This window comes from Hippocampus guttulatus, chromosome 5 (assembly GCF_054856545.1).
Source record: "Hippocampus guttulatus isolate MCC_2025c chromosome 5, RoL_Hgut_1.0, whole genome shotgun sequence".
NCBI classification, from domain to species: domain Eukaryota; kingdom Metazoa; phylum Chordata; class Actinopteri; order Syngnathiformes; family Syngnathidae; genus Hippocampus; species Hippocampus guttulatus.
This window is the reverse complement of record NC_141265.1, coordinates 24,710,782-24,999,139: the sequence shown is the minus strand read 5'-3', so window position 1 is coordinate 24,999,139 and position 288,358 is coordinate 24,710,782.

Sequence of the window (288,358 nt, the reverse complement as noted above, 5' to 3'; positions counted from 1 at the left end):
CCTAAACCAAAGGACCTATTTACACACTTTAACATGTATTTTGTTCAGGATGACCTCCTGAAGCCTATATGAGCATTAATTTGACCACACAACTCATTCCTATGAAGATACATTCAAACTCACAAAACGTGCTCAGCTTGGGCTGAAAATGCATTTAAAGCGATAAAAACTCAAATTGAGTGTCACGCCTAAACCAAAGGACTTATGCTTACACTTCAACATGTATTTAGTTCAGGATGTCCCCCTGAAGCCTAAATGAGCAGTAATTTGACTACACAACTCATTCCTATAAAGATACATTCAAACTCAAAAAACGTGCTCAGCTCGGCAAAAAATGCATTTAAAGCAATAAAAACTCAAATTGAGTGTCACGCCTAAACCAAAGGACTGATGCACACACTTCAACATATATTTTGTTCAGGATGGCCTCCTGAAGCCTATATGAGCATTAATTTGACCACACAACTCATTCCTATGGAGATACATTCAAACTCACAAAACGTGCTCAGCTCGGGCTGAAAATGCATTTAAAGCAATTAAAACTCAAATTGAGTGTCACGCCTAAACCAAAGGACTTATGCACACACTTCAACATGTATTTTGTTCAGGATGGCCTCCTGAAGCCTAAATGAGCATTAATTTGACTACAAAACTCATTCCTATGAAGATACATTCAAAGTCAGAAAGCGCGCTCAGGTCGGGCTGAAAATGCATTTAAAGCAATAAAAACTCAAATTGAGTGTCACATCTAAACCAAAGGACTTATGCACACACTTCAACATGTATTTTGTTCAGGATGACCTCCTGAAGCCTAAATGAGCAATAATTTGACCACACAACTCATTCCTATGAAGATACATTTAAACTCACAAAACGTGCTCTGCTCGGGCTGAAAATGCATTTAAAGCAATAAAAACTCAAATTGAGTGTCACGCCTAAACCAAAGGACTTATGCACCACTTCAACATGTATTTTGTTCAGGATGGCCTCCTGAAGCCTAAATGAGCATTAATTTGACTACACAACTCATTCCTATGAAGATACATTCAAAGTCAGAAAGCGCACTCAGCTCGGGCTGAAAATGCATTTAAAGCAATAAAAACTCGAATTGTGTGTCACACCTAAACCAAAGGACTTATGCACACACTTCAACATGTATTTTGTTCAGGATGACCTCCTGAAGCCTAAATGAGCAATAATTTGACCACACAACTCATTCCTATGAAGATACATTTAAACTCACAAAACGTGCTCTGCTCGGGCTGAAAATGCATTTAAAGCAATAAAAACTCAAATTGAGTGTCACGCCTAAACCAAAGGACTTATGCACCACTTCAACATGTATTTTGTTCAGGATGGCCTCCTGAAGCCTAAATGAGCATTAATTTGACTACACAACTCATTCCTATGAAGATACATTCAAAGTCAGAAAGCGCACTCAGCTCGGGCTGAAAATGCATTTAAAGCAATAAAAACTCGAATTGTGTGTCACGCCTATATGCACACACTTCAACATGTATTTTGTTCAAGATGACCTCCTGAAGCCTATATGAGCATTAATTTGACCACACAACTCATTCCTATAAAGATACATTCAAACTCAAAACGTGCTCAGCTCGGGCTGAAAATGCATTTAAAGCAATAAAAACTCAAATTGAGTGTCACGTCTAAACCAAAGGACTTATGCCCACACTTCAACATGTATTTAGTTCAGGATGTCCTCCTGAAGCCTAAATGAGCAGTAATTTGACCACACAACTCATTCCTATGAAGATACATTCAAACTCACAAAACGTGCTCAGCTCGGCCTGAAAATGCATTTAAAGCAATAAAAACTCAAATTGAGTGTCACGCCCAAACCAAAGGACTTATGCACACACTTCAACATGTATTTTGTTTAGGATGACCTCCTGAAGCCTAAATGAGCATTGTTTTGATCACACAACTCATTCCTATGAAGATACATTCAAACTCACAAAACGTGCTCAGCTCGGCCTGAAAATGCATTTAAAGCAATTAAAACTCAAATTGAGTGTCACGCCCAAACCAAGGGACTTATGCACACACTTCAACATGTACTTAGTTCAGGATGTCCTCCTGAAGCCTAAATGAGCATTAATTTGATCACACAACTCATTCCTATGAAGATACATTCAAACTCAAAAAACGTGCTCAGCTTGGCAAAAAACGCATTTAAAGCAATAAAAACTCAAATTGAGTGTCACGCCTAAACCAAAGGACTGATGCACACACTTCAACATGTGTTTTGTTCAGGATGGCCTCCTGAAGCCTAAATGATCATTAATTTGACTACACAACTCATTCCTATGAAGATACATTCAAAGTCAGAAAGCGCGCTCAGCTCGGGCTGAAAATGCATTTAAAGCAATAAAAACTCATATTGAGTGTCACGCCTAAACCAAAGGACTTATGCACACACTTCAACATGTATTTAGTTCAGGATGTCCTCCTGAAGCCTAAATGAGCAGTAATTTGACCACACAACTCATTCCTATGAAGATACATTTAAACTCACAAAACGTGCTCAGCTCGGGCTGAAAATGCATTTAAAGCAATAAAAACTCAAATTGAGTGTCACACCTAAACCAAAGGACCTATGCACACACTTTAACATGTATTTTGTTCAGGATGACCTCCTGAAGCCTATATGAGCATTAATTTGACCACACAACTCATTCCTATGAAGATACATTCAAACTCACAAAACGTGCTCAGCTCGGGCTGAAAATGCATTTAAAGCGATAAAAACTCAAATTGAGTGTCATGCCTAAACCAAAGGACTTATGCACACACTTCAACATGTATTTTGTTCAGGATGACCTCCTGAAGCCTATATGAGCATTAATTTGACCACACAACTCATATCTATGAAGATACATTCAAACTCACAAAACGTGCTCAGCTCGTGCTGAAAATGCATTTAAAGCAATTAAACTCAAATTGAGTGTCACTCCTAAACCAAAGGACTTATACACACACTTCCACATGTCTTTTGTTCAGGATGGCCTCCTGAAGCATAAATGAGCATTAATTTGACTACACAACTCATTCCAATGAAGATACATTCAAAGTCACAAAACGTGCTCAGCTCGGCCTGAAAATGCATTTAAAGCAATAAAAACTCAAATTGAATGTCACGCCCAAACCAAAGGACTTATGCACACACTTCAACATGTATTTTGTTCAGGATGACATCCTGAAGCCTAAATGAGCATTAATTTGACCACACAACTCATTCCTATGAAGATACATTCAAACTCACAAAACGTGCTCAGCTCGGCCTGAAAATGCATTTAAAGCAATAAAAACTCAAATTGAATGTCACGCCCAAACCAAGGGACTTATGCACACACTTCAACATGTACTTAGTTCAGGATGTCCTCCTGAAGCCTAAATGAGCATTAATTTGATCACACAACTCATTCCTATGAAGATACATTCAAACTCACAAAACTTGCTCAGCTCGGGCTGAAAATGCATTTAAAGCAATAAATACTCAAATTGAGTGTCACGCCTAAACTAAAGGACTTATGCACACACTTCAACATGTATTTAGTTCAGGATGTCCTCCTGAAGCCTAAATGAGCAGTAATTTGACCACACAACTCATTCCTATGAAGATACATTCAAACTCTAAAAACGTGCTCAGCTCGGGCAGAAAATGCAATTAAAGCAAAAAAAAAAACTCAAATTGAGTGTCACGCCTAAACCAAAGGACTTATGCTACACTTGAACATGTATTTAGTTCAGGATGTCCTCCTGAAGCCTAAATGAGCATTATTTTGACCATACAACTCATTCCTATGAAGATACATTCAAACTCAGAAAACGTGCTCAGCTCGGGCTGAAAATGCATTTAAAGCAATAAAAACTCAAATTGAGTGTCACACCTAAACCAAAGGACTTATGCACACACTTCAACATGTATTTTGTTCAGGACGGCCTCCTGAAGCCTAAATGAGCATTAGTTTGACTACACAACTCATTCCTATGAAGATACATTCAAAGTCAGAAAGCGCGCTCAGCTCGGGCTGAAAAAGCATTTAAAGCAATAAAAACTCAAATTGAGTGTCACGCCTAAACCAAAGGACTTATGCACACACTTCAACATGTATTTTGTTCAGGATGACCACCTGAAGCCTAAATGAGCAATAATTTGACCACACAACTCATTCCTATGAAGATACATTCAAAACTCACAAAGCGCGCTCAGCTCGGGCTGAAAATGCATTTAAAGCAATAAAAACTCAAATTGAGTGTCACGCCTAAACCAAAGGACTTATGCACACACTTCAACATGTATTTTGTTCAGGATGACCTCCTGAAGCCTAAATGGGCATTCATTTGACCACACAACTCATTCCTATGAAGATACATTCAAACTCAAAAAAGGTGCTCGGCTCGGTCTAAAAATGCATTTAAAGCAATAAAAACTCAAATTGAGTGTCACGCCTGAAGCAAAGGACTTATGCACACACTTCACATGTACTTAGTTCAGGATGTCCTCCTGAAGCCTAAATGAGCATTGTTTTGACCACACAACTCATTCCTATGAAGATACATTCAAACTCACAAAACGTGCTCAGCTCGGGCTGAAAATGCATTTAAAGCAATAAAAACTCAAATTGAGTGTCACGCCTAAACCAAAGGACTTATGCACACACTTCAACATGTATTTTGTTGAGGATGACCTCCTTGAAGCCTAAATGAGCGATAATTTGACCACACATTTCATTCCTATGAAGATACATTCAAAGTCAGAAAGTGCGCTCAGCTCGGGCTGAAAATGCATTTAAAGCAATGAAAACTCAAATTGAGTGTCACACCTAAACCAAAGGACTTATGCACACACTTCAACATGTATTTTGTTCAGGATGACCAACTGAAGCCTAAATGAGCATTAATTTGACCACACACCTCATTCCTATGAAGATACATTCAAACTCACAAAACATGCTCAGCTCGGGCTGAAAATGCATTTAAAGCAATAAAAACTCAAATTGAGTGTCACACCTAAACCAAAGGATTATGCACACACTTCAACATGTATTTTGTTCAGGATGACCTCCTGAAGCCTATATGAGCATTAATTTGACCACACAACTCATTCCTATGAAGATACATTCAAAGTCAGAAAGCGCGCTCAGCTCGGGCTGAAAATGCATTTAAAGCAATAAAAACTCAAAATGAGTGTCACGCCTAAACCAAAGGACTTATGCACACACTTCAACATGTATTTTGTTCAGGTTGACCTCCTGAAGCCTAAATGAGCAATAATTTGACCACACAACTCATTCCTATGAAGATACATTCAAAGTCAGAAAGCGCGCTCAGCTCGGGCTGAAAATGCATTTAAAGCAATGAAAACTCAAATTGAGTGTCACACCTAAACCAAAGGACTTATGCACACACTTCAACATGTATTTTGTTCAGGATGACCTCCTTGAAGCCTAAATGAGCGATAATTTGACCACACATTTCATTCCTATGAAGATACATTCAAAGTCAGAAAGCGCGCTCAGCTCGGGCTGAAAATGCATTTAAAGCAATGAAAACTCAAATTGAGTGTCACACCTAAACCAAAGGATTTATGCACACACTTCAACATGTATTTTGTTCAGGATGACCACCTGAAGCCTAAATGAGCATTAATTTGACCACACACCTCATTCCTATGAAGATACATTCAAACTCACAAAACATGCTCAGCTCGGGCTGAAAATGCATTTAAAGCAATAAAAACTCAAATTGAGTGTCACACCTAAACCAAAGGATTATGCACACACTTCAACATGTATTTTGTTCAGGATGACCTCCTGAAGCCTATATGAGCATTAATTTGACCACACAACTCATTCCTATGAAGATACATTCAAAGTCAGAAAGCGCGCTCAGCTCGGGCTGAAAATGCATTTAAAGCAATAAAAACTCAAATTGAGTGTCACGCCTAAACCAAAGGACTTATGCACACACTTCAACATGTATTTAGTTCAGGATAACCACCTGAAGCCTAAATGAGCATTAATTTGACCACACAACTCATTCCTATGAAGATACATTCAAACTCACAAAACGTGCTCAGCTCGGGCTGAAAATGTATTTAAAGCAATAAAAACTCAAAATGAGTGTCACGCCTAAACCAAACGACTTATGCACACACTTCAACATGTATTTTGTTCAGGATGACCTCCTGAAGCCTAAATGAGCAATAATTTGACCACACAACTCATTCCTATGAAGATACATTCAAAGTCAGAAAGCGCGCTCAGCTCGGGCTGAAAATGCATTTAATGCAATAAAAACTCAAATTGAGTGTCACGCCTAAACCAAAGGACTAATGCACACACTTCAACATGTATTTAGTTCAGGATGACCACCTGAAGCCTAAATGAGCATTAATTTGACCACACAACTCATTCCTATAAAGATACATTCAAACTCACAAAACGTGCTCAGCTCGGGCTGGAAATGCATTTAAAGCAATAAAAACTCAAATTGAGTGTCACGCCTAAACCAAAGGACTTATGCACACACTTCAACATGTATTTTGTTCAGGATGACCACCTGAAGCCTAAATGAGCATTAATTTGACCACACAACTCATTCCTATGAAGATACATTCAAACTCACAAAATGTGCTCAGCTTGGGCTCAAAATGCATTTAAAGCAATAAAAACTCAAATTGCTTGTCACGCCTAAACCAAAGGACTTATGCACATACTTCAACATGTATTTATTTCAGGATGTCCTCCTGAAGCCTAAATGAGCAATAATTTGACTACACAACGCATTCCTATGAAGATACATTCAAAGTCAGAAAGCGCGCTCAGCTCGGGCTGAAAATGCATTTAAAGCAATGAAAACTCAAATTGAGTGTCACGCCTAAACCAAAGGACTTATGCACACACTTCAACATGTATTTAGTTCAGGATGACCACCTGAAGCCTAAATGAGCATTAATTTGACCACACAACTCATTCCTATGAAGATACATTCAAACTCACAAAACGTGCTCAGCTCGGGCTGAAAATGCATTTAAAGCAATAAAAACTCAAATTGAGTGTCACGCCTAAACCAAAGGACTTATGCACACACTTCAACATGTATTTTGTTCAGGATGACCTCCTGAAGCCCATATGAGCATTAATTTGACTACACAACTCATTCCTATGAAGATACATTCAAACTCACAAAACGTGCTCAGCTCGGGCTGAAAATGCATTTAAAGCAATAAAAACTCAAATTGAGTGTCACGCCTAAACCAAAGGACTTATGCACACACTTCAACGTGTGTTTTGTTCAGGATGACCACCTGAAGCCTAAATGAGCATTACTTTGACCACACAACTCATTCCTATGAAGATACATTCAAAGTCAGAAAGCGCGCTCAGCTCGGGCTGAAAATGCATTTAAAGCAATAAAAACTCAAATTGAGTGTCACGCCTAAACCAAAGGACTTATGCACACACTTCAACATGTATTTTGTTCAGGATGACCACCTGAAGCCTAAATGAGCATTAATTTGACCACACAACTCATTCCTATGAAGATACATTCAAACTCACAAAATGTGCTCAGCTTGGGCTCAAAATGCATTTAAAGCAATAAAAACTCAAATTGAGTGTCACGCCTAAACCAAAGGACTTATGCACATACTTCAACATGTATTTATTCCAGGATGTCCTCCTGAAGCCTAAATGAGCAATAATTTGACTACACAACGCATTCCTATGAAGATACATTCAAAGTCAGAAAACGCGCTCAGCTCGGGCTGAAAATGCATTTAAAGCAATAAAAACTCAAATTGAGTGTCACGCCTAAACCAAAGGACTTATGCACACACTTCAACATGTATTTTGTTCAGGATGACCACCTGAAGCCTAAATGACCATTAATTTGACCACACAACTCATTCCTATGAAGATACATTCAAAGTCAGAAAGCGCGCTCAGCTCGGGCTGAAAATGCATTTAAAGCAATGAAAACTCAAATTGAGTGTCACGCCTAAACCAAAGGACTTATGCACACACTTCAACATGTATTTAGTTCAGGATGACCACCTGAAGCCTAAATGAGCATTAACTTGACCACACAACTCATTCCTATGAAGATACATTCAAACTCACAAAACGTGCTCAGCTCGGGCTGAAAATGCATTTAAAGCAATAAAAACTCAAATTGAGTGTCACGCCTAAACCAAAGGACTTATGCACACACTTCAACATGTATTTTGTTCAGGATGACCTCCTGAAGCCCATATGAGCATTAATTTGACTACACAACTCATTCCTATGAAGATACATTCAAACTCACAAAACGTGCTCAGCTCGGGCTGAAAATGCATTTAAAGCAATAAAAACTCAAATTGAGTGTCACACCTAAACCAAAGGACTTATGCACACACTTCAACATGTATTTTGTTCAGGATGACCTCCTTGAAGCCTAAATGAGCGATAATTTGACCACACAACTCATTCCTATGAAGATACATTCAAAGTCAGAAAGCGCGCTCAGCTCGGGCTGAAAATGCATTTAAAGCAACAAAAACTCAAATTGAGTGTCACACCTAAACCAAAGGACTTATGCACACACTTCAACATGTATTTTGTTCAGGATGACCACCTGAAGCCTAAATGACCATTAATTTGACCACACAACTCATTCCTATGAAGATACATTCAAAGTCAGAAAGCGCGCTCAGCTCGGGCTGAAAATGCATTTAAAGCAATGAAAACTCAAATTGAGTGTCACGCCTAAACCAAAGGACTTATGCACACACTTCAACATGTATTTAGTTCAGGATGACCACCTGAAGCCTAAATGAGCATTAACTTGACCACACAACTCATTCTATGAAGATACATTCAAACTCACAAAACGTGCTCAGCTCGGGCTGAAAATGCATTTAAAGCAATAAAAACTCAAATTGAGTGTCACGCCTAAACCAAAGGACTTATGCACACACTTCAACATGTATTTTGTTCAGGATGACCTCCTGTAGCCTAAATGAGCAATAATTTGACCACACAACTCATTCCTATGAAGATACATTCAAACTCAAAAAACGTGCTCAGCTCGGGCTGAAAATGCATTTAAAGCAATAAAAACTCAAATTGAGTGTCACACCTAAACCAAAGGACTTATGCACACACTTCAACATGTATTTTGTTCAGGATGACCTCCTGAAGCCCATATGAGCATTAATTTGACCACACAACTCATTCCTATGAAGATACATTCAAACTCACAAAACGTGCTCAGCTCGGGCTGAAAATGCATTTAAAGCAATAAAAACTCAAATTGAGTGTCACGCCTAAACCAAAGGACTTATGCACACACTTCAACATGTATTTTGTTCAGGATGGCCTCCTGAAGCCTATATGAGCATTAATTTGACCACACAACTCATTCCTATGAAGATACATTCAAACTCACAAAACGTGCTCAACTCGGGCTGAAAATGCATTTAAAGCAATAAAAGCTCAAATTGAGTGTCACGCCTAAACCAAAGGACTTATGCACACACTTCAACATGTATTTTGTTCAGGATGACCTCCTGAAGCCCATATGAGCATTAATTTGACCACACAACTCATTCCTATGAAGATACATTCAAACTCACAAAACGTGCTCATCTCGGGCTGAAAATGCATTTAAAGCAATAAAAACTCAAATTGAGTGTCACGCCTAAACCAAAGGACTTATGCACACACTTCAACATGTATTTTGTTCAGGATGACCTCCTGAAGCCCATATGAGCATTAATTTGACCACACAACTCATTCCTATGAAGATACATTAAAACTCACAAAACGTGCTCAGCTCGGGCTGAAAATGCATTTAAAGCAATAAAAACTCAAATTGAGTGTCACACCTAAACCAAAGGATTATGCACACACTTCAACATGTATTTTGTTCAGGATGACCACCTGAAGCCTAAATGAGCATTAATTTGACCACACAACTCATTCCTATGAAGATACATTTAAACTCACAAAACGTGCTCAGCTCGGGCTGAAAATGCATTTAAAGCAATAAAAACTCAAATTGAGTGTCACGCCTAAACCAAAGGACTTATGCACACACTTCAACATGTATTTTGTTCAGGATGACCTCCTGTAGCCTAAATGAGCAATAATTTGACCACACAACTCATTCCTATGAAGATACATTCAAACTCAAAAAACGTGCTCAGCTCGGGCTGAAAATGCATTTAAAGCAATAAAAACTCAAATTGAGTGTCACACCTAAACCAAAGGACTTATGCACACACTTCAACATGTATTTTGTTCAGGATGACCTCCTGAAGCCCATATGAGCATTAATTTGACCACACAACTCATTCCTATGAAGATACATTCAAACTCACAAAACGTGCTCAGCTCGGGCTGAAAATGCATTTAAAGCAATAAAAACTCAAATTGAGTGTCACGCCTAAACCAAAGGACTTATGCACACACTTCAACATGTATTTTGTTCAGGATGGCCTCCTGAAGCCTATATGAGCATTAATTTGACCACACAACTCATTCCTATGAAGATACATTCAAACTCACAAAACGTGCTCAACTCGGGCTGAAAATGCATTTAAAGCAATAAAAGCTCAAATTGAGTGTCACGCCTAAACCAAAGGACTTATGCACACACTTCAACATGTATTTTGTTCAGGATGACCTCCTGAAGCCCATATGAGCATTAATTTGACCACACAACTCATTCCTATGAAGATACATTCAAACTCACAAAACGTGCTCATCTCGGGCTGAAAATGCATTTAAAGCAATAAAAACTCAAATTGAGTGTCACGCCTAAACCAAAGGACTTATGCACACACTTCAACATGTATTTTGTTCAGGATGACCTCCTGAAGCCTATATGAGCATTAATTTGACCACACAACTCATTCCTATGAAGATACATTCAAGTTCACAAAACGTGCTCAGCTCGGGCTGAAAATGCATTTAAAGCAATAAAAACTCAAATTGAGTGTCACGCCTAAACCAACGGACTTATGCACACACTTCAACATGTATTTAGTTCAGGATGACCACCTGAAGCCTAAATGAGCATTAATTTGACCACACAACTCATTCCTATGAAGATACATTTAAACTCACAAAACGTGCTCAGCTCGGGCTGAAAATGCATTTAAAGCAATAAAAACTCAAATTGAGTGTCACGCCTAAACCAAAGGACTTATGCACACACTTCAACATGTATTTAGTTCAGGATGACCACCTGAAGCCTAAATGAGCATTAATTTGACCACACAACTCATTCCTATGAAGATACATTCAAACTCACAAAACGTGCTCAGCTCGGGCTGAAAATGCATATAAAGCAATAAAAACTCAAATTGAGTGTCACACCTAAACCAAAGGATTATGCACACACTTCAACATGTATTTTGTTCAGGATGACCTCCTGAAGCCTATATGAGCATTAATTTGACCACACAACTCATTCCTATGAAGATACATTCAAAGTCAGAAAGCGCGCTCAGCTTGGGCTGAAAATGCATTTAAAGCAATAAAAACTCAAATTGAGTGTCACGCCTAAACCAAAGGACTTATGCACACACTTCAACATGTATTTAGTTCAGGATGTCCTCCTGAAGCCTAAATGAGCAATAATTTGACTACACAACGCATTCCTATGAAGATACATTCAAAGTCAGAAAACGCGCTCAGCTCGGGCTGAAAATGCATTTAAAGCAATAAAAACTCAAATTGAGTGTCACGCCTAAACCAAAGGACTTATGCACACACTTCAACATGTATTTTGTTCAGGATGACCACCTGAAGCCTAAATGACCATTAATTTGACCACACAACTCATTCCTATGAAGATACATTCAAACTCACAAAACGTGCTCAGCTCGGGCTGAAAATGCATTTAAAGCAATAAAAACTCAAATTGAGTGTCACGCCTAAACCAAAGGACTTATGCACACACTTCAACATGTATTTTGTTCAGGATGACCTCCTGTAGCCTAAATGAGCAATAATTTGACCACACAACTCATTCCTATGAAGATACATTCAAACTCAAAAAACGTGCTCAGCTCGGGCTGAAAATGCATTTAAAGCAATAAAAACTCAAATTGAGTGTCACACCTAAACCAAAGGACTTATGCACACACTTCAACATGTATTTTGTTCAGGATGACCTCCTGAAGCCCATATGAGCATTAATTTGACCACACAACTCATTCCTATGAAGATACATTCAAACTCACAAAACGTGCTCAGCTCGGGCTGAAAATGCATTTAAAGCAATAAAAACTCAAATTGAGTGTCACGCCTAAACCAAAGGACTTATGCACACACTTCAACATGTATTTTGTTCAGGATGGCCTCCTGAAGCCTATATGAGCATTAATTTGACCACACAACTCATTCCTATGAAGATACATTCAAACTCACAAAACGTGCTCAACTCGGGCTGAAAATGCATTTAAAGCAATAAAAGCTCAAATTGAGTGTCACGCCTAAACCAAAGGACTTATGCACACACTTCAACATGTATTTTGTTCAGGATGACCTCCTGAAGCCCATATGAGCATTAATTTGACCACACAACTCATTCCTATGAAGATACATTCAAACTCACAAAACGTGCTCATCTCGGGCTGAAAATGCATTTAAAGCAATAAAAACTCAAATTGAGTGTCACGCCTAAACCAAAGGACTTATGCACACACTTCAACATGTATTTTGTTCAGGATGACCTCCTGAAGCCCATATGAGCATTAATTTGACCACACAACTCATTCCTATGAAGATACATTAAAACTCACAAAACGTGCTCAGCTCGGGCTGAAAATGCATTTAAAGCAATAAAAACTCAAATTGAGTGTCACACCTAAACCAAAGGATTATGCACACACTTCAACATGTATTTTGTTCAGGATGACCTCCTGAAGCCTATATGAGCATTAATTTGACCACACAACTCATTCCTATGAAGATACATTCAAGTTCACAAAACGTGCTCAGCTCGGGCTGAAAATGCATTTAAAGCAATAAAAACTCAAATTGAGTGTCACGCCTAAACCAACGGACTTAGGCACACACTTCAACATGTATTTAGTTCAGGATGACCACCTGAAGCCTAAATGAGCATTAATTTGACCACACAACTCATTCCTATGAAGATACATTTAAACTCACAAAAGGTGCTCAGCTCGGGCTGAAAATGCATTTAAAGCAATAAAAACTCAAATTGAGTGTCACGCCTAAACCAAAGGACTTATGCACACACTTCAACATGTATTTAGTTCAGGATGACCACCTGAAGCCTAAATGAGCATTAATTTGACCACACAACTCATTCCTATGAAGATACATTCAAACTCACAAAACGTGCTCAGCTCGGGCTGAAAATGCATTTAAAGCAATAAAAACTCAAATTGAGTGTCACACCTAAACCAAAGGATTATGCACACACTTCAACATGTATTTTGTTCAGGATGACCTCCTGAAGCCTATATGAGCATTAATTTGACCACACAACTCATTCCTATGAAGATACATTCAAAGTCAGAAAGCGCGCTCAGCTTGGGCTGAAAATGCATTTAAAGCAATAAAAACTCAAATTGAGTGTCACGCCTAAACCAAAGGACTTATGCACACACTTCAACATGTATTTAGTTCAGGATGTCCTCCTGAAGCCTAAATGAGCAATAATTTGACTACACAACGCATTCCTATGAAGATACATTCAAAGTCAGAAAACGCGCTCAGCTCGGGCTGAAAATGCATTTAAAGCAATAAAAACTCAAATTGAGTGTCACGCCTAAACCAAAGGACTTATGCACACACTTCAACATGTATTTTGTTCAGGATGACCACCTGAAGCCTAAATGAGCATTAATTTGACCACACAACTCATTCCTATGAAGATACATTCAAACTCACAAAACGTGCTCAGCTCGGGCTGAAAATGCATTTAAAGCAATAAAAACTCAAATTGAGTGTCACGCCTAAACCAAAGGACTTATGCACACACTTCAACGTGTGTTTTGTTCAGGATGACCACCTGAAGCCTAAATGAGCATTACTTTGACCACACAACTCATTCCTATGAAGATACATTCAAAGTCAGAAAGCGCGCTCAGCTCGGGCTGAAAATGCATTTAAAGCAATAAAAACTCAAATTGAGTGTCACGCCTAAACCAAAGGACTTATGCACACACTTCAACATGTATTTTGTTCAGGATGACCACCTGAAGCCTAAATGAGCATTAATTTGACCACACAACTCATTCCTATGAAGATACATTCAAACTCACAAAATGTGCTCAGCTTGGGCTCAAAATGCATTTAAAGCAATAAAAACTCAAATTGAGTGTCACGCCTAAACCAAAGGACTTATGCACATACTTCAACATGTATTTATTCCAGGATGTCCTCCTGAAGCCTAAATGAGCAATAATTTGACTACACAACGCATTCCTATGAAGATACATTCAAAGTCAGAAAACGCGCTCAGCTCGGGCTGAAAATGCATTTAAAGCAATAAAAACTCAAATTGAGTGTCACGCCTAAACCAAAGGACTTATGCACACACTTCAACATGTATTTTGTTCAGGATGACCACCTGAAGCCTAAATGACCATTAATTTGACCACACAACTCATTCCTATGAAGATACATTCAAAGTCAGAAAGCGCGCTCAGCTCGGGCTGAAAATGCATTTAAAGCAATGAAAACTCAAATTGAGTGTCACGCCTAAACCAAAGGACTTATGCACACACTTCAACATGTATTTAGTTCAGGATGACCACCTGAAGCCTAAATGAGCATTAACTTGACCACACAACTCATTCCTATGAAGATACATTCAAACTCACAAAACGTGCTCAGCTCGGGCTGAAAATGCATTTAAAGCAATAAAAACTCAAATTGAGTGTCACGCCTAAACCAAAGGACTTATGCACACACTTCAACATGTATTTTGTTCAGGATGACCTCCTGAAGCCCATATGAGCATTAATTTGACTACACAACTCATTCCTATGAAGATACATTCAAACTCACAAAACGTGCTCAGCTCGGGCTGAAAATGCATTTAAAGCAATAAAAACTCAAATTGAGTGTCACACCTAAACCAAAGGACTTATGCACACACTTCAACATGTATTTTGTTCAGGATGACCTCCTTGAAGCCTAAATGAGCGATAATTTGACCACACAACTCATTCCTATGAAGATACATTCAAAGTCAGAAAGCGCGCTCAGCTCGGGCTGAAAATGCATTTAAAGCAACAAAAACTCAAATTGAGTGTCACACCTAAACCAAAGGACTTATGCACACACTTCAACATGTATTTTGTTCAGGATGACCACCTGAAGCCTAAATGACCATTAATTTGACCACACAACTCATTCCTATGAAGATACATTCAAAGTCAGAAAGCGCGCTCAGCTCGGGCTGAAAATGCATTTAAAGCAATGAAAACTCAAATTGAGTGTCACGCCTAAACCAAAGGACTTATGCACACACTTCAACATGTATTTAGTTCAGGATGACCACCTGAAGCCTAAATGAGCATTAACTTGACCACACAACTCATTCTATGAAGATACATTCAAACTCACAAAACGTGCTCAGCTCGGGCTGAAAATGCATTTAAAGCAATAAAAACTCAAATTGAGTGTCACGCCTAAACCAAAGGACTTATGCACACACTTCAACATGTATTTTGTTCAGGATGACCTCCTGTAGCCTAAATGAGCAATAATTTGACCACACAACTCATTCCTATGAAGATACATTCAAACTCAAAAAACGTGCTCAGCTCGGGCTGAAAATGCATTTAAAGCAATAAAAACTCAAATTGAGTGTCACACCTAAACCAAAGGACTTATGCACACACTTCAACATGTATTTTGTTCAGGATGACCTCCTGAAGCCCATATGAGCATTAATTTGACCACACAACTCATTCCTATGAAGATACATTCAAACTCACAAAACGTGCTCAGCTCGGGCTGAAAATGCATTTAAAGCAATAAAAACTCAAATTGAGTGTCACGCCTAAACCAAAGGACTTATGCACACACTTCAACATGTATTTTGTTCAGGATGGCCTCCTGAAGCCTATATGAGCATTAATTTGACCACACAACTCATTCCTATGAAGATACATTCAAACTCACAAAACGTGCTCAACTCGGGCTGAAAATGCATTTAAAGCAATAAAAGCTCAAATTGAGTGTCACGCCTAAACCAAAGGACTTATGCACACACTTCAACATGTATTTTGTTCAGGATGACCTCCTGAAGCCCATATGAGCATTAATTTGACCACACAACTCATTCCTATGAAGATACATTCAAACTCACAAAACGTGCTCATCTCGGGCTGAAAATGCATTTAAAGCAATAAAAACTCAAATTGAGTGTCACGCCTAAACCAAAGGACTTATGCACACACTTCAACATGTATTTTGTTCAGGATGACCTCCTGAAGCCCATATGAGCATTAATTTGACCACACAACTCATTCCTATGAAGATACATTAAAACTCACAAAACGTGCTCAGCTCGGGCTGAAAATGCATTTAAAGCAATAAAAACTCAAATTGAGTGTCACACCTAAACCAAAGGATTATGCACACACTTCAACATGTATTTTGTTCAGGATGACCACCTGAAGCCTAAATGAGCATTAATTTGACCACACAACTCATTCCTATGAAGATACATTTAAACTCACAAAACGTGCTCAGCTCGGGCTGAAAATGCATTTAAAGCAATAAAAACTCAAATTGAGTGTCACGCCTAAACCAAAGGACTTATGCACACACTTCAACATGTATTTTGTTCAGGATGACCTCCTGTAGCCTAAATGAGCAATAATTTGACCACACAACTCATTCCTATGAAGATACATTCAAACTCAAAAAACGTGCTCAGCTCGGGCTGAAAATGCATTTAAAGCAATAAAAACTCAAATTGAGTGTCACACCTAAACCAAAGGACTTATGCACACACTTCAACATGTATTTTGTTCAGGATGACCTCCTGAAGCCCATATGAGCATTAATTTGACCACACAACTCATTCCTATGAAGATACATTCAAACTCACAAAACGTGCTCAGCTCGGGCTGAAAATGCATTTAAAGCAATAAAAACTCAAATTGAGTGTCACGCCTAAACCAAAGGACTTATGCACACACTTCAACATGTATTTTGTTCAGGATGGCCTCCTGAAGCCTATATGAGCATTAATTTGACCACACAACTCATTCCTATGAAGATACATTCAAACTCACAAAACGTGCTCAACTCGGGCTGAAAATGCATTTAAAGCAATAAAAGCTCAAATTGAGTGTCACGCCTAAACCAAAGGACTTATGCACACACTTCAACATGTATTTTGTTCAGGATGACCTCCTGAAGCCCATATGAGCATTAATTTGACCACACAACTCATTCCTATGAAGATACATTCAAACTCACAAAACGTGCTCATCTCGGGCTGAAAATGCATTTAAAGCAATAAAAACTCAAATTGAGTGTCACGCCTAAACCAAAGGACTTATGCACACACTTCAACATGTATTTTGTTCAGGATGACCTCCTGAAGCCTATATGAGCATTAATTTGACCACACAACTCATTCCTATGAAGATACATTCAAGTTCACAAAACGTGCTCAGCTCGGGCTGAAAATGCATTTAAAGCAATAAAAACTCAAATTGAGTGTCACGCCTAAACCAACGGACTTATGCACACACTTCAACATGTATTTAGTTCAGGATGACCACCTGAAGCCTAAATGAGCATTAATTTGACCACACAACTCATTCCTATGAAGATACATTTAAACTCACAAAACGTGCTCAGCTCGGGCTGAAAATGCATTTAAAGCAATAAAAACTCAAATTGAGTGTCACGCCTAAACCAAAGGACTTATGCACACACTTCAACATGTATTTAGTTCAGGATGACCACCTGAAGCCTAAATGAGCATTAATTTGACCACACAACTCATTCCTATGAAGATACATTCAAACTCACAAAACGTGCTCAGCTCGGGCTGAAAATGCATATAAAGCAATAAAAACTCAAATTGAGTGTCACACCTAAACCAAAGGATTATGCACACACTTCAACATGTATTTTGTTCAGGATGACCTCCTGAAGCCTATATGAGCATTAATTTGACCACACAACTCATTCCTATGAAGATACATTCAAAGTCAGAAAGCGCGCTCAGCTTGGGCTGAAAATGCATTTAAAGCAATAAAAACTCAAATTGAGTGTCACGCCTAAACCAAAGGACTTATGCACACACTTCAACATGTATTTAGTTCAGGATGTCCTCCTGAAGCCTAAATGAGCAATAATTTGACTACACAACGCATTCCTATGAAGATACATTCAAAGTCAGAAAACGCGCTCAGCTCGGGCTGAAAATGCATTTAAAGCAATAAAAACTCAAATTGAGTGTCACGCCTAAACCAAAGGACTTATGCACACACTTCAACATGTATTTTGTTCAGGATGACCACCTGAAGCCTAAATGACCATTAATTTGACCACACAACTCATTCCTATGAAGATACATTCAAACTCACAAAACGTGCTCAGCTCGGGCTGAAAATGCATTTAAAGCAATAAAAACTCAAATTGAGTGTCACGCCTAAACCAAAGGACTTATGCACACACTTCAACATGTATTTTGTTCAGGATGACCTCCTGTAGCCTAAATGAGCAATAATTTGACCACACAACTCATTCCTATGAAGATACATTCAAACTCAAAAAACGTGCTCAGCTCGGGCTGAAAATGCATTTAAAGCAATAAAAACTCAAATTGAGTGTCACACCTAAACCAAAGGACTTATGCACACACTTCAACATGTATTTTGTTCAGGATGACCTCCTGAAGCCCATATGAGCATTAATTTGACCACACAACTCATTCCTATGAAGATACATTCAAACTCACAAAACGTGCTCAGCTCGGGCTGAAAATGCATTTAAAGCAATAAAAACTCAAATTGAGTGTCACGCCTAAACCAAAGGACTTATGCACACACTTCAACATGTATTTTGTTCAGGATGGCCTCCTGAAGCCTATATGAGCATTAATTTGACCACACAACTCATTCCTATGAAGATACATTCAAACTCACAAAACGTGCTCAACTCGGGCTGAAAATGCATTTAAAGCAATAAAAGCTCAAATTGAGTGTCACGCCTAAACCAAAGGACTTATGCACACACTTCAACATGTATTTTGTTCAGGATGACCTCCTGAAGCCCATATGAGCATTAATTTGACCACACAACTCATTCCTATGAAGATACATTCAAACTCACAAAACGTGCTCATCTCGGGCTGAAAATGCATTTAAAGCAATAAAAACTCAAATTGAGTGTCACGCCTAAACCAAAGGACTTATGCACACACTTCAACATGTATTTTGTTCAGGATGACCTCCTGAAGCCCATATGAGCATTAATTTGACCACACAACTCATTCCTATGAAGATACATTAAAACTCACAAAACGTGCTCAGCTCGGGCTGAAAATGCATTTAAAGCAATAAAAACTCAAATTGAGTGTCACACCTAAACCAAAGGATTATGCACACACTTCAACATGTATTTTGTTCAGGATGACCTCCTGAAGCCTATATGAGCATTAATTTGACCACACAACTCATTCCTATGAAGATACATTCAAGTTCACAAAACGTGCTCAGCTCGGGCTGAAAATGCATTTAAAGCAATAAAAACTCAAATTGAGTGTCACGCCTAAACCAACGGACTTAGGCACACACTTCAACATGTATTTAGTTCAGGATGACCACCTGAAGCCTAAATGAGCATTAATTTGACCACACAACTCATTCCTATGAAGATACATTTAAACTCACAAAAGGTGCTCAGCTCGGGCTGAAAATGCATTTAAAGCAATAAAAACTCAAATTGAGTGTCACGCCTAAACCAAAGGACTTATGCACACACTTCAACATGTATTTAGTTCAGGATGACCACCTGAAGCCTAAATGAGCATTAATTTGACCACACAACTCATTCCTATGAAGATACATTCAAACTCACAAAACGTGCTCAGCTCGGGCTGAAAATGCATTTAAAGCAATAAAAACTCAAATTGAGTGTCACACCTAAACCAAAGGATTATGCACACACTTCAACATGTATTTTGTTCAGGATGACCTCCTGAAGCCTATATGAGCATTAATTTGACCACACAACTCATTCCTATGAAGATACATTCAAAGTCAGAAAGCGCGCTCAGCTTGGGCTGAAAATGCATTTAAAGCAATAAAAACTCAAATTGAGTGTCACGCCTAAACCAAAGGACTTATGCACACACTTCAACATGTATTTAGTTCAGGATGTCCTCCTGAAGCCTAAATGAGCAATAATTTGACTACACAACGCATTCCTATGAAGATACATTCAAAGTCAGAAAACGCGCTCAGCTCGGGCTGAAAATGCATTTAAAGCAATAAAAACTCAAATTGAGTGTCACGCCTAAACCAAAGGACTTATGCACACACTTCAACATGTATTTTGTTCAGGATGACCACCTGAAGCCTAAATGACCATTAATTTGACCACACAACTCATTCCTATGAAGATACATTCAAAGTCAGAAAGCGCGCTCAGCTCGGGCTGAAAATGCATTTAAAGCAATGAAAACTCAAATTGAATGTCACGCCTAAACCAAAGGACTTATGCACACACTTCAACATGTATTTAGTTCAGGATGACCACCTGAAGCCTAAATGAGCATTAACTTGACCACACAACTCATTCCTATGAAGATACATTCAAACTCACAAAACGTGCTCAGCTCGGGCTGAAAATGCATTTAAAGCAATAAAAACTCAAATTGAGTGTCACGCCTAAACCAAAGGACTTATGCACACACTTCAACATGTATTTTGTTCAGGATGACCTCCTGAAGCCCATAAGAGCATTAATTTGACTACACAACTCATTCCTATGAAGATACATTCAAACTCACAAAACGTGCTCAGCTCGGGCTGAAAATGCATTTAAAGCAATAAAAACTCAAATTGAGTGTCATGCCTAAACCAAAGGACTTTTGCACACACTTCAACGTGTGTTTTGTTCAGGATGACCACCTGAAGCCTAAATGAGCATTACTTTGACCACACAACTCATTCCTATGAAGATACATTCAAACTCACAAAATGTGCTCAGCTCGGGCTGAAAATGCATTTAAAGCAATAAAAACTCAAATTGAGTGTCACGCCTAAACCAAAGGACTTATGCACACACTTCAACATGTATTTTGTTCAGGATGACCTCCTTGAAGCCTAAATGAGCGATAATTTGACCACACAACTCATTCCTATGAAGATACATTCAAAGTCAGAAAGCGCGCTCAGCTCGGGCTGAAAATGCATTTAAAGCAACAAAAACTCAAATTGAGTGTCACACCTAAACCAAAGGACTTATGCACACACTTCAACATGTATTTTGTTCAGGATGACCTCCTGAAGCCTATATGAGCATTCATTTGACCACACAACTCATTCCTATGAAGATACATTAAAACTCACAAAACGTGCTCAGCTCGGGTTGAAAATGCATTTAAAGCAATAAAAACTCAAATTGAGTGTCACACCTAAACCAAAGGATTATGCACACACTTCAACATGTATTTTGTTCAGGATGACCTCCTGAAGCCTATATGAGCATTAATTTGACCACACAACTCATTCCTATGAAGATACATTCAAGTTCACAAAACGTGCTCAGCTCGGGCTGAAAATGCATTTAAAGCAATAAAAACTCAAATTGAGTGTCACGCCTAAACCAAAGGACTTATGCACACACTTCAACATGTATTTAGTTCAGGATGACCACCTGAAGCCTAAAGAGCATTAATTTGACCACACAACTCATTCCTATGAAGATACATTCAAACTCACAAAACGTGCTCAGCTCGGGCTGAAAATGCATTTAAAGCAATAAAAACTCAAAATGAGTGTCACGCCTAAACCAAAGGACTTATGCACACACTTCAACATGAATTTTGTTCAGGATGACCACCTGAAGCCTAAATGAGCATTAATTTGACCACACAACTCATTCCTATGAAGATACATTCAAAGTCAGAAAGCGCGCTCAGCTCGGGATGAAAATGCATTTAAAGCAATAAAAACTCAAATTGAGTGTCACACCTAAACCAAAGGACTTATGCACACACTTCAACATTTATTTTGTTCAGGATGACCACCTGAAGCCTAAAGAGCATTAATTTGACCACACAACTCATTCCTATGAAGATACATTCAAACTCACAAAACGTGCTCAGCTCGGGCTGAAAATGCATTTAAAGCAATAAAAACTCAAAATGAGTGTCACGCCTAAACCAAAGGACTTATGCACACACTTCAACATGAATTTTGTTCAGGATGACCACCTGAAGCCTAAATGAGCATTAATTTGACCACACAACTCATTCCTATGAAGATACATTCAAAGTCAGAAAGCGCGCTCAGCTCGGGATGAAAATGCATTTAAAGCAATAAAAACTCAAATTGAGTGTCACACCTAAACCAAAGGACTTATGCACACACTTCAACATTTATTTTGTTCAGGATGACCTCCTGAAGACCATATGAGCATTAATTTGACCACACAACTCATTCCTATGAAGATACATTCAAACTCACAAAACGTGCTCAGCTCGGGCTGAAAATGCATTTAAAGCAATAAAAACTCAAATTGAGTGTCACGCCTAAACCAAAGAACTTATGCACACACTTCAACATGTATTTTGTTCAGGATGACCTCCTGAAGCCTAAATAAGCATTAATTTGACCACATAACTCATTCCTAAGAAGATACATTCAAACTCACAAAACGTGCTCAGCTCGGCCTGAAAATGCATTTAAAGCAATAAAAACTCAAATTGAGTGTCACGCCTAAACCAAAGGACTTATGCACACACTTCAACATGTATTTTGTTCAGGATGACCTCCTGAAGCCTAAATAAGCATTAATTTGACCACACAACTCATTCCTATGAAGATACATTCAAACTCACAAAACGTGCTCAGCTCGGCCTGAAAATGCATTTAAAGCAATAAAAACTCAAATTGAGTGTCACGCCCAAGCCAAAGGACTTATGCACACACTTCAACGTGTGTTTTGTTCAGGATGACCACCTGAAGCCTAAATGAGCATTACTTTGACCACACAACTCATTCCTATGAAGATACATTCAAACTCACAAAACGTGCTCAGCTTGGGCTGAAAATGCATTTAAAGCAATAAAAACTCAAATTGAGTGTCACGCCTAAACCAAAGGACTTATGCACACACTTCAACATGTATTTTGTTCAGGATGACCTCCTTGAAGCCTAAATGAGCGATAATTTGACCACACAACTCATTCCTATGAAGATACATTCAAAGTCAGAAAGCGCGCTCAGCTCGGGCTGAAAATGCATTTAAAGCAACAAAAACTCAAATTGAGTGTCACACCTAAACCAAAGGACTTATGCACACACTTCAACATGTATTTTGTTCAGGATGACCTCCTGAAGCCTAAATGAGCATTAATTTGACCACACAACTCATTCTATGAAGATACATTCAAACTCACAAAACGTGCTCAGCTCGGGCTGAAAATGCATTTAAAGCAATAAAAACTCAAATTGAGTGTCACGCCTAAACCAAAGGACTTATGCACACACTTCAACATGTATTTTGTTCAGGATGACCTCCTGTAGCCTAAATGAGCAATAATTTGACCACACAACTCATTCCTATGAAGATACATTCAAACTCAAAAAACGTGCTCAGCTCAGGCTGAAAATGCATTTAAAGCAATAAAAACTCAAATTGAGTGTCACACCTAAACCAAAGGACTTATGCACACACTTCAACATGTATTTTGTTCAGGATGACCTCCTGAAGCCCATATGAGCATTAATTTGACCACACAACTCATTCCTATGAAGATACATTCAAACTCACAAAACGTGCTCAGCTCGGGCTGAAAATGCATTTAAAGCAATAAAAACTCAAATTGAGTGTCACGCCTAAACCAAAGGACTTATGCACACACTTCAACATGTATTTTGTTCAGGATGGCCTCCTGAAGCCTATATGAGCATTAATTTGACCACACAACTCATTCCTATGAAGATACATTCAAACTCACAAAATGTGCTCAACTCGGGCTGAAAATGCATTTAAAGCAATAAAAGCTCAAATTGAGTGTCACGCCTAAACCATAGGACTTATGCACACACTTCAACATGTATTTTGTTCAGGATGACCTCCTGAAGCCCATATGAGCATTAATTTGACCACACAACTCATTCCTATGAAGATACATTCAAACTCACAAAACGTCCTCATCTCGGGCTGAAAATGCATTTAAAGCAATAAAAACTCAAATTGAGTGTCACGCCTAAACCAAAGGACTTATGCACACACTTCAACATGTATTTTGTTCAGGATGACCTCCTGAAGCCCATATGAGCATTAATTTGACCACACAACTCATTCCTATGAAGATACATTAAAACTCACAAAACGTGCTCAGCTCGGGCTGAAAATGCATTTAAAGCAATAAAAACTCAAATTGAGTGTCACACCTAAACCAAAGGATTATGCACACACTTCAACATGTATTTTGTTCAGGATGACCTCCTGAAGCCTATATGAAAATTAATTTGACCACACAACTCATTCCTATGAAGATACATTCAAGTTCACAAAACGTGCTCAGCTCGGGCTGAAAATGCATTTAAAGCAATAAAAACTCAAATTGAGTGTCACGCCTAAACCAACGGACTTATGCACACACTTCAACATGTATTTAGTTCAGGATGACCACCTGAAGCCTAAATGAGCATTAATTTGACCACACAACTGATTCCTATGAAGATACATTCAAACTCACAAAACTTCTCAGCTCGGGCTGAAAATGCATTTAAAGCAATAAAAACTCAAATTGAGTGTCACGCCTAAACCAAAGGACTTATGCACACACTTCAACATGTATTTAGTTCAGGATGACCACCTGAAGTCTAAATGAGCATTAATTTGTCCACACAACTCATTCCTATGAAGATACATTCAAACTCACAAAACGTGCTCAGCTCGGGCTGAAAATGCATTTAAAGCAATAAAAACTCAAATTGAGTGTCACACCTAAACCAAAGGATTATGCACACACTTCAACATGTATTTTGTTCAGGATGACCTCCTGAAGCCTATATGAGCATTAATTTGACCACACAACTCATTCCTATGAAGATACATTCAAAGTCAGAAAGCGCGCTCAGCTTGGGCTGAAAATGCATTTAAAGCAATAAAAACTCAAATTGAGTGTCACGCCTAAACCAAAGGACTTATGCACACACTTCAACATGTATTTAGTTCAGGATAACCACCTGAAGCCTAAATGAGCATTAATTTGACCACACAACTCATTCCTATGAAGATACATTCAAAGTCAGAAAGCGCGCTCAGCTCGGGCTGAAAATGCATTTAAAGCAATAAAAACTCAAATTGAGTGTCACGCCTAAACCAAAGGACTTATGCACACACTTCAACATGTATTTTGTTCAGGATGACCTCCTGAAGCCTAAATAAGCATTAATTTGACCACACAACTCATTCCTATGAAGATACATTCAAACTCACAAAACGTGCTCAGCTCGGCCTGAAAATGCATTTAAAGCAATAAAAACTCAAATTGAGTGTCACGCCCAAGCCAAAGGACTTATGCACACACTTCAACGTGTGTTTTGTTCAGGATGACCACCTGAAGCCTAAATGAGCATTACTTTGACCACACAACTCATTCCTATGAAGATACATTCAAACTCACAAAACGTGCTCAGCTTGGGCTGAAAATGCATTTAAAGCAATAAAAACTCAAATTGAGTGTCACGCCTAAACCAAAGGACTTATGCACACACTTCAACATGTATTTTGTTCAGGATGACCTCCTGAAGCCCATATGAGCATTAATTTGACCACACAACTCATTCCTATGAAGATACATTCAAACTCACAAAACGTGCTCAGCTCGGGCTGAAAATGCATTTAAAGCAATAAAAACTCAAATTGAGTGTCACGCCTAAACCAAAGGACTTATGCACACACTTCAACATGTATTTTGTTCAGGATGGCCTCCTGAAGCCTATATGAGCATTAATTTGACCACACAACTCATTCCTATGAAGATACATTCAAACTCACAAAACGTGCTCAACTCGGGCTGAAAATGCATTTAAAGCAATAAAAGCTCAAATTGAGTGTCACGCCTAAACCAAAGGACTTATGCACACACTTCAACATGTATTTTGTTCAGGATGACCTCCTGAAGCCCATATGAGCATTAATTTGACCACACAACTCATTCCTATGAAGATACATTCAAACTCACAAAACGTGCTCATCTCGGGCTGAAAATGCATTTAAAGCAATAAAAACTCAAATTGAGTGTCACGCCTAAACCAAAGGACTTATGCACACACTTCAACATGTATTTTGTTCAGGATGACCTCCTGAAGCCCATATGAGCATTAATTTGACCACACAACTCATTCCTATGAAGATACATTAAAACTCACAAAACGTGCTCAGCTCGGGCTGAAAATGCATTTAAAGCAATAAAAACTCAAATTGAGTGTCACACCTAAACCAAAGTATTATGCACACACTTCAACATGTATTTTGTTCAGGATGACCTCCTGAAGCCTATATGAGCATTAATTTGACCACACAACTCATTCCTATGAAGATACATTCAAGTTCACAAAACGTGCTCAGCTTGGGCTGAAAATGCATTTAAAGCAATAAAAACTCAAATTGAGTGTCACGCCTAAACCAACGGACTTATGCACACACTTCAACATGTATTTAGTTCAGGATGACCACCTGAAGCCTAAATGAGCATTAATTTGACCACACAACTCATTCCTATGAAGATACATTCAAACTCACAAAACGTGCTCAGCTCGGGCTGAAAATGCATTTAAAGCAATAAAAACTCAAATTGAGTGTCACGCCTAAACCAAAGGACTTATGCACACACTTCAACATGTATTTTGTTCAGGATGACCACCTGAAGCCTAAATGAGCATTAATTTGACCACACAACTCATTCCTATGAAGATACATTCAAACTCACAAAACGTGCTCAGCTCGGGCTGAAAATGCATTTAAAGCAATAAAAACTCAAATTGAGTGTCACACCTAAACCAAAGGATTATGCACACACTTCAACATGTATTTTGTTCAGGATGACCTCCTGAAGCCTATATGAGCATTAATTTGACCACACAACTCATTTCTATGAAGATACATTCAAAGTCAGAAAGCGCGCTCAGCTTGGGCTGAAAATGCATTTAAAGCAATAAAAACTCAAATTGAGTGTCACGCCTAAACCAAAGGACTTATGCACACACTTCAACATGTATTTAGTTCAGGATAACCACCTGAAGCCTAAATGAGCATTAATTTGACCACACAACTCATTCCTATGAAGATACATTCAAAGTCAGAAAGCGCGCTCAGCTTGGGCTCAAAATGCATTTAAAGCAATAAAAACTCAAATTGAGTGTCACGCCTAAACCAAAGGACTTATGCACACACTTCAACATGTATTTTGTTCAGGATGACCTCCTTGAAGCCTAAATGAGCGATAATTTGACCACACAACTCATTCCTATGAAGATACATTCAAAGTCAGAAAGCGCGCTCAGCTCGGGCTGAAAATGCATTTAAAGCAATAAAAACTCAAATTGAGTGTCACGCCTAAACCAAAGGACTTATGCACACACTTCAACATGTATTTTGTTCAGGATGACCACCTGAAGCCTAAATGAGCATTAATTTGACCACACAACTCATTCCTATGAAGATACATTCAAACTCACAAAATGTGCTCAGCTTGGGCTCAAAATGCATTTAAAGCAATAAAAACTCAAATTGAGTGTCACGCCTAAACCAAAGGACTTATGCACATACTTCAACATGTATTTATTTCAGGATGTCCTCCTGAAGCCTAAATGAGCAATAATTTGACTACACAACGCATTCCTATGAAGATACATTCAAAGTCAGAAAACGCGCTCAGCTCGGGCTGAAAATGCATTTAAAGCAATAAAAACTCAAATTGAGTGTCACGCCTAAACCAAAGGACTTATGCACACACTTCAACATGTATTTTGTTCAGGATGACCACCTGAAGCCTAAATGACCATTAATTTGACCACACAACTCATTCCTATGAAGATACATTCAAAGTAAGAAAGCGCGCTCAGCTCGGGCTGAAAATGCATTTAAAGCAATGAAAACTCAAATTGAATGTCACGCCTAAACCAAAGGACTTATGCACACACTTCAACATGTATTTAGTTCAGGATGACCACCTGAAGCCTAAATGAGCATTAACTTGACCACACAACTCATTCCTATGAAGATACATTCAAACTCACAAAACGTGCTCAGCTCGGGCTGAAAATGCATTTAAAGCAATAAAAACTCAAATTGAGTGACACGCCTAAACCAAAGGACTTATGCACACACTTCAACATGTATTTTGTTCAGGATGACCTCCTGAAGCCCATAAGAGCATTAATTTGACTACACAACTCATTCCTATGAAGATACATTCAAACTCACAAAACGTGCTCAGCTCGGGCTGAAAATGCATTTAAAGCAATAAAAACTCAAATTGAGTGTCATGCCTAAACCAAAGGACTTATGCACACACTTCAACGTGTGTTTTGTTCAGGATGACCACCTGAAGCCTAAATGAGCATTACTTTGACCACACAACTCATTCCTATGAAGATACATTCAAACTCACAAAACGTGCTCAGCTCGGGCTGAAAATGCATTTAAAGCAATAAAAACTCAAATTGAGTGTCACGCCTAAACCAAAGGACTTATGCACACACTTCAACATGTATTTTGTTCAGGATGACCTCCTTGAAGCCTAAATGAGCGATAATTTGACCACACAACTCATTCCTATGAAGATACATTCAAAGTCAGAAAGCGCGCTCAGCTCGGGCTGAAAATGCATTTAAAGCAACAAAAACTCAAATTGAGTGTCACACCTAAACCAAAGGACTTATGCACACACTTCAACATGTATTTTGTTCAGGATGACCTCCTGAAGCCTATATGAGCATTCATTTGACCACACAACTCATTCCTATGAAGATACATTAAAACTCACAAAACGTGCTCAGCTCGGGTTGAAAATGCATTTAAAGCAATAAAAACTCAAATTGAGTGTCACACCTAAACCAAAGGATTATGCACACACTTCAACATGTATTTTGTTCAGGATGACCTCCTGAAGCCTATATGAGCATTAATTTGACCACACAACTCATTCCTATGAAGATACATTCAAGTTCACAAAACGTGCTCAGCTCGGGCTGAAAATGCATTTAAAGCAATAAAAACTCAAATTGAGTGTCACGCCTAAACCAACGGACTTATGCACACACTTCAACATGTATTTAGTTCAGGATGACCACCTGAAGCCTAAATGAGCATTAATTTGACCACACAACTCATTCCTATGAAGATACATTCAAACTCACAAAACGTGCTCAGCTCGGGCTGAAAATGCATTTAAAGCAATAAAAACTCAAATTGAGTGTCACGCCTAAACCAAAGGACTTATGCACACACTTCAACATGTATTTAGTTCAGGATGACCACCTGAAGCCTAAATGAGCATTAATTTGACCACACAACTCATTCCTATGAAGATACATTCAAACTCACAAAACGTGCTCAGCTCGGGCTGAAAATGCATTTAAAGCAATAAAAACTCAAATTGAGTGTCACACCTAAACCAAAGGATTATGCACACACTTCAACATGTATTTTGTTCAGGATGACCTCCTGAAGCCTATATGAGCATTAATTTGACCACACAACTCATTCCTATGAAGATACATTCAAAGTCAGAAAGCGCGCTCAGCTTGGGCTGAAAATGCATTTAAAGCAATAAAAACTCAAATTGAGTGTCACGCCTAAACCAAAGGACTTATGCACACACTTCAACATGTATTTAGTTCAGGATAACCACCTGAAGCCTAAATGAGCATTAATTTGACCACACAACTCATTCCTATGAAGATACATTCAAACTCACAAAACGTGCTCAGCTCGGGCTGAAAATGCATTTAAAGCAATAAAAACTCAAAATGAGTGTCACGCCTAAACCAAAGGACTTATGCACACACTTCAACATGTATTTTGTTCAGGATGACCTCCTGAAGCCTAAATGAGCAATAATTTGACCACACAACTCATTCCTATGAAGATACATTCAAAGTCAGAAAGCGCGCTCAGCTCGGGCTGAAAATGCATTTAAAGCAATAAAAACTCAAATTGAGTGTCACGCCTAAACCAAAGGACTTATGCACACACTTCAACATGTATTTAGTTCAGGATGACCACCTGAAGCCTAAAGAGCATTAATTTGACCACACAACTCATTCCTATGAAGATACATTCAAACTCACAAAACGTGCTCAGCTCGGGCTGAAAATGCATTTAAAGCAATAAAAACTCAAAATGAGGGTCACGCCTAAACCAAAGGACTTATGCACACACTTCAACATGAATTTTGTTCAGGATGACCACCTGAAGCCTAAATGAGCATTAATTTGACCACACAACTCATTCCTATGAAGATACATTCAAAGTCAGAAAGCGCGCTCAGCTCGGGATGAAAATGCATTTAAAGCAATAAAAACTCAAATTGAGTGTCACACCTAAACCAAAGGACTTATGCACACACTTCAACATGTACTTAATTCAGGATGTCCTCCTGAAGGCTAAATGAGCATTATTTTGATCACACAACTCATTCCTATGAAGATATATTCAAACTCACAAAACTTGCTCAGCTCGGGCTGAAAATGCATTTAAAGCAATAAAAACTCAAATTGAGTGTCACTCCTAAACCAAAGGACTTATGCGCACACTTCAACATGTATTTAGTTCAGTATGTCCTCCTGAAGCCTAAATGACAATTAATTTGACTACACAACTCATTCCTATGAAGATACATTCAAAGTCAGAAAGCGCGCTCAGCTCGGTCTGAAAATGCATTTATAGCAATAAAAACTCAAATTGAGTGTCACGCCTAAACCAAAGGACTTATGCACACACTTCAACATGTATTTTGTTCAGGATGACCTCCTGTAGCCTAAATAAGCATTAATTTGACCACACAACTCATTCCTATGAAGATACATTCAAACTCACAAAACGTGCTCAGCTCGGCCTGAAAATGCATTTAAAGCAATAAAAACTCAAATTGAGTGTCACGCCCAAGCCAAAGGACTTATGCACACACTTCAACATGTACTTAATTCAGGATGTCCTCCTGAAGGCTAAATGAGCATTATTTTGATCACACAACTCATTCCTATGAAGATATATTCAAACTCACAAAACTTGCTCAGCTCGGGCTGAAAATGCATTTAAAGCAATAAAAACTCAAATTGAGTGTCACTCCTAAACCAAAGGACTTATGCACACACTTCAACATGTATTTAGTTCAGTATGTCCTCCTGAAGCCTAAATGACAATTAATTTGACTACACAACTCATTCCTATGAAGATACATTCAAAGTCAGAAAGCGCGCTCAGCTCGGTCTGAAAATGCATTTATAGCAATAAAAACTCATATTGAGTGTCACGCCTAAACCAAAGGACTTATGCACACACTGCAACATGTATTTTGTTCAGGATGACCTCCTGAAGCCTAAATGAGCAGTAATTTGACCACACAACTCATTCCTATGAAGATACATTCAAAGTCAGAAAGCGCGCTCAGCTCAGGCTGAAAATGCATTTTAAGCAATAAAAACTCAAGTTGAGTGTCACGCCTAAACCAAAGGACTGATGCACACACTTCAACATGTATTTTGTTCAGGATGGCCTCCTGAAGCCTAAATGAGCATTAATTTGACTACACAACTCATTCCTATGAAGATACATTCAAAGCCAGAAAGCGCGCTCAGCTCGGGCTGAAAATGCATTTAAAGCAATAAAAACTCAAATTGAGTGTCACACCTAAACCAAAGGACTTATGCACACACTTCAACATTTATTTTGTTCAGGATGACCTCCTGAAGCCTATATTCCTATGAAGATACATTCAAACTCACAAAACTTGCTCAGCTCGGGCTGAAAATGCATTTAAAGCAATAAAAACTCAAATTGAGTGTCACGCCTAAACAAAAGGACTTATGCACACACTTCAACATGTATTTTGTTCAGGATGACATCCTGAAGCCTAAATGAGCATTAATTTGACCACAACCCTCATTCCTATGAAGATACATTCAAACTCAGAAAACGTGCTCAGCTCGGCCTGAAAATGCATTTCGCAATAAAAACTCAAATTGAGTGTCACGCCTAAACCAAAGGACTTATGCACGCACTTGAACATGTGTTGAGGAGAGTCAGCTTTTCGTTTGCTTCTTGCTCTCCTTGGACACAAGTCCTTTTATACCTCTGTAAGGTGGAATAAAGACCAAACACCACGTCGTACTTTTTCAGTTTATCACAGCACAGCACAAATCGATTTGGGCTCCGAGAGTTTCAGATTTCTTTCGGAAGCCCCAAAGAAACACATACATGAGATTATATAGGGACAATATGATAATGAGAGGCGGGGAGGTACGCCTCTCATGCAAATCCCTGAGACAAAGAAAGTAACATGTCATCCAACCCGGCGTGGCTGGAAGAAGTTGGGAGCGGTGGGGTTCGAGGGCACTAAAGGTGATTGTAAACACAGCGAACAGAAAATACCTTAAACAGCATTCCATAACCATTAAACCTACCTAAGCAAAAACTAGAGACAAAGAAGGTCAAGCAAAGTTCGACCTTGAAATGATGAAGTATAGACCACTGCTGTTGGTCACAGATCTTGAGATTAGGTTTCCTCTTTGAGGGCACTTGACAGCCTTCAGGGATTTATACGAGGTGGTGGAGGCAGGAAAACCCTCGGGGGCTGTTAATTACCCAAGTGAAAATAGGACCTAAACTTCACACTACATTCTTTGTTTTAAGTACTTCAGCAGATGTTCAGGGCAGAGACTAGTGTCAATAGTTCTCATAGCAAGCTGAAATTCCTCAACAATGTTCTACTACTATTTCTAGCGGAATATTTCCTTAACAACATGTATTATGTTCAGGATGACCGCCTGAAGCCTATATGAGCATTAATTTGACCACACAACTCATTACTATGAAGATACATTCAAACTCACAAAACGCGCTCAGCTCGGGCTGAAAATGCATTTAAAGCAATAAAAACTCAAATTGAGTGCCACGCCTAAACCATAGGACTTATGCACGCACTTCAACATGTACTGAGTTCAGATGTCCTCCTGAAGCCTAAATGAGCATTGTTTTGATCACACAACTCATTCCTATGAAGATACATTCAAACTCACAAAACGTGCTCAGCTCGGGCTGAAAATGCATTTAAAGCAATAAAAACTCAAATTGAGTGTCACGCCTAAACCATAGGACTTATGCACGCACTTCAACATGTACTGAGTTCAGATGTCCTCCTGAAGCCTAAATGAGCATTGTTTTGATCACACAACTCATTCCTATGAAGATACATTCAAACTCACAAAACGTGCTCAGCTCGGGCTGAAAATGCATTTAAAGCAATAAAAACTCAAATTGAGTGTCACGCCTAAACCAAAGGACTTATGCACACACTTCAACATGTATTTAGTTCAGGATGTCCTCCTGAAGCCTAAATGAGCAGTAATTTGACCACACAACTCATTCCTATGAAGATACATTCAAACTCACAAAACGTGCTCAGCTCGGGCTGAAAATGCATTTAAAGCAATACAAACTCAAATTGAGTGTCACACCTAAACCAAAGGACTTATGCACACACTTCAACGTGTATTTTGTTCAGGATGTCCTCCTGAAGCCTAAATGAGCAGTAATTTGACCACACAACTCATTCCTATGAAGATACATTTAACTCAAAAAACGTGCTCAGCTTGGGCAGAAAATGCATTTAAAGCAAAAAAAAACTCAAATTGAGTGTCACACCTAAACCAAAGGACTTATGCACACACTTGAACATGTATTTAGTTTAGGATGTCCTCCTGAAGCCTAAATAAGCATTAATTTGACCACACAACTCATTCCTATGAAGATACATTCAAACTCAGAAAACGTGCTCAGCTCGTGTTGAAAATGCATTTAAAGCATTAAAAACTCAAATTGAGTGTCACACCTAAACCAAAGGACCTATGCACACACTTTAACATGTATTTTGTTCAGGATGACCTCCTGAAGCCTATATGAGCATTAATTTGACCACAAAACTCATTCCTATGAAGATACATTCAAACTCACAAAACGTGCTCAGCTCGGGCTGAAAATGCATTTAAAGCGATAAAAACTCAAATTGAGTGTCACGCCTAAACCAAAGGACTTATGCACACACTTGAACATGTATTTAGTTCAGGATGTCCTCCTGAAGCCTAAATAAGCATTAATTTGACCACACAACTCATTCCTATGAAGATACATTCAAACTCAAAAAACGTGCTCAGCTCGGGCTGAAAATGCATTTAAAGCAATAAAAACTCAAATTGAGTGTCACGCCTAAACCAAAGGACTTATGCACACACTTCAACATGTATTTTGTTCAGGATGACCTCCTGAAGCCTAAATGAGCATTAATTTGACCACACAACTCATTCCTATGAAGATACATTCCAACTCACAAAACGTGCTCAGCTCGGCCTGAAAATGCATTTAAAGCAATAAAAACTCAAATTGAGTGTCACGCCCAAACCAAGGGACTTATGCACACACTTCAACATGTACTTAGTTCAGGATGTCCTCCTGAAGCCTAAATGAGCATTAATTTGATCACACAACTCATTCCTATGAAGATACATTCAAACTCAAAAAACGTGCTCAGCTTGGCAAAAAACGCATTTAAAGCAATAAAAACTCAAATTGAGTGTCACGCCTAAACCAAAGGACTGATGCACACACTTCAACATGTGTTTTGTTCAGGATGGAATCCTGAAGCCTAAATGAGCATTAATTTGACTACACAACTCATTCCTATGAAGATACATTCAAAGTCAGAAAGCGCGCTCAGCTCGGGCTGAAAATGCATTTAAAGCAATAAAAACTCATATTGAGTGTCACGCCTAAACCAAAGGACTGATGCACACACTTCAACATGTCTTTTGTTCAGAATGGCCTCCTGAAGCATAAATGAGCATTAATTTGACTACACAACTCATTCCAATGAAGATACATTCAAAGTCACAAAACGTGCTCAGCTCGGCCTGAAAATGCATTTAAAGCAATAAAAACTCAAATTGAGTGTCGCGCCCAAACCAAAGGACTTATGCACACACTTCAACATGTACTGAGTTCAGGATGTCCTCCTGAAGCCTAAATGAGCATATTTTTGATCACACAACTCATTCCAATGAAGATACATTCAAAGTCACAAAACGTGCTCAGCTCGGGCTGAAAATGCATTTAAAGCAATAAAAACTCAAATTGAGTGTCACGCCTAAACCAAAGGACTTATGCCCACACTTCAACATGTATTTAGTTCAGGATGTCCTCCTGAAGCCTAAATGAGCAGTAATTTGACCACACAACTCATTCCTATGAAGATACATTCAAACTCAAAAAACGTGCTCAGCTCGGGCTGAAAATGCATTTAAAGCAATAAAAACTCAAATTGAGTGTCACGCCTAAACCAAAGGACTTGTGCCCACACTTCCACATGTATTTAGTTCAGGATGTCCTCCTGAAGCCTAAATGAGCAGTAATTTGACCACACAACTCATTCCTATGAAGATACATTTAAACTCACAAAACGTGCTCAGCTTGGCCTGAAAATGCATTTAAAGCAATAAAAACTCAAATTGAGTGTCACACCCAAAACAAAGGACTTTTGCACACACTTCAACATGTATTTAGTTCAGGATGTCCTCCTGAAGCCTAAATGAGCATTCATTTGACTACACAACTCATTCCTACAAAGATACATTCAAACTCAAAAAACGTGCTCAGCTCGGCAAAAAATGCATTTAAAGCAATAAAAACTCAAATTGAGTGTCACGCCTAAACCAAAGGACTGATGCACACACTTCAACATGTATTTTGTTCAGGATGGCCTCCTGAAGCCTAAATGAGCATTAATTTGACTACACAACTCATTCCTATGAAGATACATTCAAAGTCAGAAAGCGCGCTCAGGTCGGGCTGAAAATGCATTCAAAGCAATAAAAACTCAAATTTAGTGTCACACCTAAACCAAAGGACTTCTGCACACACTTCAACATGTATTTTGTTCAGGATGACCTCCTGAAGCCTAAATGAGCAGTAATTTGACCACACAACTCATTCCTATGAAGATACATTCAAACTCACAAAACGTGCTCAGCTCGGGCTGAAAATGCATTTAAAGCAATAAAAACTCAAATTGAGTGTCACGCCTAAACAAAAGGACTTATGCACATACTTCAACATGTATTTTGTTCAGGATGACCTCCTGAAGCCCATATGAGCATTAATTTGACTACACAACTCATTCCTATGAAGATACATTCAAACTCACAAAACGTGCTCGGCTCGGGCTGAAAATGCATTTAAAACAATAAAAACTCAAATTGAGTGTCACGCCTAAACCAAAGGACTTATGCACACACTTCAACATGTATTTTGTTCAGGATGACCTCCTGAAGCCTAAATGAGCAATAATTTGACCACACAACTCATTCCTATGAAGATACATTCAAACTCACAAAACGTGCTCGGCTCGGGCTGAAAATGCATTTAAAACAATAAAAACTCAAATTGAGTGTCACGCCTAAACCAAAGGACTTATGCACACACTTCAACATGTATTTTGTTCAGGATGACCTCCTGAAGCCTAAATGAGCAATAATTTGACCACACAACTCATTCCTATGAAGATACATTCAAAGTCAGAAAGCGCGCTCAGCTCGGGCTGAAAATGCATTTAAAGCAATAAAAATTCAAATTGAGTGTCACACCTAAACCAAAGGACTTATGAACACACTTCAACATGTATTTTGTTCAGGATGACCACCTGAAGCCTAAATGAGCTTTAATTTGACAACCCAACTCATTCCTATGAAGATACATTCAAACTCACAAAACGTGCTCAGCTCGGGCTGAAAATGCATTTAAAGCAATAAAAACTCAAATTGAGTGTCACGCCTAAACAAAAGGACTTATGCACACACTTCAACATGTATTTTGTTCAGGATGACCACCTGAGGCCTAAATGAGCATTAATTTGACCACACAACTCATTCCTATGAAGATACATTCAAACTCACAAAACGTGCTCAGCTCGGGCTGAAAATGCATTTAAAGCAATAAAAAATCAAATTGAGTGTCACGCCTAAACCAAAGGACTTATGCACACACTTCAACATGTATTTAGTTCAGGATGACCTCCTGAAGCCCATATGAGCATTAATTTGACCTTACAACTCATTCTTATGAAGATACATTCAAACTCTCAAAACGTGCTCAGCTCGGGCTGAAAATGCATTTAAAGCAATAAAAACTCAAATTGAGTGTCACACCTAAACCAAAGGACTTATGCACACACTTCCACATGTATTTTGTTCAGGATGACCTCCTGAAGCCCATATGAGCATTAATTTGACCACACAACTCATTCCTATGAAGATACATTCAAACTCTCAAAACGTGCTCAGCTTGGGCTGAAAATGCATTTAAAGCAATAAAAACTCAAATTGAGTGTCACGCCTAAACCAAAGAACTTATGCACACACTTCAACATGTATTTTGTTCAGGATGACCACCTGAAGCCTAAATGAGCATTAATTTGACCACACAACTCATTCCTATGAAGATACATTCAAACTCAGAAAGCACGCTCAGCTCGGGCTGAAAATGCATTTAAAGCAATAAAAACTAAAAATGAGTGTCACGCCTAAACCCAAGGACTTATGCACACACTTCAACATGTATTTAGTTCAGGATGACCACCTGAAGCCTAAATGAGCATTAATTTGACCACACAACTCATTCCTATGAAGATACATTCAAACTCACAAAACGTGCTCAGCTCGGGCTGAAAATGCATTTAAAGCAATAAAAACTCAAATTGAGTGTCACGCCTAAACCAAAGGACTTATGCACACACTTCAACATGTATTTAGTTCAGGATGACCACCTGAAGCCTAATGAGCATTAATTTGACCACACAACTCATTCCTATGAAGATACATTCAAACTCACAAAACGTGCTCAGCTCGGGCTGAAAATGCATTTAAAGCAATAAAAACTCAAATTGAGTGTCACGCCTAAACAAAAGGACTTATGCACATACTTCAACATGTATTTTGTTCAGGATGACCTCCTGAAGCCCATATGAGCATTAATTTGACTACACAACTCATTCCTATGAAGATACATTCAAACTCACAAAACGTGCTCGGCTCGGGCTGAAAATGCATTTAAAACAATAAAAACTCAAATTGAGTGTCACGCCTAAACCAAAGGACTTATGCACACACTTCAACATGTATTTTGTTCAGGATGACCTCCTGAAGCCTAAATGAGCAATAATTTGACCACACAACTCATTCCTATGAAGATACATTCAAAGTCAGAAAGCGCGCTCAGCTCGGGCTGAAAATGCATTTAAAGCAATAAAAATTCAAATTGAGTGTCACACCTAAACCAAAGGACTTATGAACACACTTCAACATGTATTTTGTTCAGGATGACCACCTGAAGCCTAAATGAGCTTTAATTTGACAACCCAACTCATTCCTATGAAGATACATTCAAACTCACAAAACGTGCTCAGCTCGGGCTGAAAATGCATTTAAAGCAATAAAAACTCAAATTGAGTGTCACGCCTAAACAAAAGGACTTATGCACACACTTCAACATGTATTTTGTTCAGGATGACCACCTGAGGCCTAAATGAGCATTAATTTGACCACACAACTCATTCCTATGAAGATACATTCAAACTCACAAAACGTGCTCAGCTCGGGCTGAAAATGCATTTAAAGCAATAAAAAATCAAATTGAGTGTCACGCCTAAACCAAAGGACTTATGCACACACTTCAACATGTATTTAGTTCAGGATGACCTCCTGAAGCCCATATGAGCATTAATTTGACCTTACAACTCATTCTTATGAAGATACATTCAAACTCTCAAAACGTGCTCAGCTCGGGCTGAAAATGCATTTAAAGCAATAAAAACTCAAATTGAGTGTCACACCTAAACCAAAGGACTTATGCACACACTTCCACATGTATTTTGTTCAGGATGACCTCCTGAAGCCCATATGAGCATTAATTTGACCACACAACTCATTCCTATGAAGATACATTCAAACTCTCAAAACGTGCTCAGCTTGGGCTGAAAATGCATTTAAAGCAATAAAAACTCAAATTGAGTGTCACGCCTAAACCAAAGAACTTATGCACACACTTCAACATGTATTTTGTTCAGGATGACCACCTGAAGCCTAAATGAGCATTAATTTGACCACACAACTCATTCCTATGAAGATACATTCAAACTCAGAAAGCACGCTCAGCTCGGGCTGAAAATGCATTTAAAGCAATAAAAACTAAAAATGAGTGTCACGCCTAAACCCAAGGACTTATGCACACACTTCAACATGTATTTAGTTCAGGATGACCACCTGAAGCCTAAATGAGCATTAATTTGACCACACAACTCATTCCTATGAAGATACATTCAAACTCACAAAACGTGCTCAGCTCGGGCTGAAAATGCATTTAAAGCAATAAAAACTCAAATTGAGTGTCACGCCTAAACCAAAGGACTTATGCACACACTTCAACATGTATTTTGTTCAGGATGACGTCCTGAAGCCTAAATAAGCATTAATTTGACCACACAATTTATTCCTATGAAGATACATTCAAACTCACAAAACGTGCTCAGCTCGGGCTGAAAATGCATTTAAAGCAATAAAAACTCAAATTGAGTGTCACACCTAAACCAAAGGACTTATGCACACACTTCAACATGTATTTTGTTCAGGATGACCTCCTGAAGCCCATATGAGCATTAATTTGACTACACAACTCATTCCTATGAAGATACATTCAAACTCACAAAACGTGCTCAGCTCGGGCTCAAAATGCATTTAAAGCAATAAAAACTCAAATTGAGTGTCACGCCTAAACAAAAGGACTTATGCACACACTTCAACATGTATTTTGTTCAGGATGCCCTCCTGAAGCCTAAATAAGCATTAATTTGACTACACAACTCATTCCTATTAAGATACATTCAAAGTCAGAAAGCGCGCTCAGCTCGGGGTGAATATGCATTTAAAGCAATAAAAACTCAAATTGAGTGTCACGCCTAAACCAAAGGACTTATGCACACACTTCAACATGTATTTAGTTCAGGATGACCACCTGAAGCCTAAATGAGCATTAATTTGACCACACAACTCATTCCTATGAAGATACATTCAAACTCACAAAACGTGCTCAGCTCGGGCTGAAAATGCATTTAAAGCAATAAAAACTCAAATTGAGTGTCACGCCTAAACCAAAGGACTTATGCACACACTTCAACATGTATTTTGTTCAGGATGACGTCCTGAAGCCTAAATAAGCATTAATTTGACCACACAATTTATTCCTATGAAGATACATTCAAACTCACAAAACGTGCTCAGCTCGGGCTGAAAATGCATTTAAAGCAATAAAAACTCAAATTGAGTGTCACACCTAAACCAAAGGACTTATGCACACACTTCAACATGTATTTTGTTCAGGATGACCTCCTGAAGCCCATATGAGCATTAATTTGACTACACAACTCATTCCTATGAAGATACATTCAAACTCACAAAACGTGCTCAGCTCGGGCTCAAAATGCATTTAAAGCAATAAAAACTCAAATTGAGTGTCACGCCTAAACAAAAGGACTTATGCACACACTTCAACATGTATTTTGTTCAGGATGCCCTCCTGAAGCCTAAATAAGCATTAATTTGACTACACAACTCATTCCTATTAAGATACATTCAAAGTCAGAAAGCGCGCTCAGCTCGGGGTGAATATGCATTTAAAGCAATAAAAACTCAAATTGAGTGTCACGCCTAAACCAAAGGACTTATGCACACACTTCAACATGTATTTAGTTCAGGATGACCTCCTGAAGCCCATATGAGCATTAATTTGACCACACAACTCATTCCTATGAAGATACATTCAAACTCACAAAACGTGCTCAGCTCGGGGTGAATATGCATTTAAAGCAATAAAAACTCAAATTGAGTGTCACGCCTAAACCAAAGGACTTATGCACACACTTCAACATGTATTTTGTTCATGATGACCTCCTGAAGCCCATATGAGCATTAATTTGAATACACAACTCATTCCTATGAAGATACATTCAAACTCACAAAACGTGCTCAGCTCGGGCTGAAAATGCATTTAAAGCAATAAAAACTCAAATTGAGTGTCACGCCTAAACCAAAGGACTTATGCACACACTTCAACATGTATTTTGTTCAGGATGACCTCCTGAAGCCTAAATCAGCAATATTTTGACCACACAACTCATTCCTATGAAGATACATTCAAAGTCAGAAAGCGCGCTCAGCTCGGGCTGAAAATGCATTTAAAGCAATAAAAACTCAAATTGAGTGTCACGCCTAAACCAAAGGACCTATGCACACACTTCAACATGTATTTTGTTCAGGATGACCTCCTGAAGCCTAAATGAGCAATAATTTGACCACACAACTCATTCCTATGAAGATACATTCAAAGTCAGAAAGCGCGCTCTGCTCGGGCTGAAAATGCATTTAAAGCAATAAAAACTCAAATTGAGTGTCACGCCTAAACCAAAGTATTTATGCAAACACTTCTACATGTATTTAGTTCCGGATGACCACCTGAAGCCTAAATGAGCATTAATTTGACCACACAACTCATTCCTATGAAGATACATTCAAAGTCAGAAAGCGCGCTCTGCTCGGGCTGAAAATGCATTTAAAGCAATAAAAACTCAAATTGAGTGTCACGCCTAAAACCAAAGGACTTATGCACACACTTCAACATGTATTTTGTTCAGGATGACCACCTGAAGCCTAAATGAGCATTAATTTGACCACACAACTCATTCCTATGAGGATACATTCAAACTCACAAAACGTGCTCAGCTCGGGCTGAAAATGCATTTAAAGCAATAAAAACTCAAATTGAGTGTCACGCCTAAACCAAAGGACCTATGCACACACTTCAACATGTATTTTGTTCAGGATGACCTCCTGAAGCCTAAATGAGCAATAATTTGACCACACAACTCATTCCTATGAAGATACATTCAAAGTCAGAAAGCGCGCTCTGCTCGGGCTGAAAATGCATTTAAAGCAATAAAAACTCAAATTGAGTGTCACGCCTCAAACCAAAGGACTTATGCACACACTTCAACATGTATTTAGTTCAGGATGACCACCTGAAGCCTAAATGAGCATTAATTTGACCACACAACTCATTTCTATGAAGATACATTCAAACTCACAAAACGTGCTCAGCTCGGGCTGAAAATGCATTTCAAGCAATCAAAACTCAAATTGAGTGTCACGCCTAAACCAAAGGACTTATGCACACACTTCAACATGTATTTTGTTCAGGATGACCACCTGACGCCTAAATGAGCATTAATTTGACCACACAACTCATTCCTATGAAGATACATTCAAACTCACAAAACGTGATCAGCTCGGGCTGAAAATGCATTTAAAGCAATAAAAACTCAAATTGAGTGTCACGCCTAAACCAAAGGACTTATGCACACACTTCAACATGTATTTTGTTCAGGATGACCTCCTGAAGTCTAAATGAGCAATAATTTGACCACACAACTCATTCCTATGAAGATACATTCAAAGTCAGAAAGCGCGCTCAGCTCGGGCTGATAATGCATTTAAAGCAATAAAAACTCAAATTGAGTGTCACGCCTAAACCAAAGGACTTATGCACACACTTCAACATGTATTTTGTTCAGGATGACCTCCTGAAGCCCATATGAGCATTAATTTGACCACACAACTCATTCCTATGAAGATACATTCAAACTCACAAAACGTGCTCAGCTCGGGCTGAAAATGCATTTAAAGCAATAAAAACTCAAATTGAGTGTCACGCCTAAACCAAAGGACTTATGCACACACTTCAACATGTATTTAGTTCAGGATGACCACCTGAAGCCTAAATGAGCATTAATTTGACCACACAACTCATTCCTATGAAGATACATTCAAACTCACAAAACGTGCTCAGCTCGGGCTGAAAATGCATTTAAAACAATCAAAACTCAAATTGAGTGTCACGCCTACACCAAAGGACTTATGCACACACTTCAACATGTATTTTGTTCAGGATGACCACCTGACGCCTAAATGAGCATTAATTTGACCACACAACTCATTCCTATGAAGATACATTCAAACTCACAAAACGTGCTCAGCTCGGGCTGAAAATGCATTTAAAGCAATAAAAACTCAAATTGAGTGTCATGCCTAAACCAAAGGACTTATGCACACACTTCAACATGTATTTTGTTCAGGATGACCTCCTGAAGCCTAAATGAGCAATAATTTGACCACACAACTCATTCCTATGAAGATACATTCAAAGTCAGAAAGCGCGCTCAGCTCGGGCTGATAATGCATTTAAAGCAATAAAAACTCAAATTGAGTGTCACGCCTAAACCAAAGGACTTATGCACACACTTCAACATGTATTTAGTTCAGGATGACCACCTGAAGCCTAAATGAGCATTAATTTGACTACACAACTTATTCCTATGAAGATACATTCAAATTCACAAAACGTGCTCAGCTCGGGCTGAAAATGCATTTAAAGCAATAAAAACTCAAATTGAGTGTCACGCCTAAACCAAAGGACTTATGCACACACTTCAACATGTATTTTGTTCAGGATGACCTCCTGAAGCCCATATGAGCATTAATTTGACCACACAACTCATTCCTATGAAGATACATTCAAACACACAAAACGTGCTCAGCTCGGGCTGAAAATGCATTTAAAGCAATAAAAACTCAAATTGAGTGTCACGCCTAAACCAAAGGACTTATGCACACACTTCAACATGTATTTTGTTCAGGATGACCTCCTGAAGCCTAAATGAGCAATAATTTGACCACACAACTCATTCCTATGAAGATAAGTTCAAAGTCAGAAAGCGCGCTCAGCTCGGGCTGAAAATGCATTTAAAGCAATAAAAACTCAAATTGAGTGTCACGCCTAAACCAAAGGACTTATGCACACACTTCAACATGTATTTTGTTCAGGATGACCACCTGAAGCCTAAATGAGCATTAATTTGACCACACAACTCATTCTATGAAGATACATTCAAACTCACAAAACGTGCTCAGCTCGGGCTGAAAATGCATTTAAAGCAATAAAAACTCAAAATGAGTGTCACGCCTAAACCAAAGGACTTATGCACACACTTCAACATGTATTTTGTTCAGGATGACCTCCTCAAGCCTAAATGAGCAATAATTTGACCACACACCTCATTCCTATGAAGATACATTCAAACTCAAAAAACGTGCTCAGCTCTGGCTGAAAATGCATTTAAAGCAATAAAAACTCAAATTGAGTGTCACGCCTAAAACAAAGGACTTATGCACACACTGCAACATGTATTTTGTTCAGGATGACCTCCTGAAGCCTAAATGAGCAGTAATTTGACTACACAACTCATTCCTATGAAGATACATTCAAAGTCAGAAAGCGTGCTCAGCTCGGGCTGAAAATGCATTTTAAGCAATAAAAACTCAAGTTGAGTGTCACGCCTAAACCAAAGGACTCATGCACACACTTCAACATGTATTTTGTTCAGGATGACCTCCTGAAGCCTATATTCCTATGAAGATACATTCAAACTCACAAAACGTGCTCAGCTCGGGCTGAAAATGCATTTAAAGCAATAAAAACTCAAATCGAGTGTCACGCCTAAACCAAAGGACTTAGGCACACACTTCAACATGTATTTTGTTCAGGATGACATCCTGAAGCCTAAATGAGCATTAATTTGACCACACAACTCATTCCTATGAAGATACAGTCAAACTCACAAAACGTGCTCAGCTCGGGCTGAAAATGCATTTAAAGCAATAAAAACTCAAATTGAGTGTCACGCCCAAACCAAGGGACTTATGCACACACTTCAACATGTACTTAGTTCAGGATTTCCTCCTGAAGCCTAAATGAGCATTTATTTGATCACACAACTCATTCCTATGAAGATACATTCAAACTCACAAAACGTGCTCAGCTCGGGCTGAAAATGCATTTAAAGCAATAAAAACTCAAATTGAGTGTGACGCCTAAACCAAAGGACTTATAAACACACTTCAACATGTATTTAGTTCAGGATGTCCTCCTGAAGCCTAAATGAGCAGTGATTTAACTACACAACTAATTCCTATGAAGATACATTCAAACTCAAAAAATGAGTTTAGCTCGGCAAAAAATGCATTTAAAGCAATAAAAACTCAAAACGAGTGTCACGCCTAAACCAAAGGACTGATGCACACCCTTCAACATGTATTTTGTTCAGGATTACCTCCTGAAGCCTATATGAGCATTAATTTGACCACACAACTCATTCCTATGAAGATACATTCAAACTCACAAAACGTGCTCAGCTCGGGCTGAAAATGCATTTAAAGCAATAAAAACTCAAATTGAGTGTCACGCCTAAACCAAAGGACTTATAAACACACTTCAACATGTATTTAGTTCAGGATGTCCTCCTGAAGCCTAAATGAGCAGTGATTTAACTACACAACTAATTCCTATGAAGATACATTCAAACTCAAAAAATGAGTTTAGCTCGGCAAAAAATGCATTTAAAGCAATAAAAACTCAAATTGAGTGTCACGCCTAAACCAAAGGACTGATGCACACCCTTCAACATGTATTTTGTTCAGGATTACCTCCTGAAGCCTATATGAGCATTAATTTGACCACACAACTCATTCCTATGAAGATACATTCAAACTCACAAAACGTGCTCAGCTCGGCCTGAAAATGCATTTAAAGCAATAAAAACTCAAATTGACTGTCACACCCAAACCAAAGGACTTATGCACACACTTCAACATGTACTGAGTTCAGGATGTCCTCCTGAAGCCTAAATGAGCATTGTTTTGATCACACAACTCATTCCTATGAAGATACATTCAAACTCACAAAATGTGCTCAGCTCGGGCTGAAAATGCATTTAAAGCAATAAAAACTCAAATTGAGTGTCACGCCTAAACCAAAGGACTTATGCACACACTTCAACATGTATTTTGTTCAGGATGACCACCTGAAGCCTAAATGAGCATTCATTTGACCACACAACTCATTCTATGAAGATACATTCAAACTCACAAAACGTGCTCAGCTCGGGCTGAAAATGCATTTAAAGCAATAAAAACTCAAAATGAGTGTCACGCCTAAACCAAAGGACTTATGCACACACTTCAACATGTATTTTGTTCAGGATGACCTCCTCAAGCCTAAATGAGCAATAATTTGAACACACACCTCATTCCTATGAAGATACATTCAAACTCAAAAAACGTGCTCAGCTCGGGCTGAAAATGCATTTAAAGCAATAAAAACTCAAATTGAGTGTCACGCCTAAAACAAAGGACTTATGCACACACTGCAACATGTATTTTGTTCAGGATGACCTCCTGAAGCCTAAATGAGCAGTAATTTGACTACACAACTCATTCCTATGAAGATACATTCAAAGTCAGAAAGCGCGCTCAGCTCGGGCTGAAAATTCATTTAAAGCAATAAAAACTCAAGTTGAGTGTCACGCCTAAACCAAAGGACTGATGCACACACTTCAACATGTATTTTGTTCAGGATGGCCTCCTGAAGCCTAAATGAGCATTAATTTGACTACACAACTCATTCCTATGAAGATACATTCAAAGCCAGAAAGCGCGCTCAGCTCGGGCTGAAAATGCATTTAAAGCAATAAAAACTCAAGTTGAGTGTCACGCCTAAACCAAAGGACTCATGCACACACTTCAACATGTATTTTGTTCAGGATGACCTCCTGAAGCCTATATTCCTATGAAGATACATTCAAACTCACAAAACGTGCTCAGCTCGGGCTGAAAATGCATTTAAAGCAATAAAAACTCAAATTGAGTGTCACGCCTAAACCAAAGGACTTATGCACACACTTCAACATGTATTTTGTTCAGGATGACCACCTGAAGCCTAAATGAGCATTCATTTGACCACACAACTCATTCTATGAAGATACATTCAAACTCACAAAACGTGCTCAGCTCGGGCTGAAAATGCATTTAAAGCAATAAAAACTCAAAATGAGTGTCACGCCTAAACCAAAGGACTTATGCACACACTTCAACATGTATTTTGTTCAGGATGACCTCCTCAAGCCTAAATGAGCAATAATTTGAACACACACCTCATTCCTATGAAGATACATTCAAACTCAAAAAACGTGCTCAGCTCGGGCTGAAAATGCATTTAAAGCAATAAAAACTCAAATTGAGTGTCACGCCTAAAACAAAGGACTTATGCACACACTGCAACATGTATTTTGTTCAGGATGACCTCCTGAAGCCTAAATGAGCAGTAATTTGACTACACAACTCATTCCTATGAAGATACATTCAAAGTCAGAAAGCGCGCTCAGCTCGGGCTGAAAATTCATTTAAAGCAATAAAAACTCAAGTTGAGTGTCACGCCTAAACCAAAGGACTGATGCACACACTTCAACATGTATTTTGTTCAGGATGGCCTCCTGAAGCCTAAATGAGCATTAATTTGACTACACAACTCATTCCTATGAAGATACATTCAAAGCCAGAAAGCGCGCTCAGCTCGGGCTGAAAATGCATTTAAAGCAATAAAAACTCAAGTTGAGTGTCACGCCTAAACCAAAGGACTCATGCACACACTTCAACATGTATTTTGTTCAGGATGACCTCCTGAAGCCTATATTCCTATGAAGATACATTCAAACTCACAAAACGTGCTCAGCTCGGGCTGAAAATGCATTTAAAGCAATAAAAACTCAAATTGAGTGTCACGCCTAAACCAAAGGACTTATGCACTTACTTCAACATGTATTTTGTTCAGGATGACATCCTGAAGCCTAAATGAGCATTAATTTGACCACACAACTCATTCCTATGAAGATACAGTCAAACTCACAAAACGTGCTCAGCTCGGCCCGAAAATGCATTTAAAGCAATAAAAACTCAAATTGAGTGTCACGCCCAAACCAAGGGACTTATGCACACACTTCAACATGTACTTAGTTCAGGATTTCCTCCTGAAGCCTAAATGAGCATTTATTTGATCACACAACTCATTCCTATGAAGATACATTCAAACTCACAAAACGTGCTCAGCTCGGGCTGAAAATGCATTTAAAGCAATAAAAACTCAAATTGAGTGTCACGCCTAAACCAAAGGACTTATAAACACACTTCAACATGTATTTAGTTCAGGATGTCCTCCTGAAGCCTAAATGAGCAGTGATTTAACTACACAACTAATTCCTATGAAGATACATTCAAACTCAAAAAAATGAGTTTAGCTCGGCAAAAAATGCATTTAAAGCAATAAAAACTCAAATTGAGTGTCACGCCTAAACCAAAGGACTGATGCACACCCTTCAACATGTATTTTGTTCAGGATTACCTCCTGAAGCCTATATGAGCATTAATTTGACCACACAACTCATTCCTATGAAGATACATTCAAACTCACAAAACGTGCTCAGCTCGGCCTGAAAATGCATTTAAAGCAATAAAAACTCAAATTGACTGTCACGCCCAAACCAAAGGACTTATGCACACACTTCAACATGTACTGAGTTCAGGATGTCCTCCTGAAGCCTAAATGAGCATTGTTTTGATCACACAACTCATTCCTATGAAGATACATTCAAACTCACAAAATGTGCTCAGCTCGGGCTGAAAATGCATTTAAAGCAATAAAAACTCAAATTGAGTGTCACGCCTAAACCAAAGGACTTATGCACACACTTCAACATGTATTTTGTTCAGGATGACCTCCTGAAGCCCATATGAGCATTAATTTGACCACACAACTCATTCCTATGAAGATACATTCAAACTCACAAAACGTGCTCAGCTCGGGCTGAAAATGCATTTAAAGCAATAAAAAGTCAAATTGAGTGTCACGCCTAAACCAAAGGACTTATGCACACACTTCAACATGTATTTTGTTCAGGATGACCACCTGAAGCCTAAATGAGCATTAATTTGACCACACAACTCATTCCTATGAAGATACATTCAAACTCACAAAACGTGCTCAACTCGGGCTGAAAATGCATTTAAAGCAATAAAAACTCAAATTGAGTGTCACGCCTAAACCAAAGGACTTATGCACACACTTCAACATGTATTTTGTTCAGGATGACCTCCTGAAGCCCATATGAGCATTAATTTGACCACACAACTCATTCCTATGAAGATACATTCAAACTCACAAAACGTGCTCAGCTCGGGCTGAAAATGCATTTAAAGCAATAAAAGCTCAAATTGAGTGTCACGCCTAAACCAAAGGACTTATGCACACACTTCAACATGTATTTTGTTCAGGATGACCACCTGAAGCCTAAATGAGCATTAATTTGACCACACAACTCATTCCTATGAAGATACATTCAAACTCACAAAATGTGCTCAACTCGGGCTGAAAATGCATTTAAAGCAATAAAAACTCAAATTGAGTGTCACGCCTAAACCAAAGGACTTATGCACACACTTCAACATGTATTTTGTTCAGGATGACCTCCTGAAGCCCATATGAGCATTAGTTTGACCACACAACTCATTCCTATGAAGATACATTCAAACACACAAAACGTGCTCAGCTCGGGCTGAAAATGCATTTAAAGCAATAAAAACTCAAATTGAGTGTCACGCCTAAACCAAAGGACTTATGCACACACTTCAACATGTATTTTGTTCAGGATGACCACCTGACGCCTAAATGAGCATTAATTTGACCACACAACTCATTCCTATGAATATACATTCAAACTCACAAAACGTGCTCAGCTCGGGCTGAAAATGCATTCAAAGCAATAAAAACTCAAATTGAGTGTCACGCCTAAACCAAAGGAATTATGCACACACTTCAACATGTATTTTGTTCAGGATGACCTCCTGAAGCCTAAATGAGCAATAATTTGACCACACAACTCATTCCTATGAAGATACATTCAAAGTCAGAAAGCGCGCTCAGCTCGGGCTGAAAATGCATTTAAAGCAATAAAAACTCAAATTGACTGTCACGCCCAAACCAAAGGACTTATGCACACACTTCAACATGTACTGAGTTCAGGATGTCCTCCTGAAGCCTAAATGAGCATTGTTTTGATCACACAACTCATTCCTATGAAGATACATTCAAACTCACAAAATGTGCTCAGCTCGGGCTGAAAATGCATTTAAAGCAATAAAAACTCAAATTGAGTGTCACGCCTAAACCAAAGGACTTATGCACACACTTCAACATGTATTTTGTTCAGGATGACCTCCTGAAGCCCATATGAGCATTAATTTGACCACACAACTCATTCCTATGAAGATACATTCAAACTCACAAAACGTGCTCAGCTCGGGCTGAAAATGCATTTAAAGCAATAAAAAGTCAAATTGAGTGTCACGCCTAAACCAAAGGACTTATGCACACACTTCAACATGTATTTTGTTCAGGATGACCACCTGAAGCCTAAATGAGCATTAATTTGACCACACAACTCATTCCTATGAAGATACATTCAAACTCACAAAACGTGCTCAACTCGGGCTGAAAATGCATTTAAAGCAATAAAAACTCAAATTGAGTGTCACGCCTAAACCAAAGGACTTATGCACACACTTCAACATGTATTTTGTTCAGGATGACCTCCTGAAGCCCATATGAGCATTAATTTGACCACACAACTCATTCCTATGAAGATACATTCAAACTCACAAAACGTGCTCAGCTCGGGCTGAAAATGCATTTAAAGCAATAAAAGCTCAAATTGAGTGTCACGCCTAAACCAAAGGACTTATGCACACACTTCAACATGTATTTTGTTCAGGATGACCACCTGAAGCCTAAATGAGCATTAATTTGACCACACAACTCATTCCTATGAAGATACATTCAAACTCACAAAACGTGCTCAGCTCGGGCTGAAAAAGCATTTAAAGCAATAAAAACTCAAATTGAGTGTCACGCCTAAACCAAAGGACTTATGCACACACTTCAACATGTATTTTGTTCAGGATGACCACCTGACGCCTAAATGAGCATTAATTTGACCACACAACTCATTCCTATGAAGATACATTCAAACTCACAAAACGTGCTCAACTCGGGCTGAAAATGCATTTAAAGCAATAAAAACTCAAATTGAGTGTCACGCCTAAACCAAAGGACTTATGCACACACTTCAACATGTATTTTGTTCAGGATGACCTCCTGAAGCCCATATGAGCATTAATTTGACCACACAACTCATTCCTATGAAGATACATTCAAAGTCAGAAAGCGCGCTCAGCTCGGTCTGAAAATGCATTTAAAGCAATAAAAACTCAAATTGAGTGTCACGCCTAAACCAAAGGACTTATGCACACACTTCAACATGTATTTAGTTCAGGATGACCACCTGAAGCCTAAATGAGCATTAATTTGACCACACAACTCATTCCTATGAAGATACATTCAAAGTCACAAAAAGTGCTCAGCTCGGGCTGAAAATGCATTCAAAGCAATAAAAACTCAAATTGAGTGTCACGCCTAAACCAAAGGAATTATGCACACACTTCAACATGTATTTTGTTCAGGATGACCTCCTGAAGCCTAAATGAGCAATAATTTGACCACACAACTCATTCCTATGAAGATACATTCAAAGTCAGAAAGCGCGCTCAGCTCGGGCTGAAAATGCATTTAAAGCAATAAAAACTCAAATTGAGTGTCACGCCTAAACCAAAGGACTTATGCACACACTTCAACATGTATTTAGTTCAGGATGACCACCTGAAGCCTAAATGAGCATTAATTTGACCACACAACTCATTCCTATGAAGATATATTCAAACTCACAAAACGTGCTCAACTCGGGCTAAAAATGCATTTAAAGCAATAAAAACTCAAATTGAGTGTCACGCCTAAACCAAAGGACTTATGCACACACTTCAACATGTATTTTGTTCAGGATGACCTCCTGAAGCCCATATGAGCATTAATTTGACCACACAACTCATTCCTATGAAGATACATTCAAACACACAAAACGTGCTCAGCTCGGGCTGAAAATGCATTTAAAGCAATAAAAACTCAAATTGAGTGTCACGCCTAAACCAAAGGACTTATGCACACACTTCAACATGTATTTTGTTCAGGATGACCTCCTGAAGCCCATATGAGCATTAATTTGACCACACAACTCATTCCTATGAAGATACATTCAAACACACAAAACGTGCTCAGCTCGGGCTGAAAATGCATTTAAAGCAATAAAAACTCAAATTGAGTGTCACGCCTAAACCAAAGGACTTATGCACACACTTCAACATGTATTTAGTTCAGGATGACCACCTGAAGCGTAAATGAGCATTAATTTGACCACACAACTCATTCCTATGAAGATACATTCAAACTCACAAAACGTGCTCAGCTCGGGCTGAAAATGCATTTAAAGCAATAAAAACTCAAAACGAGTGTCACGCCTAAACCAAAGGACTTATGCACACACTTCAACATGTATTTTGTTCAGGATGACCTCCTCAAGCCTAAATGAGCAATAATTTGACCACACAACTCATTCCTATGAAGATACATTCAAACTCAAAAAACGTGCTCAGCTCGGGCTGAAAATGCATTTAAAGCAATAAAAACTCAAATTGAGTGTCACACCTAAACCAAAGGACTTATGCACACACTTCAACATGTATTTTGTTCAGGATGACCTCCTGAAGCCCATATGAGCATTAATTTGACCACACAACTCATTCCTATGAAGATACATTCAAACTCACAAAACGTGCTCAGCTCGGGCTGAAAATGCATTTAAAGCAATAAAAAGTCAAATTGAGTGTCACGCCTAAACCAAAGGACTTATGCACACACTTCAACATGTATTTTGTTCAGGATGACCACCTGAAGCCTAAATGAGCATTAATTTGACCACACAACTCATTCCTATGAAGATAAATTCAAACTCACAAAACGTGCTCAACTCGGGCTGAAAATGCATTTAAAGCAATAAAAACTCAAATTGAGTGTCACGCCTAAACCAAAGGACTTATGCACACACTTCAACATGTATTTTGTTCAGGATGACCTCCTGAAGCCCATATGAGCATTAATTTGACCACACAACTCATTCCTATGAAGATACATTCAAACTCACAAAACGTGCTCAGCTCGGGCTGAAAATGCATTTAAAGCAATAAAAACTCAAATTGAGTGTCACGCCTAAACCAAAGGACTTATGCACACACTTCAACATGTATTTTGTTAAGGATGACCACCTGACGCCTAAATGAACATTAATTTGACCACACAACTCATTCCTATGAAGATACATTCAAACTCACAAAACGTGCTCAGCTCGGGCTGAAAATGCATTTAAAGCAATAAAAACTCAAATTGAGTGTCACGCCTAAACCAAAGGACTTATGCACACACTTCAACATGTATTTTGTTCAGGATGACCACCTGACGCCTAAATGAGCATTAATTTGACCACACAACTCATTCCTATGATGATACATTCAAACTCACAAAACGTGCTCAGCTCGGGCTGAAAATGCATTTAAAGCAATAAAAACTCAAATTGAGTGTCACGCCTAAACCAAAGGACTTATACACACACTTCAACATGTATTTTGTTCAGGATGACCTCCTGAAGCCTAAATGAGCAATACTTTGACCACACAACTCATTCCTATGAAGATACATTCAAAGTCAGAAAGCGCGCTCAGCTCGGTCTGAAAATGCATTTAAAGCAATAAAAACTCAAATTGAGTGTCACGCCTAAACCAAAGGACTTATGCACACACTTCAACATGTATTTAGTTCAGGATGACCACCTGAAGCCTAAATGAGCATTAATTTGACCACACAACTCATTCCTATGAAGATACATTCAAAGTCACAAAAAGTGCTCAGCTCGGGCTGAAAATGCATTCAAAGCAATAAAAACTCAAATTGAGTGTCACGCCTAAACCAAAGGAATTATGCACACACTTCAACATGTATTTTGTTCAGGATGACCTCCTGAAGCCTAAATGAGCAATAATTTGACCACACAACTCATTCCTATGAAGATACATTCAAAGTCAGAAAGCGCGCTCAGCTCGGGCTGAAAATGCATTTAAAGCAATAAAAACTCAAATTGAGTGTCACGCCTAAACCAAAGGACTTATACACACACTTCAACATGTATTTTGTTCAGGATGACCTCCTGAAGCCTAAATGAGCAATAATTTGACCACACAACTCATTCCTATGAAGATACATTCAAAGTCAGAAAGCGCGCTCAGCTCGGTCTGAAAATGCATTTAAAGCAATAAAAACTCAAATTGAGTGTCACGCCTAAACCAAAGGACTTATGCACACACTTCAACATGTATTTAGTTCAGGATGACCACCTGAAGCCTAAATGAGCATTATTTTGACCACACAACTCATTCCTATGAAGATACATTCAAAGTCACAAAAAGTGCTCAGCTCGGGCTGAAAATGCATTCAAAGCAATAAAAACTCAAATTGAGTGTCACGCCTAAACCAAAGGAATTATGCACACACTTCAACATGTATTTTGTTCAGGATGACCTCCTGAAGCCTAAATGAGCAATAATTTGACCACACAACTCATTCCTATGAAGATACATTCAAAGTCAGAAAGCGCGCTCAGCTCGGGCTGAAAATGCATTTAAAGCAATAAAAACTCAAATTGAGTGTCACGCCTAAACCAAAGGACTTATGCACACACTTCAACATGTATTTAGTTCAGGATGACCACCTGAAGCCTAAATGAGCATTAATTTGACCACACAACTCATTCCTATGAAGATATATTCAAACTCACAAAACGTGCTCAACTCGGGCTAAAAATGCATTTAAAGCAATAAAAACTCAAATTGAGTGTCACGCCTAAACCAAAGGACTTATGCACACACTTCAACATGTATTTTGTTCAGGATGACCTCCTGAAGCCCATATGAGCATTAATTTGACCACACAACTCATTCCTATGAAGATACATTCAAACACACAAAACGTGCTCAGCTCGGGCTGAAAATGCATTTAAAGCAATAAAAACTCAAATTGAGTGTCACGCCTAAACCAAAGGACTTATGCACACACTTCAACATGTATTTTGTTCAGGATGACCTCCTGAAGCCCATATGAGCATTAATTTGACCACACAACTCATTCCTATGAAGATACATTCAAACACACAAAACGTGCTCAGCTCGGGCTGAAAATGCATTTAAAGCAATAAAAACTCAAATTGAGTGTCACGCCTAAACCAAAGGACTTATGCACACACTTCAACATGTATTTAGTTCAGGATGACCACCTGAAGCGTAAATGAGCATTAATTTGACCACACAACTCATTCCTATGAAGATACATTCAAACTCACAAAACGTGCTCAGCTCGGGCTGAAAATGCATTTAAAGCAATAAAAACTCAAAACGAGTGTCACGCCTAAACCAAAGGACTTATGCACACACTTCAACATGTATTTTGTTCAGGATGACCTCCTCAAGCCTAAATGAGCAATAATTTGACCACACAACTCATTCCTATGAAGATACATTCAAACTCAAAAAACGTGCTCAGCTCGGGCTGAAAATGCATTTAAAGCAATAAAAACTCAAATTGAGTGTCACACCTAAACCAAAGGACTTATGCACACACTTCAACATGTATTTTGTTCAGGATGACCTCCTGAAGCCCATATGAGCATTAATTTGACCACACAACTCATTCCTATGAAGATACATTCAAACTCACAAAACGTGCTCAGCTCGGGCTGAAAATGCATTTAAAGCAATAAAAAGTCAAATTGAGTGTCACGCCTAAACCAAAGGACTTATGCACACACTTCAACATGTATTTTGTTCAGGATGACCACCTGAAACCTAAATGAGCATTAATTTGACCACACAACTCATTCCTATGAAGATAAATTCAAACTCACAAAACGTGCTCAACTCGGGCTGAAAATGCATTTAAAGCAATAAAAACTCAAATTGAGTGTCACGCCTAAACCAAAGGACTTATGCACACACTTCAACATGTATTTTGTTCAGGATGACCTCCTGAAGCCCATATGAGCATTAATTTGACCACACAACTCATTCCTATGAAGATACATTCAAACTCACAAAACGTGCTCAGCTCGGGCTGAAAATGCATTTAAAGCAATAAAAACTCAAATTGAGTGTTACACCTAAACCAAAGGACTTATGAACACACTTCAACATGTATTTTGTTCAGGATGACCACCTGACGCCTAAATGAGCATTAATTTGACCACACAACTCATTCCTATGAAGATACATTCAAACTCACAAAATGTGCTCAACTCGGGCTGAAAATGCATTTAAAGCAATAAAAACTCAAATTGAGTGTCACGCCTAAACCAAAGGACTTATGCACACACTTCAACATGTATTTTGTTCAGGATGACCTCCTGAAGCCTAAATGAGCAATAATTTGACCACATAACTCATTCCTATGAAGATACATTCAAAGTCAGAAAGCGCGCTCAGCTCGGGCTGATAATGCATTTAAAGCAATAAAAACTCAAATTGAGTGTCACGCCTAAACCAAAGGACTTATGCACACACTTCAACATGTATTTAGTTCAGGATGACCACCTGAAGCCTAAATGAGCATTAATTTGACTACACAACTCATTCCTATGAAGATACATTCAAACTCACAAAACGTGCTCAGCTCGGGCTGAAAAAGCATTTAAAGCAATAAAAACTCAAATTGAGTGTCACGCCTAAACCAAAGGACTTATGCACACACTTCAACATGTATTTTGTTCAGGATGACCACCTGACGCCTAAATGAGCATTAATTTGACCACACAACTCATTCCTATGAAGATACATTCAAACTCACAAAACGTGCTCAACTCGGGCTGAAAATGCATTTAAAGCAATAAAAACTCAAATTGAGTGTCACGCCTAAACCAAAGGACTTATGCACACACTTCAACATGTATTTTGTTCAGGATGACCTCCTGAAGCCCATATGAGCATTAATTTGACCACGCAACTCATTCCTATGAAGATACATTCAAACACACAAAACGTGCTCAGCTCGGGCTGAAAATGCATTTAAAGCAATAAAAACTCAAATTGAGTGTCACGCCTAAACCAAAGGACTTATGCACACACTTCAACATGTATTTTGTTCAGGATGACCACCTGACGCCTAAATGAGCATTAATTTGACCACACAACTCATTCCTATGAAGATACATTCAAACTCACAAAACGTGCTCAGCTCGGGCTGAAAATGCATTTAAAGCAATAAAAACTCAAATTGAGTGTCACACCTAAACCAAAGGACTTATGCACACACTTCAACATGTATTTTGTTCAGGATGACCTCCTGAAGCCCATATGAGCATTAATTTGACCACACAACTCATTCCTATGAAGATACATTCAAACTCACAAAACGTGCTCAGCTCGGGCTGAAAATGCATTTAAAGCAATAAAAACTCAAATTGAGTGTCACGCCTAAACCAAAGGACTTATGCACACACTTCAACATGTATTTTGTTCAGGATGACCACCTGAAGCCTAAATGAGCATTAATTTGACCACACAACTCATTCCTATGAAGATACATTCAAACACACAAAACGTGCTCAGCTCGGGCTGAAAATGCATTTAAAGCAATAAAAACTCAAATTGAGTGTCACGCCTAAACCAAAGGACTTATGCACACACTTCAACATGTATTTTGTTCAGGATGACCTCCTGAAGCCCATATGAGCATTAATTTGACCACACAACTCATTCCTATGAAGATACATTCAAACTCACAAAACGTGCTCAACTCGGGCTGAAAATGCATTTAAAGCAATAAAAACTCAAATTGAGTGTCACGCCTAAACCAAAGGACTTATACACACTTCAACATGTATTTTGTTCAGGATGACCTCCTGAAGCCCATATGAGCATTAATTTGACCACACAACTCATTCCTATGAAGATACATTCAAACACACAAAACGTGCTCAGCTCGGGCTGAAAATGCATTTAAAGCAATAAAAACTCAAATTGAGTGTCACGCCTAAACCAAAGGACTTATGCACACACTTCAACATGTATTTTGTTCAGGATGACCACCTGACGCCTAAATGAGCATTAATTTGACCACAAAACTCATTCCTATGAAGATACATTCAAACTCACAAAACGTGCTCAGCTCGGGCTGAAAATGCATTTAAAGCAATAAAAACTCAAATTGAGTGTCACACCTAAACCAAAGGACTTATGCACACACTTCAACATGTATTTTGTTCAGGATGACCTCCTGAAGCCCATATGAGCATTAATTTGACCACACAACTCATTCCTATGAAGATACATTCAAACTCACAAAACGTGCTCAGCTCGGGCTGAAAATGCATTTAAAGCAATAAAAACTCAAATTGAGTGTCACGCCTAAACCAAAGGATTTATGCACACACTTCAACATGTATTTTGTTCAGGATGACCTCCTGAAGCCCATATGAGCATTAATTTGACCACACAACTCATTCCTATGAAGATACATTCAAACACACAAAACGTGCTCAGCTCGGGCTGAAAATGCATTTAAAGCAATAAAAACTCAAATTGAGTGTCACGCCTAAACCAAAGGACTTATGCACACACTTCAACATGTATTTTGTTCAGGGTGACCACCTGACGCCCATATGAGCATTAATTTGACCACACAACTCATTCCTATGAAGATACATTCAAACTCACAAAACGTGCTCAACTCGGGCTGAAAATGCATTTAAAGCAATAAAAACTCAAATTGAGTGTCACACCTAAACCAAAGGACTTATGCACACACTTCAACATGTATTTTGTTCAGGATGACCTCCTGAAGCCCATATGAGCATTAATTTGACCACACAACTCATTCCTATGAAGATACATTCAAACTCACAAAACGTGCTCAGCTCGGGCTGAAAATGCATTTAAAGCAATAAAAACTCAAATTGAGTGTCACGCCTAAACCAAAGGACTTATGCACACACTTCAACCTGTATTTTGTTCAGGATGACCACCTGAAGCCCAAATGAGCATTAATTTGACGACACAACTCATTCCTATGAAGATACATTCAAACTCACAAAATGTGCTCAACTCGGGCTGAAAATGCATTTAAAGCAATAAAAACTCAAATTGAGTGTCACGCCTAAACCAAAGGACTTATGCACACACTTCAACATGTATTTTGTTCAGGATGACCACCTGACGCCTAAATGAGCATTAATTTGACCACACAACTCATTCCTATGAAGATACATTCAAACTCACAAAACGTGCTCAGCTCGGGCTGAAAATGCATTCAAAGCAATAAAAACTCAAATTGAGTGTCACGCCTAAACCAAAGGACTTATGCACACACTTCAACATGTATTTTGTTCAGGATGACCTCCTGAAGACTAAATGAGCAATAATTTGACCACACAACTCATTCCTATGAAGATACATTCAAAGTCAGAAAGCGCGCTCAGCTCGGGCTGATAATGCATTTAAAGCAATAAAAACTCAAATTGAGTGTCACGCCTAAACCAAAGGACTTATCCACACACTTCAACATGTATTTAGTTCAGGATGACCACCTGAAGCCTAAATGAGCATTAATTTGACTACACAACTCATTCCTATGAAGATACATTCAAACTCACAAAACGTGCTCAGCTCGGGCTGAAAATGCATTTAAAGCAATAAAAACTCAAATTGAGAGTCACGCCTAAACCAAAGGACTTATGCACACACTTCAACATGTATTTTGTTCAGGATGACCACCTGACGCCTAAATGAGCATTAATTTGACCACACAACTCATTCCTATGAAGATACATTCAAACTCACAAAACGTGCTCAGCTCGGGCTGAAAATGCATTTAAAGCAATAAAAACTCAAATGGAGTGTAACGCCTAAACCAAAGGACTTATACACACACTTCAACATGTATTTTGTTCAGGATGACCTCCTGAAGCCTAAATGAGCAATAATTTGACCACACAACTCATTCCTATGAAGATACATTCAAAGTCAGAAAGCGCGCTCAGCTCGGGCTGAAAAAGCATTTAAAGCAATAAAAACTCAAATTGAGTGTCACGCCTAAACCAAAGGACTTATGCACACACTTCAACATGTATTTTGTTCAGGATGACCTCCTGAAGCCCATATGAGCAATAATTTGACCACACAACTCATTCCTATGAAGATACATTCAAACTCACAAAACGTGCTCAGCTCGGGCTGAAAATGCATTTAAAGCAATAAAAACTCAAATTGAGTCTCACGCCTAAACCAAAGGACTTATGCACACACTTCAACATGTATTTTGTTCAGGATTGCCACCTGAAGCCTAAATGAGCATTAATTTGACGACACAACTCATTCCTATGAAGATACATTCAAACTCACAAAACGTGCTCAGCTCGGGCTGAAAATGCATTTAAAGCAATAAAAACTCAAAACGAGTGTCACGCCTAAACCAAAGTACTTATGCACACACTTCAACATGTATTTTGTTCAGGATGACCTCCTCAAGCCTAAATGAGCATTAATTTGACCACACAACTCATTCCTATGAAGATACATTCAAACTCACAAAACGTGCTCAGCTCGGGCTGAAAATGCATTTAAAGCAATAAAAACTCAAATTGAGTGTCACGCCTAAACCAAAGGACTTATGCACACACTTCAACATGTATTTTGTTCAGGATGACCACCTGAAGCCCAAATGAGCATTAATTTGACCACACAACCCATTCCTATGAAGATACATTCAAACTCACAAAACGTGCTCAACTCGGGCTTAAAATGCATTTAAAGCAATAAAAACTCAAATTGAGTGTCACGCCTAAACCAAAGGACTTATGCACACACTTCAACATGTATTTTGTTCAGGATGACCTCCTGAAGCCCATATGAGCATTAATTTGACCACACAACTCATTCCTATGAAGATACATTCAAACACACAAAACGTGCTCAGCTCGGGCTGAAAATGCATTTAAAGCAATAAAAACTCAAATTGAGTGTCACACCTAAACCAAAGGACTTATGCACACACTTCAACATGTATTTTGTTCAGGATGACCACCTGAAGCCCAAATGAGCATTAATTTGACCACACAACCCATTGCTATGAAGATACATTCAAACTCACAAAACGTGCTCAACTCGGGCTGAAAATGCATTTAAAGCAATAAAAACTCAAATTGAGTGTCACGCCTAAACCAAAGGACTTATGCACACACTTCAACATGTATTTTGTTCAGGATGACCACCTGACGCCTAAATGAGCATTAATTTGACCACACAACTCATTCCTATGAAGATACATTCAAACTCACAAAACGTGCTCAGCTCGGGCTGAAAATGCATTCAAAGCAATAAAAACTCAAATTGAGTGTCACGCCTAAACCAAAGGACTTATGCACACACTTCAACATGTATTTTGTTCAGGATGACCTCCTGAAGCCTAAATGAGCAATAATTTGACCACACAACTCATTCCTATGAAGATACATTCAAAGTCAGAAAGCGCGCTCAGCTCGGGCTGATAATGCATTTAAAGCAATAAAAACTCAAATTGAGTGTCACGCCTAAACCGAAGGACTTATGCACACACTTCAACATGTATTTTGTTCAGGATGACCTCCTGAAGCCCATATTAGCATTAATTTGACTACACAACTCATTCCTATGAAGATACATTCAAACTCACAAAACGTGCTCAGCTCGGGCTGAAAATGCATTTAAAGCAATAAAAACTCAAATTGAGTGTCACGCCTAAACCAAAGGACCTATGCACACACTTCAACATGTATTTTGTTCAGGATGACCTCCTGAAGCCTAAATGAGCAATAATTTGACCACACAACTCATTCCTATGAAGATACATTCAAAGTCAGAAAGCGCGCTCAGCTCGGGCTGAAAAAGCATTTAAAGCAATAAAAACTCAAATTGAGTGTCACGCCTAAACCAAAGGACTTATGCACACACTTCAACATGTATTTAGTTCAGGATGACCTCCTGAAGCCCATATGAGCATTAATTTGACTACTCAACTCATTCCTATGAAGATACATTCAAACTCACAAAACGTGCTCAGCTCGGGCTGAAAATGCATTTAAAGCAATAAAAACTCAAATTGAGTCTCACGCCTAAACCAAAGGACTTATGCACACACTTCAACATGTATTTTGTTCAGGATGGCCACCTGAAGCCTAAATGAGCATTATTTGACCACACAACTCATTCCTATGAAGATACATTCAAACTCACAAAACGTGCTCAGCTCGGGCTGAAAATGCATTTAAAGCAATAAAAACTCAAATTGAGTGTCACGCCTAAACCAAAGGACTTATACACACACTTCAACATGTATTTTGTTCAGGATGACCTCCTGAAGCCTAAATGAGCAATAATTTGACCACACAACTCATTCCTATGAAGATACATTCAAAGTCAGAAAGTGCGCTCAGCTCGGGCTGAAACTGCATTTAAAGCAAAAACTCAAATTGAGTGTCACGCCTAAACCAAAGGACTTATGCACACACTTCAACATGTATTTTGTTCAGGATGACCTCCTGAAGCCCATATGAGCATTAATTTGACTACACAACTCATTCCTATAAAGATACATTCAAACTCACAAAACGTGCTCAGCTCGGGCTGAAAATGCATTTAAAGCAATAAAAACTCAAATTGAGTGTCACGCCCAAACCAAAGGACTTATGCACACACTTCAACATGTATTTTGTTCAAGATGTCCTCCTGAAGCCTAAATGAGCATTAATATGATCACACATCTCATTCCTATGAAGATACATTCAAACTCAGAACACGTGCTCAGCTCGGCCCGAAACTGCACTTAAAGCAATAAAAACTGAAATTGAGTATAGTCATGGTACCTGCGTTGAGTTATAATTAGTTCAAGAACAAAGAGAAATTGAATAATTGGCTCAAGAGTACAGTTATACAGTCATATTAATGTAAAATGGTTTCAGGCCTCGGAGACAATAACGGACTTTGGTCAGTAGAGGGCAACATAGACCATAACATGATTCAAGACACATTTTGAAAACTTGTTCCACTCGGCCTGAAAATGCATTTAAAGCAATAATAACTCAAATTGAGTGTCACTCCCAAACCAAAGGACTTTTGCACACACTTCAATGTATTTAGTTCAGGATGTCCTCCTGAAGCCTAAATGAGCAGTAATTTGACTACACAACTCATTCCTATGAAGATACATTCAAAGTCAGAAAGCGCGCTCAGCTCGGGCTGAAACTGCATTTAAAGCAATAAACACTCTAATTGAGTGTCACGCCTAAACCAAAGGACTTATGCACACACTTCAACATGTATTTTGTTCAGGATGACCTCCTGAAGCCCATATGAGCATTAATTTGACTACACAACTCATTCCTATAAAGATACATTCAAACTCACAAAACGTGCTCAGCTCGGGCTGAAAATGCATTTAAAGCAATAAAAACTCAAATTGAGTGTCACGCCCAAACCAAAGGACTTATGCACACACTTCAACATGTATTTTGTTCAAGATGTCCTCCTGAAGCCTAAATGAGCATTAATATGATCACACATCTCATTCCTATGAAGATACATTCAAACTCACAAAACGTGCTCAGCTCGGGCTGAAAATGCATTTAAAGCAATAAAAACTCAAATTGAGTGTCACGCCTAAACCAAAGGACTTATGCACACACTTCAACATGTATTTTGTTCAGGATGACCTCCTGAAGCCTAAATGAGCAATAATTTGACCACACAACTCATTCCTATGAAGATACACTCAAACACACAAAACGTGCTCAGCTCGGGCTGAAAATGCATTTAAAGCAATAAAAACTCAAATTGAGTGTCACGCCTAAACCAAAGGACTTATGCACACACTTCAACATGTATTTTGTTCAGGATGACCACCTGACGCCTAAATGACCATTAATTTGACCACACAACTCATTCCTATGAAGATACATTCAAACTCACAAAGCGCGCTCAGCTCGGGCTGATAATGCATTTAAAGCAATAAAAACTCAAATTGAGTGTCACGCCTAAACCAAAGGACTTATGCACACACTTCAACATGTATTTTGTTCAGGATGACCTCCTGAAGCCCATATGAGCATTAATTTGACTACACAACTCATTTCTATGAAGATACATTCAAACTCACAAAACGTGCTCAGCTCGGGCTGAAAATGCATTTAAAGCAATAAAAACTCAAATTGAGTCTCACGCCTAAACCAAAGGACTTATGCACACACTTCAACATGTATTTAGTTCAGGATGACCACCTGAAGCCTAAATGAGCAATATCTTGACCACACAACTTATTCCTATGAAGATACATTCAAAGTCAGAAAGCGCGCTCAGCTCTGGCTGATAATGCATTTAAAGCAATAAAAACTCAAATTGAGTGTCACGCCTAAACCAAAGGACTTATGCACACACTTCAACATGTATTTAGTTCAGGATGACCACCTGAAGCCTAAATGAGCATTAATTTGACCACACAACTCATTCCTATGAAGATACATTCAAACTCACAAAACGTGCTCAGCTCGGGCTGAAAATGCATTTAAAGCAATAAAAACTCAAATTGAGTGTCACGCCTAAACCGAAGGACTTATACACACACTTCAACATGTATTTTGTTCAGGATGACCTCCTGAAGCCTAAATGAGCAATAATTTGACCACACAACTCATTCCTATGAAGATACATTCAAAGTCAGAAAGCGCGCTCAGTTCGGGCTGAAAAAGCATTTAAAGCAATAAAAACTCAAATTGAGTGTCACGCCTAAACCAAAGGACTTATGCACACACTTCAACATGTATTTTGTTCAGGATGACCTCCTGAAGCCCATATGAGCATTAATTTGACTACACAACTCATTCCTATGAAGATACATTCAAACTCACAAAACGTGCTCAGCTCGGGCTGAAAATGCATTTAAAGCAATAAAAACTCAAATTGAGTCTCACGCCTAAACCAAAGGACTCATGCACACACTTCAACATGTATTTTGTTCAGGATGGCCACCTGAAGCCTAAATGAGCATTATTTGACCACACAACTCATTCCTATGAAGATACATTCAAACTCACAAAACGTGCTCAGCTCGGGCTGAAAATGCATTTAAAGCAATAAAAACTCAAATTGAGTGTCACGCCTAAACCAAAGGACTTATACACACACTTCAACATGTATTTTGTTCAGGATGACCTCCTGAAGCCTAAATGAGCAATAATTTGACCACACAACTCATTCCTATGAAGATACATTCAAAGTCAGAAAGTGCGCTCAGCTCGGGCTGAAAAAGCATTTAAAGCAATAAAAACTCAAATTGAGTGTCACGCCTAAACCAAAGGACTTATGCACACACTTCAACATGTATTTTGTTCAGGATGACCTCCTGAAGCCTAAATGAGCAATAATTTGACCACACAACTCATTCCTATGAAGATACATTCAAAGTCAGAAAGCGCGCTCAGCTCGGGCTGAAACTGCATTTAAAGCAATAAACACTCTAATTGAGTGTCACGCCTAAACCAAAGGACTTATGCACACACTTCAACATGTATTTTGTTCAAGATGTCCTCCTGAAGCCTAAATGAGCATTAATATGATCACACATCTCATTCCTATGAAGATACATTCAAACTCAGAACACGTGCTCAGCTCGGCCCGAAACTGCACTTAAAGCAATAAAAACTGAAATTGAGTATAGTCATGGTACCTGCGTTGAGTTATAATTAGTTCAAGAACAAAGAGAAATTGAATAATTGGCTCAAGAGTACAGTTATACAGTCATATAAATGTAAAATGGTTTCAGGCCTCGGAGACAATAACGGACTTTGGTCAGTAGAGGGCAACATAGACCATAACATGATTCAAGACACATTTTGAAAACTTGTTCCACTCGGCCTGAAAATGCATTTAAAGCAATAATAACTCAAATTGAGTGTCACTCCCAAACCAAAGGACTTTTGCACACACTTCAATGTATTTAGTTCAGGATGTCATCCTGAAGCCTAAATGAGCATTAATTTGACCACACAACTCATTCCTATGAAGATACATTCAAACTCAAAAAATGAGTTTAGCTCGGCAAAAAATGCATTTAAAGCAATAAAAACTCAAATTGAGTGTCACGCCTAAACCAAAGGACTGATGCACACCCTTCAACATGTATTTTGTTCAGGATGACCTCCTGAAGCCTAAATGGGCAATAATTTGACCACACAACTCATTCCTATGAAGATACATTCAAAGTCAGAAAGCGCGCTCAGCTCGGGCTGAAACTGCATTTAAAGCAATAAAAACTCAAATTGAGTGTCACGCCTAAACCAAAGGATTTATGCACACACTTCAACATGTATTTTGTTCAGGATGACCTCCTGAAGCCCATATGAGCATTAATTTGACTACACAACTCATTCCTATAAAGATACATTCAAACTCACAAAACGTGCTCAGCTCGGGCTGAAAATGCATTTAAAGCAATAAAAACTCAAATTGAGTGTCACGCCCAAACCAAAGGACTTATGCACACACTTCAACATGTATTTTGTTCAAGATGTCCTCCTGAAGCCTAAATGAGCATTAATATGATCACACATCTCATTCCTATGAAGATACATTCAAACTCAGAACACGTGCTCAGCTCGGGCCGAAACTGCACTTAAAGCAATAAAAACTGAAATTGAGTATAGTCATGGTACCTGCGTTGAGTTATAATTAGTTCAAGAACAAAGAGAAATTGAATAATTGGCTCAAGAGTACAGTTATACAGTCATATAAATGTAAAATGGTTTCAGGCCTCGGAGACAATAACGGCCTTTGGTCAGTAGAGGGCAACATAGACCATAACATGATTCAAGACACATTTTGAAAACTTGTTCCACTCGGCCTGAAAATGCATTTAAAGCAATAATAACTCAAATTGAGTGTCACTCCCAAACCAAAGGACTTTTGCACACACTTCAATGTATTTAGTTCAGGATGTCCTCCTGAAGCCTAAATGAGCAGTAATTTGACTACACAACTCATTCCTATGAAGATACATTCAAAGTCAGAAAGCGCGCTCAGCTCGGGCTGAAAATGCATTTAAAGCAATAAAAACTCAAATTGAGTGCCACGCCTAAACCAAAGGACTTATGCACACACTTCAACATGTATTTAGTTCAGGATGACCACCTGAAGCCTAAATGAGCATTAATTTGACCACACAACTCATTCCTATGAAGATACATTCAAAGTCAGAAAGCGCGCTCAGCTCGGGCTGAAAATGCATTAAAAGCAATAAAAACTCAAATTGAGTGTCACGCCTAAACCAAAGGGCTTATGCACACACTTCATCATGTATTTAGTTCAGGATGTCCTCCTGAAGCCTAAATGAGCATTAATTTGACTACACAACTCATTCCTATGAAGATACATTCAAACTCACAAAACGTGCTCAGCTCGGGCTGAAAATGCATTTAAAGCAATAAAAACTCAAATTGAGTGTCACGCCTAAACCAAAGGACTTATACACACACTTCAACATGTATTTTGTTCAGGATGACCTCCTGAAGCCTAAATGAGCAATAATTTGACCACACAACTCATTCCTATGAAGATACATTCAAAGTCAGAAAGTGTGCTCAGCTCGGGCTGAAAAAGCATTTAAAGCAATAAAAACTCAAATTGAGTGTCACGCCTAAACCAAAGGACTGATGCACACCCTTCAACATGTATTTTGTTCAGGATGACCTCCTGAAGCCTAAATGGGCAATAATTTGACCACACAACTCATTCCTATGAAGATACATTCAAAGTCAGAAAGCGCGCTCAGCTCGGGCTGAAACTGCATTTAAAGCAATAAAAACTCAAATTGAGTGTCACGCCTAAACCAAAGGACTTATGCACACACTTCAACATGTATTTTGTTCAGGATGACCTCCTGAAGCCCATATGAGCATTAATTTGACTACACAAGTCATTCCTATAAAGATACATTCAAACTCACAAAACGTGCTCAGCTCGGGCTGAAAATGCATTTAAAGCAATAAAAACTCAAATTGAGTGTCACGCCCAAACCAAAGGACTTATGCACACACTTCAACATGTATTTTGTTCAAGATGTCCTCTTGAAGCCTAAATGAGCATTAATATGATCACACATCTCATTCCTATGAAGATACATTCAAACTCAGAACACGTGCTCAGCTCGGCCCGAAACTGCACTTAAAGCAATAAAAACTGAAATTGAGTATAGTCATGGTACCTGCGTTGAGTTATAATTAGTTCAAGAACAAAGAGAAATTGAATAATTGGCTCAAGAGTACAGTTATACAGTCATATAAATGTAAAATGGTTTCAGGCCTCGGAGACAGTAACGGACTTTGGTCAGTAGAGGGCAACATAGACCATAACATGATTCAAGACACATTTTGAAAACTTGTTCCACTCGGCCTGAAAATGCATTTAAAGGAATAATAACTCAAATTGAGTGTCACTCCCAAACCAAAGGACTTTTGCACACACTTCAATGTATTTAGTTCAGGATGTCCTCCTGAAGCCTAAATGAGCAGTAATTTGACTACACAACTCATTCCTATGAAGATACATTCAAAGTCAGAAAGCGCGCTCAGCTCGGGCTGAAAATGCATTAAAAGCAATAAAAACTCAAATTGAGTGCCACGCCTAAACCAAAGGACTTATGCACACACTTCAACATGTATTTAGTTCAGGATGACCACCTGAAGCCTAAATGAGCATTAATTTGACCACACAACTCATTCCTATGAAGATACATTCAAAGTCAGAAAGCGCGCTGAGCTCGGGCTGAAAATGCATTAAAAGCAATAAAAACTCAAATTGAGTATCACGCCTAAACCAAAGGGCTTATGCACACACTTCATCATGTATTTAGTTCAGGATGTCCTCCTGAAGCCTAAATGAGCATTAATTTGACTACACAACTCATTCCTATGAAGATACATTCAAACTCACAAAACGTGCTCAGCTCGGGCTGAAAATGCATTTAAAGCAATAAAAACTCAAATTGAGTGTCACGCCTAAACCAAAGGACTTATACACACACTTCAACATGTATTTTGTTCAGGATGACCTCCTGAAGCCTAAATGAGCAATAATTTGACCACACAACTCATTGCTATGAAGATACATTCAAACACACAAAACGTGCTCAGCTCGGGCTGAAAATGCATTTAAAGCAATAAAAACTCAAATTGAGTGTCACGCCTAAACCAAAGGACTTATGCACACACTTCAACATGTATTTTGTTCAGGATGACCACCTGAAGCCCAAATGAGCATTAATTTGACCACACAACCCATTGCTATGAAGATACATTCAAACTCACAAAACGTGCTCAACTCGGGCTGAAAATGCATTTAAAGCAATAAAAACTCAAATTGAGTGTCACGCCTAAACCAAAGGACTTATGCACACACTTCAACATGTATTTTGTTCAGGATGACCACCTGACGCCTAAATGAGCATTAATTTGACCACACAACTCATTCCTATGAAGATACATTCAAACTCACAAAACGTGCTCAGCTCGGGCTGAAAATGCATTCAAAGCAATAAAAACTCAAATTGAGTGTCACGCCTAAACCAAAGGACTTATGCACACACTTCAACATGTATTTTGTTCAGGATGACCTCCTGAAGCCTAAATGAGCAATAATTTGACCACACAACTCATTCCTATGAAGATACATTCAAAGTCAGAAAGCGCGCTCAGCTCGGGCTGATAATGCATTTAAAGCAATAAAAACTCAAATTGAGTGTCACGCCTAAACCAAAGGACTTATGCACACACTTCAACATGTATTTAGTTCAGGATGACCACCTGAAGCCTAAATGAGCATTAATTTGACTACACAACTCATTCCTATGAAGATACATTCAAAGTCAGAAAGCGCGCTCAGCTCGGGCTGAAAATGCATTTAAAGCAATAAAAACTCAAATTGAGTGTCACGCCTAAACCGAAGGACTTATGCACACACTTCAACATGTATTTTGTTCAGGATGACCTCCTGAAGCCCATATTAGCATTAATTTGACTACACAACTCATTCCTATGAAGATACATTCAAACTCACAAAACGTGCTCAGCTCGGGCTGAAAATGCATTTAAAGCAATAAAAACTCAAATTGAGTGTCACGCCTAAACCAAAGGACCTATGCACACACTTCAACATGTATTTTGTTCAGGATGACCTCCTGAAGCCTAAATGAGCAATAATTTGACCACACAACTCATTCCTATGAAGATACATTCAAAGTCAGAAAGCGCGCTCAGCTCGGGCTGAAAAAGCATTTAAAGCAATAAAAACTCAAATTGAGTGTCACGCCTAAACCAAAGGACTTATGCACACACTTCAACATGTATTTTGTTCAGGATGACCTCCTGAAGCCCATATGAGCATTAATTTGACTACACAACTCATTCCTATGAAGATACATTCAAACTCACAAAACGTGCTCAGCTCGGGCTGAAAATGCATTTAAAGCAATAAAAACTCAAATTGAGTCTCACGCCTAAACCAAAGGACTTATGCACACACTTCAACATGTATTTTGTTCAGGATGGCCACCTGAAGCCTAAATGAGCATTATTTGACCACACAACTCATTCCTATGAAGATACATTCAAACTCACAAAACGTGCTCAGCTCGGGCTGAAAATGCATTTAAAGCAATAAAAACTCAAATTGAGTGTCACGCCTAAACCAAAGGACTTATACACACACTTCAACATGTATTTTGTTCAGGATGACCTCCTGAAGCCTAAATGAGCAATAATTTGACCACACAACTCATTCCTATGAAGATACATTCAAAGTCAGAAAGTGCGCTCAGCTCGGGCTGAAACTGCATTTAAAGCAAAAACTCAAATTGAGTGTCACGCCCAAACCAAAGGACTTATGCACACACTTCAACATGTATTTTGTTCAGGATGACCTCCTGAAGCCTAAATGAGCATTAATATGATCACACATCTCATTCCTATGAAGATACATTCAAACTCAGAACACGTGCTCAGCTCGGCCCGAAACTGCACTTAAAGCAATAAAAACTGAAATTGAGTATAGTCATGGTACCTGCGTTGAGTTATAATTAGTTCAAGAACAAAGAGAAATTGAATAATTGGCTCAAGAGTACAGTTATACAGTCATATTAATGTAAAATGGTTTCAGGCCTCGGAGACAATAACGGACTTTGGTCAGTAGAGGGCAACATAGACCATAACATGATTCAAGACACATTTTGAAAACTTGTTCCACTCGGCCTGAAAATGCATTTAAAGCAATAATAACTCAAATTGAGTGTCACTCCCAAACCAAAGGACTTTTGCACACACTTCAATGTATTTAGTTCAGGATGTCCTCCTGAAGCCTAAATGAGCAGTAATTTGACTACACAACTCATTCCTATGAAGATACATTCAAAGTCAGAAAGCGCGCTCAGCTCGGGCTGAAACTGCATTTAAAGCAATAAACACTCTAATTGAGTGTCACGCCTAAACCAAAGGACTTATGCACACACTTCAACATGTATTTTGTTCAGGATGACCTCCTGAAGCCCATATGAGCATTAATTTGACTACACAACTCATTCCTATAAAGATACATTCAAACTCACAAAACGTGCTCAGCTCGGGCTGAAAATGCATTTAAAGCAATAAAAACTCAAATTGAGTGTCACGCCCAAACCAAAGGACTTATGCACACACTTCAACATGTATTTTGTTCAAGATGTCCTCCTGAAGCCTAAATGAGCATTAATATGATCACACATCTCATTCCTATGAAGATACATTCAAACTCACAAAACGTGCTCAGCTCGGGCTGAAAATGCATTTAAAGCAATAAAAACTCAAATTGAGTGTCACGCCTAAACCAAAGGACTTATGCACACACTTCAACATGTATTTTGTTCAGGATGACCTCCTGAAGCCTAAATGAGCAATAATTTGACCACACAACTCATTCCTATGAAGATACACTCAAACACACAAAACGTGCTCAGCTCGGGCTGAAAATGCATTTAAAGCAATAAAAACTCAAATTGAGTGTCACGCCTAAACCAAAGGACTTATGCACACACTTCAACATGTATTTTGTTCAGGATGACCACCTGACGCCTAAATGACCATTAATTTGACCACACAACTCATTCCTATGAAGATACATTCAAACTCACAAAGCGCGCTCAGCTCGGGCTGATAATGCATTTAAAGCAATAAAAACTCAAATTGAGTGTCACGCCTAAACCAAAGGACTTATGCACACACTTCAACATGTATTTTGTTCAGGATGACCTCCTGAAGCCCATATGAGCATTAATTTGACTACACAACTCATTTCTATGAAGATACATTCAAACTCACAAAACGTGCTCAGCTCGGGCTGAAAATGCATTTAAAGCAATAAAAACTCAAATTGAGTCTCACGCCTAAACCAAAGGACTTATGCACACACTTCAACATGTATTTAGTTCAGGATGACCACCTGAAGCCTAAATGAGCAATATCTTGACCACACAACTTATTCCTATGAAGATACATTCAAAGTCAGAAAGCGCGCTCAGCTCTGGCTGATAATGCATTTAAAGCAATAAAAACTCAAATTGAGTGTCACGCCTAAACCAAAGGACTTATGCACACACTTCAACATGTATTTAGTTCAGGATGACCACCTGAAGCCTAAATGAGCATTAATTTGACCACACAACTCATTCCTATGAAGATACATTCAAACTCACAAAACGTGCTCAGCTCGGGCTGAAAATGCATTTAAAGCAATAAAAACTCAAATTGAGTGTCACGCCTAAACCGAAGGACTTATACACACACTTCAACATGTATTTTGTTCAGGATGACCTCCTGAAGCCTAAATGAGCAATAATTTGACCACACAACTCATTCCTATGAAGATACATTCAAAGTCAGAAAGCGCGCTCAGTTCGGGCTGAAAAAGCATTTAAAGCAATAAAAACTCAAATTGAGTGTCACGCCTAAACCAAAGGACTTATGCACACACTTCAACATGTATTTTGTTCAGGATGACCTCCTGAAGCCCATATGAGCATTAATTTGACTACACAACTCATTCCTATGAAGATACATTCAAACTCACAAAACGTGCTCAGCTCGGGCTGAAAATGCATTTAAAGCAATAAAAACTCAAATTGAGTCTCACGCCTAAACCAAAGGACTCATGCACACACTTCAACATGTATTTTGTTCAGGATGGCCACCTGAAGCCTAAATGAGCATTATTTGACCACACAACTCATTCCTATGAAGATACATTCAAACTCACAAAACGTGCTCAGCTCGGGCTGAAAATGCATTTAAAGCAATAAAAACTCAAATTGAGTGTCACGCCTAAACCAAAGGACTTATACACACACTTCAACATGTATTTTGTTCAGGATGACCTCCTGAAGCCTAAATGAGCAATAATTTGACCACACAACTCATTCCTATGAAGATACATTCAAAGTCAGAAAGTGCGCTCAGCTCGGGCTGAAAAAGCATTTAAAGCAATAAAAACTCAAATTGAGTGTCACGCCTAAACCAAAGGACTTATGCACACACTTCAACATGTATTTTGTTCAGGATGACCTCCTGAAGCCTAAATGAGCAATAATTTGACCACACAACTCATTCCTATGAAGATACATTCAAAGTCAGAAAGCGCGCTCAGCTCGGGCTGAAACTGCATTTAAAGCAATAAACACTCTAATTGAGTGTCACGCCTAAACCAAAGGACTTATGCACACACTTCAACATGTATTTTGTTCAAGATGTCCTCCTGAAGCCTAAATGAGCATTAATATGATCACACATCTCATTCCTATGAAGATACATTCAAACTCAGAACACGTGCTCAGCTCGGCCCGAAACTGCACTTAAAGCAATAAAAACTGAAATTGAGTATAGTCATGGTACCTGCGTTGAGTTATAATTAGTTCAAGAACAAAGAGAAATTGAATAATTGGCTCAAGAGTACAGTTATACAGTCATATAAATGTAAAATGGTTTCAGGCCTCGGAGACAATAACGGACTTTGGTCAGTAGAGGGCAACATAGACCATAACATGATTCAAGACACATTTTGAAAACTTGTTCCACTCGGCCTGAAAATGCATTTAAAGCAATAATAACTCAAATTGAGTGTCACTCCCAAACCAAAGGACTTTTGCACACACTTCAATGTATTTAGTTCAGGATGTCATCCTGAAGCCTAAATGAGCATTAATTTGACCACACAACTCATTCCTATGAAGATACATTCAAACTCAAAAAATGAGTTTAGCTCGGCAAAAAATGCATTTAAAGCAATAAAAACTCAAATTGAGTGTCACGCCTAAACCAAAGGACTGATGCACACCCTTCAACATGTATTTTGTTCAGGATGACCTCCTGAAGCCTAAATGGGCAATAATTTGACCACACAACTCATTCCTATGAAGATACATTCAAAGTCAGAAAGCGCGCTCAGCTCGGGCTGAAACTGCATTTAAAGCAATAAAAACTCAAATTGAGTGTCACGCCTAAACCAAAGGATTTATGCACACACTTCAACATGTATTTTGTTCAGGATGACCTCCTGAAGCCCATATGAGCATTAATTTGACTACACAACTCATTCCTATAAAGATACATTCAAACTCACAAAACGTGCTCAGCTCGGGCTGAAAATGCATTTAAAGCAATAAAAACTCAAATTGAGTGTCACGCCCAAACCAAAGGACTTATGCACACACTTCAACATGTATTTTGTTCAAGATGTCCTCCTGAAGCCTAAATGAGCATTAATATGATCACACATCTCATTCCTATGAAGATACATTCAAACTCAGAACACGTGCTCAGCTCGGGCCGAAACTGCACTTAAAGCAATAAAAACTGAAATTGAGTATAGTCATGGTACCTGCGTTGAGTTATAATTAGTTCAAGAACAAAGAGAAATTGAATAATTGGCTCAAGAGTACAGTTATACAGTCATATAAATGTAAAATGGTTTCAGGCCTCGGAGACAATAACGGCCTTTGGTCAGTAGAGGGCAACATAGACCATAACATGATTCAAGACACATTTTGAAAACTTGTTCCACTCGGCCTGAAAATGCATTTAAAGCAATAATAACTCAAATTGAGTGTCACTCCCAAACCAAAGGACTTTTGCACACACTTCAATGTATTTAGTTCAGGATGTCCTCCTGAAGCCTAAATGAGCAGTAATTTGACTACACAACTCATTCCTATGAAGATACATTCAAAGTCAGAAAGCGCGCTCAGCTCGGGCTGAAAATGCATTTAAAGCAATAAAAACTCAAATTGAGTGCCACGCCTAAACCAAAGGACTTATGCACACACTTCAACATGTATTTAGTTCAGGATGACCACCTGAAGCCTAAATGAGCATTAATTTGACCACACAACTCATTCCTATGAAGATACATTCAAAGTCAGAAAGCGCGCTCAGCTCGGGCTGAAAATGCATTAAAAGCAATAAAAACTCAAATTGAGTGTCACGCCTAAACCAAAGGGCTTATGCACACACTTCATCATGTATTTAGTTCAGGATGTCCTCCTGAAGCCTAAATGAGCATTAATTTGACTACACAACTCATTCCTATGAAGATACATTCAAACTCACAAAACGTGCTCAGCTCGGGCTGAAAATGCATTTAAAGCAATAAAAACTCAAATTGAGTGTCACGCCTAAACCAAAGGACTTATACACACACTTCAACATGTATTTTGTTCAGGATGACCTCCTGAAGCCTAAATGAGCAATAATTTGACCACACAACTCATTCCTATGAAGATACATTCAAAGTCAGAAAGTGTGCTCAGCTCGGGCTGAAAAAGCATTTAAAGCAATAAAAACTCAAATTGAGTGTCACGCCTAAACCAAAGGACTGATGCACACCCTTCAACATGTATTTTGTTCAGGATGACCTCCTGAAGCCTAAATGGGCAATAATTTGACCACACAACTCATTCCTATGAAGATACATTCAAAGTCAGAAAGCGCGCTCAGCTCGGGCTGAAACTGCATTTAAAGCAATAAAAACTCAAATTGAGTGTCACGCCTAAACCAAAGGACTTATGCACACACTTCAACATGTATTTTGTTCAGGATGACCTCCTGAAGCCCATATGAGCATTAATTTGACTACACAAGTCATTCCTATAAAGATACATTCAAACTCACAAAACGTGCTCAGCTCGGGCTGAAAATGCATTTAAAGCAATAAAAACTCAAATTGAGTGTCACGCCCAAACCAAAGGACTTATGCACACACTTCAACATGTATTTTGTTCAAGATGTCCTCTTGAAGCCTAAATGAGCATTAATATGATCACACATCTCATTCCTATGAAGATACATTCAAACTCAGAACACGTGCTCAGCTCGGCCCGAAACTGCACTTAAAGCAATAAAAACTGAAATTGAGTATAGTCATGGTACCTGCGTTGAGTTATAATTAGTTCAAGAACAAAGAGAAATTGAATAATTGGCTCAAGAGTACAGTTATACAGTCATATAAATGTAAAATGGTTTCAGGCCTCGGAGACAGTAACGGACTTTGGTCAGTAGAGGGCAACATAGACCATAACATGATTCAAGACACATTTTGAAAACTTGTTCCACTCGGCCTGAAAATGCATTTAAAGGAATAATAACTCAAATTGAGTGTCACTCCCAAACCAAAGGACTTTTGCACACACTTCAATGTATTTAGTTCAGGATGTCCTCCTGAAGCCTAAATGAGCAGTAATTTGACTACACAACTCATTCCTATGAAGATACATTCAAAGTCAGAAAGCGCGCTCAGCTCGGGCTGAAAATGCATTAAAAGCAATAAAAACTCAAATTGAGTGCCACGCCTAAACCAAAGGACTTATGCACACACTTCAACATGTATTTAGTTCAGGATGACCACCTGAAGCCTAAATGAGCATTAATTTGACCACACAACTCATTCCTATGAAGATACATTCAAAGTCAGAAAGCGCGCTGAGCTCGGGCTGAAAATGCATTAAAAGCAATAAAAACTCAAATTGAGTATCACGCCTAAACCAAAGGGCTTATGCACACACTTCATCATGTATTTAGTTCAGGATGTCCTCCTGAAGCCTAAATGAGCATTAATTTGACTACACAACTCATTCCTATGAAGATACATTCAAACTCACAAAACGTGCTCAGCTCGGGCTGAAAATGCATTTAAAGCAATAAAAACTCAAATTGAGTGTCACGCCTAAACCAAAGGACTTATACACACACTTCAACATGTATTTTGTTCAGGATGACCTCCTGAAGCCTAAATGAGCAATAATTTGACCACACAACTCATTGCTATGAAGATACATTCAAACACACAAAACGTGCTCAGCTCGGGCTGAAAATGCATTTAAAGCAATAAAAACTCAAATTGAGTGTCACGCCTAAACCAAAGGACTTATGCACACACTTCAACATGTATTTTGTTCAGGATGACCACCTGAAGCCCAAATGAGCATTAATTTGACCACACAACCCATTGCTATGAAGATACATTCAAACTCACAAAACGTGCTCAACTCGGGCTGAAAATGCATTTAAAGCAATAAAAACTCAAATTGAGTGTCACGCCTAAACCAAAGGACTTATGCACACACTTCAACATGTATTTTGTTCAGGATGACCACCTGACGCCTAAATGAGCATTAATTTGACCACACAACTCATTCCTATGAAGATACATTCAAACTCACAAAACGTGCTCAGCTCGGGCTGAAAATGCATTCAAAGCAATAAAAACTCAAATTGAGTGTCACGCCTAAACCAAAGGACTTATGCACACACTTCAACATGTATTTTGTTCAGGATGACCTCCTGAAGCCTAAATGAGCAATAATTTGACCACACAACTCATTCCTATGAAGATACATTCAAAGTCAGAAAGCGCGCTCAGCTCGGGCTGATAATGCATTTAAAGCAATAAAAACTCAAATTGAGTGTCACGCCTAAACCAAAGGACTTATGCACACACTTCAACATGTATTTAGTTCAGGATGACCACCTGAAGCCTAAATGAGCATTAATTTGACTACACAACTCATTCCTATGAAGATACATTCAAAGTCAGAAAGCGCGCTCAGCTCGGGCTGAAAATGCATTTAAAGCAATAAAAACTCAAATTGAGTGTCACGCCTAAACCGAAGGACTTATGCACACACTTCAACATGTATTTTGTTCAGGATGACCTCCTGAAGCCCATATTAGCATTAATTTGACTACACAACTCATTCCTATGAAGATACATTCAAACTCACAAAACGTGCTCAGCTCGGGCTGAAAATGCATTTAAAGCAATAAAAACTCAAATTGAGTGTCACGCCTAAACCAAAGGACCTATGCACACACTTCAACATGTATTTTGTTCAGGATGACCTCCTGAAGCCTAAATGAGCAATAATTTGACCACACAACTCATTCCTATGAAGATACATTCAAAGTCAGAAAGCGCGCTCAGCTCGGGCTGAAAAAGCATTTAAAGCAATAAAAACTCAAATTGAGTGTCACGCCTAAACCAAAGGACTTATGCACACACTTCAACATGTATTTTGTTCAGGATGACCTCCTGAAGCCCATATGAGCATTAATTTGACTACACAACTCATTCCTATGAAGATACATTCAAACTCACAAAACGTGCTCAGCTCGGGCTGAAAATGCATTTAAAGCAATAAAAACTCAAATTGAGTCTCACGCCTAAACCAAAGGACTTATGCACACACTTCAACATGTATTTTGTTCAGGATGGCCACCTGAAGCCTAAATGAGCATTATTTGACCACACAACTCATTCCTATGAAGATACATTCAAACTCACAAAACGTGCTCAGCTCGGGCTGAAAATGCATTTAAAGCAATAAAAACTCAAATTGAGTGTCACGCCTAAACCAAAGGACTTATACACACACTTCAACATGTATTTTGTTCAGGATGACCTCCTGAAGCCTAAATGAGCAATAATTTGACCACACAACTCATTCCTATGAAGATACATTCAAAGTCAGAAAGTGCGCTCAGCTCGGGCTGAAACTGCATTTAAAGCAAAAACTCAAATTGAGTGTCACGCCTAAACCAAAGGACTTATGCACACACTTCAACATGTATTTTGTTCAGGATGACCTCCTGAAGCCTAAATGAGCATTAATATGATCACACATCTCATTCCTATGAAGATACATTCAAACTCAGAACACGTGCTCAGCTCGGCCCGAAACTGCACTTAAAGCAATAAAAACTGAAATTGAGTATAGTCATGGTACCTGCGTTGAGTTATAATTAGTTCAAGAACAAAGAGAAATTGAATAATTGGCTCAAGAGTACAGTTATACAGTCATATTAATGTAAAATGGTTTCAGGCCTCGGAGACAATAACGGACTTTGGTCAGTAGAGGGCAACATAGACCATAACATGATTCAAGACACATTTTGAAAACTTGTTCCACTCGGCCTGAAAATGCATTTAAAGCAATAATAACTCAAATTGAGTGTCACTCCCAAACCAAAGGACTTTTGCACACACTTCAATGTATTTAGTTCAGGATGTCCTCCTGAAGCCTAAATGAGCAGTAATTTGACTACACAACTCATTCCTATGAAGATACATTCAAAGTCAGAAAGCGCGCTCAGCTCGGGCTGAAACTGCATTTAAAGCAATAAACACTCTAATTGAGTGTCACGCCTAAACCAAAGGACTTATGCACACACTTCAACATGTATTTTGTTCAGGATGACCTCCTGAAGCCCATATGAGCATTAATTTGACTACACAACTCATTCCTATAAAGATACATTCAAACTCACAAAACGTGCTCAGCTCGGGCTGAAAATGCATTTAAAGCAATAAAAACTCAAATTGAGTGTCACGCCCAAACCAAAGGACTTATGCACACACTTCAACATGTATTTTGTTCAAGATGTCCTCCTGAAGCCTAAATGAGCATTAATATGATCACACATCTCATTCCTATGAAGATACATTCAAACTCACAAAACGTGCTCAGCTCGGGCTGAAAATGCATTTAAAGCAATAAAAACTCAAATTGAGTGTCACGCCTAAACCAAAGGACTTATGCACACACTTCAACATGTATTTTGTTCAGGATGACCTCCTGAAGCCTAAATGAGCAATAATTTGACCACACAACTCATTCCTATGAAGATACACTCAAACACACAAAACGTGCTCAGCTCGGGCTGAAAATGCATTTAAAGCAATAAAAACTCAAATTGAGTGTCACGCCTAAACCAAAGGACTTATGCACACACTTCAACATGTATTTTGTTCAGGATGACCACCTGACGCCTAAATGACCATTAATTTGACCACACAACTCATTCCTATGAAGATATATTCAAACTCACAAAGCGCGCTCAGCTCGGGCTGATAATGCATTTAAAGCAATAAAAACTCAAATTGAGTGTCACGCCTAAACCAAAGGACTTATGCACACACTTCAACATGTATTTTGTTCAGGATGACCTCCTGAAGCCCATATGAGCATTAATTTGACTACACAACTCATTTCTATGAAGATACATTCAAACTCACAAAACGTGCTCAGCTCGGGCTGAAAATGCATTTAAAGCAATAAAAACTCAAATTGAGTCTCACGCCTAAACCAAAGGACTTATGCACACACTTCAACATGTATTTAGTTCAGGATGACCACCTGAAGCCTAAATGAGCAATATCTTGACCACACAACTTATTCCTATGAAGATACATTCAAAGTCAGAAAGCGCGCTCAGCTCTGGCTGATAATGCATTTAAAGCAATAAAAACTCAAATTGAGTGTCACGCCTAAACCAAAGGACTTATGCACACACTTCAACATGTATTTAGTTCAGGATGACCACCTGAAGCCTAAATGAGCATTAATTTGACCACACAACTCATTCCTATGAAGATACATTCAAACTCACAAAACGTGCTCAGCTCGGGCTGAAAATGCATTTAAAGCAATAAAAACTCAAATTGAGTGTCACGCCTAAACCGAAGGACTTATACACACACTTCAACATGTATTTTGTTCAGGATGACCTCCTGAAGCCTAAATGAGCAATAATTTGACCACACAACTCATTCCTATGAAGATACATTCAAAGTCAGAAAGCGCGCTCAGTTCGGGCTGAAAAAGCATTTAAAGCAATAAAAACTCAAATTGAGTGTCACGCCTAAACCAAAGGACTTATGCACACACTTCAACATGTATTTTGTTCAGGATGACCTCCTGAAGCCCATATGAGCATTAATTTGACTACACAACTCATTCCTATGAAGATACATTCAAACTCACAAAACGTGCTCAGCTCGGGCTGAAAATGCATTTAAAGCAATAAAAACTCAAATTGAGTCTCACGCCTAAACCAAAGGACTCATGCACACACTTCAACATGTATTTTGTTCAGGATGGCCACCTGAAGCCTAAATGAGCATTATTTGACCACACAACTCATTCCTATGAAGATACATTCAAACTCACAAAACGTGCTCAGCTCGGGCTGAAAATGCATTTAAAGCAATAAAAACTCAAATTGAGTGTCACGCCTAAACCAAAGGACTTATACACACACTTCAACATGTATTTTGTTCAGGATGACCTCCTGAAGCCTAAATGAGCAATAATTTGACCACACAACTCATTCCTATGAAGATACATTCAAAGTCAGAAAGTGCGCTCAGCTCGGGCTGAAAAAGCATTTAAAGCAATAAAAACTCAAATTGAGTGTCACGCCTAAACCAAAGGACTTATGCACACACTTCAACATGTATTTTGTTCAGGATGACCTCCTGAAGCCTAAATGAGCAATAATTTGACCACACAACTCATTCCTATGAAGATACATTCAAAGTCAGAAAGCGCGCTCAGCTCGGGCTGAAACTGCATTTAAAGCAATAAACACTCAAATTGAGTGTCACGCCTAAACCAAAGGACTTATGCACACACTTCAACATGTATTTTGTTCAAGATGTCCTCCTGAAGCCTAAATGAGCATTAATATGATCACACATCTCATTCCTATGAAGATACATTCAAACTCAGAACACGTGCTCAGCTCGGCCCGAAACTGCACTTAAAGCAATAAAAACTGAAATTGAGTATAGTCATGGTACCTGCGTTGAGTTATAATTAGTTCAAGAACAAAGAGAAATTGAATAATTGGCTCAAGAGTACAGTTATACAGTCATATAAATGTAAAATGGTTTCAGGCCTCGGAGACAATAACGGACTTTGGTCAGTAGAGGGCAACATAGACCATAACATGATTCAAGACACATTTTGAAAACTTGTTCCACTCGGCCTGAAAATGCATTTAAAGCAATAATAACTCAAATTGAGTGTCACTCCCAAACCAAAAGACTTTTGCACACACTTCAATGTATTTAGTTCAGGATGTCATCCTGAAGCCTAAATGAGCATTAATTTGACCACACAACTCATTCCTATGAAGATACATTCAAACTCAAAAAATGAGTTTAGCTCGGCAAAAAATGCATTTAAAGCAATAAAAACTCAAATTGAGTGTCACGCCTAAACCAAAGGACTGATGCACACCCTTCAACATGTATTTTGTTCAGGATGACCTCCTGAAGCCTAAATGGGCAATAATTTGACCACACAACTCATTCCTATGAAGATACATTCAAAGTCAGAAAGCGCGCTCAGCTCGGGCTGAAACTGCATTTAAAGCAATAAAAACTCAAATTGAGTGTCACGCCTAAACCAAAGGATTTATGCACACACTTCAACATGTATTTTGTTCAGGATGACCTCCTGAAGCCCATATGAGCATTAATTTGACTACACAACTCATTCCTATAAAGATACATTCAAACTCACAAAACGTGCTCAGCTCGGGCTGAAAATGCATTTAAAGCAATAAAAACTCAAATTGAGTGTCACGCCCAAACCAAAGGACTTATGCACACACTTCAACATGTATTTTGTTCAAGATGTCCTCCTGAAGCCTAAATGAGCATTAATATGATCACACATCTCATTCCTATGAAGATACATTCAAACTCAGAACACGTGCTCAGCTCGGCCCGAAACTGCACTTAAAGCAATAAAAACTGAAATTGAGTATAGTCATGGTACCTGCGTTGAGTTATAATTAGTTCAAGAACAAAGAGAAATTGAATAATTGGCTCAAGAGTACAGTTATACAGTCATATAAATGTAAAATGGTTTCAGGCCTCGGAGACAATAACGGCCTTTGGTCAGTAGAGGGCAACATAGACCATAACATGATTCAAGACACATTTTGAAAACTTGTTCCACTCGGCCTGAAAATGCATTTAAAGCAATAATAACTCAAATTGAGTGTCACTCCCAAACCAAAGGACTTTTGCACACACTTCAATGTATTTAGTTCAGGATGTCCTCCTGAAGCCTAAATGAGCAGTAATTTGACTACACAACTCATTCCTATGAAGATACATTCAAAGTCAGAAAGCGCGCTCAGCTCGGGCTGAAAATGCATTTAAAGCAATAAAAACTCAAATTGAGTGCCACGCCTAAACCAAAGGACTTATGCACACACTTCAACATGTATTTAGTTCAGGATGACCACCTGAAGCCTAAATGAGCATTAATTTGACCACACAACTCATTCCTATGAAGATACATTCAAAGTCAGAAAGCGCGCTCAGCTCGGGCTGAAAATGCATTAAAAGCAATAAAAACTCAAATTGAGTGTCACGCCTAAACCAAAGGGCTTATGCACACACTTCATCATGTATTTAGTTCAGGATGTCCTCCTGAAGCCTAAATGAGCATTAATTTGACTACACAACTCATTCCTATGAAGATACATTCAAACTCACAAAACGTGCTCAGCTCGGGCTGAAAATGATTTTAAAGCAATAAAAACTCAAATTGAGTGTCACGCCTAAACCAAAGGACTTATACACACACTTCAACATGTATTTTGTTCAGGATGACCTCCTGAAGCCTAAATGAGCAATAATTTGACCACACAACTCATTCCTATGAAGATACATTCAAAGTCAGAAAGTGTGCTCAGCTCGGGCTGAAAAAGCATTTAAAGCAATAAAAACTCAAATTGAGTGTCACGCCTAAACCAAAGGACTGATGCACACCCTTCAACATGTATTTTGTTCAGGATGACCTCCTGAAGCCTAAATGGGCAATAATTTGACCACACAACTCATTCCTATGAAGATACATTCAAAGTCAGAAAGCGCGCTCAGCTCGGGCTGAAACTGCATTTAAAGCAATAAAAACTCAAATTGAGTGTCACGCCTAAACCAAAGGACTTATGCACACACTTCAACATGTATTTTGTTCAGGATGACCTCCTGAAGCCCATATGAGCATTAATTTGACTACACAACTCATTCCTATAAAGATACATTCAAACTCACAAAACGTGCTCAGCTCGGGCTGAAAATGCATTTAAAGCAATAAAAACTCAAATTGAGTGTCACGCCCAAACCAAAGGACTTATGCACACACTTCAACATGTATTTTGTTCAAGATGTCCTCCTGAAGCCTAAATGAGCATTAATATGATCACACATCTCATTCCTATGAAGATACATTCAAACTCAGAACACGTGCTCAGCTCGGCCCGAAACTGCACTTAAAGCAATAAAAACTGAAATTGAGTATAGTCATGGTACCTGCGTTGAGTTATAATTAGTTCAAGAACAAAGAGAAATTGAATAATTGGCTCAAGAGTACAGTTATACAGTCATATAAATGTAAAATGGTTTCAGGCCTCGGAGACAATAACGGACTTTGGTCAGTAGAGGGCAACATAGACCATAACATGATTCAAGACACATTTTGAAAACTTGTTCCACTCGGCCTGAAAATGCATTTAAAGCAATAATAACTCAAATTGAGTGTCACTCCCAAACCAAAGGACTTTTGCACACACTTCAATGTATTTAGTTCAGGATGTCATCCTGAAGCCTAAATGAGCATTAATTTGACCACACAACTCATTCCTATGAAGATACATTCAAAGTCAGAAAGCGCGCTCAGCTCGGGCTGAAACTGCATTTAAAGCAATAAACACTCAAATTGAGTGTCACGCCTAAACCAAAGGACTTATGCACACACTTCAACATGTATTTTGTTCAAGATGTCCTCTTGAAGCCTAAATGAGCATTAATATGATCACACATCTCATTCCTATGAAGATACATTCAAACTCAGAACACGTGCTCAGCTCGGCCCGAAACTGCACTTAAAGCAATAAAAACTGAAATTGAGTATAGTCATGGTACCTGCGTTGAGTTATAATTAGTTCAAGAACAAAGAAAAATTGAATAATTGGCTCAAGAGTACAGTTATACAGTCATATAAATGTAAAATGGTTTCAGGCCTCGGAGACAATAACGGACTTTGGTCAGTAGAGGGCAACATAGACCATAACATGATTCAAGACACATTTTGAAAACTTGTTCCACTCGGCCTGAAAATGCATTTAAAGGAATAATAACTCAAATTGAGTGTCACTCCCAAACCAAAGGACTTTTGCACACACTTCAATGTATTTAGTTCAGGATGACCTCCTGAAGCCTAAATGAGCAGTAATTTGACTACACAACTCATTCCTATGAAGATACATTCAAAGTCAGAAAGCGCGCTCAGCTCGGGCTGAAAATGCATTAAAAGCAATAAAAACTCAAATTGAGTGCCACGCCTAAACCAAAGGACTTATGCACACACTTCAACATGTATTTAGTTCAGGATGACCACCTGAAGCCTAAATGAGCATTAATTTGACCACACAACTCATTCCTATGAAGATACATTCAAAGTCAGAAAGCGCGCTCAGCTCGGGCTGAAAATGCATTAAAAGCAATAAAAACTCAAATTGAGTGTCACGCCTAAACCAAAGGGCTTATGCACACACTTCATCATGTATTTAGTTCAGGATGTCCTCCTGAAGCCTAAATGAGCATTAATTTGACTACACAACTCATTCCTATGAAGATACATTCAAACTCACAAAACGTGCTCAGCTCGGGCTGAAAATGCATTTAAAGCAATAAAAACTCAAATTGAGTGTCACGCCTAAACCAAAGGACTTATACACACACTTCAACATGTATTTTGTTCAGGATGACCTCCTGAAGCCTAAATGAGCAATAATTTGACCACACAACTCATTCCTATGAAGATACATTCAAAGTCAGAAAGCGCGCTCAGCTCGGGCTGAAACTGCATTTAAAGCAATAAACACTCAAATTGAGTGTCACGCCTAAACCAAAGGACTTATGCAAACACTTCAACATGTATTTTGTTCAGGATGACCTCCTGAAGCCCATATGAGCATTAATTTGACTACACAACTCATTCCTATAAAGATACATTCAAACTCACAAAACGTGCTCAGCTCGGGCTGAAAATGCATTTAAAGCAATAAAAACTCAAATTGAGTGTCACGCCCAAACCAAAGGACTTATGCACACACTTCAACATGTATTTTGTTCAAGATGTCCTCCTGAAGCCTAAATGAGCATTAATATGATCACACATCTCATTCCTATGAAGATACATTCAAACTCACAAAACGTGCTCAGCTCGGGCTGAAAATGCATTTAAAGCAATAAAAACTCAAATTGAGTGTCACGCCTAAACCAAAGGACTTATGCACACACTTCAACATGTATTTTGTTCAGGATGACCTCCTGAAGCCTAAATGAGCAATAATTTGACCACACAACTCATTCCTATGAAGATACATTCAAAGTCAGAAAGCGCGCTCAGCTCGGGCTGAAAAAGCATTTAAAGCAATAAAAACTCAAATTGAGTGTCACGCCTAAACCAAAGGACTTATGCACACACTTCAACATGTATTTTGTTCAGGATGACCTCCTGAAGCCCATATGAGCATTAATTTGACTACACAACTCATTCCTATGAAGATACATTCAAACTCACAAAACGTGCTCAGCTCGGGCTGAAAATGCATTTAAAGCAAAAAAAACTCAAATTGAGTCTCACGCCTAAACCAAAGGACTTATGCACACACTTCAACATGTATTTTGTTCAGGATGGCCACCTGACGCCTAAATGAGCATTAATTTGACCACACAACTCATTCCTATGAAGATACATTCAAACTCACAAAACGTGCTCAGCTCGGGCTGAAAATGCATTTAAAGCAATAAAAACTCAAATTGAGTGTCACACCTAAACCGAAGGACTTATACACACACTTCAACATGTATTTTGTTCAGGATGACCTCCTGAAGCCTAAATGAGCAATAATTTGACCACACAACTCATTCCTATGAAGATACATTCAAAGTCAGAAAGCGCGCTCAGTTCGGGCTGAAAAAGCATTTAAAGCAATAAAAACTCAAATTGAGTGTCACGCCTAAACCAAAGGACTTATGCACACACTTCAACATGTATTTTGTTCAGGATGACCTCCTGAAGCCCATATGAGCATTAATTTGACTACACAACTCATTCCTATGAAGATACATTCAAACTCACAAAACGTGCTCAGCTCGGGCTGAAAATGCATTTAAAGCAATAAAAACTCAAATTGAGTCTCACGCCTAAACCAAAGGACTCATGCACACACTTCAACATGTATTTTGTTCAGGATGGCCACCTGAAGCCTAAATGAGCATTATTTGACCACACAACTCATTCCTATGAAGATACATTCAAACTCACAAAACGTGCTCAGCTCGGGCTGAAAATGCATTTAAAGCAATAAAAACTCAAATTGAGTGTCACGCCTAAACCAAAGGACTTATACACACACTTCAACATGTATTTTGTTCAGGATGACCTCCTGAAGCCTAAATGAGCAATAATTTGACCACACAACTCATTCCTATGAAGATACATTCAAAGTCAGAAAGTGCGCTCAGCTCGGGCTGAAAAAGCATTTAAAGCAATAAAAACTCAAATTGAGTGTCACGCCTAAACCAAAGGACTTATGCACACACTTCAACATGTATTTTGTTCAGGATGACCTCCTGAAGCCTAAATGAGCAATAATTTGACCACACAACTCATTCCTATGAAGATACATTCAAAGTCAGAAAGCGCGCTCAGCTCGGGCTGAAACTAATTTAAAGCAATAAACACTCAAATTGAGTGTCACGCCTAAACCAAAGGACTTATGCACACACTTCAACATGTATTTTGTTCAAGATGTCCTCCTGAAGCCTAAATGAGCATTAATATGATCACACATCTCATTCCTATGAAGATACATTCAAACTCAGAACACGTGCTCAGCTCGGCCCGAAACTGCACTTAAAGCAATAAAAACTGAAATTGAGTATAGTCATGGTACCTGCGTTGAGTTATAATTAGTTCAAGAACAAAGAGAAATTGAATAATTGGCTCAAGAGTACAGTTATACAGTCATATAAATGTAAAATGGTTTCAGGCCTCGGAGACAATAACGGACTTTGGTCAGTAGAGGGCAACATAGACCATAACATGATTCAAGACACATTTTGAAAACTTGTTCCACTCGGCCTGAAAATGCATTTAAAGCAATAATAACTCAAATTGAGTGTCACTCCCAAACCAAAGGACTTTTGCACACACTTCAATGTATTTAGTTCAGGATGTCATCCTGAAGCCTAAATGAGCAGTAATTTGACTACACAACTCATTCCTATGAAGATACATTCAAAGTCAGAAAGCGCGCTCAGCTCGGGCTGAAAATGCATTTAAAGCAATAAAAACTCAAATTGAGTGTCACGCCTAAACCAAAGGACTTATGCACACACTTCAACGTGTATTTAGTTCAGGATGACCACCTGAAGCCTAAATGAGCATTAATTTGACCACACAACTCATTCCTATGAAGATACATTCAAAGTCAGAAAGCGCGCTCAGCTCGGGCTGAAAATGCATTAAAAGCAATAAAAACTCAAATTGAGTGTCACGCCTAAACCAAAGGGCTTATGCACACACTTCATCATGCATTTAGTTCAGGATGTCCTCCTGAAGCCTAAATGAGCATTAATTTGACTACACAACTCATTCCTATGAAGATACATTCAAACTCACAAAACGTGCTCATCTCGGGCTGAAATGTATTTAAAGCAATAAAAACTCAAAACGAGTGTCACGCCTAAACCAAAGGACTTATGCACACACTTCAACATGTATTTTGTTCAGGATGACCTCCTCAAGCCTAAATGAGCAATAATTTGACCACACAACTCATTCCTATGAAGATACATTCAAACTCACAAAACGTGCTCAGCTCGGGCTGAAAATGCATTTAAAGCAATAAAAACTCAAATTGAGTGTCACGCCTAAACCAAAGGACTTATACACACACTTCAACATGTATTTTGTTCAGGATGACCTCCTGAAGCCTAAATGAGCAATAATTTGACCACACAACTCATTCCTATGAAGATACATTCAAACTCAAAAAATGAGTTTAGCTCGGCAAAAAATGCATTTAAAGCAATAAAAACTCAAATTGAGTGTCACGCCTAAACCAAAGGACTTATGCACACACTTCAACATGTATTTTGTTCAGGATGACCTCCTCAAGCCTAAATGAGCAATAATTTGACCACACAACTCATTCCTATGAAGATACATTCAAACTCACAAAACGTGCTCAGCTCGGGCTGAAAATGCATTTAAAGCAATAAAAACTCAAATTGAGTGTCACGCCTAAACCAAAGGACTTATACACACACTTCAACATGTATTTTGTTCAGGATGACCTCCTGAAGCCTAAATGGGCAATAATTTGACCACACAACTCATTCCTATGAAGATACATTCAAAGTCAGAAAGCGCGCTCAGCTCGGGCTGAAACTGCATTTAAAGCAATAAAAACTCAAATTGAGTGTCACGCCTAAACCAAAGGATTTATGCACACACTTCAACATGTATTTTGTTCAGGATGACCTCCTGAAGCCCATATGAGCATTAATTAGACTACACAACTCATTCCTATAAAGATACATTCAAACTCACAAAACGTGCTCAGCTCGGGCTGAAAATGCATTTAAAGCAATAAAAACTCAAATTGAGTGTCACGCCCAAACCAAAGGACTTATGCACACACTTCAACATGTATTTTGTTCAAGATGTCCTCCTGAAGCCTAAATGAGCATTAATATGATCACACATCTCATTCCTATGAAGATACATTCAAACTCAGAACACGTGCTCAGCTCGGCCCGAAACTGCACTTAAAGCAATAAAAACTGAAATTGAGTATAGTCATGGTACCTGCGTTGAGTTATAATTAGTTCAAGAACAAAGAGAAATTGAATAATTGGCTCAAGAGTACAGTTATACAGTCATATAAATGTAAAATGGTTTCAGGCCTCGGAGACAATAACGGACTTTGGTCAGTAGAGGGCAACATAGACCATAACATGATTCAAGACACATTTTGAAAACTTGTTCCACTCGGCCTGAAAATGCATTTAAAGCAATAATAACTCAAATTGAGTGTCACTCCCAAACCAAAGGACTTTTGCACACACTTCAATGTATTTAGTTCAGGATGTCCTCCTGAAGCCTAAATGAGCAGTAATTTGACTACACAACTCATTCCTATGAAGATACATTCAAAGTCAGAAAGCGTGCTCAGCTCGGGCTGAAAATGCATTTAAAGCAATAAAAACTCAAATTGAGTGCCACGCCTAAACCAAAGGACTTATGCACACACTTCAACATGTATTTAGTTCAGGATGACCACCTGAAGCCTAAATGAGCATTAATTTGACCACACAACTCATTCCTATGAAGATACATTCAAAGTCAGAAAGCGCGCTCAGCTCGGGCTGAAAATGCATTAAAAGCAATAAAAACTCAAATTGAGTGTCACGCCTAAACCAAAGGGCTTATGCACACACTTCATCATGTATTTAGTTCAGGATGTCCTCCTGAAGCCTAAATGAGCATTAATTTGACTACACAACTCATTCCTATGAAGATACATTCAAACTCACAAAACGTGCTCAGCTCGGGCTGAAAATGCATTTAAAGCAATAAAAACTCAAATTGAGTGTCACGCCTAAACCAAAGGACTTATACACACACTTCAACATGTATTTTGTTCAGGATGACCTCCTGAAGCCTAAATGAGCAATAATTTGACCACACAACTCATTCCTATGAAGATACATTCAAAGTCAGAAAGTGTGCTCAGCTCGGGCTGAAAAAGCATTTAAAGCAATAAAAACTCAAATTGAGTGTCACGCCTAAACCAAAGGACTGATGCACACCCTTCAACATGTATTTTGTTCAGGATGACCTCCTGAAGCCTAAATGGGCAATAATTTGACCACACAACTCATTCCTATGAAGATACATTCAAAGTCAGAAAGCGCGCTCAGCTCGGGCTGAAACTGCATTTAAAGCAATAAAAACTCAAATTGAGTGTCACGCCTAAACCAAAGGACTTATGCACACACTTCAACATGTATTTTGTTCAGGATGACCTCCTGAAGCCCATATGAGCATTAATTTGACTACACAAGTCATTCCTATAAAGATACATTCAAACTCACAAAACGTGCTCAGCTCGGGCTGAAAATGCATTTAAAGCAATAAAAACTCAAATTGAGTGTCACGCCCAAACCAAAGGACTTATGCACACACTTCAACATGTATTTTGTTCAAGATGTCCTCTTGAAGCCTAAATGAGCATTAATATGATCACATATCTCATTCCTATGAAGATACATTCAAACTCAGAACACGTGCTCAGCTCGGCCCGAAACTGCACTTAAAGCAATAAAAATTGAAATTGAGTATAGTCATGGTACCTGCGTTGAGTTATAATTAGTTCAAGAACAAAGAGAAATTGAATAATTGGCTCAAGAGTACAGTTATACAGTCATATAAATGTAAAATGGTTTCAGGCCTCGGAGACAATAACGGACTTTGGTCAGTAGAGGGCAACATAGACCATAACATGATTCAAGACACATTTTGAAAACTTGTTCCACTCGGCCTGAAAATGCATTTAAAGGAATAATAACTCAAATTGAGTGTCACTCCCAAACCAAAGGACTTTTGCACACACTTCAATGTATTTAGTTCAGGATGTCCTCCTGAAGCCTAAATGAGCAGTAATTTGACTACACAACTCATTCCTATGAAGATACATTCAAAGTCAGAAAGCGCGCTCAGCTCGGGCTGAAAATGCATTAAAAGCAATAAAAACTCAAATTGAGTGCCACGCCTAAACCAAAGCACTTATGCACACACTTCAACATGTATTTAGTTCAGGATGACCACCTGAAGCCTAAATGAGCATTAATTTGACCACACAACTCATTCCTATGAAGATACATTCAAAGTCAGAAAGCGCGCTCAGCTCGGGCTGAAAATGCATTAAAAGCAATAAAAACTCAAATTGAGTGTCACGCCTAAACCAAAGGGCTTATGCACACACTTCATCATGTATTTAGTTCAGGATGTCCTCCTGAAGCCTAAATGAGCATTAATTTGACTACACAACTCATTCCTATGAAGATACATTCAAACTCACAAAACGTGCTCAGCTCGGGCTGAAAATGCATTTAAAGCAATAAAAACTCAAATTGAGTGTCACGCCTAAACCAAAGGACTTATACACACACTTCAACATGTATTTTGTTCAGGATGACCTCCTGAAGCCTAAATGAGCAATAATTTGACCACACAACTCATTCCTATGAAGATACATTCAAAGTCAGAAAGTGTGCTCAGCTCGGGCTGAAAAAGCATTTAAAGCAATAAAAACTCAAATTGAGTGTCACGCCTAAACCAAAGGACTGATGCACACCCTTCAACATGTATTTTGTTCAGGATGACCTCCTGAAGCCTAAATGGGCAATAATTTGACCACACAACTCATTCCTATGAAGATACATTCAAAGTCAGAAAGCGCGCTCAGCTCGGGCTGAAACTGCATTTAAAGCAATAAAAACTCAAATTGAGTGTCACGCCTAAACCAAAGGACTTATGCACACACTTCAACATGTATTTTGTTCAGGATGACCTCCTGAAGCCCATATGAGCATTAATTTGACTACACAACTCATTCCTATAAAGATACATTCAAACTCACAAAACGTGATCAGCTCGGGCTGAAAATGCATTTAAAGCAATAAAAACTCAAATTGAGTGTCACGCCCAAACCAAAGGACTTATGCACACACTTCAACATGTATTTTGTTCAAGATGTCCTCCTGAAGCCTAAATGAGCATTAATATGATCACACATCTCATTCCTATGAAGATACATTCAAACTCAGAACACGTGCTCAGCTCGGCCCGAAACTGCACTTAAAGCAATAAAAACTGAAATTGAGTATAGTCATGGTACCTGCGTTGAGTTATAATTAGTTCAAGAACAAAGAGAAATTGAATAATTGGCTCAAGAGTACAGTTATACAGTCATATAAATGTAAAATGGTTTCAGGCCTCGGAGACAATAACGGACTTTGGTCAGTAGAGGGCAACATAGACCATAACATGATTCAAGACACATTTTGAAAACTTGTTCCACTCGGCCTGAAAATGCATTTAAAGGAATAATAACTCAAATTGAGTGTCACTCCCAAACCAAAGGACTTTTGCACACACTTCAATGTATTTAGTTCAGGATGTCCTCCTGAAGCCTAAATGAGCAGTAATTTGACTACACAACTCATTCCTATGAAGATACATTCAAAGTCAGAAAGCGCGCTCAGCTCGGGCTGAAAATGCATTAAAAGCAATAAAAACTCAAATTGAGTGCCACGCCTAAACCAAAGGACTTATGCACACACTTCAACATGTATTTAGTTCAGGATGACCACCTGAAGCCTAAATGAGCATTAATTTGACCACACAACTCATTCCTATGAAGATACATTCAAAGTCAGAAAGCGCGCTCAGCTCGGGCTGAAAATGCATTAAAAGCAATAAAAACTCAAATTGAGTGTCACGCCTAAACCAAAGGGCTTATGCACACACTTCATCATGTATTTAGTTCAGGATGTCCTCCTGAAGCCTAAATGAGCATTAATTTGACTACACAACTCATTCCTATGAAGATACATTCAAACTCACAAAACGTGCTCAGCTCGGGCTGAAAATGCATTTAAAGCAATAAAAACTCAAATTGAGTGTCACGCCTAAACCAAAGGACTTATACACACACTTCAACATGTATTTTGTTCAGGATGACCTCCTGAAGCCTAAATGAGCAATAATTTGACCACACAACTCATTCCTATGAAGATACATTCAAAGTCAGAAAGTGCGCTCAGCTCGGGCTGAAAAAGCATTTAAAGCAATAAAAACTCAAATTGAGTGTCACGCCTAAACCGAAGGACTTATGCACACACTTCAACATGTATTTTGTTAAGGATGACCTCCTGAAGCCTAAATGAGCAATAATTTGACCACACAACTCATTCCTATGAAGATACATTCAAAGTCAGAAAGCGCGCTCAGCTCGGGCTGAAACTGCATTTAAAGCAATAAACACTCAAATTGAGTGTCACGCCTAAACCAAAGGACTTATGCAAACACTTCAACATGTATTTTGTTCAGGATGACCTCCTGAAGCCCATATGAGCATTAATTTGACTACACAACTCATTCCTATAAAGATACATTCAAACTCACAAAACGTAATCAGCTCGGGCTGAAAATGCATTTAAAGCAATAAAAACTCAAATTGAGTGTCACGCCCAAACCAAAGGACTTATGCACACACTTCAACATGTATTTTGTTCAAGATGTCCTCCTGAAGCCTAAATGAGCATTAATATGATCACACATCTCATTCCTATGAAGATACATTCAAACTCACAAAACGTGCTCAGCTCGGGCTGAAAATGCATTTAAAGCAATAAAAACTCAAATTGAGTGTCACGCCTAAACCAAAGGACTTATGCACACACTTCAACATGTATTTTGTTCAGGATGACCTCCTGAAGCCTAAATGAGCAATAATTTGACCACACAACTCATTCCTATGAAGATACATTCAAAGTCAGAAAGCGCGCTCAGCTCGGGCTGAAAAAGCATTTAAAGCAATAAAAACTCAAATTGAGTGTCACGCCTAAACCAAAGGACTTATGCACACACTTCAACATGTATTTTGTTCAGGATGACCTCCTGAAGCCCATATGAGCATTAATTTGACTACACAACTCATTCCTATGAAGATACATTCAAACTCACAAAACGTGCTCAGCTCGGGCTGAAAATGCATTTAAAGCAATAAAAACTCTAATTGAGTCTCACGCCTAAACCAAAGGACTTATGCACACACTTCAACATGTATTTTGTTCAGGATGGCCACCTGACGCCTAAATGAGCATTAATTTGACCACACAACTCATTCCTATGAAGATACATTCAAACTCACAAAACGTGCTCAGCTCGGGCTGAAAATGCATTTAAAGCAATAAAAACTCAAATTGAGTGTCATGCCTAAACCAAAGGACTTATACACACAATTCAACATGTATTTTGTTCAGGATGACCTCCTGAAGCCTAAATGAGCAATAATTTGACCACACAACTCATTCCTATGAAGATACATTCAAAGTCAGAAAGTGCGCTCAGCTCGGGCTGAAAAAGCATTTAAAGCAATAAAAACTCAAATTGAGTGTCACGCCTAAACCAAAGGACTTATGCACACACTTAAACATGTATTTTGTTCAGGATGACCTCCTGAAGCCTAAATGAGCAATAATTTGACCACACAACTCATTCCTATGAAGATACATTCAAAGTCAGAAAGCGCGCTCAGCTCGGGCTGAAACTGCATTTAAAGCAATAAACACTCAAATTGAGTGTCACGCCTAAACCAAAGGACTTATGCACACACTTCAACATGTATTTTGTTCAGGATGACCTCCTGAAGCCCATATGAGCATTAATTTGACTACACAACTCATTCCTATAAAGATACATTCAAACTCACAAAACGTGCTCAGCTCGGGCTGAAAATGCATTTAAAGCAATAAAAACTCAAATTGAGTGTCACGCCCAAACCAATGGACTTATGCACACACTTCAACATGTATTTTGTTCAAGATGTCCTCCTGAAGCCTAAATGAGCATTAATATGATCACACATCTCATTCCTATGAAGATACATTCAAACTCACAAAACGTGCTCAGCTCGGGCTGAAAATGCATTTAAAGCAATAAAAACTCAAATTGAGTGTCACGCCTAAACCAAAGGACTTATGCACACACTTCAACATGTATTTTGTTCAGGATGACCACCTGAAGCCTAAATGAGCATTAATTTGACCACACAACTCATTCCTATGAAGATACATTGAAACTCACAAAACGTGCTCAACTCGGGCTGAAAATGCATTTAAAGCAATAAAAACTCAAATTGAGTGTCACGCCTCAACCAAAGGACTTATGCACACACTTCAACATGTATTTTGTTCAAGATGTCCTCCTGAAGCCTAAATGAGCATTAATATGATCACACATCTCATTCCTATGAAGATACATTCAAACTCAGAACAAGTGCTCAGCTCGGCCCGAAACTGCACTTAAAGCAATAAAAACTGAAATTGAGTATAGTCATGGTACCTGCGTTGAGTTATAATTAGTTCAAGAACAAAGAGAAATTGAATAATTGGCTCAAGAGTACAGTTATACAGTCATATAAATGTAAAATGGTTTCAGGCCTCGGAGACAATAACGGACTTTGGTCAGTAGAGGGCAACATAGACCATAACATGATTCAAGACACATTTTGAAAACTTGTTCCACTCGGCCTGAAAATGCATTTAAAGCAATAATAACTCGAATTGAGTGTCACTCCCAAACCAAAGGACTTTTGCACACACTTCAATGTATTTAGTTCAGGATGTCCTCCTGAAGCCTAAATGAGCAGTAATTTGACTACACAACTCATTCCTATGAAGATACATTCAAAGTCAGAAAGCGCGCTCAGCTCGGGCTGAAAATGCATTTAAAGCAATAAAAACTCAAATTGAGTGTCACGCCTAAACCAAAGGACTTATGCACACACTTTAACATGTATTTAGTTCAGGATGACCACCTGAAGCCTAAATGAGCATTAATTTGACCACACAACTCATTCCTATGAAGATACATTCAAAGCCAGAAAGCGCGCTCAGCTCGGGCTGAAAATGCATTAAAAGCAATAAAACCTCAAATTGAGTGTCACGCCTAAACCAAAGGGCTTATGCACACACTTCATCATGTATTTAGTTCAGGATGTCCTCCTGAAGCCTAAATGAGCATTAATTTGACTACACATCTCAGTCCTATGAAGATACATTCAAACTCACAAAACGTGCTCAGCTCGGGCTGAAAATGCATTTAAAGCAATAAAAACTCAAATTGAGTGTCACGCCCAAACCAAAGGACTTATGCACACACTTCAACATGTACTTAGTTCAGATGTCCTCCTGAAGCCTTAATGAGCATTAATTTGACCACACAACTCATTCCTATGAAGATACATTCAAACTCACAAAACGTGCTCAGCTCGGGCTGAAAATGCATTTAAAGCAATAAAAACTCAAATTGAGTGTCACGCCTAAACCAAAGGACTTATACACACACTTCAACATGTATTTTGTTCAGGATGACCTCCTGAAGCCTAAATGAGCAATAATTTGACCACACAACTCATTCCTATGAAGATACATTCAAAGTCAGAAAGTGCGCTCAGCTCGGGCTGAAAAAGCATTTAAAGCAATAAAAACTCAAATTGAGTGTCACGCCTAAACCAAAGGACTTATGCACACACTTCAACATGTATTTTGTTCAGGATGACCTCCTGAAGCCTAAATGAGCAATAATTTGACCAAACAACTCATTCCTATGAAGATACATTCAAAGTCAGAAAGCGCGCTCAGCTCGGGCTGAAACTGCATTTAAAGCAATAAAAACTCAAATTGAGTGTCACGCCTAAACCAAAGGACTTATGCACACACTTCAACATGTATTTTGTTCAGGATGACCTCCTGAAGCCCATATGAGCATTAATTTGACTACACAACTCATTCCTATAAAGATACATTCAAACTCACAAAACGTGCTCAGCTCGGGCTGAAAATGCATTTAAAGCAATAAAAACTCAAATTGAGTGTCACGCCCAAACCAATGGACTTATGCACACACTTCAACATGTATTTTGTTCAAGATGTCCTCCTGAAGCCTAAATGAGCATTAATATGATCACACATCTCATTCCTATGAAGATACATTCAAACTCAGAACACGTGCTCAGCTCGGCCCGAAACTGCACTTAAAGCAATAAAAACTGAAATTGAGTATAGTCATGGTACCTGCGTTGAGTTATAATTAGTTCAAGAACAAAGAGAAATTGAATAATTGGCTCAAGAGTACAGTTATACAGTCATATAAATGTAAAATGGTTTCAGGCCTCGGAGACAATAACGGACTTTGGTCAGTAGAGGGCAACATAGACCATAACATGATTCAAGACACATTTTGAAAACTTGTTCCACTCGGCCTGAAAATGCATTTAAAGCAATAATAACTCAAATTGAGTGTCACTCCCAAACCAAAGGACTTTTGCACACACTTCAATGTATTTAGTTCAGGATGTCCTCCTGAAGCCTAAATGAGCAGTAATTTGACTACACAACTCATTCCTATGAAGATACATTCAAAGTCAGAAAGCGCGCTCAGCTCGGGCTGAAAATGCATTTAAAGCAATAAAAACTCAAATTGAGTGTCACGCCTAAACCAAAGGACTTATGCACACACTTCAACATGTATTTAGTTCAGGATGACCACCTGAAGCCTAAAGGAGCATTAATTTGACCACACAACTCATTCCTATGAAGATACATTCAAAGTCAGAAAGCGCGCTCAGCTCGGGCTGAAAATGCATTAAAAGCAATAAAAACTCAAATTGAGTGTCACGCCTAAACCAAAGGGCTTATGCACACACTTCATCATGTATTTAGTTCAGGATGTCCTCCTGAAGCCTAAATGAGCATTAATTTGACTACACAACTCATTCCTATGAAGATACATTCAAACTCACAAAACGTGCTCAGCTCGGGCTGAAAATGCATTTAAAGCAATAAAAACTCAAATTGAGTGTCACGCCCAAACCAAAGGACTTATGCACACACTTCAACATGTACTTAGTTCAGATGTCCTCCTGAAGCCTAAATGAGCATTAATTTGACCACACAACTCATTCCTATGAAGATACATTCAAACTCACAAAACGTGCTCAGCTCGGGCTGAAAATGCATTTAAAGCAATAAAAACTCAAATTGAGTGTCACGCCTAAACCAAAGGACTTATGCACACACTTCAACATGTATTTTGTTCAGGATGTCCTCCTGAAGCCTAAATGAGCATTAATTTGACCACACAACTCATTCCTATGAAGATACATTCAAACTCACAAAACGTGCTCAGCTCGGGCTGAAAATGCATTTAAAGCAATAAAAACTCAAATTGAGTGTCACGCCTAAACCAAAGGACTTATGCACACACTTCAACATGTATTTTGTTCAGGATGACCTCCTGAAGCCCATATGAGCATTAATTTGACTACACAACTCATTCCTATAAAGATACATTCAAACTCACAAAACGTGCTCAGCTCGGGCTGAAAATGCATTTAAAGCAATAAAAACTCAAATTGAGTGTCACGCCCAAACCAATGGACTTATGCACACACTTCAACATGTATTTTGTTCAAGATGTCCTCCTGAAGCCTAAATGAGCATTAATATGATCACACATCTCATTCCTATGAAGATACATTCAAACTCACAAAACGTGCTCAGCTCGGGCTGAAAATGCATTTAAAGCAATAAAAACTCAAATTGAGTGTCACGCCTAAACCAAAGGACTTATGCACACACTTCAACATGTATTTTGTTCAGGATGACCACCTGAAGCCTAAATGAGCATTAATTTGACCACACAACTCATTCCTATGAAGATACATTGAAACTCACAAAACGTGCTCAACTCGGGCTGAAAATGCATTTAAAGCAATAAAAACTCAAATTGAGTGTCACGCCTCAACCAAAGGACTTATGCACACACTTCAACATGTATTTTGTTCAAGATGTCCTCCTGAAGCCTAAATGAGCATTAATATGATCACACATCTCATTCCTATGAAGATACATTCAAACTCAGAACAAGTGCTCAGCTCGGCCCGAAACTGCACTTAAAGCAATAAAAACTGAAATTGAGTATAGTCATGGTACCTGCGTTGAGTTATAATTAGTTCAAGAACAAAGAGAAATTGAATAATTGGCTCAAGAGTACAGTTATACAGTCATATAAATGTAAAATGGTTTCAGGCCTCGGAGACAATAACGGACTTTGGTCAGTAGAGGGCAACATAGACCATAACATGATTCAAGACACATTTTGAAAACTTGTTCCACTCGGCCTGAAAATGCATTTAAAGCAATAATAACTCGAATTGAGTGTCACTCCCAAACCAAAGGACTTTTGCACACACTTCAATGTATTTAGTTCAGGATGTCCTCCTGAAGCCTAAATGAGCAGTAATTTGACTACACAACTCATTCCTATGAAGATACATTCAAAGTCAGAAAGCGCGCTCAGCTCGGGCTGAAAATGCATTTAAAGCAATAAAAACTCAAATTGAGTGTCACGCCTAAACCAAAGGACTTATGCACACACTTTAACATGTATTTAGTTCAGGATGACCACCTGAAGCCTAAATGAGCATTAATTTGACCACACAACTCATTCCTATGAAGATACATTCAAAGCCAGAAAGCGCGCTCAGCTCGGGCTGAAAATGCATTAAAAGCAATAAAACCTCAAATTGAGTGTCACGCCTAAACCAAAGGGCTTATGCACACACTTCATCATGTATTTAGTTCAGGATGTCCTCCTGAAGCCTAAATGAGCATTAATTTGACTACACATCTCAGTCCTATGAAGATACATTCAAACTCACAAAACGTGCTCAGCTCGGGCTGAAAATGCATTTAAAGCAATAAAAACTCAAATTGAGTGTCACGCCCAAACCAAAGGACTTATGCACACACTTCAACATGTACTTAGTTCAGATGTCCTCCTGAAGCCTTAATGAGCATTAATTTGACCACACAACTCATTCCTATGAAGATACATTCAAACTCACAAAACGTGCTCAGCTCGGGCTGAAAATGCATTTAAAGCAATAAAAACTCAAATTGAGTGTCACGCCTAAACCAAAGGACTTATACACACACTTCAACATGTATTTTGTTCAGGATGACCTCCTGAAGCCTAAATGAGCAATAATTTGACCACACAACTCATTCCTATGAAGATACATTCAAAGTCAGAAAGTGCGCTCAGCTCGGGCTGAAAAAGCATTTAAAGCAATAAAAACTCAAATTGAGTGTCACGCCTAAACCAAAGGACTTATGCACACACTTCAACATGTATTTTGTTCAGGATGACCTCCTGAAGCCTAAATGAGCAATAATTTGACCAAACAACTCATTCCTATGAAGATACATTCAAAGTCAGAAAGCGCGCTCAGCTCGGGCTGAAACTGCATTTAAAGCAATAAAAACTCAAATTGAGTGTCACGCCTAAACCAAAGGACTTATGCACACACTTCAACATGTATTTTGTTCAGGATGACCTCCTGAAGCCCATATGAGCATTAATTTGACTACACAACTCATTCCTATAAAGATACATTCAAACTCACAAAACGTGCTCAGCTCGGGCTGAAAATGCATTTAAAGCAATAAAAACTCAAATTGAGTGTCACGCCCAAACCAATGGACTTATGCACACACTTCAACATGTATTTTGTTCAAGATGTCCTCCTGAAGCCTAAATGAGCATTAATATGATCACACATCTCATTCCTATGAAGATACATTCAAACTCAGAACACGTGCTCAGCTCGGCCCGAAACTGCACTTAAAGCAATAAAAACTGAAATTGAGTATAGTCATGGTACCTGCGTTGAGTTATAATTAGTTCAAGAACAAAGAGAAATTGAATAATTGGCTCAAGAGTACAGTTATACAGTCATATAAATGTAAAATGGTTTCAGGCCTCGGAGACAATAACGGACTTTGGTCAGTAGAGGGCAACATAGACCATAACATGATTCAAGACACATTTTGAAAACTTGTTCCACTCGGCCTGAAAATGCATTTAAAGCAATAATAACTCAAATTGAGTGTCACTCCCAAACCAAAGGACTTTTGCACACACTTCAATGTATTTAGTTCAGGATGTCCTCCTGAAGCCTAAATGAGCAGTAATTTGACTACACAACTCATTCCTATGAAGATACATTCAAAGTCAGAAAGCGCGCTCAGCTCGGGCTGAAAATGCATTTAAAGCAATAAAAACTCAAATTGAGTGTCACGCCTAAACCAAAGGACTTATGCACACACTTCAACATGTATTTAGTTCAGGATGACCACCTGAAGCCTAAAGGAGCATTAATTTGACCACACAACTCATTCCTATGAAGATACATTCAAAGTCAGAAAGCGCGCTCAGCTCGGGCTGAAAATGCATTAAAAGCAATAAAAACTCAAATTGAGTGTCACGCCTAAACCAAAGGGCTTATGCACACACTTCATCATGTATTTAGTTCAGGATGTCCTCCTGAAGCCTAAATGAGCATTAATTTGACTACACAACTCATTCCTATGAAGATACATTCAAACTCACAAAACGTGCTCAGCTCGGGCTGAAAATGCATTTAAAGCAATAAAAACTCAAATTGAGTGTCACGCCCAAACCAAAGGACTTATGCACACACTTCAACATGTACTTAGTTCAGATGTCCTCCTGAAGCCTAAATGAGCATTAATTTGACCACACAACTCATTCCTATGAAGATACATTCAAACTCACAAAACGTGCTCAGCTCGGGCTGAAAATGCATTTAAAGCAATAAAAACTCAAATTGAGTGTCACGCCTAAACCAAAGGACTTATGCACACACTTCAACATGTATTTTGTTCAGGATGTCCTCCTGAAGCCTAAATGAGCATTAATTTGACCACACAACTCATTCCTATGAAGATACATTCAAACTCACAAAACGTGCTCAGCTCGGGCTGAAAATGCATTTAAAGCAATAAAAACTCAAATTGAGTGTCACGCCTAAACCAAAGGACTTATGCACACACTTCAACATGTATTTTGTTCAGGATGACCTCCTGAAGCCCATATGAGCATTAATTTGACTACTCAACTCATTCCTATGAAGATACATTCAAACTCACAAAACGTGCTCAGCTCGGGCTGAAAATGCATTTAAAGCAATAAAAACTCAAATTGAGTGTCACGCCTAAACCAAAGGACTTATGCACACACTTCAACATGTATTTAGTTCAGGATGACCACCTGAAGCCTAAATGAGCATTAATTTGACCACACAACTCATTCCTATGAAGATACATTCAACGTCAGAAAGCGCGCTCAGCTCGGGCTGAAAATGCATTAAAAGCAATAAAAACTCAAATTGAGTGTCAACGCCTAAACCAAAGGGCTTATGCACACACTTCATCATGTATTTAGTTCAGGATGTCCTCCTGAAGCCTAAATGAGCATTAATTTGACCACACAACTCATTCCTATGAAGATACATTCAAACTCACAAAACGTGCTCAGCTCGGGCTGAAAATGCATTTAAAGCAATAAAAACTCAAATTGAGTGTCACGCCCAAACCAAAGGACTTATGCACACACTTCAACATGTACTTAGTTCAGATGTCCTCCTGAAGCCTTAATGAGCATTAATTTGACCACACAACTCATTCCTATGAAGATACATTCAAACTCACAAAACGTGCTCAGCTCGGGCTGAAAATGCATTTAAAGCAATAAAAACTCAAATTGAGTGTCACGCCTAAACCAAAGGACTTATACACACACTTCAACATGTATTTTGTTCAGGATGACCTCCTGAAGCCTAAATGAGCAATAATTTGACCACACAACTCATTCCTATGAAGATACATTCAAAGTCAGAAAGTGCGCTCAGCTCGGGCTGAAAAAGCATTTAAAGCAATAAAAACTCAAATTGAGTGTCACGCCTAAACCAAAGGACTTATGCACACACTTCAACATGTATTTTGTTCAGGATGACCTCCTGAAGCCTAAATGAGCAATAATTTGACCAAACAACTCATTCCTATGAAGATACATTCAAAGTCAGAAAGCGCGCTCAGCTCGGGCTGAAACTGCATTTAAAGCAATAAAAACTCAAATTGAGTGTCACGCCTAAACCAAAGGACTTATGCACACACTTCAACATGTATTTTGTTCAGGATGACCTCCTGAAGCCCATATGAGCATTAATTTGACTACACAACTCATTCCTATAAAGATACATTCAAACTCACAAAACGTGCTCAGCTCGGGCTGAAAATGCATTTAAAGCAATAAAAACTCAAATTGAGTGTCACGCCCAAACCAATGGACTTATGCACACACTTCAACATGTATTTTGTTCAAGATGTCCTCCTGAAGCCTAAATGAGCATTAATATGATCACACATCTCATTCCTATGAAGATACATTCAAACTCAGAACACGTGCTCAGCTCGGCCCGAAACTGCACTTAAAGCAATAAAAACTGAAATTGAGTATAGTCATGGTACCTGCGTTGAGTTATAATTAGTTCAAGAACAAAGAGAAATTGAATAATTGGCTCAAGAGTACAGTTATACAGTCATATAAATGTAAAATGGTTTCAGGCCTCGGAGACAATAACGGACTTTGGTCAGTAGAGGGCAACATAGACCATAACATGATTCAAGACACATTTTGAAAACTTGTTCCACTCGGCCTGAAAATGCATTTAAAGCAATAATAACTCAAATTGAGTGTCACTCCCAAACCAAAGGACTTTTGCACACACTTCAATGTATTTAGTTCAGGATGTCCTCCTGAAGCCTAAATGAGCAGTAATTTGACTACACAACTCATTCCTATGAAGATACATTCAAAGTCAGAAAGCGCGCTCAGCTCGGGCTGAAAATGCATTTAAAGCAATAAAAACTCAAATTGAGTGTCACGCCTAAACCAAAGGACTTATGCACACACTTCAACATGTATTTAGTTCAGGATGACCACCTGAAGCCTAAAGGAGCATTAATTTGACCACACAACTCATTCCTATGAAGATACATTCAAAGTCAGAAAGCGCGCTCAGCTCGGGCTGAAAATGCATTAAAAGCAATAAAAACTCAAATTGAGTGTCACGCCTAAACCAAAGGGCTTATGCACACACTTCATCATGTATTTAGTTCAGGATGTCCTCCTGAAGCCTAAATGAGCATTAATTTGACTACACAACTCATTCCTATGAAGATACATTCAAACTCACAAAACGTGCTCAGCTCGGGCTGAAAATGCATTTAAAGCAATAAAAACTCAAATTGAGTGTCACGCCCAAACCAAAGGACTTATGCACACACTTCAACATGTACTTAGTTCAGATGTCCTCCTGAAGCCTAAATGAGCATTAATTTGACCACACAACTCATTCCTATGAAGATACATTCAAACTCACAAAACGTGCTCAGCTCGGGCTGAAAATGCATTTAAAGCAATAAAAACTCAAATTGAGTGTCACGCCTAAACCAAAGGACTTATGCACACACTTCAACATGTATTTTGTTCAGGATGTCCTCCTGAAGCCTAAATGAGCATTAATTTGACCACACAACTCATTCCTATGAAGATACATTCAAACTCACAAAACGTGCTCAGCTCGGGCTGAAAATGCATTTAAAGCAATAAAAACTCAAATTGAGTGTCACGCCTAAACCAAAGGACTTATGCACACACTTCAACATGTATTTTGTTCAGGATGACCTCCTGAAGCCCATATGAGCATTAATTTGACTACTCAACTCATTCCTATGAAGATACATTCAAACTCACAAAACGTGCTCAGCTCGGGCTGAAAATGCATTTAAAGCAATAAAAACTCAAATTGAGTGTCACGCCTAAACCAAAGGACTTATGCACACACTTCAACATGTATTTAGTTCAGGATGACCACCTGAAGCCTAAATGAGCATTAATTTGACCACACAACTCATTCCTATGAAGATACATTCAACGTCAGAAAGCGCGCTCAGCTCGGGCTGAAAATGCATTAAAAGCAATAAAAACTCAAATTGAGTGTCAACGCCTAAACCAAAGGGCTTATGCACACACTTCATCATGTATTTAGTTCAGGATGTCCTCCTGAAGCCTAAATGAGCATTAATTTGACCACACAACTCATTCCTATGAAGATACATTCAAACTCACAAAACGTGCTCAGCTCGGGCTGAAAATGCATTTAAAGCAATAAAAACTCAAATTGAGTGTCACGCCTAAACCAAAGGACGTATACACACACTTCAACATGTATTTTGTTCAGGATGACCTCCTGAAGCCTAAATGAGCAATAATTTGACCACACAACTCATTCCTATGAAGATACATTCAAAGTCAGAAAGTGCGCTCAGCTCGGGCTGAAAAAGCATTTAAAGCAATAAAAACTCAAATTGAGTGTCACGCCTAAACCAAAGGACTTATGCACACACTTCAACATGTATTTTGTTCAGGATGACCTCCTGAAGCCTAAATGAGCAATAATTTGACCACACAACTCATTCCTATGAAGATACATTCAAAGTCAGAAAGCGCGCTCAGCTCGGGCTGAAACTGCATTTAAAGCAATAAAAACTCAAATTGAGTGTCACGCCTAAACCAAAGGACTTATGCATACACTTCAACATGTATTTTGTTCGGGATGACCTCCTGAAGCCCATATGAGCATTAATTTGACTACACAACTCATTCCTATAAAGATACATTCAAACTCACAAAACGTGCTCAGCTCGGGCTGAAAATGCATTTAAAGCAATAAAAACTCAAATTGAGTGTCACGCCCAAACCAAAGGACTTATGCACACACTTCAACATGTATTTTGTTCAAGATGTCCTCCTGAAGCCTAAATGAGCATTAATATGATCACACATCTCATTCCTATGAAGATACATTCAAACTCAGAACACGTGCTCAACTCGGCCCGAAACTGCACTTAAAGCAATAAAAACTGAAATTGAGTATAGTCATGGTACCTGCGTTGAGTTATAATTAATTCAAGAACAAAGAGAAATTGAATAATTGGCTCAAGAGTACAGTTATACAGTCATATAAATGTAAAATGGTTTCAGGCCTCGGAGACAATAACGGACTTTGGTCAGTAGAGGGCAACATAGACCATAACATGATTCAAGACACATTTTGAAAACTTGTTCCACTCGGCCTGAAAATGCATTTAAAGCAATAATAACTCAAATTGAGTGTCACTCCCAAACCAAAGGACTTTTGCACACACTTCAATGTATTTAGTTCAGGATGTCCTCCTGAAGCCTAAATGAGCAGTAATTTGACTACACAACTCATTCCTATGAAGATACATTCAAAGTCAGAAAGCGCGCTCAGCTCGGGCTGAAACTGCATTTAAAGCAATAAACACTCTAATTGAGTGTCACGCCTAAACCAAAGGACTTATGCACACACTTCAACATGTATTTTGTTCAGGATGACCTCCTGAAGCCCATATGAGCATTAATTTGACTACACAACTCATTCCTATAAAGATACATTCAAACTCACAAAACCTGCTCAGCTCGGGCTGAAAATGCATTTAAAGCAATAAAAACTCAAATTGAGTGTCACGCCCAAACCAAAGGACTTATGCACACACTTCAACATGTATTTTGTTCAAGATGTCCTCCTGAAGCCTAAATGAGCATTAATATGATCACACATCTCATTCCTATGAAGATACATTCAAACTCACAAAACGTGCTCAGCTCGGGCTGAAAATGCATTTAAAGCAATAAAAACTCAAATTGAGTGTCACGCCTAAACCAAAGGACTTATGCACACACTTCAACATGTATTTTGTTCAGGATGACCTCCTGAAGCCTAAATGAGCAATAATTTGACCACACAACTCATTCCTATGAAGATACACTCAAACACACAAAACGTGCTCAGCTCGGGCTGAAAATGCATTTAAAGCAATAAAAACTCAAATTGAGTGTCACGCCTAAACCAAAGGACTTATGCACACACTTCAACATGTATTTTGTTCAGGATGACCACCTGACGCCTAAATGACCATTAATTTGACCACACAACTCATTCCTATGAAGATACATTCAAACTCACAAAGCGCGCTCAGCTCGGGCTGATAATGCATTTAAAGCAATAAAAACTCAAATTGAGTGTCACGCCTAAACCAAAGGACTTATGCACACACTTCAACATGTATTTTGTTCAGGATGACCTCCTGAAGCCCATATGAGCATTAATTTGACTACACAACTCATTTCTATGAAGATACATTCAAACTCACAAAACGTGCTCAGCTCGGGCTGAAAATGCATTTAAAGCAATAAAAACTCAAATTGAGTCTCACGCCTAAACCAAAGGACTTATGCACACACTTCAACATGTATTTAGTTCAGGATGACCACCTGAAGCCTAAATGAGCAATATCTTGACCACACAACTTATTCCTATGAAGATACATTCAAAGTCAGAAAGCGCGCTCAGCTCTGGCTGATAATGCATTTAAAGCAATAAAAACTCAAATTGAGTGTCACGCCTAAACCAAAGGACTTATGCACACACTTCAACATGTATTTAGTTCAGGATGACCACCTGAAGCCTAAATGAGCATTAATTTGACCACACAACTCATTCCTATGAAGATACATTCAAACTCACAAAACGTGCTCAGCTCGGGCTGAAAATGCATTTAAAGCAATAAAAACTCAAATTGAGTGTCACGCCTAAACCGAAGGACTTATACACACACTTCAACATGTATTTTGTTCAGGATGACCTCCTGAAGCCTAAATGAGCAATAATTTGACCACACAACTCATTCCTATGAAGATACATTCAAAGTCAGAAAGCGCGCTCAGCTCGGGCTGAAAATGCATTTAAAGCAATAAAAACTCAAATTGAGTGTCACGCCTAAACCAAAGGACTTATGCACACACTTCAACATGTATTTAGTTCAGGATGACCTCCCGAAGCCTATATGAGCATTAATTTGACCACACAACTCATTCCTATGAAGATACATTCAAAGTCAGAAAGCGCGCTCAGCTCGGGCTGAAAATGCATTAAAGGCAATAAAAACTCAAATTGAGTGTCACGCCTAAACCAAAGGACTTATGCACACACTTCAACATGTATTTTGTTCAGGATGACCTCCTGAAGCCTAAATGAGCAATAATTTGACCACACAACTCATTCCTATGAAGATACATTCAAAGTCAGAAAGCGCGCTCAGCTCGTGCTGAAAATGCATTTAAAGCAATAAAAACTCAAATTGAGTGTCACGCCTAAACCAAAGGACTTATGCACACACTTCAACATGTATTTAGTTCAGGATGACCACCTGAAGCCTAAATGAGCATTAATTTGACCACACAACTCATTCCTATGAAGATACATTCAAAGTCAGAAAGCACGCTCAGCTCCGGCTGAAAATGCATTTAAAGCAATAAAAACTCAAGTTGAGTGTCACGCCTCAACCAAAGGACTTATGCACACACTTCAACATGTATTTTGTTCAGGATGTCCTCCTGAAGCCTAAATGAGCATTAATTTGACCACACAACTCATTCCTATGAAGATACATTCAAACTCACAAAACGTGCTCAGCTCGGGCTGAAAATGCATTTAAAGCAATAAAAACTCAAATTGAGTATAGTCATGGTACCCGCGTTGAGTTATAATTAGTTCAAGAACAAAGAGAAATTGAATAATTGGCTCAAGAGTACAGTTACACAGTAATATAAATGTAAAATGGTTTCAGGCCTCGGAGACAATAACGGACTTTGGTCAGTAGAGGGCAACATAGACCATAACATGATTCAAGACACATTTTGAAAACTTGTTCCACTCGGCCTGAAAATGCATTTAAAGCAATAATATTTACTCAAATTGAGTGTCACTCCCAAACCAAAGGACTTATGCACACACTTCAATATGTATTTTGTTCAGGATGACCTCCTGAAGCCCATATGAGCATTAATTTGACCACACAACTCATTCCTATGAAGATACATTCAAAAACACAAAACGTGCTCAGCTCGGGCTGAAAATATTTTAAAGCAATAAAAACTCAAATTGAGTGTCACGCCTAAACCAAAGGACTTATGCACACACTTCAACATGTATTTTGTTCAGGATGACCTCCTGAAGCCTAAATGAGCAATAATTTGACCACACAACTCTTTCCTATGAAGATACATTCAAAGTCAGAAAGCGCGCTCAGCTCGGGCTGAAAATGCATTTAAAGCAATAAAAACTCAAATTGAGTGTCACGCCTAAACCAAAGGACTTATGCACACACTTCAACATGTATTTTGTTCAGGATGACCACCTGAAGCCTAAATGAGCATTAATTTGACCACACAACTCATTCTATGAAGATACATTCAAACTCACAAAACGTGCTCAGCTCGGGCTGAAAATGCATTTAAAGCAATAAAAACTCAAAATGAGTGTCACGCCTAAACCAAAGGACTTATGCACACACTTCAACATGTATTTTGTTCAGGATGACCTCCTGAAGCCTAAATGAGCAATAATTTGACCACACAACTCATTCCTATGAAGATACATTCAAACTCACAAAACGTGCTCAGCTCGGGCTGAAAATGCATTAAAAGCAATAAAAACTCAAATTGAGTGTCACGCCTAAACCAAAGGACTTATGCACACACTTCAACATGTATTTTGTTCAGGATGACCACCTGACGCCTAAATGAGCATTAATTTGACCACACAACTCATTCCTATGAAGATACATTCAAACTCACAAAACGTGCTCAGCTCGGGCTGAAAATGCATTTAAAGCAATAAAAACTCAAATTGAGTGTCACGCCTAAACCAAAGGACTTATGCACACACTTCAACATGTATTTTGTTCAGGATGACCTCCTGAAGCCTAAAGGAGCAATAATTTGACCACACAACTCATTCCTATGAAGATAAGTTCAAAGTCAGAAAGCGCGCTCAGCTCGGGCTGAAAATGCATTTAAAGCAATAAAAAATTAATTGAGTGTCACGCCCAAACCAAAGGACTTATGCACACACTTCAACATGTATTTTGTTCAGGATGACCACCTGACGCCTAAATGAGCATTAATTTGACCACAGAACTCATTCCTATGAAGATACATTCAAACTCACAAAATGTGCTCAGCTCGGGCTGAAAATGCATTTAAAGCAGTAAAAACTCAAAACGAGTGTCACGCCTAAACCAAAGGACTTATGCACACACTTCAACATGTATTTTGCTCAGGATGACCTCCTCAAGCCTAAATGAGCAATCATTTGACCACACAACTCATTCCTATGAAGATACATTCAAACTCAAAAAACGTGCTTAGCTCGGGCTGAAAATGCATTTAAAGCAATAAAAACTCAAATTGAGTGTCACACCTAAACCAAAGGACTTATGCACACACTTCAACATGTATTTTGTTCAGGATGACCTCCTGAAGCCCATATGAGCATGAATTTGACCACACAACTCATTCCTATGAAGATACATTCAAACTCACAAAACGTGCTCAGCTCGGGCTGAAAATGCATTTAAAGCAATAAAAACTCAAATTGAGTGTCACGCCTAAACCAAAGGACTTATGCACACACTTCAACATGTATTTTGTTCAGGATGACCACCTGAAGCCTAAATGAGCATTAATTTGACCACACAACTCATTCCTATGAAGATACATTCAAACTCACAAAACGTGCTCAACTCGGGCTGAAAATGCATTTAAAGCAATAGAAACTCAAATTGAGTGTCACGCCTAAACCAAAGGACTTATGCACACACTTCAACATGTATTTTGTTCAGGATGACCTCCTGAAGCCCATATGAGCATTAATTTGACCACACAACTCATTCCTATGAAGATACATTCAAACACACAAAACGTGCTCAGCTCGGGCTGAAAATGCATTTAAAGCAATAAAAACTCAAATTGAGTGTCACGCCCAAACCAAAGGACTTATGCACACACTTCAACATGTATTTTGTTCAGGATGACCACCTGACGCCTAAATGAGCATTAATTTGACCACACAACTCATTCCTATGAAGATACATTCAAACTCACAAAACGTGCTCAGCTCGGGCTGAAAATGCATTTAAAGCAATAAAAACTCAAGTTGAGTGTCACGCCTAAACCAAAGGACTTATGCACACACTTCAACATGTATTTTGTTCAGGATGTCCTCCTGAAGCCTAAATGAGCATTAATTTGACCACACAACTCATTCCTATGAAGATACATTCAAACTCACAAAACGTGCTCAGCTCGGGCTGAAAATGCATTTAAAGCAATAAAAACTCAAATTGAGTGTCACGCCTAAACCAAAGGACTTATGCACACACTTCAACATGTATTTTGTTCAGGATGACCTGAAGAAGCCTAAATGAGCAATAATTTGACCACACAACTCATTCCTATGAAGATACATTCAAACTCACAAAACGTGCTCAGCTCGGGCTGAAAATGCATTTAAAGCAATAAAAACTCAAATTGAGTGTCACGCCTAAACCAAAGGACTTATGCACACACTTCAACATGTATTTTGTTCAAGGTGACCTCCTGAAGCCTAAATGAGCATTCATTTGACGACACAACTCATTCCTATGAAGATACATTTTAACTCACAAAACGTGCTCAGCTCGGCCTGAAAATGCATTTAAAGCAATAAAAACTCAAATTGAGTGTCACGCCCAAACCAAAGGACTTATGCACACACTTCAACATGTATTTTGTTCAAGATGTCCTCCTGAAGCCTAAATGAGCATTAATATGATCACACATCTCATTCCTATGAAGATACATTCAAACTCAGAACAAGTGCTCAGATCGGCCCGAAACTGCACTTAAAGCAATAAAAACTGAAATTGAGTATAGTCATGGTACCCGCGTTGAGTTATAATTAGTTCAAGAACAAAGAGAAATTGAATAATTGGCTCAAGAGTACAGTTATACAGTCATATAAATGTAAGATGGTTTCAGGCCTCGGAGACAATAACGGACTTTGGTCAGTAGAGGGCAACATAGACCATAACATGATTCAAGACACATTTTGAAAACTTGTTCCACTCGGCCTGAAAATGCAATTAAAGCAATAATAACTCAAATTGAGTGTCACGCCTAAACCAAAGGACTTATGCACACACTTCAACATGTATTTTGTTCAGGATGACCTCCTGAAGCCCATATGAGCATTAATTTGACCACACAACTCATTCCTATGAAGATACATTCAAACTCAAAAAACGTCCTCAGCTCGGCCTGAAAATGCATTTAAAGCAATAATAACTCAAATTGAGTGTCACGCCTAAACCAAAGGACTTATGCACACACTTCAACATGTATTTTGTTCAGGATGACCTCCTGAAGCCCATATGAGCATTAATTTGACCACACAACTCATTCCTATGAAGATACATTCAAAAACACAAAACGTGCTCAGCTCGGGCTGAAAATGCATTTAAAGCAATAAAAATTCAAATTGAGTGTCACGCCTAAACCAAAGGACTTATGCACACACTTCAACATGTATTTTGTTCAGGATGACCTCCTGAAGCCTAAATGAGCAATAATTTGACCACACAACTCTTTCCTATGAAGATACATTCAAAGTCAGAAAGCGCGCTCAGCTCAGGGTGAAAATGCATTTAAGCAATAAAAACTCAAATTGAGTGTCACGTCCAAACCAAAGGACTTATGCACACACTTCAACATGTACTTAGTTCAGGATGTCCTCCTGAAGCCTAAATGAGCATTAATTTGACCACACAACTCATTCCTATGAAGATACATTCAAACTCACAAAACGTGCTCAGCTCGGGCTGAAAATGCATTTTAAGCAATAAAAACTCAAATTGAGTCTCCCGCCTAAACCAAAGGACTTATGCACACACTTCAACATGTATTTTGTTCAGGATGACCTCCTGAAGCCCATATGAGCATTAATTTGACTACACAACTCATTCCTATGAAGATAAATTCAAACTCACAAAACGTGCTCAGCTCGGGCTGAAAATGCATTTAAAGCAATAAAAACTCAAATTGAGTGTCACGCCTAAACCAAAGGATTTATGCACACACTTCAACATGTATTTAGTTCAGGATGACCACCTGAAGCCTAAATGAGCATTAATTTGACCACACAACTCATTCCTATGAAGATACATTCAAACTCACAAAACGTGCTCAGCTCGGTCTGAAAATGCATTTAAAGCAATAAAAACTCAAATTGAGTGTCACGCCTAAACCAAATGACTTATGCACACACTTCAACATGTATTTTGTTCAGGATGACCACCTGAAGCCTAAATGAGCATTAATTTGACCACACAACTCATTCTATGAAGATACATTCAAATTCACAAAACGTGCTCAGCTCGGGCTGAAAATGCTTTTAAGGCAATAAAAACTCAAATTGAGTGTCACGCCTAAACCAAAGGACTTATGCACACACTTTGACATGTATTTTGTTCAGGATGACCTCCTAAAGCCTAAATGAGCAATAATTTGACCACACAACTCATTCCTATGAAGATACATTCAAACTCACAAAACGTTCTCAGCTCGGGCTGAAAATGCATTTAAAGCAATAAAAACTCAAATTGAGTGTCACGCCTAAACCAAAGGACTTATGCACACACTTCAACATGTATTTAGTTCAGGATGACCTCCTGAAGCCCATATGAGCATTAATTTGACTACACAACTCATTCTATGAAGATACATTCAAATTCACAAAACGTGCTCAGCTCGGGCTGAAAATGCTTTTAAGGCAATAAAAACTCAAATTGAGTGTCACGCCTAAACCAAAGGACTTATGCACACACTTTGACATGTATTTTGTTCAGGATGACCTCCTAAAGCCTAAATGAGCAATAATTTGACCACACAACTCATTCCTATGAAGATACATTCAAACTCACAAAACGTTCTCAGCTCGGGCTGAAAATGCATTTAAAGCAATAAAAACTCAAATTGAGTGTCACGCCTAAACCAAAGGACTTATGCACACACTTCAACATGTACTGTTCAGGATGACCTCCTGAAGCCTAAATGAGCATTAATTTGACTACACAACTCATTCCTATGAAGATACATTCAAACTCACAAAACGTTCTCAGCTCGGGCTGAAAATGCATTTAAAGCAATAAAAACTCAAATTGAGTGTCACGCCTAAACCAAAGGACTTATGCACACACTTCAACATGTATTTAGTTCAGGATGACCTCCTGAAGCCCATATGAGCATTAATTTGACCACACAACTCATTCCTATGAAGATACATTCTAACTCACAAAACGTGCTCAGCTCGGCCTGAAAATGCATTTAAAGCAATAAAAACTCAAATTGAGTATAGTCATGGTACCCGCGTTGAGTTATAATTAGTTCAAGAACAAAGAGAAATTGAATAATTGGCTCAAGAGTACAGTTACACAGTAATATAAAGGACTGCACGACTGTCCGTGTTTTATGTTATGTGTTGTGTTTATTATTTTACTTTATGTTAACTGTTTTGTGAAGCGCTTTGTTACAGCTGTCGCTGTTGTGAAAGCGCTATATAAATCTGCATGTATTGTATTGTATTGTAAAATGGTTTCAGGCCTCGGAGACAATAACGGACTTTGGTCAGTAGAGGGCAACATAGACCATAACATGATTCAAGACACATTTTGAAAACTTGTTCCACTCGGCCTGAAAATGCATTTAAAGCAATAATAACTCAAATTGAGTGTCACTCCCAAACCAAAGGACTTTTGCACACACTTCAATGTATTTAGTTCAGGATGTCCTCCTGACGCCTAAATGAGCAATAATTTGACTACACAACTCATTCCTATGAAGATACATTCAAACTCACAAAACGTGCTCAGCTCGGGCTGAAAATGCATTTAAAGCAATAAAAACTCAAATTGAGTGTCACGCCTGAACCAAAGGACTTATGCACACACTTCAACATGTATTTTGTTCAGGATGACCTGAAGAAGCCTAAATGAGCAATAATTTGACCACACAACTCATTCCTATGAAGATACATTCAAACTCACAAAACGTGCTCAGCTCGGGCTGAAAATGCATTTAAAGCAATAAAAACTCAAATTGAGTGTCACGCCTAAACCAAAGGACTTATGCACACACTGCAACATGTATTTTGTTCAAGGTGACCTCCTGAAGCCTAAATGAGCATTCATTTGACGACACAACTCATTCCTATGAAGATACATTTTAACTCACAAAACGTGCTCAGCTCGGCCTGAAAATGCATTTAAAGCAATAAAAACTCAAATTGAGTGTCACGCCCAAACCAAAGGACTTATGCACACACTTCAACATGTATTTTGTTCAAGATGTCCTCCTGAAGCCTAAATGAGCATTAATATGATCACACATCTCATTCCTATGAAGATACATTCAAACTCAGAACAAGTGCTCAGCTCGGCCCGAAACTGCACTTAAAGCAATAAAAACTGAAATTGAGTATAGTCATGGTACCCGCGTTGAGTTATAATTAGTTCAAGAACAAAGAGAAATTGAATAATTGGCTCAAGAGTACAGTTATACAGTCATATAAATGTAAGATGGTTTCAGGCCTCGAGACAATAACGGACTTTGGTCAGTAGAGAGCAACATAGACCATAACATGATTCAGGACACATTTTGAAAACTTGTTCCACTCGGCCTGAAAATGCATTTAAAGCAATAATATTTACTCAAATTGAGTGTCACGCCTAAACCAAAGGACTTATGCACACACTTCAATATGTATTTTGTTCAGGATGACCTCCTGAAGCCCATATGAGCATTAATTTGACCACACAACTCATTCCTATGAAGATACATTCAAAAACACAAAACGTGCTCAGCTCGGGCTGAAAATGCATTTAAAGCAATAAAAACTCAAATTGAGTGTCACGCCTAAACCAAAGGACTTATGCACACACTTCAACATGTATTTTGTTCAGGATGACCTCCTGAAGCCTAAATGAGCAATAATTTGACCACACAACTCTTTCCTATGAAGATACATTCAAAGTCAGAAAGCGCGCTCAGCTCGGGCTGAAAATGCATTTAAAGCAATAAAAACTCAAATTGAGTGTCACGCCTAAACCAAAGGACTTATGCACACACTTCAACATGTATTTTGTTCAGGATGACCACCTGAAGCCTAAATGAGCATTAATTTGACTACACAACTCATTCCTATGAAGATACATTCAAACTCACAAAACGTGCTCAGCTCGGGCTGAAAATGCATTTAAAGCAATAAAAACTCAAATTGAGTGTCACGCCTAAACCAAAGGACTTATGCACACACTTCAACATGTATTTTGTTCAGGATGACCACCTGACGCCTAAATGAGCATTAATTTGACCACACAACTCATTCCTATGAAGATACATTCAAACTCACAAAACGTGCTCAGCTCGGGCTGAAAATGCATTTAAAGCAATAAAAACTCAAATTGAGTGTCACGCCTAAACCAAAGGACTTATAGCCACACTTCAACATGTATTTTGTTCAGGATGACCTCCTGAAGCCTAAATGAGCAATAATTTGACCACACAACTCATTCCTATGAAGATACATTCAAAGTCAGAAAGCGCGCTCAGCTTGGGCTGAAAAAGCATTTAAAGCAATAAAAACTCAAATTGAGTGTCACGCCTAAACCAAAGGACTTATGCACACATTCAACATGTATTTAGTTCAGGATGACCACCTGAAGCCTAAATGAGCATTAATTTGACCACACAACTCATTCCTATGAATATACATTCAAACTCACAAAACGTGCTCAGCTCGGGCTGAAAATGCATTTAAAGCAATAAAAACTCAAATTGAGTGTCACACCTAAACCAAAGGACTTATGCACACACTTCAACATGTATTTTGTTCAGGATGACCTCCTGAAGCACATATGAGCATTAATTTGACCACACAACTCATTCCTATGAAGATACATTCAAACTCACAAAACGTGCTCAGCTCGGGCTGAAAATGCATTTAAAGCAATAAAAACTCAAATTGAGTGTCACGCCTAAACCAAAGGACTTATGCACACACTTCAACATGTATTTTGTTCAGGATGACCACCTGAAGCCTAAATGAGCATTAATTTGACCACACAACTCATTCCTATGAAGATACATTCAAAGTCAGAAAGCGCGCTCAGCTCGGGCTGAAAATGCATTAAAAGCAATAAAAACTCAAATTGAGTGTCACGCCCAAAACCAAAGGACTTATGCACACACTTCAACATGTATTTTGTTCAGGATGACCTCCTGAAGCCCGTATGAGCATTAATTTGACCACACAACTCATTCCTATGAAGATACATTCAAACACACAAAACGTGCTCAGCTCGGGCTGAAAATGCATTTAAAGCAATAAAAACTCAAATTGAGTGTCACGCCTAAACCAAAGGACTTATGCACACACTTCAACATGTATTTTGTTCAGGATGACCTCCTGAAGCCTAAATGAGCAATAATTTGACCACACAACTCATTCCTATGAAGATAAGTTCAAAGTCAGAAAGCGCGCTCAGCTCGGGCTGAAAATGCATTTAAAGCAATAAAAAATTAATTGAGTGTCACGCCCAAACCAAAGGACTTATGCACACACTTCAACATGTATTTTGTTCAGGATGACCACCTGACGCCTAAATGAGCATTAATTTGACCACAGAACTCATTCCTATGAAGATACATTCAAACTCACAAAATGTGCTCAGCTCGGGCTGAAAATGCATTTAAAGCAGTAAAAACTCAAAACGAGTGTCACGCCTAAACCAAAGGACTTATGCACACACTTCAACATGTATTTTGCTCAGGATGACCTCCTCAAGCCTAAATGAGCAATCATTTGACCACACAACTCATTCCTATGAAGATACATTCAAACTCAAAAAACGTGCTTAGCTCGGGCTGAAAATGCATTTAAAGCAATAAAAACTCAAATTGAGTGTCACACCTAAACCAAAGGACTTATGCACACACTTCAACATGTATTTTGTTCAGGATGACCTCCTGAAGCCCATATGAGCATGAATTTGACCACACAACTCATTCCTATGAAGATACATTCAAACTCACAAAACGTGCTCAGCTCGGGCTGAAAATGCATTTAAAGCAATAAAAACTCAAATTGAGTGTCACGCCCAAACCAAAGGACTTATGCACACACTTCAACATGTATTTTGTTCAGGATGACCACCTGACGCCTAAATGAGCATTAATTTGACCACACAACTCATTCCTATGAAGATACATTCAAACTCACAAAACGTGCTCAGCTCGGGCTGAAAATGCATTTAAAGCAATAAAAACTCAAATTGAGTGTCACGCCTAAACCAAAGGACTTATGCACACACTTCAACATGTATTTTGTTCAGGATGTCCTCCTGAAGCCTAAATGAGCATTAATTTGACCACACAACTCATTCCTATGAAGATACATTCAAACTCACAAAACGTGCTCAGCTCGGGCTGAAAATGCATTTAAAGCAATAAAAACTCAAATTGAGTGTCACGCCTAAACCAAAGGACTTATGCACACACTTCAACATGTATTTTGTTCAGGATGACCTGAAGAAGCCTAAATGAGCAATAATTTGACCACACAACTCATTCCTATGAAGATACATTCAAACTCACAAAACGTGCTCAGCTCGGGCTGAAAATGCATTTAAAGCAATAAAAACTCAAATTGAGTGTCACGCCTAAACCAAAGGATTTATGCACACACTGCAACATGTATTTTGTTCAAGGTGACCTCCTGAAGCCTAAATGAGCATTCATTTGACGACACAACTCATTCCTATGAAGATACATTTTAACTCACAAAACGTGCTCAGCTCGGCCTGAAAATGCATTTAAAGCAATAAAAACTCAAATTGAGTGTCACGCCCAAACCAAAGGACTTATGCACACACTTCAACATGTATTTTGTTCAAGATGTCCTCCTGAAGCCTAAATGAGCATTAATATGATCACACATCTCATTCCTATGAAGATACATTCAAACTCAGAACAAGTGCTCAGCTCGGTCCGAAACTGCACTTAAAGCAATAAAAACTGAAATTGAGTATAGTCATGGTACCCGCGTTGAGTTATAATTAGTTCAAGAACAAAGAGAAATTGAATAATTGGCTCAAGAGTACAGTTATACAGTCATATAAATGTAAGATGGTTTCAGGCCTCGAGACAATAACGGACTTTGGTCAGTAGAGAGCAACATAGACCATAACATGATTCAGGACACATTTTGAAAACTTGTTCCACTCGGCCTGAAAATGCATTTAAAGCAATAATATTTACTCAAATTGAGTGTCACGCCTAAACCAAAGGACTTATGCACACACTTCAATATGTATTTTGTTCAGGATGACCTCCTGAAGCCCATATGAGCATTAATTTGACCACACAACTCATTCCTATGAAGATACATTCAAAAACACAAAACGTGCTCAGCTCGGGCTGAAAATGCATTTAAAGCAATAAAAACTCAAATTGAGTGTCACGCCTAAACCAAAGGACTTATGCACACACTTCAACATGTATTTTGTTCAGGATGACCTCCTGAAGCCTAAATGAGCAATAATTTGACCACACAACTCTTTCCTATGAAGATACATTCAAAGTCAGAAAGCGCGCTCAGCTCGGGCTGAAAATGCATTTAAAGCAATAAAAACTCAAATTGAGTGTCACGCCTAAACCAAAGGACTTATGCACACACTTCAACATGTATTTTGTTCAGGATGACCACCTGAAGCCTAAATGAGCATTAATTTGACTACACAACTCATTCCTATGAAGATACATTCAAACTCACAAAACGTGCTCAGCTCGGGCTGAAAATGCATTTAAAGCAATAAAAACTCAAATTGAGTGTCACGCCTAAACCAAAGGACTTATGCACACACTTCAACATGTATTTTGTTCAGGATGACCACCTGACGCCTAAATGAGCATTAATTTGACCACACAACTCATTCCTATGAAGATACATTCAAACTCACAAAACGTGCTCAGCTCGGGCTGAAAATGCATTTAAAGCAATAAAAACTCAAATTGAGTGTCACGCCTAAACCAAAGGACTTATAGCCACACTTCAACATGTATTTTGTTCAGGATGACCTCCTGAAGCCTAAATGAGCAATAATTTGACCACACAACTCATTCCTATGAAGATACATTCAAACTCACAAAATGTGCTCAGCTCGGGCTGAAAATGCATTTAAAGCAATAAAAACTCAAATTGAGTGTCACGCCTACACCAAAGGACTTATGCACACACTCCAACATGTATTTAGTTCAGGATGACCTCCTGAAGCCCATATGAGCATTAATTTGACCACACAACTCATTCCTATGAAGATACATTCAAACTCTCAAAACATGCTCAGCTCGGGCTGAAAATGCATTTAAAGCAATAAAAACTCAAATTGAGTGTCACGCCTAAACCAAAGGACTTATGCACACACTTCAACATGTATTTTGTTCAGGATGACCTCCTGAAGCCTAAATGAGCAATAATTTGACCACACAACTCATTCCTATGAAGATAAGTTCAAAGTCAGAAAGCGCGCTCAGCTCGGGCTGAAAATGCATTTAAAGCAATAAAAAATTAATTGAGTGTCACGCCCAAACCAAAGGACTTATGCACACACTTCAACATGTATTTTGTTCAGGATGACCACCTGACGCCTAAATGAGCATTAATTTGACCACAGAACTCATTCCTATGAAGATACATTCAAACTCACAAAATGTGCTCAGCTCGGGCTGAAAATGCATTTAAAGCAGTAAAAACTCAAAACGAGTGTCACGCCTAAACCAAAGGACTTATGCACACACTTCAACATGTATTTTGCTCAGGATGACCTCCTCAAGCCTAAATGAGCAATCATTTGACCACACAACTCATTCCTATGAAGATACATTCAAACTCAAAAAACGTGCTTAGCTCGGGCTGAAAATGCATTTAAAGCAATAAAAACTCAAATTGAGTGTCACACCTAAACCAAAGGACTTATGCACACACTTCAACATGTATTTTGTTCAGGATGACCTCCTGAAGCCCATATGAGCATGAATTTGACCACACAACTCATTCCTATGAAGATACATTCAAACTCACAAAACGTGCTCAGCTCGGGCTGAAAATGCATTTAAAGCAATAAAAACTCAAATTGAGTGTCACGCCCAAACCAAAGGACTTATGCACACACTTCAACATGTATTTTGTTCAGGATGACCACCTGACGCCTAAATGAGCATTAATTTGACCACACAACTCATTCCTATGAAGATACATTCAAACTCACAAAACGTGCTCAGCTCGGGCTGAAAATGCATTTAAAGCAATAAAAACTCAAATTGAGTGTCACGCCTAAACCAAAGGACTTATGCACACACTTCAACATGTATTTTGTTCAGGATGTCCTCCTGAAGCCTAAATGAGCATTAATTTGACCACACAACTCATTCCTATGAAGATACATTCAAACTCACAAAACGTGCTCAGCTCGGGCTGAAAATGCATTTAAAGCAATAAAAACTCAAATTGAGTGTCACGCCTAAACCAAAGGACTTATGCACACACTTCAACATGTATTTTGTTCAGGATGACCTGAAGAAGCCTAAATGAGCAATAATTTGACCACACAACTCATTCCTATGAAGATACATTCAAACTCACAAAACGTGCTCAGCTCGGGCTGAAAATGCATTTAAAGCAATAAAAACTCAAATTGAGTGTCACGCCTAAACCAAAGGACTTATGCACACACTGCAACATGTATTTTGTTCAAGGTGACCTCCTGAAGCCTAAATGAGCATTCATTTGACGACACAACTCATTCCTATGAAGATACATTTTAACTCACAAAACGTGCTCAGCTCGGCCTGAAAATGCATTTAAAGCAATAAAAACTCAAATTGAGTGTCACGCCCAAACCAAAGGACTTATGCACACACTTCAACATGTATTTTGTTCAAGATGTCCTCCTGAAGCCTAAATGAGCATTAATATGATCACACATCTCATTCCTATGAAGATACATTCAAACTCAGAACAAGTGCTCAGCTCGGTCCGAAACTGCACTTAAAGCAATAAAAACTGAAATTGAGTATAGTCATGGTACCCGCGTTGAGTTATAATTAGTTCAAGAACAAAGAGAAATTGAATAATTGGCTCAAGAGTACAGTTATACAGTCATATAAATGTAAGATGGTTTCAGGCCTCGAGACAATAACGGACTTTGGTCAGTAGAGAGCAACATAGACCATAACATGATTCAGGACACATTTTGAAAACTTGTTCCACTCGGCCTGAAAATGCATTTAAAGCAATAATATTTACTCAAATTGAGTGTCACGCCTAAACCAAAGGACTTATGCACACACTTCAATATGTATTTTGTTCAGGATGACCTCCTGAAGCCCATATGAGCATTAATTTGACCACACAACTCATTCCTATGAAGATACATTCAAAAACACAAAACGTGCTCAGCTCGGGCTGAAAATGCATTTAAAGCAATAAAAACTCAAATTGAGTGTCACGCCTAAACCAAAGGACTTATGCACACACTTCAACATGTATTTTGTTCAGGATGACCTCCTGAAGCCTAAATGAGCAATAATTTGACCACACAACTCTTTCCTATGAAGATACATTCAAAGTCAGAAAGCGCGCTCAGCTCGGGCTGAAAATGCATTTAAAGCAATAAAAACTCAAATTGAGTGTCACGCCTAAACCAAAGGACTTATGCACACACTTCAACATGTATTTTGTTCAGGATGACCACCTGAAGCCTAAATGAGCATTAATTTGACTACACAACTCATTCCTATGAAGATACATTCAAACTCACAAAACGTGCTCAGCTCGGGCTGAAAATGCATTTAAAGCAATAAAAACTCAAATTGAGTGTCACGCCTAAACCAAAGGACTTATGCACACACTTCAACATGTATTTTGTTCAGGATGACCACCTGACGCCTAAATGAGCATTAATTTGACCACACAACTCATTCCTATGAAGATACATTCAAACTCACAAAACGTGCTCAGCTCGGGCTGAAAATGCATTTAAAGCAATAAAAACTCAAATTGAGTGTCACACCTAAACCAAAGGACATATGCACACACTTCAACATGTATTTTGTTCAGGATGACCTCCTGAAGCCCATATGAGCATTAGTTTGACTACACAACTCATTCCTATGAAGATACATTCAAAGTCAGAAAGCGCGCTCAGCTCGGGCTGAAAATGCATTTAAAGCAATAAAAACTCAAATTGAGTGTCACGCCTAAACCAAAGGACTTATGCACACACTTCAACGTGTATTTAGTTCAGGATGACCACCTGAAGCCAAAATGAGCATTCATTTGACCACACAACTCATTCCTATGAAGATACATTCAAACTCACAAAACGTGCTCAGCTCGGGCTGAAAATGCATTTAAAGCAATAAAACTCAAATTGAGTGTCACACCTAAACCAAAGGACTTATTCACACACTTCAACATGTATTTTGTTCAGGATGACCTCCTGACGAGCATATAAGCATTAATTTGACCACACAACTCATTCCTATGAAGATACATTCAAAGTCAGAAAGCGCGCTCAGCTCGGATTGATAATGCATTTAAAGCAATAAAAACTCAAATTGAGTGTCACGCCTAAACCAAAGGACTTATGCACACACTTCAACATGTATTTAGTTCAGGATGACCACCTGAAGCCTAAATGAGCATTAATTTGACTACACAACTCATTCCTATGAAGATACATTCAAACTCACAAAACGTGCTCAGCTCGGGCTGAAAATGCATTTAAAGCAATAAAAACTCAAATTGAGTGTCACGCCTAAACCAAAGGACTTATGCACACACTTCAACATGTATTTTGTTCAGGATGACCACCTGAAGCCTAAATGAGCATTAATTTGACCACACAACTCATTCCTATGAAGATACATTCAAACTCACAAAACGTGCTCAGCTCGGGCTGAAAATGCATTTAAAGCAATAAAAACTCAAATTGAGTGTCACACCTAAACCAAAGGACATATGCACACACTTCAACATGTATTTTGTTCAGGATGACCTCCTGAAGCCCATATGAGCATTAGTTTGACTACACAACTCATTCCTATGAAGATACATTCAAAGTCAGAAAGCGCGCTCAGCTCGGGCTGAAAATGCATTTAAAGCAATAAAAACTCAAATTGAGTGTCACGCCTAAACCAAAGGACTTATGCACACACTTCAACGTGTATTTAGTTCAGGATGACCACCTGAAGCCAAAATGAGCATTCATTTGACCACACAACTCATTCCTATGAAGATACATTCAAACTCACAAAACGTGCTCAGCTCGGGCTGAAAATGCATTTAAAGCAATAAAACTCAAATTGAGTGTCACACCTAAACCAAAGGACTTATTCACACACTTCAACATGTATTTTGTTCAGGATGACCTCCTGACGAGCATATAAGCATTAATTTGACCACACAACTCATTCCTATGAAGATACATTCAAAGTCAGAAAGCGCGCTCAGCTCGGGCTGAAAATGCATTTAAAGCAATAAAAAATTAATTGAGTGTCACGCCCAAACCAAAGGACTTATGCACACACTTCAACATGTATTTTGTTCAGGATGACCACCTGACGCCTAAATGAGCATTAATTTGACCACAGAACTCATTCCTATGAAGATACATTCAAACTCACAAAATGTGCTCAGCTCGGGCTGAAAATGCATTTTAAAAACTCAAATTGAGTGTCACGCCTAAACCAAAGGACTTATGCACACACTTCAACATGTATTTTGTTCAGGATGACCACCTGAAGCCTAAATGAGCATTAATTTGACCACACAACTCATTCCTATGAAGATACATTCAAACTCACAAAACGTGCTCAGCTCGGGCTGAAAATGCATTTAAAGCAATAAAAACTCAAATTGAGTGTCACGCCTAAACCAAAGGACTTATGCACACACTTCAACATGTATTTTGTTCAGGATGACCTCCTGAAGCCCATATGAGCATTAATTTGACTACACAACTCATTCCTATGAAGATACATTCAAACTCACAAAACGTGCTCAGCTCGGGCTGAAAATGCATTTAAAGCAATAAAAACTCAAATTGAGTGTCACGCCTAAACCAAAGGACTTATGCACACACTTCAACATGTATTTTGTTCAGGATGACCACCTGACGCCTAAATGAGCATTAATTTGACCACACAACTCATTCCTATGAAGATACATTCAAACTCACAAAACGTGCTCAGCTCGGGCTGAAAATGCATTTAAAGCAATAAAAACTCAAATTGAGTGTCACACCTAAACCAAAGGACATATGCACACACTTCAACATGTATTTTGTTCAGGATGACCTCCTGAAGCCCATATGAGCATTAGTTTGACTACACAACTCATTCCTATGAAGATACATTCAAAGTCAGAAAGCGCGCTCAGCTCGGGCTGAAAATGCATTTAAAGCAATAAAAACTCAAATTGAGTGTCACGCCTAAACCAAAGGACTTATGCACACACTTCAACGTGTATTTAGTTCAGGATGACCACCTGAAGCCAAAATGAGCATTCATTTGACCACACAACTCATTCCTATGAAGATACATTCAAACTCACAAAACGTGCTCAGCTCGGGCTGAAAATGCATTTAAAGCAATAAAACTCAAATTGAGTGTCACACCTAAACCAAAGGACTTATTCACACACTTCAACATGTATTTTGTTCAGGATGACCTCCTGACGAGCATATAAGCATTAATTTGACCACACAACTCATTCCTATGAAGATACATTCAAAGTCAGAAAGCGCGCTCAGCTCGGGCTGAAAATGCATTTAAAGCAATAAAAAATTAATTGAGTGTCACGCCCAAACCAAAGGACTTATGCACACACTTCAACATGTATTTTGTTCAGGATGACCACCTGACGCCTAAATGAGCATTAATTTGACCACAGAACTCATTCCTATGAAGATACATTCAAACTCACAAAATGTGCTCAGCTCGGGCTGAAAATGCATTTTAAAAACTCAAATTGAGTGTCACGCCTAAACCAAAGGACTTATGCACACACTTCAACATGTATTTTGTTCAGGATGACCACCTGAAGCCTAAATGAGCATTAATTTGACCACACAACTCATTCCTATGAAGATACATTCAAACTCACAAAACGTGCTCAGCTCGGGCTGAAAATGCATTTAAAGCAATAAAAACTCAAATTGAGTGTCACGCCTAAACCAAAGGACTTATGCACACACTTCAACATGTATTTTGTTCAGGATGACCTCCTGAAGCCCATATGAGCATTAATTTGACTACACAACTCATTCCTATGAAGATACATTCAAACTCACAAAACGTGCTCAGCTCGGGCTGAAAATGCATTTAAAGCAATAAAAACTCAAATTGAGTGTCACGCCTAAACCAAAGGACTTATGCACACACTTCAACATGTATTTTGTTCAGGATGACCACCTGACGCCTAAATGAGCATTAATTTGACCACACAACTCATTCCTATGAAGATACATTCAAACTCACAAAACGTGCTCAGCTCGGGCTGAAAATGCATTTAAAGCAATAAAAACTCAAATTGAGTGTCACACCTAAACCAAAGGACATATGCACACACTTCAACATGTATTTTGTTCAGGATGACCTCCTGAAGCCCATATGAGCATTAGTTTGACTACACAACTCATTCCTATGAAGATACATTCAAAGTCAGAAAGCGCGCTCAGCTCGGGCTGAAAATGCATTTAAAGCAATAAAAACTCAAATTGAGTGTCACGCCTAAACCAAAGGACTTATGCACACACTTCAACGTGTATTTAGTTCAGGATGACCACCTGAAGCCAAAATGAGCATTCATTTGACCACACAACTCATTCCTATGAAGATACATTCAAACTCACAAAACGTGCTCAGCTCGGGCTGAAAATGCATTTAAAGCAATAAAACTCAAATTGAATGTCACACCTAAACCAAAGGACTTATTCACACACTTCAACATGTATTTTGTTCAGGATGACCTCCTGACGAGCATATAAGCATTAATTTGACCACACAACTCATTCCTATGAAGATACATTCAAAGTCAGAAAGCGCGCTCAGCTCGGGCTGAAAATGCATTTAAAGCAATAAAAAATTAATTGAGTGTCACGCCCAAACCAAAGGACTTATGCACACACTTCAACATGTATTTTGTTCAGGATGACCACCTGACGCCTAAATGAGCATTAATTTGACCACAGAACTCATTCCTATGAAGATACATTCAAACTCACAAAATGTGCTCAGCTCGGGCTGAAAATGCATTTTAAAAACTCAAATTGAGTGTCACGCCTAAACCAAAGGACTTATGCACACACTTCAAGATGTATTTTGTTCAGGATGACCACCTGAAGCCTAAATGAGCATTAATTTGACCACACAACTCATTCCTATGAAGATACATTCAAACTCACAAAACGTGCTCAGCTTGGGCTGAAAATGCATTTAAAGCAATAAAAACTCAAATTGAGTGTCACACCTAAACCAAAGGACATATGCACACACTTCAACATGTATTTTGTTCAGGATGACCTCCTGAAGCCCATATGAGCATTAGTTTGACTACACAACTCATTCCTATGAAGATACATTCAAAGTCAGAAAGCGCGCTCAGCTCGGGCTGAAAATGCATTTAAAGCAATAAAAACTCAAATTGAGTGTCACGCCTAAACCAAAGGACTTATGCACACACTTCGTGTATTTAGTTCAGGATGACCACCTGAAGCCAAAATGAGCATTAATTTGACCACACAACTCATTCCTATGAAGATACATTCAAGCTCACAAAACGAGCTCAGCTCGGGCTGAAAATGCATTTAAAGCAATAAAACTCAAATTGAGTGTCACACCTAAACCAAAGGACTTATTCACACACTTCAACATGTATTTTGTTCAGGATGACCTCCTGAAGAGCATATAAGCATTAATTTGACCACACAACTCATTCCTATGAAGATACATTCAAAGTCAGAAAGCGCGCTCAGCTCGGGCTGAAAATGCATTTAAAGCAATAAAAAATTAATTGAGTGTCACGCCCAAACCAAAGGACTTATGCACACACTTCAACATGTATTTTGTTCAGGATGACCACCTGACGCCTAAATGAGCATTAATTTGACCACAGAACTTATTCCTATGAAGATACATTCAAACTCACAAAATGTGCTCAGCTCGGGCTGAAAATGCATTTAAAGCAATAAAAACTCAAATTGAGTGTCACGCCTAAACCAAAGGACTTATGCACACACTTCAACATGTATTTTGTTCAGGATGACCTCCTGAAGCCCATATGAGCATTAATTTGACTACACAACTCATTCCTATGAAGATACATTCAAACTCACAAAACGTGCTCAGCTCGGGCTGAAAATGCATTTAAAGCAATAAAACTCAAATTGAGTGTCACACCTAAACCAAAGGACTTATTCACACACTTCAACATGTATTTTGTTCAGGATGACCTCCTGACGAGCATATAAGCATTAATTTGACCACACAACTCATTCCTATGAAGATACATTCAAAGTCAGAAAGCGCGCTCAGCTCGGGCTGAAAATGCATTTAAAGCAATAAAAAATTAATTGAGTGTCACGCCCAAACCAAAGGACTTATGCACACACTTCAACATGTATTTTGTTCAGGATGACCACCTGACGCCTAAATGAGCATTAATTTGACCACAGAACTCATTCCTATGAAGATACATTCAAACTCACAAAATGTGCTCAGCTCGGGCTGAAAATGCATTTTAAAAACTCAAATTGAGTGTCACGCCTAAACCAAAGGACTTATGCACACACTTCAACATGTATTTTGTTCAGGATGACCACCTGAAGCCTAAATGAGCATTAATTTGACCACACAACTCATTCCTATGAAGATACATTCAAACTCACAAAACGTGCTCAGCTCGGGCTGAAAATGCATTTAAAGCAATAAAAACTCAAATTGAGTGTCACGCCTAAACCAAAGGACTTATGCACACACTTCAACATGTATTTTGTTCAGGATGACCTCCTGAAGCCCATATGAGCATTAATTTGACTACACAACTCATTCCTATGAAGATACATTCAAACTCACAAAACGTGCTCAGCTCGGGCTGAAAATGCATTTAAAGCAATAAAAACTCAAATTGAGTGTCACGCCTAAACCAAAGGACTTATGCACACACTTCAACATGTATTTTGTTCAGGATGACCACCTGACGCCTAAATGAGCATTAATTTGACCACACAACTCATTCCTATGAAGATACATTCAAACTCACAAAACGTGCTCAGCTCGGGCTGAAAATGCATTTAAAGCAATAAAAACTCAAATTGAGTGTCACACCTAAACCAAAGGACATATGCACACACTTCAACATGTATTTTGTTCAGGATGACCTCCTGAAGCCCATATGAGCATTAGTTTGACTACACAACTCATTCCTATGAAGATACATTCAAAGTCAGAAAGCGCGCTCAGCTCGGGCTGAAAATGCATTTAAAGCAATAAAAACTCAAATTGAGTGTCACGCCTAAACCAAAGGACTTATGCACACACTTCAACGTGTATTTAGTTCAGGATGACCACCTGAAGCCAAAATGAGCATTCATTTGACCACACAACTCATTCCTATGAAGATACATTCAAACTCACAAAACGTGCTCAGCTCGGGCTGAAAATGCATTTAAAGCAATAAAAACTCAAATTGAGTGTCACACCTAAACCAAAGGACATATGCACACACTTCAACATGTATTTTGTTCAGGATGACCTCCTGAAGCCCATATGAGCATTAGTTTGACTACACAACTCATTCCTATGAAGATACATTCAAAGTCAGAAAGCGCGCTCAGCTCGGGCTGAAAATGCATTTAAAGCAATAAAACTCAAATTGAGTGTCACACCTAAACCAAAGGACTTATTCACACACTTCAACATGTATTTTGTTCAGGATGACCTCCTGACGAGCATATAAGCATTAATTTGACCACACAACTCATTCCTATGAAGATACATTCAAAGTCAGAAAGCGCGCTCAGCTCGGGCTGAAAATGCATTTAAAGCAATAAAAAATTTATTGAGTGTCACGCCCAAACCAAAGGACTTATGCACACACTTCAACATGTATTTTGTTCAGGATGACCACCTGACGCCTAAATGAGCATTAATTTGACCACAGAACTCATTCCTATGAAGATACATTCAAACTCACAAAATGTGCTCAGCTCGGGCTGAAAATGCATTTTAAAAACTCAAATTGAGTGTCACGCCTAAACCAAAGGACTTATGCACACACTTCAACATGTATTTTGTTCAGGATGACCACCTGAAGCCTAAATGAGCATTAATTTGACCACACAACTCATTCCTATGAAGATACATTCAAACTCACAAAACGTGCTCAGCTTGGGCTGAAAATGCATTTAAAGCAATAAAAACTCAAATTGAGTGTCACACCTAAACCAAAGGACATATGCACACACTTCAACATGTATTTTGTTCAGGATGACCTCCTGAAGCCCATATGAGCATTAGTTTGACTACACAACTCATTCCTATGAAGATACATTCAAAGTCAGAAAGCGCGCTGAGCTCGGGCTGAAAATGCATTTAAAGGAATAAAAACTCAAATTGAGTGTCACACCTAAACCAAAGGACATATGCACACACTTCAACATGTATTTTGTTCAGGATGACCTCCTGAAGCCCATATGAGCATTAGTTTGACTACACAACTCATTCCTATGAAGATACATTCAAAGTCAGAAAGCGCGCTCAGCTCGGGCTGAAAATGCATTTAAAGCAATAAAAACTCAAATTGAGTGTCACGCCTAAACCAAAGGACTTATGCACACACTTCGTGTATTTAGTTCAGGATGACCACCTGAAGCCAAAATGAGCATTAATTTGACCACACAACTCATTCCTATGAAGATACATTCAAGCTCACAAAACGAGCTCAGCTCGGGCTGAAAATGCATTTAAAGCAATAAAACTCAAATTGAGTGTCACACCTAAACCAAAGGACTTATTCACACACTTCAACATGTATTTTGTTCAGGATGACCTCCTGAAGAGCATATAAGCATTAATTTGACCACACAACTCATTCCTATGAAGATACATTCAAAGTCAGAAAGCGCGCTCAGCTCGGGCTGAAAATGCATTTAAAGCAATAAAAAATTAATTGAGTGTCACGCCCAAACCAAAGGACTTATGCACACACTTCAACATGTATTTTGTTCAGGATGACCACCTGACGCCTAAATGAGCATTAATTTGACCACAGAACTTATTCCTATGAAGATACATTCAAACTCACAAAATGTGCTCAGCTCGGGCTGAAAATGCATTTAAAGCAATAAAAACTCAAATTGAGTGTCACGCCTAAACCAAAGGACTTATGCACACACTTCAACATGTATTTTGTTCAGGATGACCTCCTGAAGCCCATATGAGCATTAATTTGACTACACAACTCATTCCTATGAAGATACATTCAAACTCACAAAACGTGCTCAGCTCGGGCTGAAAATGCATTTAAAGCAATAAAAACTCAAATTGAGTGTCACGCCTAAACCAAAGGACTTATGCACACACTTCAACATGTATTTTGTTCAGGATGACCACCTGACGCCTAAATGAGCATTAATTTGACCACACAACTCATTCCTATGAAGATACATTCAAACTCACAAAACGTGCTCAGCTTGGGCTGAAAATGCATTTAAAGCAATAAAAACTCAAATTGAGTGTCACGCCTAAACCAAAGGACTTATGCACACACTTCAACATGTATTTTGTTCAGGATGACCACCTGAAGCCTAAATGAGCATTAATTTGACCACACAACTCATTCCTATGAAGATACATTCAAACTCACAAAACGTGCTCAGCTCGGGCTGAAAATGCATTTAAAGCAATAAAAACTCAAATTGAGTGTCACGCCTAAACCAAAGGACTTATGCACACACTTCAACATGTATTTTGTTCAGGATGCCCTCCTGAAGCCCATATGAGCATTAATTTGACTACACAACTCATTCCTATGAAGATACATTCAAACTCACAAAACGTGCTCAGCTCGGGCTGAAAATGCATTTAAAGCAATAAAAACTCAAATTGAGTGTCACGCCTAAACCAAAGGACTTATGCACACACTTCAACATGTATTTTGTTCAAGATGTCCTCCTGAAGCCTAAATGAGCATTAATATGATCACACATCTCATTCCTATGAAGATACATTCAAACTCAGAACAAGTGCTCAGCTCGGCCCGAAACTGCACTTAAAGCAATAAAAACTGAAATTGAGTATAGTCATGGTACCCGCGTTGAGTTATAATTAGTTCAAGAACAAAGAGAAATTGAATAATTGGCTCAAGAGTACAGTTATACAGTCATATAAATGTAAGATGGTTTCAGGCCTCGGAGACAATAACGGACTTTGGTCAGTAGAGGGCAACATAGACCATAACATGATTCAAGACACATTTTGAAAACTTGTTCCACTCGGCCTGAAAATGCATTTAAAGCAATAATAACTCAAATTGAGTGTCACGCCTAAACCAAAGGACTTATGCACACACTTCAACATGTATTTTGTTCAGGATGACCACCTGACGCCTAAATGAGCATTAATTTGACCACAGAACTCATTCCTATGAAGATACATTCAAACTCACAAAATGTGCTCAGCTCGGGCTGAAAATGCATTTTAAAAACTCAAATTGAGTGTCACGCCTAAACCAAAGGACTTATGCACACACTTCAACATGTATTTTGTTCAGGATGACCTCCTGAAGCCTAAATGAGCAATAATTTGACCACACAACTCTTTCCTATGAAGATACATTCAAAGTCAGAAAGCGCGCTCAGCTCGGGCTGAAAATGCATTTAAAGCAATAAAAACTCAAATTGAGTGTCACGCCTAAACCAAAGGACTTATGCACACACTTCAACATGTATTTTGTTCAGGATGACCACCTGAAGCCTAAATGAGCATTAATTTGACCACACAACTCATTCTATGAAGATACATTCAAACTCACAAAACGTGCTCAGCTCGGGCTGAAAATGCATTTAAAGCAATAAAAACTCAAAATGAGTGTCACGCCTAAACCAAAGGACTTATGCACACACTTCAACATGTATTTTGTTCAGGATGACCTCCTGAAGCCTAAATGAGCAATAATTTGACCACACAACTCATTCCTATGAAGATACATTCAAAGTCAGAAAGCGCGCTCAGCTCGGATTGATAATGCATTTAAAGCAATAAAAACTCAAATTGAGTGTCACGCCTAAACCAAAGGACTTATGCACACACTTCAACATGTATTTAGTTCAGGATGACCACCTGAAGCCTAAATGAGCATTAATTTGACTACACAACTCATTCCTATGAAGATACATTCAAACTCACAAAACGTGCTCAGCTCGGGCTGAAAATGCATTTAAAGCAATAAAAACTCAAATTGAGTGTCACGCCTAAACCAAAGGACTTATGCACACACTTCAACATGTATTTTGTTCAGGATGACCACCTGAAGCCTAAATGAGCATTAATTTGACCACACAACTCATTCCTATGAAGATACATTCAAACTCACAAAACGTGCTCAGCTCGGGCTGAAAATGCATTTAAAGCAATAAAAACTCAAATTGAGTGTCACGCCTAAACCAAAGGACTTATGCACACACTTCAACATGTATTTTGTTCAGGATGACCTCCTGAAGCCCATATGAGCATTAATTTGACTACACAACTCATTCCTATGAAGATACATTCAAACTCACAAAACGTGCTCAGCTTGGGCTGAAAATGCATTTAAAGCAATAAAAACTCAAATTGAGTGTCACGCCTAAACCAAAGGACTTATGCACACACTTCAACATGTATTTTGTTCAGGATGACCACCTGAAGCCTAAATGAGCATTAATTTGACCACACAACTCATTCCTATGAAGATACATTCAAACTCACAAAACGTGCTCAGCTCGGGCTGAAAATGCATTTAAAGCAATAAAAACTCAAATTGAGTGTCACGCCTAAACTAAAGGACTTATGCACACACTTCAACATGTATTTTGTTCAGGATGACCTCCTGAAGCCCATATGAGCATTAATTTGACTACACAACTCATTCCTATGAAGATACATTCAAACTCACAAAACGTGCTCAGCTCGGGCTGAAAATGCATTTAAAGCAATAAAAACTCAAATTGAGTGTCACGCCTAAACCAAAGGACTTATGCACACACTTCAACATGTATTTTGTTCAGGATGACCACCTGACGCCTAAATGAGCATTAATTTGACCACACAACTCATTCCTATGAAGATACATTCAAACTCACAAAACGTGCTCAGCTCGGGCTGAAAATGCATTTAAAGCAATAAAAACTCAAATTGAGTGTCACACCTAAACCAAAGGACATATGCACACACTTCAACATGTATTTTGTTCAGGATGACCTCCTGAAGCCTATATGAGCATTAGTTTGACTACACAACTCATTCCTATGAAGATACATTCAAAGTCAGAAAGCGCGCTCAGCTCGGGCTGAAAATGCATTTAAAGCAATAAAAACTCAAATTGAGTGTCACACCTAAACCAAAGGACATATGCACACACTTCAACATGTATTTTGTTCAGGATGACCTCCTGAAGCCCATATGAGCATTAGTTTGACTACACAACTCATTCCTATGAAGATACATTCAAAGTCAGAAAGCGCGCTCAGCTCGGGCTGAAAATGCATTTAAAGCAATAAAAACTCAAATTGAGTGTCACGCCTAAACCAAAGGACTTATGCACACACTTCAACGTGTATTTAGTTCAGGATGACCACCTGAAGCCAAAATGAGCATTAATTTGACCACACAACTCATTCCTATGAAGATACATTCAAACTCACAAAACGTGCTCAGCTCGGGCTGAAAATGCATTTAAAGCAATAAAACTCAAATTGAGTGTCACACCTAAACCAAAGGACTTATTCACACACTTCAACATGTATTTTGTTCAGGATGACCTCCTGAAGAGCATATAAGCATTAATTTGACCACACAACTCATTCCTATGAAGATACATTCAAAGTCAGAAAGCGCGCTCAGCTCGGGCTGAAAATGCATTTAAAGCAATAAAAAATTAATTGAGTGTCACGCCCAAACCAAAGGACTTAGGCACACACTTCAACATGTATTTTGTTCAGGATGACCACCTGACGCCTAAATGAGCATTAATTTGACCACAGAACTTATTCCTATGAAGATACATTCAAACTCACAAAATGTGCTCAGCTCGGGCTGAAAATGCATTTAAAGCAATAAAAACTCAAATTGAGTGTCACGCCTAAACCAAAGGACTTATGCACACACTTCAACATGTATTTTGTTCAGGATGACCACCTGAAGCCTAAATGAGCATTAATTTGACCACACAACTCATTCCTATGAAGATACATTCAAACTCACAAAACGTGCTCAGCTCGGGCTGAAAATGCATTTAAAGCAATAAAAACTCAAATTGAGTGTCACGCCTAAACCAAAGGACTTATGCACACACTTCAACATGTATTTTGTTCAGGATGACCTCCTGAAGAGCATATAAGCATTAATTTGACCACACAACTCATTCCTATGAAGATACATTCAAAGTCAGAAAGCGGCTCAGCTCGGGCTGAAAATGCATTTAAAGCAATAAAAAATTAATTGAGTGTCACGCCCAAACCAAAGGACTTATGCACACACTTCAGCATGTATTTTGTTCAGGATGACCACCTGACGCCTAAATGAGCATTAATTTGACCACAGAACTTATTCCTATGAAGATACATTCAAACTCACAAAATGTGCTCAGCTCGGGCTGAAAATGCATTTAAAGCAATAAAAACTCAAATTGAGTGTCACGCCTAAACCAAAGGACTTATGCACACACTTCAACATGTATTTTGTTCAGGATGACCACCTGAAGCCTAAATGAGCATTAATTTGACCACACAACTCATTCCTATGAAGATACATTCAAACTCACAAAACGTGCTCAGCTCGGGCTGAAAATGCATTTAAAGCAATAAAAACTCAAATTGAGTGTCACGCCTAAACCAAAGGACTTATGCACACACTTCAACATGTATTTTGTTCAGGATGACCTCCTGAAGCCCATATGAGCATTAATTTGACTACACAACTCATTCCTATGAAGATACATTCAAACTCACAAAACGTGCTCAGCTCGGGCTGAAAATGCATTTAAAGCAATAAAAACTCAAATTGAGTGTCACGCCTAAACCAAAGGACTTATGCACACACTTCAACATGTATTTTGTTCAGGATGACCACCTGACGCCTAAATGAGCATTAATTTGACCACACAACTCATTCCTATGAAGATACATTCAAACTCACAAAACGTGCTCAGCTTGGGCTGAAAATGCATTTAAAGCAATAAAAACTCAAATTGAGTGTCACGCCTAAACCAAAGGACTTATGCACACACTTCAACATGTATTTTGTTCAGGATGACCACCTGACGCCTAAATGAGCATTAATTTGACCACACAACTCATTCCTATAAAGATACATTCAAACTCACAAAACGTGCTCAGCTCGGGCTGAAAATGCATTTAAAGCAATAAAAACTCAAATTGAGTGTCACGCCTAAACCAAAGGACTTATGCACACACTTCAACGTGTATTTAGTTCAGGATGACCACCTGAAGCCAAAATGAGCATTAATTTGACCACACAACTCATTCCTATGAAGATACATTCAAACTCACAAAACGTGCTCAGCTCGGGCTGAAAATGCATTTAAAGCAATAAAACTCAAATTGAGTGTCACACCTAAACCAAAGGACTTATTCACACACTTCAACATGTATTTTGTTCAGGATGACCTCCTGAAGAGCATATAAGCATTAATTTGACCACACAACTCATTCCTATGAAGATACATTCAAAGTCAGAAAGCGCGCTCAACTCGGGCTGAAAATGCATTTAAAGCAATAAAAAATTAATTGAGTGTCACGCCCAAACCAAAGGACTTATGCACACACTTCAACATGTATTTTGTTCAGGATGACCACCTGACGCCTAAATGAGCATTAATTTGACCACAGAACTCATTCCTATGAAGATACATTCAAACTCACAAAATGTGCTCAGCTCGGGCTGAAAATGCATTTAAAGCAATAAAAACTCAAATTGAGTGTCACGCCTAAACCAAAGGACTTATGCACACACTTCAACATGTATTTTGTTCAGGATGACCACCTGAAGCCTAAATGAGCATTAATTTGACCACACAACTCATTCCTATGAAGATACATTCAAACTCACAAAACGTGCTCAGCTCGGGCTGAAAATGCATTTAAAGCAATAAAAACTCAAATTGAGTGTCACGCCTAAACCAAAGGACTTATGCACACACTTCAACATGTATTTTGTTCAGGATGACCTCCTGAAGCCCATATGAGCATTAATTTGACTACACAACTCATTCCTATGAAGATACATTCAAACTCACAAAACGTGCTCAGCTCGGGCTGAAAATGCATTTAAAGCAATAAAAACTCAAATTGAGTGTCACGCCTAAACCAAAGGACTTATGCACACACTTCAACATGTATTTTGTTCAGGATGACCACCTGACGCCTAAATGAGCATTAATTTGACCACACAACTCATTCCTATGAAGATACATTCAAACTCACAAAACGTGCTCAGCTCGGGCTGAAAATGCATTTAAAGCAATAAAAACTCAAATTGAGTGTCACACCTAAACCAAAGGACATATGCACACACTTCAACATGTATTTTGTTCAGGATGACCTCCTGAAGCCCATATGAGCATTAGTTTGACTACACAACTCATTCCTATGAAGATACATTCAAAGTCAGAAAGCGCGCTCAGCTCGGGCTGAAAATGCATTTAAAGCAATAAAAACTCAAATTGAGTGTCACACCTAAACCAAAGGACATATGCACACACTTCAACATGTATTTTGTTCAGGATGACCTCCTGAAGCCTAAATGAGCAATAATTTGACCACACAACTCTTTCCTATGAAGATACACTCAAAGTCAGAAAGCGCGCTCAGCTCGGGCTGAAAATGCATTTAAAGCAATAAAAACTCAAATTGAGTGTCACGCCTAAACCAAAGGACTTATGCACACACTTCATGTATTTTGTTCAGGATGACCACCTGAAGCCTAAATGAGCATTAATTTGACCACACAACTCATTCTATGAAGATACATTCAAACTCACAAAACGTGCTCAGCTCGGGCTGAAAATGCATTTAAAGCAATAAAAACTCAAAATGAGTGTCACGCCTAAACCAAAGGACTTATGCACACACTTCAACATGTATTTTGTTCAGGATGACCTCCTGAAGCCTAAATGAGCAATAATTTGACCACACAACTCATTCCTATGAAGATACATTCAAAGTCAGAAAGCGCGCTCAGCTCGGATTGATAATGCATTTAAAGCAATAAAAACTCGAATTGAGTGTCACGCCTAAACCAAAGGACTTATGCACACACTTCAACATGTATTTAGTTCAGGATGACCACCTGAAGCCTAAATGAGCATTAATTTGACTACACAACTCATTCCTATGAAGATACATTCAAACTCACAAAACGTGCTCAGCTCGGGCTGAAAATGCATTTAAAGCAATAAAAACTCAAATTGAGTGTCACGCCTAAACCAAAGGACTTATGCACACACTTCAACATGTATTTTGTTCAGGATGACCACCTGACGCCTAAATGAACATTAATTTGACCACACAACTCATTCCTATGAAGATACATTCAAACTCACAAAACGTGCTCAGCTCGGGCTGAAAATGCATTTAAAGCAATAAAAACTCAAATTGAGTGTCACGCCTAAACCAAAGGACTTATGCACACACTTCAACATGTATTTTGTTCAGGATGACCACCTGACGCCTAAATGAGCATTAATTTGACCACACAACTCATTCCTATGAAGATACATTCAAACTCACAAAACGTGCTCAGCTCGGGCTGAAAATGCATTTAAAGCAATAAAAACTCAAATTGAGTGTCACACCTAAACCAAAGGACATATGCACACACTTCAACATGTATTTTGTTCAGGATGACCTCCTGAAGCCCATATGAGCATTAGTTTGACTACACAACTCATTCCTATGAAGATACATTCAAAGTCAGAAAGCGCGCTCAGCTCGGGCTGAAAATGCATTTAAAGCAATAAAAACTCAAATTGAGTGTCACGCCTAAACCAAAGGACTTATGCACACACTTCAACGTGTATTTAGTTCAGGATGACCACCTGAAGCCAAAATGAGCATTAATTTGACCACACAACTCATTCCTATGAAGATACATTCAAACTCACAAAACGTGCTCAGCTCGGGCTGAAAATGCATTTAAAGCAATAAAACTCAAATTGAGTGTCACACCTAAACCAAAGGACTTATTCACACACTTCAACATGTATTTTGTTCAGGATGACCTCCTGAAGAGCATATAAGCATTAATTTGACCACACAACTCATTCCTATGAAGATACATTCAAAGTCAGAAAGCGCGCTCAACTCGGGCTGAAAATGCATTTAAAGCAATAAAAAATTAATTGAGTGTCACGCCCAAACCAAAGGACTTATGCACACACTTCAACATGTATTTTGTTCAGGATGACCACCTGACGCCTAAATGAGCATTAATTTGACCACACAACTCATTCCTATGAAGATACATTCAAACTCACAAAACGTGCTCAGCTCGGGCTGAAAATGCATTTAAAGCAATAAAAACTCAAATTGAGTGTCACGCCTAAACCAAAGGACTTATGCACACACTTCAACATGTATTTTGTTCAGGATGACCACCTGAAGCCTAAATGAGCATTAATTTGACCACACAACTCATTCCTATGAAGATACATTCAAACTCACAAAACGTGCTCAGCTCGGGCTGAAAATGCATTTAAAGCAATAAAAACTCAAATTGAGTGTCACGCCTAAACCAAAGGACTTATGCACACACTTCAACATGTATTTTGTTCAGGATGACCTCCTGAAGCCCATATGAGCATTAATTTGACTACACAACTCATTCCTATGAAGATACATTCAAACTCACAAAACGTGCTCAGCTCGGGCTGAAAATGCATTTAAAGCAATAAAAACTCAAATTGAGTGTCACGCCTAAACCAAAGGACTTATGCACACACTTCAACATGTATTTTGTTCAGGATGACCACCTGACGCCTAAATGAGCATTAATTTGACCACACAACTCATTCCTATGAAGATACATTCAAACTCACAAAACGTGCTCAGCTCGGGCTGAAAATGCATTTAAAGCAATAAAAACTCAAATTGAGTGTCACACCTAAACCAAAGGACATATGCACACACTTCAACATGTATTTTGTTCAGGATGACCTCCTGAAGCCCATATGAGCATTAGTTTGACTACACAACTCATTCCTATGAAGATACATTCAAAGTCAGAAAGCGCGCTCAGCTCGGGCTGAAAATGCATTTAAAGCAATAAAAACTCAAATTGAGTGTCACACCTAAACCAAAGGACATATGCACACACTTCAACATGTATTTTGTTCAGGATGACCTCCTGAAGCCCATATGAGCATTAGTTTGACTACACAACTCATTCCTATGAAGATACATTCAAAGTCAGAAAGCGCGCTCAGCTCGGGCTGAAAATGCATTTAAAGCAATAAAAACTCAAATTGAGTGTCACGCCTAAACCAAAGGACTTATGCACACACTTCAACGTGTATTTAGTTCAGGATGACCACCTGAAGCCAAAATGAGGATTAATTTGACCACACAACTCATTCCTATGAAGATACATTCAAACTCACAAAACGTGCTCAGCTCGGGCTGAAAATGCATTTAAAGCAATAAAAACTCAAATTGAGTGTCACGCCTAAACCAAAGGACTTATGCACACACTTCAACATGTATTTTGTTCAGGATGACCTCCTGAAGCCCATATGAGCATTAATTTGACTACACAACTCATTCCTATGAAGATACATTCAAATTCACAAAACGTGCTCAGCTCGGGCTGAAAATGCATTTAAAGCAATAAAAACTCAAATTGAGTGTCACGCCTAAACCAAAGGACTTATGCACACACTTCAACATGTATTTTGTTCAGGATGACCACCTGACGCCTAAATGAGCATTAATTTGACCACACAACTCATTCCTATGAAGATACATTCAAACTCACAAAACGTGCTCAGCTTGGGCTGAAAATGCATTTAAAGCAATAAAAACTCAAATTGAGTGTCACGCCTAAACCAAAGGACTTATGCACACACTTCAACATGTATTTTGTTCAGGATGACCACCTGACGCCTAAATGAGCATTAATTTGACCACACAACTCATTCCTATGAAGATACATTCAAACTCACAAAACGTGCTCAGCTTGGGCTGAAAATGCATTTAAAGCAATAAAAACTCAAATTGAGTGTCACGCCTAAACCAAAGGACTTATGCACACACTTCAACATGTATTTTGTTCAGGATGACCACCTGACGCCTAAATGAGCATTAATTTGACCACACAACTCATTCCTATGAAGATACATTCAAACTCACAAAACGTGCTCAGCTCGGGCTGAAAATGCATTTAAAGCAATAAAAACTCAAATTGAGTGTCACGCCTAAACCAAAGGACTTATGCACACACTTCAACATGTATTTTGTTCAGGATGACCTCCTGAAGCCCATATGAGCATTAATTTGACTACACAACTCATTCCTATGAAGATACATTCAAACTCACAAAACGTGCTCAGCTCGGGCTGAAAATGCATTTAAAGCAATAAAAACTCAAATTGAGTGTCACGCCTAAACCAAAGGACTTATGCACACACTTCAACATGTATTTTGTTCAGGATGACCACCTGACGCCTAAATGAGCATTAATTTGACCACACAACTCATTCCTATGAAGATACATTCAAACTCACAAAACGTGCTCAGCTCGGGCTGAAAATGCATTTAAAGCAATAAAAACTCAAATTGAGTGTCACACCTAAACCAAAGGACATATGCACACACTTCAACATGTATTTTGTTCAGGATGACCTCCTGAAGCCCATATGAGCATTAGTTTGACTACACAACTCATTCCTATGAAGATACATTCAAAGTCAGAAAGCGCGCTCAGCTCGGGCTGAAAATGCATTTAAAGCAATAAAAACTCAAATTGAGTGTCACACCTAAACCAAAGGACATATGCACACACTTCAACATGTATTTTGTTCAGGATGACCTCCTGAAGCCCATATGAGCATTAGTTTGACTACACAACTCATTCCTATGAAGATACATTCAAAGTCAGAAAGCGCGCTCAGCTCGGGCTGAAAATGCATTTAAAGCAATAAAAACTCAAATTGAGTGTCACGCCTAAACCAAAGGACTTATGCACACACTTCAACGTGTATTTAGTTCAGGATGACCACCTGAAGCCAAAATGAGGATTAATTTGACCACACAACTCATTCCTATGAAGATACATTCAAACTCACAAAACGTGCTCAGCTCGGGCTGAAAATGCATTTAAAGCAATAAAAACTCAAATTGAGTGTCACGCCTAAACCAAAGGACTTATGCACACACTTCAACATGTATTTTGTTCAGGATGACCTCCTGAAGCCCATATGAGCATTAATTTGACTACACAACTCATTCCTATGAAGATACATTCAAATTCACAAAACGTGCTCAGCTCGGGCTGAAAATGCATTTAAAGCAATAAAAACTCAAATTGAGTGTCACGCCTAAACCAAAGGACTTATGCACACACTTCAACATGTATTTTGTTCAGGATGACCACCTGACGCCTAAATGAGCATTAATTTGACCACACAACTCATTCCTATGAAGATACATTCAAACTCACAAAACGTGCTCAGCTTGGGCTGAAAATGCATTTAAAGCAATAAAAACTCAAATTGAGTGTCACGCCTAAACCAAAGGACTTATGCACACACTTCAACATGTATTTTGTTCAGGATGACCACCTGACGCCTAAATGAGCATTAATTTGACCACACAACTCATTCCTATGAAGATACATTCAAACTCACAAAACGTGCTCAGCTCGGGCTGAAAATGCATTTAAAGCAATAAAAACTCAAATTGAGTGTCACACCTAAACCAAAGGACATATGCACACACTTCAACATGTATTTTGTTCAGGATGACCTCCTGAAGCCCATATGAGCATTAGTTTGACTACACAACTCATTCCTATGAAGATACATTCAAAGTCAGAAAGCGCGCTCAGCTCGGGCTGAAAATGCATTTAAAGCAATAAAAACTCAAATTGAGTGTCACGCCTAAACCAAAGGACTTATGCACACACTTCAATGTGTATTTAGTTCAGGATGACCACCTGAAGCCAAAATGAGCATTAATTTGACCACACAACTCATTCCTATGAAGATACATTCAAACTCACAAAACGTGCTCAGCTCGGGCTGAAAATGCATTTAAAGCAATAAAACTCAAATTGAGTGTCACACCTAAACCAAAGGACTTATTCACACACTTCAACATGTATTTTGTTCAGGATGACCTCCTGAAGAGCATATAAGCATTAATTTGACCACACAACTCATTCCTATGAAGATACATTCAAAGTCAGAAAGCGCGCTCAGCTCGGGCTGAAAATGCATTTAAAGCAATAAAAAATTAATTGAGTGTCACGCCCAAACCAAAGGACTTATGCACACACTTCAACATGTATTTTGTTCAGGATGACCACCTGACGCCTAAATGAGCATTAATTTGACCACAGAACTTATTCCTATGAAGATACATTCAAACTCACAAAATGTGCTCAGCTCGGGCTGAAAATGCATTTAAAGCAATAAAAACTCAAATTGAGTGTCACGCCTAAACCAAAGGACTTATGCACACACTTCAACATGTATTTTGTTCAGGATGACCACCTGAAGCCTAAATGAGCATTAATTTGACCACACAACTCATTCCTATGAAGATACATTCAAACTCACAAAACGTGCTCAGCTCGGGCTGAAAATGCATTTAAAGCAATAAAAACTCAAATTGAGTGTCACGCCTAAACCAAAGGACTTATGCACACACTTCAACATGTATTTTGTTCAGGATGACCTCCTGAAGCCCATATGAGCATTAATTTGACTACACAACTCATTCCTATGAAGATACATTCAAATTCACAAAACGTGCTCAGCTCGGGCTGAAAATGCATTTAAAGCAATAAAAACTCAAATTGAGTGTCACGCCTAAACCAAAGGACTTATGCACACACTTCAACATGTATTTTGTTCAGGATGACCACCTGACGCCTAAATGAGCATTAATTTGACCACACAACTCATTCCTATGAAGATACATTCAAACTCACAAAACGTGCTCAGCTTGGGCTGAAAATGCATTTAAAGCAATAAAAACTCAAATTGAGTGTCACGCCTAAACCAAAGGACTTATGCACACACTTCAACATGTATTTTGTTCAGGATGACGACCTGAAGCCTAAATGAGCATTAATTTGACCACACAACTCATTCCTATGAAGATACATTCAAACTCACAAAACGTGCTCAGCTCGGGCTGAAAATGCATTTAAAGCAATAAAAACTCAAATTGAGTGTCACGCCTAAACCAAAGGACTTATGCACACACTTCAACATGTATTTTGTTCAGGATGACCTCCTGAAGCCCATATGAGCATTAATTTGACTACACAACTCATTCCTATGAAGATACATTCAAACTCACAAAACGTGCTCAGCTCGGGCTGAAAATGCATTTAAAGCAATAAAAACTCAAATTGAGTGTCACGCCTAAACCAAAGGACTTATGCACACACTTCAACATGTATTTTGTTCAGGATGACCACCTGACGCCTAAATGAGCATTAATTTGACCACACAACTCATTCCTATGAAGATACATTCAAACTCACAAAACGTGCTCAGCTCGGGCTGAAAATGCATTTAAAGCAATAAAAACTCAAATTGAGTGTCACACCTAAACCAAAGGACATATGCACACACTTCAACATGTATTTTGTTCAGGATGACCTCCTGAAGCCCATATGAGCATTAGTTTGACTACACAACTCATTCCTATGAAGATACATTCAAAGTCAGAAAGCGCGCTCAGCTCGGGCTGAAAATGCATTTAAAGCAATAAAAACTCAAATTGAGTGTCACGCCTAAACCAAAGGACATATGCACACACTTCAACGTGTATTTAGTTCAGGATGACCACCTGAAGCCAAAATGAGCATTAATTTGACCACACAACTCATTCCTATGAAGATACATTCAAACTCACAAAACGTGCTCAGCTCGGGCTGAAAATGCATTTAAAGCAATAAAAACTCAAATTGAGTGTCACGCCTAAACCAAAGGACTTATGCACACACTTAAACATGAATTTTGTTCAGGATTACCTCCTGAAGCCCATATGAGCATTAATTTGACTGAACAACTCATTCCTATGAAGATACATTCAAACTCACAAAACGTGCTCAGCTCGGGCTGAAAATGCATTTAAAGCAATAAAAACTCAAATTGAGTGTCACGCCTAAACCAAAGGACTTATGCACACACTTCAACATGTATTTTGTTTAGGATGACCACCTGACGCCTAAATGAGCAATAATTTGACCACACAACTCATTCCTATGAAGATACATTCAAAGTCAGAAAGCGCGCTCAGCTCGGGCTGAAAATGCATTTAAAGCAATAAAAAATTAATTGAGTGTCACGCCCAAACCAAAGGACTTATGCACACACTTCAACATGTATTTTGTTCAGGATGACCACCTGACGCCTAAATGAGCATTAATTTGACCACAGAACTCATTCCTATGAAGATACATTCAAACTCACAAAATGTGCTCAGCTCGGGCTGAAAATGCATTTTAAAAACTCAAATTGAGTGTCACGCCTAAACCAAAGGACTTATGCACACACTTCAACATGTATTTTGTTCAGGATGACCACCTGAAGCCTAAATGAGCATTAATTTGACCACACAACTCATTCCTATGAAGATACATTCAAACTCACAAAACGTGCTCAGCTCGGGCTGAAAATGCATTTAAAGCAATAAAAACTCAAATTGAGTGTCACGCCTAAACCAAAGGACTTATGCACACACTTCAACATGTATTTTGTTCAGGATGACCTCCTGAAGCCCATATGAGCATTAATTTGACTACACAACTCATTCCTATGAAGATACATTCAAATTCACAAAACGTGCTCAGCTCGGGCTGAAAATGCATTTAAAGCAATAAAAACTCAAATTGAGTGTCACGCCTAAACCAAAGGACTTATGCACACACTTCAACATGTATTTTGTTCAGGATGACCACCTGACGCCTAAATGAGCATTAATTTGACCACACAACTCATTCCTATGAAGATACATTCAAACTCACAAAACGTGCTCAGCTTGGGCTGAAAATGCATTTAAAGCAATAAAAACTCAAATTGAGTGTCACGCCTAAACCAAAGGACTTATGCACACACTTCAACATGTATTTTGTTCAGGATGACCACCTGAAGCCTAAATGAGCATTAATTTGACCACACAACTCATTCCTATGAAGATACATTCAAACTCACAAAACGTGCTCAGCTCGGGCTGAAAATGCATTTAAAGCAATAAAAACTCAAATTGAGTGTCACGCCTAAACCAAAGGACTTATGCACACACTTCAACATGTATTTTGTTCAGGATGACCTCCTGAAGCCCATATGAGCATTAATTTGACTACACAACTCATTCCTATGAAGATACATTCAAACTCACAAAACGTGCTCAGCTCGGGCTGAAAATGCATTTAAAGCAATAAAAACTCAAATTGAGTGTCACGCCTAAACCAAAGGACTTATGCACACACTTCAACATGTATTTTGTTCAGGATGACCACCTGACGCCTAAATGAGCATTAATTTGACCACACAACTCATTCCTATGAAGATACATTCAAACTCACAAAACGTGCTCAGCTCGGGCTGAAAATGCATTTAAAGCAATAAAAACTCAAATTGAGTGTCACACCTAAACCAAAGGACATATGCACACACTTCAACATGTATTTTGTTCAGGATGACCTCCTGAAGCCCATATGAGCATTAGTTTGACTACACAACTCATTCCTATGAAGATACATTCAAAGTCAGAAAGCGCGCTCAGCTCGGGCTGAAAATGCATTTAAAGCAATAAAAACTCAAATTGAGTGTCACGCCTAAACCAAAGGACATATGCACACACTTCAACGTGTATTTAGTTCAGGATGACCACCTGAAGCCAAAATGAGCATTAATTTGACCACACAACTCATTCCTATGAAGATACATTCAAACTCACAAAACGTGCTCAGCTCGGGCTGAAAATGCATTTAAAGCAATAAAAACTCAAATTGAGTGTCACGCCTAAACCAAAGGACTTATGCACACACTTAAACATGAATTTTGTTCAGGATTACCTCCTGAAGCCCATATGAGCATTAATTTGACTGAACAACTCATTCCTATGAAGATACATTCAAACTCACAAAACGTGCTCAGCTCGGGCTGAAAATGCATTTAAAGCAATAAAAACTCAAATTGAGTGTCACGCCTAAACCAAAGGACTTATGCACACACTTCAACATGTATTTTGTTTAGGATGACCACCTGACGCCTAAATGAGCAATAATTTGACCACACAACTCATTCCTATGAAGATACATTCAAAGTCAGAAAGCGCGCTCAGCTCGGGCTGAAAATGCATTTAAAGCAATAAAAAATTAATTGAGTGTCACGCCCAAACCAAAGGACTTATGCACACACTTCAACATGTATTTTGTTCAGGATGACCACCTGACGCCTAAATGAGCATTAATTTGACCACAGAACTCATTCCTATGAAGATACATTCAAACTCACAAAATGTGCTCAGCTCGGGCTGAAAATGCATTTTAAAAACTCAAATTGAGTGTCACGCCTAAACCAAAGGACTTATGCACACACTTCAACATGTATTTTGTTCAGGATGACCACCTGAAGCCTAAATGAGCATTAATTTGACCACACAACTCATTCCTATGAAGATACATTCAAACTCACAAAACGTGCTCAGCTCGGGCTGAAAATGCATTTAAAGCAATAAAAACTCAAATTGAGTGTCACGCCTAAACCAAAGGACTTATGCACACACTTCAACATGTATTTTGTTCAGGATGACCTCCTGAAGCCCATATGAGCATTAATTTGACTACACAACTCATTCCTACGAAGATACATTCAAACTCACAAAACGTGCTCAGCTCGGGCTGAAAATGCATTTAAAGCAATAAAAACTCAAATTGAGTGTCACGCCTAAACCAAAGGACTTATGCACACACTTCAACATGTATTTTGTTCAGGATGACCACCTGACGCCTAAATGAGCATTAATTTGACCACACAACTCATTCCTATGAAGATACATTCAAACTCACAAAACGTGCTCAGCTCGGGCTGAAAATGCATTTAAAGCAATAAAAACTCAAATTGAGTGTCACACCTAAACCAAAGGACATATGCACACACTTCAACATGTATTTTGTTCAGGATGACCTCCTGAAGCCCATATGAGCATTAGTTTGACTACACAACTCATTCCTATGAAGATACATTCAAAGTCAGAAAGCGCGCTCAGCTCGGGCTGAAAATGCATTTAAAGCAATAAAAACTCAAATTGAGTGTCACGCCTAAACCAAAGGACTTATGCACACACTTCAACGTGTATTTAGTTCAGGATGACCACCTGAAGCCAAAATGAGCATTCATTTGACCACACAACTCATTCCTATGAAGATACATTCAAACTCACAAAACGTGCTCAGCTCGGGCTGAAAATGCATTTAAAGCAATAAAACTCAAATTGAGTGTCACACCTAAACCAAAGGACTTATTCACACACTTCAACATGTATTTTGTTCAGGATGACCTCCTGACGAGCATATAAGCATTAATTTGACCACACAACTCATTCCTATGAAGATACATTCAAAGTCAGAAAGCGCGCTCAGCTCGGGCTGAAAATGCATTTAAAGCAATAAAAAATTAATTGAGTGTCACGCCCAAACCAAAGGACTTATGCACACACTTCAACATGTATTTTGTTCAGGATGACCACCTGACGCCTAAATGAGCATTAATTTGACCACAGAACTCATTCCTATGAAGATACATTCAAACTCACAAAATGTGCTCAGCTCGGGCTGAAAATGCATTTTAAAAACTCAAATTGAGTGTCACGCCTAAACCAAAGGACTTATGCACACACTTCAACATGTATTTTGTTCAGGATGACCACCTGAAGCCTAAATGAGCATTAATTTGACCACACAACTCATTCCTATGAAGATACATTCAAACTCACAAAACGTGCTCAGCTTGGGCTGAAAATGCATTTAAAGCAATAAAAACTCAAATTGAGTGTCACGTCTAAACCAAAGGACTTATACACACATTTCAACATGTATTTTGTTCAGGATGACCTCCTGAAGCCTAAATGAGCAATAATTTGACCACACAACTCATTCCTATGAAGATACATTCAAACTCACAAAACGTGCTCAGCTCGGGCTGAAAATGCATTTAAAGCAATAAAAACTCAAATTGAGTGTCACGCCTAAACCAAAGGACTTATGCACACACTTCAACATGTATTTTGTTCAAGGTGACCTCCTGAAGCCTAAATGAGCATTCATTTGACGACACAACTCATTCCTATGAAGATACATTTTAACTCACAAAACGTGCTCAGCTCGGCCTGAAAATGCATTTAAAGCAATAAAAACTCAAATTGAGTGTCACGCCTAAACCAAAGGACTTATGCACACACTTCAACATGTATTTTGTTCAAGATGTCCTCCTGAAGCCTAAATGAGCATTAATATGATCACACATCTCATTCCTATGAAGATACATTCAAACTCAGAACAAGTGCTCAGCTCGGCCCGAAACTGCACTTAAAGCAATAAAAACTGAAATTGAGTATAGTCATGGTACCCGCGTTGAGTTATAATTAGTTCAAGAACAAAGAGAAATTGAATAATTGGCTCAAGAGTACAGTTATACAGTCATATAAATGTAAGATGGTTTCAGGCCTCGGAGACAATAACGGACTTTGGTCAGTAGAGGGCAACATAGACCATAACATGATTCAAGACACATTTTGAAAACTTGTTCCACTCGGCCTGAAAATGCATTTAAAGCAATAATAACTCAAATTGAGTGTCACGCCTAAACCAAAGGACTTATGCACACACTTCAACATGTATTTTGTTCAGGATGACCTCCTGAAGCCCATATGAGCATTAATTTGACCACACAACTCATTCCTATGAAGATACATTCAAAAACACAAAACGTGCTCAGCTCGGGCTGAAAATGCATTTAAAGCAATAAAAACTCAAATTGAGTGTCACGCCTAAACCAAAGGACTTATGCACACACTTCAACATGTATTTTGTTCAGGATGACCTCCTGAAGCCTAAATGAGCAATAATTTGACCACACAACTCTTTCCTATGAAGATACATTCAAAGTCAGAAAGCGCGCTCAGCTCGGGCTGAAAATGCATTTAAAGCAATAAAAACTCAAATTGAGTGTCACGCCTAAACCAAAGGACTTATGCACACACTTCAACATGTATTTTGTTCAGGATGACCACCTGAAGCCTAAATGAGCATTAATTTGACCACACAACTCATTCTATGAAGATACATTCAAACTCACAAAACGTGCTCAGCTCGGGCTGAAAATGCATTTAAAGCAATAAAAACTCTAAATGAGTGTCACGCCTAAACCAAAGGACTTATGCACACACTTCAACATGTATTTTGTTCAGGATGACCTCCTGAAGCCTAAATGAGCAATAATTTGACCACACAACTCATTCCTATGAAGATACATTCAAAGTCAGAAAGCGCGCTCAGCTCGGATTGATAATGCATTTAAAGCAATAAAAACTCAAATTGAGTGTCACGCCTAAACCAAAGGACTTATGCACACACTTCAACATGTATTTAGTTCAGGATGACCACCTGAAGCCTAAATGAGCATTAATTTGACTACACAACTCATTCCTATGAAGATACATTCAAACTCACAAAACGTGCTCAGCTCGGGCTGAAAATGCATTTAAAGCAATAAAAACTCAAATTGAGTGTCACGCCTAAACCAAAGGACTTATGCACACACTTCAACATGTATTTTGTTCAGGATGACCACCTGACGCCTAAATGAACATTAATTTGACCACACAACTCATTCCTATGAAGATACATTCAAACTCACAAAACGTGCTCAGCTCGGGCTGAAAATGCATTTAAAGCAATAAAAACTCAAATTGAGTGTCACGCCTAAACCAAAGGACTTATGCACACACTTCAACATGTATTTTGTTCAGGATGACCACCTGAAGCCTAAATGAGCATTAATTTGACCACACAACTCATTCCTATGAAGATACATTCAAACTCACAAAACGTGCTCAGCTCGGGCTGAAAATGCATTTAAAGCAATAAAAACTCAAATTGAGTGTCACACCTAAACCAAAGGACATATGCACACACTTCAACATGTATTTTGTTCAGGATGACCTCCTGAAGCCCATATGAGCATTAGTTTGACTACACAACTCATTCCTATGAAGATACATTCAAAGTCAGAAAGCGCGCTCAGCTCGGGCTGAAAATGCATTTAAAGCAATAAAAACTCAAATTGAGTGTCACGCCTAAACCAAAGGACTTATGCACACACTTCAACGTGTATTTAGTTCAGGATGACCACCTGAAGCCAAAATGAGCATTCATTTGACCACACAACTCATTCCTATGAAGATACATTCAAACTCACAAAACGTGCTCAGCTCGGGCTGAAAATGCATTTAAAGCAATAAAACTCAAATTGAGTGTCACACCTAAACCAAAGGACTTATTCACACACTTCAACATGTATTTTGTTCAGGATGACCTCCTGACGAGCATATAAGCATTAATTTGACCACACAACTCATTCCTATGAAGATACATTCAAAGTCAGAAAGCGCGCTCAGCTCGGGCTGAAAATGCATTTAAAGCAATAAAAAATTAATTGAGTGTCACGCCCAAACCAAAGGACTTATGCACACACTTCAACATGTATTTTGTTCAGGATGACCACCTGACGCCTAAATGAGCATTAATTTGACCACAGAACTCATTCCTATGAAGATACATTCAAACTCACAAAATGTGCTCAGCTCGGGCTGAAAATGCATTTAAAGCAATAAAAACTCAAATTGAGTGTCAGGCCTAAACCAAAGGACTTATGCACACACTTCAACATGTATTTTGTTCAGGATGACCACCTGAAGCCTAAATGAGCATTAATTTGACCACACAACTCATTCCTATGAAGATACATTCAAACTCACAAAACGTGCTCAGCTCGGGCTGAAAATGCATTTAAAGCAATAAAAACTCAAATTGAGTGTCACGCCTAAACCAAAGGACTTATGCACACACTTCAACATGTATTTTGTTCAGGATGACCTCCTGAAGCCCATATGAGCATTCATTTGACTACACAACTCATTCCTATGAAGATACATTCAAACTCACAAAACGTGCTCAGCTTGGGCTGAAAATGCATTTAAAGCAATAAAAACTCAAATTGAGTGTCACGCCTAAACCAAAGGACTTATGCACACACTTCAACATGTATTTTGTTCAGGATGACCACCTGAAGCCTAAATGAGCATTAATTTGACCACACAACTCATTCCTATGAAGATACATTCAAACTCACAAAACGTGCTCAGCTCGGGCTGAAAATGCATTTAAAGCAATAAAAACTCAAATTGAGTGTCACGCCTAAACTAAAGGACTTATGCACACACTTCAACATGTATTTTGTTCAGGATGACCTCCTGAAGCCCATATGAGCATTAATTTGACTACACAACTCATTCCTATGAAGATACATTCAAACTCACAAAACGTGCTCAGCTCGGGCTGAAAATGCATTTAAAGCAATAAAAACTCAAATTGAGTGTCACGCCTAAACCAAAGGACTTATGCACACACTTCAACATGTATTTTGTTCAGGATGACCACCTGACGCCTAAATGAGCATTAATTTGACCACACAACTCATTCCTATGAAGATACATTCAAACTCACAAAACGTGCTCAGCTCGGGCTGAAAATGCATTTAAAGCAATAAAAACTCAAATTGAGTGTCACACCTAAACCAAAGGACATATGCACACACTTCAACATGTATTTTGTTCAGGATGACCTCCTGAAGCCTATATGAGCATTAGTTTGACTACACAACTCATTCCTATGAAGATACATTCAAAGTCAGAAAGCGCGCTCAGCTCGGGCTGAAAATGCATTTAAAGCAATAAAAACTCAAATTGAGTGTCACACCTAAACCAAAGGACATATGCACACACTTCAACATGTATTTTGTTCAGGATGACCTCCTGAAGCCCATATGAGCATTAGTTTGACTACACAACTCATTCCTATGAAGATACATTCAAAGTCAGAAAGCGCGCTCAGCTCGGGCTGAAAATGCATTTAAAGCAATAAAAACTCAAATTGAGTGTCACGCCTAAACCAAAGGACTTATGCACACACTTCAACGTGTATTTAGTTCAGGATGACCACCTGAAGCCAAAATGAGCATTAATTTGACCACACAACTCATTCCTATGAAGATACATTCAAACTCACAAAACGTGCTCAGCTCGGGCTGAAAATGCATTTAAAGCAATAAAACTCAAATTGAGTGTCACACCTAAACCAAAGGACTTATTCACACACTTCAACATGTATTTTGTTCAGGATGACCTCCTGAAGAGCATATAAGCATTAATTTGACCACACAACTCATTCCTATGAAGATACATTCAAAGTCAGAAAGCGCGCTCAGCTCGGGCTGAAAATGCATTTAAAGCAATAAAAAATTAATTGAGTGTCACGCCCAAACCAAAGGACTTATGCACACACTTCAACATGTATTTTGTTCAGGATGACCACCTGACGCCTAAATGAGCATTAATTTGACCACAGAACTTATTCCTATGAAGATACATTCAAACTCACAAAATGTGCTCAGCTCGGGCTGAAAATGCATTTAAAGCAATAAAAACTCAAATTGAGTGTCACGCCTAAACCAAAGGACTTATGCACACACTTCAACATGTATTTTGTTCAGGATGACCACCTGAAGCCTAAATGAGCATTAATTTGACCACACAACTCATTCCTATGAAGATACATTCAAACTCACAAAACGTGCTCAGCTCGGGCTGAAAATGCATTTAAAGCAATAAAAACTCAAATTGAGTGTCACGCCTAAACCAAAGGACTTATGCACACACTTCAACATGTATTTTGTTCAGGATGACCTCCTGAAGCCCATATGAGCATTAATTTGACTACACAACTCATTCCTATGAAGATACATTCAAATTCACAAAACGTGCTCAGCTCGGGCTGAAAATGCATTTAAAGCAATAAAAACTCAAATTGAGTGTCACGCCTAAACCAAAGGACTTATGCACACACTTCAACATGTATTTTGTTCAGGATGACCACCTGACGCCTAAATGAGCATTAATTTGACCACACAACTCATTCCTATGAAGATACATTCAAACTCACAAAACGTGCTCAGCTTGGGCTGAAAATGCATTTAAAGCAATAAAAACTCAAATTGAGTGTCACGCCTAAACCAAAGGACTTATGCACACACTTCAACATGTATTTTGTTCAGGATGACGACCTGAAGCCTAAATGAGCATTAATTTGACCACACAACTCATTCCTATGAAGATACATTCAAACTCACAAAACGTGCTCAGCTCGGGCTGAAAATGCATTTAAAGCAATAAAAACTCAAATTGAGTGTCACGCCTAAACCAAAGGACTTATGCACACACTTCAACATGTATTTTGTTCAGGATGACCTCCTGAAGCCCATATGAGCATTAATTTGACTACACAACTCATTCCTATGAAGATACATTCAAACTCACAAAACGTGCTCAGCTCGGGCTGAAAATGCATTTAAAGCAATAAAAACTCAAATTGAGTGTCACGCCTAAACCAAAGGACTTATGCACACACTTCAACATGTATTTTGTTCAGGATGACCACCTGACGCCTAAATGAGCATTAATTTGACCACACAACTCATTCCTATGAAGATACATTCAAACTCACAAAACGTGCTCAGCTCGGGCTGAAAATGCATTTAAAGCAATAAAAACTCAAATTGAGTGTCACACCTAAACCAAAGGACATATGCACACACTTCAACATGTATTTTGTTCAGGATGACCTCCTGAAGCCCATATGAGCATTAGTTTGACTACACAACTCATTCCTATGAAGATACATTCAAAGTCAGAAAGCGCGCTCAGCTCGGGCTGAAAATGCATTTAAAGCAATAAAAACTCAAATTGAGTGTCACGCCTAAACCAAAGGACATATGCACACACTTCAACGTGTATTTAGTTCAGGATGACCACCTGAAGCCAAAATGAGCATTAATTTGACCACACAACTCATTCCTATGAAGATACATTCAAACTCACAAAACGTGCTCAGCTCGGGCTGAAAATGCATTTAAAGCAATAAAAACTCAAATTGAGTGTCACGCCTAAACCAAAGGACTTATGCACACACTTAAACATGAATTTTGTTCAGGATTACCTCCTGAAGCCCATATGAGCATTAATTTGACTGAACAACTCATTCCTATGAAGATACATTCAAACTCACAAAACGTGCTCAGCTCGGGCTGAAAATGCATTTAAAGCAATAAAAACTCAAATTGAGTGTCACGCCTAAACCAAAGGACTTATGCACACACTTCAACATGTATTTTGTTTAGGATGACCACCTGACGCCTAAATGAGCAATAATTTGACCACACAACTCATTCCTATGAAGATACATTCAAAGTCAGAAAGCGCGCTCAGCTCGGGCTGAAAATGCATTTAAAGCAATAAAAAATTAATTGAGTGTCACGCCCAAACCAAAGGACTTATGCACACACTTCAACATGTATTTTGTTCAGGATGACCACCTGACGCCTAAATGAGCATTAATTTGACCACAGAACTCATTCCTATGAAGATACATTCAAACTCACAAAATGTGCTCAGCTCGGGCTGAAAATGCATTTTAAAAACTCAAATTGAGTGTCACGCCTAAACCAAAGGACTTATGCACACACTTCAACATGTATTTTGTTCAGGATGACCACCTGAAGCCTAAATGAGCATTAATTTGACCACACAACTCATTCCTATGAAGATACATTCAAACTCACAAAACGTGCTCAGCTCGGGCTGAAAATGCATTTAAAGCAATAAAAACTCAAATTGAGTGTCACGCCTAAACCAAAGGACTTATGCACACACTTCAACATGTATTTTGTTCAGGATGACCTCCTGAAGCCCATATGAGCATTAATTTGACTACACAACTCATTCCTATGAAGATACATTCAAATTCACAAAACGTGCTCAGCTCGGGCTGAAAATGCATTTAAAGCAATAAAAACTCAAATTGAGTGTCACGCCTAAACCAAAGGACTTATGCACACACTTCAACATGTATTTTGTTCAGGATGACCACCTGACGCCTAAATGAGCATTAATTTGACCACACAACTCATTCCTATGAAGATACATTCAAACTCACAAAACGTGCTCAGCTTGGGCTGAAAATGCATTTAAAGCAATAAAAACTCAAATTGAGTGTCACGCCTAAACCAAAGGACTTATGCACACACTTCAACATGTATTTTGTTCAGGATGACCACCTGAAGCCTAAATGAGCATTAATTTGACCACACAACTCATTCCTATGAAGATACATTCAAACTCACAAAACGTGCTCAGCTCGGGCTGAAAATGCATTTAAAGCAATAAAAACTCAAATTGAGTGTCACGCCTAAACCAAAGGACTTATGCACACACTTCAACATGTATTTTGTTCAGGATGACCTCCTGAAGCCCATATGAGCATTAATTTGACTACACAACTCATTCCTATGAAGATACATTCAAACTCACAAAACGTGCTCAGCTCGGGCTGAAAATGCATTTAAAGCAATAAAAACTCAAATTGAGTGTCACGCCTAAACCAAAGGACTTATGCACACACTTCAACATGTATTTTGTTCAGGATGACCACCTGACGCCTAAATGAGCATTAATTTGACCACACAACTCATTCCTATGAAGATACATTCAAACTCACAAAACGTGCTCAGCTCGGGCTGAAAATGCATTTAAAGCAATAAAAACTCAAATTGAGTGTCACACCTAAACCAAAGGACATATGCACACACTTCAACATGTATTTTGTTCAGGATGACCTCCTGAAGCCCATATGAGCATTAGTTTGACTACACAACTCATTCCTATGAAGATACATTCAAAGTCAGAAAGCGCGCTCAGCTCGGGCTGAAAATGCATTTAAAGCAATAAAAACTCAAATTGAGTGTCACGCCTAAACCAAAGGACATATGCACACACTTCAACGTGTATTTAGTTCAGGATGACCACCTGAAGCCAAAATGAGCATTAATTTGACCACACAACTCATTCCTATGAAGATACATTCAAACTCACAAAACGTGCTCAGCTCGGGCTGAAAATGCATTTAAAGCAATAAAAACTCAAATTGAGTGTCACGCCTAAACCAAAGGACTTATGCACACACTTAAACATGAATTTTGTTCAGGATTACCTCCTGAAGCCCATATGAGCATTAATTTGACTGAACAACTCATTCCTATGAAGATACATTCAAACTCACAAAACGTGCTCAGCTCGGGCTGAAAATGCATTTAAAGCAATAAAAACTCAAATTGAGTGTCACGCCTAAACCAAAGGACTTATGCACACACTTCAACATGTATTTTGTTTAGGATGACCACCTGACGCCTAAATGAGCAATAATTTGACCACACAACTCATTCCTATGAAGATACATTCAAAGTCAGAAAGCGCGCTCAGCTCGGGCTGAAAATGCATTTAAAGCAATAAAAAATTAATTGAGTGTCACGCCCAAACCAAAGGACTTATGCACACACTTCAACATGTATTTTGTTCAGGATGACCACCTGACGCCTAAATGAGCATTAATTTGACCACAGAACTCATTCCTATGAAGATACATTCAAACTCACAAAATGTGCTCAGCTCGGGCTGAAAATGCATTTTAAAAACTCAAATTGAGTGTCACGCCTAAACCAAAGGACTTATGCACACACTTCAACATGTATTTTGTTCAGGATGACCACCTGAAGCCTAAATGAGCATTAATTTGACCACACAACTCATTCCTATGAAGATACATTCAAACTCACAAAACGTGCTCAGCTCGGGCTGAAAATGCATTTAAAGCAATAAAAACTCAAATTGAGTGTCACGCCTAAACCAAAGGACTTATGCACACACTTCAACATGTATTTTGTTCAGGATGACCTCCTGAAGCCCATATGAGCATTAATTTGACTACACAACTCATTCCTACGAAGATACATTCAAACTCACAAAACGTGCTCAGCTCGGGCTGAAAATGCATTTAAAGCAATAAAAACTCAAATTGAGTGTCACGCCTAAACCAAAGGACTTATGCACACACTTCAACATGTATTTTGTTCAGGATGACCACCTGACGCCTAAATGAGCATTAATTTGACCACACAACTCATTCCTATGAAGATACATTCAAACTCACAAAACGTGCTCAGCTCGGGCTGAAAATGCATTTAAAGCAATAAAAACTCAAATTGAGTGTCACACCTAAACCAAAGGACATATGCACACACTTCAACATGTATTTTGTTCAGGATGACCTCCTGAAGCCCATATGAGCATTAGTTTGACTACACAACTCATTCCTATGAAGATACATTCAAAGTCAGAAAGCGCGCTCAGCTCGGGCTGAAAATGCATTTAAAGCAATAAAAACTCAAATTGAGTGTCACGCCTAAACCAAAGGACTTATGCACACACTTCAACGTGTATTTAGTTCAGGATGACCACCTGAAGCCAAAATGAGCATTCATTTGACCACACAACTCATTCCTATGAAGATACATTCAAACTCACAAAACGTGCTCAGCTCGGGCTGAAAATGCATTTAAAGCAATAAAACTCAAATTGAGTGTCACACCTAAACCAAAGGACTTATTCACACACTTCAACATGTATTTTGTTCAGGATGACCTCCTGACGAGCATATAAGCATTAATTTGACCACACAACTCATTCCTATGAAGATACATTCAAAGTCAGAAAGCGCGCTCAGCTCGGGCTGAAAATGCATTTAAAGCAATAAAAAATTAATTGAGTGTCACGCCCAAACCAAAGGACTTATGCACACACTTCAACATGTATTTTGTTCAGGATGACCACCTGACGCCTAAATGAGCATTAATTTGACCACAGAACTCATTCCTATGAAGATACATTCAAACTCACAAAATGTGCTCAGCTCGGGCTGAAAATGCATTTTAAAAACTCAAATTGAGTGTCACGCCTAAACCAAAGGACTTATGCACACACTTCAACATGTATTTTGTTCAGGATGACCACCTGAAGCCTAAATGAGCATTAATTTGACCACACAACTCATTCCTATGAAGATACATTCAAACTCACAAAACGTGCTCAGCTTGGGCTGAAAATGCATTTAAAGCAATAAAAACTCAAATTGAGTGTCACGTCTAAACCAAAGGACTTATACACACATTTCAACATGTATTTTGTTCAGGATGACCTCCTGAAGCCTAAATGAGCAATAATTTGACCACACAACTCATTCCTATGAAGATACATTCAAACTCACAAAACGTGCTCAGCTCGGGCTGAAAATGCATTTAAAGCAATAAAAACTCAAATTGAGTGTCACGCCTAAACCAAAGGACTTATGCACACACTTCAACATGTATTTTGTTCAAGGTGACCTCCTGAAGCCTAAATGAGCATTCATTTGACGACACAACTCATTCCTATGAAGATACATTTTAACTCACAAAACGTGCTCAGCTCGGCCTGAAAATGCATTTAAAGCAATAAAAACTCAAATTGAGTGTCACGCCTAAACCAAAGGACTTATGCACACACTTCAACATGTATTTTGTTCAAGATGTCCTCCTGAAGCCTAAATGAGCATTAATATGATCACACATCTCATTCCTATGAAGATACATTCAAACTCAGAACAAGTGCTCAGCTCGGCCCGAAACTGCACTTAAAGCAATAAAAACTGAAATTGAGTATAGTCATGGTACCCGCGTTGAGTTATAATTAGTTCAAGAACAAAGAGAAATTGAATAATTGGCTCAAGAGTACAGTTATACAGTCATATAAATGTAAGATGGTTTCAGGCCTCGGAGACAATAACGGACTTTGGTCAGTAGAGGGCAACATAGACCATAACATGATTCAAGACACATTTTGAAAACTTGTTCCACTCGGCCTGAAAATGCATTTAAAGCAATAATAACTCAAATTGAGTGTCACGCCTAAACCAAAGGACTTATGCACACACTTCAACATGTATTTTGTTCAGGATGACCTCCTGAAGCCCATATGAGCATTAATTTGACCACACAACTCATTCCTATGAAGATACATTCAAAAACACAAAACGTGCTCAGCTCGGGCTGAAAATGCATTTAAAGCAATAAAAACTCAAATTGAGTGTCACGCCTAAACCAAAGGACTTATGCACACACTTCAACATGTATTTTGTTCAGGATGACCTCCTGAAGCCTAAATGAGCAATAATTTGACCACACAACTCTTTCCTATGAAGATACATTCAAAGTCAGAAAGCGCGCTCAGCTCGGGCTGAAAATGCATTTAAAGCAATAAAAACTCAAATTGAGTGTCACGCCTAAACCAAAGGACTTATGCACACACTTCAACATGTATTTTGTTCAGGATGACCACCTGAAGCCTAAATGAGCATTAATTTGACCACACAACTCATTCTATGAAGATACATTCAAACTCACAAAACGTGCTCAGCTCGGGCTGAAAATGCATTTAAAGCAATAAAAACTCTAAATGAGTGTCACGCCTAAACCAAAGGACTTATGCACACACTTCAACATGTATTTTGTTCAGGATGACCTCCTGAAGCCTAAATGAGCAATAATTTGACCACACAACTCATTCCTATGAAGATACATTCAAAGTCAGAAAGCGCGCTCAGCTCGGATTGATAATGCATTTAAAGCAATAAAAACTCAAATTGAGTGTCACGCCTAAACCAAAGGACTTATGCACACACTTCAACATGTATTTAGTTCAGGATGACCACCTGAAGCCTAAATGAGCATTAATTTGACTACACAACTCATTCCTATGAAGATACATTCAAACTCACAAAACGTGCTCAGCTCGGGCTGAAAATGCATTTAAAGCAATAAAAACTCAAATTGAGTGTCACGCCTAAACCAAAGGACTTATGCACACACTTCAACATGTATTTTGTTCAGGATGACCACCTGACGCCTAAATGAACATTAATTTGACCACACAACTCATTCCTATGAAGATACATTCAAACTCACAAAACGTGCTCAGCTCGGGCTGAAAATGCATTTAAAGCAATAAAAACTCAAATTGAGTGTCACGCCTAAACCAAAGGACTTATGCACACACTTCAACATGTATTTTGTTCAGGATGACCACCTGAAGCCTAAATGAGCATTAATTTGACCACACAACTCATTCCTATGAAGATACATTCAAACTCACAAAACGTGCTCAGCTCGGGCTGAAAATGCATTTAAAGCAATAAAAACTCAAATTGAGTGTCACACCTAAACCAAAGGACATATGCACACACTTCAACATGTATTTTGTTCAGGATGACCTCCTGAAGCCCATATGAGCATTAGTTTGACTACACAACTCATTCCTATGAAGATACATTCAAAGTCAGAAAGCGCGCTCAGCTCGGGCTGAAAATGCATTTAAAGCAATAAAAACTCAAATTGAGTGTCACGCCTAAACCAAAGGACTTATGCACACACTTCAACGTGTATTTAGTTCAGGATGACCACCTGAAGCCAAAATGAGCATTCATTTGACCACACAACTCATTCCTATGAAGATACATTCAAACTCACAAAACGTGCTCAGCTCGGGCTGAAAATGCATTTAAAGCAATAAAACTCAAATTGAGTGTCACACCTAAACCAAAGGACTTATTCACACACTTCAACATGTATTTTGTTCAGGATGACCTCCTGACGAGCATATAAGCATTAATTTGACCACACAACTCATTCCTATGAAGATACATTCAAAGTCAGAAAGCGCGCTCAGCTCGGGCTGAAAATGCATTTAAAGCAATAAAAAATTAATTGAGTGTCACGCCCAAACCAAAGGACTTATGCACACACTTCAACATGTATTTTGTTCAGGATGACCACCTGACGCCTAAATGAGCATTAATTTGACCACAGAACTCATTCCTATGAAGATACATTCAAACTCACAAAATGTGCTCAGCTCGGGCTGAAAATGCATTTAAAGCAATAAAAACTCAAATTGAGTGTCAGGCCTAAACCAAAGGACTTATGCACACACTTCAACATGTATTTTGTTCAGGATGACCACCTGAAGCCTAAATGAGCATTAATTTGACCACACAACTCATTCCTATGAAGATACATTCAAACTCACAAAACGTGCTCAGCTCGGGCTGAAAATGCATTTAAAGCAATAAAAACTCAAATTGAGTGTCACGCCTAAACCAAAGGACTTATGCACACACTTCAACATGTATTTTGTTCAGGATGACCTCCTGAAGCCCATATGAGCATTCATTTGACTACACAACTCATTCCTATGAAGATACATTCAAACTCACAAAACGTGCTCAGCTTGGGCTGAAAATGCATTTAAAGCAATAAAAACTCAAATTGAGTGTCACGCCTAAACCAAAGGACTTATGCACACACTTCAACATGTATTTTGTTCAGGATGACCACCTGAAGCCTAAATGAGCATTAATTTGACCACACAACTCATTCCTATGAAGATACATTCAAACTCACAAAACGTGCTCAGCTCGGGCTGAAAATGCATTTAAAGCAATAAAAACTCAAATTGAGTGTCACGCCTAAACTAAAGGACTTATGCACACACTTCAACATGTATTTTGTTCAGGATGACCTCCTGAAGCCCATATGAGCATTAATTTGACTACACAACTCATTCCTATGAAGATACATTCAAACTCACAAAACGTGCTCAGCTCGGGCTGAAAATGCATTTAAAGCAATAAAAACTCAAATTGAGTGTCACGCCTAAACCAAAGGACTTATGCACACACTTCAACATGTATTTTGTTCAGGATGACCACCTGACGCCTAAATGAGCATTAATTTGACCACACAACTCATTCCTATGAAGATACATTCAAACTCACAAAACGTGCTCAGCTCGGGCTGAAAATGCATTTAAAGCAATAAAAACTCAAATTGAGTGTCACACCTAAACCAAAGGACATATGCACACACTTCAACATGTATTTTGTTCAGGATGACCTCCTGAAGCCTATATGAGCATTAGTTTGACTACACAACTCATTCCTATGAAGATACATTCAAAGTCAGAAAGCGCGCTCAGCTCGGGCTGAAAATGCATTTAAAGCAATAAAAACTCAAATTGAGTGTCACACCTAAACCAAAGGACATATGCACACACTTCAACATGTATTTTGTTCAGGATGACCTCCTGAAGCCCATATGAGCATTAGTTTGACTACACAACTCATTCCTATGAAGATACATTCAAAGTCAGAAAGCGCGCTCAGCTCGGGCTGAAAATGCATTTAAAGCAATAAAAACTCAAATTGAGTGTCACGCCTAAACCAAAGGACTTATGCACACACTTCAACGTGTATTTAGTTCAGGATGACCACCTGAAGCCAAAATGAGCATTAATTTGACCACACAACTCATTCCTATGAAGATACATTCAAACTCACAAAACGTGCTCAGCTCGGGCTGAAAATGCATTTAAAGCAATAAAACTCAAATTGAGTGTCACACCTAAACCAAAGGACTTATTCACACACTTCAACATGTATTTTGTTCAGGATGACCTCCTGAAGAGCATATAAGCATTAATTTGACCACACAACTCATTCCTATGAAGATACATTCAAAGTCAGAAAGCGCGCTCAGCTCGGGCTGAAAATGCATTTAAAGCAATAAAAAATTAATTGAGTGTCACGCCCAAACCAAAGGACTTATGCACACACTTCAACATGTATTTTGTTCAGGATGACCACCTGACGCCTAAATGAGCATTAATTTGACCACAGAACTTATTCCTATGAAGATACATTCAAACTCACAAAATGTGCTCAGCTCGGGCTGAAAATGCATTTAAAGCAATAAAAACTCAAATTGAGTGTCACGCCTAAACCAAAGGACTTATGCACACACTTCAACATGTATTTTGTTCAGGATGACCTCCTGAAGCCCATATGAGCATTAATTTGACTACACAACTCATTCCTATGAAGATACATTCAAACTCACAAAACGTGCTCAGCTCGGGCTGAAAATGCATTTAAAGCAATAAAAACTCAAATTGAGTGTCACGCCTAAACCAAAGGACTTATGCACACACTTCAACATGTATTTTGTTCAGGATGACCACCTGACGCCTAAATGAGCATTAATTTGACCACACAACTCATTCCTATGAAGATACATTCAAACTCACAAAACGTGCTCAGCTTGGGCTGAAAATGCATTTAAAGCAATAAAAACTCAAATTGAGTGTCACGCCTAAACCAAAGGACTTATGCACACACTTCAACATGTATTTTGTTCAGGATGACCACCTGAAGCCTAAATGAGCATTAATTTGACCACACAACTCATTCCTATGAAGATACATTCAAACTCACAAAACGTGCTCAGCTCGGGCTGAAAATGCATTTAAAGCAATAAAAACTCAAATTGAGTGTCACGCCTAAACCAAAGGACTTATGCACACACTTCAACATGTATTTTGTTCAGGATGACCTCCTGAAGCCCATATGAGCATTAATTTGACTACACAACTCATTCCTATGAAGATACATTCAAACTCACAAAACGTGCTCAGCTCGGGCTGAAAATGCATTTAAAGCAATAAAAACTCAAATTGAGTGTCACGCCTAAACCAAAGGACTTATGCACACACTTCAACATGTATTTTGTTCAGGATGACCACCTGACGCCTAAATGAGCATTAATTTGACCACACAACTCATTCCTATAAAGATACATTCAAACTCACAAAACGTGCTCAGCTCGGGCTGAAAATGCATTTAAAGCAATAAAAACTCAAATTGAGTGTCACACCTAAACCAAAGGACATATGCACACACTTCAACATGTATTTTGTTCAGGATGACCTCCTGAAGCCCATATGAGCATTAGTTTGACTACACAACTCATTCCTATGAAGATACATTCAAAGTCAGAAAGCGCGCTCAGCTCGGGCTGAAAATGCATTTAAAGCAATAAAAACTCAAATTGAGTGTCACGCCTAAACCAAAGGACTTATGCACACACTTCAACGTGTATTTAGTTCAGGATGACCACCTGAAGCCAAAATGAGCATTAATTTGACCACACAACTCATTCCTATGAAGATACATTCAAACTCACAAAACGTGCTCAGCTCGGGCTGAAAATGCATTTAAAGCAATAAAACTCAAATTGAGTGTCACACCTAAACCAAAGGACTTATTCACACACTTCAACATGTATTTTGTTCAGGATGACCTCCTGAAGAGCATATAAGCATTAATTTGACCACACAACTCATTCCTATGAAGATACATTCAAAGTCAGAAAGCGCGCTCAACTCGGGCTGAAAATGCATTTAAAGCAATAAAAAATTAATTGAGTGTCACGCCCAAACCAAAGGACTTATGCACACACTTCAACATGTATTTTGTTCAGGATGACCACCTGACGCCTAAATGAGCATTAATTTGACCACAGAACTCATTCCTATGAAGATACATTCAAACTCACAAAATGTGCTCAGCTCGGGCTGAAAATGCATTTAAAGCAATAAAAACTCAAATTGAGTGTCACGCCTAAACCAAAGGACTTATGCACACACTTCAACATGTATTTTGTTCAGGATGACCACCTGAAGCCTCAATGAGCATTAATTTGACCACACAACTCATTCCTATGAAGATACATTCAAACTCACAAAACGTGCTCAGCTCGGGCTGAAAATGCATTTAAAGCAATAAAAACTCAAATTGAGTGTCACGCCTAAACCAAAGGACTTATGCACACACTTCAACATGTATTTTGTTCAGGATGACCTCCTGAAGCCCATATGAGCATTAATTTGACTACACAACTCATTCCTATGAAGATACATTCAAACTCACAAAACGTGCTCAGCTCGGGCTGAAAATGCATTTAAAGCAATAAAAACTCAAATTGAGTGTCACGCCTAAACCAAAGGACTTATGCACACACTTCAACATGTATTTTGTTCAGGATGACCTCCTGAAGCCCATATGAGCATTAATTTGACTACACAACTCATTCCTATGAAGATACATTCAAACTCACAAAACGTGCTCAGCTCGGGCTGAAAATGCATTTAAAGCAATAAAAACTCAAATTGAGTGTCACGCCTAAACCAAAGGACTTATGCACACACTTCAACATGTATTTTGTTCAGGATGACCACCTGACGCCTAAATGAGCATTAATTTGACCACACAACTCATTCCTATGAAGATACATTCAAACTCACAAAACGTGCTCAGCTTGGGCTGAAAATGCATTTAAAGCAATAAAAACTCAAATTGAGTGTCACGCCTAAACCAAAGGACTTATGCACACACTTCAACATGTATTTTGTTCAGGATGACCACCTGAAGCCTAAATGAGCATTAATTTGACCACACAACTCATTCCTATGAAGATACATTCAAACTCACAAAACGTGCTCAGCTCGGGCTGAAAATGCATTTAAAGCAATAAAAACTCAAATTGAGTGTCACGCCTAAACCAAAGGACTTATGCACACACTTCAACATGTATTTTGTTCAGGATGACCTCCTGAAGCCCATATGAGCATTAATTTGACTACACAACTCATTCCTATGAAGATACATTCAAACTCACAAAACGTGCTCAGCTCGGGCTGAAAATGCATTTAAAGCAATAAAAACTCAAATTGAGTGTCACGCCTAAACCAAAGGACTTATGCACACACTTCAACATGTATTTTGTTCAGGATGACCACCTGACGCCTAAATGAGCATTAATTTGACCACACAACTCATTCCTATAAAGATACATTCAAACTCACAAAACGTGCTCAGCTCGGGCTGAAAATGCATTTAAAGCAATAAAAACTCAAATTGAGTGTCACACCTAAACCAAAGGACATATGCACACACTTCAACATGTATTTTGTTCAGGATGACCTCCTGAAGCCCATATGAGCATTAGTTTGACTACACAACTCATTCCTATGAAGATACATTCAAAGTCAGAAAGCGCGCTCAGCTCGGGCTGAAAATGCATTTAAAGCAATAAAAACTCAAATTGAGTGTCACGCCTAAACCAAAGGACTTATGCACACACTTCAACGTGTATTTAGTTCAGGATGACCACCTGAAGCCAAAATGAGCATTAATTTGACCACACAACTCATTCCTATGAAGATACATTCAAACTCACAAAACGTGCTCAGCTCGGGCTGAAAATGCATTTAAAGCAATAAAACTCAAATTGAGTGTCACACCTAAACCAAAGGACTTATTCACACACTTCAACATGTATTTTGTTCAGGATGACCTCCTGAAGAGCATATAAGCATTAATTTGACCACACAACTCATTCCTATGAAGATACATTCAAAGTCAGAAAGCGCGCTCAACTCGGGCTGAAAATGCATTTAAAGCAATAAAAAATTAATTGAGTGTCACGCCCAAACCAAAGGACTTATGCACACACTTCAACATGTATTTTGTTCAGGATGACCACCTGACGCCTAAATGAGCATTAATTTGACCACAGAACTCATTCCTATGAAGATACATTCAAACTCACAAAATGTGCTCAGCTCGGGCTGAAAATGCATTTAAAGCAATAAAAACTCAAATTGAGTGTCACGCCTAAACCAAAGGACTTATGCACACACTTCAACATGTATTTTGTTCAGGATGACCACCTGAAGCCTAAATGAGCATTAATTTGACCACACAACTCATTCCTATGAAGATACATTCAAACTCACAAAACGTGCTCAGCTCGGGCTGAAAATGCATTTAAAGCAATAAAAACTCAAATTGAGTGTCACGCCTAAACCAAAGGACTTATGCACACACTTCAACATGTATTTTGTTCAGGATGACCTCCTGAAGCCCATATGAGCATTAATTTGACTACACAACTCATTCCTATGAAGATACATTCAAACTCACAAAACGTGCTCAGCTCGGGCTGAAAATGCATTTAAAGCAATAAAAACTCAAATTGAGTGTCACGCCTAAACCAAAGGACTTATGCACACACTTCAACATGTATTTTGTTCAGGATGACCACCTGACGCCTAAATGAGCATTAATTTGACCACACAACTCATTCCTATGAAGATACATTCAAACTCACAAAACGTGCTCAGCTCGGGCTGAAAATGCATTTAAAGCAATAAAAACTCAAATTGAGTGTCACACCTAAACCAAAGGACATATGCACACACTTCAACATGTATTTTGTTCAGGATGACCTCCTGAAGCCCATATGAGCATTAGTTTGACTACACAACTCATTCCTATGAAGATACATTCAAAGTCAGAAAGCGCGCTCAGCTCGGGCTGAAAATGCATTTAAAGCAATAAAAACTCAAATTGAGTGTCACACCTAAACCAAAGGACATATGCACACACTTCAACATGTATTTTGTTCAGGATGACCTCCTGAAGCCTAAATGAGCAATAATTTGACCACACAACTCTTTCCTATGAAGATACACTCAAAGTCAGAAAGCGCGCTCAGCTCGGGCTGAAAATGCATTTAAAGCAATAAAAACTCAAATTGAGTGTCACGCCTAAACCAAAGGACTTATGCACACACTTCATGTATTTTGTTCAGGATGACCACCTGAAGCCTAAATGAGCATTAATTTGACCACACAACTCATTCTATGAAGATACATTCAAACTCACAAAACGTGCTCAGCTCGGGCTGAAAATGCATTTAAAGCAATAAAAACTCAAAATGAGTGTCACGCCTAAACCAAAGGACTTATGCACACACTTCAACATGTATTTTGTTCAGGATGACCTCCTGAAGCCTAAATGAGCAATAATTTGACCACACAACTCATTCCTATGAAGATACATTCAAAGTCAGAAAGCGCGCTCAGCTCGGATTGATAATGCATTTAAAGCAATAAAAACTCGAATTGAGTGTCACGCCTAAACCAAAGGACTTATGCACACACTTCAACATGTATTTAGTTCAGGATGACCACCTGAAGCCTAAATGAGCATTAATTTGACTACACAACTCATTCCTATGAAGATACATTCAAACTCACAAAACGTGCTCAGCTCGGGCTGAAAATGCATTTAAAGCAATAAAAACTCAAATTGAGTGTCACGCCTAAACCAAAGGACTTATGCACACACTTCAACATGTATTTTGTTCAGGATGACCACCTGACGCCTAAATGAACATTAATTTGACCACACAACTCATTCCTATGAAGATACATTCAAACTCACAAAACGTGCTCAGCTCGGGCTGAAAATGCATTTAAAGCAATAAAAACTCAAATTGAGTGTCACGCCTAAACCAAAGGACTTATGCACACACTTCAACGTGTATTTAGTTCAGGATGACCACCTGAAGCCAAAATGAGCATTAATTTGACCACACAACTCATTCCTATGAAGATACATTCAAACTCACAAAACGTGCTCAGCTCGGGCTGAAAATGCATTTAAAGCAATAAAACTCAAATTGAGTGTCACACCTAAACCAAAGGACTTATTCACACACTTCAACATGTATTTTGTTCAGGATGACCTCCTGAAGAGCATATAAGCATTAATTTGACCACACAAATCATTCCTATGAAGATACATTCAAAGTCAGAAAGCGCGCTCAGCTCGGGCTGAAAATGCATTTAAAGCAATAAAAAATTAATTGAGTGTCACGCCCAAACCAAAGGACTTATGCACACACTTCAACATGTATTTTGTTCAGGATGACCACCTGACGCCTAAATGAGCATTAATTTGACCACAGAACTCATTCCTATGAAGATACATTCAAACTCACAAAATGTGCTCAGCTCGGGCTGAAAATGCATTTACAATAAAAACTCAAATTGAGTGTCTCGCCTACACCAAAGGACTTATGCACACACTCCAACATGTATTTAGTTCAGGATGACCTCCTGAAGCCCATATGAGCATTAATTTGACCACACAACTCATTCCTATGAAGATACATTCAAACTCTCAAAACATGCTCAGCTCGGGCTGAAAATGCATTTAAAGCAATAAAAACTCAAATTGAGTGTCACGCCTAAACCAAAGGACTTATGCACACACTTCAACATGTATTTTGTTCAGGATGACCACCTGAAGCCTAAATGAGCATTAATTTGACCACACAACTCATTCCTATGAAGATACATTCAAACTCACAAAACGTGCTCAGCTCGGGCTGAAAATGCATTTAAAGCAATAAAAACTCAAATTGAGTGTCACGCCTAAACCAAAGGACTTATGCACACACTTCAACATGTATTTAGTTCAGGATGACCACCTGAAGCCTAAATGAGCATTAATTTGACTACACAACTCATTCCTATGAAGATACATTCAAACTCACAAAACGTGCTCAGCTCGGGCTGAAAATGCATTTAAAGCAATAAAAACTCAAATTGAGTGTCACGCCTAAACCAAAGGACTTATGCACACACTTCAACATGTATTTTGTTCAGGATGACCACCTGACGCCTAAATGAACATTAATTTGACCACACAACTCATTCCTATGAAGATACATTCAAACTCACAAAACGTGCTCAGCTCGGGCTGAAAATGCATTTAAAGCAATAAAAACTCAAATTGAGTGTCACGCCTAAACCAAAGGACTTATGCACACACTTCAACGTGTATTTAGTTCAGGATGACCACCTGAAGCCAAAATGAGCATTAATTTGACCACACAACTCATTCCTATGAAGATACATTCAAACTCACAAAACGTGCTCAGCTCGGGCTGAAAATGCATTTAAAGCAATAAAACTCAAATTGAGTGTCACACCTAAACCAAAGGACTTATTCACACACTTCAACATGTATTTTGTTCAGGATGACCTCCTGAAGAGCATATAAGCATTAATTTGACCACACAAATCATTCCTATGAAGATACATTCAAAGTCAGAAAGCGCGCTCAGCTCGGGCTGAAAATGCATTTAAAGCAATAAAAAATTAATTGAGTGTCACGCCCAAACCAAAGGACTTATGCACACACTTCAACATGTATTTTGTTCAGGATGACCACCTGACGCCTAAATGAGCATTAATTTGACCACAGAACTCATTCCTATGAAGATACATTCAAACTCACAAAATGTGCTCAGCTCGGGCTGAAAATGCATTTACAATAAAAACTCAAATTGAGTGTCACGCCTACACCAAAGGACTTATGCACACACTCCAACATGTATTTAGTTCAGGATGACCTCCTGAAGCCCATATGAGCATTAATTTGACCACACAACTCATTCCTATGAAGATACATTCAAACTCTCAAAACATGCTCAGCTCGGGCTGAAAATGCATTTAAAGCAATAAAAACTCAAATTGAGTGTCACGCCTAAACCAAAGGACTTATGCACACACTTCAACATGTATTTTGTTCAGGATGACCACCTGAAGCCTAAATGAGCATTAATTTGACCACACAACTCATTCCTATGAAGATACATTCAAACTCACAAAACGTGCTCAGCTCGGGCTGAAAATGCATTTAAAGCAATAAAAACTCAAATTGAGTGTCACGCCTAAAGCAAAGGACTTATGCACACACTTCAACATGTATTTTGTTCAGGATGACCTCCTGAAGCCCATATGAGCATTAATTTGACTACACAACTCATTCCTATGAAGATACATTCAAACTCACAAAACGTGCTCAGCTCGGGCTGAAAATGCATTTAAAGCAATAAAAACTCAAATTGAGTGTCACGCCTAAACCAAAGGACTTATGCACACACTTCAACATGTATTTTGTTCAGGATGACCACCTGACGCCTAAATGAGCATTAATTTGACCACACAACTCATTCCTATGAAGATACATTCAAACTCACAAAACGTGCTCAGCTTGGGCTGAAAATGTATTTAAAGCAATAAAAACTCAAATTGAGTGTCACGCCTAAACCAAAGGACTTATGCACACACTTCAACATGTATTTTGTTCAGGATGACCACCTGAAGCCTAAATGAGCATTAATTTGACCACACAACTCATTCCTATGAAGATACATTCAAACTCACAAAACGTGCTCAGCTCGGGCTGAAAATGCATTTAAAGCAATAAAAACTCAAATTGAGTGTCACGCCTAAACCAAAGGACTTATGCACACACTTCAACATGTATTTTGTTCAGGATGACCTCCTGAAGCCTAAATGAGCAATAATTTGACCACACAACTCTTTCCTATGAAGATACATTCAAAGTCAGAAAGCGCGCTCAGCTCGGGCTGAAAATGCATTTAAAGCAATAAAAACTCAAATTGAGTGTCACGCCTAAACCAAAGGACTTATGCACACACTTCAACATGTATTTTGTTCAGGATGACCACCTGAAGCCTAAATGAGCATTAATTTGACCACACAACTCATTCTATGAAGATACATTCAAACTCACAAAACGTGCTCAGCTCGGGCTGAAAATGCATTTAAAGCAATAAAAACTCAAAATGAGTGTCACGCCTAAACCAAAGGACTTATGCACACACTTCAACATGTATTTTGTTCAGGATGACCTCCTGAAGCCTAAATGAGCAATAATTTGACCACACAACTCATTCCTATGAAGATACATTCAAAGTCAGAAAGCGCGCTCAGCTCGGATTGATAATGCATTTAAATCAATAAAAACTCAAATTGAGTGTCACGCCTAAACCAAAGGACTTATGCACACACTTCAACATGTATTTAGTTCAGGATGACCACCTGAAGCCTAAATGAGCATTAATTTGACTACACAACTCATTCCTATGAAGATACATTCAAACTCACAAAACGTGCTCAGCTCGGGCTGAAAATGCATTTAAAGCAATAAAAACTCAAATTGAGTGTCACGCCTAAACCAAAGGACTTATGCACACACTTCAACATGTATTTTGTTCAGGATGACCACCTGAAGCCTAAATGAGCATTAATTTGACCACACAACTCATTCCTATGAAGATACATTCAAACTCACAAAACGTGCTCAGCTCGGGCTGAAAATGCATTTAAAGCAATAAAAACTCAAATTGAGTGTCACACCTAAACCAAAGGACATATGCACACACTTCAACATGTATTTTGTTCAGGATGACCTCCTGAAGCCCATATGAGCATTAGTTTGACTACACAACTCATTCCTATGAAGATACATTCAAAGTCAGAAAGCGCGCTCAGCTCGGGCTGAAAATGCATTTAAAGCAATAAAAACTCAAATTGAGTGTCACGCCTAAACCAAAGGACTTATGCACACACTTCAACGTGTATTTAGTTCAGGATGACCACCTGAAGCCAAAATGAGCATTCATTTGACCACACAACTCATTCCTATGAAGATACATTCAAACTCACAAAACGTGCTCAGCTCGGGCTGAAAATGCATTTAAGCAATAAAACTCAAATTGAGTGTCACACCTAAACCAAAGGACTTATTCACACACTTCAACATGTATTTTGTTCAGGATGACCTCCTGACGAGCATATAAGCATTAATTTGACCACACAACTCATTCCTATGAAGATACATTCAAAGTCAGAAAGCGCGCTCAGCTCGGGCTGAAAATGCATTTAAAGCAATAAAAAATTAATTGAGTGTCACGCCCAAACCAAAGGACTTATGCACACACTTCAACATGTATTTTGTTCAGGATGACCACCTGACGCCTAAATGAGCATTAATTTGACCACAGAACTCATTCCTATGAAGATACATTCAAACTCACAAAACGTGCTCAGCTCGGGCTGAAAATGCATTTAAAGCAATAAAAACTCAAATTGAGTGTCACGCCTAAACCAAAGGACTTATGCACACACTTCAACATGTATTTTGTTCAGGATGACCTCCTGAAGCCCATATGAGCATTAATTTGACTACACAACTCATTCCTATGAAGATACATTCAAACTCACAAAACGTGCTCAGCTCGGGCTGAAAATGCATTTAAAGCAATAAAAACTCAAATTGAGTGTCACGCCTAAACCAAAGGACTTATGCACACACTTCAACATGTATTTTGTTCAGGATGACCACCTGACGCCTAAATGAGCATTAATTTGACCACACAACTCATTCCTATGAAGATACATTCAAACTCACAAAACGTGCTCAGCTCGGGCTGAAAATGCATTTAAAGCAATAAAAACTCAAATTGAGTGTCACACCTAAACCAAAGGACATATGCACACACTTCAACATGTATTTTGTTCAGGATGACCTCCTGAAGCCCATATGAGCATTAGTTTGACTACACAACTCATTCTTATGAAGATACATTCAAAGTCAGAAAGCGCGCTCAGCTCGGGCTGAAAATGCATTTAAAGCAATAAAAACTCAAATTGAGTGTCACACCTAAACCAAAGGACATATGCACACACTTCAACATGTATTTTGTTCAGGATGACCTCCTGAAGCCTAAATGAGCAATAATTTGACCACACAACTCTTTCCTATGAAGATACACTCAAAGTCAGAAAGCGCGCTCAGCTCGGGCTGAAAATGCATTTAAAGCAATAAAAACTCAAATTGAGTGTCACGCCTAAACCAAAGGACTTATGCACACACTTCATGTATTTTGTTCAGGATGACCACCTGAAGCCTAAATGAGCATTAATTTGACCACACAACTCATTCTATGAAGATACATTCAAACTCACAAAACGTGCTCAGCTCGGGCTGAAAATGCATTTAAAGCAATAAAAACTCAAAATGAGTGTCACGCCTAAACCAAAGGACTTATGCACACACTTCAACATGTATTTTGTTCAGGATGACCTCCTGAAGCCTAAATGAGCAATAATTTGACCACACAACTCATTCCTATGAAGATACATTCAAAGTCAGAAAGCGCGCTCAGCTCGGATTGATAATGCATTTAAAGCAATAAAAACTCGAATTGAGTGTCACGCCTAAACCAAAGGACTTATGCACACACTTCAACATATATTTAGTTCAGGATGACCACCTGAAGCCTAAATGAGCATTAATTTGACTACACAACTCATTCCTATGAAGATACATTCAAACTCACAAAACGTGCTCAGCTCGGGCTGAAAATGCATTTAAAGCAATAAAAACTCAAATTGAGTGTCACGCCTAAACCAAAGGACTTATGCACACACTTCAACATGTATTTTGTTCAGGATGACCACCTGACGCCTAAATGAGCATTAATTTGACCACACAACTCATTCCTATGAAGATACATTCAAACTCACAAAACGTGCTCAGCTCGGGCTGAAAATGCATTTAAAGCAATAAAAACTCAAATTGAGTGTCACGCCTAAACCAAAGGACTTATGCACACACTTCAACGTGTATTTAGTTCAGGATGACCACCTGAAGCCAAAATGAGCATTAATTTGACCACACAACTCATTCCTATGAAGATACATTCAAACTCACAAAACGTGCTCAGCTCGGGCTGAAAATGCATTTAAAGCAATAAAACTCAAATTGAGTGTCACACCTAAACCAAAGGACTTATTCACACACTTCAACATGTATTTTGTTCAGGATGACCTCCTGAAGAGCATATAAGCATTAATTTGACCACACAACTCATTCCTATGAAGATACATTCAAAGTCAGAAAGCGCGCTCAGCTCGGGCTGAAAATGCATTTAAAGCAATAAAAAATTAATTGAGTGTCACGCCCAAACCAAAGGACTTATGCACACACTTCAACATGTATTTTGTTCAGGATGACCACCTGACGCCTAAATGAGCATTAATTTGACCACAGAACTCATTCCTATGAAGATACATTCAAACTCACAAAATGTGCTCAGCTCGGGCTGAAAATGAATTTAAAGCAATAAAAACTCAAATTGAGTGTCACGCCTACACCAAAGGACTTATGCACACACTCCAACATGTATTTAGTTCAGGATGACCTCCTGAAGCCCATATGAGCATTAATTTGACCACACAACTCATTCCTATGAAGATACATTCAAACTCTCAAAACATGCTCAGCTCGGGCTGAAAATGCATTTAAAGCAATAAAAACTCAAATTGAGTGTCACGCCTAAACCAAAGGACTTATGCACACACTTCAACATGTATTTTGTTCAGGATGACCACCTGAAGCCTAAATGAGCATTAATTTGACCACACAACTCATTCCTATGAAGATACATTCAAACTCACAAAACGTGCTCAGCTCGGGCTGAAAATGCATTTAAAGCAATAAAAACTCAAATTGAGTGTCACGCCTAAACCAAAGGACTTATGCACACACTTCAACATGTATTTTGTTCAGGATGACCTCCTGAAGCCCATATGAGCATTAATTTGACTACACAACTCATTCCTATGAAGATACATTCAAACTCACAAAACGTGCTCAGCTCGGGCTGAAAATGCATTTAAAGCAATAAAAACTCAAATTGAGTGTCACGCCTAAACCAAAGGACTTATGCACACACTTCAACATGTATTTTGTTCAGGATGACCACCTGACGCCTAAATGAGCATTAATTTGACCACACAACTCATTCCTATGAAGATACATTCAAACTCACAAAACGTGCTCAGCTTGGGCTGAAAATGTATTTAAAGCAATAAAAACTCAAATTGAGTGTCACTCCTAAACCAAAGGACTTATGCACACACTTCAACATGTATTTTGTTCAGGATGACCACCTGAAGCCTAAATGAGCATTAATTTGACCACACAACTCATTCCTATGAAGATACATTCAAACTCACAAAACGTGCTCAGCTCGGGCTGAAAATGCATTTAAAGCAATAAAAACTCAAATTGAGTGTCACGCCTAAACCAAAGGACTTATGCACACACTTCAACATGTATTTTGTTCAGGATGACCTCCTGAAGCCTAAATGAGCAATAATTTGACCACACAACTCTTTCCTATGAAGATACATTCAAAGTCAGAAAGCGCGCTCAGCTCGGGCTGAAAATGCATTTAAAGCAATAAAAACTCAAATTGAGTGTCACGCCTAAACCAAAGGACTTATGCACACACTTCAACATGTATTTTGTTCAGGATGACCACCTGAAGCCTAAATGAGCATTAATTTGACCACACAACTCATTCTATGAAGATACATTCAAACTCACAAAACGTGCTCAGCTCGGGCTGAAAATGCATTTAAAGCAATAAAAACTCAAAATGAGTGTCACGCCTAAACCAAAGGACTTATGCACACACTTCAACATGTATTTTGTTCAGGATGACCTCCTGAAGCCTAAATGAGCAATAATTTGACCACACAACTCATTCCTATGAAGATACATTCAAAGTCAGAAAGCGCGCTCAGCTCGGATTGATAATGCATTTAAATCAATAAAAACTCAAATTGAGTGTCATGCCTAAACCAAAGGACTTATGCACACACTTCAACATGTATTTAGTTCAGGATGACCACCTGAAGCCTAAATGAGCATTAATTTGACTACACAACTCATTCCTATGAAGATACATTCAAACTCACAAAACGTGCTCAGCTCGGGCTGAAAATGCATTTAAAGCAATAAAAACTCAAATTGAGTGTCACGCCTAAACCAAAGGACTTATGCACACACTTCAACATGTATTTTGTTCAGGATGACCACCTGACGCCTAAATGAACATTAATTTGACCACACAACTCATTCCTATGAAGATACATTCAAACTCACAAAACGTGCTCAGCTCGGGCTGAAAATGCATTTAAAGCAATAAAAACTCAAATTGAGTGTCACGCCTAAACCAAAGGACTTATGCACACACTTCAACATGTATTTTGTTCAGGATGACCACCTGAAGCCTAAATGAGCATTAATTTGACCACACAACTCATTCCTATGAAGATACATTCAAACTCACAAAACGTGCTCAGCTCGGGCTGAAAATGCATTTAAAGCAATAAAAACTCAAATTGAGTGTCACACCTAAACCAAAGGACATATGCACACACTTCAACATGTATTTTGTTCAGGATGACCTCCTGAAGCCCATATGAGCATTAGTTTGACTACACAACTCATTCCTATGAAGATACATTCAAAGTCAGAAAGCGCGCTCAGCTCGGGCTGAAAATGCATTTAAAGCAATAAAAACTCAAATTGAGTGTCACGCCTAAACCAAAGGACTTATGCACACACTTCAACGTGTATTTAGTTCAGGATGACCACCTGAAGCCAAAATGAGCATTCATTTGACCACACAACTCATTCCTATGAAGATACATTCAAACTCACAAAACGTGCTCAGCTCGGGCTGAAAATGCATTTAAAGCAATAAAACTCAAATTGAGTGTCACACCTAAACCAAAGGACTTATTCACACACTTCAACATGTATTTTGTTCAGGATGACCTCCTGACGAGCATATAAGCATTAATTTGACCACACAACTCATTCCTATGAAGATACATTCAAAGTCAGAAAGCGCGCTCAGCTCGGGCTGAAAATGCATTTAAAGCAATAAAAAATTAATTGAGTGTCACGCCCAAACCAAAGGACTTATGCACACACTTCAACATGTATTTTGTTCAGGATGACCACCTGACGCCTAAATGAGCATTAATTTGACCACAGAACTCATTCCTATGAAGATACATTCAAACTCACAAAATGTGCTCAGCTCGGGCTGAAAATGCATTTTAAAAACTCAAATTGAGTGTCACGCCTAAACCAAAGGACTTATGCACACACTTCAACATGTATTTTGTTCAGGATGACCATCTGAAGCCTAAATGAGCATTAATTTGACCACACAACTCATTCCTATGAAGATACATTCAAACTCACAAAACGTGCTCAGCTCGGGCTGAAAATGCATTTAAAGCAATAAAAACTCAAATTGAGTGTCACGCCTAAACCAAAGGACTTATGCACACACTTCAACATGTATTTTGTTCAGGATGACCTCCTGAAGCCCATATGAGCATTAATTTGACTACACAACTCATTCCTATGAAGATACATTCAAACTCACAAAACGTGCTCAGCTCGGGCTGAAAATGCATTTAAAGCAATAAAAACTCAAATTGAGTGTCACGCCTAAACCAAAGGACTTATGCACACACTTCAACATGTATTTTGTTCAGGATGACCACCTGACGCCTAAATGAGCATTAATTTGACCACACAACTCATTCCTATGAAGATACATTCAAACTCACAAAACGTGCTCAGCTTGGGCTGAAAATGCATTTAAAGCAATAAAAACTCAAATTGAGTGTCACGCCTAAACCAAAGGACTTATGCACACACTTCAACATGTATTTTGTTCAGGATGACCACCTGAAGCCTAAATGAGCATTAATTTGACCACACAACTCATTCCTATGAAGATACATTCAAACTCACAAAACGTGCTCAGCTCGGGCTGAAAATGCATTTAAAGCAATAAAAACTCAAATTGAGTGTCACGCCTAAACCAAAGGACTTATGCACACACTTCAACATGTATTTTGTTCAGGATGACCTCCTGAAGCCCATATGAGCATTAATTTGACTACACAACTCATTCCTATGAAGATACATTCAAACTCACAAAACGTGCTCAGCTCGGGCTGAAAATGCATTTAAAGCAATAAAAACTCAAATTGAGTGTCACGCCTAAACCAAAGGACTTATGCACACACTTCAACATGTATTTTGTTCAGGATGACCACCTGACGCCTAAATGAGCATTAATTTGACCACACAACTCATTCCTATGAAGATACATTCAAACTCACAAAACGTGCTCAGCTCGGGCTGAAAATGCATTTAAAGCAATAAAAACTCAAATTGAGTGTCACACCTAAACCAAAGGACATATGCACACACTTCAACATGTATTTTGTTCAGGATGACCTCCTGAAGCCCATATGAGCATTAGTTTGACTACACAACTCATTCCTATGAAGATACATTCAAAGTCAGAAAGCGCGCTCAGCTCGGGCTGAAAATGCATTTAAAGCAATAAAAACTCAAATTGAGTGTCACACCTAAACCAAAGGACATATGCACACACTTCAACATGTATTTTGTTCAGGATGACCTCCTGAAGCCCATATGAGCATTAGTTTGACTACACAACTCATTCCTATGAAGATACATTCAAAGTCAGAAAGCGCGCTCAGCTCGGGCTGAAAATGCATTTAAAGCAATAAAAACTCAAATTGAGTGTCACGCCTAAACCAAAGGACTTATGCACACACTTCAACGTGTATTTAGTTCAGGATGACCACCTGAAGCCAAAATGAGCATTAATTTGACCACACAACTCATTCCTATGAAGATACATTCAAGCTCACAAAACGAGCTCAGCTCGGGCTGAAAATGCATTTAAAGCAATAAAACTCAAATTGAGTGTCACACCTAAACCAAAGGACTTATTCACACACTTCAACATGTATTTTGTTCAGGATGACCTCCTGAAGAGAATATAAGCATTAATTTGACCACACAACTCATTCCTATGAAGATACATTCAAAGTCAGAAAGCGCGCTCAGCTCGGGCTGAAAATGCATTTAAAGCAATAAAAAATTAATTGAGTGTCACGCCCAAACCAAAGGACTTATGCACACACTTCAACATGTATTTTGTTCAGGATGACCACCTGACGCCTAAATGAGCATTAATTTGACCACAGAACTTATTCCTATGAAGATACATTCAAACTCACAAAATGTGCTCAGCTCGGGCTGAAAATGCATTTAAAGCAATAAAAACTCAAATTGAGTGTCACGCCTAAACCAAAGGACTTATGCACACACTTCAACATGTATTTTGTTCAGGATGACCACCTGAAGCCTAAATGAGCATTAATTTGACCACACAACTCATTCCTATGAAGATACATTCAAACTCACAAAACGTGCTCAGCTCGGGCTGAAAATGCATTTAAAGCAATAAAAACTCAAATTGAGTGTCACGCCTAAACCAAAGGACTTATGCACACACTTCAACATGTATTTTGTTCAGGATGACCTCCTGAAGCCCATATGAGCATTAATTTGACTACACAACTCATTCCTATGAAGATACATTCAAACTCACAAAACGTGCTCAGCTCGGGCTGAAAATGCATTTAAAGCAATAAAAACTCAAATTGAGTGTCACGCCTAAACCAAAGGACTTATGCACACACTTCAACATGTATTTTGTTCAGGATGACCACCTGACGCCTAAATGAGCATTAATTTGACCACACAACTCATTCCTATGAAGATACATTCAAACTCACAAAACGTGCTCAGCTTGGGCTGAAAATGCATTTAAAGCAATAAAAACTCAAATTGAGTGTCACGCCTAAACCAAAGGACTTATGCACACACTTCAACATGTATTTTGTTCAGGATGACCACCTGAAGCCTAAATGAGCATTAATTTGACCACACAACTCATTCCTATGAAGATACATTCAAACTCACAAAACGTGCTCAGCTCGGGCTGAAAATGCATTTAAAGCAATAAAAACTCAAATTGAGTGTCACGCCTAAACCAAAGGACTTATGCACACACTTCAACATGTATTTTGTTCAGGATGCCCTCCTGAAGCCCATATGAGCATTATTTTGACTACACAACTCATTCCTATGAAGATACATTCAAACTCACAAAACGTGCTCAGCTCGGGCTGAAAATGCATTTAAAGCAATAAAAACTCAAATTGAGTGTCACGCCTAAACCAAAGGACTTATGCACACACTTCAACATGTATTTTGTTCAAGATGTCCTCCTGAAGCCTAAATGAGCATTAATATGATCACACATCTCATTCCTATGAAGATACATTCAAACTCAGAACAAGTGCTCAGCTCGGCCCGAAACTGCACTTAAAGCAATAAAAACTGAAATTGAGTATAGTCATGGTACCCGCGTTGAGTTATAATTAGTTCAAGAACAAAGAGAAATTGAATAATTGGCTCAAGAGTACAGTTATACAGTCATATAAATGTAAGATGGTTTCAGGCCTCGGAGACAATAACGGACTTTGGTCAGTAGAGGGCAACATAGACCATAACATGATTCAAGACACATTTTGAAAACTTGTTCCACTCGGCCTGAAAATGCATTTAAAGCAATAATAACTCAAATTGAGTGTCACGCCTAAACCAAAGGACTTATGCACACACTTCAACATGTATTTTGTTCAGGATGACCTCCTGAAGCCCATATGAGCATTAATTTGACCACACAACTCATTCCTATGAAGATACATTCAAAAACACAAAACGTGCTCAGCTCGGGCTGAAAATGCATTTAAAGCAATAAAAACTCAAATTGAGTGTCACGCCTAAACCAAAGGACTTATGCACACACTTCAACATGTATTTTGTTCAGGATGACCTCCTGAAGCCTAAATGAGCAATAATTTGACCACACAACTCTTTCCTATGAAGATACATTCAAAGTCAGAAAGCGCGCTCAGCTCGGGCTGAAAATGCATTTAAAGCAATAAAAACTCAAATTGAGTGTCACGCCTAAACCAAAGGACTTATGCACACACTTCAACATGTATTTTGTTCAGGATGACAACCTGAAGCCTAAATGAGCATTAATTTGACCACACAACTCATTCTATGAAGATACATTCAAACTCACAAAACGTGCTCAGCTCGGGCTGAAAATGCATTTAAAGCAATAAAAACTCAAAATGAGTGTCACGCCTAAACCAAAGGACTTATGCACACACTTCAACATGTATTTTGTTCAGGATGACCTCCTGAAGCCTAAATGAGCAATAATTTGACCACACAACTCATTCCTATGAAGATACATTCAAAGTCAGAAAGCGCGCTCAGCTCGGATTGATAATGCATTTAAAGCAATAAAAACTCAAATTGAGTGTCACGCCTAAACCAAAGGACTTATGGACACACTTCAACATGTATTTAGTTCAGGATGACCACCTGAAGCCTAAATGAGCATTAATTTGACTACACAACTCATTCCTATGAAGATACATTCAAACTCACAAAACGTGCTCAGCTCGGGCTGAAAATGCATTTAAAGCAATAAAAACTCAAATTGAGTGTCACGCCTAAACCAAAGGACTTATGCACACACTTCAACATGTATTTTGTTCAGGATGACCACCTGACGCCTAAATGAACATTAATTTGACCACACAACTCATTCCTATGAAGATACATTCAAACTCACAAAACGTGCTCAGCTCGGGCTGAAAATGCATTTAAAGCAATAAAAACTCAAATTGAGTGTCACGCCTAAACCAAAGGACTTATGCACACACTTCAACATGTATTTTGTTCAGGATGACCACCTGAAGCCTAAATGAGCATTAATTTGACCACACAACTCATTCCTATGAAGATACATTCAAACTCACAAAACGTGCTTAGCTCGGGCTGAAAATGCATTTAAAGCAATAAAAACTCAAATTGAGTGTCACACCTAAACCAAAGGACATATGCACACACTTCAACATGTATTTTGTTCAGGATGACCTCCTGAAGCCCATATGAGCATTAGTTTGACTACACAACTCATTCCTATGAAGATACATTCAAAGTCAGAAAGCGCGCTCAGCTCGGGCTGAAAATGCATTTAAAGCAATAAAAACTCAAATTGAGTGTCACGCCTAAACCAAAGGACTTATGCACACACTTCAACGTGTATTTAGTTCAGGATGACCACCTGAAGCCAAAATGAGCATTAATTTGACCACACAACTCATTCCTATGAAGATACATTCAAACTCACAAAACGTGCTCAGCTCGGGCTGAAAATGCATTTAAAGCAATAAAACTCAAATTGAGTGTCACACCTAAACCAAAGGACTTATTCACACACTTCAACATGTATTTTGTTCAGGATGACCTCCTGAAGAGCATATAAGCATTAATTTGACCACACAACTCATTCCTATGAAGATACATTCAAAGTCAGAAAGCGCGCTCAGCTCGGGCTGAAAATGCATTTAAAGCAATAAAAAATTAATTGAGTGTCACGCCCAAACCAAAGGACTTATGCACACACTTCAACATGTATTTTGTTCAGGATGACCAGCTGACGCCTAAATGAGCATTAATTTGACCACAGAACTCATTCCTATGAAGATACATTCAAACTCACAAAATGTGCTCAGCTCGGGCTGAAAATGCATTTAAAGCAATAAAAACTCAAATTGAGTGTCACGCCTAAACCAAAGGACTTATGCACACACTTCAACATGTATTTTGTTCAGGATGACCACCTGAAGCCTAAATGAGCATTGATTTGACCACACAACTCATTCCTATGAAGATACATTCAAACTCACAAAACGTGCTCAGCTCGGGCTGAAAATGCATTTAAAGCAATAAAAACTCAAATTGAGTGTCACGCCTAAACCAAAGGACTTATGCACACACTTCATGTATTTTGTTCAGGATGACCTCCTGAAGCCCATATGAGCATTAATTTGACTACACAACTCATTCCTATGAAGATACATTCAAACTCACAAAACGTGCTCAGCTTGGGCTGAAAATGCATTTAAAGCAATAAAAACTCAAATTGAGTGTCACGCCTAAACCAAAGGACTTATGCACACACTTCAACATGTATTTTGTTCAGGATGACCACCTGAAGCCTAAATGAGCATTAATTTGACCACACAACTCATTCCTATGAAGATACATTCAAACTCACAAAACGTGCTCAGCTCGGGCTGAAAATGCATTTAAAGCAATAAAAACTCAAATTGAGTGTCACGCCTAAACTAAAGGACTTATGCACACACTTCAACATGTATTTTGTTCAGGATGACCTCCTGAAGCCCATATGAGCATTAATTTGACTACACAACTCATTCCTATGAAGATACATTCAAACTCACAAAACGTGCTCAGCTCGGGCTGAAAATGCATTTAAAGCAATAAAAACTCAAATTGAGTGTCACGCCTAAACCAAAGGACTTATGCACACACTTCAACATGTATTTTGTTCAGGATGACCACCTGACGCCTAAATGAGCATTAATTTGACCACACAACTCATTCCTATGAAGATACATTCAAACTCACAAAACGTGCTCAGCTCGGGCTGAAAATGCATTTAAAGCAATAAAAATTCAAATTGAGTGTCACACCTAAACCAAAGGACATATGCACACACTTCAACATGTATTTTGTTCAGGATGACCTCCTGAAGCCCATATGAGCATTAGTTTGACTACACAACTCATTCCTATGAAGATACATTCAAAGTCAGAAAGCGCGCTCAGCTCGGGCTGAAAATGCATTTAAAGCAATAAAAACTCAAATTGAGTGTCACACCTAAACCAAAGGACATATGCACACACTTCAACATGTATTTTGTTCAGGATGACCTCCTGAAGCCCATATGAGCATTAGTTTGACTACACAACTCATTCCTATGAAGATACATTCAAAGTCAGATAGCGCGCTCAGCTCGGGCTGAAAATGCATTTAAAGCAATAAAAACTCAAATTGAGTGTCACGCCTAAACCAAAGGACTTATGCACACACTTCAACGTGTATTTAGTTCAGGATGACCACCTGAAGCCAAAATGAGCATTAATTTGACCACACAACTCATTCCTATGAAGATACATTCAAACTCACAAAACGTGCTCAGCTCGGGCTGAAAATGCATTTAAAGCAATAAAACTCAAATTGAGTGTCACACCTAAACCAAAGGACTTATTCACACACTTCAACATGTATTTTGTTCAGGATGACCTCCTGAAGAGCATATAAGCATTAATTTGACCACACAACTCATTCCTATGAAGATACATTCAAAGTCAGAAAGCGCGCTCAGCTCGGGCTGAAAATGCATTTAAAGCAATAAAAAATTAATTGAGTGTCACGCCCAAACCAAAGGACTTATGCACACACTTCAACATGTATTTTGTTCAGGATGACCACCTGACGCCTAAATGAGCATTAATTTGACCACAGAACTTATTCCTATGAAGATACATTCAAACTCACAAAATGTGCTCAGCTCGGGCTGAAAATGCATTTAAAGCAATAAAAACTCAAATTGAGTGTCACGCCTAAACCAAAGGACTTATGCACACACTTCAACATGTATTTTGTTCAGGATGACCACCTGAAGCCTAAATGAGCATTAATTTGACCACACAACTCATTCCTATGAAGATACATTCAAACTCACAAAACGTGCTCAGCTCGGGCTGAAAATGCATTTAAAGCAATAAAAACTCAAATTGAGTGTCACGCCTAAACCAAAGGACTTATGCACACACTTCAACATGTATTTTGTTCAGGATGACCTCCTGAAGAGCATATAAGCATTAATTTGACCACACAACTCATTCCTATGAAGATACATTCAAAGTCAGAAAGCGCGCTCAGCTCGGGCTGAAAATGCATTTAAAGCAATAAAAAATTAATTGAGTGTCACGCCCAAACCAAAGGACTTATGCACACACTTCAACATGTATTTTGTTCAGGATGACCACCTGACGCCTAAATGAGCATTAATTTGACCACAGAACTTATTCCTATGAAGATACATTCAAACTCACAAAATGTGCTCAGCTCGGGCTGAAAATGCATTTAAAGCAATAAAAACTCAAATTGAGTGTCACGCCTAAACCAAAGGACTTATGCACACACTTCAACATGTATTTTGTTCAGGATGACCACCTGAAGCCTAAATGAGCATTAATTTGACCACACAACTCATTCCTATGAAGATACATTCAAACTCACAAAACGTGCTCAGCTCGGGCTGAAAATGCATTTAAAGCAATAAAAACTCAAATTGAGTGTCACGCCTAAACCAAAGGACTTATGCACACACTTCAACATGTATTTTGTTCAGGATGACCACCTGACGCCTAAATGAGCATTAATTTGACCACACAACTCATTCCTATGAAGATACATTCAAACTCACAAAACGTGCTCAGCTTGGGCTGAAAATGCATTTAAAGCAATAAAAACTCAAATTGAGTGTCACGCCTAAACCAAAGGACTTATGCACACACTTCAACATGTATTTTGTTCAGGATGACCACCTGAAGCCTAAATGAGCATTAATTTGACCACACAACTCATTCCTATGAAGATACATTCAAACTCACAAAACGTGCTCAGCTCGGGCTGAAAATGCATTTAAAGCAATAAAAACTCAAATTGAGTGTCACGCCTAAACCAAAGGACTTATGCACACACTTCAACATGTATTTTGTTCAGGATGACCTCCTGAAGCCCATATGAGCATTAATTTGACTACACAACTCATTCCTATGAAGATACATTCAAACTCACAAAACGTGCTCAGCTCGGGCTGAAAATGCATTTAAAGCAATAAAAACTCAAATTGAGTGTCACGCCTAAACCAAAGGACTTATGCACACACTTCAACATGTATTTTGTTCAGGATGACCACCTGACGCCTAAATGAGCATTAATTTGACCACACAACTCATTCCTATGAAGATACATTCAAACTCACAAAACGTGCTCAGCTCGGGCTGAAAATGCATTTAAAGCAATAAAAACTCAAATTGAGTGTCACACCTAAACCAAAGGACATATGCACACACTTCAACATGTATTTTGTTCAGGATGACCTCCTGAAGCCCATATGAGCATTAGTTTGACTACACAACTCATTCCTATGAAGATACATTCAAAGTCAGAAAGCGCGCTCAGCTCGGGCTGAAAATGCATTTAAAGCAATAAAAACTCAAATTGAGTGTCACGCCTAAACCAAAGAACTTATGCACACACTTCAACGTGTATTTAGTTCAGGATGACCACCTGAAGCCAAAATGAGCATTAATTTGACCACACAACTCATTCCTATGAAGATACATTCAAACTCACAAAACGTGCTCAGCTCGGGCTGAAAATGCATTTAAAGCAATAAAACTCAAATTGAGTGTCACACCTAAACCAAAGGACTTATTCACACACTTCAACATGTATTTTGTTCAGGATGACCTCCTGAAGAGCATATAAGCATTAATTTGACCACACAACTCATTCCTATGAAGATACATTCAAAGTCAGAAAGCGCGCTCAACTCGGGCTGAAAATGCATTTAAAGCAATAAAAAATTAATTGAGTGTCACGCCCAAACCAAAGGACTTATGCACACACTTCAACATGTATTTTGTTCAGGATGACCACCTGACGCCTAAATGAGCATTAATTTGACCACAGAACTCATTCCTATGAAGATACATTCAAACTCACAAAATGTGCTCAGCTCGGGCTGAAAATGCATTTAAAGCAATAAAAACTCAAATTGAGTGTCACGCCTAAACCAAAGGACTTATGCACACACTTCAACATGTATTTTGTTCAGGATGACCACCTGAAGCCTAAATGAGCATTAATTTGACCACACAACTCATTCCTATGAAGATACATTCAAACTCACAAAACGTGCTCAGCTCGGGCTGAAAATGCATTTAAAGCAATAAAAACTCAAATTGAGTGTCACGCCTAAACCAAAGGACTTATGCACACACTTCAACATGTATTTTGTTCAGGATGACCTCCTGAAGCCCATATGAGCATTAATTTGACTACACAACTCATTCCTATGAAGATACATTCAAACTCACAAAACGTGCTCAGCTCGGGCTGAAAATGCATTTAAAGCAATAAAAACTCAATTTGAGTGTCACGCCTAAACCAAAGGACTTATGCACACACTTCAACATGTATTTTGTTCAGGATGACCACCTGACGCCTAAATGAGCATTAATTTGACCACACAACTCATTCCTATGAAGATACATTCAAACTCACAAAACGTGCTCAGCTCGGGCTGAAAATGCATTTAAAGCAATAAAAACTCAAATTGAGTGTCACACCTAAACCAAAGGACATATGCACACACTTCAACATGTATTTTGTTCAGGATGACCTCCTGAAGCCCATATGAGCATTAGTTTGACTACACAACTCATTCCTATGAAGATACATTCAAAGTCAGAAAGCGCGCTCAGCTCGGGCTGAAAATGCATTTAAAGCAATAAAAACTCAAATTGAGTGTCACACCTAAACCAAAGGACATATGCACACACTTCAACATGTATTTTGTTCAGGATGACCTCCTGAAGCCCATATGAGCATTAGTTTGACTACACAACTCATTCCTATGAAGATACATTCAAAGTCAGAAAGCGCGCTCAGCTCGGGCTGAAAATGCATTTAAAGCAATAAAAACTCAAATTGAGTGTCACGCCTAAACCAAAGGACTTATGCACACACTTCAACGTGTATTTAGTTCAGGATGACCACCTGAAGCCAAAATGAGGATTAATTTGACCACACAACTCATTCCTATGAAGATACATTCAAACTCACAAAACGTGCTCAGCTCGGGCTGAAAATGCATTTAAAGCAATAAAACTCAAATTGAGTGTCACACCTAAACCAAAGGACTTATTCACACACTTCAACATGTATTTTGTTCAGGATGACCTCCTGAAGAGCATATAAGCATTAATTTGACCACACAACTCATTCCTATGAAGATACATTCAAAGTCAGAAAGCGCGCTCAGCTCGGGCTGAAAATGCATTTAAAGCAATAAAAAATTAATTGAGTGTCACGCCCAAACCAAAGGACTTATGCACACACTTCAACATGTATTTTGTTCAGGATGACCACCTGACGCCTAAATGAGCATTAATTTGACCACAGAACTTATTCCTATGAAGATACATTCAAACTCACAAAATGTGCTCAGCTCGGGCTGAAAATGCATTTAAAGCAATAAAAACTCAAATTGAGTGTCACGCCTAAACCAAAGGACTTATGCACACACTTCAACATGTATTTTGTTCAGGATGACCACCTGAAGCCTAAATGAGCATTAATTTAACCACACAACTCATTCCTATGAAGATACATTCAAACTCACAAAACGTGCTCAGCTCGGGCTGAAAATGCATTTAAAGCAATAAAAACTCAAATTGAGTGTCACGCCTAAACCAAAGGACTTATGCACACACTTCAACATGTATTTTGTTCAGGATGACCTCCTGAAGCCCATATGAGCATTAATTTGACTACACAACTCATTCCTATGAAGATACATTCAAATTCACAAAACGTGCTCAGCTCGGGCTGAAAATGCATTTAAAGCAATAAAAACTCAAATTGAGTGTCACGCCTAAACCAAAGGACTTATGCACACACTTCAACATGTATTTTGTTCAGGATGACCACCTGACGCCTAAATGAGCATTAATTTGACCACAAAACTCATTCCTATGAAGATACATTCAAACTCACAAAACGTGCTCAGCTTGGGCTGAAAATGCATTTAAAGCAATAAAAACTCAAATTGAGTGTCACGCCTAAACCAAAGGACTTATGCACACACTTCAACATGTATTTTGTTCAGGATGACCACCTGACGCCTAAATGAGCATTAATTTGACCACACAACTCATTCCTATGAAGATACATTCAAACTCACAAAACGTGCTCAGCTCGGGCTGAAAATGCATTTAAAGCAATAAAAACTCAAATTGAGTGTCACACCTAAACCAAAGGACATATGCACACACTTCAACATGTATTTTGTTCAGGATGACCTCCTGAAGCCCATATGAGCATTAGTTTGACTACACAACTCATTCCTATGAAGATACATTCAAAGTCAGAAAGCGCGCTCAGCTCGGGCTGAAAATGCATTTAAAGCAATAAAAACTCAAATTGAGTGTCACGCCTAAACCAAAGGACTTATGCACACACTTCAACGTGTATTTAGTTCAGGATGACCACCTGAAGCCAAAATGAGCATTAATTTGACCACACAACTCATTCCTATGAAGATACATTCAAACTCACAAAACGTGCTCAGCTCGGGCTGAAAATGCATTTAAAGCAATAAAACTCAAATTGAGTGTCACACCTAAACCAAAGGACTTATTCACACACTTCAACATGTATTTTGTTCAGGATGACCTCCTGAAGAGCATATAAGCATTAATTTGACCACACAACTCATTCCTATGAAGATACATTCAAAGTCAGAAAGCGCGCTCAGCTCGGGCTGAAAATGCATTTAAAGCAATAAAAAATTAATTGAGTGTCACGCCCAAACCAAAGGACTTATGCACACACTTCAACATGTATTTTGTTCAGGATGACCACCTGACGCCTAAATGAGCATTAATTTGACCACAGAACTTATTCCTATGAAGATACATTCAAACTCACAAAATGTGCTCAGCTCGGGCTGAAAATGCATTTAAAGCAATAAAAACTCAAATTGAGTGTCACGCCTAAACCAAAGGACTTATGCACACACTTCAACATGTATTTTGTTCAGGATGACCACCTGAAGCCTAAATGAGCATTAATTTGACCACACAACTCATTCCTATGAAGATACATTCAAACTCACAAAACGTGCTCAGCTCGGGCTGAAAATGCATTTAAAGCAATAAAAACTCAAATTGAGTGTCACGCCTAAACCAAAGGACTTATGCACACACTTCAACATGTATTTTGTTCAGGATGACCTCCTGAAGAGCATATAAGCATTAATTTGACCACACAACTCATTCCTATGAAGATACATTCAAAGTCAGAAAGCGCGCTCAGCTCGGGCTGAAAATGCATTTAAAGCAATAAAAAATTAATTGAGTGTCACGCCCAAACCAAAGGACTTATGCACACACTTCAACATGTATTTTGTTCAGGATGACCACCTGACGCCTAAATGAGCATTAATTTGACCACAGAACTTATTCCTATGAAGATACATTCAAACTCACAAAATGTGCTCAGCTCGGGCTGAAAATGCATTTAAAGCAATAAAAACTCAAATTGAGTGTCACGCCTAAACCAAAGGACTTATGCACACACTTCAACATGTATTTTGTTCAGGATGACCACCTGAAGCCTAAATGAGCATTAATTTGACCACACAACTCATTCCTATGAAGATACATTCAAACTCACAAAACGTGCTCAGCTCGGGCTGAAAATGCATTTAAAGCAATAAAAACTCAAATTGAGTGTCACGCCTAAACCAAAGGACTTATGCACACACTTCAACATGTATTTTGTTCAGGATGACCTCCTGAAGCCCATATGAGCATTAATTTGACTACACAACTCATTCCTATGAAGATACATTCAAATTCACAAAACGTGCTCAGCTCGGGCTGAAAATGCATTTAAAGCAATAAAAACTCAAATTGAGTGTCACGCCTAAACCAAAGGACTTATGCACACACTTCAACATGTATTTTGTTCAGGATGACCACCTGACGCCTAAATGAGCATTAATTTGACCACACAACTCATTCCTATGAAGATACATTCAAACTCACAAAACGTGCTCAGCTTGGGCTGAAAATGCATTTAAAGCAATAAAAACTCAAATTGAGTGTCACGCCTAAACCAAAGGACTTATGCACACACTTCAACATGTATTTTGTTCAGGATGACCACCTGAAGCCTAAATGAGCATTAATTTGACCACACAACTCATTCCTATGAAGATACATTCAAACTCACAAAACGTGCTCAGCTCGGGCTGAAAATGCATTTAAAGCAATAAAAACTCAAATTGAGTGTCACGCCTAAACCAAAGGACTTATGCACACACTTCAACATGTATTTTGTTCAGGATGACCTCCTGAAGCCCATATGAGCATTAATTTGACTACACAACTCATTCCTATGAAGATACATTCAAACTCACAAAACGTGCTCAGCTCGGGCTGAAAATGCATTTAAAGCAATAAAAACTCAAATTGAGTGTCACGCCTAAACCAAAGGACTTATGCACACACTTCAACATGTATTTTGTTCAGGATGACCACCTGACGCCTAAATGAGCATTAATTTGACCACACAACTCATTCCTATGAAGATACATTCAAACTCACAAAACGTGCTCAGCTCGGGCTGAAAATGCATTTAAAGCAATAAAAACTCAAATTGAGTGTCACACCTAAACCAAAGGACATATGCACACACTTCAACATGTATTTTGTTCAGGATGACCTCCTGAAGCCCATATGAGCATTAGTTTGACTACACAACTCATTCCTATGAAGATACATTCAAAGTCAGAAAGCGCGCTCAGCTCGGGCTGAAAATGCATTTAAAGCAATAAAAACTCAAATTGAGTGTCACGCCTAAACCAAAGGACATATGCACACACTTCAACGTGTATTTAGTTCAGGATGACCACCTGAAGCCAAAATGAGCATTAATTTGACCACACAACTCATTCCTATGAAGATACATTCAAACTCACAAAACGTGCTCAGCTCGGGCTGAAAATGCATTTAAAGCAATAAAACTCAAATTGAGTGTCACACCTAAACCAAAGGACTTATTCACACACTTCAACATGTATTTTGTTCAGGATGACCTCCTGAAGAGCATATAAGCATTAATTTGACCACACAACTCATTCCTATGAAGATACATTCAAAGTCAGAAAGCGCGCTCAACTCGGGCTGAAAATGCATTTAAAGCAATAAAAAATTAATTGAGTGTCACGCCCAAACCAAAGGACTTATGCACACACTTCAACATGTATTTTTTTCAGGATGACCACCTGACGCCTAAATGAGCATTAATTTGACCACAGAACTCATTCCTATGAAGATACATTCAAACTAACAAAATGTGCTCAGCTCGGGCTGAAAATGCATTTAAAGCAATAAAAACTCAAATTGAGTGTCACGCCTAAACCAAAGGACTTATGCACACACTTCAACATGTATTTTGTTCAGGATGACCACCTGAAGCCTAAATGAGCATTAATTTGACCACACAACTCATTCCTATGAAGATACATTCAAACTCTCAAAACGTGCTCAGCTCGGGCTGAAAATGCATTTAAAGCAATAAAAACTCAAATTGAGTTTTACGCCTAAACCAAAGGACTTATGCACACACTTCAACATGTATTTTGTTCAGGATGACCACCTGAAGCCTAAATGAGCATTAATTTGACCACACAACTCATTCCTATGAAGATACATTCAAACTCACAAAACGTGCTCAGCTCGGGCTGAAAATGCATTTAAAGCAATAAAAACTCAAATTGAGTGTCACGCCTAAACCAAAGGACTTATGCACACACTTCAACATGTATTTTGTTCAGGATGACCTCCTGAAGCCCATATGAGCATTAATTTGACTACACAACTCATTCCTATGAAGATACATTCAAACTCTCAAAACGTGCTCAGCTCGGGCTGAAAATGCATTTAAAGCAATAAAAACTCAAATTGAGTGTCACGCCTAAACCAAAGGACTTATGCACACACTTCAACATGTATTTAGTTCAGGATGACCACCTGAAGCCTAAATGAGCATTAATTTGACCACACAACTCATTCCTATGAAGATACATTCAAACTCACAAAACGTGCTCAGTTCGGGCTGAAAATTCATTTAAAGCAATAAAAACTCAAATTGAGTGTCACACCTAAACCAAAGGACTTATGCACACACTTCAACATGTATTTTGTTCAGGATGACCTCCTGAAGCCCATATGAGCATTAATTTGACTACACAACTCATTCCTATGAAGATACATTCAAACTCTCAAAACGTGCTCAGCTCGGGCTGAAAATGCATTTAAAGCAATAAAAACTCAAATTGAGTGTCACGCCTAAACCAAAGGACTTATGCACACACTTCAACATGTATTTTGTTCAGGATGACCACCTGAATGAGGATTATTTTGACCACACAACTCATTCCTATGAAGATACTTCAAACTCAGAAAACTTGCTCATCTCTGCCTGAAAATGCATTTCGCAATAAAAACTCAAATTGAGTGTCACGCCTAAACCAAAGGACTTATGCGCACACTTTAACATGTATTTTGTTCAGGAGGTCATCCTGAAGCCTATATGAGCATTAATTTGACCACACAACTGATTCCTATCAAGATACATTCAAACTCACAAAACGTGCTCAGCTCGGGCTGAAAATGCATTTAAAGCAATAAAAACTCAAATTGAGTGTCACGCCTAAACCAAAGGACCTATGCACACACTTCAACATGTATTTAGTTCAGGAGGTCATCCTGAAGCCTATATGAGCATTAATTTGACCACACAACTCATTCCTATGAAGATACATTCAAACTCACAAAACGTGCTCAGCTCGGGCTGAAAATGCATTTAAAGCAATAAAAACTCAAATTGAGTGTCACGCCTAAACCAAAGGACTTATGCACACACTTCAACATGTATTTAGTTCAGGAGGTCATCCTGAAGCCTATATGAGCATTAATTTGACCACACAACTCATTCGTATGAAGATACATTCAAACTCACAAAACGTGCTCAGCTCGGGCTGAAAATGCATTTAAAGCAATAAAACCTCAAATTGAGTGTGACGCCTAAACCAAAGGACTTATGCACACACTTCATGTATTTTGTTCAGGATGACCTCCCGAAGCCTATATGAGCATTGATTTGACCATACAACTCATTCCTATGAAGATACATTCAAACTCACAAAACGTGCTCAGCTCGGGCTGAAAATGCATTTAAAGCAATAAAAACTCAAATTGAGTGTCACGCCTAAACCAAAGGACTTATGCACACACTTCAAGATGTATTTAGTTCAAGAGGTCATCCTGAAGCCTATATGAGCATTAATTTGACCACATAACTCATTCTTATGAAGATACATTCAAACTGACAAAACGTGCTCAGCTCGGGCTGAAAATGCATTTAAAGTTATAAAAACTCAAATTGAGTGTCACGCCTAAACCAAAGTACTTATGCACACACTTCAACATGTATTTAGTTCAAGAGGTCATCCTGAAGCCTATATGAGCATTAATTTGACCACACAATTCATTCCTATCAAGATACATTCAAACTCACAAAACGTGCTCAGCTCGGGCTGAAAATATATTCAAAGCAATAAAACCTCAAATTGAGTGTCACGCCAAAACCAAAGGACTTATGCACACACTTCAACATGTATTTTGTTCAGGATGACCTCCTGAAGCCTAAATTAGCATTAATTTGACCACACAACTCATTCCTATGAAGATACTTCAAACTCAGAAAACGTGCTCATCTCTGCCTGAAAATGCATTTCGCAATAAAAACTCAAATTGAGTGTCACACCTAAACCAAAGGACTTATGCACACACTTCAACATGTATTTTGTTCAGGATGACCACCTGAAACCTAAATGAGCTATAATTTGACCACACAACTCATTCCTATGAAGATACAGTCAAACTCACAAAACATGCTCAGCTCGGGCTGAAAATGCTAAAGCAATAAATACTCAAATTGAGTGTCACGCCTGAACCAAAGGACTTATACACACACTTCAACATGTATTTTGTTCAGGATGACCTCCTGAAGCCTATTTCAGCAATAATCTGACCACACAACTCATTCCTATGAAGATCCATTCAAAGTCAGAAAGCGCGCTCAGCTCGGGCTGAAAATGCATTTAAAGCAATAAAAACTCAAATTGAGTGTCACGCCTAAACCAAAGGACTTATGCACACACTTCAACATGTATTTAGTTCAGGATGACCACCTGAAGCCTAAATGAGCATTAATTTGACCACACAACTCATTCCTATGAAGATACATTCAAACTCACAAAACGTGCTCAGCTCGGGCTGAAAATGCATTTAAAGCAATAAAACTCAAATTGAATGTCACACCTAAACCAAAGGACTTATGCACACACTCCAACATGTATTTTGTTCAGGATGACCTCCTGAAGCCCAAATAAGCATTAATTTGACCACACAACTCATTCTATGAAGATATATTCAAACTCACAAAACGTGCTCAGCTCGGGCTGAAAATGCATTTAAAGCAATAAAAACTCAAATTGAGTGTCACGCCTAAACAAAAGGACTTATGCACACACTTCAACATGTATTTTGTTCAGGATGACCTCCTGAAGCCTAAATAAGCATTAATTTGACCACACAACTCATTCCTATGAAGATACATTCAAACTCACAAAACGTGCTCAGCTCGGGCTGAAAATGCATTTAAAGAAATAAAAACTCAAATTGAGTGTCACACCTAAACCAAAGGACTTATGCACACACTTCAACATGTATTTTGTTCAGGATGACTTCCTGAAGCCCATATGAGCATTAATTGACTACACAACTCATTCCTATGAAGATACATTCAAACTCACAAAACGTGCTCAGCTCGGGCTGAAAATGCATTTAAAGCAATAAAAACTCAAATTGAGTGTCACGCCTAAACCAAAGGACTTATGCACACACTTCAACATGTATTTTGTTCAGGATGACCACCTGAAGCCTAAATGAGCATTAATTTGACCACACAACTCATTCCTATGAAGATACATTCAAACTCACAAAACGTGCTCAACTCGGGCTGAAAATGCATTTAAAGCAATAAAAACTCAAATTGAGTGTCACGCCTAAACCAAAGGATTTATGCACACACTTCAACATGTATTTAGTTCAGGATGACCACCTGAAGCCTAAATGAGCATTAATTTGACCACACAACTCATTCCTATGAAGATACATTCAAACTCACAAAACGTACTCAGCTCGGGCTGAAAATGCATTTAAAGCAATAAAAACTCAAATTGAGTGTCACGCCTAAACCAAAGGACTTATGCACACACTTCGACATGTATTTTGTTCAGGATGACCTCCTCAAGCCTAAATGAGCAATAATTTGACCACACAACTCATTCCTATGAAAATACATTCAAAGTCAGAAAGCGCGCTCAGCTCGTGCTGAAAATGCATTTAAAGCAATAAAAACTCAAATTGAGTGTCACGCCTAAACCAAAGGACTTATGCACACACTTCAACATGTATTTAGTTCAGGATGACCACCTGAAGCCTAAATGAGCATTAATTTGACCACACAACTCATTCCTATGAAGATACATTCAAACTCACAAAACGTGCTCAGCTCGGGCTGAAAATGCATTTAAAGCAATAAAACTCAAATTGAATGTCACACCTAAACCAAAGGACTTATGCACACACTCCAACATGTATTTTGTTCAGGATGACCTCCTGAAGCCCAAATAAGCATTAATTTGACCACACAACTCATTCTATGAAGATATATTCAAACTCACAAAACGTGCTCAGCTCGGGCTGAAAATGCATTTAAAGCAATAAAAACTCAAATTGAGTGTCACGCCTAAACAAAAGGACTTATGCACACACTTCAACATGTATTTTGTTCAGGATGACCTCCTGAAGCCTAAATAAGCATTAATTTGACCACACAACTCATTCCTATGAAGATACATTCAAACTCACAAAACGTGCTCAGCTCGGGCTGAAAATGCATTTAAAGAAATAAAAACTCAAATTGAGTGTCACACCTAAACCAAAGGACTTATGCACACACTTCAACATGTATTTTGTTCAGGATGACCTCCTGAAGCCCATATGAGCATTAATTTGACTGAACAACTCATTCCTATGAAGATACATTCAAACTCACAAAACGTGCTCAGCTCGGGCTGAAAATGCATTTAAAGCAATAAAACTCAAATTGAATGTCACACCTAAACCAAAGGACTTATGCACACACTCCAACATATATTTTGTTCAGGATGACCTCCTGAAGCCCAAATAAGCATTAATTTGACCACACAACTCATTCTATGAAGATATATTCAAACTCACAAAACGTGCTCAGCTCGGGCTGAAAATGCATTTAAAGCAATAAAAACTCAAATTGAGTGTCACGCCTAAACAAAAGGACTTATGCACACACTTCAACATGTATTTTGTTTAGGATGACCTCCTGAAGCCTAAATAAGCATTAATTTGACCACACAACTCATTCCTATGAAGATACATTCAAACTCACAAAACATGCTCAGCTCGGGCTGAAAATGCATTTAAAGCAATAAAACTCAAATTGAGTGTCACACCTAAACCAAAGGACTTATTCACACACTCCAACGTGTATTTTGTTCAGGATGACCTCCTGAAGCCCAAATAAGCATTAATTTGACCACACAACTCATTCTATGAAGATACATTCAAACTCACAAAACGTGCTCAGCTCGGGCTGAAAATGCATTTAAAGCAATAAAAACTCAAATTGAGTGTCACGCCTAAACAAAAGGACTTATGCACACACTTTAACATGTATTTTGTTCAGGATGACCTCCTGAGGCCTAAATAAGCATTAATTTGACCACACAACTCATTCCTATGAAGATGCATTCAAACTCACAAAACGTGCTCAGCTCGGGCTGAAAATGCATTTAAAGTTATAAAAACTCAAATTGAGTGTCACGCCTAAACCAAAGTACTTATGCACACACTTCAACATGTATTTAGTTCAAGAGGTCATCCTGAAGCCTATATGAGCATTAATTTGACCACACAACTCATTCCTATCAAGATACATTCAAACTCACAAAACGTGCTCAGCTCGGGCTGAAAATGCATTCAAAGCAATAAAACCTCAAATTGAGTGTCACGCCAAAACCAAAGGACTTATGCACACACTTCAACATGTATTTTGTTCAGGATGACCTCCTGAAGCCTAAATTAGCATTAATTTGACCACACAACTCATTCCTATGAAGATACTTCAAACTCAGAAAACGTGCTCATCTCTGCCTGAAAATGCATTTCGCAATAAAAACTCAAATTGAGTGTCACACCTAAACCAAAGGACTTATGCACACACTTCAACATGTATTTTGTTCAGGATGACCACCTGAAACATAAATGAGCTATAATTTGACCACACAACTCATTCCTATGAAGATACAGTCAAACTCACAAAACATGCTCAGCTCGGGCTGAAAATGCTAAAGCAATAAATACTCAAATTGAGTGTCACGCCTGAACCAAAGGACTTATACACACACTTCAACATGTATTTTGTTCAGGATGACCTCCTGAAGAGCATATAAGCATTAATTTGACCACACAACTCATTCCTATGAAGATACATTCAAAGTCAGAAAGCGCGCTCAACTCGGGCTGAAAATGCATTTAAAGCAATAAAAAATTAATTGAGTGTCACGCCCAAACCAAAGGACTTATGCACACACTTCAACATGTATTTTGTTCAGGATGACCACCTGACGCCTAAATGAGCATTAATTTGACCACAGAACTCATTCGTATGAAGATACATTCAAACTCACAAAACGTGCTCAGCTCGGGCTGAAAATGCATTTAAAGCAATAAAACCTCAAATTGAGTGTGACGCCTAAACCAAAGGACTTATGCACACACTTCATGTATTTTGTTCAGGATGACCTCCCGAAGCCTATATGAGCATTGATTTGACCATACAACTCATTCCTATGAAGATACATTCAAACTCACAAAACGTGCTCAGCTCGGGCTGAAAATGCATTTAAAGCAATAAAAACTCAAATTGAGTGTCACGCCTAAACCAAAGGACTTATGCACACACTTCAAGATGTATTTAGTTCAAGAGGTCATCCTGAAGCCTATATGAGCATTAATTTGACCACATAACTCATTCTTATGAAGATACATTCAAACTGACAAAACGTGCTCAGCTCGGGCTGAAAATGCATTTAAAGTTATAAAAACTCAAATTGAGTGTCACGCCTAAACCAAAGTACTTATGCACACACTTCAACATGTATTTAGTTCAAGAGGTCATCCTGAAGCCTATATGAGCATTAATTTGACCACACAATTCATTCCTATCAAGATACATTCAAACTCACAAAACGTGCTCAGCTCGGGCTGAAAATATATTCAAAGCAATAAAACCTCAAATTGAGTGTCACGCCAAAACCAAAGGACTTATGCACACACTTCAACATGTATTTTGTTCAGGATGACCTCCTGAAGCCTAAATTAGCATTAATTTGACCACACAACTCATTCCTATGAAGATACTTCAAACTCAGAAAACGTGCTCATCTCTGCCTGAAAATGCATTTCGCAATAAAAACTCAAATTGAGTGTCACACCTAAACCAAAGGACTTATGCACACACTTCAACATGTATTTTGTTCAGGATGACCACCTGAAACCTAAATGAGCTATAATTTGACCACACAACTCATTCCTATGAAGATACAGTCAAACTCACAAAACATGCTCAGCTCGGGCTGAAAATGCTAAAGCAATAAATACTCAAATTGAGTGTCACGCCTGAACCAAAGGACTTATACACACACTTCAACATGTATTTTGTTCAGGATGACCTCCTGAAGCCTATTTCAGCAATAATCTGACCACACAACTCATTCCTATGAAGATCCATTCAAAGTCAGAAAGCGCGCTCAGCTCGGGCTGAAAATGCATTTAAAGCAATAAAAACTCAAATTGAGTGTCACGCCTAAACCAAAGGACTTATGCACACACTTCAACATGTATTTAGTTCAGGATGACCACCTGAAGCCTAAATGAGCATTAATTTGACCACACAACTCATTCCTATGAAGATACATTCAAACTCACAAAACGTGCTCAGCTCGGGCTGAAAATGCATTTAAAGCAATAAAACTCAAATTGAATGTCACACCTAAACCAAAGGACTTATGCACACACTCCAACATGTATTTTGTTCAGGATGACCTCCTGAAGCCCAAATAAGCATTAATTTGACCACACAACTCATTCTATGAAGATATATTCAAACTCACAAAACGTGCTCAGCTCGGGCTGAAAATGCATTTAAAGCAATAAAAACTCAAATTGAGTGTCACGCCTAAACAAAAGGACTTATGCACACACTTCAACATGTATTTTGTTCAGGATGACCTCCTGAAGCCTAAATAAGCATTAATTTGACCACACAACTCATTCCTATGAAGATACATTCAAACTCACAAAACGTGCTCAGCTCGGGCTGAAAATGCATTTAAAGAAATAAAAACTCAAATTGAGTGTCACACCTAAACCAAAGGACTTATGCACACACTTCAACATGTATTTTGTTCAGGATGACTTCCTGAAGCCCATATGAGCATTAATTGACTACACAACTCATTCCTATGAAGATACATTCAAACTCACAAAACGTGCTCAGCTCGGGCTGAAAATGCATTTAAAGCAATAAAAACTCAAATTGAGTGTCACGCCTAAACCAAAGGACTTATGCACACACTTCAACATGTATTTTGTTCAGGATGACCACCTGAAGCCTAAATGAGCATTAATTTGACCACACAACTCATTCCTATGAAGATACATTCAAACTCACAAAACGTGCTCAACTCGGGCTGAAAATGCATTTAAAGCAATAAAAACTCAAATTGAGTGTCACGCCTAAACCAAAGGATTTATGCACACACTTCAACATGTATTTAGTTCAGGATGACCACCTGAAGCCTAAATGAGCATTAATTTGACCACACAACTCATTCCTATGAAGATACATTCAAACTCACAAAACGTACTCAGCTCGGGCTGAAAATGCATTTAAAGCAATAAAAACTCAAATTGAGTGTCACGCCTAAACCAAAGGACTTATGCACACACTTCGACATGTATTTTGTTCAGGATGACCTCCTCAAGCCTAAATGAGCAATAATTTGACCACACAACTCATTCCTATGAAAATACATTCAAAGTCAGAAAGCGCGCTCAGCTCGTGCTGAAAATGCATTTAAAGCAATAAAAACTCAAATTGAGTGTCACGCCTAAACCAAAGGACTTATGCACACACTTCAACATGTATTTAGTTCAGGATGACCACCTGAAGCCTAAATGAGCATTAATTTGACCACACAACTCATTCCTATGAAGATACATTCAAACTCACAAAACGTGCTCAGCTCGGGCTGAAAATGCATTTAAAGCAATAAAACTCAAATTGAATGTCACACCTAAACCAAAGGACTTATGCACACACTCCAACATGTATTTTGTTCAGGATGACCTCCTGAAGCCCAAATAAGCATTAATTTGACCACACAACTCATTCTATGAAGATATATTCAAACTCACAAAACGTGCTCAGCTCGGGCTGAAAATGCATTTAAAGCAATAAAAACTCAAATTGAGTGTCACGCCTAAACAAAAGGACTTATGCACACACTTCAACATGTATTTTGTTCAGGATGACCTCCTGAAGCCTAAATAAGCATTAATTTGACCACACAACTCATTCCTATGAAGATACATTCAAACTCACAAAACGTGCTCAGCTCGGGCTGAAAATGCATTTAAAGAAATAAAAACTCAAATTGAGTGTCACACCTAAACCAAAGGACTTATGCACACACTTCAACATGTATTTTGTTCAGGATGACCTCCTGAAGCCCATATGAGCATTAATTTGACTGAACAACTCATTCCTATGAAGATACATTCAAACTCACAAAACGTGCTCAGCTCGGGCTGAAAATGCATTTAAAGCAATAAAACTCAAATTGAATGTCACACCTAAACCAAAGGACTTATGCACACACTCCAACATATATTTTGTTCAGGATGACCTCCTGAAGCCCAAATAAGCATTAATTTGACCACACAACTCATTCTATGAAGATATATTCAAACTCACAAAACGTGCTCAGCTCGGGCTGAAAATGCATTTAAAGCAATAAAAACTCAAATTGAGTGTCACGCCTAAACAAAAGGACTTATGCACACACTTCAACATGTATTTTGTTTAGGATGACCTCCTGAAGCCTAAATAAGCATTAATTTGACCACACAACTCATTCCTATGAAGATACATTCAAACTCACAAAACATGCTCAGCTCGGGCTGAAAATGCATTTAAAGCAATAAAACTCAAATTGAGTGTCACACCTAAACCAAAGGACTTATTCACACACTCCAACGTGTATTTTGTTCAGGATGACCTCCTGAAGCCCAAATAAGCATTAATTTGACCACACAACTCATTCTATGAAGATACATTCAAACTCACAAAACGTGCTCAGCTCGGGCTGAAAATGCATTTAAAGCAATAAAAACTCAAATTGAGTGTCACGCCTAAACAAAAGGACTTATGCACACACTTTAACATGTATTTTGTTCAGGATGACCTCCTGAGGCCTAAATAAGCATTAATTTGACCACACAACTCATTCCTATGAAGATGCATTCAAACTCACAAAACGTGCTCAGCTCGGGCTGAAAATGCATTTAAAGTTATAAAAACTCAAATTGAGTGTCACGCCTAAACCAAAGTACTTATGCACACACTTCAACATGTATTTAGTTCAAGAGGTCATCCTGAAGCCTATATGAGCATTAATTTGACCACACAACTCATTCCTATCAAGATACATTCAAACTCACAAAACGTGCTCAGCTCGGGCTGAAAATGCATTCAAAGCAATAAAACCTCAAATTGAGTGTCACGCCAAAACCAAAGGACTTATGCACACACTTCAACATGTATTTTGTTCAGGATGACCTCCTGAAGCCTAAATTAGCATTAATTTGACCACACAACTCATTCCTATGAAGATACTTCAAACTCAGAAAACGTGCTCATCTCTGCCTGAAAATGCATTTCGCAATAAAAACTCAAATTGAGTGTCACACCTAAACCAAAGGACTTATGCACACACTTCAACATGTATTTTGTTCAGGATGACCACCTGAAACATAAATGAGCTATAATTTGACCACACAACTCATTCCTATGAAGATACAGTCAAACTCACAAAACATGCTCAGCTCGGGCTGAAAATGCTAAAGCAATAAATACTCAAATTGAGTGTCACGCCTGAACCAAAGGACTTATACACACACTTCAACATGTATTTTGTTCAGGATGACCTCCTGAAGAGCATATAAGCATTAATTTGACCACACAACTCATTCCTATGAAGATACATTCAAAGTCAGAAAGCGCGCTCAACTCGGGCTGAAAATGCATTTAAAGCAATAAAAAATTAATTGAGTGTCACGCCCAAACCAAAGGACTTATGCACACACTTCAACATGTATTTTGTTCAGGATGACCACCTGACGCCTAAATGAGCATTAATTTGACCACAGAACTCATTCCTATGAAGATACATTCAAACTCACAAAATGTGCTCAGCTCGGGCTGAAAATGCATTTAAAGCAATAAAAACTCAAATTGAGTGTGACGCCTAAACCAAAGGACTTATGCACACACTTCAACATGTATTTTGTTCAGGATGACCTCCCGAAGCCTATATGAGCATTAATTTGACCACACAACTCATTCCTATGAAGATACATTCAAACTCACAAAACGTGCTCAGCTCGGGCTGAAAATGCATTTAAAGCAATAAAAACTCAAATTGAGTGTCACGCCTAAACCAAAGGACTTATGCACACACTTCAACATGTATTTTGTTCAAGAGGTCATCCTGAAGCCTATATGAGCATTAATTTGACCATACAAATCATTCGTATCAAGATACATTCAAACTCACAAAACGTGCTCAGCTCGGGCTGAAAATGCATTCAAAGCAATAAAACCTCAAATTGAGTGTGACGCCTAAACCAAAGGACTTATGCACACACTTCAACATGTATTTTGTTCAGGATGACCTCCCGAAGCCTATATGAGCATTGATTTGACCACACAACTCATTCCTATGAAGATACATTCAAACTCACAAAACGTGCTCAGCTCGGGCTGAAAATGCATTCAAAGCAATAAAACCTCAAATTGAGTGTGACGCCTAAACCAAAGGACTTATGCACACACTTCAACATGTATTTTGTTCAGGATGACCTCCTGAAGTCCATATGAGAATTAATTTGACCAGACAACTCATTCCTATGAAGATACATTCAAACTCACAAAACGTCCTCAGCTCGGGCTGAAAATGCATTTAAAGCAATAAAAACTCAAATTGAGTGTCACGCCTAAACCAAAGGACTTATGCACACACTTCAACATGTATTTAGTTCAGGATGACCACCTGAAGCCTAAATGAGCATTAATTTGACCACACAACTCATTCCTATGAAGATACATTCAAACTCACAAAACGTGCTCAGCTCGGGCTGAAAATGCATTTAAAGCAATAAAACTCAAATTGAGTGTCACACCTAAACCAAAGGACTTATTCACACACTCCAACGTGTATTTTGTTCAGGATGACCTCCTGAAGCCCAAATAAGCATTAATTTGACCACACAACTCATTCTATGAAGATACATTCAAACTCACAAAACGTGCTCAGCTCGGGCTGAAAATGCATTTAAAGCAATAAAAACTCAAATTGAGTGTCACGCCTAAACAAAAGGACTTATGCACACACTTTAACATGTATTTTGTTCAGGATGACCTCCTGAGGCCTAAATAAGCATTAATTTGACCACACAACTCATTCCTATGAAGATGCATTCAAACTCACAAAACGTGCTCAGCTCGGGCTGAAAATGCATTTAAAGTTATAAAAACTCAAATTGAGTGTCACGCCTAAACCAAAGTACTTATGCACACACTTCAACATGTATTTAGTTCAAGAGGTCATCCTGAAGCCTATATGAGCATTAATTTGACCACACAACTCATTCCTATCAAGATACATTCAAACTCACAAAACGTGCTCAGCTCGGGCTGAAAATGCATTCAAAGCAATAAAACCTCAAATTGAGTGTCACGCCAAAACCAAAGGACTTATGCACACACTTCAACATGTATTTTGTTCAGGATGACCTCCTGAAGCCTAAATTAGCATTAATTTGACCACACAACTCATTCCTATGAAGATACTTCAAACTCAGAAAACGTGCTCATCTCTGCCTGAAAATGCATTTCGCAATAAAAACTCAAATTGAGTGTCACACCTAAACCAAAGGACTTATGCACACACTTCAACATGTATTTTGTTCAGGATGACCACCTGAAACATAAATGAGCTATAATTTGACCACACAACTCATTCCTATGAAGATACAGTCAAACTCACAAAACATGCTCAGCTCGGGCTGAAAATGCTAAAGCAATAAATACTCAAATTGAGTGTCACGCCTGAACCAAAGGACTTATACACACACTTCAACATGTATTTTGTTCAGGATGACCTCCTGAAGAGCATATAAGCATTAATTTGACCACACAACTCATTCCTATGAAGATACATTCAAAGTCAGAAAGCGCGCTCAACTCGGGCTGAAAATGCATTTAAAGCAATAAAAAATTAATTGAGTGTCACGCCCAAACCAAAGGACTTATGCACACACTTCAACATGTATTTTGTTCAGGATGACCACCTGACGCCTAAATGAGCATTAATTTGACCACAGAACTCATTCCTATGAAGATACATTCAAACTCACAAAATGTGCTCAGCTCGGGCTGAAAATGCATTTAAAGCAATAAAAACTCAAATTGAGTGTGACGCCTAAACCAAAGGACTTATGCACACACTTCAACATGTATTTTGTTCAGGATGACCTCCCGAAGCCTATATGAGCATTAATTTGACCACACAACTCATTCCTATGAAGATACATTCAAACTCACAAAACGTGCTCAGCTCGGGCTGAAAATGCATTTAAAGCAATAAAAACTCAAATTGAGTGTCACGCCTAAACCAAAGGACTTATGCACACACTTCAACATGTATTTTGTTCAAGAGGTCATCCTGAAGCCTATATGAGCATTAATTTGACCATACAAATCATTCGTATCAAGATACATTCAAACTCACAAAACGTGCTCAGCTCGGGCTGAAAATGCATTCAAAGCAATAAAACCTCAAATTGAGTGTGACGCCTAAACCAAAGGACTTATGCACACACTTCAACATGTATTTTGTTCAGGATGACCTCCCGAAGCCTATATGAGCATTGATTTGACCACACAACTCATTCCTATGAAGATACATTCAAACTCACAAAACGTGCTCAGCTCGGGCTGAAAATGCATTCAAAGCAATAAAACCTCAAATTGAGTGTGACGCCTAAACCAAAGGACTTATGCACACACTTCAACATGTATTTTGTTCAGGATGACCTCCTGAAGTCCATATGAGAATTAATTTGACCAGACAACTCATTCCTATGAAGATACATTCAAACTCACAAAACGTCCTCAGCTCGGGCTGAAAATGCATTTAAAGCAATAAAAACTCAAATTGAGTGTCACGCCTAAACCAAAGGACTTATGCACACACTTCAACATGTATTTAGTTCAGGATGACCACCTGAAGCCTAAATGAGCATTAATTTGACCACACAACTCATTCCTATGAAGATACATTCAAACTCACAAAACGTGCTCAGTTCGGGCTGAAAATGCATTTAAAGCAATAAAAACTCAAATTGAGTGTCACACCTAAACCAAAGGACTTATGCACACACTTCAACATGTATTTAGTTCAGGATGACCACCTGAAGCCTAAATGAGCATTAATTTGACCACACAACTCATTCCTATGAAGATACATTCAAACTCACAAAACGTGCTCAGTTCGGGCTGAAAATTCATTTAAAGCAATAAAAACTCAAATTGAGTGTCACACCTAAACCAAAGGACTTATGCACACACTTCAACATGTATTTTGTTCAGGATGACCTCCTGAAGCCCATATGAGCATTAATTTGACTACACAACTCATTCCTATGAAGATACATTCAAACTCTCAAAACGTGCTCAGCTCGGGCTGAAAATGCATTTAAAGCAATAAAAACTCAAATTGAGTGTCACGCCTAAACCAAAGGACTTATGCACACACTTCAACATGTATTTTGTTCAGGATGACCACCTGAATGAGGATTATTTTGACCACACAACTCATTCCTATGAAGATACTTCAAACTCAGAAAACTTGCTCATCTCTGCCTGAAAATGCATTTCGCAATAAAAACTCAAATTGAGTGTCACGCCTAAACCAAAGGACTTATGCGCACACTTTAACATGTATTTTGTTCAGGAGGTCATCCTGAAGCCTATATGAGCATTAATTTGACCACACAACTGATTCCTATCAAGATACATTCAAACTCACAAAACGTGCTCAGCTCGGGCTGAAAATGCATTTAAAGCAATAAAAACTCAAATTGAGTGTCACGCCTAAACCAAAGGACCTATGCACACACTTCAACATGTATTTAGTTCAGGAGGTCATCCTGAAGCCTATATGAGCATTAATTTGACCACACAACTCATTCCTATGAAGATACATTCAAACTCACAAAACGTGCTCAGCTCGGGCTGAAAATGCATTTAAAGCAATAAAAACTCAAATTGAGTGTCACGCCTAAACCAAAGGACTTATGCACACACTTCAACATGTATTTAGTTCAGGAGGTCATCCTGAAGCCTATATGAGCATTAATTTGACCACACAACTCATTCGTATGAAGATACATTCAAACTCACAAAACGTGCTCAGCTCGGGCTGAAAATGCATTTAAAGCAATAAAACCTCAAATTGAGTGTGACGCCTAAACCAAAGGACTTATGCACACACTTCATGTATTTTGTTCAGGATGACCTCCCGAAGCCTATATGAGCATTGATTTGACCATACAACTCATTCCTATGAAGATACATTCAAACTCACAAAACGTGCTCAGCTCGGGCTGAAAATGCATTTAAAGCAATAAAAACTCAAATTGAGTGTCACGCCTAAACCAAAGGACTTATGCACACACTTCAAGATGTATTTAGTTCAAGAGGTCATCCTGAAGCCTATATGAGCATTAATTTGACCACATAACTCATTCTTATGAAGATACATTCAAACTGACAAAACGTGCTCAGCTCGGGCTGAAAATGCATTTAAAGTTATAAAAACTCAAATTGAGTGTCACGCCTAAACCAAAGTACTTATGCACACACTTCAACATGTATTTAGTTCAAGAGGTCATCCTGAAGCCTATATGAGCATTAATTTGACCACACAATTCATTCCTATCAAGATACATTCAAACTCACAAAACGTGCTCAGCTCGGGCTGAAAATATATTCAAAGCAATAAAACCTCAAATTGAGTGTCACGCCAAAACCAAAGGACTTATGCACACACTTCAACATGTATTTTGTTCAGGATGACCTCCTGAAGCCTAAATTAGCATTAATTTGACCACACAACTCATTCCTATGAAGATACTTCAAACTCAGAAAACGTGCTCATCTCTGCCTGAAAATGCATTTCGCAATAAAAACTCAAATTGAGTGTCACACCTAAACCAAAGGACTTATGCACACACTTCAACATGTATTTTGTTCAGGATGACCACCTGAAACCTAAATGAGCTATAATTTGACCACACAACTCATTCCTATGAAGATACAGTCAAACTCACAAAACATGCTCAGCTCGGGCTGAAAATGCTAAAGCAATAAATACTCAAATTGAGTGTCACGCCTGAACCAAAGGACTTATACACACACTTCAACATGTATTTTGTTCAGGATGACCTCCTGAAGCCTATTTCAGCAATAATCTGACCACACAACTCATTCCTATGAAGATCCATTCAAAGTCAGAAAGCGCGCTCAGCTCGGGCTGAAAATGCATTTAAAGCAATAAAAACTCAAATTGAGTGTCACGCCTAAACCAAAGGACTTATGCACACACTTCAACATGTATTTAGTTCAGGATGACCACCTGAAGCCTAAATGAGCATTAATTTGACCACACAACTCATTCCTATGAAGATACATTCAAACTCACAAAACGTGCTCAGCTCGGGCTGAAAATGCATTTAAAGCAATAAAACTCAAATTGAATGTCACACCTAAACCAAAGGACTTATGCACACACTCCAACATGTATTTTGTTCAGGATGACCTCCTGAAGCCCAAATAAGCATTAATTTGACCACACAACTCATTCTATGAAGATATATTCAAACTCACAAAACGTGCTCAGCTCGGGCTGAAAATGCATTTAAAGCAATAAAAACTCAAATTGAGTGTCACGCCTAAACAAAAGGACTTATGCACACACTTCAACATGTATTTTGTTCAGGATGACCTCCTGAAGCCTAAATAAGCATTAATTTGACCACACAACTCATTCCTATGAAGATACTTCAAACTCAGAAAACGTGCTCATCTCTGCCTGAAAATGCATTTCGCAATAAAAACTCAAATTGAGTGTCACACCTAAACCAAAGGACTTATGCACACACTTCAACATGTATTTTGTTCAGGATGACCACCTGAAACCTAAATGAGCTATAATTTGACCACACAACTCATTCCTATGAAGATACAGTCAAACTCACAAAACATGCTCAGCTCGGGCTGAAAATGCTAAAGCAATAAATACTCAAATTGAGTGTCACGCCTGAACCAAAGGACTTATACACACACTTCAACATGTATTTTGTTCAGGATGACCTCCTGAAGCCTATTTCAGCAATAATCTGACCACACAACTCATTCCTATGAAGATCCATTCAAAGTCAGAAAGCGCGCTCAGCTCGGGCTGAAAATGCATTTAAAGCAATAAAAACTCAAATTGAGTGTCACGCCTAAACCAAAGGACTTATGCACACACTTCAACATGTATTTAGTTCAGGATGACCACCTGAAGCCTAAATGAGCATTAATTTGACCACACAACTCATTCCTATGAAGATACATTCAAACTCACAAAACGTGCTCAGCTCGGGCTGAAAATGCATTTAAAGCAATAAAACTCAAATTGAATGTCACACCTAAACCAAAGGACTTATGCACACACTCCAACATGTATTTTGTTCAGGATGACCTCCTGAAGCCCAAATAAGCATTAATTTGACCACACAACTCATTCTATGAAGATATATTCAAACTCACAAAACGTGCTCAGCTCGGGCTGAAAATGCATTTAAAGCAATAAAAACTCAAATTGAGTGTCACGCCTAAACAAAAGGACTTATGCACACACTTCAACATGTATTTTGTTCAGGATGACCTCCTGAAGCCTAAATAAGCATTAATTTGACCACACAACTCATTCCTATGAAGATACATTCAAACTCACAAAACGTGCTCAGCTCGGGCTGAAAATGCATTTAAAGAAATAAAAACTCAAATTGAGTGTCACACCTAAACCAAAGGACTTATGCACACACTTCAACATGTATTTTGTTCAGGATGACTTCCTGAAGCCCATATGAGCATTAATTGACTACACAACTCATTCCTATGAAGATACATTCAAACTCACAAAACGTGCTCAGCTCGGGCTGAAAATGCATTTAAAGCAATAAAAACTCAAATTGAGTGTCACGCCTAAACCAAAGGACTTATGCACACACTTCAACATGTATTTTGTTCAGGATGACCACCTGAAGCCTAAATGAGCATTAATTTGACCACACAACTCATTCCTATGAAGATACATTCAAACTCACAAAACGTGCTCAACTCGGGCTGAAAATGCATTTAAAGCAATAAAAACTCAAATTGAGTGTCACGCCTAAACCAAAGGATTTATGCACACACTTCAACATGTATTTAGTTCAGGATGACCACCTGAAGCCTAAATGAGCATTAATTTGACCACACAACTCATTCCTATGAAGATACATTCAAACTCACAAAACGTACTCAGCTCGGGCTGAAAATGCATTTAAAGCAATAAAAACTCAAATTGAGTGTCACGCCTAAACCAAAGGACTTATGCACACACTTCGACATGTATTTTGTTCAGGATGACCTCCTCAAGCCTAAATGAGCAATAATTTGACCACACAACTCATTCCTATGAAAATACATTCAAAGTCAGAAAGCGCGCTCAGCTCGTGCTGAAAATGCATTTAAAGCAATAAAAACTCAAATTGAGTGTCACGCCTAAACCAAAGGACTTATGCACACACTTCAACATGTATTTAGTTCAGGATGACCACCTGAAGCCTAAATGAGCATTAATTTGACCACACAACTCATTCCTATGAAGATACATTCAAACTCACAAAACGTGCTCAGCTCGGGCTGAAAATGCATTTAAAGCAATAAAACTCAAATTGAATGTCACACCTAAACCAAAGGACTTATGCACACACTCCAACATGTATTTTGTTCAGGATGACCTCCTGAAGCCCAAATAAGCATTAATTTGACCACACAACTCATTCTATGAAGATATATTCAAACTCACAAAACGTGCTCAGCTCGGGCTGAAAATGCATTTAAAGCAATAAAAACTCAAATTGAGTGTCACGCCTAAACAAAAGGACTTATGCACACACTTCAACATGTATTTTGTTCAGGATGACCTCCTGAAGCCTAAATAAGCATTAATTTGACCACACAACTCATTCCTATGAAGATACATTCAAACTCACAAAACGTGCTCAGCTCGGGCTGAAAATGCATTTAAAGAAATAAAAACTCAAATTGAGTGTCACACCTAAACCAAAGGACTTATGCACACACTTCAACATGTATTTTGTTCAGGATGACTTCCTGAAGCCCATATGAGCATTAATTGACTACACAACTCATTCCTATGAAGATACATTCAAACTCACAAAACGTGCTCAGCTCGGGCTGAAAATGCATTTAAAGCAATAAAAACTCAAATTGAGTGTCACGCCTAAACCAAAGGACTTATGCACACACTTCAACATGTATTTTGTTCAGGATGACCACCTGAAGCCTAAATGAGCATTAATTTGACCACACAACTCATTCCTATGAAGATACATTCAAACTCACAAAACGTGCTCAACTCGGGCTGAAAATGCATTTAAAGCAATAAAAACTCAAATTGAGTGTCACGCCTAAACCAAAGGATTTATGCACACACTTCAACATGTATTTAGTTCAGGATGACCACCTGAAGCCTAAATGAGCATTAATTTGACCACACAACTCATTCCTATGAAGATACATTCAAACTCACAAAACGTACTCAGCTCGGGCTGAAAATGCATTTAAAGCAATAAAAACTCAAATTGAGTGTCACGCCTAAACCAAAGGACTTATGCACACACTTCGACATGTATTTTGTTCAGGATGACCTCCTCAAGCCTAAATGAGCAATAATTTGACCACACAACTCATTCCTATGAAAATACATTCAAAGTCAGAAAGCGCGCTCAGCTCGTGCTGAAAATGCATTTAAAGCAATAAAAACTCAAATTGAGTGTCACGCCTAAACCAAAGGACTTATGCACACACTTCAACATGTATTTAGTTCAGGATGACCACCTGAAGCCTAAATGAGCATTAATTTGACCACACAACTCATTCCTATGAAGATACATTCAAACTCACAAAACGTGCTCAACTCGGGCTGAAAATGCATTTAAAGCAATAAAAACTCAAATTGAGTGTCACGCCTAAACCAAAGGATTTATGCACACACTTCAACATGTATTTAGTTCAGGATGACCACCTGAAGCCTAAATGAGCATTAATTTGACCACACAACTCATTCCTATGAAGATACATTCAAACTCACAAAACGTACTCAGCTCGGGCTGAAAATGCATTTAAAGCAATAAAAACTCAAATTGAGTGTCACGCCTAAACCAAAGGACTTATGCACACACTTCGACATGTATTTTGTTCAGGATGACCTCCTCAAGCCTAAATGAGCAATAATTTGACCACACAACTCATTCCTATGAAAATACATTCAAAGTCAGAAAGCGCGCTCAGCTCGTGCTGAAAATGCATTTAAAGCAATAAAAACTCAAATTGAGTGTCACGCCTAAACCAAAGGACTTATGCACACACTTCAACATGTATTTAGTTCAGGATGACCACCTGAAGCCTAAATGAGCATTAATTTGACCACACAACTCATTCCTATGAAGATACATTCAAACTCACAAAACGTGCTCAGTTCGGGCTGAAAATTCATTTAAAGCAATAAAAACTCAAATTGAGTGTCACACCTAAACCAAAGGACTTATGCACACACTTCAACATGTATTTTGTTCAGGATGACCTCCTGAAGTCCATATGAGAATTAATTTGACCAGACAACTCATTCCTATGAAGATACATTCAAACTCACAAAACGTCCTCAGCTCGGGCTGAAAATGCATTAAAAGCAATAAAAACTCAAATTGAGTGTGACGCCTAAACCAAAGGACTTATGCACACACTTCAACATGTATTTTGTTCAGGATGACCTCCCGAAGCCTATATGAGCATTAATTTGACCACACAACTCATTCCTATGAAGATACATTCAAACTCACAAAACGTGCTCAGCTCGGGCTGAAAATGCATTTAAAGCAATAAAAACTCAAATTGAGTGTCACGCCTAAACCAAAGGACTTATGCACACACTTCAACATGTATTTTGTTCAAGAGGTCATCCTGAAGCCTATATGAGCATTAATTTGACCATACAAATCATTCGTATCAAGATACATTCAAACTCACAAAACGTGCTCAGCTCGGGCTGAAAATGCATTCAAAGCAATAAAACCTCAAATTGAGTGTGACGCCTAAACCAAAGGACTTATGCACACACTTCAACATGTATTTTGTTCAGGATGACCTCCCGAAGCCTATATAAGCATTGATTTGACCACACAACTCATTCCTATGAAGATACATTCAAACTCACAAAACGTGCTCAGCTCGGGCTGAAAATGCATTCAAAGCAATAAAACCTCAAATTGAGTGTGACGCCTAAACCAAAGGACTTATGCACACACTTCAACATGTATTTTGTTCAGGATGACCTCCTGAAGTCCATATGAGAATTAATTTGACCAGACAACTCATTCCTATGAAGATACATTCAAACTCACAAAACGTCCTCAGCTCGGGCTGAAAATGCATTTAAAGCAATAAAAACTCAAATTGAGTGTCACGCCTAAACCAAAGGACTTATGCACACACTTCAACATGTATTTAGTTCAGGATGACCACCTGAAGCCTAAATGAGCATTAATTTGACCACACAACTCATTCCTATGAAGATACATTCAAACTCACAAAACGTGCTCAGTTCGGGCTGAAAATTCATTTAAAGCAATAAAAACTCAAATTGAGTGTCACACCTAAACCAAAGGACTTATGCACACACTTCAACATGTATTTTGTTCAGGATGACCTCCTGAAGCCCATATGAGCATTAATTTGACTACACAACTCATTCCTATGAAGATACATTCAAACTCTCAAAACGTGCTCAGCTCGGGCTGAAAATGCATTTAAAGCAATAAAAACTCAAATTGAGTGTCACGCCTAAACCAAAGGACTTATGCACACACTTCAACATGTATTTTGTTCAGGATGACCACCTGAATGAGGATTATTTTGACCACACAACTCATTCCTATGAAGATACTTCAAACTCAGAAAACTTGCTCATCTCTGCCTGAAAATGCATTTCGCAATAAAAACTCAAATTGAGTGTCACGCCTAAACCAAAGGACTTATGCGCACACTTTAACATGTATTTTGTTCAGGAGGTCATCCTGAAGCCTATATGAGCATTAATTTGACCACACAACTGATTCCTATCAAGATACATTCAAACTCACAAAACGTGCTCAGCTCGGGCTGAAAATGCATTTAAAGCAATAAAAACTCAAATTGAGTGTCACGCCTAAACCAAAGGACTTATGCACACACTTCAACATGTATTTAGTTCAGGAGGTCATCCTGAAGCCTATATGAGCATTAATTTGACCACACAACTCATTCCTATGAAGATACATTCAAACTCACAAAACGTGCTCAGCTCGGGCTGAAAATGCATTTAAAGCAATAAAAACTCAAATTGAGTGTCACGCCTAAACCAAAGGACTTATGCACACACTTCAACATGTATTTAGTTCAGGAGGTCATCCTGAAGCCTATATGAGCATTAATTTGACCACACAACTCATTCGTATGAAGATACATTCAAACTCACAAAACGTGCTCAGCTCGGGCTGAAAATGCATTTAAAGCAATAAAACCTCAAATTGAGTGTGACGCCTAAACCAAAGGACTTATGCACACACTTCATGTATTTTGTTCAGGATGACCTCCCGAAGCCTATATGAGCATTGATTTGACCATACAACTCATTCCTATGAAGATACATTCAAACTCACAAAACGTGCTCAGCTCGGGCTGAAAATGCATTTAAAGCAATAAAAACTCAAATTGAGTGTCACGCCTAAACCAAAGGACTTATGCACACACTTCAAGATGTATTTAGTTCAAGAGGTCATCCTGAAGCCTATATGAGCATTAATTTGACCACATAACTCATTCTTATGAAGATACATTCAAACTGACAAAACGTGCTCAGCTCGGGCTGAAAATGCATTTAAAGTTATAAAAACTCAAATTGAGTGTCACGCCTAAACCAAAGTACTTATGCACACACTTCAACATGTATTTAGTTCAAGAGGTCATCCTGAAGCCTATATGAGCATTAATTTGACCACACAATTCATTCCTATCAAGATACATTCAAACTCACAAAACGTGCTCAGCTCGGGCTGAAAATATATTCAAAGCAATAAAACCTCAAATTGAGTGTCACGCCAAAACCAAAGGACTTATGCACACACTTCAACATGTATTTTGTTCAGGATGACCTCCCGAAGCCTAAATTAGCATTAATTTGACCACACAACTCATTCCTATGAAGATACTTCAAACTCAGAAAACGTGCTCATCTCTGCCTGAAAATGCATTTCGCAATAAAAACTCAAATTGAGTGTCACACCTAAACCAAAGGACTTATGCACACACTTCAACATGTATTTTGTTCAGGATGACCACCTGAAACCTAAATGAGCTATAATTTGACCACACAACTCATTCCTATGAAGATACAGTCAAACTCACAAAACATGCTCAGCTCGGGCTGAAAATGCTAAAGCAATAAATACTCAAATTGAGTGTCACGCCTGAACCAAAGGACTTATACACACACTTCAACATGTATTTTGTTCAGGATGACCTCCTGAAGCCTATTTCAGCAATAATTTGACCACACAACTCATTCCTATGAAGATCCATTCAAAGTCAGAAAGCGCGCTCAGCTCGGGCTGAAAATGCATTTAAAGCAATAAAAACTCAAATTGAGTGTCACGCCTAAACCAAAGGACTTATGCACACACTTCAACATGTATTTAGTTCAGGATGACCACCTGAAGCCTAAATGAGCATTAATTTGACCACACAACTCATTCCTATGAAGATACATTCAAACTCACAAAACGTGCTCAGCTCGGGCTGAAAATGCATTTAAAGCAATAAAACTCAAATTGAATGTCACACCTAAACCAAAGGACTTATGCACACACTCCAACATGTATTTTGTTCAGGATGACCTCCTGAAGCCCAAATAAGCATTAATTTGACCACACAACTCATTCTATGAAGATATATTCAAACTCACAAAACGTGCTCAGCTCGGGCTGAAAATGCATTTAAAGCAATAAAAACTCAAATTGAGTGTCACGCCTAAACAAAAGGACTTATGCACACACTTCAACATGTATTTTGTTCAGGATGACCTCCTGAAGCCTAAATAAGCATTAATTTGACCACACAACTCATTCCTATGAAGATACATTCAAACTCACAAAACGTGCTCAGCTCGGGCTGAAAATGCATTTAAAGAAATAAAAACTCAAATTGAGTGTCACACCTAAACCAAAGGACTTATGCACACACTTCAACATGTATTTTGTTCAGGATGACTTCCTGAAGCCCATATGAGCATTAATTTGACTACACAACTCATTCCTATGAAGATACATTCAAACTCACAAAACGTGCTCAGCTCGGGCTGAAAATGCATTTAAAGAAATAAAAACTCAAATTGAGTGTCACACCTAAACCAAAGGACTTATGCACACACTTCAACATGTATTTTGTTCAGGATGACCTCCTGAAGTCCATATGAGAATTAATTTGACCAGACAACTCATTCCTATGAAGATACATTCAAACTCACAAAACGTCCTCAGCTCGGGCTGAAAATGCATTTAAAGCAATAAAAACTCAAATTGAGTGTCACGCCTAAACCAAAGGACTTATGCACACACTTCAACATGTATTTAGTTCAGGATGACCACCTGAAGCCTAAATGAGCATTAATTTGACCAGACAACTCATTCCTATGAAGATACATTCAAACTCACAAAACGTCCTCAGCTCGGGCTGAAAATGCATTTAAAGCAATAAAAACTCAAATTGAGTGTCACGCCTAAACCAAAGGACTTATGCACACACTTCAACATGTATTTAGTTCAGGAGGTCATCCTGAAGCCTATATGAGCATTAATTTGACCACACAACTCATTCCTATCAAGATACATTCAAACTCACAAAACGTGCTCAGCTCGGGCTGAAAATGCATTTAAAGCAATAAAAACTCAAATTGAGTGTCGCGCCTAAACCAAAGGACTTATGCACAGACTTCAACATGTATTTAGTTCAGGAGGTCATCCTGAAGCCTATATGAGCATTAATTTGACCACACAACTCATTCGTATCAAGATACATTCAAACTCACAAAACGTGCTCAGCTCGGGCTGAAAATGCTTTCAAAGCAATAAAACCTCAAATTGAGTGTGACGCCTAAACCAAAGGACTTATGCACACACTTCAACATGTATTTTGTTCAGGATGACCTCCCGAAGCCTATATGAGCATTGATTTGACCACACAACTCATTCCTATGAAGATACATTCAAACTCACAAAACGTGCTCAGCTCGGGCTGAAAATGCATTTAAAGCAATAAAAACTCAAATTGAGTGTCACGCCTAAACCAAAGGACTTATGCACACACTTCAACATGTATTTAGTTCAAGAGGTCATCCTGAAGCCTATATGAGCATTAATTTGACCACATAACTCATTCTTATGAAGATACATTCAAACTCACAAAACGTGCTCAGCTCGGGCTGAAAATGCATTTAAAGTTATAAAAACTCAAATTGAGTGTCACGCCTAAACCAAAGTACTTATGCACACACTTCAACGTGTATTTAGTTCAAGAGGTCATCCTGAAGCCTATATGAGCATTAATTTGACCACATAACTCATTCTTATGAAGATACATTCAAACTCACAAAACGTGCTCAGCTCGGGCTGAAAATGCATTCAAAGCAATAAAACCTCAAATTGAGTGTGACGCCTAAACCAAAGGACTTATGCACACACTTCAACATGTATTTTGTTCAGGATGACCTCCCGAAGCCTATATGAGCATTGATTTGACCACACAACTCATTCCTATGAAGATACATTCAAACTCACAAAACGTGCTCAGCTCGGGCTGAAAATGCATTCAAAGCAATAAAACCTCAAATTGAGTGTGACGCCTAAACCAAAGGACTTATGCACACACTTCAACATGTATTTTGTTCAGGATGACCTCCTGAAGCCTAAATTAGCATTAATTTGACCACACAACTCATTCCTATGAAGATACTTCAAACTCAGAAAACTTGCTCATCTCTGCCTGAAAATACATTTCGCAATAAAAAAATCAAATTGAGTGTCACACCTAAACCAAAGGACTTATGCACACACTTCAACATGTATTTTGTTCAGGATGACTTCCTGAAGCCCATATGAGCATTAATTTGACTACACAACTCATTCCTATGAAGATACATTCAAACTCACAAAACGTGCTCAGCTCGGGCTGAAAATGCATTTAAAGCAATAAAAACTCAAATTGAGTGTCACGCCTAAAAAAGGACTTATCACACACTTGCACATGTATTTAGTTCAGGATTACCTCCTGAAGCCCATATGAGCATTAATTTGACCACACAACTCATTCTTATGAAGATACATTCAAACTCACAAAACGTGCTCAGCTCGGGCTGAAAATGCATTTAAAGTTATAAAAACTCAAATTGAGTGTCACGCCTAAACCAAAGTACTTATGCACACACTTCAACGTGTATTTAGTTCAAGAGGTCATCCTGAAGCCTATATGAGCATTAATTTGACCACACAACTCATTCGTATCAAGATACATTCAAACTCACAAAACGTGCTCAGCTCTGGCTGAAAATGCATTCAAAGCAATAAAACCTCAAATTGAGTGTGACGCCTAAACCAAAGGACTTATGCACACACTTCAACATGTATTTTGTTCAGGATGACCTCCCGAAGCCTATATGAGCATTGATTTGACCACACAACTCATTCCTATGAAGATACATTCAAACTCACAAAACGTGCTCAGCTCGGGCTGAAAATGCATTCAAAGCAATAAAACCTCAAATTGAGTGTGACGCCTAAACCAAAGGACTTATGCACACACTTCAACATGTATTTTGTTCAGGATGACCACCTGAAGCCTAAATGAGCATTAATTTGACCACACAACTCATTCCTATGAAGATACATTCAAACTCACAAAACGTGCTCAGCTCGGGCTGAAAATGCATTTAAAGAAATAAAAACTTAAATTGAGTGTCACACCTAAACCAAAGGACTTATGCACACACTTCAACATGTATTTTGTTCAGGATGACTTCCTGAAGCCCATATGAGCATTAATTTGACTACACAACTCATTCCTATGAAGATACATTCAAACTCACAAAACGTGCTCAGCTCGGGCTGAAAATGCATTTAAAGCAATAAAAACTCAAATTGAGTGTCACGCCTAAAAAAGGACTTATCACACACTTGCACATGTATTTAGTTCAGGATTACCTCCTGAAGCCCATATGAGCATTAATTTGACCACACAACTCATTCCTATGAAGATACATTCAAACTCTCAAAATGTGCTCAGCTCGGGCTGAAAATGCATTTAAAGCAATAAAAACTCAAATTGAGTGTCACGCCTAAACCAAAGGACTTATGCACACACTTCAACATGTATTTAGTTCAGGAGGTCATCCTGAAGCCTACATGAGCATTAATTTGACCACAGAACTCATTCGTATCAAGATACATTCAAACTCACAAAACGTGCTCAGCTCGGGCTGAAAATGCATTCAAAGCAATAAAACCTCAAATTGAGTGTGACGCCTAAACCAAAGGACTTATGCACACACTTCAACATGTATTTTGTTCAGGATGACCTCCCGAAGCCTATCTGAGCATTGATTTGACCACACAACTCATTCCTATGAAGATACATTCAAACTCACAAAACGTGCTCAGCTCGGGCTGAAAATGCATTTAAAGCAATAAAACCTCAAATTGAGTTTTACGCCTAAACCAAAGGACTTATGCACACACTTCAACATGTATTTAGTTCAGGATGACCACCTGAAGCCTAAATGAACATTAATTTGACCACACAACTCATTCCTATGAAGATACATTCAAACTCACAAAACGTGCTCAGCTCGGGCTGAAAATGCATTTAAAGAAATAAAAACTCAAATTGAGTGTCACACCTAAACCAAAGGACTTATGCACACACTTCAACATGTATTTTGTTCAGGATGACTTCCTGAAGCCCATATGAGCATTAATTTGACTACACAACTCATTCCTATGAAGATACATTCAAACTCACAAAACGTGCTCAGCTCGGGCTGAAAATGCATTTAAAGAAATAAAAACTCAAATTGAGTGTCACACCTAAACCAAAGGACTTATGCACACACTTCAACATGTATTTTGTTCAGGATGACCTCCTGAAGTCCATATGAGAATTAATTTGACCAGACAACTCATTCCTATGAAGATACATTCAAACTCACAAAACGTCCTCAGCTCGGGCTGAAAATGCATTTAAAGCAATAAAAACTCAAATTGAGTGTCACGCCTAAACCAAAGGACTTATGCACACACTTCAACATGTATTTAGTTCAGGATGACCACCTGAAGCCTAAATGAGCATTAATTTGACCAGACAACTCATTCCTATGAAGATACATTCAAACTCACAAAACGTCCTCAGCTCGGGCTGAAAATGCATTTAAAGCAATAAAAACTCAAATTGAGTGTCACGCCTAAACCAAAGGACTTATGCACACACTTCAACATGTATTTAGTTCAGGAGGTCATCCTGAAGCCTATATGAGCATTAATTTGACCACACAACTCATTCCTATCAAGATACATTCAAACTCACAAAACGTGCTCAGCTCGGGCTGAAAATGCATTTAAAGCAATAAAAACTCAAATTGAGTGTCGCGCCTAAACCAAAGGACTTATGCACAGACTTCAACATGTATTTAGTTCAGGAGGTCATCCTGAAGCCTATATGAGCATTAATTTGACCACACAACTCATTCGTATCAAGATACATTCAAACTCACAAAACGTGCTCAGCTCGGGCTGAAAATGCTTTCAAAGCAATAAAACCTCAAATTGAGTGTGACGCCTAAACCAAAGGACTTATGCACACACTTCAACATGTATTTTGTTCAGGATGACCTCCCGAAGCCTATATGAGCATTGATTTGACCACACAACTCATTCCTATGAAGATACATTCAAACTCACAAAACGTGCTCAGCTCGGGCTGAAAATGCATTTAAAGCAATAAAAACTCAAATTGAGTGTCACGCCTAAACCAAAGGACTTATGCACACACTTCAACATGTATTTAGTTCAAGAGGTCATCCTGAAGCCTATATGAGCATTAATTTGACCACATAACTCATTCTTATGAAGATACATTCAAACTCACAAAACGTGCTCAGCTCGGGCTGAAAATGCATTTAAAGTTATAAAAACTCAAATTGAGTGTCACGCCTAAACCAAAGTACTTATGCACACACTTCAACGTGTATTTAGTTCAAGAGGTCATCCTGAAGCCTATATGAGCATTAATTTGACCACACAACTCATTCGTATCAAGATACATTCAAACTCACAAAACGTGCTCAGCTCGGGCTGAAAATGCATTCAAAGCAATAAAACCTCAAATTGAGTGTGACGCCTAAACCAAAGGACTTATGCACACACTTCAACATGTATTTTGTTCAGGATGACCTCCCGAAGCCTATATGAGCATTGATTTGACCACACAACTCATTCCTATGAAGATACATTCAAACTCACAAAACGTGCTCAGCTCGGGCTGAAAATGCATTCAAAGCAATAAAACCTCAAATTGAGTGTGACGCCTAAACCAAAGGACTTATGCACACACTTCAACATGTATTTTGTTCAGGATGACCTCCTGAAGCCTAAATTAGCATTAATTTGACCACACAACTCATTCCTATGAAGATACTTCAAACTCAGAAAACTTGCTCATCTCTGCCTGAAAATACATTTCGCAATAAAAACTCAAATTGAGTGTCACACCTAAACCAAAGGACTTATGCACACACTTCAACATGTATTTTGTTCAGGATGACTTCCTGAAGCCCATATGAGCATTAATTTGACTACACAACTCATTCCTATGAAGATACATTCAAACTCACAAAACGTGCTCAGCTCGGGCTGAAAATGCATTTAAAGCAATAAAAACTCAAATTGAGTGTCACGCCTAAAAAAGGACTTATCACACACTTGCACATGTATTTAGTTCAGGATTACCTCCTGAAGCCCATATGAGCATTAATTTGACCACACAACTCATTCTTATGAAGATACATTCAAACTCACAAAACGTGCTCAGCTCGGGCTGAAAATGCATTTAAAGTTATAAAAACTCAAATTGAGTGTCACGCCTAAACCAAAGTACTTATGCACACACTTCAACGTGTATTTAGTTCAAGAGGTCATCCTGAAGCCTATATGAGCATTAATTTGACCACACAACTCATTCGTATCAAGATACATTCAAACTCACAAAACGTGCTCAGCTCTGGCTGAAAATGCATTCAAAGCAATAAAACCTCAAATTGAGTGTGACGCCTAAACCAAAGGACTTATGCACACACTTCAACATGTATTTTGTTCAGGATGACCTCCCGAAGCCTATATGAGCATTGATTTGACCACACAACTCATTCCTATGAAGATACATTCAAACTCACAAAACGTGCTCAGCTCGGGCTGAAAATGCATTCAAAGCAATAAAACCTCAAATTGAGTGTGACGCCTAAACCAAAGGACTTATGCACACACTTCAACATGTATTTTGTTCAGGATGACCACCTGAAGCCTAAATGAGCATTAATTTGACCACACAACTCATTCCTATGAAGATACATTCAAACTCACAAAACGTGCTCAGCTCGGGCTGAAAATGCATTTAAAGAAATAAAAACTTAAATTGAGTGTCACACCTAAACCAAAGGACTTATGCACACACTTCAACATGTATTTTGTTCAGGATGACTTCCTGAAGCCCATATGAGCATTAATTTGACTACACAACTCATTCCTATGAAGATACATTCAAACTCACAAAACGTGCTCAGCTCGGGCTGAAAATGCATTTAAAGCAATAAAAACTCAAATTGAGTGTCACGCCTAAAAAAGGACTTATCACACACTTGCACATGTATTTAGTTCAGGATTACCTCCTGAAGCCCATATGAGCATTAATTTGACCACACAACTCATTCCTATGAAGATACATTCAAACTCTCAAAATGTGCTCAGCTCGGGCTGAAAATGCATTTAAAGCAATAAAAACTCAAATTGAGTGTCACGCCTAAACCAAAGGACTTATGCACACACTTCAACATGTATTTAGTTCAGGAGGTCATCCTGAAGCCTACATGAGCATTAATTTGACCACAGAACTCATTCGTATCAAGATACATTCAAACTCACAAAACGTGCTCAGCTCGGGCTGAAAATGCATTCAAAGCAATAAAACCTCAAATTGAGTGTGACGCCTAAACCAAAGGACTTATGCACACACTTCAACATGTATTTTGTTCAGGATGACCTCCCGAAGCCTATATGAGCATTGATTTGACCACACAACTCATTCCTATGAAGATACATTCAAACTCACAAAACGTGCTCAGCTCGGGCTGAAAATGCATTTAAAGCAATAAAACCTCAAATTGAGTTTTACGCCTAAACCAAAGGACTTATGCACACACTTCAACATGTATTTAGTTCAGGATGACCACCTGAAGCCTAAATGAACATTAATTTGACCACACAACTCATTCCTATGAAGATACATTCAAACTCACAAAACGTGCTCAGCTCGGGCTGAAAATGCATTTAAAGAAATAAAAACTTAAATTGAGTGTCACACCTAAACCAAAGGACTTATGCACACACTTCAACATGTATTTTGTTCAGGATGACTTCCTGAAGCCCATATGAGCATTAATTTGACTACACAACTCATTCCTATGACGATACATTCAAACTCACAAAACGTGCTCAGCTCGGGCTGAAAATGCATTTAAAGCAATAAAAACTCAAATTGAGTGTCACGCCTAAACCAAAGGACTTATCACACACTTGCACATGTATTTAGTTCATGATTACCTCCTGAAGCCCATATGAGCATTAATTTGACCACACAACTCATTCCTATGAAGATACATTCAAACTCTCAAAATGTGCTCAGCTCGGGCTGAAAATGCATTTAAAGCAATAAAAACTCAAATTGAGTGTCACGCCTAAACCAAAGGACTTATGCACACACTTCAACATGTATTTTGTTCAGGATGACCACCTGAAGCCTAAATGAGCATTAATTTGAACACACAACTCATTCCTATGAAGATACATTCAAACTCACAAAACGTGCTCAGCTCGGGCTGAAAATGCATTTAAAGCAATAAAAACTCAAATTGAGTGTCACACCTAAACCAAAGGACTTATGCACACACTTCAACATGTATTTTGTTCAGGATGACCTCCTGAAGCCCATATGAGCATTAATTTGACTACACAACTCATTCCTATGAAGATACATTCAAACTCACAAAACGTGCTCAGCTCGGGCTGAAAATGCATTTAAAGCAATAAAAACTCAAATTGAGTGTCTCGCCTGAACCAAAGGACTTATGCACACACTTCAACATGTATTTTTTTCAGGATGACCACCTGAAGCCTAAATGAGCATTAATTTGACCACATAACTCATTCTTATGAAGATACATTCAAACTCACAAAACGTGCTCAGCTCGGGCTGAAAATGCATTCAAAGCAATAAAACCTCAAATTGAGTGTGACGCCTAAACCAAAGGACTTATGCACACACTTCAACATGTATTTTGTTCAGGATGACCTCCCGAAGCCTATATGAGCATTGATTTGACCACACAACTCATTCCTATGAAGATACATTCAAACTCACAAAACGTGCTCAGCTCGGGCTGAAAATGCATTTAAAGCAATAAAAACTCAAATTGAGTGTCACGCCTAAACCAAAGGACTTATGCACACACTTCGTGTATTTTGTTCAGGATGACCTCCGGAAGCCTAAATGAGCAATAATTTGACTACACAATCCATTCCTATGAAGATACATTCAAAGTCAGAAAGCGCGCTCAGCTCGGGCTGAAAATGCATTTAAAGCAATAAAAATTCAAATTGAGTGTCACGCCTAAACCAAAGGACTTATGCACACACTTCAACATGTATTTAGTTCAGGAGGTCATTCTGAAGCCTATATGAGCATTAATTTGACCACATAACTCATTCCTATGAAGATACATTCAAACTTACAAAACGTGCTCAGCTCGGGCTGAAAATGCATTTAAAGCAATAAAAACTCAAATTGAGTGTCACGCCTAAACCAAAGGACTTATGCACACACTTTAACATGTATTTTGTTCAGGATGACCACCTGAAGCCTAAATGAGCATTAATTTGACCACACAACTCATTCCTATGAAGATACATTCAAAGTCAGAAAACGTGCTCAGCTGGGGCTGAAAATGCATTTAAAGCAATAAAAACTCAAATTGAGTGTCACACCTAAACCAAAGGACTTATGCACACACTTCAACATGTATTTTGTTCAGGATGACCTCCCGAAGCCTATATGAGCATTGATTTGACCACACAACTCATTCCTATGAAGATACATTCAAACTCACAAAACGTGCTCAGCTCGGGCTGAAAATGCATTTAAAGCAATAAAAACTCAAATTGAGTGTCACGCCTAAACCAAAGGACTTATGCACACACTTCGTGTATTTTGTTCAGGATGACCTCCGGAAGCCTAAATGAGCAATAATTTGACTACACAATTAATTCCTATGAAGATACATTCAAAGTCAGAAAAGCGCGCTCAGCTCGGGCTGAAAATGCATTTAAAGCAATAAAAACTCAAATTGAGTGTCACGCCTAAACCAAAGGACTTATGCACACACTTCAACATGTATTTAGTTCAGGAGGTCATTCTGAAGCCTATATGAGCATTAATTTGACCACATAACTCATTCCTATGAAGATACATTCAAACTTACAAAACGTGCTCAGCTCGGGCTGAAAATGCATTTAAAGCAATAAAAACTCAAATTGAGTGTCACGCCTAAACCAAAGGACTTATGCACACACTTTAACATGTATTTTGTTCAGGATGACCACCTGAAGCCTAAATGAGCATTAATTTGACCACACAACTCATTCCTATGAAGATACATTCAAAGTCAGAAAGCGCGCTCAGCTCGGGCTGAAAATGATTTAAAGCAATAAAACCTTAAATTGAGTGTCACGCCAAAACCAAAGGACTTATGCACACACTTCAACATGTATTTTGTTCAGGATGACCTCCCGAAGCCTAAATTAGCATTAATTTGACCACACAACTCATTCCTATGAAGATACTTCAAACTCAGAAAACTTGCTCAGCTCTGCCTGAAAATGCATTTCGCAATAAAAACTCAAATTGAGTGTCACACCTAAACCAAAGGACTTATGCACACACTTCAACCTGCATTTTGTTCAGGATGACCACCTGAATCCTAAATGAGCATTAATTTGACCACACAACTCATTCCTATGAAGATACATTCAAACTCACAAAACGTGCTCAGCTGGGGCTGAAAATGCATTTAAAGCAATAAAAACTCAATTTGAGTGTCACGCCTAAACCAAAGGACTTATGCACATACTTCAACATGTATTTTGTTCAGGAGGTCATCCTGAAGCCTATATGAGCATTAATTTGACCACACAACTCATTCCTATCAAGATACATTCAAACTCACAAAACGTGCTCAGCTCGGGCTGAAAATGCATTTAAAGCAATAAAAACTCAATTTGAGTGTCACGCCTAAACCAAAGGACTTATGCACACACTTCAACATGTATTTAGTTCAGGGGGTCATCCTGAAGCCTATATGAGCATTAATTTGACCACACAACTCATTCCTATGAAGATACATTCAAACTCACAAAACGTGCTCAGCTCGGGCTGAAAATGCATTTAAAGCAATAAAAACTCAAATTGAGTGTCACGCCTAAACCAAAGGACTTATGCACAAACATGTATTTTGTTCAGGAGGTCATCCTGAAGCCTATATGAGCATTAATTTGACCACACAACTCATTCCTATCAAGATACATTCAAACTCACAAAACGTGCTCAGCTCGGGCTGAAAATGCATTTAAAGCAATAAAAACTCAAATTGAGTATCACGCCTAAACCAAAGGACTTATGCACACACTTCAACATGTATTTAGTTCAGGGGGTCATCCTGAAGCCTATATGAGCATTAATTTGACCACACAACTCATTCCTATGAAGATACATTCAAACTCACAAAACGTGCTCAGCTCGGGCTGAAAATGCATTTAAAGCAATAAAAACTCAAATTGAGTGTCACGCCTAAACCAAAGGACTTATGCACACACTTCAACATGTATTTTGTTCAGGACGTCATCCTGAAGCCTATATGAGCATTAATTTGACCACACAACTCATTCCTATGAAGATACATTCAAACTCACAAAACGCGCTCATCTCGGGCTGAAAATGCATTTAAAGTAATAAAAACTCAAATTGAGTGTCACGCCTAAACCAAAGGACTTATGCACACACTTCAACATGTATTTAGTTCAGGAGGTCATCCTGAAGCCTATATGAGCAATAATTTGACCACACAACTCATTCGTATCAAGATACATTCAAACTCACAAAACGTGCTCAGCTCGGGCTGAAAATGCATTCAAAGCAATAAAACCTCAAATTGAGTGTGACGCCTAAACCAAAGGACTTATGCACACACTTCAACATGTATTTTGTTCAGGATGACCTCCCGAAGCCTATATGAGCATTGATTTGACCACACAACTCATTCCTATGAAGATACATTCAAACTCACAAAACGTGCTCAGCTCGGGCTGAAAATGCATTTAAAGCAATAAAAACTCAAATTGAGTGTCACGCCTAAACCAAAGGGCTTATGCACACACTTCAACATGTATTTAGTTCAAGAGGTCATCCTGAAGCCTATATGAGCATTAATTTGACCACATAACTCATTCTTATGAAGATACATTCAAAGTCACAAAACGTGCTCAGCTCGGGCTGAAAATGCATTTAAAGTTATAAAAACTCAAATTGAGTGTCACGCCTAAACCAAAGTACTTATGCACACACTTCAACATGTATTTAGTTCAAGAGGTCATCCTGAAGCCTATATGAGCATTAATTTAACCACACAACTCATTTGTATCAAGATACATTCAAACTGTGCTCAGCTCGGGCTGAAAATGCATTCAAAGCAATAAAACCTCAAATTGAGTGTGACGCCTAAACCAAAGTACTTATGCACACACTTCAACATGTATTTAGTTCAAGAGGTCATCCTGAAGCCTATATGAGCATTAATTTGACCACACAACTCATTCGTATCAAGATACATTCAAACTGTGCTCAGCTCGGGCTGAAAATGCATTCAAAGCAATAAAACCTCAAATTGAGTGTGACGCCTAAACCAAAGGACTTATGCACACACTTCAACATGTATTTTGTTCAGGATGACCTCCCGAAGCCTATATGAGCATTAATTTGACCACACAACTCATTCTATGAAGATACATTCAAACTCACAAAACGTGCTCAGCTCGGGCTGAAAATGCATTTAAAGCAAAAAAAACTCAAATTGAGTGTCACGCCTAAACCAAAGGACTTATGCACACACTTCGTGTATTTTGTTCAGGATGACCTCCGGAAGCCTAAATGAGCAATAATTTGACTACACAATTAATTCCTATGAAGATACATTCAAAGTCAGAAAAGCGCGCTCAGCTCGGGCTGAAAATGCATTTAAAGCAATAAAAACTCAAATTGAGTGTCACGCCTAAACCAAAGGACTTATGCACACACTTCAACATGTATTTAGTTCAGGAGGTCATTCTGAAGCCTATATGAGCATTAATTTGACCACATAACTCATTCCTATGAAGATACATTCAAACTTACAAAACGTGCTCAGCTCGGGCTGAAAATGCATTTAAAGCAATAAAAACTCAAATTGAGTGTCACGCCTAAACCAAAGGACTTATGCACACACTTTAACATGTATTTTGTTCAGGATGACCACCTGAAGCCTAAATGAGCATTAATTTGACCACACAACTCATTCCTATGAAGATACATTCAAAGTCAGAAAGCGCGCTCAGCTCGGGCTGAAAATGATTTAAAGCAATAAAACCTTAAATTGAGTGTCACGCCAAAACCAAAGGACTTATGCACACACTTCAACATGTATTTTGTTCAGGATGACCTCCCGAAGCCTAAATTAGCATTAATTTGACCACACAACTCATTCCTATGAAGATACTTCAAACTCAGAAAACTTGCTCAGCTCTGCCTGAAAATGCATTTCGCAATAAAAACTCAAATTGAGTGTCACACCTAAACCAAAGGACTTATGCACACACTTCAACCTGCATTTTGTTCAGGATGACCACCTGAATCCTAAATGAGCATTAATTTGACCACACAACTCATTCCTATGAAGATACATTCAAACTCACAAAACGTGCTCAGCTGGGGCTGAAAATGCATTTAAAGCAATAAACACTCAATTTGAGTGTCACGCCTAAACCAAAGGACTTAAGCACATACTTCAACATGTATTTTGTTCAGGAGGTCATCCTGAAGCCTATATGAGCATTAATTTGACCACACAACTCATTCCTATCAAGATACATTCAAACTCACAAAACGTGCTCAGCTCGGGCTGAAAATGCATTTAAAGCAATAAAAACTCAATTTGAGTGTCACGCCTAAACCAAAGGACTTATGCACACACTTCAACATGTATTTAGTTCAGGGGGTCATCCTGAAGCCTATATGAGCATTAATTTGACCACACAACTCATTCCTATGAAGACACATTCAAACTCACAAAACGTGCTCAGCTCGGGCTGAAAATGCATTTAAAGCAATAAAAACTCAAATTGAGTGTCACGCCTAAACCAAAGGACTTATGCACAAACATGTATTTTGTTCAGGAGGTCATCCTGAAGCCTATATGAGCATTAATTTGACCACACAACTCATTCCTATCAAGATACATTCAAACTCACAAAACGTGCTCAGCTCGGGCTGAAAATGCATTTAAAGCAATAAAAACTCAAATTGAGTATCACGCCTAAACCAAAGGACTTATGCACACACTTCAACATGTATTTAGTTCAGGGGGTCATCCTGAAGCCTATATGAGCATTAATTTGACCACACAACTCATTCCTATGAAGATACATTCAAACTCACAAAACGTGCTCAGCTCGGGCTGAAAATGCATTTAAAGCAATAAAAACTCAAATTGAGTGTCACGCCTAAACCAAAGGACTTATGCACACACTTCAACATGTATTTTGTTCAGGACGTCATCCTGAAGCCTATATGAGCATTAATTTGACCACACAACTCATTCCTATGAAGATACATTCAAACTCACAAAACGCGCTCATCTCGGGCTGAAAATGCATTTAAAGTAATAAAAACTCAAATTGAGTGTCACGCCTAAACCAAAGGACTTATGCACACACTTCAACATGTATTTAGTTCAGGAGGTCATCCTGAAGCCTATATGAGCAATAATTTGACCACACAACTCATTCGTATCAAGATACATTCAAACTCACAAAACGTGCTCAGCTCGGGCTGAAAATGCATTCAAAGCAATAAAACCTCAAATTGAGTGTGACGCCTAAACCAAAGGACTTATGCACACACTTCAACATGTATTTTGTTCAGGATGACCTCCCGAAGCCTATATGAGCATTGATTTGACCACACAACTCATTCCTATGAAGATACATTCAAACTCACAAAACGTGCTCAGCTCGGGCTGAAAATGCATTTAAAGCAATAAAAACTCAAATTGAGTGTCACGCCTAAACCAAAGGGCTTATGCACACACTTCAACATGTATTTAGTTCAAGAGGTCATCCTGAAGCCTATATGAGCATTAATTTGACCACATAACTCATTCTTATGAAGATACATTCAAAGTCACAAAACGTGCTCAGCTCGGGCTGAAAATGCATTTAAAGTTATAAAAACTCAAATTGAGTGTCACGCCTAAACCAAAGTACTTATGCACACACTTCAACATGTATTTAGTTCAAGAGGTCACCCTGAAGCCTATATGAGCATTAATTTGACCACACAACTCATTTGTATCAAGATACATTCAAACTGTGCTCAGCTCGGGCTGAAAATGCATTCAAAGCAATAAAACCTCAAATTGAGTGTGACGCCTAAACCAAAGTACTTATGCACACACTTCAACATGTATTTAGTTCAAGAGGTCATCCTGAAGCCTATATGAGCATTAATTTGACCACACAACTCATTCGTATCAAGATACATTCAAACTGTGCTCAGCTCGGGCTGAAAATGCATTCAAAGCAATAAAACCTCAAATTGAGTGTGACGCCTAAACCAAAGGACTTATGCACACACTTCAACATGTATTTTGTTCAGGATGACCTCCCGAAGCCTATATGAGCATTAATTTGACCACACAACTCATTCTATGAAGATACATTCAAACTCACAAAACGTGCTCAGCTCGGGCTGAAAATGCATTTAAAGCAATAAAAACTCAAATTGAGTGTCACGCCTAAACAAAAGGACTCATGCACACACTTCAACATGTATTTTGTTCAGGATGACCTCCTGAAGCCTAAATAAGCATTAATTTGACCACACAACTCATTCCTATGAAGATACATTCAAACTCACAAAACGTGCTCAGCTCGGGCTGAAAATGCATTTAAAGAAATAAAAACTCAAATTGAGTGTCACACCTAAACCAAAGGACTTATGCACACACTTCAACATGTATTTTGTTCAGGATGACTTCCTGAAGCCCATATGAGCATTAATTTGACTACACAACTCATTCCTATGAAGATACATTCAAACTCACAAAACGTGCTCAGCTCGGGCTGAAAATGCATTTAAAGTTATAAAAACTCAAATTGAGTGTCACGCCTAAACCAAAGGACTTATGCACACACTTCAACATGTATTTACTTCAGGAGGTCATCCTGAAGCCTATATGAGCATTAATTTGACCACACAACTCATTCCTATGAAGATACATTCAAACTCACAAAACGTGCTCAGCTCGGGCTGAAAATGCATTTAAAGCAATAAAAACTCAAATTGAGTTTTACGCCTAAACCAAAGGACTTATGCACACACTTCAACATGTATTTAGTTCAAGAGGTCATCCTGAAGCCTATATGAGCATTAATTTGACCACATAACTCATTCTTATGAAGATACATTCAAACTCACAAAACGTGCTCAGCTCGGGCTGAAAATGCATTTAAAGTTATAAAAACTCAAATTGAGTGTCACGCCTAAACCAAAGTACTTAGCACACACTTCAACATGTATTTAGTTCAAGAGGTCATCCTGAAGCCTATATGAGCATTAATTTGACCACACAACTCATTCGTATCAAGATACATTCAAACTCACAAAACGTGCTCAGCTCGGGCTGAAAATGCATTTAAAGCAATAAAAACTCAAATTGAGTGTCACGCCTAAACCAAAGGACTTATGCACACACTTCAACATGCATTTAGTTCAAGAGGTCATCCTGAAGCCTATATGAGCATTAATTTGACCACATAACTCATTCTTATGAAGATACATTCAAAGTCACAAAACGTGCTCAGCTCGGGCTGAAAATGCATTTAAAGTTATAAAAACTCAAATTGAGTGTCACGCCTAAACCAAAGTACTTATGCACACACTTCAACATGTATTTAGTTCAAGAGGTCATCCTGAAGCCTATATGAGCATTAATTTGACCACACAACTCATTTGTATCAAGATACATTCAAACTGTGCTCAGCTCGGGCTGAAAATGCATTCAAAGCAATAAAACCTCAAATTGAGTGTGACGCCTAAACCAAAGTACTTATGCACACACTTCAACATGTATTTAGTTCAAGAGGTCATCCTGAAGCCTATATGAGCATTGATTTGACCACACAACTCATTCGTATCAAGATACATTCAAACTGTGCTCAGCTCGGGCTGAAAATGCATTCAAAGCAATAAAACCTCAAATTGAGTGTGACGCCTAAACCAAAGGACTTATGCACACACTTCAACATGTATTTTGTTCAGGATGACCTCCCGAAGCCTATATGAGCATTGATTTGACCACACAACTCATTCCTATGAAGATACATTCAAACTCACAAAACGTGCTCAGCTCGGGCTGAAAATGCATTTAAAGCAATAAAAACTCAAATTGAGTGTCACGCATAAACCAAAGGACTTATGCACACACTTCAACATGTATTTAGTTCAAGAGGTCATCCTGAAGCCTATATGAGCATTAATTTGACCACATAACTCATTCTTATGAAGATACATTCAAACTCACAAAACGTGCTCAGCTCGGGCTGAAAATGCATTCAAAGCAATAAAACCTCAAATTGAGTGTCACGCCAAAACCAAAGGACTTATGCACACACTTCAACATGTATTTTGTTCAGGATGACCTCCTGAAGCCTAAATTAGCATTAATTTGACCACACAACTCATTCCTATGAAGATACTTCAAACTCAGAAAACTTGCTCATCTCTGCCTGAAAATGCATTTTGCAATAAAAACTCAAATTGAGTGTCACGCCTAAACAAAAGGATTTATGCACACACTTCAACATGTATTTTGTTCAGGATGACCACCTGAAGCCTAAATGAGCATTAACCACACAACTCATTCCTATGAAGATACATTCAAAGTCAGAAAGCACGCTCAGCTCGGGCTGAAAATGCATTTAAAGCAATAAAACCTCAAAATGAGTGTCACGCCTGAACCAAAGGACTTATGCACACACTTCAACATGTATTTTGTTCAGGAAAACCTCCTGAAGCCTAAATTAGCATTAATTTGACTACACAACTCATTCCTATGAAGATACATTCAAACTCACAAAACGTGCTCAGCTCGGGCTGAAAATGCATTTAAAGCAATAAAAACTCAAATTGAGTGTCACGCCTAAACCAAAGGACTTATGCACACACTTCAACGTGTATTTTGTTCAGGATGACCTCCGGAAGCCTAAATGAGCAATAATTTGACCACACAACTCATTCCTATGAAGATACATTCAAAGTCACAAAACGTGCTCAACTCGGGCTGAAAATGCATTTAAAGCAATAAAAACTCAAATTGAGTGTCACACCTAAACCAAAGGACTTATGCACACACTTCAACATGTATTTTGTTCAAGAGGTCATCCTGAAGCCTATATGAGCATTAATTTGACCACATAACTCATTCTTATGAAGATACATTCAAAGTCACAAAACGTGCTCAGCTCGGGCTGAAAATGCATTTAAAGTTATAAAACCTCAAATTGAGTGTCACGCCTAAACCAAAGTACTTATGCACACACTTCAACATGTATTTAGTTCAAGAGGTCATCCTGAAGCCTATATGAGCATTAATTTGACCACACAACTCATTCGTATCAAGATACATTCAAACTGTGCTCAGCTCGGGCTGAAAATGCATTCAAAGCAATAAAACCTCAAATTGAGTGTGACGCCTAAACCAAAGGACTTATGCACACACTTCAACATGTATTTTGTTCAGGATGACCTCCCGAAGCCTATATGAGCATTAATTTGACCACACAACTCATTCTATGAAGATACATTCAAACTCACAAAACGTGCTCAGCTCGGGCTGAAAATGCATTTAAAGCAATAAAAACTCAAATTGAGTGTCACGCCTAAACAAAAGGACTCATGCACACACTTCAACATGTATTTTGTTCAGGATGACCTCCTGAAGCCTAAATAAGCATTAATTTGACCACACAACTCATTCCTATGAAGATACATTCAAACTCACAAAACGTGCTCAGCTCGGGCTGAAAATGCATTTAAAGAAATAAAAACTCAAATTGAGTGTCACACCTAAACCAAAGGACTTATGCACACACTTCAACATGTATTTTGTTCAGGATGACTTCCTGAAGCCCATATGAGCATTAATTTGACTACACAACTCATTCCTATGAAGATACATTCAAACTCACAAAACGTGCTCAGCTCGGGCTGAAAATGCATTTAAAGCAATAAAAACTCAAATTGAGTTTTACGCCTAAACCAAAGGACTTATGCACACACTTCAACATGTATTTAGTTCAAGAGGTCATCCTGAAGCCTATATGAGCATTAATTTGACCACATAACTCATTCTTATGAAGATACATTCAAACTCACAAAACGTGCTCAGCTCGGGCTGAAAATGCATTTAAAGTTATAAAAACTCAAAATGAGTGTCACGCCTAAACCAAAGTACTTAGCACACACTTCAACATGTATTTAGTTCAAGAGGTCATCCTGAAGCCTATATGAGCATTAATTTGACCACACAACTCATTCGTATTAAGATACATTCAAACTCACAAAACGTGCTCAGCTCGGGCTGAAAATGCATTTAAAGCAATAAAAACTCAAATTGAGTGTCACGCCTAAACCAAAGGACTTATGCACACACTTCAACATGCATTTAGTTCAAGAGGTCATCCTGAAGCCTATATGAGCATTAATTTGACCACATAACTCATTCTTATGAAGATACATTCAAAGTCACAAAACGTGCTCAGCTCGGGCTGAAAATGCATTTAAAGTTATAAAAACTCAAATTGAGTGTCACGCCTAAACCAAAGTACTTATGCACACACTTCAACATGTATTTAGTTCAAGAGGTCATCCTGAAGCCTATATGAGCATTAATTTGACCACACAACTCATTTGTATCAAGATACATTCAAACTGTGCTCAGCTCGGGCTGAAAATGCATTCAAAGCAATAAAACCTCAAATTGAGTGTGACGCCTAAACCAAAGTACTTATGCACACACTTCAACATGTATTTAGTTCAAGAGGTCATCCTGAAGCCTATATGAGCATTGATTTGACCACACAACTCATTCGTATCAAGATACATTCAAACTGTGCTCAGCTCGGGCTGAAAATGCATTCAAAGCAATAAAACCTCAAATTGAGTGTGACGCCTAAACCAAAGGACTTATGCACACACTTCAACATGTATTTTGTTCAGGATGACCTCCCGAAGCCTATATGAGCATTGATTTGACCACACAACTCATTCCTATGAAGATACATTCAAACTCACAAAACGTGCTCAGCTCGGGCTGAAAATGCATTTAAAGCAATAAAAACTCAAATTGAGTGTCACGCATAAACCAAAGGACTTATGCACACACTTCAACATGTATTTAGTTCAAGAGGTCATCCTGAAGCCTATATGAGCATTAATTTGACCACATAACTCATTCTTATGAAGATACATTCAAACTCACAAAACGTGCTCAGCTCGGGCTGAAAATGCATTCAAAGCAATAAAACCTCAAATTGAGTGTCACGCCAAAACCAAAGGACTTATGCACACACTTCAACATGTATTTTGTTCAGGATGACCTCCTGAAGCCTAAATTAGCATTAATTTGACCACACAACTCATTCCTATGAAGATACTTCAAACTCAGAAAACTTGCTCATCTCTGCCTGAAAATGCATTTCGCAATAAAAACTCAAATTGAGTGTCACGCCTAAACAAAAGGATTTATGCACACACTTCAACATGTATTTTGTTCAGGATGAGCACCTGAAGCCTAAATGAGCATTAACCACACAACTCATTCCTATGAAGATACATTCAAAGTCAGAAAGCACGCTCAGCTCGGGCTGAAAATGCATTTAAAGCAATAAAACCTCAAAATGAGTGTCACGCCTGAACCAAAGGACTTATGCACACACTTCAACATGTATTTTGTTCAGGATAACCTCCTGAAGCCTAAATTAGCATTAATTTGACTACACAACTCATTCCTATGAAGATACATTCAAACTCACAAAACGTGCTCAGCTCGGGCTGAAAATGCATTTAAAGCAATAAAAACTCAAATTGAGTGTCACGCCTAAACCAAAGGACTTATGCACACACTTCAACGTGTATTTTGTTCAGGATGACCTCCGGAAGCCTAAATGAGCAATAATTTGACCACACAACTCATTCCTATGAAGATACATTCAAAGTCACAAAACGTGCTCAACTCGGGCTGAAAATGCATTTAAAGCAATAAAAACTCAAATTGAGTGTCACACCTAAACCAAAGGACTTATGCACACACTTCAACATGTATTTTGTTCAAGAGGTCATCCTGAAGCCTATATGAGCATTAATTTGACCATACAAATCATTCGTATCAAGATACATTCAAACTCACAAAACGTGCTCAGCTCGGGCTGAAAATGCATTCAAAGCAATAAAACCTCAAATTGAGTGTGACGCCTAAACCAAAGGACTTATGCACACACTTCAACATGTATTTTGTTCAGGATGACCTCCCGAAGCCTATATGAGCATTGATTTGACCACACAACTCATTCCTATGAAGATACATTCAAACTCACAAAACGTGCTCAGCTCGGGCTGAAAATGCATTCAAAGCAATAAAACCTCAAATTGAGTGTGACGCCTAAACCAAAGGACTTATGCACACACTTCAACATGTATTTTGTTCAGGATGACCTCCTGAAGTCCATATGAGAATTAATTTGACCAGACAACTCATTCCTATGAAGATACATTCAAACTCACAAAACGTCCTCAGCTCGGGCTGAAAATGCATTTAAAGCAATAAAAACTCAAATTGAGTGTCACGCCTAAACCAAAGGACTTATGCACACACTTCAACATGTATTTAGTTCAGGATGACCACCTGAAGCCTAAATGAGCATTAATTTGACCACACAACTCATTCCTATGAAGATACATTCAAACTCACAAAACGTGCTCAGTTCGGGCTGAAAATTCATTTAAAGCAATAAAAACTCAAATTGAGTGTCACACCTAAACCAAAGGACTTATGCACACACTTCAACATGTATTTTGTTCAGGATGACCTCCTGAAGCCCATATGAGCATTAATTTGACTACACAACTCATTCCTATGAAGATACATTCAAACTCTCAAAACGTGCTCAGCTCGGGCTGAAAATGCATTTAAAGCAATAAAAACTCAAATTGAGTGTCACGCCTAAACCAAAGGACTTATGCACACACTTCAACATGTATTTTGTTCAGGATGACCACCTGAATGAGGATTATTTTGACCACACAACTCATTCCTATGAAGATACTTCAAACTCAGAAAACTTGCTCATCTCTGCCTGAAAATGCATTTCGCAATAAAAACTCAAATTGAGTGTCACGCCTAAACCAAAGGTCTTATGCGCACACTTTAACATGTATTTTGTTCAGGAGGTCATCCTGAAGCCTATATGAGCATTAATTTGACCACACAACTGATTCCTATCAAGATACATTCAAACTCACAAAACGTGCTCAGCTCGGGCTGAAAATGCATTTAAAGCAATAAAAACTCAAATTGAGTGTCACGCCTAAACCAAAGGACTTATGCACACACTTCAACATGTATTTAGTTCAGGAGGTCATCCTGAAGCCTATATGAGCATTAATTTGACCACACAACTCATTCCTATGAAGATACATTCAAACTCACAAAACGTGCTCAGCTCGGGCTGAAAATGCATTTAAAGCAATAAAAACTCAAATTGAGTGTCACGCCTAAACCAAAGGACTTATGCACACACTTCAACATGTATTTAGTTCAGGAGGTCATCCTGAAGCCTATATGAGCATTAATTTGACCACACAACTCATTCGTATGAAGATACATTCAAACTCACAAAACGTGCTCAGCTCGGGCTGAAAATGCATTTAAAGCAATAAAACCTCAAATTGAGTGTGACGCCTAAACCAAAGGACTTATGCACACACTTCATGTATTTTGTTCAGGATGACCTCCCGAAGCCTATATGAGCATTGATTTGACCATACAACTCATTCCTATGAAGATACATTCAAACTCACAAAACGTGCTCAGCTCGGGCTGAAAATGCATTTAAAGCAATAAAAACTCAAATTGAGTGTCACGCCTAAACCAAAGGACTTATGCACACACTTCAACATGTATTTAGTTCAGGATGACCACCTGAAGCCTAAATGAGCATTAATTTGACCAGACAACTCATTCCTATGAAGATACATTCAAACTCACAAAACGTCCTCAGCTCGGGCTGAAAATGCATTTAAAGCAATAAAAACTCAAATTGAGTGTCACGCCTAAACCAAAGGACTTATGCACACACTTCAACATGTATTTAGTTCAGGAGGTCATCCTGAAGCCTATATGAGCATTAATTTGACCACACAACTCATTCCTATCAAGATACATTCAAACTCACAAAACGTGCTCAGCTCGGGCTGAAAATGCATTTAAAGCAATAAAAACTCAAATTGAGTGTCGCGCCTAAACCAAAGGACTTATGCACAGACTTCAACATGTATTTAGTTCAGGAGGTCATCCTGAAGCCTATATGAGCATTAATTTGACCACACAACTCATTCGTATCAAGATACATTCAAACTCACAAAACGTGCTCAGCTCGGGCTGAAAATGCTTTCAAAGCAATAAAACCTCAAATTGAGTGTGACGCCTAAACCAAAGGACTTATGCACACACTTCAACATGTATTTTGTTCAGGATGACCTCCCGAAGCCTATATGAGCATTGATTTGACCACACAACTCATTCCTATGAAGATACATTCAAACTCACAAAACGTGCTCAGCTCGGGCTGAAAATGCATTTAAAGCAATAAAAACTCAAATTGAGTGTCACGCCTAAACCAAAGGACTTATGCACACACTTCAACATGTATTTAGTTCAAGAGGTCATCCTGAAGCCTATATGAGCATTAATTTGACCACATAACTCATTCTTATGAAGATACATTCAAACTCACAAAACGTGCTCAGCTCGGGCTGAAAATGCATTTAAAGTTATAAAAACTCAAATTGAGTGTCACGCCTAAACCAAAGTACTTATGCACACACTTCAACGTGTATTTAGTTCAAGAGGTCATCCTGAAGCCTATATGAGCATTAATTTGACCACACAACTCATTCGTATCAAGATACATTCAAACTCACAAAACGTGCTCAGCTCGGGCTGAAAATGCATTCAAAGCAATAAAACCTCAAATTGAGTGTGACGCCTAAACCAAAGGACTTATGCACACACTTCAACATGTATTTTGTTCAGGATGACCTCCCGAAGCCTATATGAGCATTGATTTGACCACACAACTCATTCCTATGAAGATACATTCAAACTCACAAAACGTGCTCAGCTCGGGCTGAAAATGCATTCAAAGCAATAAAACCTCAAATTGAGTGTGACGCCTAAACCAAAGGACTTATGCACACACTTCAACATGTATTTTGTTCAGGATGACCTCCTGAAGCCTAAATTAGCATTAATTTGACCACACAACTCATTCCTATGAAGATACTTCAAACTCAGAAAACTTGCTCATCTCTGCCTGAAAATACATTTCGCAATAAAAACTCAAATTGAGTGTCACACCTAAACCAAAGGACTTATGCACACACTTCAACATGTATTTTGTTCAGGATGACTTCCTGAAGCCCATATGAGCATTAATTTGACTACACAACTCATTCCTATGAAGATACATTCAAACTCACAAAACGTGCTCAGCTCGGGCTGAAAATGCATTTAAAGCAATAAAAACTCAAATTGAGTGTCACGCCTAAAAAAGGACTTATCACACACTTGCACATGTATTTAGTTCAGGATTACCTCCTGAAGCCCATATGAGCATTAATTTGACCACACAACTCATTCTTATGAAGATACATTCAAACTCACAAAACGTGCTCAGCTCGGGCTGAAAATGCATTTAAAGTTATAAAAACTCAAATTGAGTGTCACGCCTAAACCAAAGTACTTATGCACACACTTCAACGTGTATTTAGTTCAAGAGGTCATCCTGAAGCCTATATGAGCATTAATTTGACCACACAACTCATTCGTATCAAGATACATTCAAACTCACAAAACGTGCTCAGCTCTGGCTGAAAATGCATTCAAAGCAATAAAACCTCAAATTGAGTGTGACGCCTAAACCAAAGGACTTATGCACACACTTCAACATGTATTTTGTTCAGGATGACCTCCCGAAGCCTATATGAGCATTGATTTGACCACACAACTCATTCCTATGAAGATACATTCAAACTCACAAAACGTGCTCAGCTCGGGCTGAAAATGCATTCAAAGCAATAAAACCTCAAATTGAGTGTGACGCCTAAACCAAAGGACTTATGCACACACTTCAACATGTATTTTGTTCAGGATGACCACCTGAAGCCTAAATGAGCATTAATTTGACCACACAACTCATTCCTATGAAGATACATTCAAACTCACAAAACGTGCTCAGCTCGGGCTGAAAATGCATTTAAAGAAATAAAAACTTAAATTGAGTGTCACACCTAAACCAAAGGACTTATGCACACACTTCAACATGTATTTTGTTCAGGATGACTTCCTGAAGCCCATATGAGCATTAATTTGACTACACAACTCATTCCTATGAAGATACATTCAAACTCACAAAACGTGCTCAGCTCGGGCTGAAAATGCATTTAAAGCAATAAAAACTCAAATTGAGTGTCACGCCTAAAAAAGGACTTATCACACACTTGCACATGTATTTAGTTCAGGATTACCTCCTGAAGCCCATATGAGCATTAATTTGACCACACAACTCATTCCTATGAAGATACATTCAAACTCTCAAAATGTGCTCAGCTCGGGCTGAAAATGCATTTAAAGCAATAAAAACTCAAATTGAGTGTCACGCCTAAACCAAAGGACTTATGCACACACTTCAACATGTATTTAGTTCAGGAGGTCATCCTGAAGCCTACATGAGCATTAATTTGACCACAGAACTCATTCGTATCAAGATACATTCAAACTCACAAAACGTGCTCAGCTCGGGCTGAAAATGCATTCAAAGCAATAAAACCTCAAATTGAGTGTGACGCCTAAACCAAAGGACTTATGCACACACTTCAACATGTATTTTGTTCAGGATGACCTCCCGAAGCCTATATGAGCATTGATTTGACCACACAACTCATTCCTATGAAGATACATTCAAACTCACAAAACGTGCTCAGCTCGGGCTGAAAATGCATTTAAAGCAATAAAACCTCAAATTGAGTTTTACGCCTAAACCAAAGGACTTATGCACACACTTCAACATGTATTTAGTTCAGGATGACCACCTGAAGCCTAAATGAACATTAATTTGACCACACAACTCATTCCTATGAAGATACATTCAAACTCACAAAACGTGCTCAGCTCGGGCTGAAAATGCATTTAAAGAAATAAAAACTTAAATTGAGTGTCACACCTAAACCAAAGGACTTATGCACACACTTCAACATGTATTTTGTTCAGGATGACTTCCTGAAGCCCATATGAGCATTAATTTGACTACACAACTCATTCCTATGACGATACATTCAAACTCACAAAACGTGCTCAGCTCGGGCTGAAAATGCATTTAAAGCAATAAAAACTCAAATTGAGTGTCACGCCTAAAAAAGGACTTATCACACACTTGCACATGTATTTAGTTCATGATTACCTCCTGAAGCCCATATGAGCATTAATTTGACCACACAACTCATTCCTATGAAGATACATTCAAACTCTCAAAATGTGCTCAGCTCGGGCTGAAAATGCATTTAAAGCAATAAAAACTCAAATTGAGTGTCACGCCTAAACCAAAGGACTTATGCACACACTTCAACATGTATTTTGTTCAGGATGACCACCTGAAGCCTAAATGAGCATTAATTTGAACACACAACTCATTCCTATGAAGATACATTCAAACTCACAAAACGTGCTCAGCTCGGGCTGAAAATGCATTTAAAGCAATGAAAACTCAAATTGAGTGTCACACCTAAACCAAAGGACTTATGCACACACTTCAACATGTATTTTGTTCAGGATGACCTCCTGAAGCCCATATGAGCATTAATTTGACTACACAACTCATTCCTATGAAGATACATTCAAACTCACAAAACGTGCTCAGCTCGGGCTGAAAATGCATTTAAAGCAATAAAAACTCAAATTGAGTGTCTCGCCTGAACCAAAGGACTTATGCACACACTTCAACATGTATTTTTTTCAGGATGACCACCTGAAGCCTAAATGAGCATTAATTTGACCACATAACTCATTCTTATGAAGATACATTCAAACTCACAAAACGTGCTCAGCTCGGGCTGAAAATGCATTCAAAGCAATAAAACCTCAAATTGAGTGTGACGCCTAAACCAAAGGACTTATGCACACACTTCAACATGTATTTTGTTCAGGATGACCTCCCGAAGCCTATATGAGCATTGATTTGACCACACAACTCATTCCTATGAAGATACATTCAAACTCACAAAACGTGCTCAGCTCGGGCTGAAAATGCATTTAAAGCAATAAAAACTCAAATTGAGTGTCACGCCTAAACCAAAGGACTTATGCACACACTTCGTGTATTTTGTTCAGGATGACCTCCGGAAGCCTAAATGAGCAATAATTTGACTACACAATCCATTCCTATGAAGATACATTCAAAGTCAGAAAGCGCGCTCAGCTCGGGCTGAAAATGCATTTAAAGCAATAAAAATTCAAATTGAGTGTCACGCCTAAACCAAAGGACTTATGCACACACTTCAACATGTATTTAGTTCAGGAGGTCATTCTGAAGCCTATATGAGCATTAATTTGACCACATAACTCATTCCTATGAAGATACATTCAAACTTACAAAACGTGCTCAGCTCGGGCTGAAAATGCATTTAAAGCAATAAAAACTCAAATTGAGTGTCACGCCTAAACCAAAGGACTTATGCACACACTTTAACATGTATTTTGTTCAGGATGACCACCTGAAGCCTAAATGAGCATTAATTTGACCACACAACTCATTCCTATGAAGATACATTCAAAGTCAGAAAACGTGCTCAGCTGGGGCTGAAAATGCATTTAAAGCAATAAAAACTCAAATTGAGTGTCACACCTAAACCAAAGGACTTATGCACACACTTCAACATGTATTTTGTTCAGGATGACCTCCCGAAGCCTATATGAGCATTGATTTGACCACACAACTCATTCCTATGAAGATACATTCAAACTCACAAAACGTGCTCAGCTCGGGCTGAAAATGCATTTAAAGCAATAAAAACTCAAATTGAGTGTCACGCCTAAACCAAAGGACTTATGCACACACTTCGTGTATTTTGTTCAGGATGACCTCCGGAAGCCTAAATGAGCAATAATTTGACTACACAATTAATTCCTATGAAGATACATTCAAAGTCAGAAAAGCGCGCTCAGCTCGGGCTGAAAATGCATTTAAAGCAATAAAAACTCAAATTGAGTGTCACGCCTAAACCAAAGGACTTATGCACACACTTCAACATGTATTTAGTTCAGGAGGTCATTCTGAAGCCTATATGAGCATTAATTTGACCACATAACTCATTCCTATGAAGATACATTCAAACTTACAAAACGTGCTCAGCTCGGGCTGAAAATGCATTTAAAGCAATAAAAACTCAAATTGAGTGTCACGCCTAAACCAAAGGACTTATGCACACACTTTAACATGTATTTTGTTCAGGATGACCACCTGAAGCCTAAATGAGCATTAATTTGACCACACAACTCATTCCTATGAAGATACATTCAAAGTCAGAAAGCGCGCTCAGCTCGGGCTGAAAATGATTTAAAGCAATAAAACCTTAAATTGAGTGTCACGCCAAAACCAAAGGACTTATGCACACACTTCAACATGTATTTTGTTCAGGATGACCTCCCGAAGCCTAAATTAGCATTAATTTGACCACACAACTCATTCCTATGAAGATACTTCAAACTCAGAAAACTTGCTCAGCTCTGCCTGAAAATGCATTTCGCAATAAAAACTCAAATTGAGTGTCACACCTAAACCAAAGGACTTATGCACACACTTCAACCTGCATTTTGTTCAGGATGACCACCTGAATCCTAAATGAGCATTAATTTGACCACACAACTCATTCCTATGAAGATACATTCAAACTCACAAAACGTGCTCAGCTGGGGCTGAAAATGCATTTAAAGCAATAAAAACTCAATTTGAGTGTCACGCCTAAACCAAAGGACTTATGCACATACTTCAACATGTATTTTGTTCAGGAGGTCATCCTGAAGCCTATATGAGCATTAATTTGACCACACAACTCATTCCTATCAAGATACATTCAAACTCACAAAACGTGCTCAGCTCGGGCTGAAAATGCATTTAAAGCAATAAAAACTCAATTTGAGTGTCACGCCTAAACCAAAGGACTTATGCACACACTTCAACATGTATTTAGTTCAGGGGGTCATCCTGAAGCCTATATGAGCATTAATTTGACCACACAACTCATTCCTATGAAGATACATTCAAACTCACAAAACGTGCTCAGCTCGGGCTGAAAATGCATTTAAAGCAATAAAAACTCAAATTGAGTGTCACGCCTAAACCAAAGGACTTATGCACAAACATGTATTTTGTTCAGGAGGTCATCCTGAAGCCTATATGAGCATTAATTTGACCACACAACTCATTCCTATCAAGATACATTCAAACTCACAAAACGTGCTCAGCTCGGGCTGAAAATGCATTTAAAGCAATAAAAACTCAAATTGAGTATCACGCCTAAACCAAAGGACTTATGCACACACTTCAACATGTATTTAGTTCAGGGGGTCATCCTGAAGCCTATATGAGCATTAATTTGACCACACAACTCATTCCTATGAAGATACATTCAAACTCACAAAACGTGCTCAGCTCGGGCTGAAAATGCATTTAAAGCAATAAAAACTCAAATTGAGTGTCACGCCTAAACCAAAGGACTTATGCACACACTTCAACATGTATTTTGTTCAGGACGTCATCCTGAAGCCTATATGAGCATTAATTTGACCACACAACTCATTCCTATGAAGATACATTCAAACTCACAAAACGCGCTCATCTCGGGCTGAAAATGCATTTAAAGTAATAAAAACTCAAATTGAGTGTCACGCCTAAACCAAAGGACTTATGCACACACTTCAACATGTATTTAGTTCAGGAGGTCATCCTGAAGCCTATATGAGCAATAATTTGACCACACAACTCATTCGTATCAAGATACATTCAAACTCACAAAACGTGCTCAGCTCGGGCTGAAAATGCATTCAAAGCAATAAAACCTCAAATTGAGTGTGACGCCTAAACCAAAGGACTTATGCACACACTTCAACATGTATTTTGTTCAGGATGACCTCCCGAAGCCTATATGAGCATTGATTTGACCACACAACTCATTCCTATGAAGATACATTCAAACTCACAAAACGTGCTCAGCTCGGGCTGAAAATGCATTTAAAGCAATAAAAACTCAAATTGAGTGTCACGCCTAAACCAAAGGGCTTATGCACACACTTCAACATGTATTTAGTTCAAGAGGTCATCCTGAAGCCTATATGAGCATTAATTTGACCACATAACTCATTCTTATGAAGATACATTCAAAGTCACAAAACGTGCTCAGCTCGGGCTGAAAATGCATTTAAAGTTATAAAAACTCAAATTGAGTGTCACGCCTAAACCAAAGTACTTATGCACACACTTCAACATGTATTTAGTTCAAGAGGTCATCCTGAAGCCTATATGAGCATTAATTTGACCACACAACTCATTTGTATCAAGATACATTCAAACTGTGCTCAGCTCGGGCTGAAAATGCATTCAAAGCAATAAAACCTCAAATTGAGTGTGACGCCTAAACCAAAGTACTTATGCACACACTTCAACATGTATTTAGTTCAAGAGGTCATCCTGAAGCCTATATGAGCATTAATTTGACCACACAACTCATTCGTATCAAGATACATTCAAACTGTGCTCAGCTCGGGCTGAAAATGCATTCAAAGCAATAAAACCTCAAATTGAGTGTGACGCCTAAACCAAAGGACTTATGCACACACTTCAACATGTATTTTGTTCAGGATGACCTCCCGAAGCCTATATGAGCATTAATTTGACCACACAACTCATTCTATGAAGATACATTCAAACTCACAAAACGTGCTCAGCTCGGGCTGAAAATGCATTTAAAGCAAAAAAAACTCAAATTGAGTGTCACGCCTAAACCAAAGGACTTATGCACACACTTCGTGTATTTTGTTCAGGATGACCTCCGGAAGCCTAAATGAGCAATAATTTGACTACACAATTAATTCCTATGAAGATACATTCAAAGTCAGAAAAGCGCGCTCAGCTCGGGCTGAAAATGCATTTAAAGCAATAAAAACTCAAATTGAGTGTCACGCCTAAACCAAAGGACTTATGCACACACTTCAACATGTATTTAGTTCAGGAGGTCATTCTGAAGCCTATATGAGCATTAATTTGACCACATAACTCATTCCTATGAAGATACATTCAAACTTACAAAACGTGCTCAGCTCGGGCTGAAAATGCATTTAAAGCAATAAAAACTCAAATTGAGTGTCACGCCTAAACCAAAGGACTTATGCACACACTTTAACATGTATTTTGTTCAGGATGACCACCTGAAGCCTAAATGAGCATTAATTTGACCACACAACTCATTCCTATGAAGATACATTCAAAGTCAGAAAGCGCGCTCAGCTCGGGCTGAAAATGATTTAAAGCAATAAAACCTTAAATTGAGTGTCACGCCAAAACCAAAGGACTTATGCACACACTTCAACATGTATTTTGTTCAGGATGACCTCCCGAAGCCTAAATTAGCATTAATTTGACCACACAACTCATTCCTATGAAGATACTTCAAACTCAGAAAACTTGCTCAGCTCTGCCTGAAAATGCATTTCGCAATAAAAACTCAAATTGAGTGTCACACCTAAACCAAAGGACTTATGCACACACTTCAACCTGCATTTTGTTCAGGATGACCACCTGAATCCTAAATGAGCATTAATTTGACCACACAACTCATTCCTATGAAGATACATTCAAACTCACAAAACGTGCTCAGCTGGGGCTGAAAATGCATTTAAAGCAATAAACACTCAATTTGAGTGTCACGCCTAAACCAAAGGACTTAAGCACATACTTCAACATGTATTTTGTTCAGGAGGTCATCCTGAAGCCTATATGAGCATTAATTTGACCACACAACTCATTCCTATCAAGATACATTCAAACTCACAAAACGTGCTCAGCTCGGGCTGAAAATGCATTTAAAGCAATAAAAACTCAATTTGAGTGTCACGCCTAAACCAAAGGACTTATGCACACACTTCAACATGTATTTAGTTCAGGGGGTCATCCTGAAGCCTATATGAGCATTAATTTGACCACACAACTCATTCCTATGAAGACACATTCAAACTCACAAAACGTGCTCAGCTCGGGCTGAAAATGCATTTAAAGCAATAAAAACTCAAATTGAGTGTCACGCCTAAACCAAAGGACTTATGCACAAACATGTATTTTGTTCAGGAGGTCATCCTGAAGCCTATATGAGCATTAATTTGACCACACAACTCATTCCTATCAAGATACATTCAAACTCACAAAACGTGCTCAGCTCGGGCTGAAAATGCATTTAAAGCAATAAAAACTCAAATTGAGTATCACGCCTAAACCAAAGGACTTATGCACACACTTCAACATGTATTTAGTTCAGGGGGTCATCCTGAAGCCTATATGAGCATTAATTTGACCACACAACTCATTCCTATGAAGATACATTCAAACTCACAAAACGTGCTCAGCTCGGGCTGAAAATGCATTTAAAGCAATAAAAACTCAAATTGAGTGTCACGCCTAAACCAAAGGACTTATGCACACACTTCAACATGTATTTTGTTCAGGACGTCATCCTGAAGCCTATATGAGCATTAATTTGACCACACAACTCATTCCTATGAAGATACATTCAAACTCACAAAACGCGCTCATCTCGGGCTGAAAATGCATTTAAAGTAATAAAAACTCAAATTGAGTGTCACGCCTAAACCAAAGGACTTATGCACACACTTCAACATGTATTTAGTTCAGGAGGTCATCCTGAAGCCTATATGAGCAATAATTTGACCACACAACTCATTCGTATCAAGATACATTCAAACTCACAAAACGTGCTCAGCTCGGGCTGAAAATGCATTCAAAGCAATAAAACCTCAAATTGAGTGTGACGCCTAAACCAAAGGACTTATGCACACACTTCAACATGTATTTTGTTCAGGATGACCTCCCGAAGCCTATATGAGCATTGATTTGACCACACAACTCATTCCTATGAAGATACATTCAAACTCACAAAACGTGCTCAGCTCGGGCTGAAAATGCATTTAAAGCAATAAAAACTCAAATTGAGTGTCACGCCTAAACCAAAGGGCTTATGCACACACTTCAACATGTATTTAGTTCAAGAGGTCATCCTGAAGCCTATATGAGCATTAATTTGACCACATAACTCATTCTTATGAAGATACATTCAAAGTCACAAAACGTGCTCAGCTCGGGCTGAAAATGCATTTAAAGTTATAAAAACTCAAATTGAGTGTCACGCCTAAACCAAAGTACTTATGCACACACTTCAACATGTATTTAGTTCAAGAGGTCACCCTGAAGCCTATATGAGCATTAATTTGACCACACAACTCATTTGTATCAAGATACATTCAAACTGTGCTCAGCTCGGGCTGAAAATGCATTCAAAGCAATAAAACCTCAAATTGAGTGTGACGCCTAAACCAAAGTACTTATGCACACACTTCAACATGTATTTAGTTCAAGAGGTCATCCTGAAGCCTATATGAGCATTAATTTGACCACACAACTCATTCGTATCAAGATACATTCAAACTGTGCTCAGCTCGGGCTGAAAATGCATTCAAAGCAATAAAACCTCAAATTGAGTGTGACGCCTAAACCAAAGGACTTATGCACACACTTCAACATGTATTTTGTTCAGGATGACCTCCCGAAGCCTATATGAGCATTAATTTGACCACACAACTCATTCTATGAAGATACATTCAAACTCACAAAACGTGCTCAGCTCGGGCTGAAAATGCATTTAAAGCAATAAAAACTCAAATTGAGTGTCACGCCTAAACAAAAGGACTCATGCACACACTTCAACATGTATTTTGTTCAGGATGACCTCCTGAAGCCTAAATAAGCATTAATTTGACCACACAACTCATTCCTATGAAGATACATTCAAACTCACAAAACGTGCTCAGCTCGGGCTGAAAATGCATTTAAAGAAATAAAAACTCAAATTGAGTGTCACACCTAAACCAAAGGACTTATGCACACACTTCAACATGTATTTTGTTCAGGATGACTTCCTGAAGCCCATATGAGCATTAATTTGACTACACAACTCATTCCTATGAAGATACATTCAAACTCACAAAACGTGCTCAGCTCGGGCTGAAAATGCATTTAAAGCAATAAAAACTCAAATTGAGTTTTACGCCTAAACCAAAGGACTTATGCACACACTTCAACATGTATTTAGTTCAAGAGGTCATCCTGAAGCCTATATGAGCATTAATTTGACCACATAACTCATTCTTATGAAGATACATTCAAACTCACAAAACGTGCTCAGCTCGGGCTGAAAATGCATTTAAAGTTATAAAAACTCAAAATGAGTGTCACGCCTAAACCAAAGTACTTAGCACACACTTCAACATGTATTTAGTTCAAGAGGTCATCCTGAAGCCTATATGAGCATTAATTTGACCACACAACTCATTCGTATCAAGATACATTCAAACTCACAAAACGTGCTCAGCTCGGGCTGAAAATGCATTTAAAGCAATAAAAACTCAAATTGAGTGTCACGCCTAAACCAAAGGACTTATGCACACACTTCAACATGCATTTAGTTCAAGAGGTCATCCTGAAGCCTATATGAGCATTAATTTGACCACATAACTCATTCTTATGAAGATACATTCAAAGTCACAAAACGTGCTCAGCTCGGGCTGAAAATGCATTTAAAGTTATAAAAACTCAAATTGAGTGTCACGCCTAAACCAAAGTACTTATGCACACACTTCAACATGTATTTAGTTCAAGAGGTCATCCTGAAGCCTATATGAGCATTAATTTGACCACACAACTCATTTGTATCAAGATACATTCAAACTGTGCTCAGCTCGGGCTGAAAATGCATTCAAAGCAATAAAACCTCAAATTGAGTGTGACGCCTAAACCAAAGTACTTATGCACACACTTCAACATGTATTTAGTTCAAGAGGTCATCCTGAAGCCTATATGAGCATTGATTTGACCACACAACTCATTCGTATCAAGATACATTCAAACTGTGCTCAGCTCGGGCTGAAAATGCATTCAAAGCAATAAAACCTCAAATTGAGTGTGACGCCTAAACCAAAGGACTTATGCACACACTTCAACATGTATTTTGTTCAGGATGACCTCCCGAAGCCTATATGAGCATTGATTTGACCACACAACTCATTCCTATGAAGATACATTCAAACTCACAAAACGTGCTCAGCTCGGGCTGAAAATGCATTTAAAGCAATAAAAACTCAAATTGAGTGTCACGCATAAACCAAAGGACTTATGCACACACTTCAACATGTATTTAGTTCAAGAGGTCATCCTGAAGCCTATATGAGCATTAATTTGACCACATAACTCATTCTTATGAAGATACATTCAAACTCACAAAACGTGCTCAGCTCGGGCTGAAAATGCATTCAAAGCAATAAAACCTCAAATTGAGTGTCACGCCAAAACCAAAGGACTTATGCACACACTTCAACATGTATTTTGTTCAGGATGACCTCCTGAAGCCTAAATTAGCATTAATTTGACCACACAACTCATTCCTATGAAGATACTTCAAACTCAGAAAACTTGCTCATCTCTGCCTGAAAATGCATTTCGCAATAAAAACTCAAATTGAGTGTCACGCCTAAACAAAAGGATTTATGCACACACTTCAACATGTATTTTGTTCAGGATGACCACCTGAAGCCTAAATGAGCATTAACCACACAACTCATTCCTATGAAGATACATTCAAAGTCAGAAAGCACGCTCAGCTCGGGCTGAAAATGCATTTAAAGCAATAAAACCTCAAAATGAGTGTCACGCCTGAACCAAAGGACTTATGCACACACTTCAACATGTATTTTGTTCAGGATAACCTCCTGAAGCCTAAATTAGCATTAATTTGACTACACAACTCATTCCTATGAAGATACATTCAAACTCACAAAACGTGCTCAGCTCGGGCTGAAAATGCATTTAAAGCAATAAAAACTCAAATTGAGTGTCACGCCTAAACCAAAGGACTTATGCACACACTTCAACGTGTATTTTGTTCAGGATGACCTCCGGAAGCCTAAATGAGCAATAATTTGACCACACAACTCATTCCTATGAAGATACATTCAAAGTCACAAAACGTGCTCAACTCGGGCTGAAAATGCATTTAAAGCAATAAAAACTCAAATTGAGTGTCACACCTAAACCAAAGGACTTATGCACACACTTCAACATGTATTTTGTTCAAGAGGTCATCCTGAAGCCTATATGAGCATTAATTTGACCACATAACTCATTCTTATGAAGATACATTCAAAGTCACAAAACGTGCTCAGCTCGGGCTGAAAATGCATTTAAAGCAATAAAAACTCAAATTGAGTTTTACGCCTAAACCAAAGGACTTATGCACACACTTCAACATGTATTTAGTTCAAGAGGTCATCCTGAAGCCTATATGAGCATTAATTTGACCACATAACTCATTCTTATGAAGATACATTCAAACTCACAAAACGTGCTCAGCTCGGGCTGAAAATGCATTTAAAGTTATAAAAACTCAAAATGAGTGTCACGCCTAAACCAAAGTACTTAGCACACACTTCAACATGTATTTAGTTCAAGAGGTCATCCTGAAGCCTATATGAGCATTAATTTGACCACACAACTCATTCCTATCAAGATACATTCAAACTCACAAAACGTGCTCAGCTCGGGCTGAAAATGCATTTAAAGCAATAAAAACTCAAATTGAGTGTCACGCCTAAACCAAAGGACTTATGCACACACTTCAACATGTATTTAGTTCAGGATGACCACCTGAAGCCTAAATGAGCATTAATTTGACCACACAACTCATTCCTATGAAGATACATTCAAACTCACAAAACGTGCTCAGTTCGGGCTGAAAATTCATTTAAAGCAATAAAAACTCAAATTGAGTGTCACACCTAAACCAAAGGACTTATGCACACACTTCAACATGTATTTTGTTCAGGATGACCTCCTGAAGCCCATATGAGCATTAATTTGACTACACAACTCATTCCTATGAAGATACATTCAAACTCTCAAAACGTGCTCAGCTCGGGCTGAAAATGCATTTAAAGCAATAAAAACTCAAATTGAGTGTCACGCCTAAACCAAAGGACTTATGCACACACTTCAACATGTATTTTGTTCAGGATGACCACCTGAATGAGGATTATTTTGACCACACAACTCATTCCTATGAAGATACTTCAAACTCAGAAAACTTGCTCATCTCTGCCTGAAAATGCATTTCGCAATAAAAACTCAAATTGAGTGTCACGCCTAAACCAAAGGTCTTATGCGCACACTTTAACATGTATTTTGTTCAGGAGGTCATCCTGAAGCCTATATGAGCATTAATTTGACCACACAACTGATTCCTATCAAGATACATTCAAACTCACAAAACGTGCTCAGCTCGGGCTGAAAATGCATTTAAAGCAATAAAAACTCAAATTGAGTGTCACGCCTAAACCAAAGGACTTATGCACACACTTCAACATGTATTTAGTTCAGGAGGTCATCCTGAAGCCTATATGAGCATTAATTTGACCACACAACTCATTCCTATGAAGATACATTCAAACTCACAAAACGTGCTCAGCTCGGGCTGAAAATGCATTTAAAGCAATAAAAACTCAAATTGAGTGTCACGCCTAAACCAAAGGACTTATGCACACACTTCAACATGTATTTAGTTCAGGAGGTCATCCTGAAGCCTATATGAGCATTAATTTGACCACACAACTCATTCGTATGAAGATACATTCAAACTCACAAAACGTGCTCAGCTCGGGCTGAAAATGCATTTAAAGCAATAAAACCTCAAATTGAGTGTGACGCCTAAACCAAAGGACTTATGCACACACTTCATGTATTTTGTTCAGGATGACCTCCCGAAGCCTATATGAGCATTGATTTGACCATACAACTCATTCCTATGAAGATACATTCAAACTCACAAAACGTGCTCAGCTCGGGCTGAAAATGCATTTAAAGCAATAAAAACCCAAATTGAGTGTCACGCCTAAACCAAAGGACTTATGCACACACTTCAACATGTATTTAGTTCAGGATGACCACCTGAAGCCTAAATGAGCATTAATTTGACCAGACAACTCATTCCTATGAAGATACATTCAAACTCACAAAACGTCCTCAGCTCGGGCTGAAAATGCATTTAAAGCAATAAAAACTCAAATTGAGTGTCACGCCTAAACCAAAGGACTTATGCACACACTTCAACATGTATTTAGTTCAGGAGGTCATCCTGAAGCCTATATGAGCATTAATTTGACCACACAACTCATTCCTATCAAGATACATTCAAACTCACAAAACGTGCTCAGCTCGGGCTGAAAATGCATTTAAAGCAATAAAAACTCAAATTGAGTGTCGCGCCTAAACCAAAGGACTTATGCACAGACTTCAACATGTATTTAGTTCAGGAGGTCATCCTGAAGCCTATATGAGCATTAATTTGACCACACAACTCATTCGTATCAAGATACATTCAAACTCACAAAACGTGCTCAGCTCGGGCTGAAAATGCTTTCAAAGCAATAAAACCTCAAATTGAGTGTGACGCCTAAACCAAAGGACTTATGCACACACTTCAACATGTATTTTGTTCAGGATGACCTCCCGAAGCCTATATGAGCATTGATTTGACCACACAACTCATTCCTATGAAGATACATTCAAACTCACAAAACGTGCTCAGCTCGGGCTGAAAATGCATTTAAAGCAATAAAAACTCAAATTGAGTGTCACGCCTAAACCAAAGGACTTATGCACACACTTCAACATGTATTTAGTTCAAGAGGTCATCCTGAAGCCTATATGAGCATTAATTTGACCACATAACTCATTCTTATGAAGATACATTCAAACTCACAAAACGTGCTCAGCTCGGGCTGAAAATGCATTTAAAGTTATAAAAACTCAAATTGAGTGTCACGCCTAAACCAAAGTACTTATGCACACACTTCAACGTGTATTTAGTTCAAGAGGTCATCCTGAAGCCTATATGAGCATTAATTTGACCACACAACTCATTCGTATCAAGATACATTCAAACTCACAAAACGTGCTCAGCTCGGGCTGAAAATGCATTCAAAGCAATAAAACCTCAAATTGAGTGTGACGCCTAAACCAAAGGACTTATGCACACACTTCAACATGTATTTTGTTCAGGATGACCTCCCGAAGCCTATATGAGCATTGATTTGACCACACAACTCATTCCTATGAAGATACATTCAAACTCACAAAACGTGCTCAGCTCGGGCTGAAAATGCATTCAAAGCAATAAAACCTCAAATTGAGTGTGACGCTTAAACCAAAGGACTTATGCACACACTTCAACATGTATTTTGTTCAGGATGACCTCCTGAAGCCTAAATTAGCATTAATTTGACCACACAACTCATTCCTATGAAGATACTTCAAACTCAGAAAACTTGCTCATCTCTGCCTGAAAATACATTTCGCAATAAAAACTCAAATTGAGTGTCACACCTAAACCAAAGGACTTATGCACACACTTCAACATGTATTTTGTTCAGGATGACTTCCTGAAGCCCATATGAGCATTAATTTGACTACACAACTCATTCCTATGAAGATACATTCAAACTCACAAAACGTGCTCAGCTCGGGCTGAAAATGCATTTAAAGTTATAAAAACTCAAATTGAGTGTCACGCCTAAAAAAGGACTTATCACACACTTGCACATGTATTTAGTTCAGGATTACCTCCTGAAGCCCATATGAGCATTAATTTGACCACACAACTCATTCTTATGAAGATACATTCAAACTCACAAAACGTGCTCAGCTCGGGCTGAAAATGCATTTAAAGTTATAAAAACTCAAATTGAGTGTCACGCCTAAACCAAAGTACTTATGCACACACTTCAACGTGTATTTAGTTCAAGAGGTCATCCTGAAGCCTATATGAGCATTAATTTGACCACACAACTCATTCGTATCAAGATACATTCAAACTCACAAAACGTGCTCAGCTCTGGCTGAAAATGCATTCAAAGCAATAAAACCTCAAATTGAGTGTGACGCCTAAACCAAAGGACTTATGCACACACTTCAACATGTATTTTGTTCAGGATGACCTCCCGAAGCCTATATGAGCATTGATTTGACCACACAACTCATTCCTATGAAGATACATTCAAACTCACAAAACGTGCTCAGCTCGGGCTGAAAATGCATTCAAAGCAATAAAACCTCAAATTGAGTGTGACGCCTAAACCAAAGGACTTATGCACACACTTCAACATGTATTTTGTTCAGGATGACCACCTGAAGCCTAAATGAGCATTAATTTGACCACACAACTCATTCCTATGAAGATACATTCAAACTCACAAAACGTGCTCAGCTCGGGCTGAAAATGCATTTAAAGAAATAAAAACTTAAATTGAGTGTCACACCTAAACCAAAGGACTTATGCACACACTTCAACATGTATTTTGTTCAGGATGACTTCCTGAAGCCCATATGAGCATTAATTTGACTACACAACTCATTCCTATGAAGATACATTCAAACTCACAAAACGTGCTCAGCTCGGGCTGAAAATGCATTTAAAGCAATAAAAACTCAAATTGAGTGTCACGCCTAAAAAAGGACTTATCACACACTTGCACATGTATTTAGTTCAGGATTACCTCCTGAAGCCCATATGAGCATTAATTTGACCACACAACTCATTCCTATGAAGATACATTCAAACTCTCAAAATGTGCTCAGCTCGGGCTGAAAATGCATTTAAAGCAATAAAAACTCAAATTGAGTGTCACGCCTAAACCAAAGGACTTATGCACACACTTCAACATGTATTTAGTTCAGGAGGTCATCCTGAAGCCTACATGAGCATTAATTTGACCACAGAACTCATTCGTATCAAGATACATTCAAACTCACAAAACGTGCTCAGCTCGGGCTGAAAATGCATTCAAAGCAATAAAACCTCAAATTGAGTGTGACGCCTAAACCAAAGGACTTATGCACACACTTCAACATGTATTTTGTTCAGGATGACCTCCCGAAGCCTATATGAGCATTGATTTGACCACACAACTCATTCCTATGAAGATACATTCAAACTCACAAAACGTGCTCAGCTCGGGCTGAAAATGCATTTAAAGCAATAAAACCTCAAATTGAGTTTTACGCCTAAACCAAAGGACTTATGCACACACTTCAACATGTATTTAGTTCAGGATGACCACCTGAAGCCTAAATGAACATTAATTTGACCACACAACTCATTCCTATGAAGATACATTCAAACTCACAAAACGTGCTCAGCTCGGGCTGAAAATGCATTTAAAGAAATAAAAACTTAAATTGAGTGTCACACCTAAACCAAAGGACTTATGCACACACTTCAACATGTATTTTGTTCAGGATGACTTCCTGAAGCCCATATGAGCATTAATTTGACTACACAACTCATTCCTATGACGATACATTCAAACTCACAAAACGTGCTCAGCTCGGGCTGAAAATGCATTTAAAGCAATAAAAACTCAAATTGAGTGTCACGCCTAAACCAAAGGACTTATCACACACTTGCACATGTATTTAGTTCATGATTACCTCCTGAAGCCCATATGAGCATTAATTTGACCACACAACTCATTCCTATGAAGATACATTCAAACTCTCAAAATGTGCTCAGCTCGGGCTGAAAATGCATTTAAAGCAATAAAAACTCAAATTGAGTGTCACGCCTAAACCAAAGGACTTATGCACACACTTCAACATGTATTTAGTTCAGGAGGTCATTCTGAAGCCTATATGAGCATTAATTTGACCACATAACTCATTCCTATGAAGATACATTCAAACTTACAAAACGTGCTCAGCTCGGGCTGAAAATGCATTTAAAGCAATAAAAACTCAAATTGAGTGTCACGCCTAAACCAAAGGACTTATGCACACACTTTAACATGTATTTAGTTCAAGAGGTCATCCTGAAGCCTATATGAGCATTAATTTGACCACACAACTCATTCGTATCAAGATACATTCAAACTCACAAAACGTGCTCAGCTCGGGCTGAAAATGCATTCAAAGCAATAAAACCTCAAATTGAGTGTGACGCCTAAACCAAAGGACTTATGCACACACTTCAACATGTATTTTGTTCAGGATGACCTCCCGAAGCCTATATGAGCATTGATTTGACCACACAACTCATTCCTATGAAGATACATTCAAACTCACAAAACGTGCTCAGCTCGGGCTGAAAATGCATTCAAAGCAATAAAACCTCAAATTGAGTGTGACGCTTAAACCAAAGGACTTATGCACACACTTCAACATGTATTTTGTTCAGGATGACCTCCTGAAGCCTAAATTAGCATTAATTTGACCACACAACTCATTCCTATGAAGATACTTCAAACTCAGAAAACTTGCTCATCTCTGCCTGAAAATACATTTCGCAATAAAAACTCAAATTGAGTGTCACACCTAAACCAAAGGACTTATGCACACACTTCAACATGTATTTTGTTCAGGATGACTTCCTGAAGCCCATATGAGCATTAATTTGACTACACAACTCATTCCTATGAAGATACATTCAAACTCACAAAACGTGCTCAGCTCGGGCTGAAAATGCATTTAAAGCAATAAAAACTCAAATTGAGTGTCACGCCTAAAAAAGGACTTATCACACACTTGCACATGTATTTAGTTCAGGATTACCTCCTGAAGCCCATATGAGCATTAATTTGACCACACAACTCATTCTTATGAAGATACATTCAAACTCACAAAACGTGCTCAGCTCGGGCTGAAAATGCATTTAAAGTTATAAAAACTCAAATTGAGTGTCACGCCTAAACCAAAGTACTTATGCACACACTTCAACGTGTATTTAGTTCAAGAGGTCATCCTGAAGCCTATATGAGCATTAATTTGACCACACAACTCATTCGTATCAAGATACATTCAAACTCACAAAACGTGCTCAGCTCTGGCTGAAAATGCATTCAAAGCAATAAAACCTCAAATTGAGTGTGACGCCTAAACCAAAGGACTTATGCACACACTTCAACATGTATTTTGTTCAGGATGACCTCCCGAAGCCTATATGAGCATTGATTTGACCACACAACTCATTCCTATGAAGATACATTCAAACTCACAAAACGTGCTCAGCTCGGGCTGAAAATGCATTCAAAGCAATAAAACCTCAAATTGAGTGTGACGCCTAAACCAAAGGACTTATGCACACACTTCAACATGTATTTTGTTCAGGATGACCACCTGAAGCCTAAATGAGCATTAATTTGACCACACAACTCATTCCTATGAAGATACATTCAAACTCACAAAACGTGCTCAGCTCGGGCTGAAAATGCATTTAAAGAAATAAAAACTTAAATTGAGTGTCACACCTAAACCAAAGGACTTATGCACACACTTCAACATGTATTTTGTTCAGGATGACTTCCTGAAGCCCATATGAGCATTAATTTGACTACACAACTCATTCCTATGAAGATACATTCAAACTCACAAAACGTGCTCAGCTCGGGCTGAAAATGCATTTAAAGCAATAAAAACTCAAATTGAGTGTCACGCCTAAAAAAGGACTTATCACACACTTGCACATGTATTTAGTTCAGGATTACCTCCTGAAGCCCATATGAGCATTAATTTGACCACACAACTCATTCCTATGAAGATACATTCAAACTCTCAAAATGTGCTCAGCTCGGGCTGAAAATGCATTTAAAGCAATAAAAACTCAAATTGAGTGTCACGCCTAAACCAAAGGACTTATGCACACACTTCAACATGTATTTAGTTCAGGAGGTCATCCTGAAGCCTACATGAGCATTAATTTGACCACAGAACTCATTCGTATCAAGATACATTCAAACTCACAAAACGTGCTCAGCTCGGGCTGAAAATGCATTCAAAGCAATAAAACCTCAAATTGAGTGTGACGCCTAAACCAAAGGACTTATGCACACACTTCAACATGTATTTTGTTCAGGATGACCTCCCGAAGCCTATATGAGCATTGATTTGACCACACAACTCATTCCTATGAAGATACATTCAAACTCACAAAACGTGCTCAGCTCGGGCTGAAAATGCATTTAAAGCAATAAAACCTCAAATTGAGTTTTACGCCTAAACCAAAGGACTTATGCACACACTTCAACATGTATTTAGTTCAGGATGACCACCTGAAGCCTAAATGAACATTAATTTGACCACACAACTCATTCCTATGAAGATACATTCAAACTCACAAAACGTGCTCAGCTCGGGCTGAAAATGCATTTAAAGAAATAAAAACTTAAATTGAGTGTCACACCTAAACCAAAGGACTTATGCACACACTTCAACATGTATTTTGTTCAGGATGACTTCCTGAAGCCCATATGAGCATTAATTTGACTACACAACTCATTCCTATGACGATACATTCAAACTCACAAAACGTGCTCAGCTCGGGCTGAAAATGCATTTAAAGCAATAAAAACTCAAATTGAGTGTCACGCCTAAACCAAAGGACTTATCACACACTTGCACATGTATTTAGTTCATGATTACCTCCTGAAGCCCATATGAGCATTAATTTGACCACACAACTCATTCCTATGAAGATACATTCAAACTCTCAAAATGTGCTCAGCTCGGGCTGAAAATGCATTTAAAGCAATAAAAACTCAAATTGAGTGTCACGCCTAAACCAAAGGACTTATGCACACACTTCAACATGTATTTTGTTCAGGATGACCACCTGAAGCCTAAATGAGCATTAATTTGAACACACAACTCATTCCTATGAAGATACATTCAAACTCACAAAACGTGCTCAGCTCGGGCTGAAAATGCATTTAAAGCAATAAAAACTCAAATTGAGTGTCACACCTAAACCAAAGGACTTATGCACACACTTCAACATGTATTTTGTTCAGGATGACCTCCTGAAGCCCATATGAGCATTAATTTGACTACACAACTCATTCCTATGAAGATACATTCAAACTCACAAAACGTGCTCAGCTCGGGCTGAAAATGCATTTAAAGCAATAAAAACTCAAATTGAGTGTCTCGCCTGAACCAAAGGACTTATGCACACACTTCAACATGTATTTTTTTCAGGATGACCACCTGAAGCCTAAATGAGCATTAATTTGACCACATAACTCATTCTTATGAAGATACATTCAAACTCACAAAACGTGCTCAGCTCGGGCTGAAAATGCATTCAAAGCAATAAAACCTCAAATTGAGTGTGACGCCTAAACCAAAGGACTTATGCACACACTTCAACATGTATTTTGTTCAGGATGACCTCCCGAAGCCTATATGAGCATTGATTTGACCACACAACTCATTCCTATGAAGATACATTCAAACTCACAAAACGTGCTCAGCTCGGGCTGAAAATGCATTTAAAGCAATAAAAACTCAAATTGAGTGTCACGCCTAAACCAAAGGACTTATGCACACACTTCGTGTATTTTGTTCAGGATGACCTCCGGAAGCCTAAATGAGCAATAATTTGACTACACAATCCATTCCTATGAAGATACATTCAAAGTCAGAAAGCGCGCTCAGCTCGGGCTGAAAATGCATTTAAAGCAATAAAAATTCAAATTGAGTGTCACGCCTAAACCAAAGGACTTATGCACACACTTCAACATGTATTTAGTTCAGGAGGTCATTCTGAAGCCTATATGAGCATTAATTTGACCACATAACTCATTCCTATGAAGATACATTCAAACTTACAAAACGTGCTCAGCTCGGGCTGAAAATGCATTTAAAGCAATAAAAACTCAAATTGAGTGTCACGCCTAAACCAAAGGACTTATGCACACACTTTAACATGTATTTTGTTCAGGATGACCACCTGAAGCCTAAATGAGCATTAATTTGACCACACAACTCATTCCTATGAAGATACATTCAAAGTCAGAAAACGTGCTCAGCTGGGGCTGAAAATGCATTTAAAGCAATAAAAACTCAAATTGAGTGTCACACCTAAACCAAAGGACTTATGCACACACTTCAACATGTATTTTGTTCAGGATGACCTCCCGAAGCCTATATGAGCATTGATTTGACCACACAACTCATTCCTATGAAGATACATTCAAACTCACAAAACGTGCTCAGCTCGGGCTGAAAATGCATTTAAAGCAATAAAAACTCAAATTGAGTGTCACGCCTAAACCAAAGGACTTATGCACACACTTCGTGTATTTTGTTCAGGATGACCTCCGGAAGCCTAAATGAGCAATAATTTGACTACACAATTAATTCCTATGAAGATACATTCAAAGTCAGAAAAGCGCGCTCAGCTCGGGCTGAAAATGCATTTAAAGCAATAAAAACTCAAATTGAGTGTCACGCCTAAACCAAAGGACTTATGCACACACTTCAACATGTATTTAGTTCAGGAGGTCATTCTGAAGCCTATATGAGCATTAATTTGACCACATAACTCATTCCTATGAAGATACATTCAAACTTACAAAACGTGCTCAGCTCGGGCTGAAAATGCATTTAAAGCAATAAAAACTCAAATTGAGTGTCACGCCTAAACCAAAGGACTTATGCACACACTTTAACATGTATTTAGTTCAAGAGGTCATCCTGAAGCCTATATGAGCATTAATTTGACCACACAATTCATTCCTATCAAGATACATTCAAACTCACAAAACGTGCTCAGCTCGGGCTGAAAATATATTCAAAGCAATAAAACCTCAAATTGAGTGTCACGCCAAAACCAAAGGACTTATGCACACACTTCAACATGTATTTTGTTCAGGATGACCTCCTGAAGCCTAAATTAGCATTAATTTGACCACACAACTCATTCCTATGAAGATACTTCAAACTCAGAAAACGTGCTCATCTCTGCCTGAAAATGCATTTCGCAATAAAAACTCAAATTGAGTGTCACACCTAAACCAAAGGACTTATGCACACACTTCAACATGTATTTTGTTCAGGATGACCACCTGAAACCTAAATGAGCTATAATTTGACCACACAACTCATTCCTATGAAGATACAGTCAAACTCACAAAACATGCTCAGCTCGGGCTGAAAATGCTAAAGCAATAAATACTCAAATTGAGTGTCACGCCTGAACCAAAGGACTTATACACACACTTCAACATGTATTTTGTTCAGGATGACCTCCTGAAGCCTATTTCAGCAATAATTTGACCACACAACTCATTCCTATGAAGATCCATTCAAAGTCAGAAAGCGCGCTCAGCTCGGGCTGAAAATGCATTTAAAGCAATAAAAACTCAAATTGAGTGTCACGCCTAAACCAAAGGACTTATGCACACACTTCAACATGTATTTAGTTCAGGATGACCACCTGAAGCCTAAATGAGCATTAATTTGACCACACAACTCATTCCTATGAAGATACATTCAAACTCACAAAACGTGCTCAGCTCGGGCTGAAAATGCATTTAAAGCAATAAAACTCAAATTGAATGTCACACCTAAACCAAAGGACTTATGCACACACTCCAACATGTATTTTGTTCAGGATGACCTCCTGAAGCCCAAATAAGCATTAATTTGACCACACAACTCATTCTATGAAGATATATTCAAACTCACAAAACGTGCTCAGCTCGGGCTGAAAATGCATTTAAAGCAATAAAAACTCAAATTGAGTGTCACGCCTAAACAAAAGGACTTATGCACACACTTCAACATGTATTTTGTTCAGGATGACCTCCTGAAGCCTAAATAAGCATTAATTTGACCACACAACTCATTCCTATGAAGATACATTCAAACTCACAAAACGTGCTCAGCTCGGGCTGAAAATGCATTTAAAGAAATAAAAACTCAAATTGAGTGTCACACCTAAACCAAAGGACTTATGCACACACTTCAACATGTATTTTGTTCAGGATGACTTCCTGAAGCCCATATGAGCATTAATTTGACTACACAACTCATTCCTATGAAGATACATTCAAACTCACAAAACGTGCTCAGCTCGGGCTGAAAATGCATTTAAAGAAATAAAAACTCAAATTGAGTGTCACACCTAAACCAAAGGACTTATGCACACACTTCAACATGTATTTTGTTCAGGATGACCTCCTGAAGTCCATATGAGAATTAATTTGACCAGACAACTCATTCCTATGAAGATACATTCAAACTCACAAAACGTCCTCAGCTCGGGCTGAAAATGCATTTAAAGCAATAAAAACTCAAATTGAGTGTCACGCCTAAACCAAAGGACTTATGCACACACTTCAACATGTATTTAGTTCAGGAGGTCATCCTGAAGCCTATATGAGCATTAATTTGACCACACAACTCATTCCTATCAAGATACATTCAAACTCACAAAACGTGCTCAGCTCGGGCTGAAAATGCATTTAAAGCAATAAAAACTCAAATTGAGTGTCACGCCTAAACCAAAGGACTTATGCACACACTTCAACATGTATTTAGTTCAGGAGGTCATCCTGAAGCCTATATGAGCATTAATTTGACCACACAACTCATTCGTATCAAGATACATTCAAACTCACAAAACGTGCTCAGCTCGGGCTGAAAATGCATTCAAAGCAATAAAACCTCAAATTGAGTGTGACGCCTAAACCAAAGGACTTATGCACACACTTTAACATGTATTTTGTTCAGGATGACCACCTGAAGCCTAAATGAGCATTAATTTGACCACACAACTCATTCCTATGAAGATACATTCAAAGTCAGAAAGCGCGCTCAGCTCGGGCTGAAAATGATTTAAAGCAATAAAACCTTAAATTGAGTGTCACGCCAAAACCAAAGGACTTATGCACACACTTCAACATGTATTTTGTTCAGGATGACCTCCCGAAGCCTAAATTAGCATTAATTTGACCACACAACTCATTCCTATGAAGATACTTCAAACTCAGAAAACTTGCTCAGCTCTGCCTGAAAATGCATTTCGCAATAAAAACTCAAATTGAGTGTCACACCTAAACCAAAGGACTTATGCACACACTTCAACCTGCATTTTGTTCAGGATGACCACCTGAATCCTAAATGAGCATTAATTTGACCACACAACTCATTCCTATGAAGATACATTCAAACTCACAAAACGTGCTCAGCTGGGGCTGAAAATGCATTTAAAGCAATAAACACTCAATTTGAGTGTCACGCCTAAACCAAAGGACTTAAGCACATACTTCAACATGTATTTTGTTCAGGAGGTCATCCTGAAGCCTATATGAGCATTAATTTGACCACACAACTCATTCCTATCAAGATACATTCAAACTCACAAAACGTGCTCAGCTCGGGCTGAAAATGCATTTAAAGCAATAAAAACTCAATTTGAGTGTCACGCCTAAACCAAAGGACTTATGCACACACTTCAACATGTATTTAGTTCAGGGGGTCATCCTGAAGCCTATATGAGCATTGATTTGACCACACAACTCATTCCTATGAAGATACATTCAAACTCACAAAACGTGCTCAGCTCGGGCTGAAAATGCATTTAAAGCAATAAAAACTCAAATTGAGTGTCACGCCTAAACCAAAGGACTTATGCACACACTTCAACATGTATTTAGTTCAAGAGGTCATCCTGAAGCCTATATGAGCATTAATTTGACCACATAACTCATTCTTATGAAGATACATTCAAACTCACAAAACGTGCTCAGCTCGGGCTGAAAATGCATTTAAAGTTATAAAAACTCAAATTGAGTGTCACGCCTAAACCAAAGTACTTATGCACACACTTCAACATGTATTTAGTTCAAGAGGTCATCCTGAAGCCTATATGAGCATCAATTTGACCACACAACTCATTCGTATCAAGATACATTCAAACTCACAAAACGTATTCAGCTCGGGCTGAAAATGCATTCAAAGCAATAAAACCTCAAATTGAGTGTGACGCCTAAACCAAAGGACTTATGCACACACGTCAACATGTATTTTGTTCAGGATGACCTCCCGAAGCCTATATGAGCATTGATTTGACCACACAACTCATTCCTATGAAGATACATTCAAACTCACAAAACGTGCTCAGCTCGGGCTGAAAATGCATTCAAAGCAATAAAACCTCAAATTGAGTGTGACGCCTAAACCAAAGGACTTATGCACACACTTCAACATGTATTTTGTTCAGGATGACCACCTGAAGCCTAAATGAGCATTAATTTGACCACACAACTCATTCCTATGAAGATACATTCAAACTCACAAAACGTGCTCAGCTCGGGCTGAAAATGCATTTAAAGAAATAAAAACTTAAATTGAGTGTCACACCTAAACCAAAGGACTTATGCACACACTTCAACATGTATTTTGTTCAGGATGACTTCCTGAAGCCCATATGAGCATTAATTTGACTACACAACTCATTCCTATGACGATACATTCAAACTCACAAAACGTGCTCAGCTCGGGCTGAAAATGCATTTAAAGCAATAAAAACTCAAATTGAGTGTCACGCCTAAAAAAGGACTTATCACACACTTGCACATGTATTTAGTTCATGATTACCTCCTGAAGCCCATATGAGCATTAATTTGACCACACAACTCATTCCTATGAAGATACATTCAAACTCTCAAAATGTGCTCAGCTCGGGCTGAAAATGCATTTAAAGCAATAAAAACTCAAATTGAGTGTCACGCCTAAACCAAAGGACTTATGCACACACTTCAACATGTATTTTGTTCAGGATGACCACCTGAAGCCTAAATGAGCATTAATTTGACCACACAACTAATTCCTATGAAGATACATTCAAACTCACAAAACGTGCTCAGCTCGGGCTGAAAATGCATTTAAAGCAATAAAAACTCAAATTGAGTGTCACACCTAAACCAAAGGACTTATGCAAACACTTCAACATGTATTTTGTTCAGGATGACCACCTGAAGCCTAAATGAGCATTAACCACACAACTCATTCCTATGAAGATACATTCAAAGTCAGAAAGCACGCTCAGCTCGGGCTGAAAATGCATTTAAAGCAATAAAACCTCAAAATGAGTGTCACGCCTGAACCAAAGGACTTATGCACACACTTCAACATGTATTTTGTTCAGGATAACCTCCTGAAGCCTAAATTAGCATTAATTTGACCACACAACTCATTCCTTTGAAGATACTTCAAACTCAGAAATCTTGCTCATCTCTGCCTGAAAATGCATTTCGCAATAAAAACTCAAATTGAGTGTCACGCCTAAACCAAAGGACTTATGCACACACTTCAACATGCATTTTGTTCAGGATGACCACCTGAAGCCTAAATGAGCATTTTTGACCACACAACTCATTCCTATGAAGATACATCCAAACTCACAAAACATGCTCAGCTCGGGCTGAAAATGCATTTAAAGCAATAAAAACTCAAATTGAGTGTCACGCCTAAACCAAAGGACTTATGCACACACTTTAACATGTATTTTGTTCAGGATGACCTCCTGAAGCCTAAATGAGCAATAATTTGACTACACAACTCATTTCTATGAAGATACATTCAAAGTCAGAAAGCGCGCTCAGCTCGGGCTGAAAATGCATTTAAAGCAATAAAATTTCAAATTGAGTGTCACGCCTAAACCAAAGGACTTATGCACACACTTTAACATGTATTTTGTTCAGGATGACCACCTGAAGCCTAAATGAGCATTAATTTGACCACACAACTCATTCCTATGAAGATACATTCAAAGTCAGAAAGCGCGCTCAGCTCGGGCTGAAAATGCATTTAAAGCAATAAAACTCAAATTGAGTGTCACGCCTAAAAAAGGACTTATCACACACTTCAACATGTATTTAGTTCAGGATTACCTCCTGAAGCCTATATGAGCATTAATTTGACCACATAACTCATTCCTATGAAGATACATTCAAACTTACAAAACGTGCTCAGCTCGGGCTGAAAATGCATTTAAAGCAATAAAAACTCAAATTGAGTGTCACGCCTAAACCAAAGGACTTATGCACACACTTCAACATGTATTTTGTTCAGGATGACCACCTGAAGCCTAAATGAGCATTAATTTGAACACACAACTCATCCCTATGAAGATACATTCAAACTCACAAAACGTGCTCAGCTCGGGCTGAAAATGCATTTAAAGCAATAAAAACTCAAATTGAGTGTCACACCTAAACCAAAGGACTTATGCACACACTTCAACATGTATTTTGTTCAGGATGACCTCCTGAAGCCCATATGAGCATTAATTTGACTACACAACTCATTCCTATGAAGATACATTCAAACTCACAAAACGTGCTCAGCTCGGGCTGAAAATGCATTTAAAGCAATAAAAACTCAAATTGAGTGTCTCGCCTGAACCAAAGGACTTATGCACACACTTCAACATGTATTTTTTTCAGGATGACCACCTGAAGCCTAAATGAGCATTAATTTGACCACATAACTCATTCCTATGAAGATACATTCAAACTCACAAAACGTGCTCAGCTCGGGCTGAAAATGCATTCAAAGCAATAAAACCTCAAATTGAGTGTGACGCCTAAACCAAAGGACTTATGCACACACTTCAACATGTATTTTGTTCAGGATGACCTCCCGAAGCCTATATGAGCATTGATTTGACCACACAACTCATTCCTATGAAGATACATTCAAACTCACAAAACGTGCTCAGCTCGGGCTGAAAATGCATTTAAAGCAATAAAAACTCAAATTGAGTGTCACGCCTAAACCAAAGGACTTATGCACACACTTCAACGTGTATTTTGTTCAGGATGACCTCCGGAAGCCTAAATGAGCAATAATTTGACTACACAATCCATTCCTATGAAGATACATTCAAAGTCAGAAAGCGCGCTCAGCTCGGGCTGAAAATGCATTTAAAGCAATAAAAATTCAAATTGAGTGTCACGCCTAAACCAAAGGACTTATGCACACACTTCAACATGTATTTAGTTCAGGAGGTCATTCTGAAGCCTATATGAGCATTAATTTGACCACATAACTCATTCCTATGAAGATACATTCAAACTTACAAAACGTGCTCAGCTCGGGCTGAAAATGCATTTAAAGCAATAAAAACTCAAATTGAGTGTCACGCCTAAACCAAAGGACTTATGCACACACTTTAACATGTATTTTGTTCAGGATGACCACCTGAAGCCTAAATGAGCATTAATTTGACCACACAACTCATTCCTATGAAGATACATTCAAAGTCAGAAAACGTGTTCAGCTGGGGCTGAAAATGCATTTAAAGCAATAAACACTCAAATTGAGTGTCACGCCAAAACCAAAGGACTTATGCACACACTTCAACATGTATTTTGTTCAGGATGACCTCCCGAAGCCTAAATTAGCATTAATTTGACCACACAACTCATTCCTATGAAGATACTTCAAACTCAGAAAACTTGCTCAGCTCTGCCTGAAAATGCATTTCGCAATAAAAACTCAAATTGAGTGTCACACCTAAACCAAAGGACTTATGCACACACTTCAACCTGCATTTTGTTCAGGATGACCACCTGAATCCTAAATGAGCATTAATTTGACCACACAACTCATTCCTATGAAGATACATTCAAACTCACAAAACGTGCTCAGCTGGGGCTGAAAATGCATTTAAAGCAATAAACACTCAATTTGAGTGTCACGCCTAAACCAAAGGACTTATGCACATACTTCAACATGTATTTTGTTCAGGAGGTCATCCTGAAGCCTATATGAGCATTAATTTGACCACACAACTCATTCCTATCAAGATACATTCAAACTCACAAAACGTGCTCAGCTCGGGCTGAAAATGCATTTAAAGCAATAAAAACTCAATTTGAGTGTCACGCCTAAACCAAAGGACTTATGCACACACTTCAACATGTATTTAGTTCAGGGGGTCATCCTGAAGCCTATATGAGCATTAATTTGACCACACAACTCATTCCTATGAAGACACATTCAAACTCACAAAACGTGCTCAGCTTGGGCTGAAAATGCATTTAAAGCAATAAAAACTCAAATTGAGTGTCACGCCTAAACCAAAGGACTTATGCACAAACATGTATTTTGTTCAGGAGGTCATCCTGAAGCCTATATGAGCATTAATTTGACCACACAACTCATTCCTATCAAGATACATTCAAACTCACAAAACGTGCTCAGCTCGGGCTGAAAATGCATTTAAAGCAATAAAAACTCAAATTGAGTATCACGCCTAAACCAAAGGACTTATGCACACACTTCAACATGTATTTAGTTCAGGGGGTCATCCTGAAGCCTATATGAGCATTAATTTGACCACACAACTCATTCCTATGAAGATACATTCAAACTCACAAAACGTGCTCAGCTCGGGCTGAAAATGCATTTAAAGCAATAAAAACTCAAATTGAGTGTCACGCCTAAACCAAAGGACTTATGCACACACTTCAACATGTATTTTGTTCAGGACGTCATCCTGAAGCCTATATGAGCATTAATTTGACCACACAACTCATTCCTATGAAGATACATTCAAACTCACAAAACGCGCTCATCTCGGGCTGAAAATGCATTTAAAGTAATAAAAACTCAAATTGAGTGTCACGCCTAAACCAAAGGACTTATGCACACACTTCAACATGTATTTAGTTCAGGAGGTCATCCTGAAGCCTATATGAGCAATAATTTGACCACACAACTCATTCGTATCAAGATACATTCAAACTCACAAAACGTGCTCAGCTCGGGCTGAAAATGCATTCAAAGCAATAAAACCTCAAATTGAGTGTGACGCCTAAACCAAAGGACTTATGCACACACTTCAACATGTATTTTGTTCAGGATGACCTCCCGAAGCCTATATGAGCATTGATTTGACCACACAACTCATTCCTATGAAGATACATTCAAACTCACAAAACGTGCTCAGCTCGGGCTGAAAATGCATTTAAAGCAATAAAAACTCAAATTGAGTGTCACGCCTAAACCAAAGGGCTTATGCACACACTTCAACATGTATTTAGTTCAAGAGGTCATCCTGAAGCCTATATGAGCATTAATTTGACCACATAACTCATTCTTATGAAGATACATTCAAAGTCACAAAACGTGCTCAGCTCGGGCTGAAAATGCATTTAAAGTTATAAAAACTCAAATTGAGTGTCACGCCTAAACCAAAGTACTTATGCACACACTTCAACATGTATTTAGTTCAAGAGGTCATCCTGAAGCCTATATGAGCATTAATTTGACCACACAACTCATTTGTATCAAGATACATTCAAACTGTGCTCAGCTCGGGCTGAAAATGCATTCAAAGCAATAAAACCTCAAATTGAGTGTGACGCCTAAACCAAAGTACTTATGCACACACTTCAACATGTATTTAGTTCAAGAGGTCATCCTGAAGCCTATATGAGCATTAATTTGACCACACAACTCATTCGTATCAAGATACATTCAAACTGTGCTCAGCTCGGGCTGAAAATGCATTCAAAGCAATAAAACCTCAAATTGAGTGTGACGCCTAAACCAAAGGACTTATGCACACACTTCAACATGTATTTTGTTCAGGATGACCTCCCGAAGCCTATATGAGCATTAATTTGACCACACAACTCATTCTATGAAGATACATTCAAACTCACAAAACGTGCTCAGCTCGGGCTGAAAATGCATTTAAAGCAATAAAAACTCAAATTGAGTGTCACGCCTAAACAAAAGGACTCATGCACACACTTCAACATGTATTTTGTTCAGGATGACCTCCTGAAGCCTAAATAAGCATTAATTTGACCACACAACTCATTCCTATGAAGATACATTCAAACTCACAAAACGTGCTCAGCTCGGGCTGAAAATGCATTTAAAGAAATAAAAACTCAAATTGAGTGTCACACCTAAACCAAAGGACTTATGCACACACTTCAACATGTATTTTGTTCAGGATGACTTCCTGAAGCCCATATGAGCATTAATTTGACTACACAACTCATTCCTATGAAGATACATTCAAACTCACAAAACGTGCTCGGGCTGAAAATGCATTTAAAGCAATAAAAACTCAAATTGAGTGTCACGCCTAAAAAAGGACTTATCACACACTTCAACATGTATTTAGTTCAGGATTACCTCCTGAAGCCTATATGAGCATTAATTTGACCACATAACTCATTCCTATGAAGATACATTCAAACTTACAAAACGTGCTCAGCTCGGGCTGAAAATGCATTTAAAGCAATAAAAACTCAAATTGAGTGTCACGCCTAAACCAAAGGACTTATGCACACACTTCAACATGTATTTCGTTCAGGATGACCACCTGAAGCCTAAATGAGCATTAATTTGAACACACAACTCATTCCTATGAAGATACATTCAAACTCACAAAACGTGCTCAGCTCGGGCTGAAAATGCATTTAAAGCAATAAAAACTCAAATTGAGTGTCACACCTAAACCAAAGGACTTATGCACACACTTCAACATGTATTTTGTTCAGGATGACCTCCTGAAGCCCATATGAGCATTAATTTGACTACACAACTCATTCCTATGAAGATACATTCAAACTCACAAAACGTGCTCAGCTCGGGCTGAAAATGCATTTAAAGCAATAAAAACTCAAATTGAGTGTCACGCCTGAACCAAAGGACTTATGCACACACTTCAACATGTATTTTTTTCAGGATGACCACCTGAAGCCTAAATGAGCATTAATTTGACCACATAACTCATTCTTATGAAGATACATTCAAACTCACAAAACGTGCTCAGCTCGGGCTGAAAATGCATTCAAAGCAATAAAACCTCAAATTGAGTGTGACGCCTAAACCAAAGGACTTATGCACACACTTCAACATGTATTTTGTTCAGGATGACCTCCCGAAGCCTATATGAGCATTGATTTGACCACACAACTCATTCCTATGAAGATACATTCAAACTCACAAAACGTGCTCAGCTCGGGCTGAAAATGCATTTAAAGCAATAAAAACTCAAATTGAGTGTCACGCCTAAACCAAAGGACTTATGCACACACTTCAACGTGTATTTTGTTCAGGATGACCTCCGGAAGCCTAAATGAGCAATAATTTGACTACACAATCCATTCCTATGAAGATACATTCAAAGTCAGAAAGCGCGCTCAGCTCGGGCTGAAAATGCATTTAAAGCAATAAAAATTCAAATTGAGTGTCACGCCTAAACCAAAGGACTTATGCACACACTTCAACATGTATTTAGTTCAGGAGGTCATTCTGAAGCCTATATGAGCATTAATTTGACCACATAACTCATTCCTATGAAGATACATTCAAACTTACAAAACGTGCTCAGCTCGGGCTGAAAATGCATTTAAAGCAATAAAAACTCAAATTGAGTGTCACGCCTAAACCAAAGGACTTATGCACACACTTTAACATGTATTTTGTTCAGGATGACCACCTGAAGCCTAAATGAGCATTAATTTGACCACACAACTCATTCCTATGAAGATACATTCAAAGTCAGAAAACGTGCTCAGCTGGGGCTGAAAATGCATTTAAAGCAATAAAAACTCAAATTGAGTGTCACACCTAAACCAAAGGACTTATGCACACACTTCAACATGTATTTTGTTCAGGATGACCTCCCGAAGCCTATATGAGCATTGATTTGACCACACAACTCATTCCTATGAAGATACATTCAAACTCACAAAACGTGCTCAGCTCGGGCTGAAAATGCATTTAAAGCAATAAAAACTCAAATTGAGTGTCACGCCTAAACCAAAGGACTTATGCACACACTTCGTGTATTTTGTTCAGGATGACCTCCGGAAGCCTAAATGAGCAATAATTTGACTACACAATTCATTCCTATGAAGATACATTCAAAGTCAGAAAAGCGCGCTCAGCTCGGGCTGAAAATGCATTTAAAGCAATAAAAACTCAAATTGAGTGTCACGCCTAAACCAAAGGACTTATGCACACACTTTAACATGTATTTTGTTCAGGATGACCACCTGAAGCCTAAATGAGCATTAATTTGACCACACAACTCATTCCTATGAAGATACATTCAAAGTCAGAAAGCGCGCTCAGCTCGGGCTGAAAATGATTTAAAGCAATAAAACCTTAAATTGAGTGTCACGCCAAAACCAAAGGACTTATGCACACACTTCAACATGTATTTTGTTCAGGATGACCTCCCGAAGCCTAAATTAGCATTAATTTGACCACACAACTCATTCCTATGAAGATACTTCAAACTCAGAAAACTTGCTCAGCTCTGCCTGAAAATGCATTTCGCAATAAAAACTCAAATTGAGTGTCACACCTAAACCAAAGGACTTATGCACACACTTCAACCTGCATTTTGTTCAGGATGACCACCTGAATCCTAAATGAGCATTAATTTGACCACACAACTCATTCCTATGAAGATACATTCAAACTTACAAAACGTGCTCAGCTCGGGCTGAAAATGCATTTAAAGCAATAAAAACTCAAATTGAGTGTCACGCCTAAACCAAAGGACTTATGCACACACTTCAACATGTATTTAGTTCAGGAGGTCATCTTGAAGCCTATATGAGCATTAATTTGACCACACAACTCATTCCTATCAAGATACATTCAAACTCACAAAACGTGCTCAGCTCGGGCTGAAAATGCATTTAAAGCAATAAAAACTCAAATTGAGTGTCACGCCTAAACCAAAGGACTTATGCACACACTTCAACATGTATTTTGTTCAGGATGACCTCCCGAAGCCTATATGAGCATTGATTTGACCACACAACTCATTCCTATGAAGATACATTCAAACTCACAAAACGTGCTCAGCTCGGGCTGAAAATGCATTTAAAGCAATAAAAACTCAAATTGAGTTTTACGCCTAAACCAAAGGACTTATGCACACACTTCAACATGTATTTAGTTCAAGAGGTCATCCTGAAGCCTATATGAGCATTAATTTGACCACATAACTCATTCTTATGAAGATACATTCAAACTCACAAAACGTGCTCAGCTCGGGCTGAAAATGCATTTAAAGTTATAAAAACTCAAATTGAGTGTCACGCCTAAACCAAAGTACTTAGCACACACTTCAACATGTATTTAGTTCAAGAGGTCATCCTGAAGCCTATATGAGCATTAATTTGACCACACAACTCATTCGTATCAAGATACATTCAAACTCACAAAACGTGCTCAGCTCGGGCTGAAAATGCATTTAAAGCAATAAAAACTCAAATTGAGTGTCACGCCTAAACCAAAGGACTTATGCACACACTTCAACATGTATTTAGTTCAAGAGGTCATCCTGAAGCCTATATGAGCATTAATTTGACCACATAACTCATTCTTATGAAGATACATTCAAAGTCACAAAACGTGCTCAGCTCGGGCTGAAAATGCATTTAAAGTTATAAAAACTCAAATTGAGTGTCACGCCTAAACCAAAGTACTTATGCACACACTTCAACATGTATTTAGTTCAAGAGGTCATCCTGAAGCCTATATGAGCATTAATTTGACCACACAACTCATTTGTATCAAGATACATTCAAACTGTGCTCAGCTCGGGCTGAAAATGCATTCAAAGCAATAAAACCTCAAATTGAGTGTGACGCCTAAACCAAAGTACTTATGCACACACTTCAACATGTATTTAGTTCAAGAGGTCATCCTGAAGCCTATATGAGCATTGATTTGACCACACAACTCATTCGTATCAAGATACATTCAAACTGTGCTCAGCTCGGGCTGAAAATGCATTCAAAGCAATAAAACCTCAAATTGAGTGTGACGCCTAAACCAAAGGACTTATGCACACACTTCAACATGTATTTTGTTCAGGATGACCTCCCGAAGCCTATATGAGCATTGATTTGACCACACAACTCATTCCTATGAAGATACATTCAAACTCACAAAACGTGCTCAGCTCGGGCTGAAAATGCATTTAAAGCAATAAAAACTCAAATTGAGTGTCACGCCTAAACCAAAGGACTTATGCACACACTTCGTGTATTTTGTTCAGGATGACCTCCGGAAGCCTAAATGAGCAATAATTTGACTACACAATTCATTCCTATGAAGATACATTCAAAGTCAGAAAAGCGCGCTCAGCTCGGGCTGAAAATGCATTTAAAGCAATAAAAACTCAAATTGAGTGTCACGCCTAAACCAAAGGACTTATGCACACACTTCAACATGTATTTAGTTCAGGAGGTCATTCTGAAGCCTATATGAGCATTAATTTGACCACATAACTCATTCCTATGAAGATACATTCAAACTTACAAAACGTGCTCAGCTCGGGCTGAAAATGCATTTAAAGCAATAAAAACTCAAATTGAGTGTCACGCCTAAACCAAAGGACTTATGCACACACTTTAACATGTATTTTGTTCAGGATGACCACCTGAAGCCTAAATGAGCATTAATTTGACCACACAACTCATTCCTATGAAGATACATTCAAAGTCAGAAAGCGCGCTCAGCTCGGGCTGAAAACGATTTAAAGCAATAAAACCTTAAATTGAGTGTCACGCCAAAACCAAAGGACTTATGCACACACTTCAACATGTATTTTGTTCAGGATGACCTCCCGAAGCCTAAATTAGCATTAATTTGACCACACAACTCATTCCTATGAAGATACTTCAAACTCAGAAAACTTGCTCAGCTCTGCCTGAAAATGCATTTCGCAATAAAAACTCAAATTGAGTGTCACACCTAAACCAAAGGACTTATGCACACACTTCAACCTGCATTTTGTTCAGGATGACCACCTGAATCCTAAATGAGCATTAATTTGACCACACAACTCATTCCTATGAAGATACATTCAAACTCACAAAACGTGCTCAGCTGGGGCTGAAAATGCATTTAAAGCAATAAAAACTCAATTTGAGTGTCACGCCTAAACCAAAGGACTTATGCACATACTTCAACATGTATTTTGTTCAGGAGGTCATCCTGAAGCCTATATGAGCATTAATTTGACCACACAACTCATTCCTATCAAGATACATTCAAACTCACAAAACGTGCTCAGCTCGGGCTGAAAATGCATTTAAAGCAATAAAAACTCAATTTGAGTGTCACGCCTAAACCAAAGGACTTATGCACACACTTCAACATGTATTTAGTTCAGGGGGTCATCCTGAAGCCTATATGAGCATTAATTTGACCACACAACTCATTCCTATGAAGATACATTCAAACTCACAAAACGTGCTCAGCTCGGGCTGAAAATGCATTTAAAGCAATAAAAACTCAAATTGAGTGTCACGCCTAAACCAAAGGACTTATGCACAAACATGTATTTTGTTCAGGAGGTCATCCTGAAGCCTATATGAGCATTAATTTGACCACACAACTCATTCCTATCAAGATACATTCAAATTCACAAAACGTGCTCAGCTCGGGCTGAAAATGCATTTAAAGCAATAAAAACTCAAATTGAGTATCACGCCTAAACCAAAGGACTTATGCACACACTTCAACATGTATTTAGTTCAGGGGGTCATCCTGAAGCCTATATGAGCATTAATTTGACCACACAACTCATTCCTATGAAGATACATTCAAACTCACAAAACGTGCTCAGCTCGGGCTGAAAATGCATTTAAAGCAATAAAAACTCAAATTGAGTGTCACGCCTAAACCAAAGGACTTATGCACACACTTCAACATGTATTTTGTTCAGGACGTCATCCTGAAGCCTATATGAGCATTAATTTGACCACACAACTCATTCCTATGAAGATACATTCAAACTCACAAAACGCGCTCATCTCGGGCTGAAAATGCATTTAAAGTAATAAAAACTCAAATTGAGTGTCACGCCTAAACCAAAGGACTTATGCACACACTTCAACATGTATTTAGTTCAGGAGGTCATCCTGAAGCCTATATGAGCAATAATTTGACCACACAACTCATTCGTATCAAGATACATTCAAACTCACAAAACGTGCTCAGCTCGGGCTGAAAATGCATTCAAAGCAATAAAACCTCAAATTGAGTGTGACGCCTAAACCAAAGGACTTATGCACACACTTCAACATGTATTTTGTTCAGGATGACCTCCCGAAGCCTATATGAGCATTGATTTGACCACACAACTCATTCCTATGAAGATACATTCAAACTCACAAAACGTGCTCAGCTCGGGCTGAAAATGCATTTAAAGCAATAAAAACTCAAATTGAGTGTCACGCCTAAACCAAAGGACTTATGCACACACTTCGTGTATTTTGTTCAGGATGACCTCCGGAAGCCTAAATGAGCAATAATTTGACTACACAATTCATTCCTATGAAGATACATTCAAAGTCAGAAAAGCGCGCTCAGCTCGGGCTGAAAATGCATTTAAAGCAATAAAAACTCAAATTGAGTGTCACGCCTAAACCAAAGGACTTATGCACACACTTCAACATGTATTTAGTTCAGGAGGTCATTCTGAAGCCTATATGAGCATTAATTTGACCACATAACTCATTCCTATGAAGATACATTCAAACTTACAAAACGTGCTCAGCTCGGGCTGAAAATGCATTTAAAGCAATAAAAACTCAAATTGAGTGTCACGCCTAAACCAAAGGACTTATGCACACACTTTAACATGTATTTTGTTCAGGATGACCACCTGAAGCCTAAATGAGCATTAATTTGACCACACAACTCATTCCTATGAAGATACATTCAAAGTCAGAAAGCGCGCTCAGCTCGGGCTGAAAATGATTTAAAGCAATAAAACCTTAAATTGAGTGTCACGCCAAAACCAAAGGACTTATGCACACACTTCAACATGTATTTTGTTCAGGATGACCTCCCGAAGCCTAAATTAGCATTAATTTGACCACACAACTCATTCCTATGAAGATACTTCAAACTCAGAAAACTTGCTCAGCTCTGCCTGAAAATGCATTTCGCAATAAAAACTCAAATTGAGTGTCACACCTAAACCAAAGGACTTATGCACACACTTCAACCTGCATTTTGTTCAGGATGACCACCTGAATCCTAAATGAGCATTAATTTGACCACACAACTCATTCCTATGAAGATACATTCAAACTCACAAAACGTGCTCAGCTGGGGCTGAAAATGCATTTAAAGCAATAAAAACTCAATTTGAGTGTCACGCCTAAACCAAAGGACTTATGCACATACTTCAACATGTATTTTGTTCAGGAGGTCATCCTGAAGCCTATATGAGCATTAATTTGACCACACAACTCATTCCTATCAAGATACATTCAAACTCACAAAACGTGCTCAGCTCGGGCTGAAAATGCATTTAAAGCAATAAAAACTCAATTTGAGTGTCACGCCTAAACCAAAGGACTTATGCACACACTTCAACATGTATTTAGTTCAGGGGGTCATCCTGAAGCCTATATGAGCATTAATTTGACCACACAACTCATTCCTATGAAGATACATTCAAACTCACAAAACGTGCTCAGCTCGGGCTGAAAATGCATTTAAAGCAATAAAAACTCAAATTGAGTGTCACGCCTAAACCAAAGGACTTATGCACAAACATGTATTTTGTTCAGGAGGTCATCCTGAAGCCTATATGAGCATTAATTTGACCACACAACTCATTCCTATCAAGATACATTCAAACTCACAAAACGTGCTCAGCTCGGGCTGAAAATGCATTTAAAGCAATAAAAACTCAAATTGAGTATCACGCCTAAACCAAAGGACTTATGCACACACTTCAACATGTATTTAGTTCAGGGGGTCATCCTGAAGCCTATATGAGCATTAATTTGACCACACAACTCATTCCTATGAAGATACATTCAAACTCACAAAACGTGCTCAGCTCGGGCTGAAAATGCATTTAAAGCAATAAAAACTCAAATTGAGTGTCACGCCTAAACCAAAGGACTTATGCACACACTTCAACATGTATTTTGTTCAGGACGTCATCCTGAAGCCTATATGAGCATTAATTTGACCACACAACTCATTCCTATGAAGATACATTCAAACTCACAAAACGTGCTCAGCTCGGGCTGAAAATGCATTTAAAGCAATAAAAACTCAAATTGAGTGTCACGCCTAAACCAAAGGACTTATGCACACACTTCAACATGTATTTTGTTCAGGACGTCATCCTGAAGCCTATATGAGCATTAATTTGACCACACAACTCATTCCTATGAAGATACATTCAAACTCACAAAACGCGCTCATCTCGGGCTGAAAATGCATTTAAAGTAATAAAAACTCAAATTGAGTGTCACGCCTAAACCAAAGGACTTATGCACACACTTCAACATGTATTTAGTTCAGGAGGTCATCCTGAAGCCTATATGAGCAATAATTTGACCACACAACTCATTCGTATCAAGATACATTCAAACTCACAAAACGTGCTCAGCTCGGGCTGAAAATGCATTCAAAGCAATAAAACCTCAAATTGAGTGTGACGCCTAAACCAAAGGACTTATGCACACACTTCAACATGTATTTTGTTCAGGATGACCTCCCGAAGCCTATATGAGCATTGATTTGACCACACAACTCATTCCTATGAAGATACATTCAAACTCACAAAACGTGCTCAGCTCGGGCTGAAAATGCATTTAAAGCAATAAAAACTCAAATTGAGTGTCACGCCTAAACCAAAGGGCTTATGCACACACTTCAACATGTATTTAGTTCAAGAGGTCATCCTGAAGCCTATATGAGCATTAATTTGACCACACAACTCATTTGTATCAAGATACATTCAAACTGTGCTCAGCTCGGGCTGAAAATGCATTCAAAGCAATAAAACCTCAAATTGAGTGTGACGCCTAAACCAAAGTACTTATGCACACACTTCAACATGTATTTAGTTCAAGAGGTCATCCTGAAGCCTATATGAGCATTAATTTGACCACACAACTCATTCGTATCAAGATACATTCAAACTGTGCTCAGCTCGGGCTGAAAATGCATTCAAAGCAATAAAACCTCAAATTGAGTGTGACGCCTAAACCAAAGGACTTATGCACACACTTCAACATGTATTTTGTTCAGGATGACCTCCCGAAGCCTATATGAGCATTAATTTGACCACACAACTCATTCTATGAAGATACATTCAAACTCACAAAACGTGCTCAGCTCGGGCTGAAAATGCATTTAAAGCAATAAAAACTCAAATTGAGTGTCACGCCTAAACAAAAGGACTCATGCACACACTTCGTGTATTTTGTTCAGGATGACCTCCGGAAGCCTAAATGAGCAATAATTTGACTACACAATTAATTCCTATGAAGATACATTCAAAGTCAGAAAAGCGCGCTCAGCTCGGGCTGAAAATGCATTTAAAGCAATAAAAACTCAAATTGAGTGTCACGCCTAAACCAAAGGACTTATGCACACACTTCAACATGTATTTAGTTCAGGAGGTCATTCTGAAGCCTATATGAGCATTAATTTGACCACATAACTCATTCCTATGAAGATACATTCAAACTTACAAAACGTGCTCAGCTCGGGCTGAAAATGCATTTAAAGCAATAAAAACTCAAATTGAGTGTCACGCCTAAACCAAAGGACTTATGCACACACTTTAACATGTATTTTGTTCAGGATGACCACCTGAAGCCTAAATGAGCATTAATTTGACCACACAACTCATTCCTATGAAGATACATTCAAAGTCAGAAAGCGCGCTCAGCTCGGGCTGAAAATGATTTAAAGCAATAAAACCTTAAATTGAGTGTCACGCCAAAACCAAAGGACTTATGCACACACTTCAACATGTATTTTGTTCAGGATGACCTCCCGAAGCCTAAATTAGCATTAATTTGACCACACAACTCATTCCTATGAAGATACTTCAAACTCAGAAAACTTGCTCAGCTCTGCCTGAAAATGCATTTCGCAATAAAAACTCAAATTGAGTGTCACACCTAAACCAAAGGACTTATGCACACACTTCAACCTGCATTTTGTTCAGGATGACCACCTGAATCCTAAATGAGCATTAATTTGACCACACAACTCATTCCTATGAAGATACATTCAAACTCACAAAACGTGCTCAGCTGGGGCTGAAAATGCATTTAAAGCAATAAACACTCAATTTGAGTGTCACGCCTAAACCAAAGGACTTAAGCACATACTTCAACATGTATTTTGTTCAGGAGGTCATCCTGAAGCCTATATGAGCATTAATTTGACCACACAACTCATTCCTATCAAGATACATTCAAACTCACAAAACGTGCTCAGCTCGGGCTGAAAATGCATTTAAAGCAATAAAAACTCAATTTGAGTGTCACGCCTAAACCAAAGGACTTATGCACACACTTCAACATGTATTTAGTTCAGGGGGTCATCCTGAAGCCTATATGAGCATTAATTTGACCACACAACTCATTCCTATGAAGACACATTCAAACTCACAAAACGTGCTCAGCTCGGGCTGAAAATGCATTTAAAGCAATAAAAACTCAAATTGAGTGTCACGCCTAAACCAAAGGACTTATGCACAAACATGTATTTTGTTCAGGAGGTCATCCTGAAGCCTATATGAGCATTAATTTGACCACACAACTCATTCCTATCAAGATACATTCAAACTCACAAAACGTGCTCAGCTCGGGCTGAAAATGCATTTAAAGCAATTAAAAACTCAAATTGAGTATCACGCCTAAACCAAAGGACTTATGCACACACTTCAACATGTATTTAGTTCAGGGGGTCATCCTGAAGCCTATATGAGCATTAATTTGACCACACAACTCATTCCTATGAAGATACATTCAAACTCACAAAACGTGCTCAGCTCGGGCTGAAAATGCATTTAAAGCAATAAAAACTCAAATTGAGTGTCACGCCTAAACCAAAGGACTTATGCACACACTTCAACATGTATTTTGTTCAGGACGTCATCCTGAAGCCTATATGAGCATTAATTTGACCACACAACTCATTCCTATGAAGATACATTCAAACTCACAAAACGCGCTCATCTCGGGCTGAAAATGCATTTAAAGTAATAAAAACTCAAATTGAGTGTCACGCCTAAACCAAAGGACTTATGCACACACTTCAACATGTATTTAGTTCAGGAGGTCATCCTGAAGCCTATATGAGCAATAATTTGACCACACAACTCATTCGTATCAAGATACATTCAAACTCACAAAACGTGCTCAGCTCGGGCTGAAAATGCATTCAAAGCAATAAAACCTCAAATTGAGTGTGACGCCTAAACCAAAGGACTTATGCACACACTTCAACATGTATTTTGTTCAGGATGACCTCCCGAAGCCTATATGAGCATTGATTTGACCACACAACTCATTCCTATGAAGATACATTCAAACTCACAAAACGTGCTCAGCTCGGGCTGAAAATGCATTTAAAGCAATAAAAACTCAAATTGAGTGTCACGCCTAAACCAAAGGGCTTATGCACACACTTCAACATGTA